The sequence below is a fragment of the Sardina pilchardus genome, chromosome 20 (genome assembly GCF_963854185.1).
Source record: "Sardina pilchardus chromosome 20, fSarPil1.1, whole genome shotgun sequence".
NCBI classification, from domain to species: domain Eukaryota; kingdom Metazoa; phylum Chordata; class Actinopteri; order Clupeiformes; family Clupeidae; genus Sardina; species Sardina pilchardus.
In genome coordinates, this window is record NC_085013.1 from 1 (window position 1) to 265,000 (window position 265,000).

The following is a 265,000-nucleotide window of genomic DNA, read 5'->3' on the forward strand; positions in this document are numbered from 1 at the left end:
CTTCCAATTTCAAGCTATGAAGGAAAAGTGAAGACACGTTTACTTTTCATATTTCATGACAGTTGGCTGAGACGGCCAAAACATGCGCTCGTGGAAACTTTTTTCAAAATCCACTTTGGGCTTGTAAGATGTTGTAAAGTGACTTTCTGTCACAATGCAGTACATGCACCTCAACACCCAACTTCATGAACACCACATCAGAGTGAATGATGCGACTGAACCGCGTGCGCTGGAGCCACCAGTGAGCGGCCAGTAGCTCATTGAGGCCCTTTGTGTTGTATGCGCTTGGTTTCAAGCTTCTAAGACCTTCCAATTTCAAGCTATGAAGGAAAAGTGAAGACACGTTTACTTTTCATATTTCATGACAGTTGGCTGAGACGGCCAAAACATGCGCTCGTGGAAACTTTTTTCAAAATCCACTTTGGGCTTGTAAGATGTTGTAAAGTGACTTTCTGTCACAATGCAGTACATGCACCTCAACACCCAACTTCATGAACACCACATCAGAGTGAATGATGCGACTGAACCGCGTGCGCTGGAGCCACCAGTGAGCGGCCAGTAGCTCATTGAGGCCCTTTGTGTTGTATGCGCTTGGTTTCAAGCTTCTAAGACCTTCCAATTTCAAGCTATGAAGGAAAAGTGAAGACACGTTTACTTTTCATATTTCATGACAGTTGGCTGAGACGGCCAAAACATGCGCTCGTGGAAACTTTTTTCAAAATCCACTTTGGGCTTGTAAGATGTTGTAAAGTGACTTTCTGTCACAATGCAGTACATGCACCTCAACACCCAACTTCATGAACACCACATCAGAGTGAATGATGCGACTGAACCGCGTGCGCTGGAGCCACCAGTGAGCGGCCAGTAGCTCATTGAGGCCCTTTGTGTTGTATGCGCTTGGTTTCAAGCTTCTAAGACCTGCCAATTTCAAGCTATGAAGGAAAAGTGAAGACACGTTTACTTTTCATATTTCATGACAGTTGGCTGAGACGGCCAAAACATGCGCTCGTGGAAACTTTTTTCAAAATCCACTTTGGGCTTGTAAGATGTTGTAAAGTGACTTTCTGTCACAATGCAGTACATGCACCTCAACACCCAACTTCATGAACACCACATCAGAGTGAATGATGCGACTGAACCGCGTGCGCTGGAGCCACCAGTGAGCGGCCAGTAGCTCATTGAGGCCCTTTGTGTTGTATGCGCTTGGTTTCAAGCTTCTAAGACCTTCCAATTTCAAGCTATGAAGGAAAAGTGAAGACACGTTTACTTTTCATATTTCATGACAGTTGGCTGAGACGGCCAAAACATGCGCTCGTGGAAACTTTTTTCAAAATCCACTTTGGGCTTGTAAGATGTTGTAAAGTGACTTTCTGTCACAATGCAGTACATGCACCTCAACACCCAACTTCATGAACACCACATCAGAGTGAATGATGCGACTGAACCGCGTGCGCTGGAGCCACCAGTGAGCGGCCAGTAGCTCATTGAGGCCCTTTGTGTTGTATGCGCTTGGTTTCAAGCTTCTAAGACCTTCCAATTTCAAGCTATGAAGGAAAAGTGAAGACACGTTTACTTTTCATATTTCATGACAGTTGGCTGAGACGGCCAAAACATGCGCTCGTGGAAACTTTTTTCAAAATCCACTTTGGGCTTGTAAGATGTTGTAAAGTGACTTTCTGTCACAATGCAGTACATGCACCTCAACACCCAACTTCATGAACACCACATCAGAGTGAATGATGCGACTGAACCGCGTGCGCTGGAGCCACCAGTGAGCGGCCAGTAGCTCATTGAGGCCCTTTGTGTTGTATGCGCTTGGTTTCAAGCTTCTAAGACCTTCCAATTTCAAGCTATGAAGGAAAAGTGAAGACACGTTTACTTTTCATATTTCATGACAGTTGGCTGAGACGGCCAAAACATGCGCTCGTGGAAACTTTTTTCAAAATCCACTTTGGGCTTGTAAGATGTTGTAAAGTGACTTTCTGTCACAATGCAGTACATGCACCTCAACACCCAACTTCATGAACACCACATCAGAGTGAATGATGCGACTGAACCGCGTGCGCTGGAGCCACCAGTGAGCGGCCAGTAGCTCATTGAGGCCCTTTGTGTTGTATGCGCTTGGTTTCAAGCTTCTAAGACCTTCCAATTTCAAGCTATGAAGGAAAAGTGAAGACACGTTTACTTTTCATATTTCATGACAGTTGGCTGAGACGGCCAAAACATGCGCTCGTGGAAACTTTTTTCAAAATCCACTTTGGGCTTGTAAGATGTTGTAAAGTGACTTTCTGTCACAATGCAGTACATGCACCTCAACACCCAACTTCATGAACACCACATCAGAGTGAATGATGCGACTGAACCGCGTGCGCTGGAGCCACCAGTGAGCGGCCAGTAGCTCATTGAGGCCCTTTGTGTTGTATGCGCTTGGTTTCAAGCTTCTAAGACCTTCCAATTTCAAGCTATGAAGGAAAAGTGAAGACACGTTTACTTTTCATATTTCATGACAGTTGGCTGAGACGGCCAAAACATGCGCTCGTGGAAACTTTTTTCAAAATCCACTTTGGGCTTGTAAGATGTTGTAAAGTGACTTTCTGTCACAATGCAGTACATGCACCTCAACACCCAACTTCATGAACACCACATCAGAGTGAATGATGCGACTGAACCGCGTGCGCTGGAGCCACCAGTGAGCGGCCAGTAGCTCATTGAGGCCCTTTGTGTTGTATGCGCTTGGTTTCAAGCTTCTAAGACCTTCCAATTTCAAGCTATGAAGGAAAAGTGAAGACACGTTTACTTTTCATATTTCATGACAGTTGGCTGAGACGGCCAAAACATGCGCTCGTGGAAACTTTTTTCAAAATCCACTTTGGGCTTGTAAGATGTTGTAAAGTGACTTTCTGTCACAATGCAGTACATGCACCTCAACACCCAACTTCATGAACACCACATCAGAGTGAATGATGCGACTGAACCGCGTGCGCTGGAGCCACCAGTGAGCGGCCAGTAGCTCATTGAGGCCCTTTGTGTTGTATGCGCTTGGTTTCAAGCTTCTAAGACCTTCCAATTTCAAGCTATGAAGGAAAAGTGAAGACACGTTTACTTTTCATATTTCATGACAGTTGGCTGAGACGGCCAAAACATGCGCTCGTGGAAACTTTTTTCAAAATCCACTTTGGGCTTGTAAGATGTTGTAAAGTGACTTTCTGTCACAATGCAGTACATGCACCTCAACACCCAACTTCATGAACACCACATCAGAGTGAATGATGCGACTGAACCGCGTGCGCTGGAGCCACCAGTGAGCGGCCAGTAGCTCATTGAGGCCCTTTGTGTTGTATGCGCTTGGTTTCAAGCTTCTAAGACCTTCCAATTTCAAGCTATGAAGGAAAAGTGAAGACACGTTTACTTTTCATATTTCATGACAGTTGGCTGAGACGGCCAAAACATGCGCTCGTGGAAACTTTTTTCAAAATCCACTTTGGGCTTGTAAGATGTTGTAAAGTGACTTTCTGTCACAATGCAGTACATGCACCTCAACACCCAACTTCATGAACACCACATCAGAGTGAATGATGCGACTGAACCGCGTGCGCTGGAGCCACCAGTGAGCGGCCAGTAGCTCATTGAGGCCCTTTGTGTTGTATGCGCTTGGTTTCAAGCTTCTAAGACCTTCCAATTTCAAGCTATGAAGGAAAAGTGAAGACACGTTTACTTTTCATATTTCATGACAGTTGGCTGAGACGGCCAAAACATGCGCTCGTGGAAACTTTTTTCAAAATCCACTTTGGGCTTGTAAGATGTTGTAAAGTGACTTTCTGTCACAATGCAGTACATGCACCTCAACACCCAACTTCATGAACACCACATCAGAGTGAATGATGCGACTGAACCGCGTGCGCTGGAGCCACCAGTGAGCGGCCAGTAGCTCATTGAGGCCCTTTGTGTTGTATGCGCTTGGTTTCAAGCTTCTAAGACCTTCCAATTTCAAGCTATGAAGGAAAAGTGAAGACACGTTTACTTTTCATATTTCATGACAGTTGGCTGAGACGGCCAAAACATGCGCTCGTGGAAACTTTTTTCAAAATCCACTTTGGGCTTGTAAGATGTTGTAAAGTGACTTTCTGTCACAATGCAGTACATGCACCTCAACACCCAACTTCATGAACACCACATCAGAGTGAATGATGCGACTGAACCGCGTGCGCTGGAGCCACCAGTGAGCGGCCAGTAGCTCATTGAGGCCCTTTGTGTTGTATGCGCTTGGTTTCAAGCTTCTAAGACCTTCCAATTTCAAGCTATGAAGGAAAAGTGAAGACACGTTTACTTTTCATATTTCATGACAGTTGGCTGAGACGGCCAAAACATGCGCTCGTGGAAACTTTTTTCAAAATCCACTTTGGGCTTGTAAGATGTTGTAAAGTGACTTTCTGTCACAATGCAGTACATGCACCTCAACACCCAACTTCATGAACACCACATCAGAGTGAATGATGCGACTGAACCGCGTGCGCTGGAGCCACCAGTGAGCGGCCAGTAGCTCATTGAGGCCCTTTGTGTTGTATGCGCTTGGTTTCAAGCTTCTAAGACCTTCCAATTTCAAGCTATGAAGGAAAAGTGAAGACACGTTTACTTTTCATATTTCATGACAGTTGGCTGAGACGGCCAAAACATGCGCTCGTGGAAACTTTTTTCAAAATCCACTTTGGGCTTGTAAGATGTTGTAAAGTGACTTTCTGTCACAATGCAGTACATGCACCTCAACACCCAACTTCATGAACACCACATCAGAGTGAATGATGCGACTGAACCGCGTGCGCTGGAGCCACCAGTGAGCGGCCAGTAGCTCATTGAGGCCCTTTGTGTTGTATGCGCTTGGTTTCAAGCTTCTAAGACCTGCCAATTTCAAGCTATGAAGGAAAAGTGAAGACACGTTTACTTTTCATATTTCATGACAGTTGGCTGAGACGGCCAAAACATGCGCTCGTGGAAACTTTTTTCAAAATCCACTTTGGGCTTGTAAGATGTTGTAAAGTGACTTTCTGTCACAATGCAGTACATGCACCTCAACACCCAACTTCATGAACACCACATCAGAGTGAATGATGCGACTGAACCGCGTGCGCTGGAGCCACCAGTGAGCGGCCAGTAGCTCATTGAGGCCCTTTGTGTTGTATGCGCTTGGTTTCAAGCTTCTAAGACCTTCCAATTTCAAGCTATGAAGGAAAAGTGAAGACACGTTTACTTTTCATATTTCATGACAGTTGGCTGAGACGGCCAAAACATGCGCTCGTGGAAACTTTTTTCAAAATCCACTTTGGGCTTGTAAGATGTTGTAAAGTGACTTTCTGTCACAATGCAGTACATGCACCTCAACACCCAACTTCATGAACACCACATCAGAGTGAATGATGCGACTGAACCGCGTGCGCTGGAGCCACCAGTGAGCGGCCAGTAGCTCATTGAGGCCCTTTGTGTTGTATGCGCTTGGTTTCAAGCTTCTAAGACCTTCCAATTTCAAGCTATGAAGGAAAAGTGAAGACACGTTTACTTTTCATATTTCATGACAGTTGGCTGAGACGGCCAAAACATGCGCTCGTGGAAACTTTTTTCAAAATCCACTTTGGGCTTGTAAGATGTTGTAAAGTGACTTTCTGTCACAATGCAGTACATGCACCTCAACACCCAACTTCATGAACACCACATCAGAGTGAATGATGCGACTGAACCGCGTGCGCTGGAGCCACCAGTGAGCGGCCAGTAGCTCATTGAGGCCCTTTGTGTTGTATGCGCTTGGTTTCAAGCTTCTAAGACCTTCCAATTTCAAGCTATGAAGGAAAAGTGAAGACACGTTTACTTTTCATATTTCATGACAGTTGGCTGAGACGGCCAAAACATGCGCTCGTGGAAACTTTTTTCAAAATCCACTTTGGGCTTGTAAGATGTTGTAAAGTGACTTTCTGTCACAATGCAGTACATGCACCTCAACACCCAACTTCATGAACACCACATCAGAGTGAATGATGCGACTGAACCGCGTGCGCTGGAGCCACCAGTGAGCGGCCAGTAGCTCATTGAGGCCCTTTGTGTTGTATGCGCTTGGTTTCAAGCTTCTAAGACCTGCCAATTTCAAGCTATGAAGGAAAAGTGAAGACACGTTTACTTTTCATATTTCATGACAGTTGGCTGAGACGGCCAAAACATGCGCTCGTGGAAACTTTTTTCAAAATCCACTTTGGGCTTGTAAGATGTTGTAAAGTGACTTTCTGTCACAATGCAGTACATGCACCTCAACACCCAACTTCATGAACACCACATCAGAGTGAATGATGCGACTGAACCGCGTGCGCTGGAGCCACCAGTGAGCGGCCAGTAGCTCATTGAGGCCCTTTGTGTTGTATGCGCTTGGTTTCAAGCTTCTAAGACCTTCCAATTTCAAGCTATGAAGGAAAAGTGAAGACACGTTTACTTTTCATATTTCATGACAGTTGGCTGAGACGGCCAAAACATGCGCTCGTGGAAACTTTTTTCAAAATCCACTTTGGGCTTGTAAGATGTTGTAAAGTGACTTTCTGTCACAATGCAGTACATGCACCTCAACACCCAACTTCATGAACACCACATCAGAGTGAATGATGCGACTGAACCGCGTGCGCCGGAGCCACCAGTGAGCGGCCAGTAGCTCATTGAGGCCCTTTGTGTTGTATGCGCTTGGTTTCAAGCTTCTAAGACCTTCCAATTTCAAGCTATGAAGGAAAAGTGAAGACACGTTTACTTTTCATATTTCATGACAGTTGGCTGAGACGGCCAAAACATGCGCTCGTGGAAACTTTTTTCAAAATCCACTTTGGGCTTGTAAGATGTTGTAAAGTGACTTTCTGTCACAATGCAGTACATGCACCTCAACACCCAACTTCATGAACACCACATCAGAGTGAATGATGCGACTGAACCGCGTGCGCTGGAGCCACCAGTGAGCGGCCAGTAGCTCATTGAGGCCCTTTGTGTTGTATGCGCTTGGTTTCAAGCTTCTAAGACCTTCCAATTTCAAGCTATGAAGGAAAAGTGAAGACACGTTTACTTTTCATATTTCATGACAGTTGGCTGAGACGGCCAAAACATGCGCTCGTGGAAACTTTTTTCAAAATCCACTTTGGGCTTGTAAGATGTTGTAAAGTGACTTTCTGTCACAATGCAGTACATGCACCTCAACACCCAACTTCATGAACACCACATCAGAGTGAATGATGCGACTGAACCGCGTGCGCTGGAGCCACCAGTGAGCGGCCAGTAGCTCATTGAGGCCCTTTGTGTTGTATGCGCTTGGTTTCAAGCTTCTAAGACCTGCCAATTTCAAGCTATGAAGGAAAAGTGAAGACACGTTTACTTTTCATATTTCATGACAGTTGGCTGAGACGGCCAAAACATGCGCTCGTGGAAACTTTTTTCAAAATCCACTTTGGGCTTGTAAGATGTTGTAAAGTGACTTTCTGTCACAATGCAGTACATGCACCTCAACACCCAACTTCATGAACACCACATCAGAGTGAATGATGCGACTGAACCGCGTGCGCTGGAGCCACCAGTGAGCGGCCAGTAGCTCATTGAGGCCCTTTGTGTTGTATGCGCTTGGTTTCAAGCTTCTAAGACCTTCCAATTTCAAGCTATGAAGGAAAAGTGAAGACACGTTTACTTTTCATATTTCATGACAGTTGGCTGAGACGGCCAAAACATGCGCTCGTGGAAACTTTTTTCAAAATCCACTTTGGGCTTGTAAGATGTTGTAAAGTGACTTTCTGTCACAATGCAGTACATGCACCTCAACACCCAACTTCATGAACACCACATCAGAGTGAATGATGCGACTGAACCGCGTGCGCTGGAGCCACCAGTGAGCGGCCAGTAGCTCATTGAGGCCCTTTGTGTTGTATGCGCTTGGTTTCAAGCTTCTAAGACCTTCCAATTTCAAGCTATGAAGGAAAAGTGAAGACACGTTTACTTTTCATATTTCATGACAGTTGGCTGAGACGGCCAAAACATGCGCTCGTGGAAACTTTTTTCAAAATCCACTTTGGGCTTGTAAGATGTTGTAAAGTGACTTTCTGTCACAATGCAGTACATGCACCTCAACACCCAACTTCATGAACACCACATCAGAGTGAATGATGCGACTGAACCGCGTGCGCTGGAGCCACCAGTGAGCGGCCAGTAGCTCATTGAGGCCCTTTGTGTTGTATGCGCTTGGTTTCAAGCTTCTAAGACCTTCCAATTTCAAGCTATGAAGGAAAAGTGAAGACACGTTTACTTTTCATATTTCATGACAGTTGGCTGAGACGGCCAAAACATGCGCTCGTGGAAACTTTTTTCAAAATCCACTTTGGGCTTGTAAGATGTTGTAAAGTGACTTTCTGTCACAATGCAGTACATGCACCTCAACACCCAACTTCATGAACACCACATCAGAGTGAATGATGCGACTGAACCGCGTGCGCTGGAGCCACCAGTGAGCGGCCAGTAGCTCATTGAGGCCCTTTGTGTTGTATGCGCTTGGTTTCAAGCTTCTAAGACCTGCCAATTTCAAGCTATGAAGGAAAAGTGAAGACACGTTTACTTTTCATATTTCATGACAGTTGGCTGAGACGGCCAAAACATGCGCTCGTGGAAACTTTTTTCAAAATCCACTTTGGGCTTGTAAGATGTTGTAAAGTGACTTTCTGTCACAATGCAGTACATGCACCTCAACACCCAACTTCATGAACACCACATCAGAGTGAATGATGCGACTGAACCGCGTGCGCTGGAGCCACCAGTGAGCGGCCAGTAGCTCATTGAGGCCCTTTGTGTTGTATGCGCTTGGTTTCAAGCTTCTAAGACCTTCCAATTTCAAGCTATGAAGGAAAAGTGAAGACACGTTTACTTTTCATATTTCATGACAGTTGGCTGAGACGGCCAAAACATGCGCTCGTGGAAACTTTTTTCAAAATCCACTTTGGGCTTGTAAGATGTTGTAAAGTGACTTTCTGTCACAATGCAGTACATGCACCTCAACACCCAACTTCATGAACACCACATCAGAGTGAATGATGCGACTGAACCGCGTGCGCTGGAGCCACCAGTGAGCGGCCAGTAGCTCATTGAGGCCCTTTGTGTTGTATGCGCTTGGTTTCAAGCTTCTAAGACCTTCCAATTTCAAGCTATGAAGGAAAAGTGAAGACACGTTTACTTTTCATATTTCATGACAGTTGGCTGAGACGGCCAAAACATGCGCTCGTGGAAACTTTTTTCAAAATCCACTTTGGGCTTGTAAGATGTTGTAAAGTGACTTTCTGTCACAATGCAGTACATGCACCTCAACACCCAACTTCATGAACACCACATCAGAGTGAACTAGAAAAGCATTTCCTGAAGGAAATACCAGTGCATGGAAAGTCATTGCAAGGATTATGCTAGGGTACTTAAAGTGATTATTAAGATGTTGCTAGGCTAAATAAAGTGGTTACTATTCTATAAAAAGTGGTTACTAGGTTGGTTGCTAGGGAAATCACATTGGTTGCTAGGGAAATCATGTCCGTTGCTAAGGTGGTTGCCAGGGTGTCATTATGGAAGTGGTTGCTAGGTTGTTACTAAGTTATTATAGTGGTTGCTTTCTATAAAAAGTGTTATTTTAAACAATAGTTTAAAAAATGTATTGAAATTGGGAGAAATAGAGAGAGTGATAGAGAAAGTGAGAGGAAGTGAAGAAAAAGAAGCAAAAGAAAGTGGGGATGACAAGTGAGCTATCCAGTTCAATGGAGAGACACACAGAGAAGAAGTTCCATTGAAGTTGCTGAAGTCAGTGAGAGAACACTGGCAAAGTTGATTCCATTCTATTTCTTTAAAAGCTAATTATGATGTCACAAAGCCAATGTTAAGTCTATGGCAAAATTAAGTTTAGTTTTTATCTAATATCTCAAAAAGTAAAAGTCATAGAAATATGAAAAGTAATAGGCCGAAACTTTGATGCAAGAGTTACGTGACAAAGTTTGAACCAAGTTCCTATGATAAGTGGTTCAAGTCAAATTAGGGCCTGGAAGAATAATAATAATAACTAGAGAATGTAATTCCAGGGAAATTACGAGTGCATGAAAATGCAAAAATGTATAGATACAGTAGATAATGTAGATATAGTTACTAAGGTGTAGCTAGGGTAAACATGGTGGTTGCATCGGTTAAAGAAAGCTGATAGTGTGAAGGTAGACAGTTTAAAGCTTAAACATTACAGTTCTAACTGAACTAAGGATTTCTAGCAGTTCTGCTAAAAATGCTAACAATGCTTACTATGCTAACAATGTTAACCAGGTTGATTAGCTAACTTAGCTAATCATTTCTAACAGTTATGCTAAAAATGCTAACAATGCTAACCAGGTTGATTAGCTTACTTAGCTAATCATTTCTAGCAGTTATGCTAAAAATGCTAACAATGCTAATATGCTAACTAGCTACCTTGCTAGTGAGGACTTTTATTTTGAAACATTTGTTGATAGGGTATCTATGGTGGCCACTATCAGGAATAAAGAAGTTACTGTAGTAAAATCATGTTGGTTGCTATGGAAACTGTCATAAACGCTTAATTTTAATGGTTGCCATGTTGGTTGCTAGGTCCATGGAGGTTTCATATAGTTGACTGGAGGCATAGTTGATGATAACTGACAGTTTGAATGGTTGAACAGTGAAATAGTTGAGTAGTTTCAATGGTTAAATGATTTAATAGTGTATTATTGCAGTGAGGACTTTTATTTTGAAACAGTTGTGGACAGAGGAAACAGTTTAGGATATGTAGTCTTCACAGAGAGATTGTATGCTTCAAGCCTGAGAGAGACAGAGCTGCTGCAGGTGGGGCTGGCCACCTGGCATAACATTCTAATTGCCCTATTATGATGTCATAATCCAATGTTAAGTCTATGGGGAATTTTTAATAGTTTTTATTTAATAGTTCAAAAAGTGTAAAAGTTACAAAGTTGAAAAATATATAGCTGAAGTGTCCTAAGTAAGACCTACGCAGCGCAGTTTGAATGAAGTTTCTACGTCAAACGGTTGAAGCTCAATTAGACGCACAAAAAGCGTTAGAAGAAAAATATCAACTAGAGAATGTAATTCCAGGGAAATTACGAGTGCATGAAAATGCAAAAATGTATAGATACAGTAGATAATGTAGATATAGTTACTAAGGTGTAGCTAGGGTAAACATGGTGGTTGCATCGGTTAAAGAAAGCTGATAGTGTGAAGGTAGACAGTTTAAAGCTTAAACATTACAGTTCTAACTGAACTAAGGATTTCTAGCAGTTCTGCTAAAAATGCTAACAATGCTTACTATGCTAACAATGTTAACCAGGTTGATTAGCTAACTTAGCTAATCATTTCTAACAGTTATGCTAAAAATGCTAACAATGCTAACCAAGTTGATTAGCTAACTTAGCTAATCATTTCTAGCAGTTATGCTAAAAATGCTAACAATGCTAATATGCTAACTAGCTACCTTGCTAGTGAGGACTTTTATTTTGAAACATTTGTTGATAGGGTATCTATGGTGGCCACTATCAGGAATAAAGAAGTTACTGTAGTAAAATCATGTTGGTTGCTATGGAAACTGTCTTAAACGCTTAATTTTAATGGTTGCCATGTTGGTTGCTAGGTCCATGGAGGTTTCATATAGTTGACTGGAGGCATAGTTGATGATAACTGACAGTTTGAATGGTTGAACAGTGAAATAGTTGAGTAGTTTCAATGGTTAAATGATTTAATAGTGTATTATTGCAGTGAGGACTTTTATTTTGAAACAGTTGTGGACAGAGGAAACAGTTTAGGATATGTAGTCTTCACAGAGAGATTGTATGCTTCAGGCCTGAGAGAGACAGAGCTGCTGCAGGTGGGGCTGGCCACCTGGCATAACATTCTAATTGCCCTATTATGATGTCATAATCCAATGTTAAGTCTATGGGGAATTTTTAATAGTTTTTATTTAATAGTTCAAAAAGTGTAAAAGTTACAAAGTTGAAAAATATATAGCTGAAGTGTCCTAAGTAAGACCTACGCAGCGCAGTTTGAATGAAGTTTCTACGTCAAACGGTTGAAGCTCAATTAGACGCACAAAAAGCGTTAGAAGAAAAATATCAATAACTAGAAATGCAATTCCAAGGAATTACCAGTGCATGAAAATGCAAAAATAGATAGATAATGTAGATATGGTTACTAAGGTGTAGCTAGGGTAAACATGGTGGTTGCATAGTTTACAGAGAGTTGATAGTGTGAAGGTAGACAGTTTAAAGATGAAACGTTCCAGTTCTAACTTAACTAATGATTTCTATTCATGTTAAAATGTTGATTAGCTAACTTAGCTAATGATTTCTAGCAGTTACGTTAAAAATGCTTATTATGCTAGCAATGCTAACTTTACTAACAATGCTAACCAGGTTGATTAGCTAACTTAACTGATGATTTCTAGCAGTAATGCTAAAAATGCTAACAATGCTAAATTTGCTAACAATGCTAACCAGGTTGATTAGCTAACTTAGTTGATGAGTTTTTGCAGTTATGCTAAAAATGCTAACTATGCTAACAATGCTAACCATGTTAACTAGCTAGTGAGGACTTTCATTTTGAAACATTTGTTGATAGGGTATCCATGGTGGCCACTATCAGGAAACAAGAAGTTACTGCAGTATAATCATGTTGGTTGCTATGGAAACGGTCATAAACACTTAATTTTAATGGTTGCTATGTTGGTTGCTAGGTACATGGAGGTTTCATGTAGTTGACTGGAGGCATAGTGGATGATAACTGACAGTTGGAATGGTTGAACAGTTCAATAGTTGAGTAGTTTCAATGGGTAAATGATTTAATAGTGTATTATTGCAGTGAGGACCTTTATTTTGAAACAGTTGTGGACAGGGTAAGTAGTGAAACAGGATCTGTAGTCTTAATGAGATTGTATGCTTAAAGCCTGAGACAGAAGGTGCCTCTCATAGCGTTTGCGTCCTCTCTCGCTCCTCACTGATCTACATAAAGAATGATGGAGCGGCAACAATGGGATAGTCTAGCCCTTCTTCTATCTTTCTTTATCATTGAGGATCGAGGAGCGAGGGAGGACATATGTGACCCTGTAAAGCGGAACCAGTCGTTTCGGTAAAATTTAGTAAATTAAGTTATTGTGCTCACGTGAACGGCCATAAACTAAGCTTTCCAACGATATGTATATCGAGGGTATTACACAAACTATCGCTAAGATAACCGCATCTAAAGTTGACATGGTTCTCCTGTCACGATATGCCAGAAGAGGAGAAATCACCTGTTCAAGCGACGCGTGCACAACGGGAATGACAGCAAATGTGTTGAATCTTCGCCGGGTTTAACAGTCAAAACGTTTTTCAGTGAAATGCGTTCACGATATGAAACTGTAGACTGTATACAGCCGAATTATGCGAAAACGTGAAATTCAACATTTTAACCCGGAAGTTTGTTATTGTTGATTTTCTCAAAATAACGATGTGCGCAAAACGACTGATTTCGCTGTGAATGGTCACATATAAACGCTGCTTGAGAGGGACCCACAGTAAATACTTTAAAAGTTGTATGTACAGTAGATAGTCTAATTAATGTTGATAGACAGAATGTTTAATGGATGTTGATAGGCAGATTCTTTAATAGATATTGATTGACAGTTTAATGGGTGGATGAGTGAATGGTCTGAAGAAGATGAATGGATAGAAGGTTGGATGGAATGTGCCTTATATTCTTGTTAAGAGAGACACTAATACAGCTCTCTGAGAGTAGTTGACACAGGTGTAATCAATTTAACTGGCTAGTCTTAAGAGAGGCAGAGTACTCTTAAAGCCTGAGACAGAGTAAATAATTTAAAAGTTGAATGTAGATAGTCTAATTAATGTTGATAGACAGAGAGTTTAATGGATGTTGATAGACAGATTGTTTAATAGATGTTGATAGACAGTTTAATGGGTGGATGAGTGAATGGTCTGAAGAAGATGAATGGATAGAATGTTGGATGGAATGTGCCTTATATTCTTGTAGAATGGAGAGACACAGCTCTCTACTGAGAGTAGTGGATACAGATACAGGTGTAATCAATTTAACTGGCTAGTCTTAAGAGAGCCAACCTGAGACAGAGTAGATTGTTTAAAAGTTCAATGTAGAGCGTCTAATTGATGTTGTTGATAGGCAGACTGTTTAGAATGGGTGGATGAGTGAATGGTTTGAAGAAGACGAATGGATATAAAGTTGGATGGAATTAGGAGGACTTATTTTGATACTGTTGTGCGCAGAGGATACAGGGGAACAGAATATGTAGTCTTCAGAGAGGAGCCTGAGAGAAACTGACAGTTGGTGCCCAGGTGGCTGACCAGCTGGGGTAACATTCTAATTGCTGCCGTGATGTCATAATGAGCAATGTTAAGTCTATGGGGAAATTGTAATAGTTTTTAATTTATAGTTTAAAAAGTATAAAAGTGACAAAGTTGAAATGTCATAGCACACCTGTCCTAAGTAAGACCTACGTAACAAAGTTTGAATGAAGTTTCTACGTTAAATGGTTCAAGCTCAATTGCGTGCGTTAGAAGAAGAAGTGGAATAATAAAAAGCCTAGGAAGAACAGTACAGTGCATTTTCATGCACTGTAATAAGAACTAGAGAATGTAATTCCAGGGAAATTACGAGTGCATGAAAATGCAAAAATGTAAAGATACAGTAGATAATGTAGATATAGTTACTAAGGTGTAGCTAGGGTAAACATGGTGGTTGCATAGTTTAAAGAAAGCTGATAGTGTGAAGGTAGACAGTTTAAAGCTTAAACATTAGTTCTAACTGAACTAATGATTTCTAGCAGTTATGTTAAAAATGCTAACAATGCTAACCAGGCTGATTAGCTAACTTAGCTAATCATTTCTAACAGTTATGTTAAAAATGCTAACTATGCTAACAATGCTAACTATGCTAACAATGCTAACCAGGTTGATTAGCTAACTTAGCTAACCATTTCTAGCAGTAATGCTAAAAATGCTAACAATGCTAACCATGCTAACTAGCTAACTTGCTAGTGAGGACTTTTATTTTGAAACATTTGTTGATGGGGTATCTATGGTGGCCACTATCAGGAATAAAGAAGTTACTGTAGTAAAATCATGTTGGTTGCTATGGAAACAGTCATAAACGCTTAATTTTAATGGTTGCTATGTTGGTTGCTAGGTACATGGAGGTTTCATGTAGTTGACTGGAGGCATAGTTGATGATAACTGACAGTTGGAATGGTTGAACAGTTAGATGGTGAGTAGTTTCAATGGTTAAATGATTTAATAGTGTATTATTGCAGTGAGGACTTTTATTTTGAAACAGTTGTGGACAGAGGAAACAGTTTAACAGGATATGTGTAGTCTTCAGAGAGATTGTATGCTTAAAGCCTGAGAGAGAGAGAGCTGCTGCAGGTGGGGCTGGCCACCTGGCATAAGATTCTAATTGCCCTATTATGATGTCATAATCCAATGTTAAGTCTATGGGAGAAAAAAAGGTTTAAAAAATTAATATAAATTCAACGATTAAGTTTTCAAAGTTGAAAAATACAAAGCTGAAGTCACCTAAGTAAGACCTACGCAGCGCAGTTTGAACGAAGTTTCTACGTTAAACGGTTGAAGCTGAATTGGACGCACAAAAACGTTAGAAGAAAAATAAAAATAATAAGAATAAATCGGATAACAGTAGAGTGCATTTTCATGCACTCTAATAAATCGGATAACAGTAGAGTGCATTTTCATGCACTCTAATAATAAGAATAAATCGGATAACAGTAGAGTGCATTTTCATGCACTCTAATAATAATAACTAGAAAAGCATTTCCTGAAGGAAATACCAGTGCATGGAAAGTCATTGCAAGGATTATGCTAGGGTACTTAAAGTGATTACTAAGGTGTTGCTAGGCTAAAGAAAGTGGTTAGTATTCTATAAAAAGTGGTTACTAGGTTGGTTGCTAGGGAAATCACGTTGGTTGCTAGGGAAACCACGTCGGTTGCTAAGGTGGTTGCCAGGGTGTCATTATGGAAGTGGTTGCTAGGTTGTTACTAAGTAATTATAGTGGTTGCTTTGCTATAAAAAGTTTTATTTTAAATATAGTTTTAAAAAGTTATTGAAATTGGGAGAAGTAGAGAGAGTGATAGAGAAAGTGAGAGGAAGTGAAGAAAAAGAAGCAAAAGAAAGTGGGGATGACAAGTGAGCTATCCAGTTCAATGGAGAGACACACAGAGAAGAAGTTCCATTGAAGTTGCTGAAGTCAGTGAGAGAACACTGGCAAAGTTGATTCCATTCTATTTCTTTGAAAGCTAATTATGATGTCACAAAGCCAATGTTAAGTCTATGGCAAAATTAAGTTTAGTTTTTATTTCATATCTCAAAAAGTAAAAGTCATAGAAATATGAAAAGAAATAGACTGAAAATTTGATGCAAGAGCTACGTGACAAAGTTTGAACCAAGTTCCTACGATAAGCGGTTAGAGTCAAATTAGGGCCTGGAAGAATAATAATAAAAATAAAAATAAAAAGAAAAAACGAAGGAATATCAATACAGTGCATTTCCATGCACTGTAATGATGCGACTGAACCGCGTGCGCTGGAGCCACCAGTGAGCGGCCAGTAGCTCATTGAGGCCCTTTGTGTTGTATGCGCTTGGTTTCAAGCTTCTAAGACCTGCCAATTTCAAGCTATGAAGGAAAAGTGAAGACACGTTTACTTTTCATATTTCATGACAGTTGGCTGAGACGGCCAAAACATGCGCTCGTGGAAACTTTTTTCAAAATCCACTTTGGGCTTGTAAGATGTTGTAAAGTGACTTTCTGTCACAATGCAGTACATGCACCTCAACACCCAACTTCATGAACACCACATCAGAGTGAATGATGCGACTGAACCGCGTGCGCTGGAGCCACCAGTGAGCGGCCAGTAGCTCATTGAGGCCCTTTGTGTTGTATGCGCTTGGTTTCAAGCTTCTAAGACCTTCCAATTTCAAGCTATGAAGGAAAAGTGAAGACACGTTTACTTTTCATATTTCATGACAGTTGGCTGAGACGGCCAAAACATGCGCTCGTGGAAACTTTTTTCAAAATCCACTTTGGGCTTGTAAGATGTTGTAAAGTGACTTTCTGTCACAATGCAGTACATGCACCTCAACACCCAACTTCATGAACACCACATCAGAGTGAATGATGCGACTGAACCGCGTGCGCCGGAGCCACCAGTGAGCGGCCAGTAGCTCATTGAGGCCCTTTGTGTTGTATGCGCTTGGTTTCAAGCTTCTAAGACCTTCCAATTTCAAGCTATGAAGGAAAAGTGAAGACACGTTTACTTTTCATATTTCATGACAGTTGGCTGAGACGGCCAAAACATGCGCTCGTGGAAACTTTTTTCAAAATCCACTTTGGGCTTGTAAGATGTTGTAAAGTGACTTTCTGTCACAATGCAGTACATGCACCTCAACACCCAACTTCATGAACACCACATCAGAGTGAATGATGCGACTGAACCGCGTGCGCTGGAGCCACCAGTGAGCGGCCAGTAGCTCATTGAGGCCCTTTGTGTTGTATGCGCTTGGTTTCAAGCTTCTAAGACCTTCCAATTTCAAGCTATGAAGGAAAAGTGAAGACACGTTTACTTTTCATATTTCATGACAGTTGGCTGAGACGGCCAAAACATGCGCTCGTGGAAACTTTTTTCAAAATCCACTTTGGGCTTGTAAGATGTTGTAAAGTGACTTTCTGTCACAATGCAGTACATGCACCTCAACACCCAACTTCATGAACACCACATCAGAGTGAATGATGCGACTGAACCGCGTGCGCTGGAGCCACCAGTGAGCGGCCAGTAGCTCATTGAGGCCCTTTGTGTTGTATGCGCTTGGTTTCAAGCTTCTAAGACCTGCCAATTTCAAGCTATGAAGGAAAAGTGAAGACACGTTTACTTTTCATATTTCATGACAGTTGGCTGAGACGGCCAAAACATGCGCTCGTGGAAACTTTTTTCAAAATCCACTTTGGGCTTGTAAGATGTTGTAAAGTGACTTTCTGTCACAATGCAGTACATGCACCTCAACACCCAACTTCATGAACACCACATCAGAGTGAATGATGCGACTGAACCGCGTGCGCTGGAGCCACCAGTGAGCGGCCAGTAGCTCATTGAGGCCCTTTGTGTTGTATGCGCTTGGTTTCAAGCTTCTAAGACCTTCCAATTTCAAGCTATGAAGGAAAAGTGAAGACACGTTTACTTTTCATATTTCATGACAGTTGGCTGAGACGGCCAAAACATGCGCTCGTGGAAACTTTTTTCAAAATCCACTTTGGGCTTGTAAGATGTTGTAAAGTGACTTTCTGTCACAATGCAGTACATGCACCTCAACACCCAACTTCATGAACACCACATCAGAGTGAATGATGCGACTGAACCGCGTGCGCTGGAGCCACCAGTGAGCGGCCAGTAGCTCATTGAGGCCCTTTGTGTTGTATGCGCTTGGTTTCAAGCTTCTAAGACCTTCCAATTTCAAGCTATGAAGGAAAAGTGAAGACACGTTTACTTTTCATATTTCATGACAGTTGGCTGAGACGGCCAAAACATGCGCTCGTGGAAACTTTTTTCAAAATCCACTTTGGGCTTGTAAGATGTTGTAAAGTGACTTTCTGTCACAATGCAGTACATGCACCTCAACACCCAACTTCATGAACACCACATCAGAGTGAATGATGCGACTGAACCGCGTGCGCTGGAGCCACCAGTGAGCGGCCAGTAGCTCATTGAGGCCCTTTGTGTTGTATGCGCTTGGTTTCAAGCTTCTAAGACCTGCCAATTTCAAGCTATGAAGGAAAAGTGAAGACACGTTTACTTTTCATATTTCATGACAGTTGGCTGAGACGGCCAAAACATGCGCTCGTGGAAACTTTTTTCAAAATCCACTTTGGGCTTGTAAGATGTTGTAAAGTGACTTTCTGTCACAATGCAGTACATGCACCTCAACACCCAACTTCATGAACACCACATCAGAGTGAATGATGCGACTGAACCGCGTGCGCTGGAGCCACCAGTGAGCGGCCAGTAGCTCATTGAGGCCCTTTGTGTTGTATGCGCTTGGTTTCAAGCTTCTAAGACCTTCCAATTTCAAGCTATGAAGGAAAAGTGAAGACACGTTTACTTTTCATATTTCATGACAGTTGGCTGAGACGGCCAAAACATGCGCTCGTGGAAACTTTTTTCAAAATCCACTTTGGGCTTGTAAGATGTTGTAAAGTGACTTTCTGTCACAATGCAGTACATGCACCTCAACACCCAACTTCATGAACACCACATCAGAGTGAATGATGCGACTGAACCGCGTGCGCCGGAGCCACCAGTGAGCGGCCAGTAGCTCATTGAGGCCCTTTGTGTTGTATGCGCTTGGTTTCAAGCTTCTAAGACCTTCCAATTTCAAGCTATGAAGGAAAAGTGAAGACACGTTTACTTTTCATATTTCATGACAGTTGGCTGAGACGGCCAAAACATGCGCTCGTGGAAACTTTTTTCAAAATCCACTTTGGGCTTGTAAGATGTTGTAAAGTGACTTTCTGTCACAATGCAGTACATGCACCTCAACACCCAACTTCATGAACACCACATCAGAGTGAATGATGCGACTGAACCGCGTGCGCTGGAGCCACCAGTGAGCGGCCAGTAGCTCATTGAGGCCCTTTGTGTTGTATGCGCTTGGTTTCAAGCTTCTAAGACCTTCCAATTTCAAGCTATGAAGGAAAAGTGAAGACACGTTTACTTTTCATATTTCATGACAGTTGGCTGAGACGGCCAAAACATGCGCTCGTGGAAACTTTTTTCAAAATCCACTTTGGGCTTGTAAGATGTTGTAAAGTGACTTTCTGTCACAATGCAGTACATGCACCTCAACACCCAACTTCATGAACACCACATCAGAGTGAATGATGCGACTGAACCGCGTGCGCTGGAGCCACCAGTGAGCGGCCAGTAGCTCATTGAGGCCCTTTGTGTTGTATGCGCTTGGTTTCAAGCTTCTAAGACCTGCCAATTTCAAGCTATGAAGGAAAAGTGAAGACACGTTTACTTTTCATATTTCATGACAGTTGGCTGAGACGGCCAAAACATGCGCTCGTGGAAACTTTTTTCAAAATCCACTTTGGGCTTATAAGATGTTGTAAAGTGACTTTCTGTCACAATGCAGTACATGCACCTCAACACCCAACTTCATGAACACCACATCAGAGTGAATGATGCGACTGAACCGCGTGCGCTGGAGCCACCAGTGAGCGGCCAGTAGCTCATTGAGGCCCTTTGTGTTGTATGCGCTTGGTTTCAAGCTTCTAAGACCTTCCAATTTCAAGCTATGAAGGAAAAGTGAAGACACGTTTACTTTTCATATTTCATGACAGTTGGCTGAGACGGCCAAAACATGCGCTCGTGGAAACTTTTTTCAAAATCCACTTTGGGCTTGTAAGATGTTGTAAAGTGACTTTCTGTCACAATGCAGTACATGCACCTCAACACCCAACTTCATGAACACCACATCAGAGTGAATGATGCGACTGAACCGCGTGCGCTGGAGCCACCAGTGAGCGGCCAGTAGCTCATTGAGGCCCTTTGTGTTGTATGCGCTTGGTTTCAAGCTTCTAAGACCTTCCAATTTCAAGCTATGAAGGAAAAGTGAAGACACGTTTACTTTTCATATTTCATGACAGTTGGCTGAGACGGCCAAAACATGCGCTCGTGGAAACTTTTTTCAAAATCCACTTTGGGCTTGTAAGATGTTGTAAAGTGACTTTCTGTCACAATGCAGTACATGCACCTCAACACCCAACTTCATGAACACCACATCAGAGTGAATGATGCGACTGAACCGCGTGCGCTGGAGCCACCAGTGAGCGGCCAGTAGCTCATTGAGGCCCTTTGTGTTGTATGCGCTTGGTTTCAAGCTTCTAAGACCTTCCAATTTCAAGCTATGAAGGAAAAGTGAAGACACGTTTACTTTTCATATTTCATGACAGTTGGCTGAGACGGCCAAAACATGCGCTCGTGGAAACTTTTTTCAAAATCCACTTTGGGCTTGTAAGATGTTGTAAAGTGACTTTCTGTCACAATGCAGTACATGCACCTCAACACCCAACTTCATGAACACCACATCAGAGTGAATGATGCGACTGAACCGCGTGCGCCGGAGCCACCAGTGAGCGGCCAGTAGCTCATTGAGGCCCTTTGTGTTGTATGCGCTTGGTTTCAAGCTTCTAAGACCTTCCAATTTCAAGCTATGAAGGAAAAGTGAAGACACGTTTACTTTTCATATTTCATGACAGTTGGCTGAGACGGCCAAAACATGCGCTCGTGGAAACTTTTTTCAAAATCCACTTTGGGCTTGTAAGATGTTGTAAAGTGACTTTCTGTCACAATGCAGTACATGCACCTCAACACCCAACTTCATGAACACCACATCAGAGTGAATGATGCGACTGAACCGCGTGCGCTGGAGCCACCAGTGAGCGGCCAGTAGCTCATTGAGGCCCTTTGTGTTGTATGCGCTTGGTTTCAAGCTTCTAAGACCTTCCAATTTCAAGCTATGAAGGAAAAGTGAAGACACGTTTACTTTTCATATTTCATGACAGTTGGCTGAGACGGCCAAAACATGCGCTCGTGGAAACTTTTTTCAAAATCCACTTTGGGCTTGTAAGATGTTGTAAAGTGACTTTCTGTCACAATGCAGTACATGCACCTCAACACCCAACTTCATGAACACCACATCAGAGTGAATGATGCGACTGAACCGCGTGCGCTGGAGCCACCAGTGAGCGGCCAGTAGCTCATTGAGGCCCTTTGTGTTGTATGCGCTTGGTTTCAAGCTTCTAAGACCTTCCAATTTCAAGCTATGAAGGAAAAGTGAAGACACGTTTACTTTTCATATTTCATGACAGTTGGCTGAGACGGCCAAAACATGCGCTCGTGGAAACTTTTTTCAAAATCCACTTTGGGCTTGTAAGATGTTGTAAAGTGACTTTCTGTCACAATGCAGTACATGCACCTCAACACCCAACTTCATGAACACCACATCAGAGTGAATGATGCGACTGAACCGCGTGTGCTGGAGCCACCAGTGAGCGGCCAGTAGCTCATTGAGGCCCTTTGTGTTGTATGCGCTTGGTTTCAAGCTTCTAAGACCTTCCCATTTCAAGCTATGAAGGAAAAGTGAAGACACGTTTACTTTTCATATTTCATGACAGTTGGCTGAGACGGCCAAAACATGCGCTCGTGGAAACTTTTTTCAAAATCCACTTTGGGCTTGTAAGATGTTGTAAAGTGACTTTCTGTCACAATGCAGTACATGCACCTCAACACCCAACTTCATGAACACCACATCAGAGTGAATGATGCGACTGAACCGCGTGCGCTGGAGCCAGCAGTGAGCGGCCAGTAGCTCATTGAGGCCCTTTGTGTTGTATGCGCTTGGTTTCAAGCTTCTAAGACCTTCCAATTTCAAGCTATGAAGGAAAAGTGAAGACACGTTTACTTTTCATATTTCATGACAGTTGGCTGAGACGGCCAAAACATGCGCTCGTGGAAACTTTTTTCAAAATCCACTTTGGGCTTGTAAGATGTTGTAAAGTGACTTTCTGTCACAATGCAGTACATGCACCTCAACACCCAACTTCATGAACACCACATCAGAGTGAATGATGCGACTGAACCGCGTGCGCCGGAGCCACCAGTGAGCGGCCAGTAGCTCATTGAGGCCCTTTGTGTTGTATGCGCTTGGTTTCAAGCTTCTAAGACCTTCCAATTTCAAGCTATGAAGGAAAAGTGAAGACACGTTTACTTTTCATATTTCATGACAGTTGGCTGAGACGGCCAAAACATGCGCTCGTGGAAACTTTTTTCAAAATCCACTTTGGGCTTGTAAGATGTTGTAAAGTGACTTTCTGTCACAATGCAGTACATGCACCTCAACACCCATCTTCATGAACACCACATCAGAGTGAATGATGCGACTGAACCGCGTGCGCTGGAGCCACCAGTGAGCGGCCAGTAGCTCATTGAGGCCCTTTGTGTTGTATGCGCTTGGTTTCAAGCTTCTAAGACCTTCCAATTTCAAGCTATGAAGGAAAAGTGAAGACACGTTTACTTTTCATATTTCATGACAGTTGGCTGAGACGGCCAAAACATGCGCTCGTGGAAACTTTTTTCAAAATCCACTTTGGGCTTGTAAGATGTTGTAAAGTGACTTTCTGTCACAATGCAGTACATGCACCTCAACACCCAACTTCATGAACACCACATCAGAGTGAATGATGCGACTGAACCGCGTGCGCTGGAGCCACCAGTGAGCGGCCAGTAGCTCATTGAGGCCCTTTGTGTTGTATGCGCTTGGTTTCAAGCTTCTAAGACCTTCCAATTTCAAGCTATGAAGGAAAAGTGAAGACACGTTTACTTTTCATATTTCATGACAGTTGGCTGAGACGGCCAAAACATGCGCTCGTGGAAACTTTTTTCAAAATCCACTTTGGGCTTGTAAGATGTTGTAAAGTGACTTTCTGTCACAATGCAGTACATGCACCTCAACACCCAACTTCATGAACACCACATCAGAGTGAATGATGCGACTGAACCGCGTGTGCTGGAGCCACCAGTGAGCGGCCAGTAGCTCATTGAGGCCCTTTGTGTTGTATGCGCTTGGTTTCAAGCTTCTAAGACCTTCCCATTTCAAGCTATGAAGGAAAAGTGAAGACACGTTTACTTTTCATATTTCATGACAGTTGGCTGAGACGGCCAAAACATGCGCTCGTGGAAACTTTTTTCAAAATCCACTTTGGGCTTGTAAGATGTTGTAAAGTGACTTTCTGTCACAATGCAGTACATGCACCTCAACACCCAACTTCATGAACACCACATCAGAGTGAATGATGCGACTGAACCGCGTGCGCTGGAGCCAGCAGTGAGCGGCCAGTAGCTCATTGAGGCCCTTTGTGTTGTATGCGCTTGGTTTCAAGCTTCTAAGACCTTCCAATTTCAAGCTATGAAGGAAAAGTGAAGACACGTTTACTTTTCATATTTCATGACAGTTGGCTGAGACGGCCAAAACATGCGCTCGTGGAAACTTTTTTCAAAATCCACTTTGGGCTTGTAAGATGTTGTAAAGTGACTTTCTGTCACAATGCAGTACATGCACCTCAACACCCAACTTCATGAACACCACATCAGAGTGAATGATGCGACTGAACCGCGTGCGCCGGAGCCACCAGTGAGCGGCCAGTAGCTCATTGAGGCCCTTTGTGTTGTATGCGCTTGGTTTCAAGCTTCTAAGACCTTCCAATTTCAAGCTATGAAGGAAAAGTGAAGACACGTTTACTTTTCATATTTCATGACAGTTGGCTGAGACGGCCAAAACATGCGCTCGTGGAAACTTTTTTCAAAATCCACTTTGGGCTTGTAAGATGTTGTAAAGTGACTTTCTGTCACAATGCAGTACATGCACCTCAACACCCAACTTCATGAACACCACATCAGAGTGAATGATGCGACTGAACCGCGTGCGCTGGAGCCACCAGTGAGCGGCCAGTAGCTCATTGAGGCCCTTTGTGTTGTATGCGCTTGGTTTCAAGCTTCTAAGACCTTCCAATTTCAAGCTATGAAGGAAAAGTGAAGACACGTTTACTTTTCATATTTCATGACAGTTGGCTGAGACGGCCAAAACATGCGCTCGTGGAAACTTTTTTCAAAATCCACTTTGGGCTTGTAAGATGTTGTAAAGTGACTTTCTGTCACAATGCAGTACATGCACCTCAACACCCAACTTCATGAACACCACATCAGAGTGAATGATGCGACTGAACCGCGTGCGCTGGAGCCACCAGTGAGCGGCCAGTAGCTCATTGAGGCCCTTTGTGTTGTATGCGCTTGGTTTCAAGCTTCTAAGACCTTCCAATTTCAAGCTATGAAGGAAAAGTGAAGACACGTTTACTTTTCATATTTCATGACAGTTGGCTGAGACGGCCAAAACATGCGCTCGTGGAAACTTTTTTCAAAATCCACTTTGGGCTTGTAAGATGTTGTAAAGTGACTTTCTGTCACAATGCAGTACATGCACCTCAACACCCAACTTCATGAACACCACATCAGAGTGAATGATGCGACTGAACCGCGTGCGCTGGAGCCACCAGTGAGCGGCCAGTAGCTCATTGAGGCCCTTTGTGTTGTATGCGCTTGGTTTCAAGCTTCTAAGACCTTCCAATTTCAAGCTATGAAGGAAAAGTGAAGACACGTTTACTTTTCATATTTCATGACAGTTGGCTGAGACGGCCAAAACATGCGCTCGTGGAAACTTTTTTCAAAATCCACTTTGGGCTTGTAAGATGTTGTAAAGTGACTTTCTGTCACAATGCAGTACATGCACCTCAACACCCAACTTCATGAACACCACATCAGAGTGAATGATGCGACTGAACCGCGTGTGCTGGAGCCACCAGTGAGCGGCCAGTAGCTCATTGAGGCCCTTTGTGTTGTATGCGCTTGGTTTCAAGCTTCTAAGACCTTCCAATTTCAAGCTATGAAGGAAAAGTGAAGACACGTTTACTTTTCATATTTCATGACAGTTGGCTGAGACGGCCAAAACATGCGCTCGTGGAAACTTTTTTCAAAATCCACTTTGGGCTTGTAAGATGTTGTAAAGTGACTTTCTGTCACAATGCAGTACATGCACCTCAACACCCAACTTCATGAACACCACATCAGAGTGAATGATGCGACTGAACCGCGTGCGCTGGAGCCACCAGTGAGCGGCCAGTAGCTCATTGAGGCCCTTTGTGTTGTATGCGCTTGGTTTCAAGCTTCTAAGACCTTCCAATTTCAAGCTATGAAGGAAAAGTGAAGACACGTTTACTTTTCATATTTCATGACAGTTGGCTGAGACGGCCAAAACATGCGCTCGTGGAAACTTTTTTCAAAATCCACTTTGGGCTTGTAAGATGTTGTAAAGTGACTTTCTGTCACAATGCAGTACATGCACCTCAACACCCAACTTCATGAACACCACATCAGAGTGAATGATGCGACTGAACCGCGTGCGCTGGAGCCACCAGTGAGCGGCCAGTAGCTCATTGAGGCCCTTTGTGTTGTATGCGCTTGGTTTCAAGCTTCTAAGACCTTCCAATTTCAAGCTATGAAGGAAAAGTGAAGACACGTTTACTTTTCATATTTCATGACAGTTGGCTGAGACGGCCAAAACATGCGCTCGTGGAAACTTTTTTCAAAATCCACTTTGGGCTTGTAAGATGTTGTAAAGTGACTTTCTGTCACAATGCAGTACATGCACCTCAACACCCAACTTCATGAACACCACATCAGAGTGAATGATGCGACTGAACCGCGTGCGCTGGAGCCACCAGTGAGCGGCCAGTAGCTCATTGAGGCCCTTTGTGTTGTATGCGCTTGGTTTCAAGCTTCTAAGACCTTCCAATTTCAAGCTATGAAGGAAAAGTGAAGACACGTTTACTTTTCATATTTCATGACAGTTGGCTGAGACGGCCAAAACATGCGCTCGTGGAAACTTTTTTCAAAATCCACTTTGGGCTTGTAAGATGTTGTAAAGTGACTTTCTGTCACAATGCAGTACATGCACCTCAACACCCAACTTCATGAACACCACATCAGAGTGAATGATGCGACTGAACCGCGTGCGCTGGAGCCACCAGTGAGCGGCCAGTAGCTCATTGAGGCCCTTTGTGTTGTATGCGCTTGGTTTCAAGCTTCTAAGACCTTCCAATTTCAAGCTATGAAGGAAAAGTGAAGACACGTTTACTTTTCATATTTCATGACAGTTGGCTGAGACGGCCAAAACATGCGCTCGTGGAAACTTTTTTCAAAATCCACTTTGGGCTTGTAAGATGTTGTAAAGTGACTTTCTGTCACAATGCAGTACATGCACCTCAACACCCAACTTCATGAACACCACATCAGAGTGAATGATGCGACTGAACCGCGTGCGCTGGAGCCACCAGTGAGCGGCCAGTAGCTCATTGAGGCCCTTTGTGTTGTATGCGCTTGGTTTCAAGCTTCTAAGACCTTCCAATTTCAAGCTATGAAGGAAAAGTGAAGACACGTTTACTTTTCATATTTCATGACAGTTGGCTGAGACGGCCAAAACATGCGCTCGTGGAAACTTTTTTCAAAATCCACTTTGGGCTTGTAAGATGTTGTAAAGTGACTTTCTGTCACAATGCAGTACATGCACCTCAACACCCAACTTCATGAACACCACATCAGAGTGAATGATGCGACTGAACCGCGTGCGCTGGAGCCACCAGTGAGCGGCCAGTAGCTCATTGAGGCCCTTTGTGTTGTATGCGCTTGGTTTCAAGCTTCTAAGACCTTCCAATTTCAAGCTATGAAGGAAAAGTGAAGACACGTTTACTTTTCATATTTCATGACAGTTGGCTGAGACGGCCAAAACATGCGCTCGTGGAAACTTTTTTCAAAATCCACTTTGGGCTTGTAAGACGTTGTAAAGTGACTTTCTGTCACAATGCAGTACATGCACCTCAACACCCAACTTCATGAACACCACATCAGAGTGAATGATGCGACTGAACCGCGTGCGCTGGAGCCACCAGTGAGCGGCCAGTAGCTCATTGAGGCCCTTTGTGTTGTATGCGCTTGGTTTCAAGCTTCTAAGACCTTCCAATTTCAAGCTATGAAGGAAAAGTGAAGACACGTTTACTTTTCATATTTCATGACAGTTGGCTGAGACGGCCAAAACATGCGCTCGTGGAAACTTTTTTCAAAATCCACTTTGGGCTTGTAAGATGTTGTAAAGTGACTTTCTGTCACAATGCAGTACATGCACCTCAACACCCAACTTCATGAACACCACATCAGAGTGAATGATGCGACTGAACCGCGTGCGCTGGAGCCACCAGTGAGCGGCCAGTAGCTCATTGAGGCCCTTTGTGTTGTATGCGCTTGGTTTCAAGCTTCTAAGACCTTCCAATTTCAAGCTATGAAGGAAAAGTGAAGACACGTTTACTTTTCATATTTCATGACAGTTGGCTGAGACGGCCAAAACATGCGCTCGTGGAAACTTTTTTCAAAATCCACTTTGGGCTTGTAAGATGTTGTAAAGTGACTTTCTGTCACAATGCAGTACATGCACCTCAACACCCAACTTCATGAACACCACATCAGAGTGAATGATGCGACTGAACCGCGTGCGCTGGAGCCACCAGTGAGCGGCCAGTAGCTCATTGAGGCCCTTTGTGTTGTATGCGCTTGGTTTCAAGCTTCTAAGACCTTCCAATTTCAAGCTATGAAGGAAAAGTGAAGACACGTTTACTTTTCATATTTCATGACAGTTGGCTGAGACGGCCAAAACATGCGCTCGTGGAAACTTTTTTCAAAATCCACTTTGGGCTTGTAAGATGTTGTAAAGTGACTTTCTGTCACAATGCAGTACATGCACCTCAACACCCAACTTCATGAACACCACATCAGAGTGAATGATGCGACTGAACCGCGTGCGCTGGAGCCACCAGTGAGCGGCCAGTAGCTCATTGAGGCCCTTTGTGTTGTATGCGCTTGGTTTCAAGCTTCTAAGACCTTCCAATTTCAAGCTATGAAGGAAAAGTGAAGACACGTTTACTTTTCATATTTCATGACAGTTGGCTGAGACGGCCAAAACATGCGCTCGTGGAAACTTTTTTCAAAATCCACTTTGGGCTTGTAAGATGTTGTAAAGTGACTTTCTGTCACAATGCAGTACATGCACCTCAACACCCAACTTCATGAACACCACATCAGAGTGAATGATGCGACTGAACCGCGTGCGCTGGAGCCACCAGTGAGCGGCCAGTAGCTCATTGAGGCCCTTTGTGTTGTATGCGCTTGGTTTCAAGCTTCTAAGACCTTCCAATTTCAAGCTATGAAGGAAAAGTGAAGACACGTTTACTTTTCATATTTCATGACAGTTGGCTGAGACGGCCAAAACATGCGCTCGTGGAAACTTTTTTCAAAATCCACTTTGGGCTTGTAAGACGTTGTAAAGTGACTTTCTGTCACAATGCAGTACATGCACCTCAACACCCAACTTCATGAACACCACATCAGAGTGAATGATGCGACTGAACCGCGTGCGCTGGAGCCACCAGTGAGCGGCCAGTAGCTCATTGAGGCCCTTTGTGTTGTATGCGCTTGGTTTCAAGCTTCTAAGACCTTCCAATTTCAAGCTATGAAGGAAAGGTGAAGACACGTTTACTTTTCATATTTCATGACAGTTGGCTGAGACGGCCAAAACATGCGCTCGTGGAAACTTTTTTCAAAATCCACTTTGGGCTTGTAAGATGTTGTAAAGTGACTTTCTGTCACAATGCAGTACATGCACCTCAACACCCAACTTCATGAACACCACATCAGAGTGAATGATGCGACTGAACCGCGTGCGCTGGAGCCACCAGTGAGCGGCCAGTAGCTCATTGAGGCCCTTTGTGTTGTATGCGCTTGGTTTCAAGCTTCTAAGACCTTCCAATTTCAAGCTATGAAGGAAAAGTGAAGACACGTTTACTTTTCATATTTCATGACAGTTGGCTGAGACGGCCAAAACATGCGCTCGTGGAAACTTTTTTCAAAATCCACTTTGGGCTTGTAAGATGTTGTAAAGTGACTTTCTGTCACAATGCAGTACATGCACCTCAACACCCAACTTCATGAACACCACATCAGAGTGAATGATGCGACTGAACCGCGTGCGCTGGAGCCACCAGTGAGCGGCCAGTAGCTCATTGAGGCCCTTTGTGTTGTATGCGCTTGGTTTCAAGCTTCTAAGACCTTCCAATTTCAAGCTATGAAGGAAAGGTGAAGACACGTTTACTTTTCATATTTCATGACAGTTGGCTGAGACGGCCAAAACATGCGCTCGTGGAAACTTTTTTCAAAATCCACTTTGGGCTTGTAAGATGTTGTAAAGTGACTTTCTGTCACAATGCAGTACATGCACCTCAACACCCAACTTCATGAACACCACATCAGAGTGAATGATGCGACTGAACCGCGTGCGCTGGAGCCACCAGTGAGCGGCCAGTAGCTCATTGAGGCCCTTTGTGTTGTATGCGCTTGGTTTCAAGCTTCTAAGACCTTCCAATTTCAAGCTATGAAGGAAAAGTGAAGACACGTTTACTTTTCATATTTCATGACAGTTGGCTGAGACGGCCAAAACATGCGCTCGTGGAAACTTTTTTCAAAATCCACTTTGGGCTTGTAAGATGTTGTAAAGTGACTTTCTGTCACAATGCAGTACATGCACCTCAACACCCAACTTCATGAACACCACATCAGAGTGAATGATGCGACTGAACCGCGTGCGCTGGAGCCACCAGTGAGCGGCCAGTAGCTCATTGAGGCCCTTTGTGTTGTATGCGCTTGGTTTCAAGCTTCTAAGACCTTCCAATTTCAAGCTATGAAGGAAAAGTGAAGACACGTTTACTTTTCATATTTCATGACAGTTGGCTGAGACGGCCAAAACATGCGCTCGTGGAAACTTTTTTCAAAATCCACTTTGGGCTTGTAAGATGTTGTAAAGTGACTTTCTGTCACAATGCAGTACATGCACCTCAACACCCAACTTCATGAACACCACATCAGAGTGAATGATGCGACTGAACCGCGTGCGCTGGAGCCACCAGTGAGCGGCCAGTAGCTCATTGAGGCCCTTTGTGTTGTATGCGCTTGGTTTCAAGCTTCTAAGACCTTCCAATTTCAAGCTATGAAGGAAAAGTGAAGACACGTTTACTTTTCATATTTCATGACAGTTGGCTGAGACGGCCAAAACATGCGCTCGTGGAAACTTTTTTCAAAATCCACTTTGGGCTTGTAAGATGTTGTAAAGTGACTTTCTGTCACAATGCAGTACATGCACCTCAACACCCAACTTCATGAACACCACATCAGAGTGAATGATGCGACTGAACCGCGTGCGCTGGAGCCACCAGTGAGCGGCCAGTAGCTCATTGAGGCCCTTTGTGTTGTATGCGCTTGGTTTCAAGCTTCTAAGACCTTCCAATTTCAAGCTATGAAGGAAAAGTGAAGACACGTTTACTTTTCATATTTCATGACAGTTGGCTGAGACGGCCAAAACATGCGCTCGTGGAAACTTTTTTCAAAATCCACTTTGGGCTTGTAAGATGTTGTAAAGTGACTTTCTGTCACAATGCAGTACATGCACCTCAACACCCAACTTCATGAACACCACATCAGAGTGAATGATGCGACTGAACCGCGTGCGCTGGAGCCACCAGTGAGCGGCCAGTAGCTCATTGAGGCCCTTTGTGTTGTATGCGCTTGGTTTCAAGCTTCTAAGACCTTCCAATTTCAAGCTATGAAGGAAAAGTGAAGACACGTTTACTTTTCATATTTCATGACAGTTGGCTGAGACGGCCAAAACATGCGCTCGTGGAAACTTTTTTCAAAATCCACTTTGGGCTTGTAAGATGTTGTAAAGTGACTTTCTGTCACAATGCAGTACATGCACCTCAACACCCAACTTCATGAACACCACATCAGAGTGAATGATGCGACTGAACCGCGTGCGCTGGAGCCACCAGTGAGCGGCCAGTAGCTCATTGAGGCCCTTTGTGTTGTATGCGCTTGGTTTCAAGCTTGTAAGACCTTCCAATTTCAAGCTATGAAGGAAAAGTGAAGACACGTTTACTTTTCATATTTCATGACAGTTGGCTGAGACGGCCAAAACATGCGCTCGTGGAAACTTTTTTCAAAATCCACTTTGGGCTTGTAAGATGTTGTAAAGTGACTTTCTGTCACAATGCAGTACATGCACCTCAACACCCAACTTCATGAACACCACATCAGAGTGAATGATGCGACTGAACCGCGTGCGCTGGAGCCACCAGTGAGCGGCCAGTAGCTCATTGAGGCCCTTTGTGTTGTATGCGCTTGGTTTCAAGCTTCTAAGACCTTCCAATTTCAAGCTATGAAGGAAAAGTGAAGACACGTTTACTTTTCATATTTCATGACAGTTGGCTGAGACGGCCAAAACATGCGCTCGTGGAAACTTTTTTCAAAATCCACTTTGGGCTTGTAAGATGTTGTAAAGTGACTTTCTGTCACAATGCAGTACATGCACCTCAACACCCAACTTCATGAACACCACATCAGAGTGAATGATGCGACTGAACCGCGTGCGCTGGAGCCACCAGTGAGCGGCCAGTAGCTCATTGAGGCCCTTTGTGTTGTATGCGCTTGGTTTCAAGCTTCTAAGACCTTCCAATTTCAAGCTATGAAGGAAAAGTGAAGACACGTTTACTTTTCATATTTCATGACAGTTGGCTGAGACGGCCAAAACATGCGCTCGTGGAAACTTTTTTCAAAATCCACTTTGGGCTTGTAAGATGTTGTAAAGTGACTTTCTGTCACAATGCAGTACATGCACCTCAACACCCAACTTCATGAACACCACATCAGAGTGAATGATGCGACTGAACCGCGTGCGCTGGAGCCACCAGTGAGCGGCCAGTAGCTCATTGAGGCCCTTTGTGTTGTATGCGCTTGGTTTCAAGCTTCTAAGACCTTCCAATTTCAAGCTATGAAGGAAAAGTGAAGACACGTTTACTTTTCATATTTCATGACAGTTGGCTGAGACGGCCAAAACATGCGCTCGTGGAAACTTTTTTCAAAATCCACTTTGGGCTTGTAAGATGTTGTAAAGTGACTTTCTGTCACAATGCAGTACATGCACCTCAACACCCAACTTCATGAACACCACATCAGAGTGAATGATGCGACTGAACCGCGTGCGCTGGAGCCACCAGTGAGCGGCCAGTAGCTCATTGAGGCCCTTTGTGTTGTATGCGCTTGGTTTCAAGCTTCTAAGACCTTCCAATTTCAAGCTATGAAGGAAAAGTGAAGACACGTTTACTTTTCATATTTCATGACAGTTGGCTGAGACGGCCAAAACATGCGCTCGTGGAAACTTTTTTCAAAATCCACTTTGGGCTTGTAAGACGTTGTAAAGTGACTTTCTGTCACAATGCAGTACATGCACCTCAACACCCAACTTCATGAACACCACATCAGAGTGAATGATGCGACTGAACCGCGTGCGCTGGAGCCACCAGTGAGCGGCCAGTAGCTCATTGAGGCCCTTTGTGTTGTATGCGCTTGGTTTCAAGCTTCTAAGACCTTCCAATTTCAAGCTATGAAGGAAAGGTGAAGACACGTTTACTTTTCATATTTCATGACAGTTGGCTGAGACGGCCAAAACATGCGCTCGTGGAAACTTTTTTCAAAATCCACTTTGGGCTTGTAAGATGTTGTAAAGTGACTTTCTGTCACAATGCAGTACATGCACCTCAACACCCAACTTCATGAACACCACATCAGAGTGAATGATGCGACTGAACCGCGTGCGCTGGAGCCACCAGTGAGCGGCCAGTAGCTCATTGAGGCCCTTTGTGTTGTATGCGCTTGGTTTCAAGCTTCTAAGACCTTCCAATTTCAAGCTATGAAGGAAAAGTGAAGACACGTTTACTTTTCATATTTCATGACAGTTGGCTGAGACGGCCAAAACATGCGCTCGTGGAAACTTTTTTCAAAATCCACTTTGGGCTTGTAAGATGTTGTAAAGTGACTTTCTGTCACAATGCAGTACATGCACCTCAACACCCAACTTCATGAACACCACATCAGAGTGAATGATGCGACTGAACCGCGTGCGCTGGAGCCACCAGTGAGCGGCCAGTAGCTCATTGAGGCCCTTTGTGTTGTATGCGCTTGGTTTCAAGCTTCTAAGACCTTCCAATTTCAAGCAATGAAGGAAAGGTGAAGACACGTTTACTTTTCATATTTCATGACAGTTGGCTGAGACGGCCAAAACATGCGCTCGTGGAAACTTTTTTCAAAATCCACTTTGGGCTTGTAAGATGTTGTAAAGTGACTTTCTGTCACAATGCAGTACATGCACCTCAACACCCAACTTCATGAACACCACATCAGAGTGAATGATGCGACTGAACCGCGTGCGCTGGAGCCACCAGTGAGCGGCCAGTAGCTCATTGAGGCCCTTTGTGTTGTATGCGCTTGGTTTCAAGCTTCTAAGACCTTCCAATTTCAAGCTATGAAGGAAAAGTGAAGACACGTTTACTTTTCATATTTCATGACAGTTGGCTGAGACGGCCAAAACATGCGCTCGTGGAAACTTTTTTCAAAATCCACTTTGGGCTTGTAAGATGTTGTAAAGTGACTTTCTGTCACAATGCAGTACATGCACCTCAACACCCAACTTCATGAACACCACATCAGAGTGAATGATGCGACTGAACCGCGTGCGCTGGAGCCACCAGTGAGCGGCCAGTAGCTCATTGAGGCCCTTTGTGTTGTATGCGCTTGGTTTCAAGCTTCTAAGACCTTCCAATTTCAAGCTATGAAGGAAAAGTGAAGACACGTTTACTTTTCATATTTCATGACAGTTGGCTGAGACGGCCAAAACATGCGCTCGTGGAAACTTTTTTCAAAATCCACTTTGGGCTTGTAAGATGTTGTAAAGTGACTTTCTGTCACAATGCAGTACATGCACCTCAACACCCAACTTCATGAACACCACATCAGAGTGAATGATGCGACTGAACCGCGTGCGCTGGAGCCACCAGTGAGCGGCCAGTAGCTCATTGAGGCCCTTTGTGTTGTATGCGCTTGGTTTCAAGCTTCTAAGACCTTCCAATTTCAAGCTATGAAGGAAAAGTGAAGACACGTTTACTTTTCATATTTCATGACAGTTGGCTGAGACGGCCAAAACATGCGCTCGTGGAAACTTTTTTCAAAATCCACTTTGGGCTTGTAAGATGTTGTAAAGTGACTTTCTGTCACAATGCAGTACATGCACCTCAACACCCAACTTCATGAACACCACATCAGAGTGAATGATGCGACTGAACCGCGTGCGCTGGAGCCACCAGTGAGCGGCCAGTAGCTCATTGAGGCCCTTTGTGTTGTATGCGCTTGGTTTCAAGCTTCTAAGACCTTCCAATTTCAAGCTATGAAGGAAAAGTGAAGACACGTTTACTTTTCATATTTCATGACAGTTGGCTGAGACGGCCAAAACATGCGCTCGTGGAAACTTTTTTCAAAATCCACTTTGGGCTTGTAAGATGTTGTAAAGTGACTTTCTGTCACAATGCAGTACATGCACCTCAACACCCAACTTCATGAACACCACATCAGAGTGAATGATGCGACTGAACCGCGTGCGCTGGAGCCACCAGTGAGCGGCCAGTAGCTCATTGAGGCCCTTTGTGTTGTATGCGCTTGGTTTCAAGCTTCTAAGACCTTCCAATTTCAAGCTATGAAGGAAAAGTGAAGACACGTTTACTTTTCATATTTCATGACAGTTGGCTGAGACGGCCAAAACATGCGCTCGTGGAAACTTTTTTCAAAATCCACTTTGGGCTTGTAAGATGTTGTAAAGTGACTTTCTGTCACAATGCAGTACATGCACCTCAACACCCAACTTCATGAACACCACATCAGAGTGAATGATGCGACTGAACCGCGTGCGCTGGAGCCACCAGTGAGCGGCCAGTAGCTCATTGAGGCCCTTTGTGTTGTATGCGCTTGGTTTCAAGCTTGTAAGACCTTCCAATTTCAAGCTATGAAGGAAAAGTGAAGACACGTTTACTTTTCATATTTCATGACAGTTGGCTGAGACGGCCAAAACATGCGCTCGTGGAAACTTTTTTCAAAATCCACTTTGGGCTTGTAAGATGTTGTAAAGTGACTTTCTGTCACAATGCAGTACATGCACCTCAACACCCAACTTCATGAACACCACATCAGAGTGAATGATGCGACTGAACCGCGTGCGCTGGAGCCACCAGTGAGCGGCCAGTAGCTCATTGAGGCCCTTTGTGTTGTATGCGCTTGGTTTCAAGCTTCTAAGACCTTCCAATTTCAAGCTATGAAGGAAAAGTGAAGACACGTTTACTTTTCATATTTCATGACAGTTGGCTGAGACGGCCAAAACATGCGCTCGTGGAAACTTTTTTCAAAATCCACTTTGGGCTTGTAAGATGTTGTAAAGTGACTTTCTGTCACAATGCAGTACATGCACCTCAACACCCAACTTCATGAACACCACATCAGAGTGAATGATGCGACTGAACCGCGTGCGCTGGAGCCACCAGTGAGCGGCCAGTAGCTCATTGAGGCCCTTTGTGTTGTATGCGCTTGGTTTCAAGCTTCTAAGACCTTCCAATTTCAAGCTATGAAGGAAAAGTGAAGACACGTTTACTTTTCATATTTCATGACAGTTGGCTGAGACGGCCAAAACATGCGCTCGTGGAAACTTTTTTCAAAATCCACTTTGGGCTTGTAAGATGTTGTAAAGTGACTTTCTGTCACAATGCAGTACATGCACCTCAACACCCAACTTCATGAACACCACATCAGAGTGAATGATGCGACTGAACCGCGTGCGCTGGAGCCACCAGTGAGCGGCCAGTAGCTCATTGAGGCCCTTTGTGTTGTATGCGCTTGGTTTCAAGCTTCTAAGACCTTCCAATTTCAAGCTATGAAGGAAAAGTGAAGACACGTTTACTTTTCATATTTCATGACAGTTGGCTGAGACGGCCAAAACATGCGCTCGTGGAAACTTTTTTCAAAATCCACTTTGGGCTTGTAAGATGTTGTAAAGTGACTTTCTGTCACAATGCAGTACATGCACCTCAACACCCAACTTCATGAACACCACATCAGAGTGAATGATGCGACTGAACCGCGTGCGCTGGAGCCACCAGTGAGCGGCCAGTAGCTCATTGAGGCCCTTTGTGTTGTATGCGCTTGGTTTCAAGCTTCTAAGACCTTCCAATTTCAAGCTATGAAGGAAAAGTGAAGACACGTTTACTTTTCATATTTCATGACAGTTGGCTGAGACGGCCAAAACATGCGCTCGTGGAAACTTTTTTCAAAATCCACTTTGGGCTTGTAAGATGTTGTAAAGTGACTTTCTGTCACAATGCAGTACATGCACCTCAACACCCAACTTCATGAACACCACATCAGAGTGAATGATGCGACTGAACCGCGTGCGCTGGAGCCACCAGTGAGCGGCCAGTAGCTCATTGAGGCCCTTTGTGTTGTATGCGCTTGGTTTCAAGCTTCTAAGACCTTCCAATTTCAAGCTATGAAGGAAAAGTGAAGACACGTTTACTTTTCATATTTCATGACAGTTGGCTGAGACGGCCAAAACATGCGCTCGTGGAAACTTTTTTCAAAATCCACTTTGGGCTTGTAAGATGTTGTAAAGTGACTTTCTGTCACAATGCAGTACATGCACCTCAACACCCAACTTCATGAACACCACATCAGAGTGAATGATGCGACTGAACCGCGTGCGCTGGAGCCACCAGTGAGCGGCCAGTAGCTCATTGAGGCCCTTTGTGTTGTATGCGCTTGGTTTCAAGCTTCTAAGACCTTCCAATTTCAAGCTATGAAGGAAAAGTGAAGACACGTTTACTTTTCATATTTCATGACAGTTGGCTGAGACGGCCAAAACATGCGCTCGTGGAAACTTTTTTCAAAATCCACTTTGGGCTTGTAAGATGTTGTAAAGTGACTTTCTGTCACAATGCAGTACATGCACCTCAACACCCAACTTCATGAACACCACATCAGAGTGAATGATGCGACTGAACCGCGTGCGCTGGAGCCACCAGTGAGCGGCCAGTAGCTCATTGAGGCCCTTTGTGTTGTATGCGCTTGGTTTCAAGCTTCTAAGACCTTCCAATTTCAAGCTATGAAGGAAAAGTGAAGACACGTTTACTTTTCATATTTCATGACAGTTGGCTGAGACGGCCAAAACATGCGCTCGTGGAAACTTTTTTCAAAATCCACTTTGGGCTTGTAAGATGTTGTAAAGTGACTTTCTGTCACAATGCAGTACATGCACCTCAACACCCAACTTCATGAACACCACATCAGAGTGAATGATGCGACTGAACCGCGTGCGCTGGAGCCACCAGTGAGCGGCCAGTAGCTCATTGAGGCCCTTTGTGTTGTATGCGCTTGGTTTCAAGCTTCTAAGACCTTCCAATTTCAAGCTATGAAGGAAAAGTGAAGACACGTTTACTTTTCATATTTCATGACAGTTGGCTGAGACGGCCAAAACATGCGCTCGTGGAAACTTTTTTCAAAATCCACTTTGGGCTTGTAAGATGTTGTAAAGTGACTTTCTGTCACAATGCAGTACATGCACCTCAACACCCAACTTCATGAACACCACATCAGAGTGAATGATGCGACTGAACCGCGTGCGCTGGAGCCACCAGTGAGCGGCCAGTAGCTCATTGAGGCCCTTTGTGTTGTATGCGCTTGGTTTCAAGCTTCTAAGACCTTCCAATTTCAAGCTATGAAGGAAAAGTGAAGACACGTTTACTTTTCATATTTCATGACAGTTGGCTGAGACGGCCAAAACATGCGCTCGTGGAAACTTTTTTCAAAATCCACTTTGGGCTTGTAAGATGTTGTAAAGTGACTTTCTGTCACAATGCAGTACATGCACCTCAACACCCAACTTCATGAACACCACATCAGAGTGAATGATGCGACTGAACCGCGTGCGCTGGAGCCACCAGTGAGCGGCCAGTAGCTCATTGAGGCCCTTTGTGTTGTATGCGCTTGGTTTCAAGCTTCTAAGACCTTCCAATTTCAAGCTATGAAGGAAAAGTGAAGACACGTTTACTTTTCATATTTCATGACAGTTGGCTGAGACGGCCAAAACATGCGCTCGTGGAAACTTTTTTCAAAATCCACTTTGGGCTTGTAAGATGTTGTAAAGTGACTTTCTGTCACAATGCAGTACATGCACCTCAACACCCAACTTCATGAACACCACATCAGAGTGAATGATGCGACTGAACCGCGTGCGCTGGAGCCACCAGTGAGCGGCCAGTAGCTCATTGAGGCCCTTTGTGTTGTATGCGCTTGGTTTCAAGCTTCTAAGACCTTCCAATTTCAAGCTATGAAGGAAAAGTGAAGACACGTTTACTTTTCATATTTCATGACAGTTGGCTGAGACGGCCAAAACATGCGCTCGTGGAAACTTTTTTCAAAATCCACTTTGGGCTTGTAAGATGTTGTAAAGTGACTTTCTGTCACAATGCAGTACATGCACCTCAACACCCAACTTCATGAACACCACATCAGAGTGAATGATGCGACTGAACCGCGTGCGCTGGAGCCACCAGTGAGCGGCCAGTAGCTCATTGAGGCCCTTTGTGTTGTATGCGCTTGGTTTCAAGCTTCTAAGACCTTCCAATTTCAAGCTATGAAGGAAAAGTGAAGACACGTTTACTTTTCATATTTCATGACAGTTGGCTGAGACGGCCAAAACATGCGCTCGTGGAAACTTTTTTCAAAATCCACTTTGGGCTTGTAAGATGTTGTAAAGTGACTTTCTGTCACAATGCAGTACATGCACCTCAACACCCAACTTCATGAACACCACATCAGAGTGAATGATGCGACTGAACCGCGTGCGCTGGAGCCACCAGTGAGCGGCCAGTAGCTCATTGAGGCCCTTTGTGTTGTATGCGCTTGGTTTCAAGCTTCTAAGACCTTCCAATTTCAAGCTATGAAGGAAAAGTGAAGACACGTTTACTTTTCATATTTCATGACAGTTGGCTGAGACGGCCAAAACATGCGCTCGTGGAAACTTTTTTCAAAATCCACTTTGGGCTTGTAAGATGTTGTAAAGTGACTTTCTGTCACAATGCAGTACATGCACCTCAACACCCAACTTCATGAACACCACATCAGAGTGAATGATGCGACTGAACCGCGTGCGCTGGAGCCACCAGTGAGCGGCCAGTAGCTCATTGAGGCCCTTTGTGTTGTATGCGCTTGGTTTCAAGCTTCTAAGACCTTCCAATTTCAAGCTATGAAGGAAAAGTGAAGACACGTTTACTTTTCATATTTCATGACAGTTGGCTGAGACGGCCAAAACATGCGCTCGTGGAAACTTTTTTCAAAATCCACTTTGGGCTTGTAAGATGTTGTAAAGTGACTTTCTGTCACAATGCAGTACATGCACCTCAACACCCAACTTCATGAACACCACATCAGAGTGAATGATGCGACTGAACCGCGTGCGCTGGAGCCACCAGTGAGCGGCCAGTAGCTCATTGAGGCCCTTTGTGTTGTATGCGCTTGGTTTCAAGCTTCTAAGACCTTCCAATTTCAAGCTATGAAGGAAAAGTGAAGACACGTTTACTTTTCATATTTCATGACAGTTGGCTGAGACGGCCAAAACATGCGCTCGTGGAAACTTTTTTCAAAATCCACTTTGGGCTTGTAAGATGTTGTAAAGTGACTTTCTGTCACAATGCAGTACATGCACCTCAACACCCAACTTCATGAACACCACATCAGAGTGAATGATGCGACTGAACCGCGTGCGCTGGAGCCACCAGTGAGCGGCCAGTAGCTCATTGAGGCCCTTTGTGTTGTATGCGCTTGGTTTCAAGCTTCTAAGACCTTCCAATTTCAAGCTATGAAGGAAAAGTGAAGACACGTTTACTTTTCATATTTCATGACAGTTGGCTGAGACGGCCAAAACATGCGCTCGTGGAAACTTTTTTCAAAATCCACTTTGGGCTTGTAAGATGTTGTAAAGTGACTTTCTGTCACAATGCAGTACATGCACCTCAACACCCAACTTCATGAACACCACATCAGAGTGAATGATGCGACTGAACCGCGTGCGCTGGAGCCACCAGTGAGCGGCCAGTAGCTCATTGAGGCCCTTTGTGTTGTATGCGCTTGGTTTCAAGCTTCTAAGACCTTCCAATTTCAAGCTATGAAGGAAAAGTGAAGACACGTTTACTTTTCATATTTCATGACAGTTGGCTGAGACGGCCAAAACATGCGCTCGTGGAAACTTTTTTCAAAATCCACTTTGGGCTTGTAAGATGTTGTAAAGTGACTTTCTGTCACAATGCAGTACATGCACCTCAACACCCAACTTCATGAACACCACATCAGAGTGAATGATGCGACTGAACCGCGTGCGCTGGAGCCACCAGTGAGCGGCCAGTAGCTCATTGAGGCCCTTTGTGTTGTATGCGCTTGGTTTCAAGCTTCTAAGACCTTCCAATTTCAAGCTATGAAGGAAAAGTGAAGACACGTTTACTTTTCATATTTCATGACAGTTGGCTGAGACGGCCAAAACATGCGCTCGTGGAAACTTTTTTCAAAATCCACTTTGGGCTTGTAAGATGTTGTAAAGTGACTTTCTGTCACAATGCAGTACATGCACCTCAACACCCAACTTCATGAACACCACATCAGAGTGAATGATGCGACTGAACCGCGTGCGCTGGAGCCACCAGTGAGCGGCCAGTAGCTCATTGAGGCCCTTTGTGTTGTATGCGCTTGGTTTCAAGCTTCTAAGACCTTCCAATTTCAAGCTATGAAGGAAAAGTGAAGACACGTTTACTTTTCATATTTCATGACAGTTGGCTGAGACGGCCAAAACATGCGCTCGTGGAAACTTTTTTCAAAATCCACTTTGGGCTTGTAAGATGTTGTAAAGTGACTTTCTGTCACAATGCAGTACATGCACCTCAACACCCAACTTCATGAACACCACATCAGAGTGAATGATGCGACTGAACCGCGTGCGCTGGAGCCACCAGTGAGCGGCCAGTAGCTCATTGAGGCCCTTTGTGTTGTATGCGCTTGGTTTCAAGCTTCTAAGACCTTCCAATTTCAAGCTATGAAGGAAAAGTGAAGACACGTTTACTTTTCATATTTCATGACAGTTGGCTGAGACGGCCAAAACATGCGCTCGTGGAAACTTTTTTCAAAATCCACTTTGGGCTTGTAAGATGTTGTAAAGTGACTTTCTGTCACAATGCAGTACATGCACCTCAACACCCAACTTCATGAACACCACATCAGAGTGAATGATGCGACTGAACCGCGTGCGCTGGAGCCACCAGTGAGCGGCCAGTAGCTCATTGAGGCCCTTTGTGTTGTATGCGCTTGGTTTCAAGCTTCTAAGACCTTCCAATTTCAAGCTATGAAGGAAAAGTGAAGACACGTTTACTTTTCATATTTCATGACAGTTGGCTGAGACGGCCAAAACATGCGCTCGTGGAAACTTTTTTCAAAATCCACTTTGGGCTTGTAAGATGTTGTAAAGTGACTTTCTGTCACAATGCAGTACATGCACCTCAACACCCAACTTCATGAACACCACATCAGAGTGAATGATGCGACTGAACCGCGTGCGCTGGAGCCACCAGTGAGCGGCCAGTAGCTCATTGAGGCCCTTTGTGTTGTATGCGCTTGGTTTCAAGCTTCTAAGACCTTCCAATTTCAAGCTATGAAGGAAAAGTGAAGACACGTTTACTTTTCATATTTCATGACAGTTGGCTGAGACGGCCAAAACATGCGCTCGTGGAAACTTTTTTCAAAATCCACTTTGGGCTTGTAAGATGTTGTAAAGTGACTTTCTGTCACAATGCAGTACATGCACCTCAACACCCAACTTCATGAACACCACATCAGAGTGAATGATGCGACTGAACCGCGTGCGCTGGAGCCACCAGTGAGCGGCCAGTAGCTCATTGAGGCCCTTTGTGTTGTATGCGCTTGGTTTCAAGCTTCTAAGACCTTCCAATTTCAAGCTATGAAGGAAAAGTGAAGACACGTTTACTTTTCATATTTCATGACAGTTGGCTGAGACGGCCAAAACATGCGCTCGTGGAAACTTTTTTCAAAATCCACTTTGGGCTTGTAAGATGTTGTAAAGTGACTTTCTGTCACAATGCAGTACATGCACCTCAACACCCAACTTCATGAACACCACATCAGAGTGAATGATGCGACTGAACCGCGTGCGCTGGAGCCACCAGTGAGCGGCCAGTAGCTCATTGAGGCCCTTTGTGTTGTATGCGCTTGGTTTCAAGCTTCTAAGACCTTCCAATTTCAAGCTATGAAGGAAAAGTGAAGACACGTTTACTTTTCATATTTCATGACAGTTGGCTGAGACGGCCAAAACATGCGCTCGTGGAAACTTTTTTCAAAATCCACTTTGGGCTTGTAAGATGTTGTAAAGTGACTTTCTGTCACAATGCAGTACATGCACCTCAACACCCAACTTCATGAACACCACATCAGAGTGAATGATGCGACTGAACCGCGTGCGCTGGAGCCACCAGTGAGCGGCCAGTAGCTCATTGAGGCCCTTTGTGTTGTATGCGCTTGGTTTCAAGCTTCTAAGACCTTCCAATTTCAAGCTATGAAGGAAAAGTGAAGACACGTTTACTTTTCATATTTCATGACAGTTGGCTGAGACGGCCAAAACATGCGCTCGTGGAAACTTTTTTCAAAATCCACTTTGGGCTTGTAAGATGTTGTAAAGTGACTTTCTGTCACAATGCAGTACATGCACCTCAACACCCAACTTCATGAACACCACATCAGAGTGAATGATGCGACTGAACCGCGTGCGCTGGAGCCACCAGTGAGCGGCCAGTAGCTCATTGAGGCCCTTTGTGTTGTATGCGCTTGGTTTCAAGCTTCTAAGACCTTCCAATTTCAAGCTATGAAGGAAAAGTGAAGACACGTTTACTTTTCATATTTCATGACAGTTGGCTGAGACGGCCAAAACATGCGCTCGTGGAAACTTTTTTCAAAATCCACTTTGGGCTTGTAAGATGTTGTAAAGTGACTTTCTGTCACAATGCAGTACATGCACCTCAACACCCAACTTCATGAACACCACATCAGAGTGAATGATGCGACTGAACCGCGTGCGCTGGAGCCACCAGTGAGCGGCCAGTAGCTCATTGAGGCCCTTTGTGTTGTATGCGCTTGGTTTCAAGCTTCTAAGACCTTCCAATTTCAAGCTATGAAGGAAAAGTGAAGACACGTTTACTTTTCATATTTCATGACAGTTGGCTGAGACGGCCAAAACATGCGCTCGTGGAAACTTTTTTCAAAATCCACTTTGGGCTTGTAAGATGTTGTAAAGTGACTTTCTGTCACAATGCAGTACATGCACCTCAACACCCAACTTCATGAACACCACATCAGAGTGAATGATGCGACTGAACCGCGTGCGCTGGAGCCACCAGTGAGCGGCCAGTAGCTCATTGAGGCCCTTTGTGTTGTATGCGCTTGGTTTCAAGCTTCTAAGACCTGCCAATTTCAAGCTATGAAGGAAAAGTGAAGACACGTTTACTTTTCATATTTCATGACAGTTGGCTGAGACGGCCAAAACATGCGCTCGTGGAAACTTTTTTCAAAATCCACTTTGGGCTTGTAAGATGTTGTAAAGTGACTTTCTGTCACAATGCAGTACATGCACCTCAACACCCAACTTCATGAACACCACATCAGAGTGAATGATGCGACTGAACCGCGTGCGCTGGAGCCACCAGTGAGCGGCCAGTAGCTCATTGAGGCCCTTTGTGTTGTATGCGCTTGGTTTCAAGCTTCTAAGACCTTCCAATTTCAAGCTATGAAGGAAAAGTGAAGACACGTTTACTTTTCATATTTCATGACAGTTGGCTGAGACGGCCAAAACATGCGCTCGTGGAAACTTTTTTCAAAATCCACTTTGGGCTTGTAAGATGTTGTAAAGTGACTTTCTGTCACAATGCAGTACATGCACCTCAACACCCAACTTCATGAACACCACATCAGAGTGAATGATGCGACTGAACCGCGTGCGCTGGAGCCACCAGTGAGCGGCCAGTAGCTCATTGAGGCCCTTTGTGTTGTATGCGCTTGGTTTCAAGCTTCTAAGACCTGCCAATTTCAAGCTATGAAGGAAAAGTGAAGACACGTTTACTTTTCATATTTCATGACAGTTGGCTGAGACGGCCAAAACATGCGCTCGTGGAAACTTTTTTCAAAATCCACTTTGGGCTTGTAAGATGTTGTAAAGTGACTTTCTGTCACAATGCAGTACATGCACCTCAACACCCAACTTCATGAACACCACATCAGAGTGAATGATGCGACTGAACCGCGTGCGCTGGAGCCACCAGTGAGCGGCCAGTAGCTCATTGAGGCCCTTTGTGTTGTATGCGCTTGGTTTCAAGCTTCTAAGACCTTCCAATTTCAAGCTATGAAGGAAAAGTGAAGACACGTTTACTTTTCATATTTCATGACAGTTGGCTGAGACGGCCAAAACATGCGCTCGTGGAAACTTTTTTCAAAATCCACTTTGGGCTTGTAAGATGTTGTAAAGTGACTTTCTGTCACAATGCAGTACATGCACCTCAACACCCAACTTCATGAACACCACATCAGAGTGAATGATGCGACTGAACCGCGTGCGCTGGAGCCACCAGTGAGCGGCCAGTAGCTCATTGAGGCCCTTTGTGTTGTATGCGCTTGGTTTCAAGCTTCTAAGACCTTCCAATTTCAAGCTATGAAGGAAAAGTGAAGACACGTTTACTTTTCATATTTCATGACAGTTGGCTGAGACGGCCAAAACATGCGCTCGTGGAAACTTTTTTCAAAATCCACTTTGGGCTTGTAAGATGTTGTAAAGTGACTTTCTGTCACAATGCAGTACATGCACCTCAACACCCAACTTCATGAACACCACATCAGAGTGAATGATGCGACTGAACCGCGTGCGCTGGAGCCACCAGTGAGCGGCCAGTAGCTCATTGAGGCCCTTTGTGTTGTATGCGCTTGGTTTCAAGCTTCTAAGACCTTCCAATTTCAAGCTATGAAGGAAAAGTGAAGACACGTTTACTTTTCATATTTCATGACAGTTGGCTGAGACGGCCAAAACATGCGCTCGTGGAAACTTTTTTCAAAATCCACTTTGGGCTTGTAAGATGTTGTAAAGTGACTTTCTGTCACAATGCAGTACATGCACCTCAACACCCAACTTCATGAACACCACATCAGAGTGAATGATGCGACTGAACCGCGTGCGCTGGAGCCACCAGTGAGCGGCCAGTAGCTCATTGAGGCCCTTTGTGTTGTATGCGCTTGGTTTCAAGCTTCTAAGACCTTCCAATTTCAAGCTATGAAGGAAAAGTGAAGACACGTTTACTTTTCATATTTCATGACAGTTGGCTGAGACGGCCAAAACATGCGCTCGTGGAAACTTTTTTCAAAATCCACTTTGGGCTTGTAAGATGTTGTAAAGTGACTTTCTGTCACAATGCAGTACATGCACCTCAACACCCAACTTCATGAACACCACATCAGAGTGAATGATGCGACTGAACCGCGTGCGCTGGAGCCACCAGTGAGCGGCCAGTAGCTCATTGAGGCCCTTTGTGTTGTATGCGCTTGGTTTCAAGCTTCTAAGACCTTCCAATTTCAAGCTATGAAGGAAAAGTGAAGACACGTTTACTTTTCATATTTCATGACAGTTGGCTGAGACGGCCAAAACATGCGCTCGTGGAAACTTTTTTCAAAATCCACTTTGGGCTTGTAAGATGTTGTAAAGTGACTTTCTGTCACAATGCAGTACATGCACCTCAACACCCAACTTCATGAACACCACATCAGAGTGAATGATGCGACTGAACCGCGTGCGCTGGAGCCACCAGTGAGCGGCCAGTAGCTCATTGAGGCCCTTTGTGTTGTATGCGCTTGGTTTCAAGCTTCTAAGACCTTCCAATTTCAAGCTATGAAGGAAAAGTGAAGACACGTTTACTTTTCATATTTCATGACAGTTGGCTGAGACGGCCAAAACATGCGCTCGTGGAAACTTTTTTCAAAATCCACTTTGGGCTTGTAAGATGTTGTAAAGTGACTTTCTGTCACAATGCAGTACATGCACCTCAACACCCAACTTCATGAACACCACATCAGAGTGAATGATGCGACTGAACCGCGTGCGCTGGAGCCACCAGTGAGCGGCCAGTAGCTCATTGAGGCCCTTTGTGTTGTATGCGCTTGGTTTCAAGCTTCTAAGACCTTCCAATTTCAAGCTATGAAGGAAAAGTGAAGACACGTTTACTTTTCATATTTCATGACAGTTGGCTGAGACGGCCAAAACATGCGCTCGTGGAAACTTTTTTCAAAATCCACTTTGGGCTTGTAAGATGTTGTAAAGTGACTTTCTGTCACAATGCAGTACATGCACCTCAACACCCAACTTCATGAACACCACATCAGAGTGAATGATGCGACTGAACCGCGTGCGCTGGAGCCACCAGTGAGCGGCCAGTAGCTCATTGAGGCCCTTTGTGTTGTATGCGCTTGGTTTCAAGCTTCTAAGACCTTCCAATTTCAAGCTATGAAGGAAAAGTGAAGACACGTTTACTTTTCATATTTCATGACAGTTGGCTGAGACGGCCAAAACATGCGCTCGTGGAAACTTTTTTCAAAATCCACTTTGGGCTTGTAAGATGTTGTAAAGTGACTTTCTGTCACAATGCAGTACATGCACCTCAACACCCAACTTCATGAACACCACATCAGAGTGAATGATGCGACTGAACCGCGTGCGCTGGAGCCACCAGTGAGCGGCCAGTAGCTCATTGAGGCCCTTTGTGTTGTATGCGCTTGGTTTCAAGCTTCTAAGACCTTCCAATTTCAAGCTATGAAGGAAAAGTGAAGACACGTTTACTTTTCATATTTCATGACAGTTGGCTGAGACGGCCAAAACATGCGCTCGTGGAAACTTTTTTCAAAATCCACTTTGGGCTTGTAAGATGTTGTAAAGTGACTTTCTGTCACAATGCAGTACATGCACCTCAACACCCAACTTCATGAACACCACATCAGAGTGAATGATGCGACTGAACCGCGTGCGCTGGAGCCACCAGTGAGCGGCCAGTAGCTCATTGAGGCCCTTTGTGTTGTATGCGCTTGGTTTCAAGCTTCTAAGACCTTCCAATTTCAAGCTATGAAGGAAAAGTGAAGACACGTTTACTTTTCATATTTCATGACAGTTGGCTGAGACGGCCAAAACATGCGCTCGTGGAAACTTTTTTCAAAATCCACTTTGGGCTTGTAAGATGTTGTAAAGTGACTTTCTGTCACAATGCAGTACATGCACCTCAACACCCAACTTCATGAACACCACATCAGAGTGAATGATGCGACTGAACCGCGTGCGCTGGAGCCACCAGTGAGCGGCCAGTAGCTCATTGAGGCCCTTTGTGTTGTATGCGCTTGGTTTCAAGCTTCTAAGACCTTCCAATTTCAAGCTATGAAGGAAAAGTGAAGACACGTTTACTTTTCATATTTCATGACAGTTGGCTGAGACGGCCAAAACATGCGCTCGTGGAAACTTTTTTCAAAATCCACTTTGGGCTTGTAAGATGTTGTAAAGTGACTTTCTGTCACAATGCAGTACATGCACCTCAACACCCAACTTCATGAACACCACATCAGAGTGAATGATGCGACTGAACCGCGTGCGCTGGAGCCACCAGTGAGCGGCCAGTAGCTCATTGAGGCCCTTTGTGTTGTATGCGCTTGGTTTCAAGCTTCTAAGACCTGCCAATTTCAAGCTATGAAGGAAAAGTGAAGACACGTTTACTTTTCATATTTCATGACAGTTGGCTGAGACGGCCAAAACATGCGCTCGTGGAAACTTTTTTCAAAATCCACTTTGGGCTTGTAAGATGTTGTAAAGTGACTTTCTGTCACAATGCAGTACATGCACCTCAACACCCAACTTCATGAACACCACATCAGAGTGAATGATGCGACTGAACCGCGTGCGCTGGAGCCACCAGTGAGCGGCCAGTAGCTCATTGAGGCCCTTTGTGTTGTATGCGCTTGGTTTCAAGCTTCTAAGACCTTCCAATTTCAAGCTATGAAGGAAAAGTGAAGACACGTTTACTTTTCATATTTCATGACAGTTGGCTGAGACGGCCAAAACATGCGCTCGTGGAAACTTTTTTCAAAATCCACTTTGGGCTTGTAAGATGTTGTAAAGTGACTTTCTGTCACAATGCAGTACATGCACCTCAACACCCAACTTCATGAACACCACATCAGAGTGAATGATGCGACTGAACCGCGTGCGCTGGAGCCACCAGTGAGCGGCCAGTAGCTCATTGAGGCCCTTTGTGTTGTATGCGCTTGGTTTCAAGCTTCTAAGACCTTCCAATTTCAAGCTATGAAGGAAAAGTGAAGACACGTTTACTTTTCATATTTCATGACAGTTGGCTGAGACGGCCAAAACATGCGCTCGTGGAAACTTTTTTCAAAATCCACTTTGGGCTTGTAAGATGTTGTAAAGTGACTTTCTGTCACAATGCAGTACATGCACCTCAACACCCAACTTCATGAACACCACATCAGAGTGAATGATGCGACTGAACCGCGTGCGCTGGAGCCACCAGTGAGCGGCCAGTAGCTCATTGAGGCCCTTTGTGTTGTATGCGCTTGGTTTCAAGCTTCTAAGACCTTCCAATTTCAAGCTATGAAGGAAAAGTGAAGACACGTTTACTTTTCATATTTCATGACAGTTGGCTGAGACGGCCAAAACATGCGCTCGTGGAAACTTTTTTCAAAATCCACTTTGGGCTTGTAAGATGTTGTAAAGTGACTTTCTGTCACAATGCAGTACATGCACCTCAACACCCAACTTCATGAACACCACATCAGAGTGAATGATGCGACTGAACCGCGTGCGCTGGAGCCACCAGTGAGCGGCCAGTAGCTCATTGAGGCCCTTTGTGTTGTATGCGCTTGGTTTCAAGCTTCTAAGACCTGCCAATTTCAAGCTATGAAGGAAAAGTGAAGACACGTTTACTTTTCATATTTCATGACAGTTGGCTGAGACGGCCAAAACATGCGCTCGTGGAAACTTTTTTCAAAATCCACTTTGGGCTTGTAAGATGTTGTAAAGTGACTTTCTGTCACAATGCAGTACATGCACCTCAACACCCAACTTCATGAACACCACATCAGAGTGAATGATGCGACTGAACCGCGTGCGCTGGAGCCACCAGTGAGCGGCCAGTAGCTCATTGAGGCCCTTTGTGTTGTATGCGCTTGGTTTCAAGCTTCTAAGACCTTCCAATTTCAAGCTATGAAGGAAAAGTGAAGACACGTTTACTTTTCATATTTCATGACAGTTGGCTGAGACGGCCAAAACATGCGCTCGTGGAAACTTTTTTCAAAATCCACTTTGGGCTTGTAAGATGTTGTAAAGTGACTTTCTGTCACAATGCAGTACATGCACCTCAACACCCAACTTCATGAACACCACATCAGAGTGAATGATGCGACTGAACCGCGTGCGCTGGAGCCACCAGTGAGCGGCCAGTAGCTCATTGAGGCCCTTTGTGTTGTATGCGCTTGGTTTCAAGCTTCTAAGACCTTCCAATTTCAAGCTATGAAGGAAAAGTGAAGACACGTTTACTTTTCATATTTCATGACAGTTGGCTGAGACGGCCAAAACATGCGCTCGTGGAAACTTTTTTCAAAATCCACTTTGGGCTTGTAAGATGTTGTAAAGTGACTTTCTGTCACAATGCAGTACATGCACCTCAACACCCAACTTCATGAACACCACATCAGAGTGAATGATGCGACTGAACCGCGTGCGCTGGAGCCACCAGTGAGCGGCCAGTAGCTCATTGAGGCCCTTTGTGTTGTATGCGCTTGGTTTCAAGCTTCTAAGACCTTCCAATTTCAAGCTATGAAGGAAAAGTGAAGACACGTTTACTTTTCATATTTCATGACAGTTGGCTGAGACGGCCAAAACATGCGCTCGTGGAAACTTTTTTCAAAATCCACTTTGGGCTTGTAAGATGTTGTAAAGTGACTTTCTGTCACAATGCAGTACATGCACCTCAACACCCAACTTCATGAACACCACATCAGAGTGAATGATGCGACTGAACCGCGTGCGCTGGAGCCACCAGTGAGCGGCCAGTAGCTCATTGAGGCCCTTTGTGTTGTATGCGCTTGGTTTCAAGCTTCTAAGACCTTCCAATTTCAAGCTATGAAGGAAAAGTGAAGACACGTTTACTTTTCATATTTCATGACAGTTGGCTGAGACGGCCAAAACATGCGCTCGTGGAAACTTTTTTCAAAATCCACTTTGGGCTTGTAAGATGTTGTAAAGTGACTTTCTGTCACAATGCAGTACATGCACCTCAACACCCAACTTCATGAACACCACATCAGAGTGAATGATGCGACTGAACCGCGTGCGCTGGAGCCACCAGTGAGCGGCCAGTAGCTCATTGAGGCCCTTTGTGTTGTATGCGCTTGGTTTCAAGCTTCTAAGACCTTCCAATTTCAAGCTATGAAGGAAAAGTGAAGACACGTTTACTTTTCATATTTCATGACAGTTGGCTGAGACGGCCAAAACATGCGCTCGTGGAAACTTTTTTCAAAATCCACTTTGGGCTTGTAAGATGTTGTAAAGTGACTTTCTGTCACAATGCAGTACATGCACCTCAACACCCAACTTCATGAACACCACATCAGAGTGAATGATGCGACTGAACCGCGTGCGCTGGAGCCACCAGTGAGCGGCCAGTAGCTCATTGAGGCCCTTTGTGTTGTATGCGCTTGGTTTCAAGCTTCTAAGACCTGCCAATTTCAAGCTATGAAGGAAAAGTGAAGACACGTTTACTTTTCATATTTCATGACAGTTGGCTGAGACGGCCAAAACATGCGCTCGTGGAAACTTTTTTCAAAATCCACTTTGGGCTTGTAAGATGTTGTAAAGTGACTTTCTGTCACAATGCAGTACATGCACCTCAACACCCAACTTCATGAACACCACATCAGAGTGAATGATGCGACTGAACCGCGTGCGCTGGAGCCACCAGTGAGCGGCCAGTAGCTCATTGAGGCCCTTTGTGTTGTATGCGCTTGGTTTCAAGCTTCTAAGACCTTCCAATTTCAAGCTATGAAGGAAAAGTGAAGACACGTTTACTTTTCATATTTCATGACAGTTGGCTGAGACGGCCAAAACATGCGCTCGTGGAAACTTTTTTCAAATCCACTTTGGGCTTGTAAGATGTTGTAAAGTGACTTTCTGTCACAATGCAGTACATGCACCTCAACACCCAACTTCATGAACACCACATCAGAGTGAATGATGCGACTGAACCGCGTGCGCTGGAGCCACCAGTGAGCGGCCAGTAGCTCATTGAGGCCCTTTGTGTTGTATGCGCTTGGTTTCAAGCTTCTAAGACCTTCCAATTTCAAGCTATGAAGGAAAAGTGAAGACACGTTTACTTTTCATATTTCATGACAGTTGGCTGAGACGGCCAAAACATGCGCTCGTGGAAACTTTTTTCAAAATCCACTTTGGGCTTGTAAGATGTTGTAAAGTGACTTTCTGTCACAATGCAGTACATGCACCTCAACACCCAACTTCATGAACACCACATCAGAGTGAATGATGCGACTGAACCGCGTGCGCTGGAGCCACCAGTGAGCGGCCAGTAGCTCATTGAGGCCCTTTGTGTTGTATGCGCTTGGTTTCAAGCTTCTAAGACCTTCCAATTTCAAGCTATGAAGGAAAAGTGAAGACACGTTTACTTTTCATATTTCATGACAGTTGGCTGAGACGGCCAAAACATGCGCTCGTGGAAACTTTTTTCAAAATCCACTTTGGGCTTGTAAGATGTTGTAAAGTGACTTTCTGTCACAATGCAGTACATGCACCTCAACACCCAACTTCATGAACACCACATCAGAGTGAATGATGCGACTGAACCGCGTGCGCTGGAGCCACCAGTGAGCGGCCAGTAGCTCATTGAGGCCCTTTGTGTTGTATGCGCTTGGTTTCAAGCTTCTAAGACCTTCCAATTTCAAGCTATGAAGGAAAAGTGAAGACACGTTTACTTTTCATATTTCATGACAGTTGGCTGAGACGGCCAAAACATGCGCTCGTGGAAACTTTTTTCAAAATCCACTTTGGGCTTGTAAGATGTTGTAAAGTGACTTTCTGTCACAATGCAGTACATGCACCTCAACACCCAACTTCATGAACACCACATCAGAGTGAATGATGCGACTGAACCGCGTGCGCTGGAGCCACCAGTGAGCGGCCAGTAGCTCATTGAGGCCCTTTGTGTTGTATGCGCTTGGTTTCAAGCTTCTAAGACCTGCCAATTTCAAGCTATGAAGGAAAAGTGAAGACACGTTTACTTTTCATATTTCATGACAGTTGGCTGAGACGGCCAAAACATGCGCTCGTGGAAACTTTTTTCAAAATCCACTTTGGGCTTGTAAGATGTTGTAAAGTGACTTTCTGTCACAATGCAGTACATGCACCTCAACACCCAACTTCATGAACACCACATCAGAGTGAATGATGCGACTGAACCGCGTGCGCTGGAGCCACCAGTGAGCGGCCAGTAGCTCATTGAGGCCCTTTGTGTTGTATGCGCTTGGTTTCAAGCTTCTAAGACCTTCCAATTTCAAGCTATGAAGGAAAAGTGAAGACACGTTTACTTTTCATATTTCATGACAGTTGGCTGAGACGGCCAAAACATGCGCTCGTGGAAACTTTTTTCAAAATCCACTTTGGGCTTGTAAGATGTTGTAAAGTGACTTTCTGTCACAATGCAGTACATGCACCTCAACACCCAACTTCATGAACACCACATCAGAGTGAATGATGCGACTGAACCGCGTGCGCTGGAGCCACCAGTGAGCGGCCAGTAGCTCATTGAGGCCCTTTGTGTTGTATGCGCTTGGTTTCAAGCTTCTAAGACCTTCCAATTTCAAGCTATGAAGGAAAAGTGAAGACACGTTTACTTTTCATATTTCATGACAGTTGGCTGAGACGGCCAAAACATGCGCTCGTGGAAACTTTTTTCAAAATCCACTTTGGGCTTGTAAGATGTTGTAAAGTGACTTTCTGTCACAATGCAGTACATGCACCTCAACACCCAACTTCATGAACACCACATCAGAGTGAATGATGCGACTGAACCGCGTGCGCTGGAGCCACCAGTGAGCGGCCAGTAGCTCATTGAGGCCCTTTGTGTTGTATGCGCTTGGTTTCAAGCTTCTAAGACCTTCCAATTTCAAGCTATGAAGGAAAAGTGAAGACACGTTTACTTTTCATATTTCATGACAGTTGGCTGAGACGGCCAAAACATGCGCTCGTGGAAACTTTTTTCAAAATCCACTTTGGGCTTGTAAGATGTTGTAAAGTGACTTTCTGTCACAATGCAGTACATGCACCTCAACACCCAACTTCATGAACACCACATCAGAGTGAATGATGCGACTGAACCGCGTGCGCTGGAGCCACCAGTGAGCGGCCAGTAGCTCATTGAGGCCCTTTGTGTTGTATGCGCTTGGTTTCAAGCTTCTAAGACCTGCCAATTTCAAGCTATGAAGGAAAAGTGAAGACACGTTTACTTTTCATATTTCATGACAGTTGGCTGAGACGGCCAAAACATGCGCTCGTGGAAACTTTTTTCAAAATCCACTTTGGGCTTGTAAGATGTTGTAAAGTGACTTTCTGTCACAATGCAGTACATGCACCTCAACACCCAACTTCATGAACACCACATCAGAGTGAATGATGCGACTGAACCGCGTGCGCTGGAGCCACCAGTGAGCGGCCAGTAGCTCATTGAGGCCCTTTGTGTTGTATGCGCTTGGTTTCAAGCTTCTAAGACCTTCCAATTTCAAGCTATGAAGGAAAAGTGAAGACACGTTTACTTTTCATATTTCATGACAGTTGGCTGAGACGGCCAAAACATGCGCTCGTGGAAACTTTTTTCAAAATCCACTTTGGGCTTGTAAGATGTTGTAAAGTGACTTTCTGTCACAATGCAGTACATGCACCTCAACACCCAACTTCATGAACACCACATCAGAGTGAATGATGCGACTGAACCGCGTGCGCTGGAGCCACCAGTGAGCGGCCAGTAGCTCATTGAGGCCCTTTGTGTTGTATGCGCTTGGTTTCAAGCTTCTAAGACCTTCCAATTTCAAGCTATGAAGGAAAAGTGAAGACACGTTTACTTTTCATATTTCATGACAGTTGGCTGAGACGGCCAAAACATGCGCTCGTGGAAACTTTTTTCAAAATCCACTTTGGGCTTGTAAGATGTTGTAAAGTGACTTTCTGTCACAATGCAGTACATGCACCTCAACACCCAACTTCATGAACACCACATCAGAGTGAATGATGCGACTGAACCGCGTGCGCTGGAGCCACCAGTGAGCGGCCAGTAGCTCATTGAGGCCCTTTGTGTTGTATGCGCTTGGTTTCAAGCTTCTAAGACCTTCCAATTTCAAGCTATGAAGGAAAAGTGAAGACACGTTTACTTTTCATATTTCATGACAGTTGGCTGAGACGGCCAAAACATGCGCTCGTGGAAACTTTTTTCAAAATCCACTTTGGGCTTGTAAGATGTTGTAAAGTGACTTTCTGTCACAATGCAGTACATGCACCTCAACACCCAACTTCATGAACACCACATCAGAGTGAATGATGCGACTGAACCGCGTGCGCTGGAGCCACCAGTGAGCGGCCAGTAGCTCATTGAGGCCCTTTGTGTTGTATGCGCTTGGTTTCAAGCTTCTAAGACCTTCCAATTTCAAGCTATGAAGGAAAAGTGAAGACACGTTTACTTTTCATATTTCATGACAGTTGGCTGAGACGGCCAAAACATGCGCTCGTGGAAACTTTTTTCAAAATCCACTTTGGGCTTGTAAGATGTTGTAAAGTGACTTTCTGTCACAATGCAGTACATGCACCTCAACACCCAACTTCATGAACACCACATCAGAGTGAATGATGCGACTGAACCGCGTGCGCTGGAGCCACCAGTGAGCGGCCAGTAGCTCATTGAGGCCCTTTGTGTTGTATGCGCTTGGTTTCAAGCTTCTAAGACCTTCCAATTTCAAGCTATGAAGGAAAAGTGAAGACACGTTTACTTTTCATATTTCATGACAGTTGGCTGAGACGGCCAAAACATGCGCTCGTGGAAACTTTTTTCAAAATCCACTTTGGGCTTGTAAGATGTTGTAAAGTGACTTTCTGTCACAATGCAGTACATGCACCTCAACACCCAACTTCATGAACACCACATCAGAGTGAATGATGCGACTGAACCGCGTGCGCTGGAGCCACCAGTGAGCGGCCAGTAGCTCATTGAGGCCCTTTGTGTTGTATGCGCTTGGTTTCAAGCTTCTAAGACCTTCCAATTTCAAGCTATGAAGGAAAAGTGAAGACACGTTTACTTTTCATATTTCATGACAGTTGGCTGAGACGGCCAAAACATGCGCTCGTGGAAACTTTTTTCAAAATCCACTTTGGGCTTGTAAGATGTTGTAAAGTGACTTTCTGTCACAATGCAGTACATGCACCTCAACACCCAACTTCATGAACACCACATCAGAGTGAATGATGCGACTGAACCGCGTGCGCTGGAGCCACCAGTGAGCGGCCAGTAGCTCATTGAGGCCCTTTGTGTTGTATGCGCTTGGTTTCAAGCTTCTAAGACCTTCCAATTTCAAGCTATGAAGGAAAAGTGAAGACACGTTTACTTTTCATATTTCATGACAGTTGGCTGAGACGGCCAAAACATGCGCTCGTGGAAACTTTTTTCAAAATCCACTTTGGGCTTGTAAGATGTTGTAAAGTGACTTTCTGTCACAATGCAGTACATGCACCTCAACACCCAACTTCATGAACACCACATCAGAGTGAATGATGCGACTGAACCGCGTGCGCTGGAGCCACCAGTGAGCGGCCAGTAGCTCATTGAGGCCCTTTGTGTTGTATGCGCTTGGTTTCAAGCTTCTAAGACCTTCCAATTTCAAGCTATGAAGGAAAAGTGAAGACACGTTTACTTTTCATATTTCATGACAGTTGGCTGAGACGGCCAAAACATGCGCTCGTGGAAACTTTTTTCAAAATCCACTTTGGGCTTGTAAGATGTTGTAAAGTGACTTTCTGTCACAATGCAGTACATGCACCTCAACACCCAACTTCATGAACACCACATCAGAGTGAATGATGCGACTGAACCGCGTGCGCTGGAGCCACCAGTGAGCGGCCAGTAGCTCATTGAGGCCCTTTGTGTTGTATGCGCTTGGTTTCAAGCTTCTAAGACCTTCCAATTTCAAGCTATGAAGGAAAAGTGAAGACACGTTTACTTTTCATATTTCATGACAGTTGGCTGAGACGGCCAAAACATGCGCTCGTGGAAACTTTTTTCAAAATCCACTTTGGGCTTGTAAGATGTTGTAAAGTGACTTTCTGTCACAATGCAGTACATGCACCTCAACACCCAACTTCATGAACACCACATCAGAGTGAATGATGCGACTGAACCGCGTGCGCTGGAGCCACCAGTGAGCGGCCAGTAGCTCATTGAGGCCCTTTGTGTTGTATGCGCTTGGTTTCAAGCTTCTAAGACCTTCCAATTTCAAGCTATGAAGGAAAAGTGAAGACACGTTTACTTTTCATATTTCATGACAGTTGGCTGAGACGGCCAAAACATGCGCTCGTGGAAACTTTTTTCAAAATCCACTTTGGGCTTGTAAGATGTTGTAAAGTGACTTTCTGTCACAATGCAGTACATGCACCTCAACACCCAACTTCATGAACACCACATCAGAGTGAATGATGCGACTGAACCGCGTGCGCTGGAGCCACCAGTGAGCGGCCAGTAGCTCATTGAGGCCCTTTGTGTTGTATGCGCTTGGTTTCAAGCTTCTAAGACCTTCCAATTTCAAGCTATGAAGGAAAAGTGAAGACACGTTTACTTTTCATATTTCATGACAGTTGGCTGGACGGCCAAAACATGCGCTCGTGGAAACTTTTTTCAAAATCCACTTTGGGCTTGTAAGATGTTGTAAAGTGACTTTCTGTCACAATGCAGTACATGCACCTCAACACCCAACTTCATGAACACCACATCAGAGTGAATGATGCGACTGAACCGCGTGCGCTGGAGCCACCAGTGAGCGGCCAGTAGCTCATTGAGGCCCTTTGTGTTGTATGCGCTTGGTTTCAAGCTTCTAAGACCTTCCAATTTCAAGCTATGAAGGAAAAGTGAAGACACGTTTACTTTTCATATTTCATGACAGTTGGCTGAGACGGCCAAAACATGCGCTCGTGGAAACTTTTTTCAAAATCCACTTTGGGCTTGTAAGATGTTGTAAAGTGACTTTCTGTCACAATGCAGTACATGCACCTCAACACCCAACTTCATGAACACCACATCAGAGTGAATGATGCGACTGAACCGCGTGCGCTGGAGCCACCAGTGAGCGGCCAGTAGCTCATTGAGGCCCTTTGTGTTGTATGCGCTTGGTTTCAAGCTTCTAAGACCTTCCAATTTCAAGCTATGAAGGAAAAGTGAAGACACGTTTACTTTTCATATTTCATGACAGTTGGCTGAGACGGCCAAAACATGCGCTCGTGGAAACTTTTTTCAAAATCCACTTTGGGCTTGTAAGATGTTGTAAAGTGACTTTCTGTCACAATGCAGTACATGCACCTCAACACCCAACTTCATGAACACCACATCAGAGTGAATGATGCGACTGAACCGCGTGCGCTGGAGCCACCAGTGAGCGGCCAGTAGCTCATTGAGGCCCTTTGTGTTGTATGCGCTTGGTTTCAAGCTTCTAAGACCTTCCAATTTCAAGCTATGAAGGAAAAGTGAAGACACGTTTACTTTTCATATTTCATGACAGTTGGCTGAGACGGCCAAAACATGCGCTCGTGGAAACTTTTTTCAAAATCCACTTTGGGCTTGTAAGATGTTGTAAAGTGACTTTCTGTCACAATGCAGTACATGCACCTCAACACCCAACTTCATGAACACCACATCAGAGTGAATGATGCGACTGAACCGCGTGCGCTGGAGCCACCAGTGAGCGGCCAGTAGCTCATTGAGGCCCTTTGTGTTGTATGCGCTTGGTTTCAAGCTTCTAAGACCTTCCAATTTCAAGCTATGAAGGAAAAGTGAAGACACGTTTACTTTTCATATTTCATGACAGTTGGCTGAGACGGCCAAAACATGCGCTCGTGGAAACTTTTTTCAAAATCCACTTTGGGCTTGTAAGATGTTGTAAAGTGACTTTCTGTCACAATGCAGTACATGCACCTCAACACCCAACTTCATGAACACCACATCAGAGTGAATGATGCGACTGAACCGCGTGCGCTGGAGCCACCAGTGAGCGGCCAGTAGCTCATTGAGGCCCTTTGTGTTGTATGCGCTTGGTTTCAAGCTTCTAAGACCTTCCAATTTCAAGCTATGAAGGAAAAGTGAAGACACGTTTACTTTTCATATTTCATGACAGTTGGCTGAGACGGCCAAAACATGCGCTCGTGGAAACTTTTTTCAAAATCCACTTTGGGCTTGTAAGATGTTGTAAAGTGACTTTCTGTCACAATGCAGTACATGCACCTCAACACCCAACTTCATGAACACCACATCAGAGTGAATGATGCGACTGAACCGCGTGCGCTGGAGCCACCAGTGAGCGGCCAGTAGCTCATTGAGGCCCTTTGTGTTGTATGCGCTTGGTTTCAAGCTTCTAAGACCTTCCAATTTCAAGCTATGAAGGAAAAGTGAAGACACGTTTACTTTTCATATTTCATGACAGTTGGCTGAGACGGCCAAAACATGCGCTCGTGGAAACTTTTTTCAAAATCCACTTTGGGCTTGTAAGATGTTGTAAAGTGACTTTCTGTCACAATGCAGTACATGCACCTCAACACCCAACTTCATGAACACCACATCAGAGTGAATGATGCGACTGAACCGCGTGCGCTGGAGCCACCAGTGAGCGGCCAGTAGCTCATTGAGGCCCTTTGTGTTGTATGCGCTTGGTTTCAAGCTTCTAAGACCTTCCAATTTCAAGCTATGAAGGAAAAGTGAAGACACGTTTACTTTTCATATTTCATGACAGTTGGCTGAGACGGCCAAAACATGCGCTCGTGGAAACTTTTTTCAAAATCCACTTTGGGCTTGTAAGATGTTGTAAAGTGACTTTCTGTCACAATGCAGTACATGCACCTCAACACCCAACTTCATGAACACCACATCAGAGTGAATGATGCGACTGAACCGCGTGCGCTGGAGCCACCAGTGAGCGGCCAGTAGCTCATTGAGGCCCTTTGTGTTGTATGCGCTTGGTTTCAAGCTTCTAAGACCTTCCAATTTCAAGCTATGAAGGAAAAGTGAAGACACGTTTACTTTTCATATTTCATGACAGTTGGCTGAGACGGCCAAAACATGCGCTCGTGGAAACTTTTTTCAAAATCCACTTTGGGCTTGTAAGATGTTGTAAAGTGACTTTCTGTCACAATGCAGTACATGCACCTCAACACCCAACTTCATGAACACCACATCAGAGTGAATGATGCGACTGAACCGCGTGCGCTGGAGCCACCAGTGAGCGGCCAGTAGCTCATTGAGGCCCTTTGTGTTGTATGCGCTTGGTTTCAAGCTTCTAAGACCTTCCAATTTCAAGCTATGAAGGAAAAGTGAAGACACGTTTACTTTTCATATTTCATGACAGTTGGCTGAGACGGCCAAAACATGCGCTCGTGGAAACTTTTTTCAAAATCCACTTTGGGCTTGTAAGATGTTGTAAAGTGACTTTCTGTCACAATGCAGTACATGCACCTCAACACCCAACTTCATGAACACCACATCAGAGTGAATGATGCGACTGAACCGCGTGCGCTGGAGCCACCAGTGAGCGGCCAGTAGCTCATTGAGGCCCTTTGTGTTGTATGCGCTTGGTTTCAAGCTTCTAAGACCTTCCAATTTCAAGCTATGAAGGAAAAGTGAAGACACGTTTACTTTTCATATTTCATGACAGTTGGCTGAGACGGCCAAAACATGCGCTCGTGGAAACTTTTTTCAAAATCCACTTTGGGCTTGTAAGATGTTGTAAAGTGACTTTCTGTCACAATGCAGTACATGCACCTCAACACCCAACTTCATGAACACCACATCAGAGTGAATGATGCGACTGAACCGCGTGCGCTGGAGCCACCAGTGAGCGGCCAGTAGCTCATTGAGGCCCTTTGTGTTGTATGCGCTTGGTTTCAAGCTTCTAAGACCTTCCAATTTCAAGCTATGAAGGAAAAGTGAAGACACGTTTACTTTTCATATTTCATGACAGTTGGCTGAGACGGCCAAAACATGCGCTCGTGGAAACTTTTTTCAAATCCACTTTGGGCTTGTAAGATGTTGTAAAGTGACTTTCTGTCACAATGCAGTACATGCACCTCAACACCCAACTTCATGAACACCACATCAGAGTGAATGATGCGACTGAACCGCGTGCGCTGGAGCCACCAGTGAGCGGCCAGTAGCTCATTGAGGCCCTTTGTGTTGTATGCGCTTGGTTTCAAGCTTCTAAGACCTTCCAATTTCAAGCTATGAAGGAAAAGTGAAGACACGTTTACTTTTCATATTTCATGACAGTTGGCTGAGACGGCCAAAACATGCGCTCGTGGAAACTTTTTTCAAAATCCACTTTGGGCTTGTAAGATGTTGTAAAGTGACTTTCTGTCACAATGCAGTACATGCACCTCAACACCCAACTTCATGAACACCACATCAGAGTGAATGATGCGACTGAACCGCGTGCGCTGGAGCCACCAGTGAGCGGCCAGTAGCTCATTGAGGCCCTTTGTGTTGTATGCGCTTGGTTTCAAGCTTCTAAGACCTTCCAATTTCAAGCTATGAAGGAAAAGTGAAGACACGTTTACTTTTCATATTTCATGACAGTTGGCTGAGACGGCCAAAACATGCGCTCGTGGAAACTTTTTTCAAAATCCACTTTGGGCTTGTAAGATGTTGTAAAGTGACTTTCTGTCACAATGCAGTACATGCACCTCAACACCCAACTTCATGAACACCACATCAGAGTGAATGATGCGACTGAACCGCGTGCGCTGGAGCCACCAGTGAGCGGCCAGTAGCTCATTGAGGCCCTTTGTGTTGTATGCGCTTGGTTTCAAGCTTCTAAGACCTTCCAATTTCAAGCTATGAAGGAAAAGTGAAGACACGTTTACTTTTCATATTTCATGACAGTTGGCTGAGACGGCCAAAACATGCGCTCGTGGAAACTTTTTTCAAAATCCACTTTGGGCTTGTAAGATGTTGTAAAGTGACTTTCTGTCACAATGCAGTACATGCACCTCAACACCCAACTTCATGAACACCACATCAGAGTGAATGATGCGACTGAACCGCGTGCGCTGGAGCCACCAGTGAGCGGCCAGTAGCTCATTGAGGCCCTTTGTGTTGTATGCGCTTGGTTTCAAGCTTCTAAGACCTTCCAATTTCAAGCTATGAAGGAAAAGTGAAGACACGTTTACTTTTCATATTTCATGACAGTTGGCTGAGACGGCCAAAACATGCGCTCGTGGAAACTTTTTTCAAAATCCACTTTGGGCTTGTAAGATGTTGTAAAGTGACTTTCTGTCACAATGCAGTACATGCACCTCAACACCCAACTTCATGAACACCACATCAGAGTGAATGATGCGACTGAACCGCGTGCGCTGGAGCCACCAGTGAGCGGCCAGTAGCTCATTGAGGCCCTTTGTGTTGTATGCGCTTGGTTTCAAGCTTCTAAGACCTGCCAATTTCAAGCTATGAAGGAAAAGTGAAGACACGTTTACTTTTCATATTTCATGACAGTTGGCTGAGACGGCCAAAACATGCGCTCGTGGAAACTTTTTTCAAAATCCACTTTGGGCTTGTAAGATGTTGTAAAGTGACTTTCTGTCACAATGCAGTACATGCACCTCAACACCCAACTTCATGAACACCACATCAAAGTGAATGATGCGACTGAACCGTGTGCGCTGGAGCCACCAGTGAGCGGCCAGTAGCTCATTGAGGCCCCTTGTGTTGTATGCGCTTGGTTTCAACCTTCTAATTTCAAGCTATGAAGGAAAAGTGAAGACACGTTTACTTTTCACATTTCATGACAGTTGGCTGAGACGGCCAAAACATGCACTCGTGGAAACTTTTTTCAAAATCCACTTTGGGCTTGTAAGATGTTGTAAAGTGACTTTCTGTCACAATGCAGTACATGCACCTCAACACCCAACTTCATGAACACCACATCAGAGTGAATGATGCGACTGAACCGCGTGCGCTGGAGCCACCAGTGAGCGGCCAGTAGCTCATTGAGGCCCTTTGTGTTGTATGCGCTTGGTTTCAAGCTTCTAAGACCTTCCAATTTCAAGCTATGAAGGAAAAGTGAAGACACGTTTACTTTTCATATTTCATGACAGTTGGCTGAGACGGCCAAAACATGCGCTCGTGGAAACTTTTTTCAAAATCCACTTTGGGCTTGTAAGATGTTGTAAAGTGACTTTCTGTCACAATGCAGTACATGCACCTCAACACCCAACTTCATGAACACCACATCAGAGTGAATGATGCGACTGAACCGCGTGCGCTGGAGCCACCAGTGAGCGGCCAGTAGCTCATTGAGGCCCTTTGTGTTGTATGCGCTTGGTTTCAAGCTTCTAAGACCTTCCAATTTCAAGCTATGAAGGAAAAGTGAAGACACGTTTACTTTTCATATTTCTCGACAGTTGGCTGAGACGGCCAAAACATGCGCTCGTGGAAACTTTTTTCAAAATCCACTTTGGGCTTGTAAGATGTTGTAAAGTGACTTTCTGTCACAATGCAGTACATGCACCTCAACACCCAACTTCATGAACACCACATCAGAGTGAATGATGCGACGGAACCGCGTGCGCTGGAGCCACCAGTGAGCGGCCAGTAGCTCATTGAGGCCCTTTGTGTTGTATGCGCTTGGTTTCAAGCTTCTAAGACCTTCCAATTTCAAGCTATGAAGGAAAAGTGAAGACACGTTTACTTTTCATATTTCTCGACAGTTGGCTGAGACGGCCAAAACATGCGCTCATGGAAACTTTTTTCAAAATCCACTTTGGGCTTGTAAGATGTTGTAAAGTGACTTTCTGTCACAATGCAGTACATGCACCTCAACACCCAACTTCATGAACACCACATCAGAGTGAATGATGCGACTGAACCGCGTGCGCTGGAGCCACCAGTGAGCGGCCAGTAGCTCATTGAGGCCCTTTGTGTTGTATGCGCTTGGTTTCAAGCTTCTAAGACCTTCCAATTTCAAGCTATGAAGGAAAAGTGAAGACACGTTTACTTTTCATATTTCTCGACAGTTGGCTGAGACGGCCAAAACATGCGCTCGTGGAAACTTTTTTCAAAATCCACTTTGGGCTTGTAAGATGTTGTAAAGTGACTTTCTGTCACAATGCAGTACATGCACCTCAACACCCAACTTCATGAACACCACATCAGAGTGAATGATGCGACTGAACCGCGTGCGCTGGAGCCACCAGTGAGCGGCCAGTAGCTCATTGAGGCCCTTTGTGTTGTATGCGCTTGGTTTCAAGCTTCTAAGACCTTCCAATTTCAAGCTATGAAGGAAAAGTGAAGACACGTTTACTTTTCATATTTCATGACAGTTGGCTGAGACGGCCAAAACATGCGCTCGTGGAAACTTTTTTCAAAATCCACTTTGGGCTTGTAAGATGTTGTAAAGTGACTTTCTGTCACAATGCAGTACATGCACCTCAACACCCAACTTCATGAACACCACATCAGAGTGAATGATGCGACTGAACCGCGTGCGCTGGAGCCACCAGTGAGCGGCCAGTAGCTCATTGAGGCCCTTTGTGTTGTATGCGCTTGGTTTCAAGCTTCTAAGACCTTCCAATTTCAAGCTATGAAGGAAAAGTGAAGACACGTTTACTTTTCACATTTCATGACAGTTGGCTGAGACGGCCAAAACATGCACTCGTGGAAACTTTTTTCAAAATCCACTTTGGGCTTGTAAGATGTTGTAAAGTGACTTTCTGTCACAATGCAGTACATGCACCTCAACACCCAACTTCATGAACACCACATCAAAGTGAATGATGCGACTGAACCGCGTGCGCTGGAGCCACCAGTGAGCGGCCAGTAGCTCATTGAGGCCCCTTGTGTTGTATGCGCTTGGTTTCAAGCTTCTAATTTCAAGCTATGAAGGAAAAGTGAAGACACGTTTACTTTTCACATTTCATGACAGTTGGCTGAGACGGCCAAAACATGCACTCGTGGAAACTTTTTTCAAAATCCACTTTGGGCTTGTAAGATGTTGTAAAGTGACTTTCTGTCACAATGCAGTACATGCACCTCAACACCCAACTTCATGAACACCACATCAGAGTGAATGATGCGACTGAACCGCGTGCGCTGGAGCCACCAGTGAGCGGCCAGTAGCTCATTGAGGCCCCTTGTGTTGTATGCGCTTGGTTTCAAGCTTCTAAGACCTTCCAATTTCAAGCTATGAAGGAAAAGTGAAGACACGTTTACTTTTCATATTTCATGACAGTTGGCTGAGACGGCCAAAACATGCACTCGTGGAAACTTTTTTCAAAATCCACTTTGGGCTTGTAAGATGTTGTAAAGTGACTTTCTGTCACAATGCAGTACATGCACCTCAACACCCAACTTTATGAACACCACATCAGAGTGAATGATGCGACTGAACCGCGTGCGCTGGAGCCACCAGTGAGCGGCCAGTAGCTCATTGAGGCCCCTTGTGTTGTATGCGCTTGGTTTAAAGCTTCTAAGACCTTCCAATTTCAAGCTATGAAGGAAAAGTGAAGACACGTTTACTTTTCACATTTCATGACAGTTGGCTGAGACGGCCAAAACATGCACTCGTGGAAACTTTTTTCTAAATCCACTTTGGGCTTGTAAGATGTTGTAAAGTGACTTTCTGTCACAATGCAGTACATGCACCTCAACACCCAACTTCATGAACACCACATCAGAGTGAATGATGCGACTGAACCGCGTGCGCTGGAGCCACCAGTGAGCGGCCAGTAGCTCATTGAGGCCCCTTGTGTTGTATGCGCTTCGTTTCAAGCTTCTAAGACCTTCCAATTTCAAGCTATGAAGGAAAAGTGAAGACACGTTTACTTTTCATATTTCATGACAGTTGGCTGAGACGGCCAAAACATGCACTCGTGGAAACTTTTTTCAAAATCCACATTGGGCTTGTAAGATGTTGTAAAGTGACTTTCTGTCACAATGCAGTACATGCACCTCAACACCCAACTTCATGAACACCACATTAGAGTGAATGATGCGACTGAACCGCGTGCGCTGGAGCCACCAGTGAGCGGCCAGTAGCTCATTGAGGCCCCTTGTGTTGTATGCGCTTGGTTTCAAGCTTCTAAGACCTTCCAATTTCAAGCTATGAAGGAAAAGTGAAGACACGTTTACTTTTCACATTTCATGACAGTTGGCTGAGACGGCCAAAACATGCACTCGTGGAAACTTTTTTCAAAATCCACTTTGGGCTTCCAAATTACATCCAAATGATAACCTTTTTTGTGCCTTTAACACCAACTTCCTGTTTCTTTAATAAGATGCCATAATTCAAACCTTGCCATTTCAATATACTTAAAAAATTTAAAAATCTGTTCGCAATACCTCTTGGGCAACCCCTCAAGATCATTTTACTGCTGGTAGTTATCTAAAAAATCAGCTTCCAGCATACCTGCTTGGGGGAGGGTGGGTGGAGGCTATACCAGACATGTGAATTAGGCATATCAGTATCAGCTTTATCATAGTATCTAATATTAAGGAATGTTTCAGACCAATTAACAAAGCTGTTGTCAATATCTGTGACATTTCCTATTTGGTCAGCTAGTGGCAGTAAACCAGCAGCTTGGGTATGTGGATATCATCAGATTAATTCAGAGGCGGACATCCCGTTTTCAGAGAGTAAAAGTCCTGCCAAGTATTTGATCTAACCATTTAGTAAACCAGCTCATCCTAATTAGCTGTCAGGTAGATCAGATAACTATGGCAGGACTTTTGCTCTCTGGAACCAGAAAAATCTGCCTCTGGATTCATTTTACTAACATTTTGTAAATAAATTGTAAAAACTGTTCTGACTTTGGCCAACTGGTGATGCTATGCCAAACAGGCATATTAGCTGTTTAGATGTCATATACACCTAATCTGACTAACCAGATTAATCTAATTATGACATCTACGAAATGCAGTTCTGATTGGTAATCCATATTTGACAACTTAACCTGTGTGTTGCTTTCACATGTATACTGAATTTTGGATATTAATATGTGACGTGCAAGACTAGCAAGTTTTGTGAGAAAGAGAATTGAGTCTGCATTGTCAGTCCTCAGTTCAATCACAAATATGACTTTCTATTGAATGGCCATTAATATACAAAAAGAGTTCTAAGTGGGAATCCATATTTGAGATGATAACCTATGTTGATATGGTGTACTGTAAATCGTGCACATGTAAGGCTTACATGAATATATTTGCTTCAGATTATTGAATTGATAAACCGTATTTAGAGTGAGTGAGTGAGTGAGTGAGTGTGTGTGTGTGTGTGTGTGGGTGTGTGTGTGTGTTTGACTCTGTGTGTGTCTTGATGAAAACAAATCTTAACTAGTAAATCATAATGATTGTGTGACTTTACTGTATTCTGGTTATTACATTCAATTCCAACCTAGCATTTTAAACTAGGTCTGGCTTAGTCAGTCCTCAATCCACAAAGTACAAAAATGACTTCTGCTATATCTGTGAATATATATTTGTCTGATCATGTTGTATAACTATGTTCAATTTCAATTTTTCAATTTAATGTCGCTTATAGAGCGCCAATACATTACACATGTCTCAAGGCGCTTTACAGAGTGTTAGACATTCAAAGAGAGCCCATGAGTAACAGGGGCAAGGAAAAACTCCCTAGAATTGGAGATACATATAGGAAGAAACCTCAGACAGACCCACGACTCAAGGGCCCAACCCATCTGCCTTGGGTCAGTTACAGTACAGTCATTTGTAGTTTGAAAGTTACAATGACAATGAAAGTTCAAATAGTCCAGTGTAGGGAATAAATTGTCCATTAGTAATCCATTAGTTATTTCTGAAGGTGATGGGTCGCTGGGATCCGAGGGCCAAAGATTCGGGCAGGGAACCACAGCAGGCGATGTTAGGGCAGTCATAGGGATGGCGAAGGCAATGGCGATGGTAGGGCAGTCAGAGGGATGTGACTTCAGGTGTGATGAGGGACAGGCACAGAGATGGTTGATGGCTGGTAATGGTTTACCTCACAGGTGAGGTATAGGGGAAAGGGAAGAGAAATAGAGTGTGTTAGTATTACTGTAAGTCATATTAAGTATTAATAAGTATATCAATGGTGATATAAATGGTTATACTATAGAGGGTTTACAAAACGCTTTTACACACCTCTTTTGTGGGGACAGGTGCGTAGGAATAGGTTACCCAGTTAAACCCGAAGAGGCATCCCGCACATCGTCCACCACGCATGCAAACATCCACCCACCCACCACGCACGCAACATCCACCCACCCACAATGCCCCCCCCAATGCCCCCCCCCCCCAGGCGAACCCACACACCACCTCTGAACCGCGCGTCGGAGCAGCATGGCTGAGCATGGCCAGCCAGAGTCCGCCCACAGGCGGCGCCACCCATCCGCAGACACCCCCCACCACCATCCGCGAGCAGAGAGAACGGGGCCCGCGCCAGCCCCACCCCAACCACAACACCACGCGAACACACACCACGGCCCGACCAGGACACACAGTCTGATCCGCCCCGCCGCCCAGGCCCCCCGGAAGCAGCGCCCCCAGAGCAAAAGTCCAGAATGCTTCATGTCTTTGGACGCGTCATCCTGTCATCCTGTTGACAGGGTCGGGAGGCGTAGGGAGGCGATGTAGTGTAATTAAAAACGTTAAAATCATTGGACATTGGTGTAATGTAATTAAAATCGTTAAAACCATTGGACTTCCACTCTAGAAACACCACCCCAAGAGGGCCCGGACCGCGAGCCCAATCCAAATACAATGCCGCAACAGCCCTCCCCTCCGCCATCCACTCCCAGCATTCCCACCTCCCCCGTCCCCCCCATCCCACTAAATGCACAGCCGTGCACATCTGATCAGACTGCATGCCCCAGCCAGACCGCCAATATACGCCCACGCAGAGCCACTGGCGAATGGAGCCGACACGAACCCCCCCCCCCCCCCCCATCTACAGACGGCGACGGGAGGCCCCCCGCGGACGAGCAACGCCACCCACGAACGGACCCCGACCGGCCCAGAGCACCCAGCCACACCACCCAGGCGCGCAGCCCAGACATGATGCGCAAGCCCACCCGGGGAAGGCCCATGACCGAAACGGCGCAAATGGACAAAAGCCCGCATGCGCAGTGAATGAACAAATGCCCGCACGCGCAACAGACAGCACGCGGGACCCTCCCCCCCAAGCTACACTATAGAGGACAGGACAGGGAGAGAAGGAAAGAGGGAGAGTTGAGAGAGACAGAGACAGAGGGGAGAAGAGGAGTTGTACGGCATGCCACATAAGAAGTCCATGACAGCGCAATGCTAAAGCAGCATAACTAAGGCATGGTGGAGGGTGGTCAGCACCAGATCAGGTGTGGTCAGTAGCCACCATGGGATGCATGACTGGGGCACCAGTCACACAAGCCCACAGCAGAGGTGGTCCGTTCCAGTAAGACCCTGAGGTGGTTGAAGTTCCACACTGCACCATACCTAACTATAGGAAGCACTAAAGAGATATGTTTTAAGTCTAGACTTAAAAATAGGGAGGGTGTCTGCTAATCGAATTGAGGGAGGAAGATTATTCCAGAGGAGGGGTGCGCGGTAACAAAAGGCTCTGCCTCCTACTGTAGTTTTTGAAATTCTTGGAATTACAAGAAGTCCAGTATTTTGTGATCGTAAGGGTCTAGGTGGATTATATGGGACTAGAAGATCTTTAATATATTCGGGTGCTCTTCCATTTATGGCTTTGTATGTGAGAAGTAGAATTTTGAAGTCAATGCGACTTTTAACAGGTAACCAATGTAGAGATGCTAGGATGGGGGAAATATGTTCATATTTTTTGGTCCTAGTGAGTGTGCGAGCAGCTGCGTTTTGTATAAGCTGTAGGCTTTTTAGACAGGTATTATTGTAGCCGGCGTATAGCGCATTACAATAGTCTAGCCTGGAAGTGACAAAAGCGTGGATTAATTTTTCAGCGTCTGGTAAGGATAAGGACTTCCTTATCTTTGAAATGTTCCTTAAATGGAAAAATGAGGTTTTTGTGATCTGCTTTATGTGACTATTGAGTAGAAGTTCTTGATCAATTGTAACTCCTAGATTTTTAACACTTGTGGATGAGGTCAGTGAGAGATCACTATATGTAACCTGTGATGTGGATAGGATATCCCTAGTCTTCTTAGGACCTAAAACCATAACTTCTGTTTTATCTGAGTTCAATAGCAGGAAGTTATTAGTCATCCAAATTTTTATGTCTCTCAGACATGTGTTGAGTTTGGCTAACGGGGTTGGTTCATCGGGCTTTATGGAAATATATAATTGTGTATCATCTGCATAAGAATGGAAATCAATGCCATGTTTTCTAATTATAGAACCTAGAGGAAGCATATAAAGAGAAAATAATAGGGGCCCTAGTACTGAGCCTTGAGGCACTCCATATTTAACCATAGTCTGGGAGGATGGTTCATTATGGACCTGTACAAATTGTTGGCGGTTAGTAAGGTATGATCTAAACCAAGCAAGTGCAGAGTCTTTGATACCTATGGAATGTTCAAGCCTGTGGAGTAGTATGTCATGATCTATGGTGTCAAAAGCAGCACTGAGGTCAAGGAGGACTAGTATTGATGCATAGCCGTTATCAGCAGCAATAAGGAGGTCATTAAACACTTTAACTAAGGCTGATTCGGTACTGTGGTGGGCTCTAAAGCCAGATTGGTACAGTTCTTGAATTTTGTTAGTTTGTAAGAAGGCGCTAATTTGTTTGGATACTATTTTTTCAAGTATTTTTGATATAAAAGGGAGATTAGATATAGGCCTATAGTTAGCTAGGATGTTAGGGTCAAGGCTAGGTTTTTTGAGTGATGGCTTGATAACAGACATCTTAAACTGCTGTGGAACATGTCCTAATAACATTGAATTATTTAGAATCTGAAGTAACGTATTATCGAGGAGGGGGAGGGCGGTCTTAAGAAGGTGAGTGGGAATAGGGTCTAGCAGACTAGTTGCAGATTTTGATGAGGAAATTGTGGAGGTGAGCTCTAATGTGTCAATAGGTGTAAATGAATTAAATGTTGTGCTAGGTTGCATCTGTGATTCTGTTATGTTTTCACTATTATTTGGCAATGGAGTATGTGTATTTGGTGAAACTGACTGGTTGTTGATCTTAACTCTAATTGTTTCAATTTTATCATTAAAAAAGTTCATAAAATCATTACTATCTAAGCTTAAAGGAATAGATTGGCTTACTTCATTATGGCTCTTCGTTAAGCGGGAGATTGTGCTAAAAAGAAATTTTGTATTGTTTTTATTTTCTTCAATCAGTGAGGAATAGTAAGCTGACTTGGCCTTGTTAAGTGCTTGTTTGTAAGCGATGAGGCTATCTCTCCATGCTTGGCGAAACACTTCCATTTTAGTGGTGCGCCACTTTTGCTCTAGTTTGAGTGTTTTTTGCTTAAGGGTTTTAGTCTCTGATGTATACCATGGAGCGTGTCTTGTTTGTTTCCTTGTTTTCTTTTTGAGTGGTGCTACAGAGTCTAGGGTTGAGTGTAGTGCATTCATTACATTATCAGTTAGTAAATCGACCTCTGTTGAGTTAAGGGAAGGACCTTCTGTTTTAGGAGAAGGGCCCTCTAATATATCCTGAGTCACAGATGTGGAAAGGGTTAGTGGAATTTGTTCTAGAAAGTCTGCAGTCGTTTTTTCAGATAGGCTGCGACTATAGTAGTAAGTGGAGTTAGGTGCTAAATAATGTAGTGTCATTTCAAAAGTAATTAGATGGTGATCAGTTAGGGTGGGGTGTTGTGGTATGATTGTTAACTTTTCTATGTTTATGCCATATGACAAGACTAGGTCAATAGTATGGTTATGACGATGTGTGGGTGAATTAACATTTTGGGAGAAGCCGAGATGGTCAATTAGAGATTGGAATGCAATTGTGAGACTATCGTTCACATTATCCATATGAATATTAAAATCACCCAATATAAGTATTTTTTCTGTTTGGACAACTAAAGTGGAAAGAAAATCAGAGAATTCTTCTAGGAAATTAGTGTAGGGGCCTGGGGGTCTATAAAGTGTGACCACGGTTACAGGCAGATTAGTTTTCCAGTCTGGATGTATAAAATTAAGAATTAGGACTTCAAAAGATGTAAGCTTATGTGCGGGTTTGGGAGATGTGAGAAGGCTAGAGTGATAAATTGTAGCTACTCCACCACCCCTGCCAGTATGGCGTGGTACATGGTGGTTTAGATAGGAAGGAGGTGTGGACTCATTCAATGGAAGGTATATATGTTTTTGTGCTCCATCTAATATTTGTGTGACTATGTGTTTCATTGTATATCTATGTCTTACCAAAAGAAGGCCTACACTTTTTATGTTAACATAGGCTATACAAAAAACAACACAACATAAAACATAACATTAACATAAACATAAAAATAAAACGATTGCTGCTACAGCCCCAACTATTTCTACAAGCATTATTATTTTTATTATCATTATTATTATTGACAGTAATAATTCCAAAGAATAATGATGACATCATTTCTATCATCATCATTTATTATCATTAAACAAGATAAGGTCACTCAAATGTTTGTGCGTGCGTGCGTGCGTGTGTAATAATCAGTCCCTATTGCCTTAAACTACCTTATCATTGCAATTTCAGCTTTCTTATCCCTTTTCCTTCACTCACATTTAAATTCTTTCCATCAAGCGACATCAAACCATTTTCAATGATCAATTGCTGCCTGCCTTCAAAAATCCTACTATTTGGATTATCAAACCGGATTTCAAACCGTGTAAGGGCGCTTTCAGACCTATTTTGTTCCGAATCATGGGCTGAATCGGAACAAATTCGTGTTGGTTCGGTTCGTTTCGTGTTCACACTGCCAACATTTGAAGCGGAACAAATGATGTAAATGATGTAAACAAGCACACGTGAAAAGATGTAAACAAGCACACGTGAGCTGTTCTAAACGAACCCACACGCGCTACGTTATCTGATTGGTCACATTTTGACAGCAGCCTTGTTAGCCTAGCAGCTAGTTTACCATAATGGATTACCAACCAATCCACCTATTGATAGCTTTGGTAGCGATAATTTGGCTGGCATACCAGAGCACTACACATCAACAAAACGTTCAATTTGAACGTGACTCAAGAAGACGCCGTGACAATTTGTTGCTGTTGTACCGGATCAGAAGGCGGACTGCCACTCAAAACCGCAGGAGAAGGCTAGCGCTAACGGACGCATACAGCCAACAACTCACCCAACAACTGTTCAGAAGATGGATAAGGTACGTAAAAGAGGATATTTGCAGTAATGTAGCACATAGTGTAAGTGATTTGTTTTAATTTCTTTCTCTAACACTGCTAACACAGCTATCCAACTTCTCCCTCTCCTGAAAGTATATCCAGGCAGCTAACGAAAACGTTTCTGCAGTCAATAAGTGCTTTACTGTCAAGTGATCAAAGGCAGACCAATGATCCGGGTGCGCCTTGTGATTAGTTTGAGATTCGTTCCACACTGCAAAAAGTGATAGATGCAAACTAGAATGTTTTTATCTTGATAAGGCCTAACAATGTTAGGCCTTATCAAGATAAAAACATTCTAGTTTGCATTGTTTTAGTATGATAACTTATTGTAAGATTAACTTAAAACTAGTCAAAATCTTCTTTTTCTCTTTTGAATTAAGACAAATAACGAGCAAATGTATCTGCCAATGGAAAAAGAAAATGTTGCCTTAATTTAAGATGAGATTTAAGATTTAAGGATGAGATTTAAGTTATTTGATATTATTTGTTGTATTAAGACAATGACATGGAAACTAATATTGTTATATACAAATAAGCAATATCTGTCTTTTTCTTTCCTTACAGAGACATATGGGTATATCCACGTACCAATGCTTGGTGGCCACACGTCCTCTCTACATGGACCGACTGGTTGCAGAATTTCCGGATGCGAATAGACACCTTCATGCTTTTATGTGATACCCACCGGCCGTGGTTGACACGTAACAACACCAAATACAGAAAGCCAGTTCCAGTAGAGGTTCGGGTGGCTATCTGCATCTGGAGACTGGCAACCACATTGGAGTACCTCTCCATCTCTCATTTATTTGGTGTTGGCTTGTCAACATATTGTGCTGTAACTCAGGAAGTATGACCCATTAATGTGGTCATGAAACCTAAATATATTAAAACACCATCTGTGGTAGAGTTTAGGTTGATGGCAATACAAATGTAACATAAACTACACATTTCCATCCTTTTCACTTTTAGAATCAAAACATAATATCTTGACAACATTTCAGTAACTAGGAAATTATAAACAAAATATATTCATAGCCTACCCATAGGCCTTCTGGAAACGTTGACTCTTGTGCACGCAACTCATGTTTATTAAATTTCATGGTTATGCATGGCTTTAGATTAATATTTAGTTTATAATTTCCTAGTTACTGAAATGTTGTAAAGATATTATGTTTTGATTCTAAAAGTGAAAAGAATGGAAATGTGTAGTTTGTTACATTTGTATTGTTTGAGCCAATGACAATTGACCTAGAGGTCAAGGGTAATCAGGAAATAAGAAACAACACCAGGGAGAAGAAGGGAGAAGACAACTGCCGAGCGGGAAAGGTTTACCGCAGCCTAACACAATTATAGCCTTTGTGTTTAGTGGGTAAAACACTTACTTAAATGTGACCTACGCAGTCATATGACAAAAGGTCTTGACTCTAGGGTGCTCGACTACGCCACCTGGGGACTCTCACACCAAGATTTACTTAAGCTAGACCTCCAACACCTTAATTTAGACAAGAGGGTTCCCACACACAGATACTGAAGTAATGACAGAGACGTGGTATTTCAATATAAAAATAAACAATATTTATTAACAAGAGTTCAGTAAAAAGCAGTATGTAGTTTTATTTCTCAGTGTACGTAGGGATACGCATATTGGGCCTATTAGGCCAGCAAGAGGGAGGTAGTGGCTGCCACCAGAGATATGAAAATACGAACAATCAATGGTTCCAATGAATCAGCTGTTAGGGAGAGGTTACCTGTCCTGGAAGAGGAGTGAGACCGACACACCACCCGTGTTGCTGATGCTGTTGCCTATTCACACAAACATACACACGCACATACTCAAAGGCACAGGTACTACAAAGAGTGATCACTGCAAATAGTGAGGTGCACGTTACCACTACAAATACTGTGTGAAATGCGCGAAGAGGAGGACTCAGAATCAGCGACCTGCCCCACGGAACAGCTTCAACACTCTGTTTCTCTGGAAGGGAGAAGGAGAGACTTGTGTTGCAGTTAAGCCTAACTGGTTGAGTCAAGAATAAGCAAAACTAGATGTTAGCATTAACACCGTACATTACCACAGCAGACTACGGGGGCAGCCAATACCACACCTATTACTGACACACAGCGAAGAGGGCAGATAATATAATCATGAGCCACGCCTATGTTTAGGCCAAATCAAATGAGCAAGCAAAATAACAAAATAAAGAAAACAAAATGAGGCAAGAGCTACGCATACATTAAATTCACCGGAGGCAAAGCAGCAGTGACAATCTTTCTGAAGATACAAGCAAACACAGTTAAAATCCATTGTTTACATTCTAAACAAGTATCAATGAGGGGTGCATCAGATGCAATAGCTAAGACTTCCTTTTACCTCTCCGAATACAACACTCAACCTAAATGGGAATGGGACTCCCTGGTTACATCCCCGTACGCAAACCTACATGAAATCACACACAAGCATAGTTCACATGCATAGGATTTACAATGTGACATGGTCATATTATAGTAGATTGAATTACTATAAACATACATACACAATACGTTACATTACATTATATATATATTATTACCTTACGAGTCTTCCAAGAGACAGTGAGAGCGTTCGCACAGCGTTCGCACGGCGTCTTTCAGCCAAGACCTATGTTAAAAACATTACTATGAATGTGCGCAAAGACTCTTACAAAAGCACCATGCAAGTTCAGCATTTACGGTTTGAGAGAGTGTAAATACCTTCGGTAGATCTACAATATACTACCCGGAAGCGTCTGGTACACAGTCAAACACCTGTTGTCAAACAGTTACACTTTACATACAGTTCAGCTAGCTAAAATAACATGTTAGCAGTAGCAAGGGATTGTTGACACATACCTTTCCAAGGCGACCGCGCAGCGAACAGTGTGAGGAGGACGTACGAGCAGAGGGATCACTTACTAGTCCACCCGATGTGCCGGTTTTAAACCAAATGCCCTTGCCGCTAATGAGTGACTAGCCACTGGCAAGCTAACTGGGGGCGTGACTGAGGGAAGGGGAGCTACGGTGAGCACAAGAGGACACAACAGTTACTCTGCCGGTTACATTCTACCCCCCCGTTCTTTGTCGGCGTCCCGCAGATACAAAGAAAAAGAAATAAAATAAAGCGGACAAAAGTGTGACAAGAAAAACAACAACCAAATAGCCATGTTAACACCAGGGTCTGAAAACTGCTGTTACCCCACTACTAGAACTAGGTACCTGGGAGTTCATAGCCCCGTCTGCCCTACTCACCACTGACACTGGAAGGTGATGGAGATTTCCATGGGTTCCAGCATTGGTCCGGGAGGTCTTTCGTGGAGCTAGGATACCGTGGTCGGGTCTAGCTGCTGTAGGGGTCAATGGAACCGGAGCGGGCAGTTCGACTTGCACCACGGGGCTGGCCGGACCAGACGATTCAGGAGGTGGGGCAACTGGGTGAAGATGGGCAGGCTGTATCTGGGCTCCGGGTGCCCTTACAAGGACCCACTGACCGGTGTGATCATCTTCAGTCTCCTGAGCGACTGCTGTCGGGTGCTCCATGGGTACACCGGGAGGCTCTGGGCAGTGAGGTGGACGAGCAAGCTTCAGCATCGTCCGATGTACTTGCCGACTCCTGTTGAGGTCATGCACGGGGGCTACTGAGTATACCACACCACCAGGAGGTGGGGCTCGGACCACTTGATGTAGGGTTGGGCTCCAGGCATCTTGGATCTTGGTGCGCCCTCTCACTCCATGGTCTCTGAGAAAGACAAACTGTCCTACCTCCAATGGAACACTCTGCGCTCCTTGGTCATGCCGTTCCTTCCTCCGTGCTGCAGCCGCCTGTAACCGTTCTCTAGCCCCATGGAAAGCCACAGTTAGACGTCTCTGATGTTCCTGCACCCACTCACTCACTCTGCCATCTTCTGGTTCTGGTACCCTGCCCAAAAGGAAATCAACAGGTAGTTGAGGCTCCTGACCAAACATAATGAGATGTGGAGACTCACCAGTTGACTGATGGATGGTGGTGTTGTAGCTGAACACCAGCTGAGGCAGATACTCAGGCCAGCGACTCTTCTGCTCAGCCGAGAGGGTGCGCAACAGATCGTGCATTGTGCGGTTAAACCGCTCGCACTGTCCATTGCCCTGCGGATGGTAGGGTGTTGTCCGGGTCTTTTGGATTCCATAGAGGCTGCACAGCTGAGAGATGACAGCACCCTCAAAACAGCAGCCTTGGTCGGAGTGGAGGCGAGCAGGGACCCCGTACCAGAAGAACCACTCCCGGATCAGCCCATTGGCCACTGTCGCCGCCTTCTGGTCCCGGGTAGGCACCGCCTGTGTGAACTTAGAAAACACATTAGTTATTATTAACACCTGCTCCTTACCATCTCTGGAAGGCTCCAGAAAGGTGAAGTCCACTGCTAGGATCTGGTTAGGACGGGCTGCCATCAGATGTCCCATGGGTGCAAGGGGCTTGAGGTGACCGGCCTTGGCGAGGGTACATCGCACACAATCTAGGCACCACTGTTTGATGTCGTCCCTCATCCCTGGCCAATAGCACCTCTGCCGCACTAGCTCAGTGGTGCGTTCGATGCCCTGATGGCCGTGATCATCGTGGAGCTGTTTAAGAACTTCACCCCTTAGGCATCCTGGCAGCAGGAGTTGGTAAACCTCCTCACCTCCGTCAGGCCGGTGAATCCGGCGGTACAGCAGACCAGCAGTTTCCACCATGCGATCCCAGTGGCGGAATAGTACCTTGGTTGGTCCAGGTAGACGTTCCCGGACTGTAGTGGTAGGGGACTTCCGCACCCGCCAGAATGGGAGGAAGGCACTGATAGTTGGATCTGCTGCTTGCAGAGACTTTAGGTCCTCAGTGGTACGAGCAGGAAAGACAGACATGGCCGCTTGGGTTACCTGAAGACACCCCTCTCGTTGGGCAGCTTGCTGCACGGGCACAGGTAGAGCAGTCCCTGCAGCGGGTTGTCTGGACAGAGAGTCTGCATTCTTATTCGACCGACCTGAACGGTAGCGAATGGTGTAATTGTAAGCAGACAACTCAGCTACCCATCGCTGCTCAGTCGCACCCAACTTCGCAGCATCAAGATGGCTCAAAGGGTTGTTATCGGTCCAGACTGTACACTGTTGGCCCCACAAATACTCCCGGAACTTCTCCGTCATTGCCCATTTCATGCCTAGGAACTCCAGCTTCATGGAACTATAGTTTTTCTCAGGAGGACTAAGACTACGGCTGGCGTAGGCAATTGGGCGAACTTTTCCATCCTGCTCTTGCGAGAGCACCGCTCCAAGACCAATATGGCTGGCGTCCACCTCAAGGATGAAGGGGAGAGTGAAGTTAGCAAAAGCCAGAGTGGGTGAATTCACTAACCTCCTCTTCAACTCCTGGAAACTCTGCTCGGAGGAGTCGGTCCAGGATCCATCTAGCCGTGGTCCGTGGCCCTTCCTTGTCTTAGTCCCTGCCAGCTCAGCTACCAGACGATGTAACGGGGCAGCTAGTTTTGAAAATCCCTCAACAAATCGTCTATAGTAACTAGCAAATCCAAGAAAAGATCTCAACTCCGAGACATTGGTAGGGTGGGGCCAGTTGGCGACGGCAGACACCTTGGCTGGGTCCGTAGACACGCCTTCACAGGAGATCAAATGGCCCAGATACTGGACCTCTTTCCTAAAGAAACAACATTTCTCCAGTTTAGCCTTTAAACCCTCTCTCTGGAGTCGGCTCAACACTAAGTCTAGGCGGGTCATGTGGTCATTGACGTTAGACGAAAACACTATGATGTCGTCCAGGTACAGTAGGAGGGACTGACAATTTTGGGCTCCAAACATCCTCTCCATTAAACGCTGGAAGGTGCCTGGAGCATTGCATAGCCCAAAGGGCATTCGATTGAACTCGAATAGCCCAAAGGGCGTGCAAAAGGCAGTCTTTGGGCGGTCTTCCTCAGTCACTGGTACCTGGTTATAGCCGCTAGCTAAATCCAGCGTAGAAAACCACTGTGCCCCAGACAATGCATCTAGGGACTCTTCTATGCGAGGAAGGGGAAAGGCATCCCTCCGTGTCTTGCGATTGAGTTGTCGGTAATCCACACACATGCGGAGGCTGCCATCCTTCTTCCTCACCAGAACAATGGGAGAGGCATAAGGGCTACTACTTTCCCGGATAACCTGGCTGTCTAAAAGCTGCTGTAAGTGGGCCTTCACAGCCTCATAGTCAGAAGGGGGGAGACGCCTATACCTCTGCCTAACAGGCTGATCGTCTAACAGGGGAATGTCGTGTGACAGCAGGTTGGTACAGCCAAGATCACCCTCAAACGCTGAGAAAACAGACTCATGCCTCAACAGGAAGGCTCTCACACGCTCTTGGTCAGGCTCTGAGAGCACGGACAGGTCAATGGCCTGAATCTTCTCCTTCACACCGTTTACCTGCCCAGTGTGAGCCTTGAGGGTGGCGGTGACAGTATTAGCTCCCTGAGCAACCTCCGTAATGCCTGAAGGAAGACTTTCAACTGTGACATGGGCCACTACACCTATTGAACTACGGGGGTAAATTGTAGCACGGGTAAATCCAACATTAACAATGGGAATAAAAGCTGTACCTTGCTCTACCTGAACTAGGGCAGGTGAAACAAGAAGGCCCTCAGGTAACGAAGTGGTAACCGGTTCAAAAAGAACAGCAGGGGCGCTACAGAACTGGGGAGAACAGGTGGCAGGCACCAACTTGACAGTGCCGCCAGGAATGTGGATGGGCCTCCGACCCCGAACTTTAACCACCCCTGTCTTAGTTCCAGGGAAATTGAACTGGGCTAAGTGGCAATGTTGCAGAGCTCTCTGCCATGGAGGTGAAGCGTGAACCACTGGTGGAAGGTCAAAAAGGGCGGGGCCATGCTGGCCAAACAGCTCATCATAACATTCTCGAATTATATTCATTCCCAGTACACCAGGCACTGCAGATGGAAGAGGCTGACCTGGGGGATCTTTCACTACTAACCAGCCACGATGAGGGATTACTCTTCCTAGCAACTCAACAGTTAACTCTGCATAGCCTGTGTAGGGTATTGCTAAACCATTTGCAGCACGAAGCTGCAACCAATGACAATGCTGGAGCTGGTCTTGAAAATTGTCTAAAAAGAAACTTTCCACCATAGTGGACACCATGGACCCTGTATCCAATAAACAGTTAACTATTACTCCCCCTACCCTGACAGCTACCTGGGGGCACTGTCCAACAAGAGATGACACAGTATGGCGTGCCGGGGTTTGTCTCTGAGAGCCCATACTGCCCCCACCCAACGTGTGGCTCTGCACATTGGAGGGAGCTAGTTTTCCAACGTCTGAGAAGTGGAGTCAGCCCGACGATGGGTTTGGGGATCTAAAGTCGGAGAGGGGGCCACTCGCTCATTGTCACATTCTCTTGCATAGTGACCGGGTTTTTGACAGCGCCTACAGGTGACAGGGGAAGGGCGGCTAGACCTGACATAGCGTGTAGGTCCCTGTAAAGCAGTCAAGCTGCTAGTTAACACATTAATCTGTTCCTGTTGTTTCAGCAACATTGCTCTCAACTCTGCCATTTCTGAACTAGCTGGGTTCACAGGGGGAGGGGGAATATACTGGTTCCTAGAGGACTGCATAGCGCAGAGGGAAGGGACAGAATAACTTCTACCCCGACTGAAATCACTGGGCCTACCTTCACGCTCCCACCGAATGGCTGCTGCCCTCACCTCCAACATGGACATCCTTGGAGTCTGGCGCACCAACCGTTTTAATTCTCTACGGAGGTCAGAGTCAATGACATGTTCTACAAACTGGTCACGTAACAGTAAGTCAGATTGGGGCAGTGATTCAGCAGGAGAAGTTTGTTTCACCTTATCCATTAAAGAGAGAAGAGCATGGGAATACTCCTGCAGGGACTCTCCATCAAGCTGTTTCCTGGAGAAAAACTTCTCTTGTAGGGCAACATAAGAGGTTGAACATCCATAAAGATCTTTAAGAATAGATATAATTTCCTTTGGGTCTTCCCTCTCTTCCCTAGACCTATAACGTATCTCATCTTTTGCTTCACCATCTAAATGATCAAACATAAAATAGGCTTCGTCACGTGAACCCAACTTTCTTGCACGCACACACACATTCACTTCTTCCACCCATTCATCAATACCAACACCAGATCTGCCCCTGAACACAGGACATTTCCTTTCCCTAGGGAGATACAGCAATCGGTCCTTGTCCGCTTGAAGCTGCTGCACCTGCTCCCTCAGTTCCTGTAACTCTTCAGACATAACTGAAACAGAAGGGATAGGTTACTTCTGGGTTGGCAGCAAGAGTGTGTGGCGATATGGCGTCTCCTGGTACAGTCGTCGGGTCCCCCGATGTGCCAGCTGCTGCTTTGCCTCTATTACCTACTAGAAAGTGTATTGCCTCTTAAACAGTAGCTCAGAAAGAAACACAACAAATAACCACATGAAACAAAAACGAAACAATTGAAAATACACACGTCTCTGTATACTAATCCTGCCGACTACGCCAGTTTGTGACCTACGCAGTCATATGACAAAAGGTCTTGACTCTAGGGTGCTCGACTACGCCACCTGGGGACTCTCACACCAAGATTTACTTAAGCTAGACCTCCAACACCTAAATTTAGACAAGAGGGTTCCCACACACAGATACTGAAGTAATGACAGAGACGTGGTATTTCAATATAAAAATAAACAATATTTATTAACAAGAGTTCAGTAAAAAGCAGTATGTAGTTTTATTTCTCAGTGTACGTAGGGATACGCATATTGGGCCTATTAGGCCAGCAAGAGGGAGGTAGTGGCTGCCACCAGAGATATGAAAATACGAACAATCAATGGTTCCAATGAATCAGCTGTTAGGGAGAGGTTACCTGTCCTGGAAGAGGAGTGAGACCGACACACCACCCGTGTTGCTGATGCTGTTGCCTATTCACACAAACATACACACGCACATACTCAAAGGCACAGGTACTACAAAGAGTGATCACTGCAAATAGTGAGGTGCACGTTACCACTACAAATACTGTGTGAAATGCGCGAAGAGGAGGACTCAGAATCAGCGACCTGCCCCACGGAACAGCTTCAACACTCTGTTTCTCTGGAAGGGAGAAGGAGAGACTTGTGTTGCAGTTAAGCCTAACTGGTTGAGTCAAGAATAAGCAAAACTAGATGTTAGCATTAACACCGTACATTACCACAGCAGACTACGGGGGCAGCCAATACCACACCTATTACTGACACACAGCGAAGAGGGCAGATAATATAATCATGAGCCACGCCTATGTTTAGGCCAAATCAAATGAGCAAGCAAAATAACAAAATAAAGAAAACAAAATGAGGCAAGAGCTACGCATACATTAAATTCACCGGAGGCAAAGCAGCAGTGACAATCTTTCTGAAGATACAAGCAAACACAGTTAAAATCCATTGTTTACATTCTAAACAAGTATCAATGAGGGGTGCATCAGATGCAATAGCTAAGACTTCCTTTTACCTCTCCGAATACAACACTCAACCTAAATGGGAATGGGACTCCCTGGTTACATCCCCGTACGCAAACCTACATGAAATCACACACAAGCATAGTTCACATGCATAGGATTTACAATGTGACATGGTCATATTATAGTAGATTGAATTACTATAAACATACATACACAATACGTTACATTACATTATATATATATATTATTACCTTACGAGTCTTCCAAGAGACAGTGAGAGCGTTCGCACAGCATTCGCACGGCGTCTTTCAGCCAAGACCTATGTTAAAAACATTACTATGAATGTGCGCAAAGACTCTTACAAAAGCACCATGCAAGTTCAGCATTTACGGTTTGAGAGAGTGTAAATACCTTCGGTAGATCTACAATATACTACCCGGAAGCGTCTGGTACACAGTCAAACACCTGTTGTCAAACAGTTACACTTTACATACAGTTCAGCTAGCTAAAATAACATGTTAGCAGTAGCAAGGGATTGTTGACACATACCTTTCCAAGGCGACCGCGCAGCGAACAGTGTGAGGAGGACGTACGAGCAGAGGGATCACTTACTAGTCCACCCGATGTGCCGGTTTTAAACCAAATGCCCTTGCCGCTAATGAGTGACTAGCCACTGGCAAGCTAACTGGGGGCGTGACTGAGGGAAGGGGAGCTACGGTGAGCACAAGAGGACACAACAGTTACTCTGCCGGTTACATAAACATTACTGCTAGACGGTGAAGTTGTGTTGGAAGTGAAAACTTTGAGACGAGAATTTCCCACGAGTATAAAGCCTTCAGCTAGTCAGCAAGACCTAGCTAGCTGCTAGCACGATGCGACTTGTCAATGACTTTGCGTGAGATAGCCTGCACGGCCACTCTCTTGGAACCTCCACGAGCCTTGCTGAAGACTTCTGTCCATCTGGTCCATCCATGACATCTAGCCTACACGCTGAGTTTTCTTTGTTGCGCTGCCGGAGCTATGTGCTGGAGTGGCGTGAAAGAGCCATTTTGGTTTTAGGCTTCAACGCACACCAGCAACGTTATAGGCCTGCCACACGAACTCTGACAGCTGGTTGGGTAGCCTACTCATTTTTTATTTATTTACTTAATAACTGCCGGCTATAGTATAGGGTTTGATATTTTATTTTGATGGAAAAGAAAACCATTGTTTGCTTGGATGTTGGTTGTATTACATTTGATACCTGAAACTGAAAGTTAGCCTATTGAAAACTATTGAAGATTGAGTGCATGTGTGATGAATGTGTAAATAAGAGTAAATAGAATTTGCATATAATTTAGGGATCACTAAGCTAAGTGGTTATATTTCAAATAGAGGTGATGAATGAACGCTTGGATTAATTTGTTTATTTAATACTTTAAAGAACTCAGGATAGCTACCCATGGCAACGAGGCGCTACAATATATGGTTTTGCAAAATTCATTGCTGAAATAAACTCTTTGAAGTCATGACTTGAGTATGGTGTTTGTTGTTATTATACTTGAAATTAGACTCTCTGTTCCAGAAATGTAAATTTACAGAAATGAAACCTACATGACAGTGTAATGACACTTCATGACATGTTCAGGAAACATCTCAGATGGTTTACTGTACTTGAGGTCAAAGTTAAGCATTCATGACACTGTCAGAAAACTATTTTGGTCAGTAATAGTTCTTTGTGACAGCTTAATGACAAGTCAAAACTGTACCACTGTAGTTGAGGTCAAGAAAAGTATTCACGACCAATTCATAATGGTGTCATGACAGCCAATTGCTCAGGCTCATCATTTAAAAAACCTAAAAGATAAGTCAGGCCAAACACAGTTATATGTCAAGTTGTCACGACAATATTGTAAACGGATTACATTTTCTTGCCTAATGTCAAGTTGTCATGGCAGAGATGCCGTCAGATAATGTCATCTTGCCTAATGTCAAGTTGTCATAATGATGACGCTCAAACAATGTCAACTTGACATAACAAAAACCGAATGACACATTATGACAACAGTCATAAACATCAATAATGTGTCATTAATGTGCATGACATGTGTCATGTCATTCTTATGACGGTTACATGACACCCTTATGTAGACCCCTTCAAATAAAGTGTTACCAAACGTTGTATTAATTTCCACCAACAGAGGACGCTCTTCATTTTATAATTACAATGACACACATCTATGACTGCTAGCCGACTTACCTTCATCACTGGTTGTGGAACTGGCGTTGGTTACCAGGCTGTCATCCCCTCCGGTGGACTCTACCACATCCACGGGCTGAACAACGGGCTTGGTACTGAGGAATTTGTCCAGGTCTTCGTACCATGGGAACCTGTCCCTTTCCTCCCCAGAGCTCCCACTTCTATTGAGGCTGTCTTTAGTTTTAATATAAAGCTGCCTAAGTTTTTTAACTTTAGCCCTGCACTGGTCTTGTAGGCGATCGCTGAAGACTTTAAAAACAACACTGTTTTTGTGTGTGCTATCCAGCATAGAGGATATCGCCTCATCGGCCCAGATGTCGATTAAATGCCTAGGTATGCTAGCTGATTACGCTCTTTGGCTGTTTGTGTTATGCAATTTGCTCAGTTTAACGGTTTTTTTTATATTGTATTCTGGAAAACGCAGCCTAATTCTATTCACGAGCATCAACTATCCCAGCTCAGCACAGATTGTTAACAGTTATTATTATTAATATTATTATTATCATATGGTTTAGGAAGTTTCTAGCCAACAGGTTAGCACACAGCCTACCAAATAGCTGTCAGCAAACTGTTTACTGCTTTTATTCCAAATGCATTACATTTATCTGGGTGAGCTTTTGGGCATATTTTGAATGGCTTGAAAACGTATCATGGTGGTTAATTGGGGCATACAAAGGCAACAAAATACAATACAAAAATGTTACAATGTGTACAACAATTGCAAACACGGGAGAGTTGTTCCGCTACACGTCCCGATTGCTTTCTCACTACATACGAACCGCTCTCGGGTTCGATTGGAAACGAGCCGAGACCACCTGCTCTAGGCGGTCTCGGCCCATTTGTTTTGTTCCGGAACAGAGTGCGATTTCTGCTTTCACATATACCCAATCGAACTGATCTTTGGGGGAAACGCTCCCTGTTCCGATTCAAATAGCCAGGTCTGAAAGCGCCCTAAAAGAAAAGCCAACTTTAAGCACAAGCTACGTTTGATACTTTTTCTTAGGGGGTATTCACACCTGCCTTGTTTAGTTCGATTAAAACGAACTCAAGTTCGTTTCTTGCTTGGTTCGGACCTTTTTGACTGGTGTGAATACAATCACTCGAACTCTAGTGCGGACCAAACAAGCAGACCGAGACCCAGCTGAGGAGGTGGTCTCGGAGCGGTTCCTATCGAACCCTGGTGCGGTTCGTTTATGGTGTGAAAGCAGACCGACCTCGATCCGACCCAGTTACAGAAATCTACCTTTTTTGGATTTGACGAGCTCCCGTAGATTTTGCGCATTATGGGAAATGTAGGATAGCTCCGTGACGCACAACAGCTGTAAGCAGCAGTGGGCTAACGCTTTTTTGCCAACAATAATTTGATTTTGCATCTCCTACCCGTTCCGTCTTCCGTAGGCCTGCTGTTAGCATGTTGGACACACATGAGAGCTCTTCTCAGCTGTTTTGTTGCACGTCTTCGTCGATGCAAAATTACGAGCATGATATTGTTAAACTTGCATCAAACGGTCTTGACGCTCAAGCACTTCTGCAAAGCTGTAACTGTAAACTATATTGCTAGGATAATAACGAGTACAGTAAGCACGTAAAGTAGTATTTACGTGGGCCAACTTTGACTTTGGCTTCCTATTCTTCACCCCACCTACACGTTTACCAGCCAATGGTTGAACGACCTTAGCACATGTGCTTTTGTTTATAAATTCTGGTCCGGTTGCAATTAATCACGGTGTGAAAGCGAACCGCACTAAAAAAGAAAAAAAGAAAAAAAAATTGGTCCGGACCAAGTAAGTGAACTAACGGACCTTCCTGGTGTGAATACGCCCTTAATGTCTAAGTAGCGACAGAAAGCGTGGCGCTCCCTCCGGCGACGGAGACGTGAATGAGCGCTTCTCCTTAGCGCACGGTTTATATAGGCCTTATACGTAATAGTAGACACACGTCAATTGAATGCTGCATCTAATCCGACAACATAGGCTATGTAGTAGCAACTGCTGTCAAGCAAAACTTCAAGAAGCACGCTGATATTAGCTTTTCATATATCAATTCGCTGTGCGTAAAAACAGGACCTTTGGTCACTCGCTCTACTTGGACATCCTGAAACGAGTAACCTACAGTTGTTCAGGAAAACACTACAATATCTGGGATGTCGAAGGCCATGCAGACTATAGGCTATTTTCCATACTCAGACAGTGTTGAAAAAATTACTTTGCAGCTCTTGGGCGAATGAACACAGCGAGACCGGGAATTGTACAACACGGTGAAAACTACATCGAAAACAAAGCTGTCACCCCAAAAAATAAGCTAAACATTCCAGATGAAAACAAGCACTAAAACTCCCCCAATCCGCCAGCTGTTTACAGTCAACTCGTGCAATTTTTTCCGACCTGTTGCTGGCTTAGCCTATATTTCCTACCTATGTATTTATTCATTTATTTATTTATGTATTTCTTTATTTTGCTTTCAAACGGAGGAAGCAAATATTCAAAGGGGTTGGAACGTCTACGTACTAGGGAGCAGGCACGCACAGACAGACAGCCTGAAAAAAAAAAAAGTTTCACTGGCTGATGGAGAGAAAAGCTTACGGCACCTGGTATTCCCAGGCGGTCTCCCATCCAAGTACTAACCAGGCCCGACGCTGCTTAGCTTCCGAGATCGGACGAGATCGGGCGTGTTCAGCGTGGTATGGCCGTAAGCGAAAGCAACCGGCCAAAGTAACCTACTTAAAGCTCCCTAACCCGGGTTGGAGACGCGTGTGTTGTGAAAGGTGAGGTACGCTACATTGTGTTCAAGAAAACAAGGGCGCATTTTCCGCGTGGAGTTCAACTTTGAAAGTGAAGAATACAACAAATGGCATTTAAAACTTGGTAACATTTCCAATAACTGTTCCTTCTTTATCCTAAAAACGATGGGTACTGACAGAAGAGTTTGGTTAGGCAAGTGCACATACTTTACTCACAGTACAACATACATAGGGCAGCTTTATCTCTGATTAAAACGCTCACAGATTTGTTTAGAAGCTAAATAAATTGTAATGGTGACATAGCATGGCAAAAACCACTTGGTGTGTACACCATTTGAAACTACCACAAGTAAATTAGAAAATGTCACTGGAGTAAAAAAAAAGCTCAGCTTTTCAAACAAAGATGATACTCAAAGCTAAGGAGAGAAATCAGTGTCTGGCCATGCATGAGAATATAAAACCACTAAGTATTTGATGGGATTTAAAAAAAAAAAATCCGTTTTTCTAAGCAGAGCGAAAACACAGGAGACGTTTCATTGGAGAGAACAGCCCTAATTTACAATTCATAAAATATGAGCTTCGTTTTAGAAACTTAGCCTCTCAATGAAAACAACGTACACATACCGGTCGGGATGCGGACGCTCCGAGTTGGGTCTCTGGCCAGTTAGGACTGCGCATTCAGGTCATGTGTTGTAAAGAGGGTTGTTTCGTGGATCCTCTTTGCTTCATCTTCGCCACGGAGAAAGAAAAAACAACTGCTCCTAATGCAGTTCTCTACTGGTGTGCTAGAGTCACTGGCAGCCAATGATCCATACATGTCCAGATGTACACTAGCGACAGAAAGCGTGGCGCTCCCTCCGGCGACGGAGACGTGAATGAGCGCTTCTCCTTAGCGCACGGTTTATATAGGCCTTATACGTAATAGTAGACACACGTCAATCGAATGCTGCATCTAATCCGACAACATAGGCTATGTAGTAGCAACTGCTGTCAAGCAAAACTTCAAGAAGCACGCTGATATTAGCTTTTCATATATCAATTCGCTGTGCGTAAAAACAGGACCTTTGGTCACTCGCTCTACTTGGACATCCTGAAACGAGTAACCTACAGTTGTTCAGGAAAACACTACAATATCTGGGATGTCGAAGGCCATGCAGACTATAGGCTATTTTCCATACTCAGACAGTGTTGAAAAAATTACTTTGCAGCTCTTGGGCGAATGAACACAGCGAGACCGGGAATTGTACAACACGGTGAAAACTACATCGAAAACAAAGCTGTCACCCCAAAAAATAAGCTAAACATTCCAGATGAAAACAAGCACTAAAACTCCCCCAATCCGCCAGCTGTTTACAGTCAACTCGTGCAATTTTTTCCGACCTGTTGCTGGCTTAGCCTATATTTCCTACCTATGTATTTATTCATTTATTTATTTATGTATTTCTTTATTTTGCTTTCAAACGGAGGAAGCAAATATTCAAAGGGGTTGGAACGTCTACGTACTAGGGAGCAGGCACGCACAGACAGACAGCCTGAAAAAAAAAAAAGTTTCACTGGCTGATGGAGAGAAAAGCTTACGGCACCTGGTATTCCCAGGCGGTCTCCCATCCAAGTACTAACCAGGCCCGACGCTGCTTAGCTTCCGAGATCGGACGAGATCGGGCGTGTTCAGCGTGGTATGGCCGTAAGCGAAAGCAACCGGCCAAAGTAACCTACTTAAAGCTCCCTAACCCGGGTTGGAGACGCGTGTGTTGTGAAAGGTGAGGTACGCTACATTGTGTTCAAGAAAACAAGGGCGCATTTTCCGCGTGGAGTTCAACTTTGAAAGTGAAGAATACAACAAATGGCATTTAAAACTTGGTAACATTTCCAATAACTGTTCCTTCTTTATCCTAAAAACGATGGGTACTGACAGAAGAGTTTGGTTAGGCAAGTGCACATACTTTACTCACAGTACAACATACATAGGGCAGCTTTATCTCTGATTAAAACGCTCACAGATTTGTTTAGAAGCTAAATAAATTGTAATGGTGACATAGCATGGCAAAAACCACTTGGTGTGTACACCATTTGAAACTACCACAAGTAAATTAGAAAATGTCACTGGAGTAAAAAAAAAGCTCAGCTTTTCAAACAAAGATGATACTCAAAGCTAAGGAGAGAAATCAGTGTCTGGCCATGCATGAGAATATAAAACCACTAAGTATTTGATGGGATTTAAAAAAAAAAAATCCGTTTTTCTAAGCAGAGCGAAAACACAGGAGACGTTTCATTGGAGAGAACAGCCCTAATTTACAATTCATAAAATATGAGCTTCGTTTTAGAAACTTAGCCTCTCAATGAAAACAACGTACACATACCGGTCGGGATGCGGACGCTCCGAGTTGGGTCTCTGGCCAGTTAGGACTGCGCATTCAGGTCATGTGTTGTAAAGAGGGTTGTTTCGTGGATCCTCTTTGCTTCATCTTCGCCACGGAGAAAGAAAAAACAACTGCTCCTAATGCAGTTCTCTACTGGTGTGCTAGAGTCACTGGCAGCCAATGATCCATACATGTCCAGATGTACACTAGCGACAGAAAGCGTGGCGCTCCCTCCGGCGACGGAGACGTGAATGAGCGCTTCTCCTTAGCGCACGGTTTATATAGGCCTTATACGTAATAGTAGACACACGTCAATCGAATGCTGCATCTAATCCGACAACATAGGCTATGTAGTAGCAACTGCTGTCAAGCAAAACTTCAAGAAGCACGCTGATATTAGCTTTTCATATATCAATTCGCTGTGCGTAAAAACAGGACCTTTGGTCACTCGCTCTACTTGGACATCCTGAAACGAGTAACCTACAGTTGTTCAGGAAAACACTACAATATCTGGGATGTCGAAGGCCATGCAGACTATAGGCTATTTTCCATACTCAGACAGTGTTGAAAAAATTACTTTGCAGCTCTTGGGCGAATGAACACAGCGAGACCGGGAATTGTACAACACGGTGAAAACTACATCGAAAACAAAGCTGTCACCCCAAAAAATAAGCTAAACATTCCAGATGAAAACAAGCACTAAAACTCCCCCAATCCGCCAGCTGTTTACAGTCAACTCGTGCAATTTTTTCCGACCTGTTGCTGGCTTAGCCTATATTTCCTACCTATGTATTTATTCATTTATTTATTTATGTATTTCTTTATTTTGCTTTCAAACGGAGGAAGCAAATATTCAAAGGGGTTGGAACGTCTACGTACTAGGGAGCAGGCACGCACAGACAGACAGCCTGAAAAAAAAAAAAGTTTCACTGGCTGATGGAGAGAAAAGCTTACGGCACCTGGTATTCCCAGGCGGTCTCCCATCCAAGTACTAACCAGGCCCGACGCTGCTTAGCTTCCGAGATCGGACGAGATCGGGCGTGTTCAGCGTGGTATGGCCGTAAGCGAAAGCAACCGGCCAAAGTAACCTACTTAAAGCTCCCTAACCCGGGTTGGAGACGCGTGTGTTGTGAAAGGTGAGGTACGCTACATTGTGTTCAAGAAAACAAGGGCGCATTTTCCGCGTGGAGTTCAACTTTGAAAGTGAAGAATACAACAAATGGCATTTAAAACTTGGTAACATTTCCAATAACTGTTCCTTCTTTATCCTAAAAACGATGGGTACTGACAGAAGAGTTTGGTTAGGCAAGTGCACATACTTTACTCACAGTACAACATACATAGGGCAGCTTTATCTCTGATTAAAACGCTCACAGATTTGTTTAGAAGCTAAATAAATTGTAATGGTGACATAGCATGGCAAAAACCACTTGGTGTGTACACCATTTGAAACTACCACAAGTAAATTAGAAAATGTCACTGGAGTAAAAAAAAGCTCAGCTTTTCAAACAAAGATGATACTCAAAGCTAAGGAGAGAAATCAGTGTCTGGCCATGCATGAGAATATAAAACCACTAAGTATTTGATGGGATATAAAAAAAAAAAAATCCGTTTTTCTAAGCAGAGCGAAAACACAGGGGACGTTTCATTGGAGAGAACAGCCCTAATTTACAATTCATAAAATATGAGCTTCGTTTTAGAAACTTAGCCTCTCAATGAAAACAACGTACACATACCGGTTGGGATGCGGACGCTCCGAGTTGGGTCTCTGGCCAGTTAGGACTGCGCATTCAGGTCATGTGTTGTAAAGAGGGTTGTTTCGTGGATCCTCTTTGCTTCATCTTCGCCACGGAGAAAGAAAAAACAACTGCTCCAAATGCAGTTCTCTACTGGTGTGCTAGAGTCACTGGCAGCCAATGATCCATACATGTCCAGATGTACACTAGCGACAGAAAGCGTGGCGCTCCCTCCGGCGACGGAGACGTGAATGAGCGCTTCTCCTTAGCGCACGGTTTATATAGGCCTTATACGTAATAGTAGACACACGTCAATCGAATGCTGCATCTAATCCGACAACATAGGCTATGTAGTAGCAACTGCTGTCAAGCAAAACTTCATGAAGCACGCTGATATTAGCTTTTCATATATCAATTCGCTGTGCGTAAAAACAGGAACTTTGGTCACTCGCTCTACTTGGACATCCTGAAACGAGTAACCTACAGTTGTTCAGGAAAACACTACAATATCTGGGATGTCGAAGGCCATGCAGACTATAGGCTATTTTCCATACTCAGACAGTGTTGAAAAAATTACTTTGCAGCTCTTGGGCGAATGAACACAGCGAGACCGGGAATTGTACAACACGGTGAAAACTACATAGAAAACAAAGCTGTCACCCCAAAAAATAAGCTAAACATTCCAGATGAAAACAAGCACTAAAACTCCCCCAATCCGCCAGCTGTTTACAGTCAACTCGTGCAATTTTTTTCCGACCTGTTGCTGGCTTAGCCTATATTTCCTACCTATGCATTTATTTATTTATTTATTTATGTATTTCTTTATTTTGCTTTCAAACGGAGGAAGCAAATATTCAAAGGGGTTGGAACGTCTACGTACTAGGGAGCAGGCACGCACAGACAGACAACCTGAAAAAAAAAAAAGTTTCACTGGCTGATGGAGAGAAAAGCTTACGGCACCTGGTATTCCCAGGCGGTCTCCCATCCAAGTACTAACCAGGCCCGACGCTGCTTAGCTTCCGAGATCGGACGAGATCGGGCGTGTTCAGCGTGGTATGGCCGTAAGCGAAAGCAACCGGCCAAAGTAACCTACTTAAAGCTCCCTAACCCGGGTTGGAGACGCGTGCTACATTGTGTTCAAGAAAACAAGGGCGCATTTTCCGCGTGGAGTTCAACTTTGAAAGTGAAGAATACAACAAATGGCATTTAAAACTTGGTAACATTTCCAATAACTGTTCCTTCTTTATCCTAAAAACGATGGGTACTGACAGAAGAGTTTGGTTAGGCAAGTGCACATACTTTACTCACAGTACAACATACATAGGGCAGCTTTATCTCTGATTAAAACGCTCACAGATTTGTTTAGAAGCTAAATAAATTGTAATGGTGACATAGCATGGCAAAAACCACTTGGTGTGTACACCATTTGAAACTACCACAAGTAAATTAGAAAATGTCACTGGAGTAAAAAAAAAGCTCAGCTTTTCAAACAAAGATGATACTCAAAGCTAAGGAGAGAAATCAGTGTCTGGCCATTGTAGAAGGTGGTAGAAAGTGAAACCGTGGAAAAGTATGATTGTACCCTTAAGGTTTGCTAGACATACATCTAAAACATACTTGCTTGATACCAGCTTGCTCTAAACCAAATAAAAATGTGCAAATGCAGCAATGAGAGATAAACTTATATGAAAAGAATATTTACTCAGATTTTCAAAGTGTGATTCTGCTTAAATAAAAACATGTAATTTTACTTAGAATAGAAGTATGATTTTGCAATAGATTATAAAACTGTATTTTTTACTTAAACTTGAAAGAATAACTGTTTAGACTTAAAAGGTATTTTTCCTTGAATTTGATAGAATGTTTAATCAAAAGATTTAAGTGTTTTAATCCAGCTTATATAGTATGTCATGTTTAATGAAATGTGCTTAGAACAAGTATAGAGAAAAAAGCTTGTAGTTCATGTGCAGGTCTGAGTTCAAAGCAAGGTCACCAGAAAGAAAAAAAAAAGAGAGGCAAAGACACTTGATCGTGTCAGAGAGGAATAGGTCTAGACTTGGGCGTGAAAGTAGTATAAAAGGTCTCCTTCGCGGGGACTTAGGGCTCTTCTCCTTTTTCTTTTGGACTCTGAACTTTGCACTTCGAGACTGATAGAAATTTTTATATTGTATTTTATTTTTAATAAAGTCAAAGCCCTAACCTTCTGTTAGGGCATTGTTTAAAAGCCGTCGAGAGTTTCTTTTTCGTGTTTCCTGCCTCCCCTGTGTCAAAGAGAACATCGACCCTCTCGCAAGAGGCGCAAGCCTACAGAGGGGACCCAGTGGGTAAGTTTGTCTGTGGTTTGGGCTTACTTTCTAAGACACCGTTAATGGGCAAATACTTACTGCACACTGCACTGACACATACAGGAGTAGCGAACTCAGCTGTGTATTTAGGAAGGAAAGTTCTATACACCGTAGCGGTCACAAAACCAACTAGGCTTCGTTTAACAGTTGTATTTCTGTAAAATAAGGTCTAAATGCATACCACACAAGCAGGGATATGGAAATCGGTTTTTAATAAATAAACTTATGTAAAAACTGAGCACAAATTGTTACAAATAAAATCAAAATCTGTGTAATGTCATGTATAATATGCAGATTCATCCTTGAAAAATTCATATTATCATTTTGCACTGTTAGTAAATTAAACTAAGTTTGTTGTGAGTGAACAACTTACTTTAACTTATTGAAAGCAGATGCGTATTAATAACTGAGAATTTTTATCTTTCAGTAATTCAAAATAATACTAGTTTAGATTAACTGAATTATTTTCATAGATTGCAAAAGGTCTGTCACTGGAGAAAGAAAATACATATGTGTGGTCAGCTTCGATAGTGACTGTGAAGCTTTCTGCGGTCCCTTGTTCGATAGACAACGTCTGCGATGCGGTCTCTGTGACCGGAGGTTGACCTCAGTAACCATAGTCAAGAGTCAGCTGCCATAAACACAATCTATTTTCTCCGAAAGTGTGAAGACACTTTATTATAGGTACGATTGCAGGCAATAGGATCAGCAGTGAAAAAGGACTAGATTAAAGAGAGCCTCCTAAAAAGTTTCACTTGTTGACCCCAGAGTCCTGATCAAGGATTTTTGGTCCAAATAGAGAAAGTCTCTCTCTTTTGCATCAGTCCTTTCGTACATCCTAAACCCGTTGAAAAGGGGCCCCTGCAAAAAACACGATACTGACAGTCACTTCCTCTTCTGCAAGGCAAGTTTTGCAGAGACAGAAGAGGAAGCACACACTCTTTAGCAAGGCGAAGAACTCGCAGAGTCTAAAGACAAGCATACTCTTTGGTAAGGTGTGAAAAAAACACAGAATCCAAAGACAAATACACCACACCACTCTTCTTGAAAAAGCGAGAGCCTCGCTGATTTTTGAAGAAATACACACACACCCACGGAGTAGCGATCTCAACTGTGATTGTAGTAGCCCTATATTCACCAGAGTAGACACAAAACGCAACATGGCGCCCAACGTGTAGGCAGTGATTGAGTAAGACGAACAAGTCACCACACTAGCTTAAGCGCTCGAACCCACAATACCTAGAACAGTGTATAGGGTACGATACACAAAGAGCTTCTTTTTAGATAACCCAGTAGAGCTCACTGGCAAAACCTAAAAAGGGCTCGCAAACTGCGCATAAAAGTCTCATTAAATAATAGCGAAGGCGCAAATCGACCCAGTAAAAGGCAAACAAGGATTATAAGGTACCGGCCCTTATATATCCTGCCGCGTGATAATTACTGGTCAAACCAAGTTCGATCACTGAAGCCGACAGAGGCTGACTGTATCCGTAGCATAAGGCAAATCTTAGGTGTCACTGGTTGTATCCTGACGCGAACCCAGAACACGGAGTGAAGTGGGGAGTTGCTAACCCACGAGGGACCGCACCTATCTGAAGAGTCCCTAGCAGAGAGGAACAGTTATTAAACAGCCGAGACTAGGGCATTATGGACCCTGCAGCCGCAGACAGTGAATGGACAGATAGCTCTAAATCTGACTCAGATGATGAGCAAGAAGCTCCTTTCAGTATGCGAGCTATGAGGGAAGCCATAGCCCGACACCAAAGTCCGGGTGGTAGGAGGCAGCGCCGTTGGCCGACACGCACGTCTAATCCTACACAAAATTGCAGGTTAATCCTGGGAAATGTTTTGGATTTAGACTTCGGTACAGACAGGGGCACCTTTCTCAACCCGGCAAACGTACAGCTGTCGCACACAGCAGGAGTAGCTGCTGCAGTGCAAGGCCGCTGGAGTGAAGAGACCCGAAATAATCGAGCCGACCTATTATCACAACTCCCGCTGAGATCAGGAACCGTGATAGCACAAAAGGTCATAACTGACCCACAGGTTAGCACAGTCTTACACGTCGCTTATGAAGCCCATGATGGGACAATGAACCACCACCAACAGGTGCAACATTTACAAACATTGATACAAAAAGCTGTGTTGATGGCGTCAGGAACCATAATAACCCCTCCCTTTGGTGATGGAGTTTTTGGTTACGACACCCTAGCAGCAACAGGGGCGCTCCGAAATGTAGTACTGCTAAACCCAGGAAGACATTTCGTAGTAGTAGCGCTAACAGAAGACAAATTTCAAAACCTAAATGATGAGTTAGGGAAACCACTAGCCCAGGTATCGATAGACCAAAATAATAGCACAAGAAGTGATGTGATAAGCGTTCCCACAGCACCTTTGATCGCTGAAATCACATCACACATGCCAGACACACTCCCCCCGATCTTCAGACCCCCGGGCGGCACAAGGGAAGCTCCAGGCGTTGAGCCTGTGGAACCTGAGTTTCCTGACCCCCCTATACAAAGGGAGGGAATTGTGACCGAGGTCGGGGGAGTTAGAATGATTTTCTTAGCCGCACCACCAGATCAAGCCCCATCTGAAAACATGGGCGCTTTGACTGTATTGAGGCAAGTTGACATTATGACAGATCCCCCAGAAGAGGCTGAGATAAGGAGGACCTTCGGGTCAGCCAGATATCGTATAGCCCGTAGTACAGTAGCCACCAGCATAGGAGAGCCTGAGCCGGGGGAGATGGTGAGATTAAACACACCAGGAGCCCTCAGGGAATGGTACTCCGCAGTGCAATTGGTGAGAATAGAGCAAAACACCAAAATGAATGATTTGTCGGCGGCCATAAGGTACTCTATAGCAGACGCAGCGGATGACAATGATCCCATTGTAACCATAAGACTGCGTACTCAAAGAAAAACCTTTCTGGGTCTTAGACAGAGAGAGCTATTTGCAGCAGTTGCAGTAGCCTACCCATGGGGAACCGCCACAAATCCCATAACGGTGAGGTTCTTAGTTGACGTAGAAGAAAATGAGGCATTCCTAGAAAGTCTAATGAAACAGGCATATGCCGGTGTGCCAAAAGGGTCCTCTTTGAGCGCTTCCACTCTCCCCATCCCCGCCACGGGCGAGCACGCCTTGTCTGAGGAGGAAGTGGGGGAAAGAGAGGATGGCCTCAGATACAGCGTTCCGGTCACACCAGAGCGAGGGCGAGACAGAGCTAGGGCCTGGCCACGAACACCCAGACCTTCCCCCCCGAGGGGGACCCCAAGTGGTCTTCAATATGAAGGGTCACGACTACAAAATTCAACCCCACAAGGACCCACAAGGGTCCACGCCGTGCCGTCTCCGATAAGTGTAGGAGCACCCATAATACGAGCCCCATCTACTGTATCGTTCGCGTCTCCCCATGACCCGATACAGTATATTAGAGGGGAAAATAAAAAATCACCGCCGATTAAATATAGAACACAAAATTGTAAAGCCCCCCCGTGTAAACCACCTATATGGTCAACATACGAAGGAGTAGCTTTCTGCCCACTAAATACTTCTCAAACTTATCAATATAGAGAGAATGAGAATAAAAGACCAGACATCCCCTGGTATGAAGCCTCAAGAGAGGAAAGAGAAGTAATCAGCCAAGCGCCCTCATCCTCTGAAGTTTTGGGCCTACCTGGCATAACCAGAACATGGAAGGAGGCACAGCTGGCTATAGGTTATGACTATTACAAACAGGGATGTGATAGAAGAGACAGGTCTGTAGAGAGATACTATGGGATAAGCGCCCTGTTTAATTCTATAGACCCTCCCCAAGCACAGCCAACCTGGAGCAGCAATGAGCGGACAGAGAGCCGTGGTGCTGCAATTCAACCAGAGTTAGGCACCTCCACGTTTTCACGAAGCCAAATCTTAGGCGCAGGGATGAGCACCGTAAAACTTCTTGGCCTACTTCCCCCTAGGACGGAAGGGCAATCAGACGCGGTATATCTCAAAGGCTGTATTGATGCAGGACTTCCTGAAGAATTACTTCAGGATCCGACAATGAACCTGGCCCTGAGTGTTAACAAAGGCATTAGAGTACCTCCAGGAAGCACATGTTTTGATCTAGTGAAAACTCACAAGAGAGCCCCAGGAGAGGATGAGTTGGAAGAACAACTCAAAATCTTATCCAAAGAGGTGACAGAAAAGAAGATATCACTAGATCAGGCCATGAGAACTGTGATACATAAAGGGGCCAGTGCAGTGCAGCAAGAGAGATTATTAAATGCGATACCCGGTGGTACACCCCTGGCTGCAGGGTGGCCATGCTGGAACTTAACAGATAAGCAACAACAAATATACATATATGATAGGAGATCAAGCGCAAATAAAGTGAAAGACAAACATACTACAAACAGAAGTCAGGCTCAGGCTCAACAGAGTGAAAATAGGAACCGAAACTCGGCGTCCAGCCAGACAAAGCAAGCTTTCCACACTGCGGATGCATCTCGCAACCACGAGAAAGCAGACCCGAAGCAGAAGGGGAACTGGTCTTATAGTCAAAACGAAAAACCACAGGCGCCGGCAGGTACACAAAACCAAGGAGGGAATCCCCCTTTAGTAGAAGCTCCCCCTCAGGGGGAGAAAAGCCGTCCGAGGCGACCAAGAGTGAGCACAGAGATGTGGAACTCCATGGACAAAGCCCAAAAAGACGAGCTAAGAGCCAAACAGAAGGAGTGGGATCAACAACACCCCTCCTCTCGAGACTAAACAAAATAGGATTTGAGGAAGACGGCCGACTTAAAGCGAATGTACAAACAGGGAAAACCACAACCAAATTTATAATTGACACCGGCGCTGATCTTTCTGTTATATCTGATACCAATGGTAAAACCATTCAGGGAATGACTCAAATACAATTAGCAGACGGCACTATAGCTTTAGCTCAAAATAGGGCCGTAGGACAATTACAGGGAATTTCAGGAAAAGCAAACTTATTAGGACTAAAAGATTTGGATAAGGCTCTGCCAAACTTAGCCTCTGTAGGTTGGCTAAAAGAAATTAACAATGACCAGATGCTAGAGGCAGTGTTAGAGAAAACTGAAATAACCAACATTGAAAAACTGAGGAAAATACTGCAACAGGGAGTGTATTCAAAGTTTAAGAATGATATAGGCCTAGTAAAGGAAGTGTATACAATTAGAGGGGGAATGCCAGGCAGCGAGGGCCAATACCCAATAGCAAAAGAAGCCAGGGATGAAATACGTCAAACAATAAAGGAACTGACAGCCTTAGGGGTGTTAGCAAAAGAACCTAACCCACCTTGTTCAATGCCCATTCAAGCGATACCTAAACCAGACGGTACTTGGCGTATGGTGCATGATCTTAGAGAATTAAACAGAAGGACAGTTAAAGACAAGCGCATCCTAATCAACCCTTACCGCACCTTGACACAGTTGCCTAATAAACGATTCAAAACATGCCTCGATATGTCGAACGGATACTGGTCAGTGCCGCTTGACCACTCCAGCTCGCTAAAAACATGCTTTACTTTTGAAGGACAGGGTTATCGTTGGACGCGGTTAGTGCAGGGGCTCTGTACAGCGGCTAACGTCTTTCAAACGGTTGTGGAAAAAGTCCTGGAGGGGCTTGAAGTGCAGGTTTTTATTGATGACGTGTACATGACCCATGACACCGAAGACGAGCACTTAGACTGTCTCGCAGAAGTCCTACGCCGCCTTAAAGAGGCAGGCCTGAAAGTAGGGCTTAAAAAATGTGAAATAGGGCAGTATAGGGTTAAATACCTAGGATTCGCCATAACAAGCGAGGGAAAAGCCCCTGTCGACGGATACTTAACAAATGCATGGGCCACCCCGGTCTCCGGTGTGAAAGCCCTTGAAGTGTTACTTGGTAAGTCAGAATACATATCTGCACACATCCCAAATTACAGCCAATACGCAGCCCCTTTACATGCAGCAAAAGGGAGACTGAGAGTACTGGAAAAGGGACGACGAGGCAGATGTGTAGACTCACCGATAACACCAAATGAAAAAATAGCTCTTGAGGTGCTGAAAAAGCACTGTGAAGAGAATATAGTGAAGTTAGAAAAAAGAATACCTGCTTCCTCTTTAGAGGCTCACTTACACACCACTGAGAAAGGCGGATGGGTTGAGGTTAAAAACCAGTCATCAAAGAAGCCCTGTTTGCTACTGTCAATGACATGGTCTCCCCCCGAGTCTCGATACCCTGAAGAGGAAAAGTTATTAACTCTAGCATTTAGATTTTACCCAACCATCATTAACCTAGGCTCCCCTCCTTCAGTGTTTTTCATAACCCAAAATTTACTTCTTTCCGAGGCGTCGAAAGATACAGTTGAGGGCAGCCGAGCCCTGTCATCAAGATGGGGGAAGTGGCAAATCATGATGACAGACCACAGAGTCAAGTTCAGGTGTCAAACACCAAAACACACAAAACCTGTAACTCACAAAACAGAACAGGAAGTGAGGCCACAAGTGATACTTTTCACTGATGGCTCTAAGAGAGCAGGTGAAAACTTAGCTAAATGGGCTATTATAGCAAAAAACCCTGAAGGGAGACAAATATTTCAAAGAACAGGATACGTCGAAGGATCAGCCCAAACAGCAGAAGTAACCGCATTGAGAGAGGCGTTAGCGTGGGCTGAATCCAGAAAAAAGAAAGTCATACAAATAGTGACAGATAGTCAATATTGTTACAATGGCTTTACTGAAGACCTAGAAATATGGGAACAAAGAGAATTTCAAAATTACAAAGGTAAAGAACTCCAACATGCCCAAGAGTGGGCAATAATAGCTGAATTGCGCAAGAAAAAACAAATACAGTTGAAGCATGTAAACAGCCACACACGGCTACAAGATTTTGAACACAAGGGCAATGCTGAGGTAGACAGATTGGCACAAGATAGAACAGACTATCCGAAATCTGTCGCAAGCATTCTGAGTAACGCTCTCTGTGTCTTCCCGGAAGCATGGGAAAAGGGAGGGCTTATACAAATCCCTAAAAATGAGAGTGAAAGAATCCTAATCAAAATTCATGAAGCTATAGGACATAGCGGACTTCAGCGAACGCGCGTTTGGCTGAACAAAAATAAAATTCAGATAGCAGGTTTAAACCCACTATTTGCAAAAATAAAAAGCAGGTGCAGGAATTGTGCCAACAAAGGAGGGGGTCCCATCCCAAAGGGAAAAATGTGCCCCATTGCCATTCAACAGGTTGGGGAGCGCTACTCTGCTGACATTGCGGGACCCCTACCTACTACTACGTTAGGGAATAAATATTTTCTAATAATAACCGACAATGCAGGGGGTGACACAAAGGTCTACCCGTGCAAAAAAGCAACAGCAAGAGTCATTGCTGATCGCATCGCACAATACTTCACGAACAAACAACCACTGTCACTGAGAATGGACAACGCAACTCATTTCAAGAACAAAATAGTATTAAAATTACTAGAGGAAATGGGCGTTCAGGCAGTATTCTCAATGGCATACAAACCCGAAACAAATGGAGTCGCGGAAAGAGCAGTGAGGTCGGCGAAAGAGTACATAAAAGCAAACACCACCGTTGAATGGGATAAGCCCAGACAACTGATGTTGCTAAATGAATACCTGTCCCAACCTAAACTCTCTGTAAACAACAAACAGCCTAGAAACGGCACTCATGACCACTACCATTCTGCTCCACAGGTCGGAGACAAGGTGTGGGTCAATAGAGGACAGGCGACGAAAGGCCAAGGCATAAAACACTCAAACGAAGGTGAAGACATTATAGTGAACGTAGCAGGTAACGTTGTGACCTTAGCAAAGACAGGCAGGGTACATCTTTCACACATACGTTTGCAAAAATGACCACACAATCTACACTTACACACACTAAGCCCAGGTGTCTTGCCCAAGGACAACTTGTCGTCTCAGACACAGGGGAGGGCTCGATTAAGCTGGGCCGAGGGGACCCCTCGGACCCAGCTGGGACTCTGCTTAGGTGGACAACATACTCTCCAGGGGAAACTCTGGACCACAGAGTAAAAGAACCAAAAGATCCAGATACTCTGGATCAAGATGACTCTTTACTCCCAATCATTGACGGGAAGAGGGGCTCAGAGTTTGACAAACCTCCCCCTGTCCCCGACTGTGAAATCAACTTTTACAGGGACTTCCCAGAAAGTCACTTGGATGGTTAGAGATTGGGGCAATAGCCCAGAAAATCTCGCACAAAGCAGCCGAAGATGACCTGCTGGAAGCCTGTTGAACAACATCCCCCAGACAAGAGGTGAGGTGACTCAAACTGAAGTTGAAACGAAGACTAGAACTGTGACAGTGACGGGAGAACACACACACACCCGTCACAGGAAGAAAAAATCGAGGCAGCTGGCTGGCGTAGATTCGACGCACTCAAACCAGAAGTAGGTCCATACAACGCCTGCATCCTCGAACCAACAGACATGACCAGCAACCCAGACGCAACAGGATCGACGTTTCCACGGTTCCAGAGGAGGATGTAGAAGGTGGTAGAAAGTGAAACCGTGGAAAAGTATGATTGTACCCTTAAGGTTTGCTAGACATACATCTAAAACATACTTGCTTGATACCAGCTTGCTCTAAACCAAATAAAAATGTGCAAATGCAGCAATGAGAGATAAACTTATATGAAAAGAATATTTACTCAGATTTTCAAAGTGTGATTCTGCTTAAATAAAAACATGTAATTTTACTTAGAATAGAAGTATGATTTTGCAATAGATTATAAAACTGTATTTTTTACTTAAACTTGAAAGAATAACTGTTTAGACTTAAAAGGTATTTTTCCTTGAATTTGATAGAATGTTTAATCAAAAGATTTAAGTGTTTTAATCCAGCTTATATAGTATGTCATGTTTAATGAAATGTGCTTAGAACAAGTATAGAGAAAAAAGCTTGTAGTTCATGTGCAGGTCTGAGTTCAAAGCAAGGTCACCAGAAAGAAAAAAAAAAGAGAGGCAAAGACACTTGATCGTGTCAGAGAGGAATAGGTCTAGACTTGGGCGTGAAAGTAGTATAAAAGGTCTCCTTCGCGGGGACTTAGGGCTCTTCTCCTTTTTCTTTTGGACTCTGAACTTTGCACTTCGAGACTGATAGAAATTTTTATATTGTATTTTATTTTTAATAAAGTCAAAGCCCTAACCTTCTGTTAGGGCATTGTTTAAAAGCCGTCGAGAGTTTCTTTTTCGTGTTTCCTGCCTCCCCTGTGTCAAAGAGAACATCGACCCTCTCGCAAGAGGCGCAAGCCTACAGAGGGGACCCAGTGGGTAAGTTTGTCTGTGGTTTGGGCTTACTTTCTAAGACACCGTTAATGGGCAAATACTTACTGCACACTGCACTGACACATACAGGAGTAGCGAACTCAGCTGTGTATTTAGGAAGGAAAGTTCTATACACCGTAGCGGTCACAAAACCAACTAGGCTTCGTTTAACAGTTGTATTTCTGTAAAATAAGGTCTAAATGCATACCACACAAGCAGGGATATGGAAATCGGTTTTTAATAAATAAACTTATGTAAAAACTGAGCACAAATTGTTACAAATAAAATCAAAATCTGTGTAATGTCATGTATAATATGCAGATTCATCCTTGAAAAATTCATATTATCATTTTGCACTGTTAGTAAATTAAACTAAGTTTGTTGTGAGTGAACAACTTACTTTAACTTATTGAAAGCAGATGCGTATTAATAACTGAGAATTTTTATCTTTCAGTAATTCAAAATAATACTAGTTTAGATTAACTGAATTATTTTCATAGATTGCAAAAGGTCTGTCACTGGAGAAAGAAAATACATATGTGTGGTCAGCTTCGATAGTGACTGTGAAGCTTTCTGCGGTCCCTTGTTCGATAGACAACGTCTGCGATGCGGTCTCTGTGACCGGAGGTTGACCTCAGTAACCATAGTCAAGAGTCAGCTGCCATAAACACAATCTATTTTCTCCGAAAGTGTGAAGACACTTTATTATAGGTACGATTGCAGGCAATAGGATCAGCAGTGAAAAAGGACTAGATTAAAGAGAGCCTCCTAAAAAGTTTCACTTGTTGACCCCAGAGTCCTGATCAAGGATTTTTGGTCCAAATAGAGAAAGTCTCTCTCTTTTGCATCAGTCCTTTCGTACATCCTAAACCCGTTGAAAAGGGGCCCCTGCAAAAAACACGATACTGACAGTCACTTCCTCTTCTGCAAGGCAAGTTTTGCAGAGACAGAAGAGGAAGCACACACTCTTTAGCAAGGCGAAGAACTCGCAGAGTCTAAAGACAAGCATACTCTTTGGTAAGGTGTGAAAAAAACACAGAATCCAAAGACAAATACACCACACCACTCTTCTTGAAAAAGCGAGAGCCTCGCTGATTTTTGAAGAAATACACACACACCCACGGAGTAGCGATCTCAACTGTGATTGTAGTAGCCCTATATTCACCAGAGTAGACACAAAACGCAACACCATGCATGAGAATATAAAACCACTAAGTATTTGATGGGATATATATAAAAAAAAATCCGTTTTTCTAAGCAGAGCGAAAACACAGGGGACCTTTCATTGGAGAGAACAGCCCTAATTTACAATTCATAAAATATGAGCTTCGTTTTAGAAACTTAGCCTCTCAATGAAAACAACGTACACATACCGGTCGGGATGCGGACGCTCCGAGTTGGGTCTCTGGCCAGTTAGGACTGCGCATTCAGGTCATGTGTTGTAAAGAGGGTTGTTTCGTGGATCCTCTTTGCTTCATCTTCGCCACGGAGAAAGAAAAAACAACTGCTCCTAATGCAGTTCTCTACTGGTGTGCTAGAGTCACTGGCAGCCAATGATCCATACATGTCCAGATGTACACTAGCGACAGAAAGCGTGGCGCTCCCTCCGGCGACGGAGACGTGAATGAGCGCTTCTCCTTAGCGCACGGTTTATATAGGCCTTATACGTAATAGTAGACACACGTCAATCGAATGCTGCATCTAATCCGACAACATAGGCTATGTAGTAGCAACTGCTGTCAAGCAAAACTTCAAGAAGCACGCTGATATTAGCTTTTCATATATCAATTCGCTGTGCGTAAAAACAGGACCTTTGGTCACTCGCTCTACTTGGACATCCTGAAACGAGTAACCTACAGTTGTTCAGGAAAACACTACAATATCTGGGATGTCGAAGGCCATGCAGACTATAGGCTATTTTCCATACTCAGACAGTGTTGAAAAAATTACTTTGCAGCTCTTGGGCGAATGAACACAGCGAGACCGGGAATTGTACAACACGGTGAAAACTACATCGAAAACAAAGCTGTCACCCCAAAAAATAAGCTAAACATTCCAGATGAAAACAAGCACTAAAACTCCCCCAATCCGCCAGCTGTTTACAGTCAACTCGTGCAATTTTTTCCGACCTGTTGCTGGCTTAGCCTATATTTCCTACCTATGTATTTATTCATTTATTTATTTATGTATTTCTTTATTTTGCTTTCAAACGGAGGAAGCAAATATTCAAAGGGGTTGGAACGTCTACGTACTAGGGAGCAGGCACGCACAGACAGACAGCCTGAAAAAAAAAAAAGTTTCACTGGCTGATGGAGAGAAAAGCTTACGGCACCTGGTATTCCCAGGCGGTCTCCCATCCAAGTACTAACCAGGCCCGACGCTGCTTAGCTTCCGAGATCGGACGAGATCGGGCGTGTTCAGCGTGGTATGGCCGTAAGCGAAAGCAACCGGCCAAAGTAACCTACTTAAAGCTCCCTAACCCGGGTTGGAGACGCGTGTGTTGTGAAAGGTGAGGTACGCTACATTGTGTTCAAGAAAACAAGGGCGCATTTTCCGCGTGGAGTTCAACTTTGAAAGTGAAGAATACAACAAATGGCATTTAAAACTTGGTAACATTTCCAATAACTGTTCCTTCTTTATCCTAAAAACGATGGGTACTGACAGAAGAGTTTGGTTAGGCAAGTGCACATACTTTACTCACAGTACAACATACATAGGGCAGCTTTATCTCTGATTAAAACGCTCACAGATTTGTTTAGAAGCTAAATAAATTGTAATGGTGACATAGCATGGCAAAAACCACTTGGTGTGTACACCATTTGAAACTACCACAAGTAAATTAGAAAATGTCACTGGAGTAAAAAAAAGCTCAGCTTTTCAAACAAAGATGATACTCAAAGCTAAGGAGAGAAATCAGTGTCTGGCCATGCATGAGAATATAAAACCACTAAGTATTTGATGGGATATAAAAAAAAAAAAATCCGTTTTTCTAAGCAGAGCGAAAACACAGGGGACGTTTCATTGGAGAGAACAGCCCTAATTTACAATTCATAAAATATGAGCTTCGTTTTAGAAACTTAGCCTCTCAATGAAAACAACGTACACATACCGGTTGGGATGCGGACGCTCCGAGTTGGGTCTCTGGCCAGTTAGGACTGCGCATTCAGGTCATGTGTTGTAAAGAGGGTTGTTTCGTGGATCCTCTTTGCTTCATCTTCGCCACGGAGAAAGAAAAAACAACTGCTCCAAATGCAGTTCTCTACTGGTGTGCTAGAGTCACTGGCAGCCAATGATCCATACATGTCCAGATGTACACTAGCGACAGAAAGCGTGGCGCTCCCTCCGGCGACGGAGACGTGAATGAGCGCTTCTCCTTAGCGCACGGTTTATATAGGCCTTATACGTAATAGTAGACACACGTCAATCGAATGCTGCATCTAATCCGACAACATAGGCTATGTAGTAGCAACTGCTGTCAAGCAAAACTTCATGAAGCACGCTGATATTAGCTTTTCATATATCAATTCGCTGTGCGTAAAAACAGGAACTTTGGTCACTCGCTCTACTTGGACATCCTGAAACGAGTAACCTACAGTTGTTCAGGAAAACACTACAATATCTGGGATGTCGAAGGCCATGCAGACTATAGGCTATTTTCCATACTCAGACAGTGTTGAAAAAATTACTTTGCAGCTCTTGGGCGAATGAACACAGCGAGACCGGGAATTGTACAACACGGTGAAAACTACATAGAAAACAAAGCTGTCACCCCAAAAAATAAGCTAAACATTCCAGATGAAAACAAGCACTAAAACTCCCCCAATCCGCCAGCTGTTTACAGTCAACTCGTGCAATTTTTTTCCGACCTGTTGCTGGCTTAGCCTATATTTCCTACCTATGCATTTATTTATTTATTTATTTATGTATTTCTTTATTTTGCTTTCAAACGGAGGAAGCAAATATTCAAAGGGGTTGGAACGTCTACGTACTAGGGAGCAGGCACGCACAGACAGACAGCCTGAAAAAAAAAAAAGTTTCACTGGCTGATGGAGAGAAAAGCTTACGGCACCTGGTATTCCCAGGCACTTTCTCCCCCAAGTACATATCCTCTGCTCAACCGGCCAATCACTGAGCAATGCTGAGCAAAGCTGAGAAGCCTTCAGCCAATCACTGAGCAATGCTGAGCAGAGCTGAGCGCTCAACAGACCAATCATTGAGCGAGGATCGGAAAATATTCACGACGTCATGACGTCGGCGCTGTTAAGCTGCGTCTCGAAAAATACTGGCGGCCATCCTTTACTACTCCGGTATCGGCGGCGTTTTTCCGACCCATTGGAACTTTTGTTTTTTACTCTCAGGTAAGTTTTGTATAGTTATGCGCCAAGTAATGAATGAAACTCGATGTATTTTTTAATAGTTGGTCCGATATTCAATGTTTTACACGATATCTCGTTAGCAGCTCGTAACGTTAGCAGGCTGACTCTGACCCGGCGCCGCAAAGGTAAACAGTGCTGCTCACTGTAACAACGGTAGAGTTTGCTATGCGTTGAAAGTGTCTAAGAGCCCAAATGTGTTGTTAGAAGATAGTTTTCTTAGTATTCATAAGTAATTCGTGTTTGTGGGAGTTGGGGGCTATAGACAAAGTTTTCATTCACTGTTCAGCCGCCGCCTCTGTCGAGCTAGCGTTAGCCACCACCGGTGTCGCCTTCTGAGGTAAACAATACATTGAACGTGAATGAATGATACCAATCGCCGCTGTAGTGACCTGACAATCCCTGGAAACACTTTAAAAATGTCATCAGACACTCTAGCTCACTTTTTAAGACCATAGAGGTGGTGTTACTTAAGTGTGGAGTTGACGTTTGATGTATAAATATGCCTTAGAAGTGTAAACATGTCAACCGCGATTTGCATGTTAAAAACAAAGTGATGAATGAATGGGCTGTTTTTGGTTGTCATAAGCACTTTTTTTCACCTGTTGGCTGTGGAAAGCAAATAGCACACACGTAATATCAATACTCATTGCGTGTGTATTTTATATTTCCAGATTATATGTTGAAGAGCCAGAAAGTGCGTCAAAAAACACTCATGGGGGCGCTCGTGGAGGATCTCGCCTGGGGAGTAATTCAGTCTAGAACCGCCACTGGCCTGTGCCTCCTGTGAACCGGTCCGTTCAGCCCACGGTGTCGTCCTCCTCCACTCGGCCAAAGCCTGCTGCGCCCATCCCCATTCTGTCAGGGCCTGCTGCGTCCACCCATCTCCAGCCAAAGCCTGCTGCGCCCACCTATGGACCACCCCCTGTGTCGGCAGCACCCATACTGCTGGTTCTCCCCCCACAGCCACAGGCTCCCTCCGTCCTGTTTCGTGGGCCATCGTGCAGCCAGAGCTTTGTACGTCCTGCACCAACAGTCAAGGCATTCATGCCAAACAAGCCCTCGCGGCCATGTGGGGCTTGCCACGTGCCCAATTGTAGTGGACAGCGGAAGAGGTACACACCTTAAAGTGTCTGGAAGCACCCAGAAGATATTTTCTTCCTGTCCATCCACTAGGATATCCACCACCTCTGGGTCTGACAATGTGGTGTACGACAGCTTTGAACACTTGAAATGTGTGGTGGATGCGGAGTTGGAAAAGAGGAGAACTATGTAAATAACTGTAAAAACTCACCTGTGTGATGCCACTTCTCTTGTGCCATCTGTAGGAGAGAGAAAGAGGCTTGTTTGTGTTATGCTGAAGTACTTTGAAACACAAACAAACACATGCACAAAAACAAGCAATCTATTTATTTATATAGTTCAAAAGTTTAAAACATGCACTTAACAGTTTAAAAATGCTCTTATATTTGTTTTTTATTATTACTTGTGTTGCTCTTAAAAGGCACTTTGTATTATCTTTTTATATATATAAATATGTTCTGTCATGTTCAATATCAAGGCCAATCTAACCTCCATCATTTTAACCTTAAGCAGTTCCAATCTAACACAATCAGTTTGCATACCCTTTAATGGTCGTTCATGTTCATATCATCTGTTTTTGTCATACGTGTTGTTTGTTCGTCTTTGTCAGCTTCATGTCTTTGTGATGTTTGTATGTCTTTGTCTGCTTTATGTTTAACACAAGTTTGCCAAAGAAAACACACACAACAAATGTATCTTACAGGAATGGCTTGAGCCTTTATTTGTTGATTGGTGACCTGAGTCTTTGGATAATCCTGTTATTTATTGGGCTTTTGGCCAGTACAAACCAATTGTTCATTTTTTTTATCTGAAGTACAAGTTTGTGTTTTTAATTAAGTGTTCTTGATTTATTATTATTATTATTATTATTATTGTTATGTGTGTGTGTGTGTGTGTGTGTGTGTGTCCTTGTAATGTTTGTATGTCTGTCAGCTCCATGTTTAACTAAATGTTTGCAAATGGTAGTTAACGTTTCACATGTGCTTTCATGCACTGCTTTTCAAATGAAACACATTCTAGGTGAAAAATAAAAGTTGTAAAAGTATTTCAAGTATGTTGGAGTCTCTGTATGCTTGGGTTTCAGAAGGGGTGGGATAGTGTAAAAAAAAACACATAATTTAGAAGTCCTTGTGTCTTCTCTGCCTCTACCAGAGGTATGAATACACCCCTCTGTGCGCTGGCTGTATCCCCTGAGTGATCACAACGATGACTTCTGTGAACGGCTCTGATGTCTTCCAGACAAAGTGACAGTTCACTGATGCATTACACCCTGTCTTGATTCAGCCCAAATGTAATATTGCACACATTTCCTCTTGAAAATTATGAATCTCATCAGCTAGATCAAATCAAACTATGAAAATAAAGAGCAAAATATTCAGCAGACTAATGGATTTCAATAAATTAGGCCACCTAATAAATAACACTTCAGGACTTTGACCACCAGATGGAGCTGTCCGTTTTGATCCTTTTTGCTCGCTCCCAGGGCTGAGCAATATGTACTTGTGGGGGTCATGAGCCATTCCCAGGCGGTCTCCCATCCAAGTACTAACCAGGCCCGACGCTGCTTAGCTTCCGAGATCGGACGAGATCGGGCGTGTTCAGCGTGGTATGGCCGTAAGCGAAAGCAACCGGCCAAAGGAACCTACTTAAAGCTCCCTAACCCGGGTTGGAGACGCGTGCTACATTGTGTTCAAGAAAACAAGGGCGCATTTTCCGCGTGGAGTTCAACTTTGAAAGTGAAGAATACAACAAATGGCATTTAAAACTTGGTAACATTTCCAATAACTGTTCCTTCTTTATCCTAAAAACGATGGGTACTGACAGAAGAGTTTGGTTAGGCAAGTGCACATACTTTACTCACAGTACAACATACATAGGGCAGCTTTATCTCTGATTAAAACGCTCACAGATTTGTTTAGAAGCTAAATAAATTGTAATGGTGACATAGCATGGCAAAAACCACTTGGTGTGTACACCATTTGAAACTACCACAAGTAAATTAGAAAATGTCACTGGAGTAAAAAAAAGCTCAGCTTTTCAAACAAAGATGATACTTCGCTTTGGACAAAGGCGTCTGCTAAATAACCATAGCCATAGCCATAGCCATAGCCATAGCCATAGCCATAGCCATACTCAAAGCTAAGGAGAGAAATCAGTGTCTGGCCATGCATGAGAATATAAAACCACTAAGTATTTGATGGGATATAAAAAAAAAAAAATCCGTTTTTCTAAGCAGAGCGAAAACACAGGGGACGTTTCATTGGAGAGAACAGCCCTAATTTACAATTCATAAAATATGAGCTTCGTTTTAGAAACTTAGCCTCTCAATGAAAACAACGTACACATACCGGTCGGGATGCGGACGCTCCGAGTTGGGTCTCTGGCCAGTTAGGACTGCGCATTCAGGTCATGTGTTGTAAAGAGGGTTGTTTCGTGGATCCTCTTTGCTTCATCTTCGCCACGGAGAAAGAAAAAACAACTGCTCCAAATGCAGTTCTCTACTGGTGTGCTAGAGTCACTGGCAGCCAATGATCCATACATGTCCAGATGTACACTAGCGACAGAAAGCGTGGCGCTCCCTCCGGCGACGGAGACGTGAATGAGCGCTTCTCCTTAGCGCACGGTTTATATAGGCCTTATACGTAATAGTAGACACACGTCAATCGAATGCTGCATCTAATCCGACAACATAGGCTATGTAGTAGCAACTGCTGTCAAGCAAAACTTCATGAAGCACGCTGATATTAGCTTTTCATATATCAATTCGCTGTGCGTAAAAACAGGAACTTTGGTCACTCGCTCTACTTGGACATCCTGAAACGAGTAACCTACAGTTGTTCAGGAAAACACTACAATATCTGGGATGTCGAAGGCCATGCAGACTATAGGCTATTTTCCATACTCAGACAGTGTTGAAAAAATTACTTTGCAGCTCTTGGGCGAATGAACACAGCGAGACCGGGAATTGTACAACACGGTGAAAACTACATAGAAAACAAAGCTGTCACCCCAAAAAATAAGCTAAACATTCCAGATGAAAACAAGCACTAAAACTCCCCCAATCCGCCAGCTGTTTACAGTCAACTCGTGCAATTTTTTTCCGACCTGTTGCTGGCTTAGCCTATATTTCCTACCTATGCATTTATTTATTTATTTATTTATGTATTTCTTTATTTTGCTTTCAAACGGAGGAAGCAAATATTCAAAGGGGTTGGAACGTCTACGTACTAGGGAGCAGGCACGCACAGACAGACAGCCTGAAAAAAAAAAAAGTTTCACTGGCTGATGGAGAGAAAAGCTTACGGCACCTGGTATTCCCAGGCGGTCTCCCATCCAAGTACTAACCAGGCCCGACGCTGCTTAGCTTCCGAGATCGGACGAGATCGGGCGTGTTCAGCGTGGTATGGCCGTAAGCGAAAGCAACCGGCCAAAGGAACCTACTTAAAGCTCCCTAACCCGGGTTGGAGACGCGTGCTACATTGTGTTCAAGAAAACAAGGGCGCATTTTCCGCGTGGAGTTCAACTTTGAAAGTGAAGAATACAACAAATGGCATTTAAAACTTGGTAACATTTCCAATAACTGTTCCTTCTTTATCCTAAAAACGATGGGTACTGACAGAAGAGTTTGGTTAGGCAAGTGCACATACTTTACTCACAGTACAACATACATAGGGCAGCTTTATCTCTGATTAAAACGCTCACAGATTTGTTTAGAAGCTAAATAAATTGTAATGGTGACATAGCATGGCAAAAACCACTTGGTGTGTACACCATTTGAAACTACCACAAGTAAATTAGAAAATGTCACTGGAGTAAAAAAAAGCTCAGCTTTTCAAACAAAGATGATACTTCGCTTTGGACAAAGGCGTCTGCTAAATAACCATAGCCATAGCCATAGCCATAGCCATAGCCATAGCCATAGCCATAGCCATACTCAAAGCTAAGGAGAGAAATCAGTGTCTGGCCATGCATGAGAATATAAAACCACTAAGTATTTGATGGGATATAAAAAAAAAAAAATCCGTTTTTCTAAGCAGAGCGAAAACACAGGGGACGTTTCATTGGAGAGAACAGCCCTAATTTACAATTCATAAAATATGAGCTTCGTTTTAGAAACTTAGCCTCTCAATGAAAACAACGTACACATACCGGTCGGGATGCGGACGCTCCGAGTTGGGTCTCTGGCCAGTTAGGACTGCGCATTCAGGTCATGTGTTGTAAAGAGGGTTGTTTCGTGGATCCTCTTTGCTTCATCTTCGCCACGGAGAAAGAAAAAACAACTGCTCCTAATGCAGTTCTCTACTGGTGTGCTAGAGTCACTGGCAGCCAATGATCCATACATGTCCAGATGTACACTAGCGACAGAAAGCGTGGCGCTCCCTCCGGCGACGGAGACGTGAATGAGCGCTTCTCCTTAGCGCACGGTTTATATAGGCCTTATACGTAATAGTAGACACACGTCAATCGAATGCTGCATCTAATCCGACAACATAGGCTATGTCATAGACATACATAGACACCGCATTGGACTCTAGAACGTACGGCAAGAGCGCCGCCATATTGCTAGGGGCAATGTCGACCGATAGATCAATGGAAGCCTATGGAGAAACAGGTGTCTCTGAGTGGAAATGATAGGATAACAGACCCTGTGGGCTTTGTACAAATCGTAGCGCCTTCTAACCATATGGGAATGGCCTTGTACATGTAAAATCGCACGTTTATGTTTTCTGTTGTTGCATTTGACAGTCTTATAAAGGCTTGTAGAGAACAGGTTTTGAGTTGGCTAATAGTACTGACTAGTGTGGCAAGGCTAATTTCACGTCAGTTAACTATGGTTTTGTTGTGAATTGAAGGCAAATTAATTCTGAAACGTAACGTTACTCATGTAGTCACTTTATTATAATAGTATTCATACAGCCTTAACCTGTTTAATTTTATGAAAGTAAGTTAGCCTACCTGTTAGCTCGTTTCTGCCATAGCATAACGTAACGTAAGCCGGTCCAGGACCGGATAACTTCAGAAAAGTGTCAATTTCTTTGCCCTATTGAATTGTTAAACCTTCCATTTTCTGGGGTAATGTAAAGGTAAACGTTTCCACTTGTCAAACGATATCCGTATGATCTGTGTCCTGTTACTGTTGTCAAATGCCGTCATTTGTATGTTGGTTGTCAGACAGCTTGCAGTAGTAGTGAAATGGTAACGTTCGAAGTGGCAGAACTGACGGCATCTCCTATTTTAAACCATCAAAACGGCTAAAAGTCATAGTTTTTTAATGAAACGATTATATGTCAAATATTTAAATAAATCCGACAATATATTTTAATGAGTTTGTGTGTGTTTTGAATTGATCTCATCAAAATGTTTATTTTTTCTCCACGTAAATAATATTATTTTTTTGTTTTCTTAACTTAGTTTAGCTACTTGTAACCATGACATATAATTTATGCCCATCGATTGAAATATTTATGAGTTATGAGGACTTTATAGCCCAAAACTCCTTCAGCTCACCATAGGTCTCCATTCATTTACGGGGGAATGTTGCCCCTACCAATATGGCGGCCGTATTCCACGTTCGTTCTAATAGAACTCAGCGGACAATGCGGTATCTACCTATATATATCTATGGGCTATGTAGTAGCAACTGCTGTCAAGCAAAACTTCATGAAGCACGCTGATATTAGCTTTTCATATATCAATTCGCTGTGCGTAAAAACAGGACCTTTGGTCACTCGCTCTACTTGGACATCCTGAAACGAGTAACCTACAGTTGTTCAGGAAAACACTACAATATCTGGGATGTCGAAGGCCATGCAGACTATAGGCTATTTTCCATACTCAGACAGTGTTGAAAAATTACTTTGCAGCTCTTGGGCGAATGAACACAGCGAGACCGGGAATTGTACAACACGGTGAAAACTACATCGAAAACAAAGCTGTCACCCCAAAAAATAAGCTAAACATTCCAGATGAAAACAAGCACTAAAACTCCCCCAATCCGCCAGCTGTTTACAGTCAACTCGTGCAATTTTTTCCGACCTGTTGCTGGCTTAGCCTATATTTCCTACCTATGTATTTATTTATTTATTTATTTATGTATTTATTTATTTTGCTTTCAAACGGAGGAAGCAAATATTCAAAGGGGTTGGAACGTCTACGTACTAGGGAGCAGGCACGCACAGACAGACAGCCTGAAAAAAAAAAAAGTTTCACTGGCTGATGGAGAGAAAAGCTTACGGCACCTGGTATTCCCAGGCGGTCTCCCATCCAAGTACTAACCAGGCCCGACGTTGCTTAGCTTCCGAGATCGGACGAGATCGGGCGTGTTCAGCGTGGTATGGCCGTAAGCGAAAGCAACCGGCCAAAGTAACCTACTTAAAGCTCCCTAACCCGGGTTGGAGACGCGTGTGTTGTGAAAGGTGAGGTACGCTACATTGTGTTCAAGAAAACAAGGGCGCATTTTCCGCGTGGAGTTCAACTTTGAAAGTGAAGAATACAACAAATGGCATTTAAAACTTGGTAACATTTCCAATAACTGTTCCTTCTTTATCCTAAAAACGATGGGTACTGACAGAAGAGTTTGGTTAGGCAAGTGCACATACTTTACTCACAGTACAACATACATAGGGCAGCTTTATCTCTGATTAAAACGCTCACAGATTTGTTTAGAAGCTAAATAAATTGTAATGGTGACATAGCATGGCAAAAACCACTTGGTGTGTACACCATTTGAAACTACCACAAGTAAATTAGAAAATGTCACTGGAGTAAAAAAAAAGCTCAGCTTTTCAAACAAAGATGATACTCAAAGCTAAGGAGAGAAATCAGTGTCTGGCCATGCATGAGAATATAAAACCACTAAGTATTTGATGGGATTTAAAAAAAAAAAAATCCGTTTTTCTAAGCAGAGCGAAAACACAGGAGACGTTTCATTGGAGAGAACAGCCCTAATTTACAATTCATAAAATATGAGCTTCGTTTTGGAAACTTAGCCTCTCAATGAAAACAACGTACACATACCGGTCGGGATGCGGACGCTCCGAGTTGGGTCTCTGGCCAGTTAGGACTGCGCATTCAGGTCATGTGTTGTAAAGAGGGTTGTTTCGTGGATCCTCTTTGCTTCATCTTCGCCACGGAGAAAGAAAAAACAACTGCTCCTAATGCAGTTCTCTACTGGTGTGCTAGAGTCACTGGCAGCCAATGATCCATACATGTCCAGATGTACACTAGCGACAGAAAGCGTGGCGCTCCCTCCGGCGACGGAGACGTGAATGAGCGCTTCTCCTTAGCGCACGGTTTATATAGGCCTTATACGTAATAGTAGACACACGTCAATCGAATGCTGCATCTAATCCGACAACATAGGCTATGTAGTAGCAACTGCTGTCAAGCAAAACTTCAAGAAGCACGCTGATATTAGCTTTTCATATATCAATTCGCTGTGCGTAAAAACAGGACCTTTGGTCACTCGCTCTACTTGGACATCCTGAAACGAGTAACCTACAGTTGTTCAGGAAAACACTACAATATCTGGGATGTCGAAGGCCATGCAGACTATAGGCTATTTTCCATACTCAGACAGTGTTGAAAAAATTACTTTGCAGCTCTTGGGCGAATGAACACAGCGAGACCGGGAATTGTACAACACGGTGAAAACTACATCGAAAACAAAGCTGTCACCCCAAAAAATAAGCTAAACATTCCAGATGAAAACAAGCACTAAAACTCCCCCAATCCGCCAGCTGTTTACAGTCAACTCGTGCAATTTTTTCCGACCTGTTGCTGGCTTAGCCTATATTTCCTACCTATGTATTTATTCATTTATTTATTTATGTATTTCTTTATTTTGCTTTCAAACGGAGGAAGCAAATATTCAAAGGGGTTGGAACGTCTACGTACTAGGGAGCAGGCACGCACAGACAGACAGCCTGAAAAAAAAAAAAGTTTCACTGGCTGATGGAGAGAAAAGCTTACGGCACCTGGTATTCCCAGGCGGTCTCCCATCCAAGTATAACCAGGCCCGACGCTGCTTAGCTTCCGAGATCGGACGAGATCGGGCGTGTTCAGCGTGGTATGGCCGTAAGCGAAAGCAACCGGCCAAAGTAACCTACTTAAAGCTCCCTAACCCGGGTTGGAGACGCGTGTGTTGTGAAAGGTGAGGTACGCTACATTGTGTTCAAGAAAACAAGGGCGCATTTTCCGCGTGGAGTTCAACTTTGAAAGTGAAGAATACAACAAATGGCATTTAAAACTTGGTAACATTTCCAATAACTGTTCCTTCTTTATCCTAAAAACGATGGGTACTGACAGAAGAGTTTGGTTAGGCAAGTGCACATACTTTACTCACAGTACAACATACATAGGGCAGCTTTATCTCTGATTAAAACGCTCACAGATTTGTTTAGAAGCTAAATAAATTGTAATGGTGACATAGCATGGCAAAAACCACTTGGTGTGTACACCATTTGAAACTACCACAAGTAAATTAGAAAATGTCACTGGAGTAAAAAAAAGCTCAGCTTTTCAAACAAAGATGATACTCAAAGCTAAGGAGAGAAATCAGTGTCTGGCCATGCATGAGAATATAAAACCACTAAGTATTTGATGGGATATAAAAAAAAAAAAATCCGTTTTTCTAAGCAGAGCGAAAACACAGGGGACGTTTCATTGGAGAGAACAGCCCTAATTTACAATTCATAAAATATGAGCTTCGTTTTAGAAACTTAGCCTCTCAATGAAAACAACGTACACATACCGGTTGGGATGCGGACGCTCCGAGTTGGGTCTCTGGCCAGTTAGGACTGCGCATTCAGGTCATGTGTTGTAAAGAGGGTTGTTTCGTGGATCCTCTTTGCTTCATCTTCGCCACGGAGAAAGAAAAAACAACTGCTCCAAATGCAGTTCTCTACTGGTGTGCTAGAGTCACTGGCAGCCAATGATCCATACATGTCCAGATGTACACTAGCGACAGAAAGCGTGGCGCTCCCTCCGGCGACGGAGACGTGAATGAGCGCTTCTCCTTAGCGCACGGTTTATATAGGCCTTATACGTAATAGTAGACACACGTCAATCGAATGCTGCATCTAATCCGACAACATAGGCTATGTAGTAGCAACTGCTGTCAAGCAAAACTTCATGAAGCACGCTGATATTAGCTTTTCATATATCAATTCGCTGTGCGTAAAAACAGGAACTTTGGTCACTCGCTCTACTTGGACATCCTGAAACGAGTAACCTACAGTTGTTCAGGAAAACACTACAATATCTGGGATGTCGAAGGCCATGCAGACTATAGGCTATTTTCCATACTCAGACAGTGTTGAAAAAATTACTTTGCAGCTCTTGGGCGAATGAACACAGCGAGACCGGGAATTGTACAACACGGTGAAAACTACATAGAAAACAAAGCTGTCACCCCAAAAAATAAGCTAAACATTCCAGATGAAAACAAGCACTAAAACTCCCCCAATCCGCCAGCTGTTTACAGTCAACTCGTGCAATTTTTTTCCGACCTGTTGCTGGCTTAGCCTATATTTCCTACCTATGCATTTATTTATTTATTTATTTATGTATTTCTTTATTTTGCTTTCAAACGGAGGAAGCAAATATTCAAAGGGGTTGGAACGTCTACGTACTAGGGAGCAGGCACGCACAGACAGACAGCCTGAAAAAAAAAAAAAGTTTCACTGGCTGATGGAGAGAAAAGCTTACGGCACCTGGTATTCCCAGGCGGTCTCCCATCCAAGTACTAACCAGGCCCGACGCTGCTTAGCTTCCGAGATCGGACGAGATCGGGCGTGTTCAGCGTGGTATGGCCGTAAGCGAAAGCAACCGGCCAAAGGAACCTACTTAAAGCTCCCTAACCCGGGTTGGAGACGCGTGCTACATTGTGTTCAAGAAAACAAGGGCGCATTTTCCGCGTGGAGTTCAACTTTGAAAGTGAAGAATACAACAAATGGCATTTAAAACTTGGTAACATTTCCAATAACTGTTCCTTCTTTATCCTAAAAACGATGGGTACTGACAGAAGAGTTTGGTTAGGCAAGTGCACATACTTTACTCACAGTACAACATACATAGGGCAGCTTTATCTCTGATTAAAACGCTCACAGATTTGTTTAGAAGCTAAATAAATTGTAATGGTGACATAGCATGGCAAAAACCACTTGGTGTGTACACCATTTGAAACTACCACAAGTAAATTAGAAAATGTCACTGGAGTAAAAAAAAGCTCAGCTTTTCAAACAAAGATGATACTTCGCTTTGGACAAAGGCGTCTGCTAAATAACCATAGCCATAGCCATAGCCATAGCCATAGCCATAGCCATACTCAAAGCTAAGGAGAGAAATCAGTGTCTGGCCATGCATGAGAATATAAAACCACTAAGTATTTGATGGGATATAAAAAAAAAAAAATCCGTTTTTCTAAGCAGAGCGAAAACACAGGGGACGTTTCATTGGAGAGAACAGCCCTAATTTACAATTCATAAAATATGAGCTTCGTTTTAGAAACTTAGCCTCTCAATGAAAACAACGTACACATACCGGTCGGGATGCGGACGCTCCGAGTTGGGTCTCTGGCCAGTTAGGACTGCGCATTCAGGTCATGTGTTGTAAAGAGGGTTGTTTCGTGGATCCTCTTTGCTTCATCTTCGCCACGGAGAAAGAAAAAACAACTGCTCCTAATGCAGTTCTCTACTGGTGTGCTAGAGTCACTGGCAGCCAATGATCCATACATGTCCAGATGTACACTAGCGACAGAAAGCGTGGCGCTCCCTCCGGCGACGGAGACGTGAATGAGCGCTTCTCCTTAGCGCACGGTTTATATAGGCCTTATACGTAATAGTAGACACACGTCAATCGAATGCTGCATCTAATCCGACAACATAGGCTATGTCATAGACATATATACATAGACACCGCATTGGACTCTAGAACGTACGGCAAGAGCGCCGCCATATTGCTAGGGGCAATGTCGACCGATAGATCATGGCTATGGCTATGGCTATGGTTATTTAGCAGACGCCTTTGTCCAAAGCGACATACAAATAAATAACAATACAAATTAAATTAACAGTGAACAATTACAAACTAGGGAGAATAGTAATATTATCAGATGGAAGCCTATGGAGAAACAGGTGTCTCTGAGTGGAAATGATAGGATAACAGACCCTGTGGGCTTTGTACAAATCGTAGCGCCTTCTAACCATATGGGAATGGCCTTGTACATGTAAAATCGCACGTTTATGTTTTCTGTTGTTGCATTTGACAGTCTTATAAAGGCTTGTAGAGAACAGGTTTTGAGTTGGCTAATAGTACTGACTAGTGTGGCAAGGCTAATTTCACGTCAGTTAACTATGGTTTTGTTGTGAATTGAAGGCAAATTAATTCTGAAACGTAACGTTACTCATGTAGTCACTTTATTATAATAGTATTCATACAGCCTTAACCTGTTTAATTTTATGAAAGTAAGTTAGCCTACCTGTTAGCTCGTTTCTGCCATAGCATAACGTAACGTAAGCCGGTCCAGGACCGGATAACTTCAGAAAAGTGTCAATTTCTTTGCCCTATTGAATTGTTAAACCTTCCATTTTCTGGGGTAATGTAAAGGTAAACGTTTCCACTTGTCAAACGATATCCGTATGATCTGTGTCCTGTTACTGTTGTCAAATGCCGTCATTTGTATGTTGGTTGTCAGACAGCTTGCAGTAGTAGTGAAATGGTAACGTTCGAAGTGGCAGAACTGACGGCATCTCCTATTTTAAACCATCAAAACGGCTAAAAGTCATAGTTTTTTAATGAAACGATTATATGTCAAATATTTAAATAAATCCGACAATATATTTTAATGAGTTTGTGTGTGTTTTGAATTGATCTCATCAAAATGTTTATTTTTTCTCCACGTAAATAATATTATTTTTTTGTTTTCTTAACTTAGTTTAGCTACTTGTAACCATGACATATAATTTATGCCCATCGATTGAAATATTTATGAGTTATGAGGACTTTATAGCCCAAAACTCCTTCAGCTCACCATAGGTCTCCATTCATTTACGGGGGAATGTTGCCCCTACCAATATGGCGGCCGTATTCCACGTTCGTTCTAATAGAACTCAGCGGACAATGCGGTATCTACCTATATATATCTATGGGCTATGTAGTAGCAACTGCTGTCAAGCAAAACTTCATGAAGCACGCTGATATTAGCTTTTCATATATCAATTCGCTGTGCGTAAAAACAGGACCTTTGGTCACTCGCTCTACTTGGACATCCTGAAACGAGTAACCTACAGTTGTTCAGGAAAACACTACAATATCTGGGATGTCGAAGGCCATGCAGACTATAGGCTATTTTCCATACTCAGACAGTGTTGAAAAATTACTTTGCAGCTCTTGGGCGAATGAACACAGCGAGACCGGGAATTGTACAACACGGTGAAAACTACATCGAAAACAAAGCTGTCACCCCAAAAAATAAGCTAAACATTCCAGATGAAAACAAGCACTAAAACTCCCCCAATCCGCCAGCTGTTTACAGTCAACTCGTGCAATTTTTTCCGACCTGTTGCTGGCTTAGCCTATATTTCCTACCTATGTATTTATTTATTTATTTATTTATGTATTTATTTATTTTGCTTTCAAACGGAGGAAGCAAATATTCAAAGGGGTTGGAACGTCTACGTACTAGGGAGCAGGCACGCACAGACAGACAGCCTGAAAAAAAAAAAAGTTTCACTGGCTGATGGAGAGAAAAGCTTACGGCACCTGGTATTCCCAGGCGGTCTCCCATCCAAGTACTAACCAGGCCCGACGTTGCTTAGCTTCCGAGATCGGACGAGATCGGGCGTGTTCAGCGTGGTATGGCCGTAAGCGAAAGCAACCGGCCAAAGTAACCTACTTAAAGCTCCCTAACCCGGGTTGGAGACGCGTGTGTTGTGAAAGGTGAGGTACGCTACATTGTGTTCAAGAAAACAAGGGCGCATTTTCCGCGTGGAGTTCAACTTTGAAAGTGAAGAATACAACAAATGGCATTTAAAACTTGGTAACATTTCCAATAACTGTTCCTTCTTTATCCTAAAAACGATGGGTACTGACAGAAGAGTTTGGTTAGGCAAGTGCACATACTTTACTCACAGTACAACATACATAGGGCAGCTTTATCTCTGATTAAAACGCTCACAGATTTGTTTAGAAGCTAAATAAATTGTAATGGTGACATAGCATGGCAAAAACCACTTGGTGTGTACACCATTTGAAACTACCACAAGTAAATTAGAAAATGTCACTGGAGTAAAAAAAAAGCTCAGCTTTTCAAACAAAGATGATACTCAAAGCTAAGGAGAGAAATCAGTGTCTGGCCATGCATGAGAATATAAAACCACTAAGTATTTGATGGGATTTAAAAAAAAAAAAATCCGTTTTTCTAAGCAGAGCGAAAACACAGGAGACGTTTCATTGGAGAGAACAGCCCTAATTTACAATTCATAAAATATGAGCTTCGTTTTGGAAACTTAGCCTCTCAATGAAAACAACGTACACATACCGGTCGGGATGCGGACGCTCCGAGTTGGGTCTCTGGCCAGTTAGGACTGCGCATTCAGGTCATGTGTTGTAAAGAGGGTTGTTTCGTGGATCCTCTTTGCTTCATCTTCGCCACGGAGAAAGAAAAAACAACTGCTCCTAATGCAGTTCTCTACTGGTGTGCTAGAGTCACTGGCAGCCAATGATCCATACATGTCCAGATGTACACTAGCGACAGAAAGCGTGGCGCTCCCTCCGGCGACGGAGACGTGAATGAGCGCTTCTCCTTAGCGCACGGTTTATATAGGCCTTATACGTAATAGTAGACACACGTCAATCGAATGCTGCATCTAATCCGACAACATAGGCTATGTAGTAGCAACTGCTGTCAAGCAAAACTTCAAGAAGCACGCTGATATTAGCTTTTCATATATCAATTCGCTGTGCGTAAAAACAGGACCTTTGGTCACTCGCTCTACTTGGACATCCTGAAACGAGTAACCTACAGTTGTTCAGGAAAACACTACAATATCTGGGATGTCGAAGGCCATGCAGACTATAGGCTATTTTCCATACTCAGACAGTGTTGAAAAAATTACTTTGCAGCTCTTGGGCGAATGAACACAGCGAGACCGGGAATTGTACAACACGGTGAAAACTACATCGAAAACAAAGCTGTCACCCCAAAAAATAAGCTAAACATTCCAGATGAAAACAAGCACTAAAACTCCCCCAATCCGCCAGCTGTTTACAGTCAACTCGTGCAATTTTTTCCGACCTGTTGCTGGCTTAGCCTATATTTCCTACCTATGTATTTATTCATTTATTTATTTATGTATTTCTTTATTTTGCTTTCAAACGGAGGAAGCAAATATTCAAAGGGGTTGGAACGTCTACGTACTAGGGAGCAGGCACGCACAGACAGACAGCCTGAAAAAAAAAAAAGTTTCACTGGCTGATGGAGAGAAAAGCTTACGGCACCTGGTATTCCCAGGCGGTCTCCCATCCAAGTACTAACCAGGCCCGACGCTGCTTAGCTTCCGAGATCGGACGAGATCGGGCGTGTTCAGCGTGGTATGGCCGTAAGCGAAAGCAACCGGCCAAAGTAACCTACTTAAAGCTCCCTAACCCGGGTTGGAGACGCGTGTGTTGTGAAAGGTGAGGTACGCTACATTGTGTTCAAGAAAACAAGGGCGCATTTTCCGCGTGGAGTTCAACTTTGAAAGTGAAGAATACAACAAATGGCATTTAAAACTTGGTAACATTTCCAATAACTGTTCCTTCTTTATCCTAAAAACGATGGGTACTGACAGAAGAGTTTGGTTAGGCAAGTGCACATACTTTACTCACAGTACAACATACATAGGGCAGCTTTATCTCTGATTAAAACGCTCACAGATTTGTTTAGAAGCTAAATAAATTGTAATGGTGACATAGCATGGCAAAAACCACTTGGTGTGTACACCATTTGAAACTACCACAAGTAAATTAGAAAATGTCACTGGAGTAAAAAAAAGCTCAGCTTTTCAAACAAAGATGATACTCAAAGCTAAGGAGAGAAATCAGTGTCTGGCCATGCATGAGAATATAAAACCACTAAGTATTTGATGGGATATAAAAAAAAAAAAAATCCGTTTTTCTAAGCAGAGCGAAAACACAGGGGACGTTTCATTGGAGAGAACAGCCCTAATTTACAATTCATAAAATATGAGCTTCGTTTTAGAAACTTAGCCTCTCAATGAAAACAACGTACACATACCGGTTGGGATGCGGACGCTCCGAGTTGGGTCTCTGGCCAGTTAGGACTGCGCATTCAGGTCATGTGTTGTAAAGAGGGTTGTTTCGTGGATCCTCTTTGCTTCATCTTCGCCACGGAGAAAGAAAAAACAACTGCTCCAAATGCAGTTCTCTACTGGTGTGCTAGAGTCACTGGCAGCCAATGATCCATACATGTCCAGATGTACACTAGCGACAGAAAGCGTGGCGCTCCCTCCGGCGACGGAGACGTGAATGAGCGCTTCTCCTTAGCGCACGGTTTATATAGGCCTTATACGTAATAGTAGACACACGTCAATCGAATGCTGCATCTAATCCGACAACATAGGCTATGTAGTAGCAACTGCTGTCAAGCAAAACTTCATGAAGCACGCTGATATTAGCTTTTCATATATCAATTCGCTGTGCGTAAAAACAGGAACTTTGGTCACTCGCTCTACTTGGACATCCTGAAACGAGTAACCTACAGTTGTTCAGGAAAACACTACAATATCTGGGATGTCGAAGGCCATGCAGACTATAGGCTATTTTCCATACTCAGACAGTGTTGAAAAAATTACTTTGCAGCTCTTGGGCGAATGAACACAGCGAGACCGGGAATTGTACAACACGGTGAAAACTACATAGAAAACAAAGCTGTCACCCCAAAAAATAAGCTAAACATTCCAGATGAAAACAAGCACTAAAACTCCCCCAATCCGCCAGCTGTTTACAGTCAACTCGTGCAATTTTTTTCCGACCTGTTGCTGGCTTAGCCTATATTTCCTACCTATGCATTTATTTATTTATTTATTTATGTATTTCTTTATTTTGCTTTCAAACGGAGGAAGCAAATATTCAAAGGGGTTGGAACGTCTACGTACTAGGGAGCAGGCACGCACAGACAGACAGCCTGAAAAAAAAAAAAAGTTTCACTGGCTGATGGAGAGAAAAGCTTACGGCACCTGGTATTCCCAGGCGGTCTCCCATCCAAGTACTAACCAGGCCCGACGCTGCTTAGCTTCCGAGATCGGACGAGATCGGGCGTGTTCAGCGTGGTATGGCCGTAAGCGAAAGCAACCGGCCAAAGTAACCTACTTAAAGCTCCCTAACCCGGTTTGGAGACGCGTGCTACATTGTGTTCAAGAAAACAAGGGCGCATTTTCCGCGTGGAGTTCAACTTTGAAAGTGAAGAATACAACAAATGGCATTTAAAACTTGGTAACATTTCCAATAACTGTTCCTTCTTTATCCTAAAAACGATGGGTACTGACAGAAGAGTTTGGTTAGGCAAGTGCACATACTTTACTCACAGTACAACATACATAGGGCAGCTTTATCTCTGATTAAAACGCTCACAGATTTGTTTAGAAGCTAAATAAATTGTAATGGTGACATAGCATGGCAAAAACCACTTGGTGTGTACACCATTTGAAACTACCACAAGTAAATTAGAAAATGTCACTGGAGTAAAAAAAAGCTCAGCTTTTCAAACAAAGATGATACTTCGCTTTGGACAAAGGCGTCTGCTAAATAACCATAGCCATAGCCATAGCCATAGCCATAGCCATAGCCATAGCCATACTCAAAGCTAAGGAGAGAAATCAGTGTCTGGCCATGCATGAGAATATAAAACCACTAAGTATTTGATGGGATATAAAAAAAAAAAATCCGTTTTTCTAAGCAGAGCGAAAACACAGGGGACGTTTCATTGGAGAGAACAGCCCTAATTTACAATTCATAAAATATGAGCTTCGTTTTAGAAACTTAGCCTCTCAATGAAAACAACGTACACATACCGGTCGGGATGCGGACGCTCCGAGTTGGGTCTCTGGCCAGTTAGGACTGCGCATTCAGGTCATGTGTTGTAAAGAGGGTTGTTTCGTGGATCCTCTTTGCTTCATCTTCGCCACGGAGAAAGAAAAAACAACTGCTCCTAATGCAGTTCTCTACTGGTGTGCTAGAGTCACTGGCAGCCAATGATCCATACATGTCCAGATGTACACTAGCGACAGAAAGCGTGGCGCTCCCTCCGGCGACGGAGACGTGAATGAGCGCTTCTCCTTAGCGCACGGTTTATATAGGCCTTATACGTAATAGTAGACACACGTCAATCGAATGCTGCATCTAATCCGACAACATAGGCTATGTAGTAGCAACTGCTGTCAAGCAAAACTTCAAGAAGCACGCTGATATTAGCTTTTCATATATCAATTCGCTGTGCGTAAAAACAGGACCTTTGGTCACTCGCTCTACTTGGACATCCTGAAACGAGTAACCTACAGTTGTTCAGGAAAACACTACAATATCTGGGATGTCGAAGGCCATGCAGACTATAGGCTATTTTCCATACTCAGACAGTGTTGAAAAAATTACTTTGCAGCTCTTGGGCGAATGAACACAGCGAGACCGGGAATTGTACAACACGGTGAAAACTACATCGAAAACAAAGCTGTCACCCCAAAAAATAAGCTAAACATTCCAGATGAAAACAAGCACTAAAACTCCCCCAATCCGCCAGCTGTTTACAGTCAACTCGTGCAATTTTTTCCGACCTGTTGCTGGCTTAGCCTATATTTCCTACCTATGTATTTATTCATTTATTTATTTATGTATTTCTTTATTTTGCTTTCAAACGGAGGAAGCAAATATTCAAAGGGGTTGGAACGTCTACGTACTAGGGAGCAGGCACGCACAGACAGACAGCCTGAAAAAAAAAAAAGTTTCACTGGCTGATGGAGAGAAAAGCTTACGGCACCTGGTATTCCCAGGCGGTCTCCCATCCAAGTACTAACCAGGCCCGACGCTGCTTAGCTTCCGAGATCGGACGAGATCGGGCGTGTTCAGCGTGGTATGGCCGTAAGCGAAAGCAACCGGCCAAAGTAACCTACTTAAAGCTCCCTAACCCGGGTTGGAGACGCGTGTGTTGTGAAAGGTGAGGTACGCTACATTGTGTTCAAGAAAACAAGGGCGCATTTTCCGCGTGGAGTTCAACTTTGAAAGTGAAGAATACAACAAATGGCATTTAAAACTTGGTAACATTTCCAATAACTGTTCCTTCTTTATCCTAAAAACGATGGGTACTGACAGAAGAGTTTGGTTAGGCAAGTGCACATACTTTACTCACAGTACAACATACATAGGGCAGCTTTATCTCTGATTAAAACGCTCACAGATTTGTTTAGAAGCTAAATAAATTGTAATGGTGACATAGCATGGCAAAAACCACTTGGTGTGTACACCATTTGAAACTACCACAAGTAAATTAGAAAATGTCACTGGAGTAAAAAAAAGCTCAGCTTTTCAAACAAAGATGATACTCAAAGCTAAGGAGAGAAATCAGTGTCTGGCCATGCATGAGAATATAAAACCACTAAGTATTTGATGGGATATATAAAAAAAAAAAATCCGTTTTTCTAAGCAGAGCGAAAACACAGGGGACGTTTCATTGGAGAGAACAGCCCTAATTTACAATTCATAAAATATGAGCTTCGTTTTAGAAACTTAGCCTCTCAATGAAAACAACGTACACATACCGGTTGGGATGCGGACGCTCCGAGTTGGGTCTCTGGCCAGTTAGGACTGCGCATTCAGGTCATGTGTTGTAAAGAGGGTTGTTTCGTGGATCCTCTTTGCTTCATCTTCGCCACGGAGAAAGAAAAAACAACTGCTCCAAATGCAGTTCTCTACTGGTGTGCTAGAGTCACTGGCAGCCAATGATCCATACATGTCCAGATGTACACTAGCGACAGAAAGCGTGGCGCTCCCTCCGGCGACGGAGACGTGAATGAGCGCTTCTCCTTAGCGCACGGTTTATATAGGCCTTATACGTAATAGTAGACACACGTCAATCGAATGCTGCATCTAATCCGACAACATAGGCTATGTAGTAGCAACTGCTGTCAAGCAAAACTTCATGAAGCACGCTGATATTAGCTTTTCATATATCAATTCGCTGTGCGTAAAAACAGGAACTTTGGTCACTCGCTCTACTTGGACATCCTGAAACGAGTAACCTACAGTTGTTCAGGAAAACACTACAATATCTGGGATGTCGAAGGCCATGCAGACTATAGGCTATTTTCCATACTCAGACAGTGTTGAAAAAATTACTTTGCAGCTCTTGGGCGAATGAACACAGCGAGACCGGGAATTGTACAACACGGTGAAAACTACATAGAAAACAAAGCTGTCACCCCAAAAAATAAGCTAAACATTCCAGATGAAAACAAGCACTAAAACTCCCCCAATCCGCCAGCTGTTTACAGTCAACTCGTGCAATTTTTTTCCGACCTGTTGCTGGCTTAGCCTATATTTCCTACCTATGCATTTATTTATTTATTTATTTATGTATTTCTTTATTTTGCTTTCAAACGGAGGAAGCAAATATTCAAAGGGGTTGGAACGTCTACGTACTAGGGAGCAGGCACGCACAGACAGACAGCCTGAAAAAAAAAAAAAGTTTCACTGGCTGATGGAGAGAAAAGCTTACGGCACCTGGTATTCCCAGGCGGTCTCCCATCCAAGTACTAACCAGGCCCGACGCTGCTTAGCTTCCGAGATCGGACGAGATCGGGCGTGTTCAGCGTGGTATGGCCGTAAGCGAAAGCAACCGGCCAAAGTAACCTACTTAAAGCTCCCTAACCCGGGTTGGAGACGCGTGCTACATTGTGTTCAAGAAAACAAGGGCGCATTTTCCGCGTGGAGTTCAACTTTGAAAGTGAAGAATACAACAAATGGCATTTAAAACTTGGTAACATTTCCAATAACTGTTCCTTCTTTATCCTAAAAACGATGGGTACTGACAGAAGAGTTTGGTTAGGCAAGTGCACATACTTTACTCACAGTACAACATACATAGGGCAGCTTTATCTCTGATTAAAACGCTCACAGATTTGTTTAGAAGCTAAATAAATTGTAATGGTGACATAGCATGGCAAAAACCACTTGGTGTGTACACCATTTGAAACTACCACAAGTAAATTAGAAAATGTCACTGGAGTAAAAAAAAGCTCAGCTTTTCAAACAAAGATGATACTTCGCTTTGGACAAAGGCGTCTGCTAAATAACCATAGCCATAGCCATAGCCATAGCCATAGCCATAGCCATAGCCATACTCAAAGCTAAGGAGAGAAATCAGTGTCTGGCCATGCATGAGAATATAAAACCACTAAGTATTTGATGGGATATAAAAAAAAAAAATCCGTTTTTCTAAGCAGAGCGAAAACACAGGGGACGTTTCATTGGAGAGAACAGCCCTAATTTACAATTCATAAAATATGAGCTTCGTTTTAGAAACTTAGCCTCTCAATGAAAACAACGTACACATACCGGTCGGGATGCGGACGCTCCGAGTTGGGTCTCTGGCCAGTTAGGACTGCGCATTCAGGTCATGTGTTGTAAAGAGGGTTGTTTCGTGGATCCTCTTTGCTTCATCTTCGCCACGGAGAAAGAAAAAACAACTGCTCCTAATGCAGTTCTCTACTGGTGTGCTAGAGTCACTGGCAGCCAATGATCCATACATGTCCAGATGTACACTAGCGACAGAAAGCGTGGCGCTCCCTCCGGCGACGGAGACGTGAATGAGCGCTTCTCCTTAGCGCACGGTTTATATAGGCCTTATACGTAATAGTAGACACACGTCAATCGAATGCTGCATCTAATCCGACAACATAGGCTATGTAGTAGCAACTGCTGTCAAGCAAAACTTCAAGAAGCACGCTGATATTAGCTTTTCATATATCAATTCGCTGTGCGTAAAAACAGGACCTTTGGTCACTCGCTCTACTTGGACATCCTGAAACGAGTAACCTACAGTTGTTCAGGAAAACACTACAATATCTGGGATGTCGAAGGCCATGCAGACTATAGGCTATTTTCCATACTCAGACAGTGTTGAAAAAATTACTTTGCAGCTCTTGGGCGAATGAACACAGCGAGACCGGGAATTGTACAACACGGTGAAAACTACATCGAAAACAAAGCTGTCACCCCAAAAAATAAGCTAAACATTCCAGATGAAAACAAGCACTAAAACTCCCCCAATCCGCCAGCTGTTTACAGTCAACTCGTGCAATTTTTTCCGACCTGTTGCTGGCTTAGCCTATATTTCCTACCTATGTATTTATTCATTTATTTATTTATGTATTTCTTTATTTTGCTTTCAAACGGAGGAAGCAAATATTCAAAGGGGTTGGAACGTCTACGTACTAGGGAGCAGGCACGCACAGACAGACAGCCTGAAAAAAAAAAAAGTTTCACTGGCTGATGGAGAGAAAAGCTTACGGCACCTGGTATTCCCAGGCGGTCTCCCATCCAAGTACTAACCAGGCCCGACGCTGCTTAGCTTCCGAGATCGGACGAGATCGGGCGTGTTCAGCGTGGTATGGCCGTAAGCGAAAGCAACCGGCCAAAGTAACCTACTTAAAGCTCCCTAACCCGGGTTGGAGACGCGTGTGTTGTGAAAGGTGAGGTACGCTACATTGTGTTCAAGAAAACAAGGGCGCATTTTCCGCGTGGAGTTCAACTTTGAAAGTGAAGAATACAACAAATGGCATTTAAAACTTGGTAACATTTCCAATAACTGTTCCTTCTTTATCCTAAAAACGATGGGTACTGACAGAAGAGTTTGGTTAGGCAAGTGCACATACTTTACTCACAGTACAACATACATAGGGCAGCTTTATCTCTGATTAAAACGCTCACAGATTTGTTTAGAAGCTAAATAAATTGTAATGGTGACATAGCATGGCAAAAACCACTTGGTGTGTACACCATTTGAAACTACCACAAGTAAATTAGAAAATGTCACTGGAGTAAAAAAAAGCTCAGCTTTTCAAACAAAGATGATACTCAAAGCTAAGGAGAGAAATCAGTGTCTGGCCATGCATGAGAATATAAAACCACTAAGTATTTGATGGGATATAAAAAAAAAAAAAATCCGTTTTTCTAAGCAGAGCGAAAACACAGGGGACGTTTCATTGGAGAGAACAGCCCTAATTTACAATTCATAAAATATGAGCTTCGTTTTAGAAACTTAGCCTCTCAATGAAAACAACGTACACATACCGGTTGGGATGCGGACGCTCCGAGTTGGGTCTCTGGCCAGTTAGGACTGCGCATTCAGGTCATGTGTTGTAAAGAGGGTTGTTTCGTGGATCCTCTTTGCTTCATCTTCGCCACGGAGAAAGAAAAAACAACTGCTCCAAATGCAGTTCTCTACTGGTGTGCTAGAGTCACTGGCAGCCAATGATCCATACATGTCCAGATGTACACTAGCGACAGAAAGCGTGGCGCTCCCTCCGGCGACGGAGACGTGAATGAGCGCTTCTCCTTAGCGCACGGTTTATATAGGCCTTATACGTAATAGTAGACACACGTCAATCGAATGCTGCATCTAATCCGACAACATAGGCTATGTAGTAGCAACTGCTGTCAAGCAAAACTTCATGAAGCACGCTGATATTAGCTTTTCATATATCAATTCGCTGTGCGTAAAAACAGGAACTTTGGTCACTCGCTCTACTTGGACATCCTGAAACGAGTAACCTACAGTTGTTCAGGAAAACACTACAATATCTGGGATGTCGAAGGCCATGCAGACTATAGGCTATTTTCCATACTCAGACAGTGTTGAAAAAATTACTTTGCAGCTCTTGGGCGAATGAACACAGCGAGACCGGGAATTGTACAACACGGTGAAAACTACATAGAAAACAAAGCTGTCACCCCAAAAAATAAGCTAAACATTCCAGATGAAAACAAGCACTAAAACTCCCCCAATCCGCCAGCTGTTTACAGTCAACTCGTGCAATTTTTTTCCGACCTGTTGCTGGCTTAGCCTATATTTCCTACCTATGCATTTATTTATTTATTTATTTATGTATTTCTTTATTTTGCTTTCAAACGGAGGAAGCAAATATTCAAAGGGGTTGGAACGTCTACGTACTAGGGAGCAGGCACGCACAGACAGACAGCCTGAAAAAAAAAAAAAGTTTCACTGGCTGATGGAGAGAAAAGCTTACGGCACCTGGTATTCCCAGGCGGTCTCCCATCCAAGTACTAACCAGGCCCGACGCTGCTTAGCTTCCGAGATCGGACGAGATCGGGCGTGTTCAGCGTGGTATGGCCGTAAGCGAAAGCAACCGGCCAAAGTAACCTACTTAAAGCTCCCTAACCCGGGTTGGAGACGCGTGCTACATTGTGTTCAAGAAAACAAGGGCGCATTTTCCGCGTGGAGTTCAACTTTGAAAGTGAAGAATACAACAAATGGCATTTAAAACTTGGTAACATTTCCAATAACTGTTCCTTCTTTATCCTAAAAACGATGGGTACTGACAGAAGAGTTTGGTTAGGCAAGTGCACATACTTTACTCACAGTACAACATACATAGGGCAGCTTTATCTCTGATTAAAACGCTCACAGATTTGTTTAGAAGCTAAATAAATTGTAATGGTGACATAGCATGGCAAAAACCACTTGGTGTGTACACCATTTGAAACTACCACAAGTAAATTAGAAAATGTCACTGGAGTAAAAAAAAGCTCAGCTTTTCAAACAAAGATGATACTTCGCTTTGGACAAAGGCGTCTGCTAAATAACCATAGCCATAGCCATAGCCATAGCCATAGCCATAGCCATAGCCATACTCAAAGCTAAGGAGAGAAATCAGTGTCTGGCCATGCATGAGAATATAAAACCACTAAGTATTTGATGGGATATAAAAAAAAAAAATCCGTTTTTCTAAGCAGAGCGAAAACACAGGGGACGTTTCATTGGAGAGAACAGCCCTAATTTACAATTCATAAAATATGAGCTTCGTTTTAGAAACTTAGCCTCTCAATGAAAACAACGTACACATACCGGTCGGGATGCGGACGCTCCGAGTTGGGTCTCTGGCCAGTTAGGACTGCGCATTCAGGTCATGTGTTGTAAAGAGGGTTGTTTCGTGGATCCTCTTTGCTTCATCTTCGCCACGGAGAAAGAAAAAACAACTGCTCCTAATGCAGTTCTCTACTGGTGTGCTAGAGTCACTGGCAGCCAATGATCCATACATGTCCAGATGTACACTAGCGACAGAAAGCGTGGCGCTCCCTCCGGCGACGGAGACGTGAATGAGCGCTTCTCCTTAGCGCACGGTTTATATAGGCCTTATACGTAATAGTAGACACACGTCAATCGAATGCTGCATCTAATCCGACAACATAGGCTATGTAGTAGCAACTGCTGTCAAGCAAAACTTCAAGAAGCACGCTGATATTAGCTTTTCATATATCAATTCGCTGTGCGTAAAAACAGGACCTTTGGTCACTCGCTCTACTTGGACATCCTGAAACGAGTAACCTACAGTTGTTCAGGAAAACACTACAATATCTGGGATGTCGAAGGCCATGCAGACTATAGGCTATTTTCCATACTCAGACAGTGTTGAAAAAATTACTTTGCAGCTCTTGGGCGAATGAACACAGCGAGACCGGGAATTGTACAACACGGTGAAAACTACATCGAAAACAAAGCTGTCACCCCAAAAAATAAGCTAAACATTCCAGATGAAAACAAGCACTAAAACTCCCCCAATCCGCCAGCTGTTTACAGTCAACTCGTGCAATTTTTTCCGACCTGTTGCTGGCTTAGCCTATATTTCCTACCTATGTATTTATTCATTTATTTATTTATGTATTTCTTTATTTTGCTTTCAAACGGAGGAAGCAAATATTCAAAGGGGTTGGAACGTCTACGTACTAGGGAGCAGGCACGCACAGACAGACAGCCTGAAAAAAAAAAAAGTTTCACTGGCTGATGGAGAGAAAAGCTTACGGCACCTGGTATTCCCAGGCGGTCTCCCATCCAAGTACTAACCAGGCCCGACGCTGCTTAGCTTCCGAGATCGGACGAGATCGGGCGTGTTCAGCGTGGTATGGCCGTAAGCGAAAGCAACCGGCCAAAGTAACCTACTTAAAGCTCCCTAACCCGGGTTGGAGACGCGTGTGTTGTGAAAGGTGAGGTACGCTACATTGTGTTCAAGAAAACAAGGGCGCATTTTCCGCGTGGAGTTCAACTTTGAAAGTGAAGAATACAACAAATGGCATTTAAAACTTGGTAACATTTCCAATAACTGTTCCTTCTTTATCCTAAAAACGATGGGTACTGACAGAAGAGTTTGGTTAGGCAAGTGCACATACTTTACTCACAGTACAACATACATAGGGCAGCTTTATCTCTGATTAAAACGCTCACAGATTTGTTTAGAAGCTAAATAAATTGTAATGGTGACATAGCATGGCAAAAACCACTTGGTGTGTACACCATTTGAAACTACCACAAGTAAATTAGAAAATGTCACTGGAGTAAAAAAAAGCTCAGCTTTTCAAACAAAGATGATACTCAAAGCTAAGGAGAGAAATCAGTGTCTGGCCATGCATGAGAATATAAAACCACTAAGTATTTGATGGGATATAAAAAAAAAAAAAATCCGTTTTTCTAAGCAGAGCGAAAACACAGGGGACGTTTCATTGGAGAGAACAGCCCTAATTTACAATTCATAAAATATGAGCTTCGTTTTAGAAACTTAGCCTCTCAATGAAAACAACGTACACATACCGGTTGGGATGCGGACGCTCCGAGTTGGGTCTCTGGCCAGTTAGGACTGCGCATTCAGGTCATGTGTTGTAAAGAGGGTTGTTTCGTGGATCCTCTTTGCTTCATCTTCGCCACGGAGAAAGAAAAAACAACTGCTCCAAATGCAGTTCTCTACTGGTGTGCTAGAGTCACTGGCAGCCAATGATCCATACATGTCCAGATGTACACTAGTGACAGAAAGCGTGGCGCTCCCTCCGGCGACGGAGACGTGAATGAGCGCTTCTCCTTAGCGCACGGTTTATATAGGCCTTATACGTAATAGTAGACACACGTCAATCGAATGCTGCATCTAATCCGACAACATAGGCTATGTAGTAGCAACTGCTGTCAAGCAAAACTTCATGAAGCACGCTGATATTAGCTTTTCATATATCAATTCGCTGTGCGTAAAAACAGGAACTTTGGTCACTCGCTCTACTTGGACATCCTGAAACGAGTAACCTACAGTTGTTCAGGAAAACACTACAATATCTGGGATGTCGAAGGCCATGCAGACTATAGGCTATTTTCCATACTCAGACAGTGTTGAAAAAATTACTTTGCAGCTCTTGGGCGAATGAACACAGCGAGACCGGGAATTGTACAACACGGTGAAAACTACATAGAAAACAAAGCTGTCACCCCAAAAAATAAGCTAAACATTCCAGATGAAAACAAGCACTAAAACTCCCCCAATCCGCCAGCTGTTTACAGTCAACTCGTGCAATTTTTTTCCGACCTGTTGCTGGCTTAGCCTATATTTCCTACCTATGCATTTATTTATTTATTTATTTATGTATTTCTTTATTTTGCTTTCAAACGGAGGAAGCAAATATTCAAAGGGGTTGGAACGTCTACGTACTAGGGAGCAGGCACGCACAGACAGACAGCCTGAAAAAAAAAAAAAGTTTCACTGGCTGATGGAGAGAAAAGCTTACGGCACCTGGTATTCCCAGGCGGTCTCCCATCCAAGTACTAACCAGGCCCGACGCTGCTTAGCTTCCGAGATCGGACGAGATCGGGCGTGTTCAGCGTGGTATGGCCGTAAGCGAAAGCAACGGGCCAAAGTAACCTACTTAAAGCTCCCTAACCCGGGTTGGAGACGCGTGCTACATTGTGTTCAAGAAAACAAGGGCGCATTTTCCGCGTGGAGTTCAACTTTGAAAGTGAAGAATACAACAAATGGCATTTAAAACTTGGTAACATTTCCAATAACTGTTCCTTCTTTATCCTAAAAACGATGGGTACTGACAGAAGAGTTTGGTTAGGCAAGTGCACATACTTTACTCACAGTACAACATACATAGGGCAGCTTTATCTCTGATTAAAACGCTCACAGATTTGTTTAGAAGCTAAATAAATTGTAATGGTGACATAGCATGGCAAAAACCACTTGGTGTGTACACCATTTGAAACTACCACAAGTAAATTAGAAAATGTCACTGGAGTAAAAAAAAGCTCAGCTTTTCAAACAAAGATGATACTTCGCTTTGGACAAAGGCGTCTGCTAAATAACCATAGCCATAGCCATAGCCATAGCCATAGCCATAGCCATAGCCATACTCAAAGCTAAGGAGAGAAATCAGTGTCTGGCCATGCATGAGAATATAAAACCACTAAGTATTTGATGGGATATAAAAAAAAAAAATCCGTTTTTCTAAGCAGAGCGAAAACACAGGGGACGTTTCATTGGAGAGAACAGCCCTAATTTACAATTCATAAAATATGAGCTTCGTTTTAGAAACTTAGCCTCTCAATGAAAACAACGTACACATACCGGTCGGGATGCGGACGCTCCGAGTTGGGTCTCTGGCCAGTTAGGACTGCGCATTCAGGTCATGTGTTGTAAAGAGGGTTGTTTCGTGGATCCTCTTTGCTTCATCTTCGCCACGGAGAAAGAAAAAACAACTGCTCCTAATGCAGTTCTCTACTGGTGTGCTAGAGTCACTGGCAGCCAATGATCCATACATGTCCAGATGTACACTAGCGACAGAAAGCGTGGCGCTCCCTCCGGCGACGGAGACGTGAATGAGCGCTTCTCCTTAGCGCACGGTTTATATAGGCCTTATACATAATAGTAGACACAAGTCAATCGAATGCTGCATCTAATCCGACAACATAGGCTATGTAGTAGCAACTGCTGTCAAGCAAAACTTCAAGAAGCACGCTGATATTAGCTTTTCATATATCAATTCGCTGTGCGTAAAAACAGGACCTTTGGTCACTCGCTCTACTTGGACATCCTGAAACGAGTAACCTACAGTTGTTCAGGAAAACACTACAATATCTGGGATGTCGAAGGCCATGCAGACTATAGGCTATTTTCCATACTCAGACAGTGTTGAAAAAATTACTTTGCAGCTCTTGGGCGAATGAACACAGCGAGACCGGGAATTGTACAACACGGTGAAAACTACATCGAAAACAAAGCTGTCACCCCAAAAAATAAGCTAAACATTCCAGATGAAAACAAGCACTAAAACTCCCCCAATCCGCCAGCTGTTTACAGTCAACTCGTGCAATTTTTTCAGACCTGTTGCTGGCTTAGCCTATATTTCCTACCTATGTATTTATTTATTTATTTATTTATGTATTTATTTATTTTGCTTTCAAACGGAGGAAGCAAATATTCAAAGGGGTTGGAACGTCTACGTACTAGGGAGCAGGCACGCACAGACAGACAGCCTGAAAAAAAAAAAAGTTTCACTGGCTGATGGAGAGAAAAGCTTACGGCACCTGGTATTCCCAGGCGGTCTCCCATCCAAGTACTAACCAGGCCCGACGTTGCTTAGCTTCCGAGATCGGACGAGATCGGGCGTGTTCAGCGTGGTATGGCCGTAAGCGAAAGCAACCGGCCAAAGTAACCTACTTAAAGCTCCCTAACCCGGGTTGGAGACGCGTGTGTTGTGAAAGGTGAGGTACGCTACATTGTGTTCAAGAAAACAAGGGCGCATTTTCCGCGTGGAGTTCAACTTTGAAAGTGAAGAATACAACAAATGGCATTTAAAACTTGGTAACATTTCCAATAACTGTTCCTTCTTTATCCTAAAAACGATGGGTACTGACAGAAGAGTTTGGTTAGGCAAGTGCACATACTTTACTCACAGTACAACATACATAGGGCAGCTTTATCTCTGATTAAAACGCTCACAGATTTGTTTAGAAGCTAAATAAATTGTAATGGTGACATAGCATGGCAAAAACCACTTGGTGTGTACACCATTTGAAACTACCACAAGTAAATTAGAAAATGTCACTGGAGTAAAAAAAAAGCTCAGCTTTTCAAACAAAGATGATACTCAAAGCTAAGGAGAGAAATCAGTGTCTGGCCATGCATGAGAATATAAAACCACTAAGTATTTGATGGGATTTAAAAAAAAAAAAATCCGTTTTTCTAAGCAGAGCGAAAACACAGGAGACGTTTCATTGGAGAGAACAGCCCTAATTTACAATTCATAAAATATGAGCTTCGTTTTAGAAACTTAGCCTCTCAATGAAAACAACGTACACATACCGGTCGGGATGCGGACGCTCCGAGTTGGGTCTCTGGCCAGTTAGGACTGCGCATTCAGGTCATGTGTTGTAAAGAGGGTTGTTTCGTGGATCCTCTTTGCTTCATCTTCGCCACGGAGAAAGAAAAAACAACTGCTCCTAATGCAGTTCTCTACTGGTGTGCTAGAGTCACTGGCAGCCAATGATCCATACATGTCCAGATGTACACTAGCGACAGAAAGCGTGGCGCTCCCTCCGGCGACGGAGACGTGAATGAGCGCTTCTCCTTAGCGCACGGTTTATATAGGCCTTATACGTAATAGTAGACACACGTCAATCGAATGCTGCATCTAATCCGACAACATAGGCTATGTAGTAGCAACTGCTGTCAAGCAAAACTTCAAGAAGCACGCTGATATTAGCTTTTCATATATCAATTCGCTGTGCGTAAAAACAGGACCTTTGGTCACTCGCTCTACTTGGACATCCTGAAACGAGTAACCTACAGTTGTTCAGGAAAACACTACAATATCTGGGATGTCGAAGGCCATGCAGACTATAGGCTATTTTCCATACTCAGACAGTGTTGAAAAAATTACTTTGCAGCTCTTGGGCGAATGAACACAGCGAGACCGGGAATTGTACGGTGAAAACTACATCGAAAACAAAGCTGTCACCCCAAAAAATAAGCTAAACATTCCAGATGAAAACAAGCACTAAAACTCCCCCAATCCGCCAGCTGTTTACAGTCAACTCGTGCAATTTTTTCCGACCTGTTGCTGGCTTAGCCTATATTTCCTACCTATGTATTTATTCATTTATTTATTTATGTATTTCTTTATTTTGCTTTCAAACGGAGGAAGCAAATATTCAAAGGGGTTGGAACGTCTACGTACTAGGGAGCAGGCACGCACAGACAGACAGCCTGAAAAAAAAAAAAGTTTCACTGGCTGATGGAGAGAAAAGCTTACGGCACCTGGTATTCCCAGGCGGTCTCCCATCCAAGTACTAACCAGGCCCGACGCTGCTTAGCTTCCGAGATCGGACGAGATCGGGCGTGTTCAGCGTGGTATGGCCGTAAGCGAAAGCAACCGGCCAAAGTAACCTACTTAAAGCTCCCTAACCCGGGTTGGAGACGCGTGCTACATTGTGTTCAAGAAAACAAGGGCGCATTTTCCGCGTGGAGTTCAACTTTGAAAGTGAAGAATACAACAAATGGCATTTAAAACTTGGTAACATTTCCAATAACTGTTCCTTCTTTATCCTAAAAACGATGGGTACTGACAGAAGAGTTTGGTTAGGCAAGTGCACATACTTTACTCACAGTACAACATACATAGGGCAGCTTTATCTCTGATTAAAACGCTCACAGATTTGTTTAGAAGCTAAATAAATTGTAATGGTGACATAGCATGGCAAAAACCACTTGGTGTGTACACCATTTGAAACTACCACAAGTAAATTAGAAAATGTCACTGGAGTAAAAAAAAGCTCAGCTTTTCAAACAAAGATGATACTTCGCTTTGGACAAAGGCGTCTGCTAAATAACCATAGCCATAGCCTTAGCCATAGCCATAGCCATAGCCATAGCCATAGCCATAGCCATAGCCATACTCAAAGCTAAGGAGAGAAATCAGTGTCTGGCCATGCATGAGAATATAAAACCACTAAGTATTTGATGGGATATAAAAAAAAAAAATCCGTTTTTCTAAGCAGAGCGAAAACACAGGGGACGTTTCATTGGAGAGAACAGCCCTAATTTACAATTCATAAAATATGAGCTTCGTTTTAGAAACTTAGCCTCTCAATGAAAACAACGTACACATACCGGTCGGGATGCGGACGCTCCGAGTTGGGTCTCTGGCCAGTTAGGACTGCGCATTCAGGTCATGTGTTGTAAAGAGGGTTGTTTCGTGGATCCTCTTTGCTTCATCTTCGCCACGGAGAAAGAAAAAAACAACTGCTCCTAATGCAGTTCTCTACTGGTGTGCTAGAGTCACTGGCAGCCAATGATCCATACATGTCCAGATGTACACTAGCGACAGAAAGCGTGGCGCTCCCTCCGGCGACGGAGACGTGAATGAGCGCTTCTCCTTAGCGCACGGTTTATATAGGCCTTATACGTAATAGTAGACACACGTCAATCGAATGCTGCATCTAATCCGACAACATAGGCTATGTAGTAGCAACTGCTGTCAAGCAAAACTTCATGAAGCACGCTGATATTAGCTTTTCATATATCAATTCGCTGTGCGTAAAAACAGGACCTTTGGTCACTCGCTCTACTTGGACATCCTGAAACGAGTAACCTACAGTTGTTCAGGAAAACACTACAATATCTGGGATGTCGAAGGCCATGCAGACTATAGGCTATTTTCCATACTCAGACAGTGTTGAAAAATTACTTTGCAGCTCTTGGGCGAATGAACACAGCGAGACCGGGAATTGTACAACACGGTGAAAACTACATCGAAAACAAAGCTGTCACCCCAAAAAATAAGCTAAACATTCCAGATGAAAACAAGCACTAAAACTCCCCCAATCCGCCAGCTGTTTACAGTCAACTCGTGCAATTTTTTCCGACCTGTTGCTGGCTTAGCCTATATTTCCTACCTATGTATTTATTTATTTATTTATTTATGTATTTATTTATTTTGCTTTCAAACGGAGGAAGCAAATATTCAAAGGGGTTGGAACGTCTACGTACTAGGGAGCAGGCACGCACAGACAGACAGCCTGAAAAAAAAAAAAGTTTCACTGGCTGATGGAGAGAAAAGCTTACGGCACCTGGTATTCCCAGGCGGTCTCCCATCCAAGTACTAACCAGGCCCGACGTTGCTTAGCTTCCGAGATCGGACGAGATCGGGCGTGTTCAGCGTGGTATGGCCGTAAGCGAAAGCAACCGGCCAAAGTAACCTACTTAAAGCTCCCTAACCCGGGTTGGAGACGCGTGTGTTGTGAAAGGTGAGGTACGCTACATTGTGTTCAAGAAAACAAGGGCGCATTTTCCGCGTGGAGTTCAACTTTGAAAGTGAAGAATACAACAAATGGCATTTAAAACTTGGTAACATTTCCAATAACTGTTCCTTCTTTATCCTAAAAACGATGGGTACTGACAGAAGAGTTTGGTTAGGCAAGTGCACATACTTTACTCACAGTACAACATACATAGGGCAGCTTTATCTCTGATTAAAACGCTCACAGATTTGTTTAGAAGCTAAATAAATTGTAATGGTGACATAGCATGGCAAAAACCACTTGGTGTGTACACCATTTGAAACTACCACAAGTAAATTAGAAAATGTCACTGGAGTAAAAAAAAAGCTCAGCTTTTCAAACAAAGATGATACTCAAAGCTAAGGAGAGAAATCAGTGTCTGGCCATGCATGAGAATATAAAACCACTAAGTATTTGATGGGATTTAAAAAAAAAAAAATCCGTTTTTCTAAGCAGAGCGAAAACACAGGAGACGTTTCATTGGAGAGAACAGCCCTAATTTACAATTCATAAAATATGAGCTTCGTTTTAGAAACTTAGCCTCTCAATGAAAACAACGTACACATACCGGTTGGGATGCGGACGCTCCGAGTTGGGTCTCTGGCCAGTTAGGACTGCGCATTCAGGTCATGTGTTGTAAAGAGGGTTGTTTCGTGGATCCTCTTTGCTTCATCTTCGCCACGGAGAAAGAAAAAACAACTGCTCCAAATGCAGTTCTCTACTGGTGTGCTAGAGTCACTGGCAGCCAATGATCCATACATGTCCAGATGTACACTAGCGACAGAAAGCGTGGCGCTCCCTCCGGCGACGGAGACGTGAATGAGCGCTTCTCCTTAGCGCACGGTTTATATAGGCCTTATACGTAATAGTAGACACACGTCAATCGAATGCTGCATCTAATCCGACAACATAGGCTATGTAGTAGCAACTGCTGTCAAGCAAAACTTCATGAAGCACGCTGATATTAGCTTTTCATATATCAATTCGCTGTGCGTAAAAACAGGAACTTTGGTCACTCGCTCTACTTGGACATCCTGAAACGAGTAACCTACAGTTGTTCAGGAAAACACTACAATATCTGGGATGTCGAAGGCCATGCAGACTATAGGCTATTTTCCATACTCAGACAGTGTTGAAAAAATTACTTTGCAGCTCTTGGGCGAATGAACACAGCGAGACCGGGAATTGTACAACACGGTGAAAACTACATCGAAAACAAAGCTGTCACCCCAAAAAATAAGCTAAACATTCCAGATGAAAACAAGCACTAAAACTCCCCCAATCCGCCAGCTGTTTACAGTCAACTCGTGCAATTTTTTTCCGACCTGTTGCTGGCTTAGCCTATATTTCCTACCTATGCATTTATTTATTTATTTATTTATGTATTTCTTTATTTTGCTTTCAAACGGAGGAAGCAAATATTCAAAGGGGTTGGAACGTCTACGTACTAGGGAGCAGGCACGCACAGACAGACAGCCTGAAAAAAAAAAAAAGTTTCACTGGCTGATGGAGAGAAAAGCTTACGGCACCTGGTATTCCCAGGCGGTCTCCCATCCAAGTACTAACCAGGCCCGACGCTGCTTAGCTTCCGAGATCGGACGAGATCGGGCGTGTTCAGCGTGGTATGGCCGTAAGCGAAAGCAACCGGCCAAAGTAACCTACTTAAAGCTCCCTAACCCGGGTTGGAGACGCGTGCTACATTGTGTTCAAGAAAACAAGGGCGCATTTTCCGCGTGGAGTTCAACTTTGAAAGTGAAGAATACAACAAATGGCATTTAAAACTTGGTAACATTTCCAATAACTGTTCCTTCTTTATCCTAAAAACGATGGGTACTGACAGAAGAGTTTGGTTAGGCAAGTGCACATACTTTACTCACAGTACAACATACATAGGGCAGCTTTATCTCTGATTAAAACGCTCACAGATTTGTTTAGAAGCTAAATAAATTGTAATGGTGACATAGCATGGCAAAAACCACTTGGTGTGTACACCATTTGAAACTACCACAAGTAAATTAGAAAATGTCACTGGAGTAAAAAAAAGCTCAGCTTTTCAAACAAAGATGATACTTCGCTTTGGACAAAGGCGTCTGCTAAATAACCATAGCCATAGCCATAGCCATAGCCATAGCCATAGCCATAGCCATAGCCATACTCAAAGCTAAGGAGAGAAATCAGTGTCTGGCCATGCATGAGAATATAAAACCACTAAGTATTTGATGGGATATAAAAAAAAAAAATCCGTTTTTCTAAGCAGAGCGAAAACACAGGGGACGTTTCATTGGAGAGAACAGCCCTAATTTACAATTCATAAAATATGAGCTTCGTTTTAGAAACTTAGCCTCTCAATGAAAACAACGTACACATACCGGTCGGGATGCGGACGCTCCGAGTTGGGTCTCTGGCCAGTTAGGACTGCGCATTCAGGTCATGTGTTGTAAAGAGGGTTGTTTCGTGGATCCTCTTTGCTTCATCTTCGCCACGGAGAAAGAAAAAACAACTGCTCCTAATGCAGTTCTCTACTGGTGTGCTAGAGTCACTGGCAGCCAATGATCCATACATGTCCAGATGTACACTAGCGACAGAAAGCGTGGCGCTCCCTCCGGCGACGGAGACGTGAATGAGCGCTTCTCCTTAGCGCACGGTTTATATAGGCCTTATACATAATAGTAGACACAAGTCAATCGAATGCTGCATCTAATCCGACAACATAGGCTATGTAGTAGCAACTGCTGTCAAGCAAAACTTCAAGAAGCACGCTGATATTAGCTTTTCATATATCAATTCGCTGTGCGTAAAAACAGGACCTTTGGTCACTCGCTCTACTTGGACATCCTGAAACGAGTAACCTACAGTTGTTCAGGAAAACACTACAATATCTGGGATGTCGAAGGCCATGCAGACTATAGGCTATTTTCCATACTCAGACAGTGTTGAAAAAATTACTTTGCAGCTCTTGGGCGAATGAACACAGCGAGACCGGGAATTGTACAACACGGTGAAAACTACATCGAAAACAAAGCTGTCACCCCAAAAAATAAGCTAAACATTCCAGATGAAAACAAGCACTAAAACTCCCCCAATCCGCCAGCTGTTTACAGTCAACTCGTGCAATTTTTTCAGACCTGTTGCTGGCTTAGCCTATATTTCCTACCTATGTATTTATTTATTTATTTATTTATGTATTTATTTATTTTGCTTTCAAACGGAGGAAGCAAATATTCAAAGGGGTTGGAACGTCTACGTACTAGGGAGCAGGCACGCACAGACAGACAGCCTGAAAAAAAAAAAAGTTTCACTGGCTGATGGAGAGAAAAGCTTACGGCACCTGGTATTCCCAGGCGGTCTCCCATCCAAGTACTAACCAGGCCCGACGTTGCTTAGCTTCCGAGATCGGACGAGATCGGGCGTGTTCAGCGTGGTATGGCCGTAAGCGAAAGCAACCGGCCAAAGTAACCTACTTAAAGCTCCCTAACCCGGGTTGGAGACGCGTGTGTTGTGAAAGGTGAGGTACGCTACATTGTGTTCAAGAAAACAAGGGCGCATTTTCCGCGTGGAGTTCAACTTTGAAAGTGAAGAATACAACAAATGGCATTTAAAACTTGGTAACATTTCCAATAACTGTTCCTTCTTTATCCTAAAAACGATGGGTACTGACAGAAGAGTTTGGTTAGGCAAGTGCACATACTTTACTCACAGTACAACATACATAGGGCAGCTTTATCTCTGATTAAAACGCTCACAGATTTGTTTAGAAGCTAAATAAATTGTAATGGTGACATAGCATGGCAAAAACCACTTGGTGTGTACACCATTTGAAACTACCACAAGTAAATTAGAAAATGTCACTGGAGTAAAAAAAAAGCTCAGCTTTTCAAACAAAGATGATACTCAAAGCTAAGGAGAGAAATCAGTGTCTGGCCATGCATGAGAATATAAAACCACTAAGTATTTGATGGGATTTAAAAAAAAAAAAATCCGTTTTTCTAAGCAGAGCGAAAACACAGGAGACGTTTCATTGGAGAGAACAGCCCTAATTTACAATTCATAAAATATGAGCTTCGTTTTAGAAACTTAGCCTCTCAATGAAAACAACGTACACATACCGGTCGGGATGCGGACGCTCCGAGTTGGGTCTCTGGCCAGTTAGGACTGCGCATTCAGGTCATGTGTTGTAAAGAGGGTTGTTTCGTGGATCCTCTTTGCTTCATCTTCGCCACGGAGAAAGAAAAAACAACTGCTCCTAATGCAGTTCTCTACTGGTGTGCTAGAGTCACTGGCAGCCAATGATCCATACATGTCCAGATGTACACTAGCGACAGAAAGCGTGGCGCTCCCTCCGGCGACGGAGACGTGAATGAGCGCTTCTCCTTAGCGCACGGTTTATATAGGCCTTATACGTAATAGTAGACACACGTCAATCGAATGCTGCATCTAATCCGACAACATAGGCTATGTAGTAGCAACTGCTGTCAAGCAAAACTTCAAGAAGCACGCTGATATTAGCTTTTCATATATCAATTCGCTGTGCGTAAAAACAGGACCTTTGGTCACTCGCTCTACTTGGACATCCTGAAACGAGTAACCTACAGTTGTTCAGGAAAACACTACAATATCTGGGATGTCGAAGGCCATGCAGACTATAGGCTATTTTCCATACTCAGACAGTGTTGAAAAAATTACTTTGCAGCTCTTGGGCGAATGAACACAGCGAGACCGGGAATTGTACGGTGAAAACTACATCGAAAACAAAGCTGTCACCCCAAAAAATAAGCTAAACATTCCAGATGAAAACAAGCACTAAAACTCCCCCAATCCGCCAGCTGTTTACAGTCAACTCGTGCAATTTTTTCCGACCTGTTGCTGGCTTAGCCTATATTTCCTACCTATGTATTTATTCATTTATTTATTTATGTATTTCTTTATTTTGCTTTCAAACGGAGGAAGCAAATATTCAAAGGGGTTGGAACGTCTACGTACTAGGGAGCAGGCACGCACAGACAGACAGCCTGAAAAAAAAAAAAGTTTCACTGGCTGATGGAGAGAAAAGCTTACGGCACCTGGTATTCCCAGGCGGTCTCCCATCCAAGTACTAACCAGGCCCGACGCTGCTTAGCTTCCGAGATCGGACGAGATCGGGCGTGTTCAGCGTGGTATGGCCGTAAGCGAAAGCAACCGGCCAAAGTAACCTACTTAAAGCTCCCTAACCCGGGTTGGAGACGCGTGCTACATTGTGTTCAAGAAAACAAGGGCGCATTTTCCGCGTGGAGTTCAACTTTGAAAGTGAAGAATACAACAAATGGCATTTAAAACTTGGTAACATTTCCAATAACTGTTCCTTCTTTATCCTAAAAACGATGGGTACTGACAGAAGAGTTTGGTTAGGCAAGTGCACATACTTTACTCACAGTACAACATACATAGGGCAGCTTTATCTCTGATTAAAACGCTCACAGATTTGTTTAGAAGCTAAATAAATTGTAATGGTGACATAGCATGGCAAAAACCACTTGGTGTGTACACCATTTGAAACTACCACAAGTAAATTAGAAAATGTCACTGGAGTAAAAAAAAGCTCAGCTTTTCAAACAAAGATGATACTTCGCTTTGGACAAAGGCGTCTGCTAAATAACCATAGCCATAGCCTTAGCCATAGCCATAGCCATAGCCATAGCCATAGCCATAGCCATAGCCATACTCAAAGCTAAGGAGAGAAATCAGTGTCTGGCCATGCATGAGAATATAAAACCACTAAGTATTTGATGGGATATAAAAAAAAAAAATCCGTTTTTCTAAGCAGAGCGAAAACACAGGGGACGTTTCATTGGAGAGAACAGCCCTAATTTACAATTCATAAAATATGAGCTTCGTTTTAGAAACTTAGCCTCTCAATGAAAACAACGTACACATACCGGTCGGGATGCGGACGCTCCGAGTTGGGTCTCTGGCCAGTTAGGACTGCGCATTCAGGTCATGTGTTGTAAAGAGGGTTGTTTCGTGGATCCTCTTTGCTTCATCTTCGCCACGGAGAAAGAAAAAACAACTGCTCCTAATGCAGTTCTCTACTGGTGTGCTAGAGTCACTGGCAGCCAATGATCCATACATGTCCAGATGTACACTAGCGACAGAAAGCGTGGCGCTCCCTCCGGCGACGGAGACGTGAATGAGCGCTTCTCCTTAGCGCACGGTTTATATAGGCCTTATACGTAATAGTAGACACACGTCAATCGAATGCTGCATCTAATCCGACAACATAGGCTATGTAGTAGCAACTGCTGTCAAGCAAAACTTCATGAAGCACGCTGATATTAGCTTTTCATATATCAATTCGCTGTGCGTAAAAACAGGACCTTTGGTCACTCGCTCTACTTGGACATCCTGAAACGAGTAACCTACAGTTGTTCAGGAAAACACTACAATATCTGGGATGTCGAAGGCCATGCAGACTATAGGCTATTTTCCATACTCAGACAGTGTTGAAAAATTACTTTGCAGCTCTTGGGCGAATGAACACAGCGAGACCGGGAATTGTACAACACGGTGAAAACTACATCGAAAACAAAGCTGTCACCCCAAAAAATAAGCTAAACATTCCAGATGAAAACAAGCACTAAAACTCCCCCAATCCGCCAGCTGTTTACAGTCAACTCGTGCAATTTTTTCCGACCTGTTGCTGGCTTAGCCTATATTTCCTACCTATGTATTTATTTATTTATTTATTTATGTATTTATTTATTTTGCTTTCAAACGGAGGAAGCAAATATTCAAAGGGGTTGGAACGTCTACGTACTAGGGAGCAGGCACGCACAGACAGACAGCCTGAAAAAAAAAAAAGTTTCACTGGCTGATGGAGAGAAAAGCTTACGGCACCTGGTATTCCCAGGCGGTCTCCCATCCAAGTACTAACCAGGCCCGACGTTGCTTAGCTTCCGAGATCGGACGAGATCGGGCGTGTTCAGCGTGGTATGGCCGTAAGCGAAAGCAACCGGCCAAAGTAACCTACTTAAAGCTCCCTAACCCGGGTTGGAGACGCGTGTGTTGTGAAAGGTGAGGTACGCTACATTGTGTTCAAGAAAACAAGGGCGCATTTTCCGCGTGGAGTTCAACTTTGAAAGTGAAGAATACAACAAATGGCATTTAAAACTTGGTAACATTTCCAATAACTGTTCCTTCTTTATCCTAAAAACGATGGGTACTGACAGAAGAGTTTGGTTAGGCAAGTGCACATACTTTACTCACAGTACAACATACATAGGGCAGCTTTATCTCTGATTAAAACGCTCACAGATTTGTTTAGAAGCTAAATAAATTGTAATGGTGACATAGCATGGCAAAAACCACTTGGTGTGTACACCATTTGAAACTACCACAAGTAAATTAGAAAATGTCACTGGAGTAAAAAAAAAGCTCAGCTTTTCAAACAAAGATGATACTCAAAGCTAAGGAGAGAAATCAGTGTCTGGCCATGCATGAGAATATAAAACCACTAAGTATTTGATGGGATTTAAAAAAAAAAAAATCCGTTTTTCTAAGCAGAGCGAAAACACAGGAGACGTTTCATTGGAGAGAACAGCCCTAATTTACAATTCATAAAATATGAGCTTCGTTTTAGAAACTTAGCCTCTCAATGAAAACAACGTACACATACCGGTTGGGATGCGGACGCTCCGAGTTGGGTCTCTGGCCAGTTAGGACTGCGCATTCAGGTCATGTGTTGTAAAGAGGGTTGTTTCGTGGATCCTCTTTGCTTCATCTTCGCCACGGAGAAAGAAAAAACAACTGCTCCAAATGCAGTTCTCTACTGGTGTGCTAGAGTCACTGGCAGCCAATGATCCATACATGTCCAGATGTACACTAGCGACAGAAAGCGTGGCGCTCCCTCCGGCGACGGAGACGTGAATGAGCGCTTCTCCTTAGCGCACGGTTTATATAGGCCTTATACGTAATAGTAGACACACGTCAATCGAATGCTGCATCTAATCCGACAACATAGGCTATGTAGTAGCAACTGCTGTCAAGCAAAACTTCATGAAGCACGCTGATATTAGCTTTTCATATATCAATTCGCTGTGCGTAAAAACAGGAACTTTGGTCACTCGCTCTACTTGGACATCCTGAAACGAGTAACCTACAGTTGTTCAGGAAAACACTACAATATCTGGGATGTCGAAGGCCATGCAGACTATAGGCTATTTTCCATACTCAGACAGTGTTGAAAAAATTACTTTGCAGCTCTTGGGCGAATGAACACAGCGAGACCGGGAATTGTACAACACGGTGAAAACTACATCGAAAACAAAGCTGTCACCCCAAAAAATAAGCTAAACATTCCAGATGAAAACAAGCACTAAAACTCCCCCAATCCGCCAGCTGTTTACAGTCAACTCGTGCAATTTTTTTCCGACCTGTTGCTGGCTTAGCCTATATTTCCTACCTATGCATTTATTTATTTATTTATTTATGTATTTCTTTATTTTGCTTTCAAACGGAGGAAGCAAATATTCAAAGGGGTTGGAACGTCTACGTACTAGGGAGCAGGCACGCACAGACAGACAGCCTGAAAAAAAAAAAAAGTTTCACTGGCTGATGGAGAGAAAAGCTTACGGCACCTGGTATTCCCAGGCGGTCTCCCATCCAAGTACTAACCAGGCCCGACGCTGCTTAGCTTCCGAGATCGGACGAGATCGGGCGTGTTCAGCGTGGTATGGCCGTAAGCGAAAGCAACCGGCCAAAGTAACCTACTTAAAGCTCCCTAACCCGGGTTGGAGACGCGTGCTACATTGTGTTCAAGAAAACAAGGGCGCATTTTCCGCGTGGAGTTCAACTTTGAAAGTGAAGAATACAACAAATGGCATTTAAAACTTGGTAACATTTCCAATAACTGTTCCTTCTTTATCCTAAAAACGATGGGTACTGACAGAAGAGTTTGGTTAGGCAAGTGCACATACTTTACTCACAGTACAACATACATAGGGCAGCTTTATCTCTGATTAAAACGCTCACAGATTTGTTTAGAAGCTAAATAAATTGTAATGGTGACATAGCATGGCAAAAACCACTTGGTGTGTACACCATTTGAAACTACCACAAGTAAATTAGAAAATGTCACTGGAGTAAAAAAAAGCTCAGCTTTTCAAACAAAGATGATACTTCGCTTTGGACAAAGGCGTCTGCTAAATAACCATAGCCATAGCCATAGCCATAGCCATAGCCATAGCCATAGCCATAGCCATACTCAAAGCTAAGGAGAGAAATCAGTGTCTGGCCATGCATGAGAATATAAAACCACTAAGTATTTGATGGGATATAAAAAAAAAATCCGTTTTTCTAAGCAGAGCGAAAACACAGGGGACGTTTCATTGGAGAGAACAGCCCTAATTTACAATTCATAAAATATGAGCTTCGTTTTAGAAACTTAGCCTCTCAATGAAAACAACGTACACATACCGGTCGGGATGCGGACGCTCCGAGTTGGGTCTCTGGCCAGTTAGGACTGCGCATTCAGGTCATGTGTTGTAAAGAGGGTTGTTTCGTGGATCCTCTTTGCTTCATCTTCGCCACGGAGAAAGAAAAAACAACTGCTCCTAATGCAGTTCTCTACTGGTGTGCTAGAGTCACTGGCAGCCAATGATCCATACATGTCCAGATGTACACTAGCGACAGAAAGCGTGGCGCTCCCTCCGGCGACGGAGACGTGAATGAGCGCTTCTCCTTAGCGCACGGTTTATATAGGCCTTATACGTAATAGTAGACACACGTCAATCGAATGCTGCATCTAATCCGACAACATAGGCTATGTAGTAGCAACTGCTGTCAAGCAAAACTTCAAGAAGCACGCTGATATTAGCTTTTCATATATCAATTCGCTGTGCGTAAAAACAGGACCTTTGGTCACTCGCTCTACTTGGACATCCTGAAACGAGTAACCTACAGTTGTTCAGGAAAACACTACAATATCTGGGATGTCGAAGGCCATGCAGACTATAGGCTATTTTCCATACTCAGACAGTGTTGAAAAAATTACTTTGCAGCTCTTGGGCGAATGAACACAGCGAGACCGGGAATTGTACAACACGGTGAAAACTACATCGAAAACAAAGCTGTCACCCCAAAAAATAAGCTAAACATTCCAGATGAAAACAAGCACTAAAACTCCCCCAATCCGCCAGCTGTTTACAGTCAACTCGTGCAATTTTTTTCCGACCTGTTGCTGGCTTAGCCTATATTTCCTACCTATGCATTTATTTATTTATTTATTTATGTATTTCTTTATTTTGCTTTCAAACGGAGGAAGCAAATATTCAAAGGGGTTGGAACGTCTACGTACTAGGGAGCAGGCACGCACAGACAGACAGCCTGAAAAAAAAAAAAAGTTTCACTGGCTGATGGAGAGAAAAGCTTACGGCACCTGGTATTCCCAGGCGGTCTCCCATCCAAGTACTAACCAGGCCCGACGCTGCTTAGCTTCCGAGATCGGACGAGATCGGGCGTGTTCAGCGTGGTATGGCCGTAAGCGAAAGCAACCGGCCAAAGTAACCTACTTAAAGCTCCCTAACCCGGGTTGGAGACGCGTGCTACATTGTGTTCAAGAAAACAAGGGCGCATTTTCCGCGTGGAGTTCAACTTTGAAAGTGAAGAATACAACAAATGGCATTTAAAACTTGGTAACATTTCCAATAACTGTTCCTTCTTTATCCTAAAAACGATGGGTACTGACAGAAGAGTTTGGTTAGGCAAGTGCACATACTTTACTCACAGTACAACATACATAGGGCAGCTTTATCTCTGATTAAAACGCTCACAGATTTGTTTAGAAGCTAAATAAATTGTAATGGTGACATAGCATGGCAAAAACCACTTGGTGTGTACACCATTTGAAACTACCACAAGTAAATTAGAAAATGTCACTGGAGTAAAAAAAAGCTCAGCTTTTCAAACAAAGATGATACTTCGCTTTGGACAAAGGCGTCTGCTAAATAACCATAGCCATAGCCATAGCCATAGCCATAGCCATAGCCATAGCCATAGCCATACTCAAAGCTAAGGAGAGAAATCAGTGTCTGGCCATGCATGAGAATATAAAACCACTAAGTATTTGATGGGATATAAAAAAAAAAAATCCGTTTTTCTAAGCAGAGCGAAAACACAGGGGACGTTTCATTGGAGAGAACAGCCCTAATTTACAATTCATAAAATATGAGCTTCGTTTTAGAAACTTAGCCTCTCAATGAAAACAACGTACACATACCGGTCGGGATGCGGACGCTCCGAGTTGGGTCTCTGGCCAGTTAGGACTGCGCATTCAGGTCATGTGTTGTAAAGAGGGTTGTTTCGTGGATCCTCTTTGCTTCATCTTCGCCACGGAGAAAGAAAAAACAACTGCTCCTAATGCAGTTCTCTACTGGTGTGCTAGAGTCACTGGCAGCCAATGATCCATACATGTCCAGATGTACACTAGCGACAGAAAGCGTGGCGCTCCCTCCGGCGACGGAGACGTGAATGAGCGCTTCTCCTTAGCGCACGGTTTATATAGGCCTTATACATAATAGTAGACACACGTCAATCGAATGCTGCATCTAATCCGACAACATAGGCTATGTAGTAGCAACTGCTGTCAAGCAAAACTTCAAGAAGCACGCTGATATTAGCTTTTCATATATCAATTCGCTGTGCGTAAAAACAGGACCTTTGGTCACTCGCTCTACTTGGACATCCTGAAACGAGTAACCTACAGTTGTTCAGGAAAACACTACAATATCTGGGATGTCGAAGGCCATGCAGACTATAGGCTATTTTCCATACTCAGACAGTGTTGAAAAAATTACTTTGCAGCTCTTGGGCGAATGAACACAGCGAGACCGGGAATTGTACAACACGGTGAAAACTACATCGAAAACAAAGCTGTCACCCCAAAAAATAAGCTAAACATTCCAGATGAAAACAAGCACTAAAACTCCCCCAATCCGCCAGCTGTTTACAGTCAACTCGTGCAATTTTTTCAGACCTGTTGCTGGCTTAGCCTATATTTCCTACCTATGTATTTATTTATTTATTTATTTATGTATTTATTTATTTTGCTTTCAAACGGAGGAAGCAAATATTCAAAGGGGTTGGAACGTCTACGTACTAGGGAGCAGGCACGCACAGACAGACAGCCTGAAAAAAAAAAAAGTTTCACTGGCTGATGGAGAGAAAAGCTTACGGCACCTGGTATTCCCAGGCGGTCTCCCATCCAAGTACTAACCAGGCCCGACGTTGCTTAGCTTCCGAGATCGGACGAGATCGGGCGTGTTCAGCGTGGTATGGCCGTAAGCGAAAGCAACCGGCCAAAGTAACCTACTTAAAGCTCCCTAACCCGGGTTGGAGACGCGTGTGTTGTGAAAGGTGAGGTACGCTACATTGTGTTCAAGAAAACAAGGGCGCATTTTCCGCGTGGAGTTCAACTTTGAAAGTGAAGAATACAACAAATGGCATTTAAAACTTGGTAACATTTCCAATAACTGTTCCTTCTTTATCCTAAAAACGATGGGTACTGACAGAAGAGTTTGGTTAGGCAAGTGCACATACTTTACTCACAGTACAACATACATAGGGCAGCTTTATCTCTGATTAAAACGCTCACAGATTTGTTTAGAAGCTAAATAAATTGTAATGGTGACATAGCATGGCAAAAACCACTTGGTGTGTACACCATTTGAAACTACCACAAGTAAATTAGAAAATGTCACTGGAGTAAAAAAAAAGCTCAGCTTTTCAAACAAAGATGATACTCAAAGCTAAGGAGAGAAATCAGTGTCTGGCCATGCATGAGAATATAAAACCACTAAGTATTTGATGGGATTTAAAAAAAAAAAAAATCCGTTTTTCTAAGCAGAGCGAAAACACAGGAGACGTTTCATTGGAGAGAACAGCCCTAATTTACAATTCATAAAATATGAGCTTCGTTTTAGAAACTTAGCCTCTCAATGAAAACAACGTACACATACCGGTCGGGATGCGGACGCTCCGAGTTGGGTCTCTGGCCAGTTAGGACTGCGCATTCAGGTCATGTGTTGTAAAGAGGGTTGTTTCGTGGATCCTCTTTGCTTCATCTTCGCCACGGAGAAAGAAAAAACAACTGCTCCTAATGCAGTTCTCTACTGGTGTGCTAGAGTCACTGGCAGCCAATGATCCATACATGTCCAGATGTACACTAGCGACAGAAAGCGTGGCGCTCCCTCCGGCGACGGAGACGTGAATGAGCGCTTCTCCTTAGCGCACGGTTTATATAGGCCTTATACGTAATAGTAGACACACGTCAATCGAATGCTGCATCTAATCCGACAACATAGGCTATGTAGTAGCAACTGCTGTCAAGCAAAACTTCAAGAAGCACGCTGATATTAGCTTTTCATATATCAATTCGCTGTGCGTAAAAACAGGACCTTTGGTCACTCGCTCTACTTGGACATCCTGAAACGAGTAACCTACAGTTGTTCAGGAAAACACTACAATATCTGGGATGTCGAAGGCCATGCAGACTATAGGCTATTTTCCATACTCAGACAGTGTTGAAAAAATTACTTTGCAGCTCTTGGGCGAATGAACACAGCGAGACCGGGAATTGTACAACACGGTGAAAACTACATCGAAAACAAAGCTGTCACCCCAAAAAATAAGCTAAACATTCCAGATGAAAACAAGCACTAAAACTCCCCCAATCCGCCAGCTGTTTACAGTCAACTCGTGCAATTTTTTCCGACCTGTTGCTGGCTTAGTCTATATTTCCTACCTATGTATTTATTCATTTATTTATTTATGTATTTCTTTATTTTGCTTTCAAACGGAGGAAGCAAATATTCAAAGGGGTTGGAACGTCTACGTACTAGGGAGCAGGCACGCACAGACAGACAGCCTGAAAAAAAAAAAAGTTTCACTGGCTGATGGAGAGAAAAGCTTACGGCACCTGGTATTCCCAGGCGGTCTCCCATCCAAGTACTAACCAGGCCCGACGCTGCTTAGCTTCCGAGATCGGACGAGATCGGGCGTGTTCAGCGTGGTATGGCCGTAAGCGAAAGCAACCGGCCAAAGTAACCTACTTAAAGCTCCCTAACCCGGGTTGGAGACGCGTGTGTTGTGAAAGGTGAGGTACGCTACATTGTGTTCAAGAAAACAAGGGCGCATTTTCCGCGTGGAGTTCAACTTTGAAAGTGAAGAATACAACAAATGGCATTTAAAACTTGGTAACATTTCCAATAACTGTTCCTTCTTTATCCTAAAAACGATGGGTACTGACAGAAGAGTTTGGTTAGGCAAGTGCACATACTTTACTCACAGTACAACATACATAGGGCAGCTTTATCTCTGATTAAAACGCTCACAGATTTGTTTAGAAGCTAAATAAATTGTAATGGTGACATAGCATGGCAAAAACCACTTGGTGTGTACACCATTTGAAACTACCACAAGTAAATTAGAAAATGTCACTGGAGTAAAAAAAAGCTCAGCTTTTCAAACAAAGATGATACTCAAAGCTAAGGAGAGAAATCAGTGTCTGGCCATGCATGAGAATATAAAACCACTAAGTATTTGATGGGATATAAAAAAAAAAAAAATCCGTTTTTCTAAGCAGAGCGAAAACACAGGGGACGTTTCATTGGAGAGAACAGCCCTAATTTACAATTCATAAAATATGAGCTTCGTTTTAGAAACTTAGCCTCTCAATGAAAACAACGTACACATACCGGTTGGGATGCGGACGCTCCGAGTTGGGTCTCTGGCCAGTTAGGACTGCGCATTCAGGTCATGTGTTGTAAAGAGGGTTGTTTCGTGGATCCTCTTTGCTTCATCTTCGCCACGGAGAAAGAAAAAACAACTGCTCCAAATGCAGTTCTCTACTGGTGTGCTAGAGTCACTGGCAGCCAATGATCCATACATGTCCAGATGTACACTAGCGACAGAAAGCGTGGCGCTCCCTCCGGCGACGGAGACGTGAATGAGCGCTTCTCCTTAGCGCACGGTTTATATAGGCCTTATACGTAATAGTAGACACACGTCAATCGAATGCTGCATCTAATCCGACAACATAGGCTATGTAGTAGCAACTGCTGTCAAGCAAAACTTCATGAAGCACGCTGATATTAGCTTTTCATATATCAATTCGCTGTGCGTAAAAACAGGAACTTTGGTCACTCGCTCTACTTGGACATCCTGAAACGAGTAACCTACAGTTGTTCAGGAAAACACTACAATATCTGGGATGTCGAAGGCCATGCAGACTATAGGCTATTTTCCATACTCAGACAGTGTTGAAAAAATTACTTTGCAGCTCTTGGGCGAATGAACACAGCGAGACCGGGAATTGTACAACACGGTGAAAACTACATAGAAAACAAAGCTGTCACCCCAAAAAATAAGCTAAACATTCCAGATGAAAACAAGCACTAAAACTCCCCCAATCCGCCAGCTGTTTACAGTCAACTCGTGCAATTTTTTTCCGACCTGTTGCTGGCTTAGCCTATATTTCCTACCTATGCATTTATTTATTTATTTATTTATGTATTTCTTTATTTTGCTTTCAAACGGAGGAAGCAAATATTCAAAGGGGTTGGAACGTCTACGTACTAGGGAGCAGGCACGCACAGACAGACAGCCTGAAAAAAAAAAAAAGTTTCACTGGCTGATGGAGAGAAAAGCTTACGGCACCTGGTATTCCCAGGCGGTCTCCCATCCAAGTACTAACCAGGCCCGACGCTGCTTAGCTTCCGAGATCGGACGAGATCGGGCGTGTTCAGCGTGGTATGGCCGTAAGCGAAAGCAACCGGCCAAAGTAACCTACTTAAAGCTCCCTAACCCGGGTTGGAGACGCGTGCTACATTGTGTTCAAGAAAACAAGGGCGCATTTTCCGCGTGGAGTTCAACTTTGAAAGTGAAGAATACAACAAATGGCATTTAAAACTTGGTAACATTTCCAATAACTGTTCCTTCTTTATCCTAAAAACGATGGGTACTGACAGAAGAGTTTGGTTAGGCAAGTGCACATACTTTACTCACAGTACAACATACATAGGGCAGCTTTATCTCTGATTAAAACGCTCACAGATTTGTTTAGAAGCTAAATAAATTGTAATGGTGACATAGCATGGCAAAAACCACTTGGTGTGTACACCATTTGAAACTACCACAAGTAAATTAGAAAATGTCACTGGAGTAAAAAAAAGCTCAGCTTTTCAAACAAAGATGATACTTCGCTTTGGACAAAGGCGTCTGCTAAATAACCATAGCCATAGCCATAGCCATAGCCATAGCCATAGCCATAGCCATAGCCATACTCAAAGCTAAGGAGAGAAATCAGTGTCTGGCCATGCATGAGAATATAAAACCACTAAGTATTTGATGGGATATAAAAAAAAAAAATCCGTTTTTCTAAGCAGAGCGAAAACACAGGGGACGTTTCATTGGAGAGAACAGCCCTAATTTACAATTCATAAAATATGAGCTTCGTTTTAGAAACTTAGCCTCTCAATGAAAACAACGTACACATACCGGTCGGGATGCGGACGCTCCGAGTTGGGTCTCTGGCCAGTTAGGACTGCGCATTCAGGTCATGTGTTGTAAAGAGGGTTGTTTCGTGGATCCTCTTTGCTTCATCTTCGCCACGGAGAAAGAAAAAACAACTGCTCCTAATGCAGTTCTCTACTGGTGTGCTAGAGTCACTGGCAGCCAATGATCCATACATGTCCAGATGTACACTAGCGACAGAAAGCGTGGCGCTCCCTCCGGCGACGGAGACGTGAATGAGCGCTTCTCCTTAGCGCACGGTTTATATAGGCCTTATACGTAATAGTAGACACACGTCAATCGAATGCTGCATCTAATCCGACAACATAGGCTATGTAGTAGCAACTGCTGTCAAGCAAAACTTCAAGAAGCACGCTGATATTAGCTTTTCATATATCAATTCGCTGTGCGTAAAAACAGGACCTTTGGTCACTCGCTCTACTTGGACATCCTGAAACGAGTAACCTACAGTTGTTCAGGAAAACACTACAATATCTGGGATGTCGAAGGCCATGCAGACTATAGGCTATTTTCCATACTCAGACAGTGTTGAAAAAATTACTTTGCAGCTCTTGGGCGAATGAACACAGCGAGACCGGGAATTGTACAACACGGTGAAAACTACATCGAAAACAAAGCTGTCACCCCAAAAAATAAGCTAAACATTCCAGATGAAAACAAGCACTAAAACTCCCCCAATCCGCCAGCTGTTTACAGTCAACTCGTGCAATTTTTTTCCGACCTGTTGCTGGCTTAGCCTATATTTCCTACCTATGCATTTATTTATTTATTTATTTATGTATTTCTTTATTTTGCTTTCAAACGGAGGAAGCAAATATTCAAAGGGGTTGGAACGTCTACGTACTAGGGAGCAGGCACGCACAGACAGACAGCCTGAAAAAAAAAAAAAGTTTCACTGGCTGATGGAGAGAAAAGCTTACGGCACCTGGTATTCCCAGGCGGTCTCCCATCCAAGTACTAACCAGGCCCGACGCTGCTTAGCTTCCGAGATCGGACGAGATCGGGCGTGTTCAGCGTGGTATGGCCGTAAGCGAAAGCAACCGGCCAAAGTAACCTACTTAAAGCTCCCTAACCCGGGTTGGAGACGCGTGCTACATTGTGTTCAAGAAAACAAGGGCGCATTTTCCGCGTGGAGTTCAACTTTGAAAGTGAAGAATACAACAAATGGCATTTAAAACTTGGTAACATTTCCAATAACTGTTCCTTCTTTATCCTAAAAACGATGGGTACTGACAGAAGAGTTTGGTTAGGCAAGTGCACATACTTTACTCACAGTACAACATACATAGGGCAGCTTTATCTCTGATTAAAACGCTCACAGATTTGTTTAGAAGCTAAATAAATTGTAATGGTGACATAGCATGGCAAAAACCACTTGGTGTGTACACCATTTGAAACTACCACAAGTAAATTAGAAAATGTCACTGGAGTAAAAAAAAGCTCAGCTTTTCAAACAAAGATGATACTTCGCTTTGGACAAAGGCGTCTGCTAAATAACCATAGCCATAGCCATAGCCATAGCCATAGCCATAGCCATAGCCATAGCCATACTCAAAGCTAAGGAGAGAAATCAGTGTCTGGCCATGCATGAGAATATAAAACCACTAAGTATTTGATGGGATATAAAAAAAAAAAATCCGTTTTTCTAAGCAGAGCGAAAACACAGGGGACGTTTCATTGGAGAGAACAGCCCTAATTTACAATTCATAAAATATGAGCTTCGTTTTAGAAACTTAGCCTCTCAATGAAAACAACGTACACATACCGGTCGGGATGCGGACGCTCCGAGTTGGGTCTCTGGCCAGTTAGGACTGCGCATTCAGGTCATGTGTTGTAAAGAGGGTTGTTTCGTGGATCCTCTTTGCTTCATCTTCGCCACGGAGAAAGAAAAAACAACTGCTCCTAATGCAGTTCTCTACTGGTGTGCTAGAGTCACTGGCAGCCAATGATCCATACATGTCCAGATGTACACTAGCGACAGAAAGCGTGGCGCTCCCTCCGGCGACGGAGACGTGAATGAGCGCTTCTCCTTAGCGCACGGTTTATATAGGCCTTATACATAATAGTAGACACACGTCAATCGAATGCTGCATCTAATCCGACAACATAGGCTATGTAGTAGCAACTGCTGTCAAGCAAAACTTCAAGAAGCACGCTGATATTAGCTTTTCATATATCAATTCGCTGTGCGTAAAAACAGGACCTTTGGTCACTCGCTCTACTTGGACATCCTGAAACGAGTAACCTACAGTTGTTCAGGAAAACACTACAATATCTGGGATGTCGAAGGCCATGCAGACTATAGGCTATTTTCCATACTCAGACAGTGTTGAAAAAATTACTTTGCAGCTCTTGGGCGAATGAACACAGCGAGACCGGGAATTGTACAACACGGTGAAAACTACATCGAAAACAAAGCTGTCACCCCAAAAAATAAGCTAAACATTCCAGATGAAAACAAGCACTAAAACTCCCCCAATCCGCCAGCTGTTTACAGTCAACTCGTGCAATTTTTTCAGACCTGTTGCTGGCTTAGCCTATATTTCCTACCTATGTATTTATTTATTTATTTATTTATGTATTTATTTATTTTGCTTTCAAACGGAGGAAGCAAATATTCAAAGGGGTTGGAACGTCTACGTACTAGGGAGCAGGCACGCACAGACAGACAGCCTGAAAAAAAAAAAAGTTTCACTGGCTGATGGAGAGAAAAGCTTACGGCACCTGGTATTCCCAGGCGGTCTCCCATCCAAGTACTAACCAGGCCCGACGTTGCTTAGCTTCCGAGATCGGACGAGATCGGGCGTGTTCAGCGTGGTATGGCCGTAAGCGAAAGCAACCGGCCAAAGTAACCTACTTAAAGCTCCCTAACCCGGGTTGGAGACGCGTGTGTTGTGAAAGGTGAGGTACGCTACATTGTGTTCAAGAAAACAAGGGCGCATTTTCCGCGTGGAGTTCAACTTTGAAAGTGAAGAATACAACAAATGGCATTTAAAACTTGGTAACATTTCCAATAACTGTTCCTTCTTTATCCTAAAAACGATGGGTACTGACAGAAGAGTTTGGTTAGGCAAGTGCACATACTTTACTCACAGTACAACATACATAGGGCAGCTTTATCTCTGATTAAAACGCTCACAGATTTGTTTAGAAGCTAAATAAATTGTAATGGTGACATAGCATGGCAAAAACCACTTGGTGTGTACACCATTTGAAACTACCACAAGTAAATTAGAAAATGTCACTGGAGTAAAAAAAAAGCTCAGCTTTTCAAACAAAGATGATACTCAAAGCTAAGGAGAGAAATCAGTGTCTGGCCATGCATGAGAATATAAAACCACTAAGTATTTGATGGGATTTAAAAAAAAAAAAAATCCGTTTTTCTAAGCAGAGCGAAAACACAGGAGACGTTTCATTGGAGAGAACAGCCCTAATTTACAATTCATAAAATATGAGCTTCGTTTTAGAAACTTAGCCTCTCAATGAAAACAACGTACACATACCGGTCGGGATGCGGACGCTCCGAGTTGGGTCTCTGGCCAGTTAGGACTGCGCATTCAGGTCATGTGTTGTAAAGAGGGTTGTTTCGTGGATCCTCTTTGCTTCATCTTCGCCACGGAGAAAGAAAAAACAACTGCTCCTAATGCAGTTCTCTACTGGTGTGCTAGAGTCACTGGCAGCCAATGATCCATACATGTCCAGATGTACACTAGCGACAGAAAGCGTGGCGCTCCCTCCGGCGACGGAGACGTGAATGAGCGCTTCTCCTTAGCGCACGGTTTATATAGGCCTTATACGTAATAGTAGACACACGTCAATCGAATGCTGCATCTAATCCGACAACATAGGCTATGTAGTAGCAACTGCTGTCAAGCAAAACTTCAAGAAGCACGCTGATATTAGCTTTTCATATATCAATTCGCTGTGCGTAAAAACAGGACCTTTGGTCACTCGCTCTACTTGGACATCCTGAAACGAGTAACCTACAGTTGTTCAGGAAAACACTACAATATCTGGGATGTCGAAGGCCATGCAGACTATAGGCTATTTTCCATACTCAGACAGTGTTGAAAAAATTACTTTGCAGCTCTTGGGCGATTGAACACAGCGAGACCGGGAATTGTACAACACGGTGAAAACTACATCGAAAACAAAGCTGTCACCCCAAAAAATAAGCTAAACATTCCAGATGAAAACAAGCACTAAAACTCCCCCAATCCGCCAGCTGTTTACAGTCAACTCGTGCAATTTTTTCCGACCTGTTGCTGGCTTAGCCTATATTTCCTACCTATGTATTTATTCATTTATTTATTTATGTATTTCTTTATTTTGCTTTCAAACGGAGGAAGCAAATATTCAAAGGGGTTGGAACGTCTACGTACTAGGGAGCAGGCACGCACAGACAGACAGCCTGAAAAAAAAAAAAGTTTCACTGGCTGATGGAGAGAAAAGCTTACGGCACCTGGTATTCCCAGGCGGTCTCCCATCCAAGTACTAACCAGGCCCGACGCTGCTTAGCTTCCGAGATCGGACGAGATCGGGCGTGTTCAGCGTGGTATGGCCGTAAGCGAAAGCAACCGGCCAAAGTAACCTACTTAAAGCTCCCTAACCCGGGTTGGAGACGCGTGTGTTGTGAAAGGTGAGGTACGCTACATTGTGTTCAAGAAAACAAGGGCGCATTTTCCGCGTGGAGTTCAACTTTGAAAGTGAAGAATACAACAAATGGCATTTAAAACTTGGTAACATTTCCAATAACTGTTCCTTCTTTATCCTAAAAACGATGGGTACTGACAGAAGAGTTTGGTTAGGCAAGTGCACATACTTTACTCACAGTACAACATACATAGGGCAGCTTTATCTCTGATTAAAACGCTCACAGATTTGTTTAGAAGCTAAATAAATTGTAATGGTGACATAGCATGGCAAAAACCACTTGGTGTGTACACCATTTGAAACTACCACAAGTAAATTAGAAAATGTCACTGGAGTAAAAAAAAGCTCAGCTTTTCAAACAAAGATGATACTCAAAGCTAAGGAGAGAAATCAGTGTCTGGCCATGCATGAGAATATAAAACCACTAAGTATTTGATGGGATATAAAAAAAAAAAAAAATCCGTTTTTCTAAGCAGAGCGAAAACACAGGGGACGTTTCATTGGAGAGAACAGCCCTAATTTACAATTCATAAAATATGAGCTTCGTTTTAGAAACTTAGCCTCTCAATGAAAACAACGTACACATACCGGTTGGGATGCGGACGCTCCGAGTTGGGTCTCTGGCCAGTTAGGACTGCGCATTCAGGTCATGTGTTGTAAAGAGGGTTGTTTCGTGGATCCTCTTTGCTTCATCTTCGCCACGGAGAAAGAAAAAACAACTGCTCCAAATGCAGTTCTCTACTGGTGTGCTAGAGTCACTGGCAGCCAATGATCCATACATGTCCAGATGTACACTAGCGACAGAAAGCGTGGCGCTCCCTCCGGCGACGGAGACGTGAATGAGCGCTTCTCCTTAGCGCACGGTTTATATAGGCCTTATACGTAATAGTAGACACACGTCAATCGAATGCTGCATCTAATCCGACAACATAGGCTATGTAGTAGCAACTGCTGTCAAGCAAAACTTCATGAAGCACGCTGATATTAGCTTTTCATATATCAATTCGCTGTGCGTAAAAACAGGAACTTTGGTCACTCGCTCTACTTGGACATCCTGAAACGAGTAACCTACAGTTGTTCAGGAAAACACTACAATATCTGGGATGTCGAAGGCCATGCAGACTATAGGCTATTTTCCATACTCAGACAGTGTTGAAAAAATTACTTTGCAGCTCTTGGGCGAATGAACACAGCGAGACCGGGAATTGTACAACACGGTGAAAACTACATAGAAAACAAAGCTGTCACCCCAAAAAATAAGCTAAACATTCCAGATGAAAACAAGCACTAAAACTCCCCCAATCCGCCAGCTGTTTACAGTCAACTCGTGCAATTTTTTTCCGACCTGTTGCTGGCTTAGCCTATATTTCCTACCTATGCATTTATTTATTTATTTATTTATGTATTTCTTTATTTTGCTTTCAAACGGAGGAAGCAAATATTCAAAGGGGTTGGAACGTCTACGTACTAGGGAGCAGGCACGCACAGACAGACAGCCTGAAAAAAAAAAAAGTTTCACTGGCTGATGGAGAGAAAAGCTTACGGCACCTGGTATTCCCAGGCGGTCTCCCATCCAAGTACTAACCAGGCCCGACGCTGCTTAGCTTCCGAGATCGGACGAGATCGGGCGTGTTCAGCGTGGTATGGCCGTAAGCGAAAGCAACCGGCCAAAGTAACCTACTTAAAGCTCCCTAACCCGGGTTGGAGACGCGTGCTACATTGTGTTCAAGAAAACAAGGGCGCATTTTCCGCGTGGAGTTCAACTTTGAAAGTGAAGAATACAACAAATGGCATTTAAAACTTGGTAACATTTCCAATAACTGTTCCTTCTTTATCCTAAAAACGATGGGTACTGACAGAAGAGTTTGGTTAGGCAAGTGCACATACTTTACTCACAGTACAACATACATAGGGCAGCTTTATCTCTGATTAAAACGCTCACAGATTTGTTTAGAAGCTAAATAAATTGTAATGGTGACATAGCATGGCAAAAACCACTTGGTGTGTACACCATTTGAAACTACCACAAGTAAATTAGAAAATGTCACTGGAGTAAAAAAAAGCTCAGCTTTTCAAACAAAGATGATACTTCGCTTTGGACAAAGGCGTCTGCTAAATAACCATAGCCATAGCCATAGCCATAGCCATAGCCATAGCCATAGCCATAGCCATAGCCATAGCCATACTCAAAGCTAAGGAGAGAAATCAGTGTCTGGCCATGCATGAGAATATAAAACCACTAAGTATTTGATGGGATATTAAAAAAAAATCCGTTTTTCTAAGCAGAGCGAAAACACAGGGGACGTTTCATTGGAGAGAACAGCCCTAATTTACAATTCATAAAATATGAGCTTCGTTTTAGAAACTTAGCCTCTCAATGAAAACAACGTACACATACCGGTCGGGATGCGGACGCTCCGAGTTGGGTCTCTGGCCAGTTAGGACTGCGCATTCAGGTCATGTGTTGTAAAGAGGGTTGTTTCGTGGATCCTCTTTGCTTCATCTTCGCCACGGAGAAAGAAAAAACAACTGCTCCTAATGCAGTTCTCTACTGGTGTGCTAGAGTCACTGGCAGCCAATGATCCATACATGTCCAGATGTACACTAGCGACAGAAAGCGTGGCGCTCCCTCCGGCGACGGAGACGTGAATGAGCGCTTCTCCTTAGCGCACGGTTTATATAGGCCTTATACGTAATAGTAGACACACGTCAATCGAATGCTGCATCTAATCCGACAACATAGGCTATGTAGTAGCAACTGCTGTCAAGCAAAACTTCATGAAGCACGCTGATATTAGCTTTTCATATATCAATTCGCTGTGCGTAAAAACAGGACCTTTGGTCACTCGCTCTACTTGGACATCCTGAAACGAGTAACCTACAGTTGTTCAGGAAAACACTACAATATCTGGGATGTCGAAGGCCATGCAGACTATAGGCTATTTTCCATACTCAGACAGTGTTGAAAAATTACTTTGCAGCTCTTGGGCGAATGAACACAGCGAGACCGGGAATTGTACAACACGGTGAAAACTACATCGAAAACAAAGCTGTCACCCCAAAAAATAAGCTAAACATTCCAGATGAAAACAAGCACTAAAACTCCCCCAATCCGCCAGCTGTTTACAGTCAACTCGTGCAATTTTTTCCGACCTGTTGCTGGCTTAGCCTATATTTCCTACCTATGTATTTATTTATTTATTTATTTATGTATTTATTTATTTTGCTTTCAAACGGAGGAAGCAAATATTCAAAGGGGTTGGAACGTCTACGTACTAGGGAGCAGGCACGCACAGACAGACAGCCTGAAAAAAAAAAAAGTTTCACTGGCTGATGGAGAGAAAAGCTTACGGCACCTGGTATTCCCAGGCGGTCTCCCATCCAAGTACTAACCAGGCCCGACGTTGCTTAGCTTCCGAGATCGGACGAGATCGGGCGTGTTCAGCGTGGTATGGCCGTAAGCGAAAGCAACCGGCCAAAGTAACCTACTTAAAGCTCCCTAACCCGGGTTGGAGACGCGTGCTACATTGTGTTCAAGAAAACAAGGGCGCATTTTCCGCGTGGAGTTCAACTTTGAAAGTGAAGAATACAACAAATGGCATTTAAAACTTGGTAACATTTCCAATAACTGTTCCTTCTTTATCCTAAAAACGATGGGTACTGACAGAAGAGTTTGGTTAGGCAAGTGCACATACTTTACTCACAGTACAACATACATAGGGCAGCTTTATCTCTGATTAAAACGCTCACAGATTTGTTTAGAAGCTAAATAAATTGTAATGGTGACATAGCATGGCAAAAACCACTTGGTGTGTACACCATTTGAAACTACCACAAGTAAATTAGAAAATGTCACTGGAGTAAAAAAAAGCTCAGCTTTTCAAACAAAGATGATACTTCGCTTTGGACAAAGGCGTCTGCTAAATAACCATAGCCATAGCCATAGCCATAGCCATAGCCATAGCCATAGCCATAGCCATACTCAAAGCTAAGGAGAGAAATCAGTGTCTGGCCATGCATGAGAATATAAAACCACTAAGTATTTCATGGGATATAAAAAAAATAAATCCGTTTTTCTAAGCAGAGCGAAAACACAGGGGACGTTTCATTGGAGAGAACAGCCCTAATTTACAATTCATAAAATATGAGCTTCGTTTTAGAAACTTAGCCTCTCAATGAAAACAACGTACACATACCGGTCGGGATGCGGACGCTCCGAGTTGGGTCTCTGGCCAGTTAGGACTGCGCATTCAGGTCATGTGTTGTAAAGAGGGTTGTTTCGTGGATCCTCTTTGCTTCATCTTCGCCACGGAGAAAGAAAAAACAACTGCTCCTAATGCAGTTCTCTACTGGTGTGCTAGAGTCACTGGCAGCCAATGATCCATACATGTCCAGATGTACACTAGCGACAGAAAGCGTGGCGCTCCCTCCGGCGACGGAGACGTGAATGAGCGCTTCTCCTTAGCGCACGGTTTATATAGGCCTTATACGTAATAGTAGACACACGTCAATCGAATGCTGCATCTAATCCGACAACATAGGCTATGTAGTAGCAACTGCTGTCAAGCAAAACTTCATGAAGCACGCTGATATTAGCTTTTCATATATCAATTCGCTGTGCGTAAAAACAGGACCTTTGGTCACTCGCTCTACTTGGACATCCTGAAACGAGTAACCTACAGTTGTTCAGGAAAACACTACAATATCTGGGATGTCGAAGGCCATGCAGACTATAGGCTATTTTCCATACTCAGACAGTGTTGAAAAATTACTTTGCAGCTCTTGGGCGAATGAACACAGCGAGACCGGGAATTGTACAACACGGTGAAAACTACATCGAAAACAAAGCTGTCACCCCAAAAAATAAGCTAAACATTCCAGATGAAAACAAGCACTAAAACTCCCCCAATCCGCCAGCTGTTTACAGTCAACTCGTGCAATTTTTTCCGACCTGTTGCTGGCTTAGCCTATATTTCCTACCTATGTATTTATTTATTTATTTATTTATGTATTTATTTATTTTGCTTTCAAACGGAGGAAGCAAATATTCAAAGGGGTTGGAACGTCTACGTACTAGGGAGCAGGCACGCACAGACAGACAGCCTGAAAAAAAAAAAAGTTTCACTGGCTGATGGAGAGAAAAGCTTACGGCACCTGGTATTCCCAGGCGGTCTCCCATCCAAGTACTAACCAGGCCCGACGTTGCTTAGCTTCCGAGATCGGACGAGATCGGGCGTGTTCAGCGTGGTATGGCCGTAAGCGAAAGCAACCGGCCAAAGTAACCTACTTAAAGCTCCCTAACCCGGGTTGGAGACGCGTGTGTTGTGAAAGGTGAGGTACGCTACATTGTGTTCAAGAAAACAAGGGCGCATTTTCCTCGTGGAGTTCAACTTTGAAAGTGAAGAATACAACAAATGGCATTTAAAACTTGGTAACATTTCCAATAACTGTTCCTTCTTTATCCTAAAAACGATGGGTACTGACAGAAGAGTTTGGTTAGGCAAGTGCACATACTTTACTCACAGTACAACATACATAGGGCAGCTTTATCTCTGATTAAAACGCTCACAGATTTGTTTAGAAGCTAAATAAATTGTAATGGTGACATAGCATGGCAAAAACCACTTGGTGTGTACACCATTTGAAACTACCACAAGTAAATTAGAAAATGTCACTGGAGTAAAAAAAAAGCTCAGCTTTTCAAACAAAGATGATACTCAAAGCTAAGGAGAGAAATCAGTGTCTGGCCATGCATGAGAATATAAAACCACTAAGTATTTGATGGGATTTAAAAAAAAAAAAATCCGTTTTTCTAAGCAGAGCGAAAACACAGGAGACGTTTCATTGGAGAGAACAGCCCTAATTTACAATTCATAAAATATGAGCTTCGTTTTAGAAACTTAGCCTCTCAATGAAAACAACGTACACATACCGGTCGGGATGCGGACGCTCCGAGTTGGGTCTCTGGCCAGTTAGGACTGCGCATTCAGGTCATGTGTTGTAAAGAGGGTTGTTTCGTGGATCCTCTTTGCTTCATCTTCGCCACGGAGAAAGAAAAAACAACTGCTCCTAATGCAGTTCTCTACTGGTGTGCTAGAGTCACTGGCAGCCAATGATCCATACATGTCCAGATGTACACTAGCGACAGAAAGCGTGGCGCTCCCTCCGGCGACGGAGACGTGAATGAGCGCTTCTCCTTAGCGCACGGTTTATATAGGCCTTATACGTAATAGTAGACACACGTCAATCGAATGCTGCATCTAATCCGACAACATAGGCTATGTAGTAGCAACTGCTGTCAAGCAAAACTTCAAGAAGCACGCTGATATTAGCTTTTCATATATCAATTCGCTGTGCGTAAAAACAGGACCTTTGGTCACTCGCTCTACTTGGACATCCTGAAACGAGTAACCTACAGTTGTTCAGGAAAACACTACAATATCTGGGATGTCGAAGGCCATGCAGACTATAGGCTATTTTCCATACTCAGACAGTGTTGAAAAAATTACTTTGCAGCTCTTGGGCGAATGAACACAGCGAGACCGGGAATTGTACAACACGGTGAAAACTACATCGAAAACAAAGCTGTCACCCCAAAAAATAAGCTAAACATTCCAGATGAAAACAAGCACTAAAACTCCCCCAATCCGCCAGCTGTTTACAGTCAACTCGTGCAATTTTTTCCGACCTGTTGCTGGCTTAGCCTATATTTCCTACCTATGTATTTATTCATTTATTTATTTATGTATTTCTTTATTTTGCTTTCAAACGGAGGAAGCAAATATTCAAAGGGGTTGGAACGTCTACGTACTAGGGAGCAGGCACGCACAGACAGACAGCCTGAAAAAAAAAAAAGTTTCACTGGCTGATGGAGAGAAAAGCTTACGGCACCTGGTATTCCCAGGCGGTCTCCCATCCAAGTACTAACCAGGCCCGACGCTGCTTAGCTTCCGAGATCGGACGAGATCGGGCGTGTTCAGCGTGGTATGGCCGTAAGCGAAAGCAACCGGCCAAAGTAACCTACTTAAAGCTCCCTAACCCGGGTTGGAGACGCGTGTGTTGTGAAAGGTGAGGTACGCTACATTGTGTTCAAGAAAACAAGGGCGCATTTTCCGCGTGGAGTTCAACTTTGAAAGTGAAGAATACAACAAATGGCATTTAAAACTTGGTAACATTTCCAATAACTGTTCCTTCTTTATCCTAAAAACGATGGGTACTGACAGAAGAGTTTGGTTAGGCAAGTGCACATACTTTACTCACAGTACAACATACATAGGGCAGCTTTATCTCTGATTAAAACGCTCACAGATTTGTTTAGAAGCTAAATAAATTGTAATGGTGACATAGCATGGCAAAAACCACTTGGTGTGTACACCATTTGAAACTACCACAAGTAAATTAGAAAATGTCACTGGAGTAAAAAAAAGCTAAGCTTTTCAAACAAAGATGATACTCAAAGCTAAGGAGAGAAATCAGTGTCTGGCCATGCATGAGAATATAAAACCACTAAGTATTTGATGGGATATAAAAAAAAAAAAATCCGTTTTTCTAAGCAGAGCGAAAACACAGGGGACGTTTCATTGGAGAACAGCCCTAATTTACAATTCATAAAATATGAGCTTCGTTTTAGAAACTTAGCCTCTCAATGAAAACAACGTACACATACCGGTTGGGATGCGGACGCTCCGAGTTGGGTCTCTGGCCAGTTAGGACTGCGCATTCAGGTCATGTGTTGTAAAGAGGGTTGTTTCGTGGATCCTCTTTGCTTCATCTTCGCCACGGAGAAAGAAAAAACAACTGCTCCTAATGCAGTTCTCTACTGGTGTGCTAGAGTCACTGGCAGCCAATGATCCATACATGTCCAGATGTACACTAGCGACAGAAAGCGTGGCGCTCCCTCCGGCGTCGGAGACGTGAATGAGCGCTTCTCCTTAGCGCACGGTTTATATAGGCCTTATACGTAATAGTAGACACACGTCAATCGAATGCTGCATCTAATCCGACAACATAGGCTATGTAGTAGCAACTGCTGTCAAGCAAAACTTCAAGAAGCACGCTGATATTAGCTTTTCATATATCAATTCGCTGTGCGTAAAAACAGGACCTTTGGTCACTCGCTCTACTTGGACATCCTGAAACGAGTAACCTACAGTTGTTCAGGAAAACACTACAATATCTGGGATGTCGAAGGCCATGCAGACTATAGGCTATTTTCCATACTCAGACAGTGTTGAAAAAATTACTTTGCAGCTCTTGGGCGAATGAACACAGCGAGACCGGGAATTGTACAACACGGTGAAAACTACATCGAAAACAAAGCTGTCACCCCAAAAAATAAGCTAAACATTCCAGATGAAAACAAGCACTAAAACTCCCCCAATCCGCCAGCTGTTTACAGTCAACTCGTGCAATTTTTTCCGACCTGTTGCTGGCTTAGCCTATATTTCCTACCTATGTATTTATTCATTTATTTATTTATGTATTTCTTTATTTTGCTTTCAAACGGAGGAAGCAAATATTCAAAGGGGTTGGAACGTCTACGTACTAGGGAGCAGGCACGCACAGACAGACAGCCTGAAAAAAAAAAAAGTTTCACTGGCTGATGGAGAGAAAAGCTTACGGCACCTGGTATTCCCAGGCGGTCTCCCATCCAAGTACTAACCAGGCCCGACGCTGCTTAGCTTCCGAGATCGGACGAGATCGGGCGTGTTCAGCGTGGTATGGCCGTAAGCGAAAGCAACCGGCCAAAGTAACCTACTTAAAGCTCCCTAACCCGGGTTGGAGACGCGTGCTACATTGTGTTCAAGAAAACAAGGGCGCATTTTCCGCGTGGAGTTCAACTTTGAAAGTGAAGAATACAACAAATGGCATTTAAAACTTGGTAACATTTCCAATAACTGTTCCTTCTTTATCCTAAAAACGATGGGTACTGACAGAAGAGTTTGGTTAGGCAAGTGCACATACTTTACTCACAGTACAACATACATAGGGCAGCTTTATCTCTGATTAAAACGCTCACAGATTTGTTTAGAAGCTAAATAAATTGTAATGGTGACATAGCATGGCAAAAACCACTTGGTGTGTACACCATTTGAAACTACCACAAGTAAATTAGAAAATGTCACTGGAGTAAAAAAAAGCTCAGCTTTTCAAACAAAGATGATACTTCGCTTTGGACAAAGGCGTCTGCTAAATAACCATAGCCATAGCCATAGCCATAGCCATAGCCATAGCCATAGCCATAGCCATAGCCATAGCCATACTCAAAGCTAAGGAGAGAAATCAGTGTCTGGCCATGCATGAGAATATAAAACCACTAAGTATTTGATGGGATATAAAAAAAAAAAATCCGTTTTTCTAAGCAGAGCGAAAACACAGGGGACGTTTCATTGGAGAGAACAGCCCTAATTTACAATTCATAAAATATGAGCTTCGTTTTAGAAACTTAGCCTCTCAATGAAAACAACGTACACATACCGGTCGGGATGCGGACGCTCCGAGTTGGGTCTCTGGCCAGTTAGGACTGCGCATTCAGGTCATGTGTTGTAAAGAGGGTTGTTTCGTGGATCCTCTTTGCTTCATCTTCGCCACGGAGAAAGAAAAAACAACTGCTCCTAATGCAGTTCTCTACTGGTGTGCTAGAGTCACTGGCAGCCAATGATCCATACATGTCCAGATGTACACTAGCGACAGAAAGCGTGGCGCTCCCTCCGGCGACGGAGACGTGAATGAGCGCTTCTCCTTAGCGCACGGTTTATATAGGCCTTATACGTAATAGTAGACACACGTCAATCGAATGCTGCATCTAATCCGACAACATAGGCTATGTAGTAGCAACTGCTGTCAAGCAAAACTTCATGAAGCACGCTGATATTAGCTTTTCATATATCAATTCGCTGTGCGTAAAAACAGGACCTTTGGTCACTCGCTCTACTTGGACATCCTGAAACGAGTAACCTACAGTTGTTCAGGAAAACACTACAATATCTGGGATGTCGAAGGCCATGCAGACTATAGGCTATTTTCCATACTCAGACAGTGTTGAAAAATTACTTTGCAGCTCTTGGGCGAATGAACACAGCGAGACCGGGAATTGTACAACACGGTGAAAACTACATCGAAAACAAAGCTGTCACCCCAAAAAATAAGCTAAACATTCCAGATGAAAACAAGCACTAAAACTCCCCCAATCCGCCAGCTGTTTACAGTCAACTCGTGCAATTTTTTCCGACCTGTTGCTGGCTTAGCCTATATTTCCTACCTATGTATTTATTTATTTATTTATTTATGTATTTATTTATTTTGCTTTCAAACGGAGGAAGCAAATATTCAAAGGGGTTGGAACGTCTACGTACTAGGGAGCAGGCACGCACAGACAGACAGCCTGAAAAAAAAAAAAGTTTCACTGGCTGATGGAGAGAAAAGCTTACGGCACCTGGTATTCCCAGGCGGTCTCCCATCCAAGTACTAACCAGGCCCGACGTTGCTTAGCTTCCGAGATCGGACGAGATCGGGCGTGTTCAGCGTGGTATGGCCGTAAGCGAAAGCAACCGGCCAAAGTAACCTACTTAAAGCTCCCTAACCCGGGTTGGAGACGCGTGCTACATTGTGTTCAAGAAAACAAGGGCGCATTTTCCGCGTGGAGTTCAACTTTGAAAGTGAAGAATACAACAAATGGCATTTAAAACTTGGTAACATTTCCAATAACTGTTCCTTCTTTATCCTAAAAACGATGGGTACTGACAGAAGAGTTTGGTTAGGCAAGTGCACATACTTTACTCACAGTACAACATACATAGGGCAGCTTTATCTCTGATTAAAACGCTCACAGATTTGTTTAGAAGCTAAATAAATTGTAATGGTGACATAGCATGGCAAAAACCACTTGGTGTGTACACCATTTGAAACTACCACAAGTAAATTAGAAAATGTCACTGGAGTAAAAAAAAGCTCAGCTTTTCAAACAAAGATGATACTTCGCTTTGGACAAAGGCGTCTGCTAAATAACCATAGCCATAGCCATAGCCATAGCCATAGCCATAGCCATACTCAAAGCTAAGGAGAGAAATCAGTGTCTGGCCATGCATGAGAATATAAAACCACTAAGTATTTGATGGGATATAAAAAAAAAAAATCCGTTTTTCTAAGCAGAGCGAAAACACAGGGGACGTTTCATTGGAGAGAACAGCCCTAATTTACAATTCATAAAATATGAGCTTCGTTTTAGAAACTTAGCCTCTCAATGAAAACAACGTACACATACCGGTCGGGATGCGGACGCTCCGAGTTGGGTCTCTGGCCAGTTAGGACTGCGCATTCAGGTCATGTGTTGTAAAGAGGGTTGTTTCGTGGATCCTCTTTGCTTCATCTTCGCCACGGAGAAAGAAAAAACAACTGCTCCTAATGCAGTTCTCTACTGGTGTGCTAGAGTCACTGGCAGCCAATGATCCATACATGTCCAGATGTACACTAGCGACAGAAAGCGTGGCGCTCCCTCCGGCGACGGAGACGTGAATGAGCGCTTCTCCTTAGCGCACGGTTTATATAGGCCTTATACGTAATAGTAGACACACGTCAATCGAATGCTGCATCTAATCCGACAACATAGGCTATGTAGTAGCAACTGCTGTCAAGCAAAACTTCATGAAGCACGCTGATATTAGCTTTTCATATATCAATTCGCTGTGCGTAAAAACAGGACCTTTGGTCACTCGCTCTACTTGGACATCCTGAAACGAGTAACCTACAGTTGTTCAGGAAAACACTACAATATCTGGGATGTCGAAGGCCATGCAGACTAAAGGCTATTTTCCATACTCAGACAGTGTTGAAAAATTACTTTGCAGCTCTTGGGCGAATGAACACAGCGAGACCGGGAATTGTACAACACGGTGAAAACTACATCGAAAACAAAGCTGTCACCCCAAAAAATAAGCTAAACATTCCAGATGAAAACAAGCACTAAAACTCCCCCAATCCGCCAGCTGTTTACAGTCAACTCGTGCAATTTTTTCCGACCTGTTGCTGGCTTAGCCTATATTTCCTACCTATGTATTTATTTATTTATTTATTTATGTATTTATTTATTTTGCTTTCAAACGGAGGAAGCAAATATTCAAAGGGGTTGGAACGTCTACGTACTAGGGAGCAGGCACGCACAGACAGACAGCCTGAAAAAAAAAAAAGTTTCACTGGCTGATGGAGAGAAAAGCTTACGGCACCTGGTATTCCCAGGCGGTCTCCCATCCAAGTACTAACCAGGCCCGACGTTGCTTAGCTTCCGAGATCGGACGAGATCGGGCGTGTTCAGCGTGGTATGGCCGTAAGCGAAAGCAACCGGCCAAAGTAACCTACTTAAAGCTCCCTAACCCGGGTTGGAGACGCGTGTGTTGTGAAAGGTGAGGTACGCTACATTGTGTTCAAGAAAACAAGGGCGCATTTTCCGCGTGGAGTTCAACTTTGAAAGTGAAGAATACAACAAATGGCATTTAAAACTTGGTAACATTTCCAATAACTGTTCCTTCTTTATCCTAAAAACGATGGGTACTGACAGAAGAGTTTGGTTAGGCAAGTGCACATACTTTACTCACAGTACAACATACATAGGGCAGCTTTATCTCTGATTAAAACGCTCACAGATTTGTTTAGAAGCTAAATAAATTGTAATGGTGACATAGCATGGCAAAAACCACTTGGTGTGTACACCATTTGAAACTACCACAAGTAAATTAGAAAATGTCACTGGAGTAAAAAAAAAGCTCAGCTTTTCAAACAAAGATGATACTCAAAGCTAAGGAGAGAAATCAGTGTCTGGCCATGCATGAGAATATAAAACCACTAAGTATTTGATGGGATTTAAAAAAAAAAAAATCCGTTTTTCTAAGCAGAGCGAAAACACAGGAGACGTTTCATTGGAGAGAACAGCCCTAATTTACAATTCATAAAATATGAGCTTCGTTTTAGAAACTTAGCCTCTCAATGAAAACAACGTACACATACCGGTCGGGATGCGGACGCTCCGAGTTGGGTCTCTGGCCAGTTAGGACTGCGCATTCAGGTCATGTGTTGTAAAGAGGGTTGTTTCGTGGATCCTCTTTGCTTCATCTTCGCCACGGAGAAAGAAAAAACAACTGCTCCTAATGCAGTTCTCTACTGGTGTGCTAGAGTCACTGGCAGCCAATGATCCATACATGTCCAGATGTACACTAGCGACAGAAAGCGTGGCGCTCCCTCCGGCGACGGAGACGTGAATGAGCGCTTCTCCTTAGCGCACGGTTTATATAGGCCTTATACGTAATAGTAGACACACGTCAATCGAATGCTGCATCTAATCCGACAACATAGGCTATGTAGTAGCAACTGCTGTCAAGCAAAACTTCAAGAAGCACGCTGATATTAGCTTTTCATATATCAATTCGCTGTGCGTAAAAACAGGACCTTTGGTCACTCGCTCTACTTGGACATCCTGAAACGAGTAACCTACAGTTGTTCAGGAAAACACTACAATATCTGGGATGTCGAAGGCCATGCAGACTATAGGCTATTTTCCATACTCAGACAGTGTTGAAAAAATTACTTTGCAGCTCTTGGGCGAATGAACACAGCGAGACCGGGAATTGTACAACACGGTGAAAACTACATCGAAAACAAAGCTGTCACCCCAAAAAATAAGCTAAACATTCCAGATGAAAACAAGCACTAAAACTCCCCCAATCCGCCAGCTGTTTACAGTCAACTCGTGCAATTTTTTCCGACCTGTTGCTGGCTTAGCCTATATTTCCTACCTATGTATTTATTCATTTATTTATTTATGTATTTCTTTATTTTGCTTTCAAACGGAGGAAGCAAATATTCAAAGGGGTTGGAACGTCTACGTACTAGGGAGCAGGCACGCACAGACAGACAGCCTGAAAAAAAAAAAAGTTTCACTGGCTGATGGAGAGAAAAGCTTACGGCACCTGGTATTCCCAGGCGGTCTCCCATCCAAGTACTAACCAGGCCCGACGCTGCTTAGCTTCCGAGATCGGACGAGATCGGGCGTGTTCAGCGTGGTATGGCCGTAAGCGAAAGCAACCGGCCAAAGTAACCTACTTAAAGCTCCCTAACCCGGGTTGGAGACGCGTGTGTTGTGAAAGGTGAGGTACGCTACATTGTGTTCAAGAAAACAAGGGCGCATTTTCCGCGTGGAGTTCAACTTTGAAAGTGAAGAATACAACAAATGGCATTTAAAACTTGGTAACATTTCCAATAACTGTTCCTTCTTTATCCTAAAAACGATGGGTACTGACAGAAGAGTTTGGTTAGGCAAGTGCACATACTTTACTCACAGTACAACATACATAGGGCAGCTTTATCTCTGATTAAAACGCTCACAGATTTGTTTAGAAGCTAAATAAATTGTAATGGTGACATAGCATGGCAAAAACCACTTGGTGTGTACACCATTTGAAACTACCACAAGTAAATTAGAAAATGTCACTGGAGTAAAAAAAAGCTCAGCTTTTCAAACAAAGATGATACTCAAAGCTAAGGAGAGAAATCAGTGTCTGGCCATGCATGAGAATATAAAACCACTAAGTATTTGATGGGATATAAAAAAAAAAAAATCCGTTTTTCTAAGCAGAGCGAAAACACAGGGGACGTTTCATTGGAGAACAGCCCTAATTTACAATTCATAAAATATGAGCTTCGTTTTAGAAACTTAGCCTCTCAATGAAAACAACGTACACATACCGGTTGGGATGCGGACGCTCCGAGTTGGGTCTCTGGCCAGTTAGGACTGCGCATTCAGGTCATGTGTTGTAAAGAGGGTTGTTTCGTGGATCCTCTTTGCTTCATCTTCGCCACGGAGAAAGAAAAAACAACTGCTCCTAATGCAGTTCTCTACTGGTGTGCTAGAGTCACTGGCAGCCAATGATCCATACATGTCCAGATGTACACTAGCGACAGAAAGCGTGGCGCTCCCTCCGGCGACGGAGACGTGAATGAGCGCTTCTCCTTAGCGCACGGTTTATATAGGCCTTATACGTAATAGTAGACACACGTCAATCGAATGCTGCATCTAATCCGACAACATAGGCTATGTAGTAGCAACTGCTGTCAAGCAAAACTTCAAGAAGCACGCTGATATTAGCTTTTCATATATCAATTCGCTGTGCGTAAAAACAGGACCTTTGGTCACTCGCTCTACTTGGACATCCTGAAACGAGTAACCTACAGTTGTTCAGGAAAACACTACAATATCTGGGATGTCGAAGGCCATGCAGACTATAGGCTATTTTCCATACTCAGACAGTGTTGAAAAAATTACTTTGCAGCTCTTGGGCGAATGAACACAGCGAGACCGGGAATTGTACAACACGGTGAAAACTACATCGAAAACAAAGCTGTCACCCCAAAAAATAAGCTAAACATTCCAGATGAAAACAAGCACTAAAACTCCCCCAATCCGCCAGCTGTTTACAGTCAACTCGTGCAATTTTTTCCGACCTGTTGCTGGCTTAGCCTATATTTCCTACCTATGTATTTATTCATTTATTTATTTATGTATTTCTTTATTTTGCTTTCAAACGGAGGAAGCAAATATTCAAAAGGGTTGGAACGTCTACGTACTAGGGAGCAGGCACGCACAGACAGACAGCCTGAAAAAAAAAAAAGTTTCACTGGCTGATGGAGAGAAAAGCTTACGGCACCTGGTATTCCCAGGCGGTCTCCCATCCAAGTACTAACCAGGCCCGACGCTGCTTAGCTTCCGAGATCGGACGAGATCGGGCGTGTTCAGCGTGGTATGGCCGTAAGCGAAAACACGGCCAAAGTAACCTACTTAAAGCTCCCTAACCCGGGTTGGAGACGCGTGTGTTGTGAAAGGTGAGGTACGCTACATTGTGTTCAAGAAAACAAGGGCGCATTTTCCGCGTGGAGTTCAACTTTGAAAGTGAAGAATACAACAAATGGCATTTAAAACTTGGTAACATTTCCAATAACTGTTCCTTCTTTATCCTAAAAACGATGGGTACTGACAGAAGAGTTTGGTTAGGCAAGTGCACATACTTTACTCACAGTACAACATACATAGGGCAGCTTTATCTCTGATTAAAACGCTCACAGATTTGTTTAGAAGCTAAATAAATTGTAATGGTGACATAGCATGGCAAAAACCACTTGGTGTGTACACCATTTGAAACTACCACAAGTAAATTAGAAAATGTCACTGGAGTAAAAAAAAGCTCAGCTTTTCAAACAAAGATGATACTCAAAGCTAAGGAGAGAAATCAGTGTCTGGCCATGCATGAGAATATAAAACCACTAAGTATTTGATGGGATATAAAAAAAAAAAATCCGTTTTTCTAAGCAGAGCGAAAACACAGGGGACGTTTCATTGGAGAGAACAGCCCTAATTTACAATTCATAAAATATGAGCTTCGTTTTAGAAACTTAGCCTCTCAATGAAAACAACGTACACATACCGGTCGGGATGCGGACGCTCCGAGTTGGGTCTCTGGCCAGTTAGGACTGCGCATTCAGGTCATGTGTTGTAAAGAGGGTTGTTTCGTGGATCCTCTTTGCTTCATCTTCGCCACGGAGAAAGAAAAAACAACTGCTCCTAATGCAGTTCTCTACTGGTGTGCTAGAGTCACTGGCAGCCAATGATCCATACATGTCCAGATGTACACTAGCGACAGAAAGCGTGGCGCTCCCTCCGGCGACGGAGACGTGAATGAGCGCTTCTCCTTAGCGCACGGTTTATATAGGCCTTATACGTAATAGTAGACACACGTCAATCGAATGCTGCATCTAATCCGACAACATAGGCTATGTAGTAGCAACTGCTGTCAAGCAAAACTTCATGAAGCACGCTGATATTAGCTTTTCATATATCAATTCGCTGTGCGTAAAAACAGGACCTTTGGTCACTCGCTCTACTTGGACATCCTGAAACGAGTAACCTACAGTTGTTCAGGAAAACACTACAATATCTGGGATGTCGAAGGCCATGCAGACTATAGGCTATTTTCCATACTCAGACAGTGTTGAAAAATTACTTTGCAGCTCTTGGGCGAATGAACACAGCGAGACCGGGAATTGTACAACACGGTGAAAACTACATCGAAAACAAAGCTGTCACCCCAAAAAATAAGCTAAACATTCCAGATGAAAACAAGCACTAAAACTCCCCCAATCCGCCAGCTGTTTACAGTCAACTCGTGCAATTTTTTCCGACCTGTTGCTGGCTTAGCCTATATTTCCTACCTATGTATTTATTTATTTATTTATTTATGTATTTATTTATTTTGCTTTCAAACGGAGGAAGCAAATATTCAAAGGGGTTGGAACGTCTACGTACTAGGGAGCAGGCACGCACAGACAGACAGCCTGAAAAAAAAAAAAGTTTCACTGGCTGATGGAGAGAAAAGCTTACGGCACCTGGTATTCCCAGGCGGTCTCCCATCCAAGTACTAACCAGGCCCGACGTTGCTTAGCTTCCGAGATCGGACGAGATCGGGCGTGTTCAGCGTGGTATGGCCGTAAGCGAAAGCAACCGGCCAAAGTAACCTACTTAAAGCTCCCTAACCCGGGTTGGAGACGCGTGCTACATTGTGTTCAAGAAAACAAGGGCGCATTTTCCGCGTGGAGTTCAACTTTGAAAGTGAAGAATACAACAAATGGCATTTAAAACTTGGTAACATTTCCAATAACTGTTCCTTCTTTATCCTAAAAACGATGGGTACTGACAGAAGAGTTTGGTTAGGCAAGTGCACATACTTTACTCACAGTACAACATACATAGGGCAGCTTTATCTCTGATTAAAACGCTCACAGATTTGTTTAGAAGCTAAATAAATTGTAATGGTGACATAGCATGGCAAAAACCACTTGGTGTGTACACCATTTGAAACTACCACAAGTAAATTAGAAAATGTCACTGGAGTAAAAAAAAGCTCAGCTTTTCAAACAAAGATGATACTTCGCTTTGGACAAAGGCGTCTGCTAAATAACCATAGCCATAGCCATAGCCATAGCCATAGCCATAGCCATACTCAAAGCTAAGGAGAGAAATCAGTGTCTGGCCATGCATGAGAATATAAAACCACTAAGTATTTGATGGGATATAAAAAAAAAAAATCCGTTTTTCTAAGCAGAGCGAAAACACAGGGGACGTTTCATTGGAGAGAACAGCCCTAATTTACAATTCATAAAATATGAGCTTCGTTTTAGAAACTTAGCCTCTCAATGAAAACAACGTACACATACCGGTCGGGATGCGGACGCTCCGAGTTGGGTCTCTGGCCAGTTAGGACTGCGCATTCAGGTCATGTGTTGTAAAGAGGGTTGTTTCGTGGATCCTCTTTGCTTCATCTTCGCCACGGAGAAAGAAAAAACAACTGCTCCTAATGCAGTTCTCTACTGGTGTGCTAGAGTCACTGGCAGCCAATGATCCATACATGTCCAGATGTACACTAGCGACAGAAAGCGTGGCGCTCCCTCCGGCGACGGAGACGTGAATGAGCGCTTCTCCTTAGCGCACGGTTTATATAGGCCTTATACGTAATAGTAGACACACGTCAATCGAATGCTGCATCTAATCCGACAACATAGGCTATGTAGTAGCAACTGCTGTCAAGCAAAACTTCATGAAGCACGCTGATATTAGCTTTTCATATATCAATTCGCTGTGCGTAAAAACAGGACCTTTGGTCACTCGCTCTACTTGGACATCCTGAAACGAGTAACCTACAGTTGTTCAGGAAAACACTACAATATCTGGGATGTCGAAGGCCATGCAGACTAAAGGCTATTTTCCATACTCAGACAGTGTTGAAAAATTACTTTGCAGCTCTTGGGCGAATGAACACAGCGAGACCGGGAATTGTACAACACGGTGAAAACTACATCGAAAACAAAGCTGTCACCCCAAAAAATAAGCTAAACATTCCAGATGAAAACAAGCACTAAAACTCCCCCAATCCGCCAGCTGTTTACAGTCAACTCGTGCAATTTTTTCCGACCTGTTGCTGGCTTAGCCTATATTTCCTACCTATGTATTTATTTATTTATTTATTTATGTATTTATTTATTTTGCTTTCAAACGGAGGAAGCAAATATTCAAAGGGGTTGGAACGTCTACGTACTAGGGAGCAGGCACGCACAGACAGACAGCCTGAAAAAAAAAAAAGTTTCACTGGCTGATGGAGAGAAAAGCTTACGGCACCTGGTATTCCCAGGCGGTCTCCCATCCAAGTACTAACCAGGCCCGACGTTGCTTAGCTTCCGAGATCGGACGAGATCGGGCGTGTTCAGCGTGGTATGGCCGTAAGCGAAAGCAACCGGCCAAAGTAACCTACTTAAAGCTCCCTAACCCGGGTTGGAGACGCGTGTGTTGTGAAAGGTGAGGTACGCTACATTGTGTTCAAGAAAACAAGGGCGCATTTTCCGCGTGGAGTTCAACTTTGAAAGTGAAGAATACAACAAATGGCATTTAAAACTTGGTAACATTTCCAATAACTGTTCCTTCTTTATCCTAAAAACGATGGGTACTGACAGAAGAGTTTGGTTAGGCAAGTGCACATACTTTACTCACAGTACAACATACATAGGGCAGCTTTATCTCTGATTAAAACGCTCACAGATTTGTTTAGAAGCTAAATAAATTGTAATGGTGACATAGCATGGCAAAAACCACTTGGTGTGTACACCATTTGAAACTACCACAAGTAAATTAGAAAATGTCACTGGAGTAAAAAAAAGCTCAGCTTTTCAAACAAAGATGATACTTCGCTTTGGACAAAGGCGTCTGCTAAATAACCATAGCCATAGCCATAGCCATAGCCATAGCCATAGCCATACTCAAAGCTAAGGAGAGAAATCAGTGTCTGGCCATGCATGAGAATATAAAACCACTAAGTATTTGATGGGATATAAAAAAAAAAAATCCGTTTTTCTAAGCAGAGCGAAAACACAGGGGACGTTTCATTGGAGAGAACAGCCCTAATTTACAATTCATAAAATATGAGCTTCGTTTTAGAAACTTAGCCTCTCAATGAAAACAACGTACACATACCGGTCGGGATGCGGACGCTCCGAGTTGGGTCTCTGGCCAGTTAGGACTGCGCATTCAGGTCATGTGTTGTAAAGAGGGTTGTTTCGTGGATCCTCTTTGCTTCATCTTCGCCACGGAGAAAGAAAAAACAACTGCTCCTAATGCAGTTCTCTACTGGTGTGCTAGAGTCACTGGCAGCCAATGATCCATACATGTCCAGATGTACACTAGCGACAGAAAGCGTGGCGCTCCCTCCGGCGACGGAGACGTGAATGAGCGCTTCTCCTTAGCGCACGGTTTATATAGGCCTTATACGTAATAGTAGACACACGTCAATCGAATGCTGCATCTAATCCGACAACATAGGCTATGTAGTAGCAACTGCTGTCAAGCAAAACTTCATGAAGCACGCTGATATTAGCTTTTCATATATCAATTCGCTGTGCGTAAAAACAGGACCTTTGGTCACTCGCTCTACTTGGACATCCTGAAACGAGTAACCTACAGTTGTTCAGGAAAACACTACAATATCTGGGATGTCGAAGGCCATGCAGACTAAAGGCTATTTTCCATACTCAGACAGTGTTGAAAAATTACTTTGCAGCTCTTGGGCGAATGAACACAGCGAGACCGGGAATTGTACAACACGGTGAAAACTACATCGAAAACAAAGCTGTCACCCCAAAAAATAAGCTAAACATTCCAGATGAAAACAAGCACTAAAACTCCCCCAATCCGCCAGCTGTTTACAGTCAACTCGTGCAATTTTTTCCGACCTGTTGCTGGCTTAGCCTATATTTCCTACCTATGTATTTATTTATTTATTTATTTATGTATTTATTTATTTTGCTTTCAAACGGAGGAAGCAAATATTCAAAGGGGTTGGAACGTCTACGTACTAGGGAGCAGGCACGCACAGACAGACAGCCTGAAAAAAAAAAAAGTTTCACTGGCTGATGGAGAGAAAAGCTTACGGCACCTGGTATTCCCAGGCGGTCTCCCATCCAAGTACTAACCAGGCCCGACGTTGCTTAGCTTCCGAGATCGGACGAGATCGGGCGTGTTCAGCGTGGTATGGCCGTAAGCGAAAGCAACCGGCCAAAGTAACCTACTTAAAGCTCCCTAACCCGGGTTGGAGACGCGTGTGTTGTGAAAGGTGAGGTACGCTACATTGTGTTCAAGAAAACAAGGGCGCATTTTCCGCGTGGAGTTCAACTTTGAAAGTGAAGAATACAACAAATGGCATTTAAAACTTGGTAACATTTCCAATAACTGTTCCTTCTTTATCCTAAAAACGATGGGTACTGACAGAAGAGTTTGGTTAGGCAAGTGCACATACTTTACTCACAGTACAACATACATAGGGCAGCTTTATCTCTGATTAAAACGCTCACAGATTTGTTTAGAAGCTAAATAAATTGTAATGGTGACATAGCATGGCAAAAACCACTTGGTGTGTACACCATTTGAAACTACCACAAGTAAATTAGAAAATGTCACTGGAGTAAAAAAAAAGCTCAGCTTTTCAAACAAAGATGATACTCAAAGCTAAGGAGAGAAATCAGTGTCTGGCCATGCATGAGAATATAAAACCACTAAGTATTTGATGGGATTTAAAAAAAAAAAAATCCGTTTTTCTAAGCAGAGCGAAAACACAGGAGACGTTTCATTGGAGAGAACAGCCCTAATTTACAATTCATAAAATATGAGCTTCGTTTTAGAAACTTAGCCTCTCAATGAAAACAACGTACACATACCGGTCGGGATGCGGACGCTCCGAGTTGGGTCTCTGGCCAGTTAGGACTGCGCATTCAGGTCATGTGTTGTAAAGAGGGTTGTTTCGTGGATCCTCTTTGCTTCATCTTCGCCACGGAGAAAGAAAAAACAACTGCTCCTAATGCAGTTCTCTACTGGTGTGCTAGAGTCACTGGCAGCCAATGATCCATACATGTCCAGATGTACACTAGCGACAGAAAGCGTGGCGCTCCCTCCGGCGACGGAGACGTGAATGAGCGCTTCTCCTTAGCGCACGGTTTATATAGGCCTTATACGTAATAGTAGACACACGTCAATCGAATGCTGCATCTAATCCGACAACATAGGCTATGTAGTAGCAACTGCTGTCAAGCAAAACTTCAAGAAGCACGCTGATATTAGCTTTTCATATATCAATTCGCTGTGCGTAAAAACAGGACCTTTGGTCACTCGCTCTACTTGGACATCCTGAAACGAGTAACCTACAGTTGTTCAGGAAAACACTACAATATCTGGGATGTCGAAGGCCATGCAGACTATAGGCTATTTTCCATACTCAGACAGTGTTGAAAAAATTACTTTGCAGCTCTTGGGCGAATGAACACAGCGAGACGGGGAATTGTACAACACGGTGAAAACTACATCGAAAACAAAGCTGTCACCCCAAAAAATAAGCTAAACATTCCAGATGAAAACAAGCACTAAAACTCCCCCAATCCGCCAGCTGTTTACAGTCAACTCGTGCAATTTTTTCCGACCTGTTGCTGGCTTAGCCTATATTTCCTACCTATGTATTTATTCATTTATTTATTTATGTATTTCTTTATTTTGCTTTCAAACGGAGGAAGCAAATATTCAAAGGGGTTGGAACGTCTACGTACTAGGGAGCAGGCACGCACAGACAGACAGCCTGAAAAAAAAAAAAGTTTCACTGGCTGATGGAGAGAAAAGCTTACGGCACCTGGTATTCCCAGGCGGTCTCCCATCCAAGTACTAACCAGGCCCGACGCTGCTTAGCTTCCGAGATCGGACGAGATCGGGCGTGTTCAGCGTGGTATGGCCGTAAGCGAAAGCAACCGGCCAAAGTAACCTACTTAAAGCTCCCTAACCCGGGTTGGAGACGCGTGTGTTGTGAAAGGTGAGGTACGCTACATTGTGTTCAAGAAAACAAGGGCGCATTTTCCGCGTGGAGTTCAACTTTGAAAGTGAAGAATACAACAAATGGCATTTAAAACTTGGTAACATTTCCAATAACTGTTCCTTCTTTATCCTAAAAACGATGGGTACTGACAGAAGAGTTTGGTTAGGCAAGTGCACATACTTTACTCACAGTACAACATACATAGGGCAGCTTTATCTCTGATTAAAACGCTCACAGATTTGTTTAGAAGCTAAATAAATTGTAATGGTGACATAGCATGGCAAAAACCACTTGGTGTGTACACCATTTGAAACTACCACAAGTAAATTAGAAAATGTCACTGGAGTAAAAAAAAGCTCAGCTTTTCAAACAAAGATGATACTCAAAGCTAAGGAGAGAAATCAGTGTCTGGCCATGCATGAGAATATAAAACCACTAAGTATTTGATGGGATATAAAAAAAAAAAAATCCGTTTTTCTAAGCAGAGCGAAAACACAGGGGACGTTTCATTGGAGAACAGCCCTAATTTACAATTCATAAAATATGAGCTTCGTTTTAGAAACTTAGCCTCTCAATGAAAACAACGTACACATACCGGTTGGGATGCGGACGCTCCGAGTTGGGTCTCTGGCCAGTTAGGACTGCGCATTCAGGTCATGTGTTGTAAAGAGGGTTGTTTCGTGGATCCTCTTTGCTTCATCTTCGCCACGGAGAAAGAAAAAACAACTGCTCCTAATGCAGTTCTCTACTGGTGTGCTAGAGTCACTGGCAGCCAATGATCCATACATGTCCAGATGTACACTAGCGACAGAAAGCGTGGCGCTCCCTCCGGCGACGGAGACGTGAATGAGCGCTTCTCCTTAGCGCACGGTTTATATAGGCCTTATACGTAATAGTAGACACACGTCAATCGAATGCTGCATCTAATCCGACAACATAGGCTATGTAGTAGCAACTGCTGTCAAGCAAAACTTCAAGAAGCACGCTGATATTAGCTTTTCATATATCAATTCGCTGTGCGTAAAAACAGGACCTTTGGTCACTCGCTCTACTTGGACATCCTGAAACGAGTAACCTACAGTTGTTCAGGAAAACACTACAATATCTGGGATGTCGAAGGCCATGCAGACTATAGGCTATTTTCCATACTCAGACAGTGTTGAAAAAATTACTTTGCAGCTCTTGGGCGAATGAACACAGCGAGACCGGGAATTGTACAACACGGTGAAAACTACATCGAAAACAAAGCTGTCACCCCAAAAAATAAGCTAAACATTCCAGATGAAAACAAGCACTAAAACTCCCCCAATCCGCCAGCTGTTTACAGTCAACTCGTGCAATTTTTTCCGACCTGTTGCTGGCTTAGCCTATATTTCCTACCTATGTATTTATTCATTTATTTATTTATGTATTTCTTTATTTTGCTTTCAAACGGAGGAAGCAAATATTCAAAGGGGTTGGAACGTCTACGTACTAGGGAGCAGGCACGCACAGACAGACAGCCTGAAAAAAAAAAAAGTTTCACTGGCTGATGGAGAGAAAAGCTTACGGCACCTGGTATTCCCAGGCGGTCTCCCATCCAAGTACTAACCAGGCCCGACGCTGCTTAGCTTCCGAGATCGGACGAGATCGGGCGTGTTCAGCGTGGTATGGCCGTAAGCGAAAGCAACCGGCCAAAGTAACCTACTTAAAGCTCCCTAACCCGGGTTGGAGACGCGTGTGTTGTGAAAGGTGAGGTACGCTACATTGTGTTCAAGAAAACAAGGGCGCATTTTCCGCGTGGAGTTCAACTTTGAAAGTGAAGAATACAACAAATGGCATTTAAAACTTGGTAACATTTCCAATAACTGTTCCTTCTTTATCCTAAAAACGATGGGTACTGACAGAAGAGTTTGGTTAGGCAAGTGCACATACTTTACTCACAGTACAACATACATAGGGCAGCTTTATCTCTGATTAAAACGCTCAGATTTGTTTAGAAGCTAAATAAATTGTAATGGTGACATAGCATGGCAAAAACCACTTGGTGTGTACACCATTTGAAACTACCACAAGTAAATTAGAAAATGTCACTGGAGTAAAAAAAAGCTCAGCTTTTCAAACAAAGATGATACTCAAAGCTAAGGAGAGAAATCAGTGTCTGGCCATGCATGAGAATATAAAACCACTAAGTATTTGATGGGATATAAAAAAAAAAAAATCCGTTTTTCTAAGCAGAGCGAAAACACAGGGGACGTTTCATTGGAGAACAGCCCTAATTTACAATTCATAAAATATGAGCTTCGTTTTAGAAACTTAGCCTCTCAATGAAAACAACGTACACATACCGGTTGGGATGCGGACGCTCCGAGTTGGGTCTCTGGCCAGTTAGGACTGCGCATTCAGGTCATGTGTTGTAAAGAGGGTTGTTTCGTGGATCCTCTTTGCTTCATCTTCGCCACGGAGAAAGAAAAAACAACTGCTCCTAATGCAGTTCTCTACTGGTGTGCTAGAGTCACTGGCAGCCAATGATCCATACATGTCCAGATGTACACTAGCGACAGAAAGCGTGGCGCTCCCTCCGGCGACGGAGACGTGAATGAGCGCTTCTCCTTAGCGCACGGTTTATATAGGCCTTATACGTAATAGTAGACACACGTCAATCGAATGCTGCATCTAATCCGACAACATAGGCTATGTAGTAGCAACTGCTGTCAAGCAAAACTTCAAGAAGCACGCTGATATTAGCTTTTCATATATCAATTCGCTGTGCGTAAAAACAGGACCTTTGGTCACTCGCTCTACTTGGACATCCTGAAACGAGTAACCTACAGTTGTTCAGGAAAACACTACAATATCTGGGATGTCGAAGGCCATGCAGACTATAGGCTATTTTCCATACTCAGACAGTGTTGAAAAAATTACTTTGCAGCTCTTGGGCGAATGAACACAGCGAGACCGGGAATTGTACAACACGGTGAAAACTACATCGAAAACAAAGCTGTCACCCCAAAAAATAAGCTAAACATTCCAGATGAAAACAAGCACTAAAACTCCCCCAATCCGCCAGCTGTTTACAGTCAACTCGTGCAATTTTTTCCGACCTGTTGCTGGCTTAGCCTATATTTCCTACCTATGTATTTATTCATTTATTTATTTATGTATTTCTTTATTTTGCTTTCAAACGGAGGAAGCAAATATTCAAAGGGGTTGGAACGTCTACGTACTAGGGAGCAGGCACGCACAGACAGACAGCCTGAAAAAAAAAAAAGTTTCACTGGCTGATGGAGAGAAAAGCTTACGGCACCTGGTATTCCCAGGCGGTCTCCCATCCAAGTACTAACCAGGCCCGACGCTGCTTAGCTTCCGAGATCGGACGAGATCGGGCGTGTTCAGCGTGGTATGGCCGTAAGCGAAAGCAACCGGCCAAAGTAACCTACTTAAAGCTCCCTAACCCGGGTTGGAGACGCGTGTGTTGTGAAAGGTGAGGTACGCTACATTGTGTTCAAGAAAACAAGGGCGCATTTTCCGCGTGGAGTTCAACTTTGAAAGTGAAGAATACAACAAATGGCATTTAAAACTTGGTAACATTTCCAATAACTGTTCCTTCTTTATCCTAAAAACGATGGGTACTGACAGAAGAGTTTGGTTAGGCAAGTGCACATACTTTACTCACAGTACAACATACATAGGGCAGCTTTATCTCTGATTAAAACGCTCACAGATTTGTTTAGAAGCTAAATAAATTGTAATGGTGACATAGCATGGCAAAAACCACTTGGTGTGTACACCATTTGAAACTACCACAAGTAAATTAGAAAATGTCACTGGAGTAAAAAAAAGCTCAGCTTTTCAAACAAAGATGATACTTCGCTTTGGACAAAGGCGTCTGCTAAATAACCATAGCCATAGCCATAGCCATAGCCATAGCCATAGCCATACTCAAAGCTAAGGAGAGAAATCAGTGTCTGGCCATGCATGAGAATATAAAACCACTAAGTATTTGATGGGATATAAAAAAAAAAAATCCGTTTTTCTAAGCAGAGCGAAAACACAGGGGACGTTTCATTGGAGAGAACAGCCCTAATTTACAATTCATAAAATATGAGCTTCGTTTTAGAAACTTAGCCTCTCAATGAAAACAACGTACACATACCGGTCGGGATGCGGACGCTCCGAGTTGGGTCTCTGGCCAGTTAGGACTGCGCATTCAGGTCATGTGTTGTAAAGAGGGTTGTTTCGTGGATCCTCTTTGCTTCATCTTCGCCACGGAGAAAGAAAAAACAACTGCTCCTAATGCAGTTCTCTACTGGTGTGCTAGAGTCACTGGCAGCCAATGATCCATACATGTCCAGATGTACACTAGCGACAGAAAGCGTGGCGCTCCCTCCGGCGACGGAGACGTGAATGAGCGCTTCTCCTTAGCGCACGGTTTATATAGGCCTTATACGTAATAGTAGACACACGTCAATCGAATGCTGCATCTAATCCGACAACATAGGCTATGTAGTAGCAACTGCTGTCAAGCAAAACTTCATGAAGCACGCTGATATTAGCTTTTCATATATCAATTCGCTGTGCGTAAAAACAGGACCTTTGGTCACTCGCTCTACTTGGACATCCTGAAACGAGTAACCTACAGTTGTTCAGGAAAACACTACAATATCTGGGATGTCGAAGGCCATGCAGACTAAAGGCTATTTTCCATACTCAGACAGTGTTGAAAAATTACTTTGCAGCTCTTGGGCGAATGAACACAGCGAGACCGGGAATTGTACAACACGGTGAAAACTACATCGAAAACAAAGCTGTCACCCCAAAAAATAAGCTAAACATTCCAGATGAAAACAAGCACTAAAACTCCCCCAATCCGCCAGCTGTTTACAGTCAACTCGTGCAATTTTTTCCGACCTGTTGCTGGCTTAGCCTATATTTCCTACCTATGTATTTATTTATTTATTTATTTATGTATTTATTTATTTTGCTTTCAAACGGAGGAAGCAAATATTCAAAGGGGTTGGAACGTCTACGTACTAGGGAGCAGGCACGCACAGACAGACAGCCTGAAAAAAAAAAAAGTTTCACTGGCTGATGGAGAGAAAAGCTTACGGCACCTGGTATTCCCAGGCGGTCTCCCATCCAAGTACTAACCAGGCCCGACGTTGCTTAGCTTCCGAGATCGGACGAGATCGGGCGTGTTCAGCGTGGTATGGCCGTAAGCGAAAGCAACCGGCCAAAGTAACCTACTTAAAGCTCCCTAACCCGGGTTGGAGACGCGTGTGTTGTGAAAGGTGAGGTACGCTACATTGTGTTCAAGAAAACAAGGGCGCATTTTCCGCGTGGAGTTCAACTTTGAAAGTGAAGAATACAACAAATGGCATTTAAAACTTGGTAACATTTCCAATAACTGTTCCTTCTTTATCCTAAAAACGATGGGTACTGACAGAAGAGTTTGGTTAGGCAAGTGCACATACTTTACTCACAGTACAACATACATAGGGCAGCTTTATCTCTGATTAAAACGCTCACAGATTTGTTTAGAAGCTAAATAAATTGTAATGGTGACATAGCATGGCAAAAACCACTTGGTGTGTACACCATTTGAAACTACCACAAGTAAATTAGAAAATGTCACTGGAGTAAAAAAAAAGCTCAGCTTTTCAAACAAAGATGATACTCAAAGCTAAGGAGAGAAATCAGTGTCTGGCCATGCATGAGAATATAAAACCACTAAGTATTTGATGGGATTTAAAAAAAAAAAAATCCGTTTTTCTAAGCAGAGCGAAAACACAGGAGACGTTTCATTGGAGAGAACAGCCCTAATTTACAATTCATAAAATATGAGCTTCGTTTTAGAAACTTAGCCTCTCAATGAAAACAACGTACACATACCGGTCGGGATGCGGACGCTCCGAGTTGGGTCTCTGGCCAGTTAGGACTGCGCATTCAGGTCATGTGTTGTAAAGAGGGTTGTTTCGTGGATCCTCTTTGCTTCATCTTCGCCACGGAGAAAGAAAAAACAACTGCTCCTAATGCAGTTCTCTACTGGTGTGCTAGAGTCACTGGCAGCCAATGATCCATACATGTCCAGATGTACACTAGCGACAGAAAGCGTGGCGCTCCCTCCGGCGACGGAGACGTGAATGAGCGCTTCTCCTTAGCGCACGGTTTATATAGGCCTTATACGTAATAGTAGACACACGTCAATCGAATGCTGCATCTAATCCGACAACATAGGCTATGTAGTAGCAACTGCTGTCAAGCAAAACTTCAAGAAGCACGCTGATATTAGCTTTTCATATATCAATTCGCTGTGCGTAAAAACAGGACCTTTGGTCACTCGCTCTACTTGGACATCCTGAAACGAGTAACCTACAGTTGTTCAGGAAAACACTACAATATCTGGGATGTCGAAGGCCATGCAGACTATAGGCTATTTTCCATACTCAGACAGTGTTGAAAAAATTACTTTGCAGCTCTTGGGCGAATGAACACAGCGAGACCGGGAATTGTACAACACGGTGAAAACTACATCGAAAACAAAGCTGTCACCCCAAAAAATAAGCTAAACATTCCAGATGAAAACAAGCACTAAAACTCCCCCAATCCGCCAGCTGTTTACAGTCAACTCGTGCAATTTTTTCCGACCTGTTGCTGGCTTAGCCTATATTTCCTACCTATGTATTTATTCATTTATTTATTTATGTATTTCTTTATTTTGCTTTCAAACGGAGGAAGCAAATATTCAAAGGGGTTGGAACGTCTACGTACTAGGGAGCAGGCACGCACAGACAGACAGCCTGAAAAAAAAAAAAGTTTCACTGGCTGATGGAGAGAAAAGCTTACGGCACCTGGTATTCCCAGGCGGTCTCCCATCCAAGTACTAACCAGGCCCGACGCTGCTTAGCTTCCGAGATCGGACGAGATCGGGCGTGTTCAGCGTGGTATGGCCGTAAGCGAAAGCAACCGGCCAAAGTAACCTACTTAAAGCTCCCTAACCCGGGTTGGAGACGCGTGTGTTGTGAAAGGTGAGGTACGCTACATTGTGTTCAAGAAAACAAGGGCGCATTTTCCGCGTGGAGTTCAACTTTGAAAGTGAAGAATACAACAAATGGCATTTAAAACTTGGTAACATTTCCAATAACTGTTCCTTCTTTATCCTAAAAACGATGGGTACTGACAGAAGAGTTTGGTTAGGCAAGTGCACATACTTTACTCACAGTACAACATACATAGGGCAGCTTTATCTCTGATTAAAACGCTCACAGATTTGTTTAGAAGCTAAATAAATTGTAATGGTGACATAGCATGGCAAAAACCACTTGGTGTGTACACCATTTGAAACTACCACAAGTAAATTAGAAAATGTCACTGGAGTAAAAAAAAGCTCAGCTTTTCAAACAAAGATGATACTCAAAGCTAAGGAGAGAAATCAGTGTCTGGCCATGCATGAGAATATAAAACCACTAAGTATTTGATGGGATATAAAAAAAAAAAAATCCGTTTTTCTAAGCAGAGCGAAAACACAGGGGACGTTTCATTGGAGAACAGCCCTAATTTACAATTCATAAAATATGAGCTTCGTTTTAGAAACTTAGCCTCTCAATGAAAACAACGTACACATACCGGTTGGGATGCGGACGCTCCGAGTTGGGTCTCTGGCCAGTTAGGACTGCGCATTCAGGTCATGTGTTGTAAAGAGGGTTGTTTCGTGGATCCTCTTTGCTTCATCTTCGCCACGGAGAAAGAAAAAACAACTGCTCCTAATGCAGTTCTCTACTGGTGTGCTAGAGTCACTGGCAGCCAATGATCCATACATGTCCAGATGTACACTAGCGACAGAAAGCGTGGCGCTCCCTCCGGCGACGGAGACGTGAATGAGCGCTTCTCCTTAGCGCACGGTTTATATAGGCCTTATACGTAATAGTAGACACACGTCAATCGAATGCTGCATCTAATCCGACAACATAGGCTATGTAGTAGCAACTGCTGTCAAGCAAAACTTCAAGAAGCACGCTGATATTAGCTTTTCATATATCAATTCGCTGTGCGTAAAAACAGGACCTTTGGTCACTCGCTCTACTTGGACATCCTGAAACGAGTAACCTACAGTTGTTCAGGAAAACACTACAATATCTGGGATGTCGAAGGCCATGCAGACTATAGGCTATTTTCCATACTCAGACAGTGTTGAAAAAATTACTTTGCAGCTCTTGGGCGAATGAACACAGCGAGACCGGGAATTGTACAACACGGTGAAAACTACATCGAAAACAAAGCTGTCACCCCAAAAAATAAGCTAAACATTCCAGATGAAAACAAGCACTAAAACTCCCCCAATCCGCCAGCTGTTTACAGTCAACTCGTGCAATTTTTTCCGACCTGTTGCTGGCTTAGCCTATATTTCCTACCTATGTATTTATTCATTTATTTATTTATGTATTTCTTTATTTTGCTTTCAAACGGAGGAAGCAAATATTCAAAGGGGTTGGAACGTCTACGTACTAGGGAGCAGGCACGCACAGACAGACAGCCTGAAAAAAAAAAAAGTTTCACTGGCTGATGGAGAGAAAAGCTTACGGCACCTGGTATTCCCAGGCGGTCTCCCATCCAAGTACTAACCAGGCCCGACGCTGCTTAGCTTCCGAGATCGGACGAGATCGGGCGTGTTCAGCGTGGTATGGCCGTAAGCGAAAGCAACCGGCCAAAGTAACCTACTTAAAGCTCCCTAACCCGGGTTGGAGACGCGTGTGTTGTGAAAGGTGAGGTACGCTACATTGTGTTCAAGAAAACAAGGGCGCATTTTCCGCGTGGAGTTCAACTTTGAAAGTGAAGAATACAACAAATGGCATTTAAAACTTGGTAACATTTCCAATAACTGTTCCTTCTTTATCCTAAAAACGATGGGTACTGACAGAAGAGTTTGGTTAGGCAAGTGCACATACTTTACTCACAGTACAACATACATAGGGCAGCTTTATCTCTGATTAAAACGCTCACAGATTTGTTTAGAAGCTAAATAAATTGTAATGGTGACATAGCATGGCAAAAACCACTTGGTGTGTACACCATTTGAAACTACCACAAGTAAATTAGAAAATGTCACTGGAGTAAAAAAAAAGCTCAGCTTTTCAAACAAAGATGATACTCAAAGCTAAGGAGAGAAATCAGTGTCTGGCCATGCATGAGAATATAAAACCACTAAGTATTTGATGGGATATAAAAAAAAAAAAAATCCGTTTTTCTAAGCAGAGCGAAAACACAGGGGACGTTTCATTGGAGAGAACAGCCCTAATTTACAATTCATAAAATATGAGCTTCGTTTTAGAAACTTAGCCTCTCAATGAAAACAACGTACACATACCGGTTGGGATGCGGACGCTCCGAGTTGGGTCTCTGGCCAGTTAGGACTGCGCATTCAGGTCATGTGTTGTAAAGAGGGTTGTTTCGTGGATCCTCTTTGCTTCATCTTCGCCACGGAGAAAGAAAAAACAACTGCTCCAAATGCAGTTCTCTACTGGTGTGCTAGAGTCACTGGCAGCCAATGATCCATACATGTCCAGATGTACACTAGCGACAGAAAGCGTGGCGCTCCCTCCGGCGACGGAGACGTGAATGAGCGCTTCTCCTTAGCGCACGGTTTATATAGGCCTTATACGTAATAGTAGACACACGTCAATCGAATGCTGCATCTAATCCGACAACATAGGCTATGTAGTAGCAACTGCTGTCAAGCAAAACTTCATGAAGCACGCTGATATTAGCTTTTCATATATCAATTCGCTGTGCGTAAAAACAGGAACTTTGGTCACTCGCTCTACTTGGACATCCTGAAACGAGTAACCTACAGTTGTTCAGGAAAACACTACAATATCTGGGATGTCGAAGGCCATGCAGACTATAGGCTATTTTCCATACTCAGACAGTGTTGAAAAAATTACTTTGCAGCTCTTGGGCGAATGAACACAGCGAGACCGGGAATTGTACAACACGGTGAAAACTACATAGAAAACAAAGCTGTCACCCCAAAAAATAAGCTAAACATTCCAGATGAAAACAAGCACTAAAACTCCCCCAATCCGCCAGCTGTTTACAGTCAACTCGTGCAATTTTTTTCCGACCTGTTGCTGGCTTAGCCTATATTTCCTACCTATGCATTTATTTATTTATTTATTTATGTATTTCTTTATTTTGCTTTCAAACGGAGGAAGCAAATATTCAAAGGGGTTGGAACGTCTACGTACTAGGGAGCAGGCACGCACAGACAGACAGCCTGAAAAAAAAAAAAGTTTCACTGGCTGATGGAGAGAAAAGCTTACGGCACCTGGTATTCCCAGGCGGTCTCCCATCCAAGTACTAACCAGGCCCGACGCTGCTTAGCTTCCGAGATCGGACGAGATCGGGCGTGTTCAGCGTGGTATGGCCGTAAGCGAAAGCAACCGGCCAAAGTAACCTACTTAAAGCTCCCTAACCCGGGTTGGAGACGCGTGCTACATTGTGTTCAAGAAAACAAGGGCGCATTTTCCGCGTGGAGTTCAACTTTGAAAGTGAAGAATACAACAAATGGCATTTAAAACTTGGTAACATTTCCAATAACTGTTCCTTCTTTATCCTAAAAACGATGGGTACTGACAGAAGAGTTTGGTTAGGCAAGTGCACATACTTTACTCACAGTACAACATACATAGGGCAGCTTTATCTCTGATTAAAACGCTCACAGATTTGTTTAGAAGCTAAATAAATTGTAATGGTGACATAGCATGGCAAAAACCACTTGGTGTGTACACCATTTGAAACTACCACAAGTAAATTAGAAAATGTCACTGGAGTAAAAAAAAGCTCAGCTTTTCAAACAAAGATGATACTTCGCTTTGGACAAAGGCGTCTGCTAAATAACCATAGCCATAGCCATAGCCATAGCCATAGCCATAGCCATAGCCATAGCCATAGCCATAGCCATACTCAAAGCTAAGGAGAGAAATCAGTGTCTGGCCATGCATGAGAATATAAAACCACTAAGTATTTGATGGGATATAAAAAAAAAAAATCCGTTTTTCTAAGCAGAGCGAAAACACAGGGGACGTTTCATTGGAGAGAACAGCCCTAATTTACAATTCATAAAATATGAGCTTCGTTTTAGAAACTTAGCCTCTCAATGAAAACAACGTACACATACCGGTCGGGATGCGGACGCTCCGAGTTGGGTCTCTGGCCAGTTAGGACTGCGCATTCAGGTCATGTGTTGTAAAGAGGGTTGTTTCGTGGATCCTCTTTGCTTCATCTTCGCCACGGAGAAAGAAAAAACAACTGCTCCTAATGCAGTTCTCTACTGGTGTGCTAGAGTCACTGGCAGCCAATGATCCATACATGTCCAGATGTACACTAGCGACAGAAAGCGTGGCGCTCCCTCCGGCGACGGAGACGTGAATGAGCGCTTCTCCTTAGCGCACGGTTTATATAGGCCTTATACGTAATAGTAGACACACGTCAATCGAATGCTGCATCTAATCCGACAACATAGGCTATGTAGTAGCAACTGCTGTCAAGCAAAACTTCATGAAGCACGCTGATATTAGCTTTTCATATATCAATTCGCTGTGCGTAAAAACAGGACCTTTGGTCACTCGCTCTACTTGGACATCCTGAAACGAGTAACCTACAGTTGTTCAGGAAAACACTACAATATCTGGGATGTCGAAGGCCATGCAGACTAAAGGCTATTTTCCATACTCAGACAGTGTTGAAAAATTACTTTGCAGCTCTTGGGCGAATGAACACAGCGAGACCGGGAATTGTACAACACGGTGAAAACTACATCGAAAACAAAGCTGTCACCCCAAAAAATAAGCTAAACATTCCAGATGAAAACAAGCACTAAAACTCCCCCAATCCGCCAGCTGTTTACAGTCAACTCGTGCAATTTTTTCCGACCTGTTGCTGGCTTAGCCTATATTTCCTACCTATGTATTTATTTATTTATTTATTTATGTATTTATTTATTTTGCTTTCAAACGGAGGAAGCAAATATTCAAAGGGGTTGGAACGTCTACGTACTAGGGAGCAGGCACGCACAGACAGACAGCCTGAAAAAAAAAAAAGTTTCACTGGCTGATGGAGAGAAAAGCTTACGGCACCTGGTATTCCCAGGCGGTCTCCCATCCAAGTACTAACCAGGCCCGACGTTGCTTAGCTTCCGAGATCGGACGAGATCGGGCGTGTTCAGCGTGGTATGGCCGTAAGCGAAAGCAACCGGCCAAAGTAACCTACTTAAAGCTCCCTAACCCGGGTTGGAGACGCGTGTGTTGTGAAAGGTGAGGTACGCTACATTGTGTTCAAGAAAACAAGGGCGCATTTTCCGCGTGGAGTTCAACTTTGAAAGTGAAGAATACAACAAATGGCATTTAAAACTTGGTAACATTTCCAATAACTGTTCCTTCTTTATCCTAAAAACGATGGGTACTGACAGAAGAGTTTGGTTAGGCAAGTGCACATACTTTACTCACAGTACAACATACATAGGGCAGCTTTATCTCTGATTAAAACGCTCACAGATTTGTTTAGAAGCTAAATAAATTGTAATGGTGACATAGCATGGCAAAAACCACTTGGTGTGTACACCATTTGAAACTACCACAAGTAAATTAGAAAATGTCACTGGAGTAAAAAAAAAGCTCAGCTTTTCAAACAAAGATGATACTCAAAGCTAAGGAGAGAAATCAGTGTCTGGCCATGCATGAGAATATAAAACCACTAAGTATTTGATGGGATTTAAAAAAAAAAAAATCCGTTTTTCTAAGCAGAGCGAAAACACAGGAGACGTTTCATTGGAGAGAACAGCCCTAATTTACAATTCATAAAATATGAGCTTCGTTTTAGAAACTTAGCCTCTCAATGAAAACAACGTACACATACCGGTCGGGATGCGGACGCTCCGAGTTGGGTCTCTGGCCAGTTAGGACTGCGCATTCAGGTCATGTGTTGTAAAGAGGGTTGTTTCGTGGATCCTCTTTGCTTCATCTTCGCCACGGAGAAAGAAAAAACAACTGCTCCTAATGCAGTTCTCTACTGGTGTGCTAGAGTCACTGGCAGCCAATGATCCATACATGTCCAGATGTACACTAGCGACAGAAAGCGTGGCGCTCCCTCCGGCGACGGAGACGTGAATGAGCGCTTCTCCTTAGCGCACGGTTTATATAGGCCTTATACGTAATAGTAGACACACGTCAATCGAATGCTGCATCTAATCCGACAACATAGGCTATGTAGTAGCAACTGCTGTCAAGCAAAACTTCAAGAAGCACGCTGATATTAGCTTTTCATATATCAATTCGCTGTGCGTAAAAACAGGACCTTTGGTCACTCGCTCTACTTGGACATCCTGAAACGAGTAACCTACAGTTGTTCAGGAAAACACTACAATATCTGGGATGTCGAAGGCCATGCAGACTATAGGCTATTTTCCATACTCAGACAGTGTTGAAAAAATTACTTTGCAGCTCTTGGGCGAATGAACACAGCGAGACCGGGAATTGTACAACACGGTGAAAACTACATCGAAAACAAAGCTGTCACCCCAAAAAATAAGCTAAACATTCCAGATGAAAACAAGCACTAAAACTCCCCCAATCCGCCAGCTGTTTACAGTCAACTCGTGCAATTTTTTCCGACCTGTTGCTGGCTTAGCCTATATTTCCTACCTATGTATTTATTCATTTATTTATTTATGTATTTCTTTATTTTGCTTTCAAACGGAGGAAGCAAATATTCAAAGGGGTTGGAACGTCTACGTACTAGGGAGCAGGCACGCACAGACAGACAGCCTGAAAAAAAAAAAAGTTTCACTGGCTGATGGAGAGAAAAGCTTACGGCACCTGGTATTCCCAGGCGGTCTCCCATCCAAGTACTAACCAGGCCCGACGCTGCTTAGCTTCCGAGATCGGACGAGATCGGGCGTGTTCAGCGTGGTATGGCCGTAAGCGAAAGCAACCGGCCAAAGTAACCTACTTAAAGCTCCCTAACCCGGGTTGGAGACGCGTGTGTTGTGAAAGGTGAGGTACGCTACATTGTGTTCAAGAAAACAAGGGCGCATTTTCCGCGTGGAGTTCAACTTTGAAAGTGAAGAATACAACAAATGGCATTTAAAACTTGGTAACATTTCCAATAACTGTTCCTTCTTTATCCTAAAAACGATGGGTACTGACAGAAGAGTTTGGTTAGGCAAGTGCACATACTTTACTCACAGTACAACATACATAGGGCAGCTTTATCTCTGATTAAAACGCTCACAGATTTGTTTAGAAGCTAAATAAATTGTAATGGTGACATAGCATGGCAAAAACCACTTGGTGTGTACACCATTTGAAACTACCACAAGTAAATTAGAAAATGTCACTGGAGTAAAAAAAAGCTCAGCTTTTCAAACAAAGATGATACTCAAAGCTAAGGAGAGAAATCAGTGTCTGGCCATGCATGAGAATATAAAACCACTAAGTATTTGATGGGATATAAAAAAAAAAAAATCCGTTTTTCTAAGCAGAGCGAAAACACAGGGGACGTTTCATTGGAGAGAACAGCCCTAATTTACAATTCATAAAATATGAGCTTCGTTTTAGAAACTTAGCCTCTCAATGAAAACAACGTACACATACCGGTTGGGATGCGGACGCTCCGAGTTGGGTCTCTGGCCAGTTAGGACTGCGCATTCAGGTCATGTGTTGTAAAGAGGGTTGTTTCGTGGATCCTCTTTGCTTCATCTTCGCCACGGAGAAAGAAAAAACAACTGCTCCAAATGCAGTTCTCTACTGGTGTGCTAGAGTCACTGGCAGCCAATGATCCATACATGTCCAGATGTACACTAGCGACAGAAAGCGTGGCGCTCCCTCCGGCGACGGAGACGTGAATGAGCGCTTCTCCTTAGCGCACGGTTTATATAGGCCTTATACGTAATAGTAGACACACGTCAATCGAATGCTGCATCTAATCCGACAACATAGGCTATGTAGTAGCAACTGCTGTCAAGCAAAACTTCATGAAGCACGCTGATATTAGCTTTTCATATATCAATTCGCTGTGCGTAAAAACAGGAACTTTGGTCACTCGCTCTACTTGGACATCCTGAAACGAGTAACCTACAGTTGTTCAGGAAAACACTACAATATCTGGGATGTCGAAGGCCATGCAGACTATAGGCTATTTTCCATACTCAGACAGTGTTGAAAAAATTACTTTGCAGCTCTTGGGCGAATGAACACAGCGAGACCGGGAATTGTACAACACGGTGAAAACTACATCGAAAACAAAGCTGTCACCCCAAAAAATAAGCTAAACATTCCAGATGAAAACAAGCACTAAAACTCCCCCAATCCGCCAGCTGTTTACAGTCAACTCGTGCAATTTTTTCCGATCTGTTGCTGGCTTAGCCTATATTTCCTACCTATGTATTTATTTATTTATTTATTTATGTATTTCTTTATTTTGCTTTCAAACGGAGGAAGCAAATATTCAAAGGGGTTGGAACGTCTACGTACTAGGGAGCAGGCACGCACAGACAGACAGCCTGAAAAAAAAAAAAGTTTCACTGGCTGATGGAGAGAAAAGCTTACGGCACCTGGTATTCCCAGGCGGTCTCCCATCCAAGTACTAACCAGGCCCGACGCTGCTTAGCTTCCGAGATCGGACGAGATCGGGCGTGTTCAGCGTGGTATGGCCGTAAGCGAAAGCAATCGGCCAAAGTAACCTACTTAAAGCTCCCTAACCCGGGTTGGAGACGCGTGTGTTGTGAAAGGTGAGGTACGCTACATTGTGTTCAAGAAAACAAGGGCGCATTTTCCGCGTGGAGTTCAACTTTGAAAGTGAAGAATACAACAAATGGCATTTAAAACTTGGTAACATTTCCAATAACTGTTCCTTCTTTATCCTAAAAACGATGGGTACTGACAGAAGAGTTTGGTTAGGCAAGTGCACATACTTTACTCACAGTACAACATACATAGGGCAGCTTTATCTCTGATTAAAACGCTCACAGATTTGTTTAGAAGCTAAATAAATTGTAATGGTGACATAGCATGGCAAAAACCACTTGGTGTGTACACCATTTGAAACTACCACAAGTAAATTAGAAAATGTCACTGGAGTAAAAAAAAGCTCAGCTTTTCAAACAAAGATGATACTCAAAGCTAAGGAGAGAAATCAGTGTCTGGCCATGCATGAGAATATAAAACCACTAAGTATTTGATGGGATATAAAAAAAAAAAAATCCGTTTTTCTAAGCAGAGCGAAAACACAGGGGACGTTTCATTGGAGAACAGCCCTAATTTACAATTCATAAAATATGAGCTTCGTTTTAGAAACTTAGCCTCTCAATGAAAACAACGTACACATACCGGTTGGGATGCGGACGCTCCGAGTTGGGTCTCTGGCCAGTTAGGACTGCGCATTCAGGTCATGTGTTGTAAAGAGGGTTGTTTCGTGGATCCTCTTTGCTTCATCTTCGCCACGGAGAAAGAAAAAACAACTGCTCCTAATGCAGTTCTCTACTGGTGTGCTAGAGTCACTGGCAGCCAATGATCCATACATGTCCAGATGTACACTAGCGACAGAAAGCGTGGCGCTCCCTCCGGCGACGGAGACGTGAATGAGCGCTTCTCCTTAGCGCACGGTTTATATAGGCCTTATACGTAATAGTAGACACACGTCAATCGAATGCTGCATCTAATCCGACAACATAGGCTATGTAGTAGCAACTGCTGTCAAGCAAAACTTCAAGAAGCACGCTGATATTAGCTTTTCATATATCAATTCGCTGTGCGTAAAAACAGGACCTTTGGTCACTCGCTCTACTTGGACATCCTGAAACGAGTAACCTACAGTTGTTCAGGAAAACACTACAATATCTGGGATGTCGAAGGCCATGCAGACTATAGGCTATTTTCCATACTCAGACAGTGTTGAAAAAATTACTTTGCAGCTCTTGGGCGAATGAACACAGCGAGACCGGGAATTGTACAACACGGTGAAAACTACATCGAAAACAAAGCTGTCACCCCAAAAAATAAGCTAAACATTCCAGATGAAAACAAGCACTAAAACTCCCCCAATCCGCCAGCTGTTTACAGTCAACTCGTGCAATTTTTTCCGACCTGTTGCTGGCTTAGCCTATATTTCCTACCTATGTATTTATTCATTTATTTATTTATGTATTTCTTTATTTTGCTTTCAAACGGAGGAAGCAAATATTCAAAGGGGTTGGAACGTCTACGTACTAGGGAGCAGGCACGCACAGACAGACAGCCTGAAAAAAAAAAAAGTTTCACTGGCTGATGGAGAGAAAAGCTTACGGCACCTGGTATTCCCAGGCGGTCTCCCATCCAAGTACTAACCAGGCCCGACGCTGCTTAGCTTCCGAGATCGGACGAGATCGGGCGTGTTCAGCGTGGTATGGCCGTAAGCGAAAGCAACCGGCCAAAGTAACCTACTTAAAGCTCCCTAACCCGGGTTGGAGACGCGTGTGTTGTGAAAGGTGAGGTACGCTACATTGTGTTCAAGAAAACAAGGGCGCATTTTCCGCGTGGAGTTCAACTTTGAAAGTGAAGAATACAACAAATGGCATTTAAAACTTGGTAACATTTCCAATAACTGTTCCTTCTTTATCCTAAAAACGATGGGTACTGACAGAAGAGTTTGGTTAGGCAAGTGCACATACTTTACTCACAGTACAACATACATAGGGCAGCTTTATCTCTGATTAAAACGCTCACAGATTTGTTTAGAAGCTAAATAAATTGTAATGGTGACATAGCATGGCAAAAACCACTTGGTGTGTACACCATTTGAAACTACCACAAGTAAATTAGAAAATGTCACTGGAGTAAAAAAAAGCTCAGCTTTTCAAACAAAGATGATACTCAAAGCTAAGGAGAGAAATCAGTGTCTGGCCATGCATGAGAATATAAAACCACTAAGTATTTGATGGGATATAAAAAAAAAAAAAAATCCGTTTTTCTAAGCAGAGCGAAAACACAGGGGACGTTTCATTGGAGAGAACAGCCCTAATTTACAATTCATAAAATATGAGCTTCGTTTTAGAAACTTAGCCTCTCAATGAAAACAACGTACACATACCGGTTGGGATGCGGACGCTCCGAGTTGGGTCTCTGGCCAGTTAGGACTGCGCATTCAGGTCATGTGTTGTAAAGAGGGTTGTTTCGTGGATCCTCTTTGCTTCATCTTCGCCACGGAGAAAGAAAAAACAACTGCTCCAAATGCAGTTCTCTACTGGTGTGCTAGAGTCACTGGCAGCCAATGATCCATACATGTCCAGATGTACACTAGCGACAGAAAGCGTGGCGCTCCCTCCGGCGACGGAGACGTGAATGAGCGCTTCTCCTTAGCGCACGGTTTATATAGGCCTTATACGTAATAGTAGACACACGTCAATCGAATGCTGCATCTAATCCGACAACATAGGCTATGTAGTAGCAACTGCTGTCAAGCAAAACTTCATGAAGCACGCTGATATTAGCTTTTCATATATCAATTCGCTGTGCGTAAAAACAGGAACTTTGGTCACTCGCTCTACTTGGACATCCTGAAACGAGTAACCTACAGTTGTTCAGGAAAACACTACAATATCTGGGATGTCGAAGGCCATGCAGACTATAGGCTATTTTCCATACTCAGACAGTGTTGAAAAAATTACTTTGCAGCTCTTGGGCGAATGAACACAGCGAGACCGGGAATTGTACAACACGGTGAAAACTACATAGAAAACAAAGCTGTCACCCCAAAAAATAAGCTAAACATTCCAGATGAAAACAAGCACTAAAACTCCCCCAATCCGCCAGCTGTTTACAGTCAACTCGTGCAATTTTTTTCCGACCTGTTGCTGGCTTAGCCTATATTTCCTACCTATGCATTTATTTATTTATTTATTTATGTATTTCTTTATTTTGCTTTCAAACGGAGGAAGCAAATATTCAAAGGGGTTGGAACGTCTACGTACTAGGGAGCAGGCACGCACAGACAGACAGCCTGAAAAAAAAAAAAGTTTCACTGGCTGATGGAGAGAAAAGCTTACGGCACCTGGTATTCCCAGGCGGTCTCCCATCCAAGTACTAACCAGGCCCGACGCTGCTTAGCTTCCGAGATCGGACGAGATCGGGTGTGTTCAGCGTGGTATGGCCGTAAGCGAAAGCAACCGGCCAAAGTAACCTACTTAAAGCTCCCTAACCCGGGTTGGAGACGCGTGCTACATTGTGTTCAAGAAAACAAGGGCGCATTTTCCGCGTGGAGTTCAACTTTGAAAGTGAAGAATACAACAAATGGCATTTAAAACTTGGTAACATTTCCAATAACTGTTCCTTCTTTATCCTAAAAACGATGGGTACTGACAGAAGAGTTTGGTTAGGCAAGTGCACATACTTTACTCACAGTACAACATACATAGGGCAGCTTTATCTCTGATTAAAACGCTCACAGATTTGTTTAGAAGCTAAATAAATTGTAATGGTGACATAGCATGGCAAAAACCACTTGGTGTGTACACCATTTGAAACTACCACAAGTAAATTAGAAAATGTCACTGGAGTAAAAAAAAGCTCAGCTTTTCAAACAAAGATGATACTTCGCTTTGGACAAAGGCGTCTGCTAAATAACCATAGCCATAGCCATAGCCATAGCCATAGCCATAGCCATAGCCATAGCCATACTCAAAGCTAAGGAGAGAAATCAGTGTCTGGCCATGCATGAGAATATAAAACCACTAAGTATTTGATGGGATATAAAAAAAAAAAATCCGTTTTTCTAAGCAGAGCGAAAACACAGGGGACGTTTCATTGGAGAGAACAGCCCTAATTTACAATTCATAAAATATGAGCTTCGTTTTAGAAACTTAGCCTCTCAATGAAAACAACGTACACATACCGGTCGGGATGCGGACGCTCCGAGTTGGGTCTCTGGCCAGTTAGGACTGCGCATTCAGGTCATGTGTTGTAAAGAGGGTTGTTTCGTGGATCCTCTTTGCTTCATCTTCGCCACGGAGAAAGAAAAAACAACTGCTCCTAATGCAGTTCTCTACTGGTGTGCTAGAGTCACTGGCAGCCAATGATCCATACATGTCCAGATGTACACTAGCGACAGAAAGCGTGGCGCTCCCTCCGGCGACGGAGACGTGAATGAGCGCTTCTCCTTAGCGCACGGTTTATATAGGCCTTATACGTAATAGTAGACACACGTCAATCGAATGCTGCATCTAATCCGACAACATAGGCTATGTAGTAGCAACTGCTGTCAAGCAAAACTTCATGAAGCACGCTGATATTAGCTTTTCATATATCAATTCGCTGTGCGTAAAAACAGGACCTTTGGTCACTCGCTCTACTTGGACATCCTGAAACGAGTAACCTACAGTTGTTCAGGAAAACACTACAATATCTGGGATGTCGAAGGCCATGCAGACTATAGGCTATTTTCCATACTCAGACAGTGTTGAAAAATTACTTTGCAGCTCTTGGGCGAATGAACACAGCGAGACCGGGAATTGTACAACACGGTGAAAACTACATCGAAAACAAAGCTGTCACCCCAAAAAATAAGCTAAACATTCCAGATGAAAACAAGCACTAAAACTCCCCCAATCCGCCAGCTGTTTACAGTCAACTCGTGCAATTTTTTCCGACCTGTTGCTGGCTTAGCCTATATTTCCTACCTATGTATTTATTTATTTATTTATTTATGTATTTATTTATTTTGCTTTCAAACGGAGGAAGCAAATATTCAAAGGGGTTGGAACGTCTACGTACTAGGGAGCAGGCACGCACAGACAGACAGCCTGAAAAAAAAAAAAGTTTCACTGGCTGATGGAGAGAAAAGCTTACGGCACCTGGTATTCCCAGGCGGTCTCCCATCCAAGTACTAACCAGGCCCGACGCTGCTTAGCTTCCGAGATCGGACGAGATCGGGCGTGTTCAGCGTGGTATGGCCGTAAGCGAAAGCAACCGGCCAAAGTAACCTACTTAAAGCTCCCTAACCCGGGTTGGAGACGCGTGCTACATTGTGTTCAAGAAAACAAGGGCGCATTTTCCGCGTGGAGTTCAACTTTGAAAGTGAAGAATACAACAAATGGCATTTAAAACTTGGTAACATTTCCAATAACTGTTCCTTCTTTATCCTAAAAACGATGGGTACTGACAGAAGAGTTTGGTTAGGCAAGTGCACATACTTTACTCACAGTACAACATACATAGGGCAGCTTTATCTCTGATTAAAACGCTCACAGATTTGTTTAGAAGCTAAATAAATTGTAATGGTGACATAGCATGGCAAAAACCACTTGGTGTGTACACCATTTGAAACTACCACAAGTAAATTAGAAAATGTCACTGGAGTAAAAAAAAGCTCAGCTTTTCAAACAAAGATGATACTTCGCTTTGGACAAAGGCGTCTGCTAAATAACCATAGCCATAGCCATAGCCATAGCCATAGCCATAGCCATAGCCATAGCCATACTCAAAGCTAAGGAGAGAAATCAGTGTCTGGCCATGCATGAGAATATAAAACCACTAAGTATTTGATGGGATATAAAAAAAAAAAATCCGTTTTTCTAAGCAGAGCGAAAACACAGGGGACGTTTCATTGGAGAGAACAGCCCTAATTTACAATTCATAAAATATGAGCTTCGTTTTAGAAACTTAGCCTCTCAATGAAAACAACGTACACATACCGGTCGGGATGCGGACGCTCCGAGTTGGGTCTCTGGCCAGTTAGGACTGCGCATTCAGGTCATGTGTTGTAAAGAGGGTTGTTTCGTGGATCCTCTTTGCTTCATCTTCGCCACGGAGAAAGAAAAAACAACTGCTCCTAATGCAGTTCTCTACTGGTGTGCTAGAGTCACTGGCAGCCAATGATCCATACATGTCCAGATGTACACTAGCGACAGAAAGCGTGGCGCTCCCTCCGGCGACGGAGACGTGAATGAGCGCTTCTCCTTAGCGCACGGTTTATATAGGCCTTATACGTAATAGTAGACACACGTCAATCGAATGCTGCATCTAATCCGACAACATAGGCTATGTAGTAGCAACTGCTGTCAAGCAAAACTTCATGAAGCACGCTGATATTAGCTTTTCATATATCAATTCGCTGTGCGTAAAAACAGGACCTTTGGTCACTCGCTCTACTTGGACATCCTGAAACGAGTAACCTACAGTTGTTCAGGAAAACACTACAATATCTGGGATGTCGAAGGCCATGCAGACTATAGGCTATTTTCCATACTCAGACAGTGTTGAAAAATTACTTTGCAGCTCTTGGGCGAATGAACACAGCGAGACCGGGAATTGTACAACACGGTGAAAACTACATCGAAAACAAAGCTGTCACCCCAAAAAATAAGCTAAACATTCCAGATGAAAACAAGCACTAAAACTCCCCCAATCCGCCAGCTGTTTACAGTCAACTCGTGCAATTTTTTCCGACCTGTTGCTGGCTTAGCCTATATTTCCTACCTATGTATTTATTTATTTATTTATTTATGTATTTATTTATTTTGCTTTCAAACGGAGGAAGCAAATATTCAAAGGGGTTGGAACGTCTACGTACTAGGGAGCAGGCACGCACAGACAGACAGCCTGAAAAAAAAAAAAGTTTCACTGGCTGATGGAGAGAAAAGCTTACGGCACCTGGTATTCCCAGGCGGTCTCCCATCCAAGTACTAACCAGGCCCGACGTTGCTTAGCTTCCGAGATCGGACGAGATCGGGCGTGTTCAGCGTGGTATGGCCGTAAGCGAAAGCAACCGGCCAAAGTAACCTACTTAAAGCTCCCTAACCCGGGTTGGAGACGCGTGCTACATTGTGTTCAAGAAAACAAGGGCGCATTTTCCGCGTGGAGTTCAACTTTGAAAGTGAAGAATACAACAAATGGCATTTAAAACTTGGTAACATTTCCAATAACTGTTCCTTCTTTATCCTAAAAACGATGGGTACTGACAGAAGAGTTTGGTTAGGCAAGTGCACATACTTTACTCACAGTACAACATACATAGGGCAGCTTTATCTCTGATTAAAACGCTCACAGATTTGTTTAGAAGCTAAATAAATTGTAATGGTGACATAGCATGGCAAAAACCACTTGGTGTGTACACCATTTGAAACTACCACAAGTAAATTAGAAAATGTCACTGGAGTAAAAAAAAGCTCAGCTTTTCAAACAAAGATGATACTTCGCTTTGGACAAAGGCGTCTGCTAAATAACCATAGCCATAGCCATAGCCATAGCCATAGCCATAGCCATACTCAAAGCTAAGGAGAGAAATCAGTGTCTGGCCATGCATGAGAATATAAAACCACTAAGTATTTGATGGGATATAAAAAAAAAAAATCCGTTTTTCTAAGCAGAGCGAAAACACAGGGGACGTTTCATTGGAGAGAACAGCCCTAATTTACAATTCATAAAATATGAGCTTCGTTTTAGAAACTTAGCCTCTCAATGAAAACAACGTACACATACCGGTCGGGATGCGGACGCTCCGAGTTGGGTCTCTGGCCAGTTAGGACTGCGCATTCAGGTCATGTGTTGTAAAGAGGGTTGTTTCGTGGATCCTCTTTGCTTCATCTTCGCCACGGAGAAAGAAAAAACAACTGCTCCTAATGCAGTTCTCTACTGGTGTGCTAGAGTCACTGGCAGCCAATGATCCATACATGTCCAGATGTACACTAGCGACAGAAAGCGTGGCGCTCCCTCCGGCGACGGAGACGTGAATGAGCGCTTCTCCTTAGCGCACGGTTTATATAGGCCTTATACGTAATAGTAGACACACGTCAATCGAATGCTGCATCTAATCCGACAACATAGGCTATGTAGTAGCAACTGCTGTCAAGCAAAACTTCATGAAGCACGCTGATATTAGCTTTTCATATATCAATTCGCTGTGCGTAAAAACAGGACCTTTGGTCACTCGCTCTACTTGGACATCCTGAAACGAGTAACCTACAGTTGTTCAGGAAAACACTACAATATCTGGGATGTCGAAGGCCATGCAGACTAAAGGCTATTTTCCATACTCAGACAGTGTTGAAAAATTACTTTGCAGCTCTTGGGCGAATGAACACAGCGAGACCGGGAATTGTACAACACGGTGAAAACTACATCGAAAACAAAGCTGTCACCCCAAAAAATAAGCTAAACATTCCAGATGAAAACAAGCACTAAAACTCCCCCAATCCGCCAGCTGTTTACAGTCAACTCGTGCAATTTTTTCCGACCTGTTGCTGGCTTAGCCTATATTTCCTACCTATGTATTTATTTATTTATTTATTTATGTATTTATTTATTTTGCTTTCAAACGGAGGAAGCAAATATTCAAAGGGGTTGGAACGTCTACGTACTAGGGAGCAGGCACGCACAGACAGACAGCCTGAAAAAAAAAAAAGTTTCACTGGCTGATGGAGAGAAAAGCTTACGGCACCTGGTATTCCCAGGCGGTCTCCCATCCAAGTACTAACCAGGCCCGACGTTGCTTAGCTTCCGAGATCGGACGAGATCGGGCGTGTTCAGCGTGGTATGGCCGTAAGCGAAAGCAACCGGCCAAAGTAACCTACTTAAAGCTCCCTAACCCGGGTTGGAGACGCGTGTGTTGTGAAAGGTGAGGTACGCTACATTGTGTTCAAGAAAACAAGGGCGCATTTTCCGCGTGGAGTTCAACTTTGAAAGTGAAGAATACAACAAATGGCATTTAAAACTTGGTAACATTTCCAATAACTGTTCCTTCTTTATCCTAAAAACGATGGGTACTGACAGAAGAGTTTGGTTAGGCAAGTGCACATACTTTACTCACAGTACAACATACATAGGGCAGCTTTATCTCTGATTAAAACGCTCACAGATTTGTTTAGAAGCTAAATAAATTGTAATGGTGACATAGCATGGCAAAAACCACTTGGTGTGTACACCATTTGAAACTACCACAAGTAAATTAGAAAATGTCACTGGAGTAAAAAAAAAGCTCAGCTTTTCAAACAAAGATGATACTCAAAGCTAAGGAGAGAAATCAGTGTCTGGCCATGCATGAGAATATAAAACCACTAAGTATTTGATGGGATTTAAAAAAAAAAAAATCCGTTTTTCTAAGCAGAGCGAAAACACAGGAGACGTTTCATTGGAGAGAACAGCCCTAATTTACAATTCATAAAATATGAGCTTCGTTTTAGAAACTTAGCCTCTCAATGAAAACAACGTACACATACCGGTCGGGATGCGGACGCTCCGAGTTGGGTCTCTGGCCAGTTAGGACTGCGCATTCAGGTCATGTGTTGTAAAGAGGGTTGTTTCGTGGATCCTCTTTGCTTCATCTTCGCCACGGAGAAAGAAAAAACAACTGCTCCTAATGCAGTTCTCTACTGGTGTGCTAGAGTCACTGGCAGCCAATGATCCATACATGTCCAGATGTACACTAGCGACAGAAAGCGTGGCGCTCCCTCCGGCGACGGAGACGTGAATGAGCGCTTCTCCTTAGCGCACGGTTTATATAGGCCTTATACGTAATAGTAGACACACGTCAATCGAATGCTGCATCTAATCCGACAACATAGGCTATGTAGTAGCAACTGCTGTCAAGCAAAACTTCAAGAAGCACGCTGATATTAGCTTTTCATATATCAATTCGCTGTGCGTAAAAACAGGACCTTTGGTCACTCGCTCTACTTGGACATCCTGAAACGAGTAACCTACAGTTGTTCAGGAAAACACTACAATATCTGGGATGTCGAAGGCCATGCAGACTATAGGCTATTTTCCATACTCAGACAGTGTTGAAAAAATTACTTTGCAGCTCTTGGGCGAATGAACACAGCGAGACCGGGAATTGTACAACACGGTGAAAACTACATCGAAAACAAAGCTGTCACCCCAAAAAATAAGCTAAACATTCCAGATGAAAACAAGCACTAAAACTCCCCCAATCCGCCAGCTGTTTACAGTCAACTCGTGCAATTTTTTCCGACCTGTTGCTGGCTTAGCCTATATTTCCTACCTATGTATTTATTCATTTATTTATTTATGTATTTCTTTATTTTGCTTTCAAACGGAGGAAGCAAATATTCAAAGGGGTTGGAACGTCTACGTACTAGGGAGCAGGCACGCACAGACAGACAGCCTGAAAAAAAAAAAAGTTTCACTGGCTGATGGAGAGAAAAGCTTACGGCACCTGGTATTCCCAGGCGGTCTCCCATCCAAGTACTAACCAGGCCCGACGCTGCTTAGCTTCCGAGATCGGACGAGATCGGGCGTGTTCAGCGTGGTATGGCCGTAAGCGAAAGCAACCGGCCAAAGTAACCTACTTAAAGCTCCCTAACCCGGGTTGGAGACGCGTGTGTTGTGAAAGGTGAGGTACGCTACATTGTGTTCAAGAAAACAAGGGCGCATTTTCCGCGTGGAGTTCAACTTTGAAAGTGAAGAATACAACAAATGGCATTTAAAACTTGGTAACATTTCCAATAACTGTTCCTTCTTTATCCTAAAAACGATGGGTACTGACAGAAGAGTTTGGTTAGGCAAGTGCACATACTTTACTCACAGTACAACATACATAGGGCAGCTTTATCTCTGATTAAAACGCTCACAGATTTGTTTAGAAGCTAAATAAATTGTAATGGTGACATAGCATGGCAAAAACCACTTGGTGTGTACACCATTTGAAACTACCACAAGTAAATTAGAAAATGTCACTGGAGTAAAAAAAAGCTCAGCTTTTCAAACAAAGATGATACTTCGCTTTGGACAAAGGCGTCTGCTAAATAACCATAGCCATAGCCATAGCCATAGCCATAGCCATAGCCATAGCCATAGCCATACTCAAAGCTAAGGAGAGAAATCAGTGTCTGGCCATGCATGAGAATATAAAACCACTAAGTATTTGATGGGATATAAAAAAAAAAAATCCGTTTTTCTAAGCAGAGCGAAAACACAGGGGACGTTTCATTGGAGAGAACAGCCCTAATTTACAATTCATAAAATATGAGCTTCGTTTTAGAAACTTAGCCTCTCAATGAAAACAACGTACACATACCGGTCGGGATGCGGACGCTCCGAGTTGGGTCTCTGGCCAGTTAGGACTGCGCATTCAGGTCATGTGTTGTAAAGAGGGTTGTTTCGTGGATCCTCTTTGCTTCATCTTCGCCACGGAGAAAGAAAAAACAACTGCTCCTAATGCAGTTCTCTACTGGTGTGCTAGAGTCACTGGCAGCCAATGATCCATACATGTCCAGATGTACACTAGCGACAGAAAGCGTGGCGCTCCCTCCGGCGACGGAGACGTGAATGAGCGCTTCTCCTTAGCGCACGGTTTATATAGGCCTTATACGTAATAGTAGACACACGTCAATCGAATGCTGCATCTAATCCGACAACATAGGCTATGTAGTAGCAACTGCTGTCAAGCAAAACTTCATGAAGCACGCTGATATTAGCTTTTCATATATCAATTCGCTGTGCGTAAAAACAGGACCTTTGGTCACTCGCTCTACTTGGACATCCTGAAACGAGTAACCTACAGTTGTTCAGGAAAACACTACAATATCTGGGATGTCGAAGGCCATGCAGACTATAGGCTATTTTCCATACTCAGACAGTGTTGAAAAATTACTTTGCAGCTCTTGGGCGAATGAACACAGCGAGACCGGGAATTGTACAACACGGTGAAAACTACATCGAAAACAAAGCTGTCACCCCAAAAAATAAGCTAAACATTCCAGATGAAAACAAGCACTAAAACTCCCCCAATCCGCCAGCTGTTTACAGTCAACTCGTGCAATTTTTTCCGACCTGTTGCTGGCTTAGCCTATATTTCCTACCTATGTATTTATTTATTTATGTATTTCTTTATTTTGCTTTCAAACGGAGGAAGCAAATATTCAAAGGGGTTGGAACGTCTACGTACTAGGGAGCAGGCACGCACAGACAGACAGCCTGAAAAAAAAAAAAGTTTCACTGGCTGATGGAGAGAAAAGCTTACGGCACCTGGTGTTCCCAAGCGAATTCTCCCCAAAGTCCCTATCTCTGCTCAACTCTGCTCAACCGGCCAATAGTTGAGCGCCGTTGAGCAGCGTTGAGCGCTCAACAGTCCAATCATTGAGCCATGTTGAGCGCTCAACCCACCAATCATTGAGCATGAGCATCGATGGGCCAATCACCTTCACCAAATTCACGACGTCACGACGTCTCTGCTCGACGCTCTTTGAGCTGCGTTATGAAAATACTGGCGGCCATCTTTATTGGAGTCGGCGTTACTGACGTTACTGATGACTGATCAGACTGTTTTTATACTTTCAGGTAAGTTTGGTCTAATTATGGGCTTAGTAATGAATGAAACTCTATATATTTCGGATAGTTTGCCTGAACCGTAAAGGTTTTACATGGTATCTCGTAGGCGCCGTACGTACTGACGCTAATTTTCTGTCACCAAGCGGCTAGGTTAATAGATAGGTCCCACCTCTTTGAAATGCGTTTAAAATACGACAAGACTATTGATTTTACATGTTGAGACCTTGAAGGATGTACTTCTACTGTGTGGACTCGAAATGTAAAGCTTAAATGTGCTTTAGACGTGTTAGAATATCACCCGCGATTAGCATGCTAAATGCATTGAAAGTGAATGAATGGGCTACGAATCGCCACTGTAATGATCTGACGTTCCCTGGAAACACTTTACAAATGTGATCAGATACCCTAGCTCACTTTTTAAGACCATAGAGATGGTGTAACAGAAGTGTGGAGTTGAAATTTGATGTATAAATATGCCTTAGAAGTGTAAACATGTCAACCGCGATTTGCATGCTAAAAACAAAGTGATGAATGAATGGGCTGTATTTGGTTGTCATAAGCACTTTGTTTCACCTGTTGGCTCTGGAAAGCAAATAGCACACACGTCATATCAGTACTCATTGCATGTGTTTTTTATATTTTCAGATTATTTGCTGTGGAGCCAGAGCCCACGGTGTCGTCCTCCTCCACTCGGCCAGAGCCCACGGTGTCGTCCTCTTCCACTCGACCAAAGCCTGCTGCACCCACCCCCATTCTGCCAGGGCCTGCTGCGTCCACCCACCTCCAGCCAAAACCTGCTGCGCCCACCTATGGACCACCCCCTGTGTTGGCAGCACCCATACTGCTGGTTCTCCCCCCACAACCACAGGCTCCCTCGGTCCTGTTTCGTGGGCCATCGTGCAGCCAGAGCTTTGTACCTCCTGCACCAACAGTCAAGGCATTCTTGCCAAACAAACCCTCGCAGCCACGTGGGGCTTGCCACGTGCACAATTGTAGTGGACAGCGGAAGAGGTACACACCTGCCAAGGACAGTGGCTTGAAGCACCCAGATGATATTATCCTACTGTCCATCCACTAGAAAATCCACCACCTCTGGGTTTGACAATGTGGTGTACGACAGCTTTGAACACTTTAAATGTGTGGTGGATGCGGAGCTGGAAAAGAGAACTATGTAAATAACTGTGTAAATGACTTACCTGTGTGGTGCCACTTCTCCTGTGCCATCTGAAGGAGAGAGAAAGAGGTTTGTAGTGTGTGTGTGTGTGTGTGTGTGTGTGTGTGTGTGTGTTTCAAAGTGCTTCAGCAAGTACATTACATTTATTTATAGTTCAAAAGCTTTTTTAAAAAAATGCACTTTACAGTTTTACTTAAGAATGTTCTTGTGTTTGTTTTTCTAATTATTATTATTTATGTTACTGTTAAAATGCACTTTGTAATTTAATTTCAATTTATTTTTTCTTATAGAGCGCCAAAACATTACACATGTCTCATGGCGCTTTACGGAGTGTTAGACTTTCAAATTGAGCCCATGAGTAACAGGGGCAAGGAAAAACTCCCTAGAGTTGGAGATACATATAGGAAGAAACCTCAGACAGATCCACGACTCAAGGGCCCAACCTATCTGCCTAGGGTCAGTTACAGTAAAGTCATTTGTAGTATCAGAAGGTTCAAATAGTCCAGTGTACTTTGTATTATCTTTTTTATACAAACATGTTCTGGCCTATGTTCAATATCAAGACCAATCTAACCTCAATCATTTTAACCTTAATCAATTCCGATCCAACACAATCAATTTACATACCCTTTAGTGGTTGTTCATGTTCAGATAATCAGTTTTTTTCATGTGTGTTGTTTGTTTGTCTTTTCTCAGCTTCGTGTCCTTGTGATGTTTGAATGTCTGCTTCATGTTTAACAAACATTTGCCAAAGAAAACACACACAAAAATGTAACAAACAGGAATGGCTTGAGCCTTTATTTGTTGATTGGTGACCCTGAGTCTTTGGATAATCCTGTTCTTTATTGGGTTGATTTTTATTGTTAATCCGTTGTGCGTGTCCTTGTGATGTTTGTATGTCTGTCAGCTCCATGTTTAACTAAATGTTTGCAAGTGGTAGTAAATGTTTGTCTCTCAGGTTCTCGCTCGTACATCTGTACTTGGCTGTGGTGAGCGAGCTTTAAACCAAACAGATCTTGTTTACTTGTGTTGTCATGCATTGCCTTTCAAATGAAACACATTCTGGGTGAAAAATAAAAGTTGTAAAAGTATTTCAAGTATTTTGGAGTCTCTGTATGCTTGGGTTTCAGAAGGGGATAGTGTAAAAAAAAAAAAAAAAACCTGCCAAGAGCCTTTCAAACTGTCAAGCAAGCTTCCTGACAATTCTTCCTTAAAGGAAGTCTCTTCAGATATGCACATTACCAGAAATTACTAGCTTTCAAACCTGTGTGAAAACACTGTGAATCTTCTTAGAATATTTACCTGAGTTAAAGCTCTGTCCTGTTCTGGAAAAATACAAATTTGATATAAAATAAAACATAAATACTCGGTATTCTCTATCATCATGTTTTGTATATGATTCATAAGGACTGATCTATAAGACCTAAATTGTACATCACCTACAATACACCCTCATTTTAATTCAGAGATGACATACAACAGCTTGGCCACCAGAGGGCGCCATGCTTTTTGATCCTTTTTGATCCTTTTTCTGCTCAACCCAGGATCAGCGATAGGGACTTTGGGGGGTCATGAGCCATTCCCAGGCGGTCTCCCATCCAAGTACTAACCAGGCCCGACGTTGCTTAGCTTCCGAGATCGGACGAGATCGGGCGTGTTCAGCGTGGTATGGCCGTAAGCGAAAGCAACCGGCCAAAGTAACCTACTTAAAGCTCCCTAACCCGGGTTGGAGACGCGTGTGTTGTGAAAGGTGAGGTACGCTACATTGTGTTCAAGAAAACAAGGGCGCATTTTCCGCGTGGAGTTCAACTTTGAAAGTGAAGAATACAACAAATGGCATTTAAAACTTGGTAACATTTCCAATAACTGTTCCTTCTTTATCCTAAAAACGATGGGTACTGACAGAAGAGTTTGGTTAGGCAAGTGCACATACTTTACTCACAGTACAACATACATAGGGCAGCTTTATCTCTGATTAAAACGCTCACAGATTTGTTTAGAAGCTAAATAAATTGTAATGGTGACATAGCATGGCAAAAACCACTTGGTGTGTACACCATTTGAAACTACCACAAGTAAATTAGAAAATGTCACTGGAGTAAAAAAAAGCTCAGCTTTTCAAACAAAGATGATACTCAAAGCTAAGGAGAGAAATCAGTGTCTGGCCATGCATGAGAATATAAAACCACTAAGTATTTGATGGGATTTAAAAAAAAAAAATCAGTTTTTATAAGCAGAGCGAAAACACAGGAGACGTTTCATTGGAGAGAACAGCCCTAATTTACAATTCATAAAATATGAGCTTCGTTTTAGAAACTTAGCCTCTCAATGAAAACAACGTACACATACCGGTCGGGATGCGGACGCTCCGAGTTGGGTCTCTGGCCAGTTAGGACTGCGCATTCAGGTCATGTGTTGTAAAGAGGGTTGTTTCGTGGATCCTCTTTGCTTCATCTTCGCCACGGAGAAAGAAAAAACAACTGCTCCTAATGCATTTCTCTACTGGTGTGCTAGAGTCACTGGCAGCCAATGATCCATACATGTCCAGATGTACACTAGCGACAGAAAGCGTGGCGCTCCCTCCGGCGACGGAGACGTGAATGAGCGCTTCTCCTTAGCGCACGGTTTATATAGGCCTTATACGTAATAGTAGACACACGTCAATCGAATGCTGCATCTAATCCGACAACATAGGCTATGTAGTAGCAACTGCTGTCAAGCAAAACTTCATGAAGCACGCTGATATTAGCTTTTCATATATCAATTCGCTGTGCGTAAAAACAGGAACTTTGGTCACTCGCTCTACTTGGACATCCTGAAACGAGTAACCTACAGTTGTTCAGGAAAACACTACAATATCTGGGATGTCGAAGGCCATGCAGACTATAGGCTATTTTCCATACTCAGACAGTGTTGAAAAAATTACTTTGCAGCTCTTGGGCGAATGAACACAGCGAGACCGGGAATTGTACAACACGGTGAAAACTACATAGAAAACAAAGCTGTCACCCCAAAAAATAAGCTAAACATTCCAGATGAAAACAAGCACTAAAACTCCCCCAATCCGCCAGCTGTTTACAGTCAACTCGTGCAATTTTTTTCCGACCTGTTGCTGGCTTAGCCTATATTTCCTACCTATGCATTTATTTATTTATTTATTTATGTATTTCTTTATTTTGCTTTCAAACGGAGGAAGCAAATATTCAAAGGGGTTGGAACGTCTACGTACTAGGGAGCAGGCACGCACAGACAGACAGCCTGAAAAAAAAAAAAGTTTCACTGGCTGACGGAGAGAAAAGCTTACGGCACCTGGTATTCCCAGGCGGTCTCCCATCCAAGTACTAATAAGGCCCGACGCTGCTTAGCTTCCGAGATCGGACGAGATCGGGCGTGTTCAGCGTGGTATGGCCGTAAGCGAAAGCAACCGGCCAAAGTAACCTACTTAAAGCTCCCTAACCCGGGTTGGAGACGCGTGTGTTGTGAAAGGTGAGGTACGCTACATTGTGTTCAAGAAAACAAAGGCGCATTTTCCGCGTGGAGTTCAACTTTGAAAGTGAAGAATACAACAAATGGCATTTAAAACTTGGTAACATTTCCAATAACTGTTCCTTCTTTATCCTAAAAACGATGGGTACTGACAGAAGAGTTTGGTTAGGCAAGTGCACATACTTTACTCACAGTACAACATACATAGGGCAGCTTTATCTCTGATTAAAACGCTCACAGATTTGTTTAGAAGCTAAATACATTGTAATGGTGACATAGCATGGCAAAAACCACTTGGTGTGTACACCATTTGAAACTACCACAAGTAAATTAGAAAATGTCACTGGAGTAAAAAAAAAGCTCAGCTTTTCAAACAAAGATGATACTCAAAGCTAAGGAGAGAAATCAGTGTCTGGCCATGCATGAGAATATAAAACCACTAAGTATTTGATGGGATTTTAAAAAAAAAAATCCGTTTTTATAAGCAGAGCGAAAACACAGGAGACGTTTCATTGGAGAGAACAGCCCTAATTTACAATTCATAAAATATGAGCTTCGTTTTAGAAACTTAGCCTCTCAATGAAAACAACGTACACATACCGGTCGGGATGCGGACGCATTAAAAAGTGCTTATTTTCTTTATAGCAGTATACATATAGATAAAACACCAAATGCAGCTTGATTCATTATGTACATAAAGTGCATAGAGTAATCAGACAGTCCATATAAACAGAATTCTGTATAATAGTGCATTGATGAGGTGCATTTGATAAAGGGCAGTTATCATCGGTAGTCAGACCATCTCTAGTCCATGTGCAAGGGAGAGGGGGGCAGGGGCTAGTGGTGGGTCTTGGTGTTGAGCAGTGTTATGGTGTTTCTGAGCCTGCTAGTGCAACTCCTAGGCTCCTGTAACGTTTCCCAGACGGGCGGTTGGAGAACAGTCCATGACTGGGATGTGTGTGGTCTCTGATGATTTTGTGTGCACGTTGCAGACACCGTGAGTGATGAAGATCAGTGATGGTTGGGAGTGATGTGTCAATGATTTTGTGGGAGTGTATGGGTGTGTATGCATAAGAGCAGGGAAGTAGAAATACTCACATGTCAACACAAGCACCTCCAGTTCCTTTATCCTCGTGTGAGCTTGCATCCAATGCACCTGATGCAAACACATAAACAAGTAGAGAAAAACTGTAAGCAACAATGCTAATTAATGAGGACAGTAAATTATGAGTGCTGTGTCACATACCACCACAAGAATATGTGTTTCAGTAAATATGTATTAACTATATGTGTATGGAATAATCTCTCGCTTTAAGCCTACCTTACAGACAGACTTTGACACAATTTGGGAAAGATTGTTGAAAGATTGTAGTCTTTTAACGTATGCCCCTCATTCAAACTACTCAAAAGACTACAATCTTTCAAGAATCTTTCCCAAATCTTGTTAAAGTCTGTAAGTGTAAGGTAGGCTTTAGTTTTAAAAACACACTAACACAATATGCTGTCTAAACCGAGCTAACATTTCTAGCTATTCATGGGTCTCATCAGGTCTCTTTCCACAGGTGTATCAAATCAACCTAGATTATGAGTGCTGCGTTAGTGCACCTGTCGAAAGTGACCTAATGAAACCCATGAATATCTTTGCTTTGTTACTTAGGGCAATTTATTGGCTCTGTACACTAGATATAGACAAAGTCCCGATGTCAAAAAGCAATTGTATTAACGTGTAACGTTAGCAGGCACCGAAATCCTGCCCTCCTCCGTGCACACACAGGCTGGTGTTTTCAGAAAAAAAGCTGGAAGCTAAAATCGACCTGAAACCGAGCAAACTGGCACACAGCAGTCGCCCACAGTTTTAAGAAGCTCAAAACACAGTTGCATGCATTGTATTTCTTACGTTTTGGTATGATTGAAGTGCTCATTAGTCGGTGCTTTTCTGACAGCTATGACAACGAAGAGACGGCAAGAAACACGTTCGCCAACCATAAGACAAACACGGAAGTTCGTCTATATCTAGTGCACAGAGCCAATAAAAACCTCCAAACAAACATAATATATTTGCAAATGTACATCTGGCTATTTATCTCCTTGCCAATTCATTTAACGCTACTCAATGGGGATAAAAACTTACCGGGACGGTCGTTCGTTAGTTCGTTGTCCGAAGCAAAGCTAGCTAAGCTAGCAACTGCAACATCTTCCTTTCCACACGGTTGGACTTCTCAAACAACCCCAGTCCCTCGTTGTCGTCGTGAAAACAGACGTCCTGGCTTGGGTTGTGTCAGAGACCGTTGAACAAACACAAGGCACTGTCTTATTTAACTCTACATGGCTTTACTTAAAGCGCTAACATTAGAAGCTAGCTATTCCGAACAGGTCGCTAATACGAAAATGCTATGCTACAAACAACTGTGACATTATAGACGTTAAATAGTGTTCCCTCCTCCCTCTTCGTGGCTTGAATCCATTTTCTTCGACGGCCCACATCAAGGAGAAATGTACGAAAGCTAAAAACGGGATGTTTTTGTTTGATACCGGTTCACAGAGTTTTATTACACCACCTCTAGCTTCTCTGCTCCCCCGTGGTCATTCACTATGAACGGCTATTACCCTGACCGGAAGTTTAGTTCCAGGGACCGGAAAGGAAAGCCGAAAGACGCCATTTTAGCGTGAGATAGGCTAGCGGCGTTTTCCCGACCCATTGGACCTTTTGTTTTTTACTCTCAGGTAAGTTTTGTATAGTTATGTGCCAAGTAATGAATGAAACTCGATGTATTTTTTAATAGTTGGTCCGATATTCAATGTTTTACACGATATCTCGTTAGCAGCTCGTAACGTTAGCAGGCTGACTCTGACCCGGTGAAGCACCCGATTTGGTTCCCCACCTCATTCCTGTTTCCCCTTCGCTAAACCATGGTAATTGACGCCTCCCCCCAAGTGAACCAAGCACAACTGGGTCTACGGAAAGCGAAATAGGACAAACGTAGTGGCGTATGCATGCAATAGCGTAATTGTAGCAGTGATTAAATCTCCTGTCATTGTCATAAGTTACCGATGTTTTGTCACCGGTTCAATTTAATACAGCCCTAATATCCTATTTACCATGTAGACTTTTGAGTAGCATATACCCACGACTTTTGTTGTTGTTGTGTCGCTTGTTTTGAGTCAATAAATCAATGCATTGTCAAACTCATTATTGCCTGAGTTTACTGATATGTTCTCAGGTATGCTACAAATAAAAAGATGCTCAGACTTGTGATGCGCCTATGGCTATTTATTTTGAAGAAAGTCAACACTTTGCGGGTGTATTGTGAATGAATAATTGGATTAAGCAAGCGATAAACCAAGCAAATGCTGAATTAGGCTACGCACTACAGGCATTTAAAGCCTGGTGTAGGGGATAGGCCTGTAGGCTAAAATATATTGTTATATAAAATATTGGTCACTCTACATTTAACTTAGAATTTACGAAGAAATAAATTAAAGAACTATAATGGGATGAGCTGTCAATCAAGTGACGGTGGTGGATGGATACTAGGGAAATACGTTTTCCAAGTGAGATGGTGTCTTGTTAAAATCGCTTGTCTTTGAATGAATAAAATGCATTGTGTAACCTGGAAACTAATAGCCTACTGACTCATGAATGGAACTTTATTTGTTATTTTTTTAAATGTTGTTTTATCGGCCCATGGGGGCTGGTGCGCGAAAATGGAAATCTGTCAGTGCGCGCAAAGTTGATAAATTGTGGAGGTGACAATGACCTGTGACGTGAACGTATTGTCACTGGCGTTTGAGAATGGATCCCGATACCTATACGGAAATCCTCAATTATAAAACAGCAGGTATATACCCTGCGGGTATACCAAAGGAGCAGAAATATATCATTCGCAGACGCTCAGCCAAATTCCAACTGGATGGTAAGCCACAACGCAGTAGTGCATTGACTTCAGCCTACTCGTATTGCCGAGGGGCACAGATTTCACTAGGCTGGGGAAACACAAAGGCTGCGAAACAAACACGTTACTACTTCAAACTTATTACGCAGTCATGTTTTTAACTTGCAATTACAACAAATTATTTCAGCTGATGGAAAACTGCTCCATGTCAGCATCAAAAATAATGTGGAACTGAAAAGAAAAGTTCCCGTTGGGCCAGAAGAGGCCAACCAGATTTTTATTGACTTCCACGACAGTCCCCATGGAGGTCACTTTGGCACACAAAAAACCAAATATGCCATTTCAGCCAGGTTTTACTGGCCTGGAATGGGTGTCGACATCGACAAATGGGTAAGTTGTGAAATTATTTAATTTTAGCGTTTTCAGACAGGCTATGAACACCTTCTGGACTGCATTTCCCATGTCTGCTTTTCAAACATCAGGTTTCACAGTGTGCGAAGTGCCAGTACACCAGGCTGTCAATTAAACAAGAGAACCAATACATCCCAATATGTGTAAGCCTTTAATTCAACAGAAAGATGATGATGATGATGATGATGATAATGATGATAATAATAATAATAATAATAATAATAATAGGCGAATAATAATATATTGTCATTTTTAATGACACTATTTATGTTGTGATTTCAAGGTGGACCATCCCTTGGAGCTTATTGGGATGGATTTGGTAGGCAAGCTTACACAAACTAACAAAGGGAATCAGTATATGTGTGTCCTTGTGGACTACTATACTAAGTGGTCGGAGGCCTACCCAATTCCCAACAAAAGCGCTGAGGTGGTGTCTCAGTGCATAATCAATTTTTTTTACCGCTTTGGGGCACCTCAGCGGATTCTCACGGACCAAGGGAGAGAATTTGTCAACGATGTTAGTATAGATTTGCTTGTTGATTGATGATAGATATAGATAGATAGATAGATACTTAAGTGATCCCCAAGGGGAAATTCAAGATTGAACCACTCTTAATCAAAGTTCAGAAGATGAGAATGTGTGGGATTCTGTGATACATATTCATGGCTTAGTATTGCATTATTCTACAAATGTTTTCAAAACAGATCAACAAAAATTTATGCCAGTTTCTTGATGTGGAGAGGAGTCTTTGTGCTCCATATCATCCACAGACCAATGGTCTAGTGGAAAGATTGAATGGAACAATTCAAAGGTGAAGCTACATTTACAAAATGAATAGGCTACACATTTCATATTTGTGTGTTTTCAATATAAAGCATTACTAATTGCTAATGACAATTAATAATGGTATGTTGTGCTTCCAGAACATTATGCAAACTGGTAAAAGACAAGCCCCAAGAGTGGGACGAATATTTGGATCCAGTGATGTTTGGTTTGAGGACCAAGATTCACCTCACCACTAGGTTTAGTCCCTTTTTTTTAATGTTTGGTATGGAGGCACGCTATCCATGTGAATCCAATGAACATTATGAGGTATGCCATAATGTGTATTTGACAGAAAATTCTAATTAATGTAAGCATTACAAATGCACACATCTGTAAGATTTGTTTTTCTTTCTTTCAAAGGTTGACAGCTCAGTGGAGGACATACTGGCGGAGCAAACTGTGTCCGGTGCCATTGCTCTTAAAGAGAAGATGGACGCCATTGTGAAGGCAAACGTACAGAAAAAGCAAGACAAGAGACACAAGGTGCTCCATCCCTCTGCTCTTTTGGTGGGCCAAAAGGTCCTTCGAAAGAACATTAGGACACAGCAGAGGAAAGGGGGGAAGCTGGAGCGTACCTGGCTTGGGCCATTCACCATCACCAACATTATGGACAAAAGTGCAGACCTGGTTGATGAGGTGGGGAAGGTGTATCCCAAGATCAACACAGACCACCTTAAGCCATTTCTAGATCCACAACCCCGCATTCCACACAGAACAAAAAGCCAACCTACCGAACCACCCAAGAAAAAAGCACGCCTCAGTAGCTCTGAGCAATCCCCTCCACACACCCCAATCATTTCACGATCACCATCACCTCCAATGACTCCTCTTGACCTCTCAGCTGCACCACCACACAGTGATACACCTTCCCCAATTGACCTCACAACCAAACCACCACCTGTTCCATCCACTCCTCTGTCACCCGTGGACCTTTCAATGCCCAAACTGCCCAGATCCCCAGAGCCAGAGCCAGAGCCAGAGCCAGAGCCAGAGCCAGAGCCAGAGCCAGAGCCAGAGCCAGAGCCAGACCCAGAGCCAGACCCAGAGCCAGAGCCAGTACATGTATGTGAAGACTCCACATCCCCTATTCTGGAGCCAGAGCAGGAGTCTGTCATCCACAGCCGTAAGTAAGACTAGTCTAGTGATGTATGCAAAAAGAAGAAGTCATTTCAGTTCTGTTATTTGTGAAGTGTGCTACGATGTGTTATAGGTATCAAACATGCATGGAGTGGCAATGATAGCCATGTCCTTTTAGCAAGGGTTGGTCCATATAAAGTTTTTTATAAGGACATTCTGCAGCTTGGGCCCGGGAAGGAGTTGGAGAGTGAGGTGCGCAAGTCTTTGATTCTCAAAATGTTTACCTGCTATATGTATTCCAGTTTTTTTAATGTTATGACCATTCTTAATGTTGATGTAGGCCATAAATGCATGCCTCAAAATAATGGTGAGGCAGCACAATAAAAACTCCCCCAAGACTGCTTACCACATGGACACTTTTGCCATAACGGCCATGTGGCAGAAAAAGCCTGTGAAACTGAAGGTGTGCTATGCACTGTTGTTGTTATTGGTGGTGGTGGTGATGTGGTGAGGGATCTAGGATTCAAACCAGAACATTCAGGGTGTTGAGTTCACTCCTAGGGGCTGCAGCTGTAGGCACGGACTTGTTCCAAGTTGCTTTGGATAATAAGGTTAACTAAATTACCAATAAAGGTACATTCTTTTCAGCAAGGTCTTTGTTACAAATGTGTGATTGTTCTTATTTTTTTGATAGCTGGATCCAACCTCATACAGCATTATACTAGGCATAGTGCATGACTGCCATCACTGGTTTCTTGTTGTAAGTATTCAGTTTCCTTTAACTTTTCCCTAACCCAAAATGTTTATCCATTCATATTCTTCCATTTTTCTTTGATATATTTTATTATGTTGCCCAGGCTATCTATCCATCAGAAAAAAAAACCATAATTGTGGACTCACTTGGAGAGTCTGCATTAAAAATAAAAAGGTGTTTGGAGACAACAAGGTATTTGCAGCACCACACATAATGTATATTGTTCATTGAACAGTATCTACTCCTTCTTCAAGAACTGCACTGACTTCTTTTCAGAGCCCTGATGAGGAAAATGGATGTAGCTGTATCACGCTGGACATGTACTACAGTGACTCACCCACTGCAGCGTGACGCCACATCCTGTGGAGTTTTTGCTTTAAAAGTGTGTGACAACAATACATATCACATATTCCAATATCATAAGTGGTAGTGTGCATTTGTGTTTATTTTTTTTACATTTTCAGTTTGCAGAGCACATCCTCAGTGACACCCCGATGCAATTTTCAGCAAACAAGGAGAAAGTGGATGAAATGAGAAAAGAGATAGCTGAAAGCATACTCTCTCATTCCGGTAGGCCTATCATTTTTTATAACTTTGAGGTGTGTGTTGATGTGTGCTTTTTATGTGCATCTCAAATGTTCATTGCATGGCAAATTTATAGATGACCTAAGCAACCTGTGTCATCACTGTGGGGAGGCGGAAACATTTGACGATTCCAAGGAAGTTGTCTGGGTAAGTAGGCCTACATATTACTGGACATTGGGTTGGTGTTTAGGTTACATAGATTAATAACCAGGACTGCTGTTTCATTAAAATTATGCGTATTTTTGTTTTATTTCAGATATCCTGTGATTACTGCGACAGATGGTTTCACGTAGGATGTGTGGGAAATCCCTCACTGGACAAAGACTATTCATGCTATGCATGTGTGAAATGACCAAATAAAATGTCTATCTGCAAAATGGTGTACCTTTTTGTTTGTTTGTGTTTGTTGTTGTTGTTGCTGCAAGAAATGAACACAAAATCGTGTTGTCCCTGAGTTCACACACAATCATTTTGACACATCCCTTATGCAGTGTATTAACAATAAATTGTGTAGCCTATGTGCTAGCATGTGGAGAGTGTTTCCCCCCTTCCCAGTATGTTCTGTGCAAATATTGTGAAAGCAGCTTATTCATTTCATGACATTTTATTAATCTGCCATTGTTTATTCAGGGAAATTTGAAAATAACAAACGAATATACATAACATATTGTGTAGCCTAGTTATAATACATTTGCAATCACAGTGGTTAAGAATAACATTACATTCACAGCCCAGTGAAACGAAATGTTTCCAAATTCCAGCAGAACGAAAGAAAATACAGTTTGAAACGTTTCGCTTGCCGTACATCCAGTTGTGTTTCGACTTACGTTATTTCCGTGAGTACGTACGGTAACCTAGCAAATACGGAAGATATTTAGTCTAGCAGCGTAAAGGGAAACAGGAACTAGGGGGGAACTAAATCGGGTGCTTCACCGGCGCCGCAAAGGTAAACAGTGCTGCTCACTGTAACAACGGTAGAGTTTGCTATGCGTTGAAAGTGTCTAAGAGCCCAAATGTGTTGTTTGAAGATAGTTTTCTTAGTATTCATAAGTAATTCGTGTTTGTGGGAGTTGGGGGCTATAGACAAAGTTTTCATTCACTGTTCAGCCGCCGCCTCTGTCGAGCTAGCGTTAGCTACCACCGGTGTCGCCTTCACCTGTCAGAGGTAAACAATACATTGAACGTGAATGAATGAGATATACCAATCGCCACTGTAATGACCTGACAATCCCTGGAAACACTTTAAAAATGTCATCAGACACTCTAGCTCACTTTTTAAGACCATAGAGGTGGTGTTACTTAAGTGTGGAGTTGACGTTTGATGTATAAATATGCCTTAGAAGTGTAAACATGTCAACCGCGATTTGCATGTTAAAAACAAAGTGATGAATGAATGGGCTGTTTTTGGTTGTCATAAGCACTTTTTTTCACCTGTTGGCTGTGGAAAGCAAATAGCACACACGTAATATCAATACTCATTGCATGTTTATTTTATATTTCCAGATTATATGTTGAAGAGCCAGAGCCTGTGCCTCCTGTGAACCGGTCCGTTCAGCCCACGGTGTCGTCCTCCTCTTCTCGGCCAAAGCCTGCTGCGCCCATCCCCATTCTGCCAGGGCCTGCTGCGTCCACCCATCTCCAGCCAAAGCCTGCTGCGCCCACCTATGCGCCACCCCCTGTGTCGGCAGCACCCATACTGCTGGTTCTCCCCCCACAGCCACAGGCTCCCTCCGTCCTGTTTCATGGGCCATCGTGCAGCCAGAGCTTTGTACGTCCTGCACCAACAGTCAAGGCATTCATGCCAAACAAGCCCTCGCGGCCATGTGGGGCTTGCCACGTGCCCAATTGTAGTGGACAGCGGAAGAGGTACACACCTTAAAGTGTCTGGAAGCACCCAGAAGATATTTTCTTCCTGTCCATCCACTAGGATATCCACCACCTCTGGGTCTGACACTGTGGTGTACGACAGCTTTGAACACTTGAAATGTGTGGTGGATGCGGAGTTGGAAAAGAGGAACTATGTGAATAACTGTAAATAACTCACCTGTGTGATGCCACTTCTCCTGTGCCATCTGTAGGAGAGAGAAAGAGGCTTGTTTGTGTTATGCTGAAGTACTTTGAAACACAAACAAACACATGCACAAAAACAAGCAATCTATTTATTTGTATAGTTCAACATTTTAAAACATGCACTTAACAGTTTAAAAATGTTCTTGTGTTTGTTTTTTATTATTACTTATGTTGCTCTTAAAAGGCACTTTGTATTATCTTTTTATATATATAAATATGTTCTGTCATGTTCAATATCAAGGCCAATGTCAGCTTCATGTCTTTGTGATGTTTGTATGTCTTGAAAACACACACAACAAATGTATCTTACAGGAATGGCTTGAGCCTTTATTTGTTGATTGGTGACCTGAGTCTTTGGATAATCCTGTTATTTATTGGGCTTTTGGCCAGTACAAACCAATTGTTCATTTTTTTTATCTGAAGTACAAGTTTGTGTTTTTAATTAAGTGTTCTTGATTTATTATTATTATTGTTGTGTGTGTGTGTGTGTGTGTGTGTGTGTGTGTGTGTCCTTGTAATGTTTGTATGTCTGTCAGCTCCATGTGTAACTAAATGTTTGCAAATGGTAGTAAATGTTTCACATGTGCTTTCATGCACTGCTTTTTAAATGAAACACATTCTAGGTGAAAAATAAAAGTTGTAAAAGTATTTCAAGTATGTTGGAGTCTCTGTATGCTTGGGTTTCAGAAGGGGTGGGATAGTGTAAAAAAACCCACATAATTTAGAAGTCCTTGTGTCTTCTCTGCCTCTACCAGAGGTATGAATACACCCCTCTGTGCGCTGGCTGTATCCCCTGAGTGATCACAACGATGACTTCTGTGAACGGCTCTGATGTCTTCCAGACAAAGTGACAGTTCACTGATGCATTACACCCTGTCTTGATTCAGCCCAAATGTAATATTGCACACATTTCCTCTTGAAAATTATGAATCACATCAGCTAGATCAAATCAAACTATGAAAATAAAGAGCAAAATATTCAGCAGACTAATGGATTTCAATAAATTAGGCCACCTAATAAATAACAGTTCAGGACTTTGACCACCAGATGGAGCTGTCCGTTTTGATCCTTTTTGCTCGCTCCCAGGGCTGAGCAATATGTACTTGTGGGGGTCATGAGCCATTCCCAGGCGGTCTCCCATCCAAGTACTAACCAGGCCCGACGCTGCTTAGCTTCCGAGATCGGACGAGATCGGGCGTGTTCAGCGTGGTATGGCCGTAAGCGAAAGCAACCGGCCAAAGTAACCTACTTAAAGCTCCCTAACCCGGGTTGGAGACGCGTGTGTTGTGAAAGGTGAGGTACGCTACATTGTGTTCATGAAAACAAGGGCGCATTTTCCGCGTGGAGTTCAACTTTGAAAGTGAAGAATACAACAAATGGCATTTGCAAAACTTGTTTCTTTTTTTGAGGAAGGAGGACGTGCGGTTGGTCCTGAGGGAGCTGGATCCAAGGGGTGTCAGGCAAAGGCAGGCGGGACGTCTCCGGCGTCGCCATTATTTTGCCAAAAGTCCAAATTTCATTTGGCATTTGAACAGTTATGACAAACTGAAGCGATATGGCATGTGTGTCAATGGCTGCCTAGATGGCTTCTCCAGGAAGATGATCTGGCTTACACCACCAGCAGCGATCCTAGGTTGATTGGGGGATACTACCTAGAGGCTACCCAGGTAGCAAGCTGACGTTGGGCCAACGTCAGAAGTTGTGTTGGGCCAACGTTGGGCGCTGACGTTGGGCCAACGTAATTTTGTCCGGTGGGCCAACGTTGGCCCAACGTTGGATAGGTTGGGTTTTGGTTGGCAGGAGGTTGGAATGGTATTATGAAAATATGGTTGGGCCAACGTTGGCCCAACGTTGTATAAGTTGTTTTTTGGTTGGCAGAAGGTTGGAATGGTATTATGAAGATATGGTTGGGCCAACGTTGGCGCAACCTTGGATAATTTGTTTTTTTGGTTGGCAGAAGGTTGGAAGGGTATTATGAACATATGGTTGGGCCAACGTTGGATAAGTTGAGTTTAGGTTGGCAGCAGGTTGACAGGGTATTATATAGATATGGTTGGGCCAACGTTGGATAAATTGGTTTCAAACCTAAACATTTCTACCAACTGATACTTGGACCACCCTGGACAAACATTTTGTGAAATGATCCGCAGACCTGCCAGCAGCAAATTTGACTTTTCCTAAATACGCGTGTTTTGTCACCCAGAATTTTTACATGATGAAAAGCACACCGGTACAAGCTAGTTTAGAGCTATTTTGCGCTCACTTATGTGACAACACTATGTTGTCTCGCGTTCGGCCATGTTTGTCCAGGCTGCTATTCTCTTTTCTCACAGCAGATGTCGCAAGGATTTCCTGTCAGTCGGGCATGAGAATAATATTTTACCATAAAACATATAGTTTATATATGTGCAATATGTATTATATATGTGATTTATTTTAATAACTATTTTTCATTTACATGGCATAGTCTATGGAGGCGATTTACAGTGGTAAAATGCGAGTTTGTTTTGAAAACGTTGTTCTGCGACGTTGTTCTATTAGGCAGGCCTACGTGTGTAAAAATTATTTTCAGCTGAAATTCGTCGAAGCCTATTTATGTAGGCTACGTAGGGTGCGTATGCCTACGTACATTCATAGTTGTATCTTATCTTCTATTTGTAGGCTATCTTTTAAAGCTCAGACTAATGTATAAGCATTTTCTTACATAGGCTATTTGCTGGACAAAGAAATCTCTTTCCAATTGATAGCGGTACATTCATTCAGTGGTGCATTGTTAACTCTCTCAACTACTACGCAGGAGACCTGGGTTCGCTACTTGGCACGAGCGAAAAAATGTAGCTCATATAGACTGAATTCGCTGACTGTTTTTCAACGTCGACGAACAATTATTTTTTTGTTAATGATTTTTAATAACAAACTATCTGAAATAAACGGATGAATCACAATACTGTTTAACGAAAACTAATTTCGCCAGCCAATAATTTTCTGAGCCAAATTGAGCCGCCATCTGACAAACTTTGACTAAGCCAGTTATAATTATTTTTAGATGCAAAAAGTCTATCATAGAGACACGCGAAAAATAAACGAGCCTAGAAATTAGGCCTAGGCTACATGAGATTTTCCCACTGGACACACTGCTCGTTGCTACGATACACAGGACTCACACAGTGAGTTGACATGGGGGAAAGAAGCAAACAACGTAGCCTAATCTTGATCTCGCCTTACATACTTTCCTAATTCCTATGTAGGGCTAGTTAGCCTTTTGTTAAATCTTCAGAGCCCGGTTGCACAAACACCAAAACCAAAGATTGATGATATGAACCAAATATTCTGGAACAGACGGACTTACAACATTGAACGCGATAGGCTATTAGGCTACTGCGACTTCCACCGTTTCCTTTACAGAGATTGCTGCGCTGTTCACAACGCATGCAGTCTACATTGAAGTGAAACGTGCAGAACGTTGTCCAAAACAATACAATAACATTGGCCGGGTTTCCCAAAATTGTTAAGAAGCTCTTAAGTGCTAAGAACTTCTTAGGAGCGTTGTAAGAATGTTCTAAGAACGCTCCTAAGAAGTTCTTAGGACTTAAGAGCTTCTTAACGATTTTGGGAAACCCGGCCATTGTGTGTTGAGATCTAGTACAATATAGACATCTAGACATGAAGTGGCAACTAAAGCCATTATCAGTCATGAAAACTTTGGCGGCTGCAGCCTTAGGTTTTGGATGATGAAACCGATCATTCCCCCTCCCCCATACACTCGTCTAGGCTAGGCTACTACAGACATCACCGCGGCATCGAGGACAATTAACTGCCTCCCCACCCCCACCGCCTCTCTCTGTGCATAGGCTAGGCTGTAGGCTGGCTAATTAGGCAACTCGTGGAAGAATGCGCAATCATGTTTCGCCGCATATGCGCGTTTCAGAATGTTCGAATTCGCCAGCGTGCGTGTAGTTCTAGTTGTGTGAATAGAAAAAATAGAATATAGCCTATATTTATTGATGCCTTGCTTAAAAGAACTTCCGCCATGAACAGGTCGGGGATCGAACCAGCAATCCTTTAACTATGAGGCCGAAGCTCTAACCAGTGGGCTACAGTTCTCTTCTACTAATCAGTGAAAATGTGTGTCTCAATGCTGAATCTCGAATTCACGTAGACGTTAGCTTAAATTGTAGAAACAATAGGCCTATAGCTTTTTTTCAGCAGACATCGCAAACATGTCATACACATTCACAAAACGGAGAATATCTTTCTGCTCAGCATAGCTCTCTATCTCCCTCCCTCCGATGTAGCTAGACCCTATAAGATGCTTCTCCCTAAATTAATAAAAATTGTTTTAGAAAGTAGCCACGGTAGCCTGTAAAATGCGGCCTGAAATCCTGGCTACTGTGTAATTGAAACCAGACTGTTCATTGTCGGCAGACTGTTCATTTTCGGCGGCGCAAACATATAGGCTACCTATTAAATGAATAGAAGTGCCACCCATTCACTTTTAGAGCATTTTAGTTGAAAGTCAAGTTTGCTTAAGGTTTGTTCAAGAACTCTTCCAGAGTTTTTACCTCAAACAACACAAATCAACACAAATAAATGAACAGATAACTCGAACGTGCTGTATGTCATAATGAAACAACCACAGACTATCAACAACATGGTCTGACACGAATGATACATGGCTTAGTGCAAACTGAATTTATGACCAAACGATTTGATTCGTGCACGAAGCGCCATCTAGCGATCATTTTGTGTAAGCAACAGCCTCCCAGTCTAAGGACTCAACGGTCTTTTGACCGCCTCGCCGCGCTTTAAGTAGTTCACACCAGCACGGCGCTTCTAGTAGGTCGTCAAAGCGGTCAAATGACCGGGGCGCGGCGCTTCTAGGTATAAGTGGGTCAGAACGGCGCGGCGCTTCTAGTGTTAATGAGTTGAATGTATGTAGTGTACTCCCAGTTCTGACTTCTTGTAGCATTCTCCTGGAAAAAAATATTAAAACAAAGAATAAATAAACAAACAAACAAAACAAGCTGACCGGCAAAATGACCAAATATATCAGGAGAGACAAATTGCATGAAAAACTTACATTCACTGTCAGAGCTGCTCAAAGAGATGGGGTGAGGCAATGATTTCTGTTTTTCTGTAAAAAAAAAAAAAGCGGACAGTAATTTCACCTACAATCACTTGTAAACCCATGTTGTTTAACTACTGTGGTGAGGAATAGGAACATAATAAGAATGGGATGGTATTATTTGCCTTTGCAGAAACAAACCAGTGAGTTTAACAGGAGATAGAATTTAATTGGTGATCATATACTTGCTATACCTCATGCATGCATAAAGCCTAATCCAGACCATTTTTACAAATATTTGCTAATAATTGTGGCATGTGTTTTATGAAATATTACACACACAGGCTGCTGAGGGCAAGAGACAAGGCAATAGGTAGACCTTCTGACCACAAGGTGCAAGGTCTTTTCCAGGGTTGTCAATAATTATGGAAGTCACTGTTTGTGTGTCAATATATCAATCAATATTTGTGATGAACACCATTTAGAATCAGACAAATGTAACAGTGTTTTTTTCATTAGATCATTAAGCATACCTTTTTGAGCAGCTCTCTCTTTTCTCCCTCCACTCCGGTCACAACTATATTTGAGCCAGTTTTTGATAGAATTTTCAGCCTCTATAACAGTGGCTCCCTGCCTTTTGGCTGATTCTGTTAACAACACACACACACACACACACACACACACACACACACACACACACACACACACACACACACACACACACACACACACACTGGACTCAGACCCACAAAATCTGTTATGCACTATGGAAGTTGCACATACCTCTGCTGTTAGTACTACCACACTGCTGCTACAAATCGCCCCATTGATATGCATTGATATTACTTAAAAAAACCAACAACAACTATTTATAAATTCTAGCCGTTACAGCTTTTAAACATATTATTCTCCTGCTGTGAAACAATTGTTATGCAACTTTGTATTATGGTGTAGCAACATGCAATATAATATTTAAAACAGTACCTATGACCGCTTTTGCCAAAATGAGCCCTGAAAAGGGGCTCTTGTCTCCTCTCCCTTGCCAGTTAAATTGTTTAGCAAGCTCATCAGTGATGACATGCTTCATGATGCGGTGCACAATGTATTTTGCCGTTGTACCACCCAGGCTACAGAGATACCTTGTCTGTGTGAAAAGATAACATAACAACACACTAACATACATTACTGGCACATTGCATTATTACCAAACCAAAAAGCAACAGTACGAACTTACCAGAGAACGTTTAGTGTCTCGGTTGGACAACTGGTCCTCAAGGCTTTTAATGTCAGTCATGCTCTGAAGAGGGAACTGAAAGTTGTCATCAATGGTGTCTGCTGCGTTCTCTTTTTTGGTAAGAGCTTGAAGGAGTAACGTGTTCTGCTGCACTTGGCCCTTTATCTCCTCCAGTGTCTGGTAAAGCCTGAGTTCTGAATCAGACGAACATAAGGTACATCATATTCTAAGAGTACACAGAAATTTAATCACATCAGAATAATCATTAGCTAGAAAGGCTTACAGTGTAGACCAGGCATATTCAATTGGTGGCCCAATTTCACATATAGGCCTACAGTGGACTATGGTGAATCAAGCAATATTAAGTACTGAAAATGGACACATGCCCAATGAAAATATGCAGCCAGTTTTGTTCCTTGATGCTTACCTGAATCTGACCTGAATTAATTTCTAATTGAATAGTCCTGGTGTAGACCAAGATCTGGAAGTTTATCAAGCCTGTGGCGCAATTCTCATAAACGCTATCTACTGTATGTACCTTCTTGTCTGTGATTGCATGGGGTTGCGATGGGCGGTGGAACAAATGGAGGAATAACTGGCAGTGTCTCATTTCTGGCTCCTTTAAAACCCATTGTTTTGGAGGATCTCTTTGGAGTTTTCTCTGCAACAAACAGAACCAGATCAATGCAGACTACAGAAGACTTTCTAAGGATGTTTTGTACATAGTTCAGCAACTAGGCTATTTATTTAGGCCTATGTATTTATTTACTCATCTCTACCGCTCAGTTTGTGTTCACTTGGATATTTCCTTGTTTTCCAAGGGGAGAATAACAAACACGTTCCTATGCTGTTGAACTACAAGCTGCTGAACTACAGGCAAGTTCAGAGCCATCGCTCTAGTCTAAACTGTGTGCTGATTGGTGAAACCGTAGGCGAACCGAGCTAGGCGGGTTGGGCCAGACTACTGTAGGCCTACGAGCCAAAATCCTTGGGTAGAAGTATGTAGGATAGCGTCATGTAGCGTATGTAGGATTTTTGTTGCAGATTTGGTTCGATTGCAAATGCCTTTCCAACCACAGCTTTGCTGCAAAGCTAATAGCTAACATATTGTAAACAAACCATACACTTATAATACATTTATATATTATAATAATAATAATACATTTTATTTTTTAAAGCGCCTTTCAAGACACCCAAGGTCGCCTCACAAAACAAAATTCAAAATACAAAACTAGAATGCATTTCCCCGGTGGGAAAGTGCGAAGTGTGCTTGCTCCGACGCGCCGCGACAGCTTCCCGGCAGGAGACGCGACCGCTCGCCCTCAGGTCAAAGCGCCAAAGTTTGGCCAAGACGCGAAGCTGCTTCGAGTTTGGCGGCGTTGCCCTCGATTGCCGAATTCTTACACTGACGTGAAGGGTTGCCTAGGTTCATCAGTGGTATGTCCCAGAGCACCTCCAATGTAAAAACGTGGATGTCATCCCAAAGACGTAAAGAGATATGAGACAAAATGCATTTTTGCTAATTGCGACGCCCCCTAGTGGCCAAATTACACCAAATTTACTGAGGCTACTTTGGATGGTGTCCAAAATCATCCCACCAAATATGGTTTTGACACCTCAAAGCGTTTCCGAGATTTGACCTCACTTCCTGTTTGGAGGCTTCGCCATCGAATTTGATTGGCTGCCATGGGCGAACGTTTTGATGTATGGAAATGAAATGTACACCTCTAAGGTCTGTAGACCTTGTGTTGAATTATGTATGAGTTGTTCACGTGTAGCCAGCATGAAACACGTAACCACTGAAAGAAGGAGGGAGCCTAAGGAACTAGGCATGTTTCTAGAACAAATACGAGTAATGTTAGGAGTATTGCGGGAACATCTGCTGTTTACTCACTGTTGAGTAAGTTGCAATGTGTTATAGCCCCAAATTGATGGTAGAATAAACAGGACAACTCACCTGTTCAAATGGTGTAATAGGATCAAATTTGGTGTTGATATGTCAAAGCAACCAGGCTGTTACTGGTTAACGTTTCTGAATATGAAATCGATTTTGGATTGGTTGCATGTGATAAAAGCTATGCCATTTCCTGTCCAGACAGCATTCATATTCAGAAATACTGTACACCGGCAACAAGGCACACACACACACACACACATACACACACACCTTTCAAACCCAAATATCTGTCTGTACGTCTGCCTCTTGTCCACAAACTGCATGTTGCACAGTTCACCCACATCTACCCACAATTCTTTGATTTATAAATAATCCCTGCATTAAAAAACTGCAATGTGTCAAATCTTAATATATATATATATATATATATATATATATATATATATATATATATACACACTGTATGGGCAATTCCATGCAAAACTGTCAAGTCCATAACCCCACACAGCATCAAACTATGATGTGGATGATGATTTCTTAAAAGTTTACCATTTCGCTCTTCTTGTTTGTACAACATATTCAATGATATTGTTAACTTAATCATTTGCCACCCTTATGTCTCAACATATACTGGAGTCACATTCATAAACATAAACAGGATCCTAGGTTCTCAAGTTGCTGGACTCGCTGTCTACCATAAAGTTAAAGAATAGTAATAACAGAAGAAAAGGTAAGAAGATGTTGATAGCGTGATTAACTAGTGTGGTGCCTCCACTGAAGAATGTCTTTACCACTGCCCTGGTGGAAATATGTAAATCCTCAGAAATGTCAAGTGACTACAGTTACTTCTACCTGCTTTGATATAGCTTATCCTAAATGAAATACTATGCAACCATCACAAAACATTTATTGTATCCTTTGTTTTTAACTCTGAGAATTCAGTTCAGTATGACATAATAAAATGAAAGTACAAAAATAGTTTTTAAACCCCTTTTTAAAAGTTCAACCTATCACTTTCAATGAAATCTCAATTAAGGATTACGTAGTTCTAAATAGTAACTGTGTGGTAATAATTCACCTATACCACCCATAGCCTAAATTAATTAAATGTTTACCATGAACAATAGTTAAATGAAACACACAGTAATACTTTCTATAACACTTTGTGTTGGATGTAATTAATTGGACCTAGAATTGTTAACTGCTATAAGTGGGCCAAACTTCACAGTTTAAGTCTCCACACATAAGCTTGCCTACCGAGTCGAAAAACGTAGCTCCCACTTTCCTTAGGTGTAGTGGAATTCTGGGATTTCTCCCTAAAGCGGAAACTATTATTTGTACCTAATTATAATTACTATTATTATTGGGGAAGTTATAGGTTTGCACTGATTCGGGTAGGGTAGTGGCAATATACTGGATGGTATATCGGTTAGAATATAGGACGGAGAAGAGATGGGGTTTAACTTTGTATTGTTCCAGCAGAGACATTCAGGATTTCCATACAGAGAAATATGGGTATGGCTATTTATATATATATATATAGTCTGAAATAAGAAAAAGACAAATACAATTTAGGTTCTAGTCTTACAAATAATATATCTGCAGCATACAGAAATGCATCAACACTAAGCTCATTAAACTGAATTGTAAGCCAGGACACACATACAGCAACGCTAACCCCTTCAAGATAGAAAGGGAACCTTTTTGTTCGTGACTACAGTTATTATGTGGTCAATTACGCCATCTAGCGGCGTAAAATGGTACGGTGTAATAGCGTTAAAAAATTCCTCTATTTGGAAATGCAACATCCTTACAACAGTATAAACGGTAGATTCCTAAGTGAAACACATGAAGTATTATCATTTCAAAGAACACTTACACTATAGCCTATTACTTCATGGAAATTTATGTCAAGAGCAAGTTTAACTATATTAATAATTTGCACCCATGGTGCAAATTATGAGCATTACTATTTACACCCGGGGTGTCTATAATGGCAGATGCTATTTGCACCCGGTATTTGTAAATAGCGATCACTGTTACACTGTTATTCATGCATAGGGCAAATAGCCATTGTTGCTATTTACACCCAGGTGTCCATAGTCAATAATACTATTTACACCCAGGTGTCCATACTCAGTAATACTATTTACACCCAGATGTCCATAGTCAATAATACTATTTTGTTGTTACATCACAGGGTGCAAATAGCTCAGCTATGTGGTCAAGGCTATTTGCACTAGGGATGCAAAAACCAGGGGTGCAAATAGACACTCACTTTACACCCGGGTGCAAATAATCAACAATACTATTTACACCCGGGTGCAAATAATCAACATTACTGTTTACACCCGGGTGTGTCTAATCAACAATGCTATTTACACCCGATGTCTAACATCCATGTACCCTGTCAATAGGCCTGTAGGCTATTTACCAGCTCTACAGTTTGTAGCTGTTTCGCCATATCTGGGTAACTTACAATATATGGAAGTGATTATACAAATATTAGGCTGATGAGGTCATGTGGTAGCTTGATCAAAGGCAAGTTAGTTCAAAGAGTTACTTTCTGAGTTGTCTTCCAGGCAGCGCTGCCACTGTTGACTTAAACTTCTACTCAACTGTACAAAACTGAAATAAAACTAGTTTATCTTTGACAGGTTCAAAAAGCACAAACTCTTATTTGCCGCGAGGTAACGTCATCTAAGAAAAGAGAGAGTCGTTCGTACCATGAAAAACTTAAGCATCACCTGAGCACAGATTCGAACCTTGAGTCTATGAGCCGAAGTCCGATTTCATACCCATTACACCACCCGTGGTGCATATTTAAGGGATCAACGACGCGTGGTAAGTTTATAGGAAAATAATGCACGCAGGCGGAGGGGACTTACACTTCGATAAGTGCATTATTTTCCTAGAAACGCACAGGGCGCGGAGTTGATTATTCCGCTTATACCACTGCTACTATCACTTTCGTTTATTTTGCCGCTGTAATCTTCTAAAGACGTTAAAACATGTTTCAGGCACGTTACAACATATGTTGAACAGTAAATAATGTAGGCTACTGGCCTCACTAAGTTCTGAGCTAGCTCAGCTATCCAGCAAGTTTACATCACTAGGCTAGGACGAACAAAGAATGCAGGAAATCTTCACTTTTTTCTCCTTTCCTTCATTTATGCTGTAAAACTGTGAATACAAAAATAAACTATTTTCAGTCCATTTGTCTTGTCTAGCCACGCATAATTGCCGCCATTTCAAAAAACAAAGAAATCTTTCTCTTAAACATATCTTATTTTCTGTATGTCTAAACACATATTTCACTAGAACTATGTATACTTACAGGCATTGCCTTCGTATGGGTAAAAAATAACTATAGCAGGTGAAAAACAAATTGTCCGGAGACAGCAACCAGTGTGAATCATCTCGGTGACTTCTTTCGTTTTAACGCTAAGCAGGAAGTAGTATTTACCATAGGTATTTACTAGCCTACTACACTCCAAAGTAGATTCTGATAAGGCCAGTAGATGGCGCTCTAACATAACAAATGACTGGTAAATGAGTGCAATAGCATAAACGAAATCTTGGTCGGCTCAGACCGTGACAATATTATTGACTAAACAATAAACATGTAGGAATGAGGTATCAAACTCAGTTTATGGTCAATTATCATCACACGCACGCCAAAGATAGCACAATGTCTCTCTCGCTCAGGAAGTGCACGAACATAATGACTGGTGTTTACGTGCAGTAGCGGTCTTTCTAAGGGAGGGATTTACCCAGAATGCTCCGGTGAATTATGGTAAATAACACGAAATAAAATCGAATTCCTCTCAAAACATCACAAATATATCAAACGATGTCCTGTTATCCTTACAATGTCCTAAATTGTAATTCATTACGAACAGAAACTATTACAAATTGTCAAAAACGAAACACCGTCACAGTGAATACTCGTGTGATTGCTGTACTATAAATAGCACCTGGACATATTCAGGCATTAACAACAAGTAAGTCCGTACTTGCCTCTCGGGGCCACGGCATCGTTAAGATCTACAAGTCTCTGGATGAGACATCGTTGCCGACAAACTCAATCGATCACGTGCATTGCACCGTTGCGGACCATCTCAGTCAATTAATTCATATAAAATTAGTGAGAAGATGTTGTGCTATAGCGTAGATGGGCTAAACCGTGTCACAAAAACTACCACATAGTGGGACTCCTCCCAGTTCCTTTTGTAAGAATTGGCATACTTAATTTTTTTTTTTGAAATATCAACATTGTATCTTAAATCACTCTGGAATGTCCTTTTGGCATTACTTAAGCAATTTAAGATGAGCTATTCTGCTTAATAGTATACATTCGCCAACACACACGTTTTTGCTAATTATAGAGCCACCGAAAGACCAAATAACACCAAATTTATTGAGGGTGCTTTGGATGGGATCTAAAGTCATCCCACCAAATATGGCTTTCATACGTCACAGCATTTACAAGATAGGCACACTTCCTGTTTGGCGGCTTCGCTTGCTGAATTTAATTGGTTGTCACAGACGAACGCTTTGACGTATGAAGGCGAAATCAAGGCAGTTGATCCGCCTTGGTCTGTAGATCACGCATGCCAAGTTTCATGACGATCAGATAAACTATGCGGCCAGGGTTGCTTTACTTTGACTTTGGACAAAATTCAAAATGGTGGAAAATCCATCATGGCGGAAAATGACGTCACATGGTGCGTTGGAATTGGCTGAGTCAGAGGATTCCAATGGTATAAGTTTTATCAAAATCGGCCATACGGATCAAAAGTTACGGGCATGAACGTGTTTTCCAACTTTGACCAGTTGGTGGCGCTAGGGCGTGAGAGTGGCGAGCATGAAACCTGGTGGTGTCAATCAGGGTAGTCTCTTCTATCAGCGTACCAAATTTCATAACTTTATGTCTTACGGTTTGGGCTACAGGTGGAAAAATGTGTGGGCATCGGCGCTCAAAAGTCGCTTTTCCATTCATTCCTATGGGGAAAAATCGACCGGAAAAACTGGAATAACGGGAGAACGACAAGGTGTATCGAAAAGCTTTATACAAGCCACCATCCTCGCATCAGGACGCAGCCGTGAGAGGTGGAACGGCGTCTCTAGCTCCAAATCCCTAGGACAAGATAGGGAGACAAGAGTTGGACTTAAGATAAATAAAAACTAGAAAGCATTTCCCGGTGGGAAAGTGCGAAGTGTGCTTGCTCCGAAGCGCCGCGAGAGCGCCCCGGCAGGACACGCGACAGCTCGCCCTCAGGTCAAAGCGCCAAAGTTTGGCCAAGACGCGAAGCTGCTTCGAGTTTGGCGACGTTGCCCTCGATTGCCGAATTCTTACACTGACCTGACGAGTTGCCTAGGTTTATCAGTGGTATGTCCCAGAGCACCTCCAATGTAAAAATGTAGATGTCATCCCAAAGACGTAAAGACATATGAGCCAAAATGCATTTTTGCTAATTGCGGCGCCCCCTAGTGGCCAAATTACAACACATTTACTGAGGCTACTTTGGATGGTGTCCAAAATCATCCCGCCAAATATGGTCTCGATACCTCACAGCATTTCCGAGATTTGACCTCACTTCCTGTTTGGACGCTTCACCATCGAATTTGATTGGCTGTCACGGGCGAACGCTTTGATGTATGAAAATGAAATGTACACCTCTAAGGTCTGTAGACCTTGTGTTGAATTAAGTATGAGTTGTTCACGTGTAGCTAGCATGAAACACGTAACCACTGAAGGAAGGAGGGAGCCTAAGAAACTAGGCATGTTTCTAGAACAAATACGAGTAATGTTAGGAGTATAGCTATCCTGTTATGCGGGAACATCCGCAGTTTACTCACTGTTGAATAAGTTGCAATGTGTTATAGCAACTCTTTCAAACAGAAACATCAGTCCGTTACATCTGCCTCTTGTCCACAAACTGCATGTCGCTGAGTTGACTAGCAACGAAGACTTTCACATAAACACACACACACACACACACACACACACACACACTGCATGTTGCACAGTTCACCCACATGTACCCACAATTCTTTGATTTATAATTAACCCCAGCATTAAAAAACTGCAATGTGTCAAATCTTATTATACAACAATTGGGTTCTATGAAGCTGTTACTTTGTTTCTGATTGGCCGAGAGACGTTCCATGAGTTGAAATATCCCACGATAATCCACTCTGACTTTTCACAGCTAATAATAAATCACTCTGCGATACAATGTCAAATTGTCAAGTGTAAAACGAACTGTCACGTTGCATCCAAGCTGAAATACAGACACTCAGAACATAGAATATGACGGAGGTGGATATTAGCTAGTTGGATGGCAAGTAGGCTAAGTAAAATAGTGATGTTTCAAAGCTAAAAGCATGTCCTAACCAGACGCAATGCGAGCTAACGTTTATTAGGCTATATTCTGCATTGCTTGACAACGGGAGAGATAGAACTAACGACTGGCTTTTGGCCATAGCAACGTGCTTTTAGAACTAATGACTGGCCATAGCAACCATCCATTTAGAACTAGTAACGGCAGTTTGTCCTGCAAGTAATAGAACTTTGTGGCGGAGAGAAGTTAGTTCTACAAACAAGACAGTTTTAGCGATTTACATTATAATGGGAAATTAGCGCAAAAAACAAGTTGTAGAATTGTTGTATAAAAGCAATATAGCACTTGTGATCGTGGGTTGTTGCTGGATATTTACACGGGTGTTGTTGCCTGCGCCACTCGGCCTCCGGCCTCGAGGCTACGGCCGAACAACACCCGTGGGAATATCTAGCAACAACCCACTCCCACTCGTGCTATATTGCTTAAATATGTATACTGTATGTATATACTGTATGGGCAATTCCATGCAAAACTGTCAAGTCCATAACCCCACACAGCATCATACTATGATGTGGATGATGATTTCTTAAAAGCTTACCATTTCGCTCTTCTTGTTTGTACAACATATTCGATGACATTGTTAACATAATCATTTGCCACCCTTATGTCTCAACATATACTGGAGTCACATTCATAAACATAAACAGGATCCTAGGTTCTCAAGTTGCTGGACTCGCTGTCTACCATAAAGTTAAAGAATAGTAATAACAGAAGAAAAGGTAAGAAGATGCTGATAGCGTGATTAACTAGTGTGGTGCCTCCACTGAAGAATTTCTATACCACTGCACTGATGGAAATATGTAAATCCTCAGAAATGTCAAGTGACTACAGTTACTTCTACCTGCTTTGATATATCATTTCATAAAAACAATTTTGGCCATAATAATTATATTGCAATAATATCAATTAAAGTTTTCTTTGTAGCACAAACAACAATAGGCTACAGTTTACATTACTTCAGGGCGTAATGTTAACAACTTCGTTAACATTAAGTTTGTTTGTTCTGTACTTTGCATGACACAGCAACCATTTACTTCCTGTATCATGGTTGCGGTGTCATGCAAAGTGCGCTGTGCCATGCCGCCATCTAGTGGTTAAGGAATATTTCACACCCATTATTATGATAATAAAAGCTGCGCGGTTGAAAATTGGCACAAAGTCGTTTGGGTGATCCATGTGATAAATTGTGTTTTGCTTTCCATACTTCGTTACTTTATGAATGGTGGTGTATTATTAAGGTATCATTTTGAATGTCATTACTCTGACATTCAAGAAATAATGGCTGCCATTTTTCGTGACCCAGGGTCAATGGGGAATTGCATTGAACATGGGTCACGGATGTAATGTTTTTGTTCTCCACTAAGTTTCTCCACGTTGCGTCAATAAAATTTCGAAATTCTTGCTCTATTATGTCGGACAAAAATGTAGGTTATTATCAAAGTGAAATGGTTACTGTCATATGTCAGCAGCGTTTGTTTCAGCACATCGATCGGAATCAATGGGAGTCAATGGGGAACCGTAATACTTTTAATAGCGGCGTACAAGGAAGCTTAGTGCAGGATGACGTGACGGCGGTTTTTCAAGTGTTACTTGCCCTCACGGACTTTGTACCTTTCCTCAAACGACCCGTGTTAGTGACGCTAACGTCGCTACAGTTTCACAGCACATATTCACAGCAGAATGAACGTATTGGTCCGTCCATTCATCTTTAAAAGTTCGTTTTTTTCTAATTGTTGAGCAAGCCATTTTCTCTCATCTCCTCTCTCTCCCGCTAGGCCTATTCTCTGTTGCTGAAAGGTAAACAATCGAGTTGATTGGCTTGGCTACGGACGATGCTCTTTGATGATATTAGGCTGACAATTAGGCTGGGTCCGGACAGAACCGTCACTGTGTCCGGACCCGGACCGTGGTCCTCCATTTGGTGATGCCTAGGCTACTCTTTGGGGTGGCCTGACCAGCGATCACGCAGTCCACCACTGCAGTTTACATGGAACAGTACTGCCTAGCCTACCACACAAGTACCTGCCATACACAGCTTACTTTCTCCCTCTTTTGGTGAGCCATACCCTGACGGTGTCAATGACAATCAATCAGGAGGAGTAGTTATTGAAAATAATCACGCTGACGGTGTCAATGACAATCAGGAAGAGTAGTTATTGAAAATAATCACACTTTAGACATGACCAGCCTACTTCAACTTGGCAGCAGCTAGCAACAGGGGGATTCATAGGTGGCACATAGACCATAGCTAGCATGAGTGCAAATATTTTTAGATCTTCTGAATAAGTTTACTGTACTTATTCAAACGACATCAGCACCACTGTCACTGGATATAAAGCAAACGTTGACTTTCACTCGGTGCTTCACTGACGGTAAAAAAGTGTCATAATATTATCTATGCACTGCCTGATGTAGACTAGCTTGACAGCAATTGCTAGCTCGATGAGTTGCGAAACGACATCAGCAACATGTACCTCTCGTTCCATATTACATTTACAGTTAACATAGTTTGGCTTCTTGGACCATGCAGTTAATTACCTTTCACTGCCTTCACGTCTGCCAGGCTCCAAACTGTCTTTGTTACTGAGGGCTAAAGGACTGTATGGAAATGAGGTTTTGTGTTGCTTGGGTGGCGTCAGTTAAAACACCGGTTGAAGCAGTCGTTTCTTTATTTTCTCTTCAAACAGGTTCCACACAACAGTGTGGATGAACTTATACATATAGGAATGTGTGGTCTGTAAAGAACCAAATAAAATGCTATTAGTAATATGATTACCAAATAAAGTGTATCTCTATCTCTCTATGAGCACAACTTGTCTTAATTACACACGTAACATAAACAGCATTCATTCATCCCCTGAATGCTAAATCTCCGTTTAGCATGCTAATCACTTGCATTATATTAACGTAAACGACACATCCCACCTACAATACACATAACCAAACATTACTTTTACTTACTTTGTTGTCATGGACGCACACAACTTCAACTTACAGGTAGTAGACTCACTCTGTATTAATCTCTATAAAGCTAACGTCATGACTGCAACTCTCTGGTAATAGCCTACTACTAACCAAAGATCATAGAACGCTACGTCTGATAAAACTAAACATGAGACTGCACGAGGGAGCGTCGCTAGGCAACCACACCTCAACAAAATAAGAGTCTTTCATACAGTCTTCATAACAGCAGTTGCAATTCAGTATTAAAACAGCCTTGGTAAAGTTAAAACCAACTATTTGAACTGCAGTTAGTTTAGCCTACCCTCATAACTAGACCTCTCAAATTCCGAAATTTGAAGTCTAAATATACATTCTAATTAAAATCCTCGTTGCCTCACGCACACAGACCTATGCCACAGACAGGGCGACCGCTCTACTTCCGGTATTTCGCCGGCTTCGAGTGATTTACCCAGAATGCTCAGGTCAATACAAATCATCCAAAACACACCGTCAGTATGAAACATCGTGTGATTGTCGAGTATATATACCAAATGAACACACTCAACACCTAACAGCGCATAAGTCCGTACTTGCCCTTCGGGGTCATGGCATTACTAAGATATAAACAGTCTCAGGATGAGACACTCCGTTGCGGACCACCCTAGAACTACACCCACATTGCACCGTTGCGGACCATCTCAGTCATCCAATGAATGACAAGAGCAGGTCTAGACCGTGAGGAAAGTATGAAATTACATGGCAGAACCACATAGTGCTGTGATAATTGCACCAATAACTTTTACAAGAATATCCTTGATTTGATTTTTTTTTTTAAATATCAACATTGTATCTTAAATCACTCTGAAATGTCATTTCTGCATGACCTAAGCAATTTAAGATGAGCTATTCCGAATAATAGTATACATTCACCAACACACACGTTTCTGCTAATTATAGAGCCATCGACAGACCAAATAACACCACATTTATTGAGGGTGCTTTGGATGGGGTCTCATGTCATCCCACCAAATATGGCTTTCATACGTCACAGAATTTCCAAGATAGGCCCACTTCCTGTTTGGCGGCTTCGCTCGCTGAATTTAATTGGTTATCACAGGCGAACGCTTGGACGTATGAAGGCGAAATCAAGGCGGTTGATCCGCCTTTGTCTGTAGATCATGTGTGCCAAGTTTCATGACGATCGGATAAACTATGCGGCCAGGGTAGCTTTACTTTGACTTTGGACAAAATTCAAAATGGCGGAAAATCCATCATGGCGGAAAATGACATCATATGGTGCGTTGGAATCGGCTGAGTCAGAGGATTCCAATGGTATAAGTTTTATCAAAATCGGCCATACGGATCAAAAGTTACGGGCATGAACGTGTTTTCCATCTTTGACCAGTTGGTGGCGCTAGAGCGTGAGAGTGGCGAGCATGAAACCTGGTGGTGTCAATCAGGGTAGTCTCCTCTATCAGCATACCAAATTCCATGACTTTATGTCTTACGGTTTGGGCTACAGGTGGAAAAATGTGTGGGCATCAGCGCTCAAAAGTCGCTTTTCCATTCATTCCTATGGGGAAAAATCGACCGGAAAAACTGGAATAACGGGAGAACGACAAGGCGTATCGAAAAGCTTTATACAAGCCACCATCCTCGCATCAGGACGCACGCGTGAGAAGTGGAACGGCGTCTCTAGCTCCAAATCCCTAGGACAAGATAGGGAGACAAAAATGTTCCGCAAGATAAATAAATTTGATAATAATAGGAAGAACAATAGTGTGCTGCTTTCAGCAAGCACACTAATAAGGATAATATGAAACGCACGGATAACAATAGTGTGCTTTTGCAAGTACACTAATAACCAGGTGCCAAACAGAGCGGCGTAATCGCACAGCGTTCCAGTAGGCATAGCCAGCATACACAAACATTTGACATACAAATCAACAAACGAAACATAGACAACAAAACACTCAATAAGTCCAAAAGGCAATGTTAGCGCTTTGCCTAACATGAACGCAACATTGAGTCCGTCCGTAGCCTAAAGGAGCGGCGTGACCCTCTGTGCTTGTAGCGCTTCCTCCGATCCCTAAAGCCTTGCAAAGGTGGAGCACATCTTCATCGATGGAAGAGGCGTGCTGTAGAAGTTCCTCGGCGGTGTAAAGAAATCCACCCATGTTGTCTACACAGACTGTGGAGCTGATGTGGAGTATAGATGGACGCGCAGCAGCGAAGGCAGACACAGCACAAAGCCTCGATCTCCCAGGACAAGCTAGTCAACCGACTAACGGCGGAGATCCACTAGTCACGTCAAGTATTCTTGCGTCGCGATCGTCAATTCATTTCTAATGGAGCGCGTCAGGAAGTTAACGTCGCCACCGCAAAGCATCTCGGGAAGGTAGCGCGGCTGTTTCACCTGCGCCGTCACGTCAAGAAGTTGGGCTCTGCTGAACTTTATGCAAATTAATCCGTCGGACGCACCGTCATTATCCAATGAAAGCAGAGATCTTCTGTTACTAGTTCTCGTCCAGTTCGCCACTTCTCTCGGGAATTCATTTTAAGCTCAAAATCGAAACTGAAGTAGATGGAGGACAAATTAATAATAGCTGTGTCCAGCCCTTTACAACCCCTCCTTGTCAGCCTACTGATACACGGACGAGAAGACTGTTGGAAGAAGGTGGCGGAGATTGTTGGAGAAAATGGTCGGTTGAATGCTTAAATGTTGACTTTGTAGTCATGCTGTTGTGGCTGGCTAGATAGCCAGCTAAATGTCACACACAGGCACTCATTTTTTTCAAAAAAAACAACACACCCCATGCCGAAACTTCGGTCACGCCTACTCTGCGTCCGTTGGAGGGATGCGTTTGCGTCTGCCAAAAAAATCGCTAGACGCAGGACGTGACTAGTGGATCTGTACCGTAACACGGCAAACTCAGCGGTCCGCCGACAGGATGGAGAGGGAGAGAGACACCGAGTAGCCTTAGCCAAAGTTTCAAAACAGCCACAAGTTCAAATGCAGCGCAACTGAGTAGGCCTAGCCGGTCAGTCCAGGCCAGGTGTTATTCCTTTAAGGACAGGGCGTGCAGGATCCACCACACAGAGACCAGGTAGGCAGGCAAGCGGCACAGCAGTAGCTGCTAGGCCTGCTAGTCTGGGTCTTGCTGATGACCGTCTCCTTAAAGGCTGGCTTACATTGCACGATTTTGGTCTGTTTTAACAGTCGGCGACTACATTTCCAAAATCGGGCGGAAATCTTGGGAGTTGTACTGAAATCGCAGCGCGCTCCCGTCATCTAAATCGTTTAGTGTAAGGTGCCAATCTTAGCGGTTTTAAGTCCGTCGGAGGCAGTCTTTTTCTAGTTTTGCCGTTACGACAATATCAAACATGTTTGATATTATCGGAAGTCTTTTCAGTCGTGGCTCATGCAAATAGTGACGTGAACATTAAAAACCAATAGTAACCTTGCGCGAACATGAAACAGGAAGGGGCAAAATAGGCGACAGCTGTAGCCTTTATGATTATTTGTTATTTCATTTCTTATAATTTATTAGTCGGCTGTTCTACGTGACAGAACAACTCTATATCTGTTAGTGATGTCACACATCAACTGCTGTAGAAACGCGAAAAATTACTTTGATATGAGTTGGCTATCATGTGATTTCCTGTGAATGATGACGTGTAGCCTATTGCACGATGGAAATAATTTGAAGGAATCTAGCAGCAGTCTTGTAAATAGAGCTCCCCAGTCCCGCCCCTCCTCCGAGAGAGGTGCTTGTCCGGAAGTAAATTTCTCATTCATTTCTCCCATTGACTTCTGGAAAAATCCGGATATAAAGAGTTTTAGACCATTAGGCTAACCAGCTACGATGTGACTCATAAGCATATAACTTGTAATTTCGAGTGAAAAAATGAACAGAAAATGTAAAAAAAGCGAAAGGTACAAGACTGTGTACATATCTTAAATTCCTAGTTAGAGAACTCAAATCCCAGGATGCTTTGCAAACGTATACACACATTTCCAACATTTGCAGCCTAACCATAGTTTAACATGGTTCCATATTAATCTGAGAAAAGAAGATGATTACTTCCTACCGTTTCCATTGAGTAAATTCAACCTTCAAGATGAGAAAACTGTTCTTTTTCGGAAGACCACACATCGGTCCTGACAGCCCTGCAGCCATTTTAAGTTTAGAAGTTCCAGCGAGACGCTAGCCGGACGATAGGCGCGGGAAAAGTTGAGTACAGTTTGTTTGGGATTGCCATGGCAACGGCGATCTCTACCAATCAAAGGCTCTGCTTTCACCAGTTTTACACGGTAGGGTGTCGGGTAGTGTAGTACTCTCTCGTTAAATCGTGAATAAAACATTGTTTTCTCAAAAACAAGGTTGATGCCCCGTTAACTTTTGACATCTATATGAGCCGGTATAATCGCGTAGTCACATCGTAGCTGATTTTACGTCTACCATGGACGGTTACGATTTTATGGCTTATTCTCCAGTTGTCAATGGAGAAATTGTATTGGATTTTTACTTCCGGACAAGGCTGTGGGCGGGACTGGGGAGCTCTATAGTGACCCACAGTCTTTGCAAAATCCTAATCTGAGACTAGACTGTGACTAAAAACTCAATGAATTGTCTTTAGATGTGAGAGGGTCTGAAACTGTAGTTTTTCAAAAATCTTTTCCAAATCTTTGCAAAGTCTGGCAATGTAGGTAGTTTGTTGTTTTAAATGGAAAGTGTAAATGGTAGTAAATGGTAGTAGCCTGTGAACATAAAAAAAATGCAGTCAGAAAGTGTGCAAATTTATGTATGACAAAGGTATACGTAGGCCTAAATACAGTGTCTCCTGACTGCAGATGTATCGTGCACTATGTAACTGTAAAATATGTAAAAATTCTGAGGAATTCTTGTGGGGATATCTATTTGTTAAAAATGTTAGGCCTACCCTATTCACCCCATAATATATTCGTCCATAGACTTATGTTAAGACCCTGGGTCTTAGGACTGTTTAGGAGTCTGACATTTGCTGGGGCTCCGCCCCTTCATTCTACGTGTGCCTATCTCTTTGTCCTGCAGGGTGCTGAGTGCATGGGTGGCGCCTAGGACTTAATGGGCTGGACTATAAGGCCGGGGTTTCCATGTCCGCTCTCTCTCTCTGCTGCTGCTCTGCTGCTGCTTGCTGCTCTCTGCTTTGCTTGCCATTCGGTGGTGTGGTCCGTTGGGGAGAACATGGGGGAAGCTGTCTCCGATCGAATAGCCCTTTGCAGAGAACTCCCTATACGTCTTCGCTGCGTTTAGCTTTTGTTTAGTTATATTTATTGTTACCCCTAGACAACATATCGCATTACACTTTTGCTTAAACATCATATACTGACTTTTCTTCTGTAAATAAATATCATTTATACATTGAACACTACGGTGTGGTCTCCCCATTTATGTCGGGTCTGCTGAGAGCCAAGCGGTCCTTGACATGTGGGAGACTCGTCCGGTGATTTTTGCCGCGGAGATTTATGTTTTTGCGTTAAAATTGGTTGTGCCTTGTGCCTGCGAACGCACAAAGGGTTGCTGCTATTTTTGGTGAGTTTCAGCAACGTAATAGGCCAGCTGATGTTTAATTGGGGAAACCCCCGTAGTGATTGGTTAGATGGTTATGATGCGCACGGGAGTCCCATCGGGGATCATTTGTGTTTGTTAGCTGGAACAAACTTTATGAGCGCACGTCTTGTTTGGTCTAGTATATCAGTGGTTTCTGCTACAAAGAAGAGAAATATTAGCAAATTGGATTTCCTTGGAGCAACGAGAACACCCTGCCTTAGGTGAGACCGCCAAAACTTTTCGTTTCTTTCCTGCTTATTTGTTGTTTTTGCGTGTTGAACGAGGGGGGGCTGAATTCAGCTCAATCACGAAGACACGTGAAGAGTTAGAGTTTGGAAATAGGCCTTTTGTTTTGCGGGGGGAACTAGATGCGGGGTGCTCCAGTCTAAATCTTAGTCCTTCATTGTGTCGGGAACCACTTTAGTCAAGACGTGTGGTTTGTGAGTTAATGATAAACTTGAGCGAGAGTTTTATGGATTGGTTTTGTATTGTTTGGCATAACATTATATTGGAGCTATTTAGCTAATCGTTTGGTTGTAATGTACTTGAATGGAAACAAGTGTGTTTTTGGCCGGGCCTACGGCAGATAGTTTAAAAACTTTAACAAAAGCGCAACTGGTTAAAGTAGCGGAGCATTTTGGATTTGAGTCACGTATTCCTAAACGCGTTAAGAAGGACGCATTGTTTCATTTAGTCATGGATGAGCTGGGCGAAAGAGAGGTAATATCGATTAATCCGGAGCCAGTGGTGCAGGCTTCAACGCCTCAACTCACGTCAGGGTTAAAGGGATATTCCGCCATTTTTGGAAATACGCTCATTTTCCACCTTCCCTCGAGCAAAACAATCGATATTTACCTTGTTCCCGTTCATCCAGCCATTCTGTGAGTCTGGCGATACAACTTTTAGCTTCAGCCTAGCATAGATCATTGAATCGGATTAGACCATTAGCTTCTCGCCTGCTAGCTTCATGTTTAAAAGTGACTAAGATTTCTGGTAATTTTCCCATTTAAAACGTGTCTCCTCTCAAGTTAGAAAGTGCAATAAGACCAACTGAAAATGAAACCTGGCGTTTTTCTAGGCTGATTTGACATGGAACTACACTCTCATCTGGCGTAATAATCAAGGCAACTTGCAGCTACTGGCACTACTATTGCTTGTTGTCTATGGGGACTATTTTCAGATGCTGCATAAGATATCACTGCGCCTATGGTACGTTTGCAAGTTGCCTTGATTATTACGCCAGATGAGAGTGTAGTTCCATGTCAAATCAGCCTAGAAAAACGCCAGGTTTCATTTTCAGTTGGTCTTATTGCACTTTCTAACTTGAGAGGAGACACGTTTTAAATGGGAAAATGACCAGAAATCTTAGTCACTTTTAAACATGAAGCTAGCAGGCGAGAAGCTAATGGTCTAATCCGATTCAATGATCTATGCTAGGCTGAAGCTAAAAGTTGTATCGCCAGACTCACAGAATGGCTGGATGAACGGGAACAAGGTAAATATCGATTGTTTTGCTCGAGGGGAGGTGGAAAATGAGCGTATTTCCAAAAATGGCGGAATATCCCTTTAACGTTTGACCAGCAGATGAAATTGTTGGAATTGCAATTTGAACGGGACAAATTATTGGCGCGCGAACGAGAAAAGGATAGGGAATTAGAGTATGACAAAATGCGGCAGGAAGAACGGCGTTTAAACCTGCTTGATGAGGGGAAAATACCTGGCTCTCCCTCTTCACGTCAAGACAGGGTATCTCGTATGGCTAAACTTCTGCCCAAGTTTGATGAACGCGAGCCCGACCTTTTCTTTTCTCTGTTTGATGTGCTTGCGGACGATCATGGCTGGGGAGATTCGGAGCGCATATTGCTTTTGCAGAGTGTCATTTCGTGCAGAGGCCAGGAGGCATATGTTGCGTTGGAGGACGATCAGCGGAAAGATTATGCTGTAGTAAAACGAGCTATCCTTAAAGCGTATGAATTAGTCCCTGAAGCATACAGACAACGATTTAGAACTTGGCGCAAGAACGATAAACAAACGCATTTAGAAGTGGTTCGTGAGTTGGCTGCGATGTTTAATCGCTGGCGTACAGCTGAAGGAGTTGAGACTTTTGCAAGGCTTTGTGAAATGGTTTTATTAGAACAGTTTAGGAACATTTTACCTGAACGTATTGTCACCTATATCAATGAGCAGGATGTTAAAACAGCGGTTGAGGCAGCCGAGCTCGCTGATAAATATGTTTTGGTCCACAAGCAAAGTTTCGGTGTCCATAATGAGGAAGCTTTTCGGCCCCGTCGTTTTAGTACATCCAAACATGATCCTGAGATGAGGGAAATTGAGTCCGAGGATATGTGCAATTACTGTTTGCAGAAGGGTCACTGGAAAAATGAATGCCCTGTTTTACGGGACAAGCGACGTGGTAAGTGGCCACCAAAGGGTGTTGGTTGTGCTACAAGGGTTGGGCGTTATGAGAAGCGGCTGTGTGGACGATCTAATGTCACTTCAGGTAGGCCTAGTGATGCCACTGTGTTGTGTTCAGTAAGTGAGAGTGCTGACACAGCCAGGGAGGGGATGCTTTCAGAACAACCTGCTTGTAGAGGTGTTGGTGAGGTCTACAATCCGTTCATCACGAAGGGTTCTGTTGCACTGATTGGGAGCGATGAGAGAGTGCCGGTGTGTGTTTTGCGCGACACTGGATCGTCAGAATCCTTTATATTGAAATCCATCTTGCCTTTTTCTGATAAGTCCGACACCGGGTCTTCTGTCCGTATCCGAGGTTTTGGGATAAATACCATCTCTGTTCCGCTGCATAGCCTTGGAGTCGGAGCTTGTGAAGGCAGATGTTGTTTTGGCTGTTAGTCCGTCATTGCCTGTAGAGGGAGTTGACGTGATTTTGGGGAATCATTTGGCAGGAGGGCGAGTGTGGCCAGAGATGCCGCCACCACCTGGGGTTAACATGGATGTTGGTGATGCCCCACAAATGCGTCGGCGTTTTTGTCGTGTTTGCCTTGACAGACGCAAAATCGTGGAACGCGACATGGATGTTGGTTATGCCCCAACGCGTCGGCAGTTTTGTCGTGTGGGCCTTAGAACATGGTGAGGGGTATGTAGAGGGGTTGTACGGTCATTGGTGGTGTTTTAGACCATAACCCTCTAACATACCTGCACACATTACACAACCCCAATGTTTAACCAATTCAACCTTACTACTTGAATAATTCCTGTCTCATGACTTCTGTCCCTGTTACCTTTTCTGCTGTTCATCTTAAAAGTGCTTTCCAAGGTACCAGGATTGCTGGTGGAACAGGAAGTGGAGGTTTGGGGGTATGGGGAAAATGAGATTGGGAAATGCACTTGGTGGTGGTTGGTGTGACATCTAGACCAAGGTTGTGTAGTGGGGTTTTGGGTTGTACATTATGGTGGACTAAGGATTGATGTTATGCCTTGAAATACTTTATTGTTTTTTTGTTTTGTTTAAATATTTGGTATTGACTAGTGCAGAGTCCCACTTAGGTGGGCCTCTGTTTTGAGGGGGGGGCACTGTTAAGACCCTGGGTCTTAGGACTGTTTAGGAGTCTGACATTTGCTGGGGCTCCGCCCCTTCATTCTACGTGTGCCTATCTCTTTGTCCTGCAGGGTGCTGAGTGCATGGGTGGCGCCTAGGACTTAATGGGCTGGACTATAAGGCCGGGGTTTCCATGTCCGCTCTCTCTCTCTGCTGCTGCTCTGCTGCTGCTTGCTGCTCTCTGCTTTGCTTGCCATTCGGTGGTGTGGTCCGTTGGGGAGAACATGGGGGAAGCTGTCTCCGATCGAATAGCCCTTTGCGGAGAACTCCCTATACGTCTTCGCTGCGTTTAGCTTTTGTTTAGTTATATTTATTGTTACCCCTAGACAACATATCGCATTACACTTTTGCTTAAACATCATATACTGACTTTTCTTCTGTAAATAAATATCATTTATACATTGAACACTACGGTGTGGTCTCCCCATTTATGTCGGGTCTGCTGAGAGCCAAGCGGTCCTTGACATGTGGGAGACTCGTCCGGTGATTTTTGCCGCGGAGATTTATGTTTTTGCGTTAAAATTGGTTGTGCCTTGTGCCTGCGAACGCACAAAGGGTTGCTGCTATTTTTGGTGAGTTTCAGCAACGTAATAGGCCAGCTGATGTTTAATTGGGGAAACCCCCGTAGTGATTGGTTAGATGGTTATGATGCGCACGGGAGTCCCATCGGGGATCATTTGTGTTTGTTAGCTGGAACAAACTTTATGAGCGCACGTCTTGTTTGGTCTAGTATATCAGTGGTTTCTGCTACAAAGAAGAGAAATATTAGCAAATTGGATTTCCTTGGAGCAACGAGAACACCCTGCCTTAGGTGAGACCGCCAAAACTTTTCGTTTCTTTCCTGCTTATTTGTTGTTTTTGCGTGTTGAACGAGGGGGGGCTGAATTCAGCTCAATCACGAAGACACGTGAAGAGTTAGAGTTTGGAAATAGGCCTTTTGTTTTGCGGGGGGAACTAGATGCGGGGTGCTCCAGTCTAAATCTTAGTCCTTCATTGTGTCGGGAACCACTTTAGTCAAGACGTGTGGTTTGTGAGTTAATGATAAACTTGAGCGAGAGTTTTATGGATTGGTTTTGTATTGTTTGGCATAACATTATATTGGAGCTATTTAGCTAATCGTTTGGTTGTAATGTACTTGAATGGAAACAAGTGTGTTTTTGGCCGGGCCTACGGCAGATAGTTTAAAAACTTTAACAAAAGCGCAACTGGTTAAAGTAGCGGAGCATTTTGGATTTGAGTCACGTATTCCTAAACGCGTTAAGAAGGACGCATTGTTTCATTTAGTCATGGATGAGCTGGGCGAAAGAGAGGTAATATCGATTAATCCGGAGCCAGTGGTGCAGGCTTCAACGCCTCAACTCACGTCAGGGTTAAAGGGATATTCCGCCATTTTTGGAAATACGCTCATTTTCCACCTTCCCTCGAGCAAAACAATCGATATTTACCTTGTTCCCGTTCATCCAGCCATTCTGTGAGTCTGGCGATACAACTTTTAGCTTCAGCCTAGCATAGATCATTGAATCGGATTAGACCATTAGCTTCTCGCCTGCTAGCTTCATGTTTAAAAGTGACTAAGATTTCTGGTAATTTTCCCATTTAAAACGTGTCTCCTCTCAAGTTAGAAAGTGCAATAAGACCAACTGAAAATGAAACCTGGCGTTTTTCTAGGCTGATTTGACATGGAACTACACTCTCATCTGGCGTAATAATCAAGGCAACTTGCAGCTACTGGCACTACTATTGCTTGTTGTCTATGGGGACTATTTTCAGATGCTGCATAAGATATCACTGCGCCTATGGTACGTTTGCAAGTTGCCTTGATTATTACGCCAGATGAGAGTGTAGTTCCATGTCAAATCAGCCTAGAAAAACGCCAGGTTTCATTTTCAGTTGGTCTTATTGCACTTTCTAACTTGAGAGGAGACACGTTTTAAATGGGAAAATGACCAGAAATCTTAGTCACTTTTAAACATGAAGCTAGCAGGCGAGAAGCTAATGGTCTAATCCGATTCAATGATCTATGCTAGGCTGAAGCTAAAAGTTGTATCGCCAGACTCACAGAATGGCTGGATGAACGGGAACAAGGTAAATATCGATTGTTTTGCTCGAGGGGAGGTGGAAAATGAGCGTATTTCCAAAAATGGCGGAATATCCCTTTAACGTTTGACCAGCAGATGAAATTGTTGGAATTGCAATTTGAACGGGACAAATTATTGGCGCGCGAACGAGAAAAGGATAGGGAATTAGAGTATGACAAAATGCGGCAGGAAGAACGGCGTTTAAACCTGCTTGATGAGGGGAAAATACCTGGCTCTCCCTCTTCACGTCAAGACAGGGTATCTCGTATGGCTAAACTTCTGCCCAAGTTTGATGAACGCGAGCCCGACCTTTTCTTTTCTCTGTTTGATGTGCTTGCGGACGATCATGGCTGGGGAGATTCGGAGCGCATATTGCTTTTGCAGAGTGTCATTTCGTGCAGAGGCCAGGAGGCATATGTTGCGTTGGAGGACGATCAGCGGAAAGATTATGCTGTAGTAAAACGAGCTATCCTTAAAGCGTATGAATTAGTCCCTGAAGCATACAGACAACGATTTAGAACTTGGCGCAAGAACGATAAACAAACGCATTTAGAAGTGGTTCGTGAGTTGGCTGCGATGTTTAATCGCTGGCGTACAGCTGAAGGAGTTGAGACTTTTGCAAGGCTTTGTGAAATGGTTTTATTAGAACAGTTTAGGAACATTTTACCTGAACGTATTGTCACCTATATCAATGAGCAGGATGTTAAAACAGCGGTTGAGGCAGCCGAGCTCGCTGATAAATATGTTTTGGTCCACAAGCAAAGTTTCGGTGTCCATAATGAGGAAGCTTTTCGGCCCCGTCGTTTTAGTACATCCAAACATGATCCTGAGATGAGGGAAATTGAGTCCGAGGATATGTGCAATTACTGTTTGCAGAAGGGTCACTGGAAAAATGAATGCCCTGTTTTACGGGACAAGCGACGTGGTAAGTGGCCACCAAAGGGTGTTGGTTGTGCTACAAGGGTTGGGCGTTATGAGAAGCGGCTGTGTGGACGATCTAATGTCACTTCAGGTAGGCCTAGTGATGCCACTGTGTTGTGTTCAGTAAGTGAGAGTGCTGACACAGCCAGGGAGGGGATGCTTTCAGAACAACCTGCTTGTAGAGGTGTTGGTGAGGTCTACAATCCGTTCATCACGAAGGGTTCTGTTGCACTGATTGGGAGCGATGAGAGAGTGCCGGTGTGTGTTTTGCGCGACACTGGATCGTCAGAATCCTTTATATTGAAATCCATCTTGCCTTTTTCTGATAAGTCCGACACCGGGTCTTCTGTCCGTATCCGAGGTTTTGGGATAAATACCATCTCTGTTCCGCTGCATAGCCTTGGAGTCGGAGCTTGTGAAGGCAGATGTTGTTTTGGCTGTTAGTCCGTCATTGCCTGTAGAGGGAGTTGACGTGATTTTGGGGAATCATTTGGCAGGAGGGCGAGTGTGGCCAGAGATGCCGCCACCACCTGGGGTTAACATGGATGTTGGTGATGCCCCACAAATGCGTCGGCGTTTTTGTCGTGTTTGCCTTGACAGACGCAAAATCGTGGAACGCGACATGGATGTTGGTTATGCCCCAACGCGTCGGCAGTTTTGTCGTGTGGGCCTTAGAACATGGTGAGGGGTATGTAGAGGGGTTGTACGGTCATTGGTGGTGTTTTAGACCATAACCCTCTAACATACCTGCACACATTACACAACCCCAATGTTTAACCAATTCAACCTTACTACTTGAATAATTCCTGTCTCATGACTTCTGTCCCTGTTACCTTTTCTGCTGTTCATCTTAAAAGTGCTTTCCAAGGTACCAGGATTGCTGGTGGAACAGGAAGTGGAGGTTTGGGGGTATGGGGAAAATGAGATTGGGAAATGCACTTGGTGGTGGTTGGTGTGACATCTAGACCAAGGTTGTGTAGTGGGGTTTTGGGTTGTACATTATGGTGGACTAAGGATTGATGTTATGCCTTGAAATACTTTATTGTTTTTTTGTTTTGTTTAAATATTTGGTATTGACTAGTGCAGAGTCCCACTTAGGTGGGCCTCTGTTTTGAGGGGGGGGCACTGTTAAGACCCTGGGTCTTAGGACTGTTTAGGAGTCTGACATTTGCTGGGGCTCCGCCCCTTCATTCTACGTGTGCCTATCTCTTTGTCCTGCAGGGTGCTGAGTGCATGGGTGGCGCCTAGGACTTAATGGGCTGGACTATAAGGCCGGGGTTTCCATGTCCGCTCTCTCTCTCTGCTGCTGCTCTGCTGCTGCTTGCTGCTCTCTGCTTTGCTTGCCATTCGGTGGTGTGGTCCGTTGGGGAGAACATGGGGGAAGCTGTCTCCGATCGAATAGCCCTTTGCGGAGAACTCCCTATACGTCTTCGCTGCGTTTAGCTTTTGTTTAGTTATATTTATTGTTACCCCTAGACAACATATCGCATTACACTTTTGCTTAAACATCATATACTGACTTTTCTTCTGTAAATAAATATCATTTATACATTGAACACTACGGTGTGGTCTCCCCATTTATGTCGGGTCTGCTGAGAGCCAAGCGGTCCTTGACATGTGGGAGACTCGTCCGGTGATTTTTGCCGCGGAGATTTATGTTTTTGCGTTAAAATTGGTTGTGCCTTGTGCCTGCGAACGCACAAAGGGTTGCTGCTATTTTTGGTGAGTTTCAGCAACGTAATAGGCCAGCTGATGTTTAATTGGGGAAACCCCCGTAGTGATTGGTTAGATGGTTATGATGCGCACGGGAGTCCCATCGGGGATCATTTGTGTTTGTTAGCTGGAACAAACTTTATGAGCGCACGTCTTGTTTGGTCTAGTATATCAGTGGTTTCTGCTACAAAGAAGAGAAATATTAGCAAATTGGATTTCCTTGGAGCAACGAGAACACCCTGCCTTAGGTGAGACCGCCAAAACTTTTCGTTTCTTTCCTGCTTATTTGTTGTTTTTGCGTGTTGAACGAGGGGGGGCTGAATTCAGCTCAATCACGAAGACACGTGAAGAGTTAGAGTTTGGAAATAGGCCTTTTGTTTTGCGGGGGGAACTAGATGCGGGGTGCTCCAGTCTAAATCTTAGTCCTTCATTGTGTCGGGAACCACTTTAGTCAAGACGTGTGGTTTGTGAGTTAATGATAAACTTGAGCGAGAGTTTTATGGATTGGTTTTGTATTGTTTGGCATAACATTATATTGGAGCTATTTAGCTAATCGTTTGGTTGTAATGTACTTGAATGGAAACAAGTGTGTTTTTGGCCGGGCCTACGGCAGATAGTTTAAAAACTTTAACAAAAGCGCAACTGGTTAAAGTAGCGGAGCATTTTGGATTTGAGTCACGTATTCCTAAACGCGTTAAGAAGGACGCATTGTTTCATTTAGTCATGGATGAGCTGGGCGAAAGAGAGGTAATATCGATTAATCCGGAGCCAGTGGTGCAGGCTTCAACGCCTCAACTCACGTCAGGGTTAAAGGGATATTCCGCCATTTTTGGAAATACGCTCATTTTCCACCTTCCCTCGAGCAAAACAATCGATATTTACCTTGTTCCCGTTCATCCAGCCATTCTGTGAGTCTGGCGATACAACTTTTAGCTTCAGCCTAGCATAGATCATTGAATCGGATTAGACCATTAGCTTCTCGCCTGCTAGCTTCATGTTTAAAAGTGACTAAGATTTCTGGTAATTTTCCCATTTAAAACGTGTCTCCTCTCAAGTTAGAAAGTGCAATAAGACCAACTGAAAATGAAACCTGGCGTTTTTCTAGGCTGATTTGACATGGAACTACACTCTCATCTGGCGTAATAATCAAGGCAACTTGCAGCTACTGGCACTACTATTGCTTGTTGTCTATGGGGACTATTTTCAGATGCTGCATAAGATATCACTGCGCCTATGGTACGTTTGCAAGTTGCCTTGATTATTACGCCAGATGAGAGTGTAGTTCCATGTCAAATCAGCCTAGAAAAACGCCAGGTTTCATTTTCAGTTGGTCTTATTGCACTTTCTAACTTGAGAGGAGACACGTTTTAAATGGGAAAATGACCAGAAATCTTAGTCACTTTTAAACATGAAGCTAGCAGGCGAGAAGCTAATGGTCTAATCCGATTCAATGATCTATGCTAGGCTGAAGCTAAAAGTTGTATCGCCAGACTCACAGAATGGCTGGATGAACGGGAACAAGGTAAATATCGATTGTTTTGCTCGAGGGGAGGTGGAAAATGAGCGTATTTCCAAAAATGGCGGAATATCCCTTTAACGTTTGACCAGCAGATGAAATTGTTGGAATTGCAATTTGAACGGGACAAATTATTGGCGCGCGAACGAGAAAAGGATAGGGAATTAGAGTATGACAAAATGCGGCAGGAAGAACGGCGTTTAAACCTGCTTGATGAGGGGAAAATACCTGGCTCTCCCTCTTCACGTCAAGACAGGGTATCTCGTATGGCTAAACTTCTGCCCAAGTTTGATGAACGCGAGCCCGACCTTTTCTTTTCTCTGTTTGATGTGCTTGCGGACGATCATGGCTGGGGAGATTCGGAGCGCATATTGCTTTTGCAGAGTGTCATTTCGTGCAGAGGCCAGGAGGCATATGTTGCGTTGGAGGACGATCAGCGGAAAGATTATGCTGTAGTAAAACGAGCTATCCTTAAAGCGTATGAATTAGTCCCTGAAGCATACAGACAACGATTTAGAACTTGGCGCAAGAACGATAAACAAACGCATTTAGAAGTGGTTCGTGAGTTGGCTGCGATGTTTAATCGCTGGCGTACAGCTGAAGGAGTTGAGACTTTTGCAAGGCTTTGTGAAATGGTTTTATTAGAACAGTTTAGGAACATTTTACCTGAACGTATTGTCACCTATATCAATGAGCAGGATGTTAAAACAGCGGTTGAGGCAGCCGAGCTCGCTGATAAATATGTTTTGGTCCACAAGCAAAGTTTCGGTGTCCATAATGAGGAAGCTTTTCGGCCCCGTCGTTTTAGTACATCCAAACATGATCCTGAGATGAGGGAAATTGAGTCCGAGGATATGTGCAATTACTGTTTGCAGAAGGGTCACTGGAAAAATGAATGCCCTGTTTTACGGGACAAGCGACGTGGTAAGTGGCCACCAAAGGGTGTTGGTTGTGCTACAAGGGTTGGGCGTTATGAGAAGCGGCTGTGTGGACGATCTAATGTCACTTCAGGTAGGCCTAGTGATGCCACTGTGTTGTGTTCAGTAAGTGAGAGTGCTGACACAGCCAGGGAGGGGATGCTTTCAGAACAACCTGCTTGTAGAGGTGTTGGTGAGGTCTACAATCCGTTCATCACGAAGGGTTCTGTTGCACTGATTGGGAGCGATGAGAGAGTGCCGGTGTGTGTTTTGCGCGACACTGGATCGTCAGAATCCTTTATATTGAAATCCATCTTGCCTTTTTCTGATAAGTCCGACACCGGGTCTTCTGTCCGTATCCGAGGTTTTGGGATAAATACCATCTCTGTTCCGCTGCATAGCCTTGGAGTCGGAGCTTGTGAAGGCAGATGTTGTTTTGGCTGTTAGTCCGTCATTGCCTGTAGAGGGAGTTGACGTGATTTTGGGGAATCATTTGGCAGGAGGGCGAGTGTGGCCAGAGATGCCGCCACCACCTGGGGTTAACATGGATGTTGGTGATGCCCCACAAATGCGTCGGCGTTTTTGTCGTGTTTGCCTTGACAGACGCAAAATCGTGGAACGCGACATGGATGTTGGTTATGCCCCAACGCGTCGGCAGTTTTGTCGTGTGGGCCTTAGAACATGGTGAGGGGTATGTAGAGGGGTTGTACGGTCATTGGTGGTGTTTTAGACCATAACCCTCTAACATACCTGCACACATTACACAACCCCAATGTTTAACCAATTCAACCTTACTACTTGAATAATTCCTGTCTCATGACTTCTGTCCCTGTTACCTTTTCTGCTGTTCATCTTAAAAGTGCTTTCCAAGGTACCAGGATTGCTGGTGGAACAGGAAGTGGAGGTTTGGGGGTATGGGGAAAATGAGATTGGGAAATGCACTTGGTGGTGGTTGGTGTGACATCTAGACCAAGGTTGTGTAGTGGGGTTTTGGGTTGTACATTATGGTGGACTAAGGATTGATGTTATGCCTTGAAATACTTTATTGTTTTTTTGTTTTGTTTAAATATTTGGTATTGACTAGTGCAGAGTCCCACTTAGGTGGGCCTCTGTTTTGAGGGGGGGGCACTGTTAAGACCCTGGGTCTTAGGACTGTTTAGGAGTCTGACATTTGCTGGGGCTCCGCCCCTTCATTCTACGTGTGCCTATCTCTTTGTCCTGCAGGGTGCTGAGTGCATGGGTGGCGCCTAGGACTTAATGGGCTGGACTATAAGGCCGGGGTTTCCATGTCCGCTCTCTCTCTCTGCTGCTGCTCTGCTGCTGCTTGCTGCTCTCTGCTTTGCTTGCCATTCGGTGGTGTGGTCCGTTGGGGAGAACATGGGGGAAGCTGTCTCCGATCGAATAGCCCTTTGCGGAGAACTCCCTATACGTCTTCGCTGCGTTTAGCTTTTGTTTAGTTATATTTATTGTTACCCCTAGACAACATATCGCATTACACTTTTGCTTAAACATCATATACTGACTTTTCTTCTGTAAATAAATATCATTTATACATTGAACACTACGGTGTGGTCTCCCCATTTATGTCGGGTCTGCTGAGAGCCAAGCGGTCCTTGACACTTATAATGGGGTAGGCTATAAAAAGGGCGATAACACACAAACAGCAGCTTATTGACCGGGTTGTCCACCCAGGTTGTGATCCTGGGACATCCTAGATTTTATTTTTGCATGACAAGTTGACAACCTTTTACAGCAGCCCGTGTCTGTAAAACCCCCTTTGCCCCCTGGGTAGCAGGCAGATTTTTATTTTTAAAGGCCAGCTATTTCATGGATCCAGGATATTATGCATCCTGATAAAGTTCCCTAGGCCTTTGGAATTAAAATAGCCCCACATCATCATCATCATTAGCCTGTTTGATTTGCATTGAGCTCAATGAGCATCAAACAGGCTAATAGGCCTAAAAAGCACCATGCCAATCTCTAGCTATGGTGAAGGGTATGTGATGATGTGGGGCTATTTTAATTCCAAAGGCCAGGGGAACTTTATCAGGATGTATAATATCCTGGATCCATTAAATAGCTGGCCTTAGAAAATTAAAATCTGCCTGCCCCTATGTTAACCCTATGTGTTAAATTCCCATTGGGTTACATAGGGGTTCAAATACTTCCTTCCCCCTAGCATTTAGGAAGAACATTTATTTATTTACGATACATTCGTCAATCACAAAGCAAATTGGTGTACTTAGCGGTTTTATTCTTACTAATTTTTTTGAATTAAGACATTAAGATCAATTGTCAAATGATGATTTTCTATTCCTCTTTTTAGGCAACTTTAGCATGGTATCAAATACATGTTCTCCTAACTGTATGTGTGCTGTGCATAGGCCTATATGTCATCTATGGAAATGGCTTGCTAAAAAACACTTGATAATATGATTTTCATCTCCAAAATGCATCCATGCATGTCCATGATATGCATTTCCAAAACGAGGATATGCCCTGTTCACCTCAACAATAACAAGGGGAGCATCATTCATGAGGAAATATTGAATGTCAGCTCGGCAATTTTATCCTAGATATCCATAACAATAGTGACAAAGTCCATATGAAAAGATGATATGACATGATATGAGGAATCAACAAATGCAAAAAAAGGCATACCTGAGACAAATTCTACATTTCCTTAACATTTCCTATAAATGTGTCATATAAATGAAATCGTGTGAGAGAAAATGCACCCTAAATGTAAACTCTTGATATAGGCTGGGCTAGGCCTATCCCTTATTAATATTAATGTGTTAATCACTGTCTGCCTGAGAGAAGAGAAAAGGGTTGGCTTGAAGACAATTATATCAGTAGGCTAAGTAAACATTGGTGGGTGGACTATGTCACCAAGGCTAGTGGATTAAAAATGATTTGAAATGGCTTTCTTCCAGTGAGTCTCAGCCAA

At 43.3% G+C, this 265,000-nt stretch overlaps 2 protein-coding genes, 2 long non-coding RNA genes, 62 other non-coding genes and 3 pseudogenes across 66 annotated transcripts in view; 3 read left to right on the top strand and 66 right to left on the bottom strand.

The window, feature by feature from the left end:
• Positions 1-75,102: 75,102 nt before the first annotated feature.
• Positions 75,103-76,410, bottom strand: LOC134067748 (uncharacterized). Its single transcript, XR_009936554.1, has 3 exons — positions 76,337-76,410; positions 76,199-76,252; positions 75,103-76,106 (listed from the first exon to the last, which is right to left on the bottom strand). It is a non-coding gene; the product is annotated as an uncharacterized LOC134067748 (long non-coding RNA).
• Positions 76,411-87,748: 11,338 nt separating this feature from the next.
• On the bottom strand, positions 87,749-87,867 carry LOC134068278 (5S ribosomal RNA). The gene has a single exon (XR_009936657.1). It is a non-coding gene; the product is annotated as a 5S ribosomal RNA (ribosomal RNA).
• A 1,617-nt stretch (positions 87,868-89,484) lies between these two features.
• LOC134068289 (5S ribosomal RNA) lies at positions 89,485-89,603 on the bottom strand. Its single transcript, XR_009936668.1, has one exon. It is a non-coding gene; the product is annotated as a 5S ribosomal RNA (ribosomal RNA).
• A 1,617-nt stretch (positions 89,604-91,220) lies between these two features.
• LOC134068301 (5S ribosomal RNA) lies at positions 91,221-91,339 on the bottom strand. The gene has a single exon (XR_009936679.1). It is a non-coding gene; the product is annotated as a 5S ribosomal RNA (ribosomal RNA).
• A 1,618-nt stretch (positions 91,340-92,957) lies between these two features.
• LOC134068312 (5S ribosomal RNA) lies at positions 92,958-93,076 on the bottom strand. Its single transcript, XR_009936690.1, has one exon. It is a non-coding gene; the product is annotated as a 5S ribosomal RNA (ribosomal RNA).
• Positions 93,077-105,975: 12,899 nt separating this feature from the next.
• LOC134068247 (5S ribosomal RNA) lies at positions 105,976-106,094 on the bottom strand. The gene has a single exon (XR_009936630.1). It is a non-coding gene; the product is annotated as a 5S ribosomal RNA (ribosomal RNA).
• A 4,523-nt stretch (positions 106,095-110,617) lies between these two features.
• Positions 110,618-110,731, bottom strand: LOC134068256 (5S ribosomal RNA; annotated as a pseudogene).
• Positions 110,732-112,407: 1,676 nt separating this feature from the next.
• Positions 112,408-112,526, bottom strand: LOC134068258 (5S ribosomal RNA). Its single transcript, XR_009936639.1, has one exon. It is a non-coding gene; the product is annotated as a 5S ribosomal RNA (ribosomal RNA).
• A 2,812-nt stretch (positions 112,527-115,338) lies between these two features.
• On the bottom strand, positions 115,339-115,457 carry LOC134068308 (5S ribosomal RNA). Its single transcript, XR_009936686.1, has one exon. It is a non-coding gene; the product is annotated as a 5S ribosomal RNA (ribosomal RNA).
• A 1,618-nt stretch (positions 115,458-117,075) lies between these two features.
• Positions 117,076-117,193, bottom strand: LOC134068254 (5S ribosomal RNA). Its single transcript, XR_009936637.1, has one exon. It is a non-coding gene; the product is annotated as a 5S ribosomal RNA (ribosomal RNA).
• A 1,619-nt stretch (positions 117,194-118,812) lies between these two features.
• Positions 118,813-118,931, bottom strand: LOC134068269 (5S ribosomal RNA). Its single transcript, XR_009936649.1, has one exon. It is a non-coding gene; the product is annotated as a 5S ribosomal RNA (ribosomal RNA).
• A 2,930-nt stretch (positions 118,932-121,861) lies between these two features.
• Positions 121,862-121,980, bottom strand: LOC134068309 (5S ribosomal RNA). Its single transcript, XR_009936687.1, has one exon. It is a non-coding gene; the product is annotated as a 5S ribosomal RNA (ribosomal RNA).
• A 1,618-nt stretch (positions 121,981-123,598) lies between these two features.
• LOC134068270 (5S ribosomal RNA) lies at positions 123,599-123,717 on the bottom strand. Its single transcript, XR_009936650.1, has one exon. It is a non-coding gene; the product is annotated as a 5S ribosomal RNA (ribosomal RNA).
• A 1,620-nt stretch (positions 123,718-125,337) lies between these two features.
• LOC134068271 (5S ribosomal RNA) lies at positions 125,338-125,456 on the bottom strand. The gene has a single exon (XR_009936651.1). It is a non-coding gene; the product is annotated as a 5S ribosomal RNA (ribosomal RNA).
• Positions 125,457-127,130: 1,674 nt separating this feature from the next.
• Positions 127,131-127,249, bottom strand: LOC134068272 (5S ribosomal RNA). Its single transcript, XR_009936652.1, has one exon. It is a non-coding gene; the product is annotated as a 5S ribosomal RNA (ribosomal RNA).
• Positions 127,250-128,869: 1,620 nt separating this feature from the next.
• Positions 128,870-128,988, bottom strand: LOC134068273 (5S ribosomal RNA). The gene has a single exon (XR_009936653.1). It is a non-coding gene; the product is annotated as a 5S ribosomal RNA (ribosomal RNA).
• A 1,674-nt stretch (positions 128,989-130,662) lies between these two features.
• On the bottom strand, positions 130,663-130,781 carry LOC134068275 (5S ribosomal RNA). Its single transcript, XR_009936654.1, has one exon. It is a non-coding gene; the product is annotated as a 5S ribosomal RNA (ribosomal RNA).
• A 1,620-nt stretch (positions 130,782-132,401) lies between these two features.
• On the bottom strand, positions 132,402-132,520 carry LOC134068276 (5S ribosomal RNA). The gene has a single exon (XR_009936655.1). It is a non-coding gene; the product is annotated as a 5S ribosomal RNA (ribosomal RNA).
• Positions 132,521-134,194: 1,674 nt separating this feature from the next.
• LOC134068277 (5S ribosomal RNA) lies at positions 134,195-134,313 on the bottom strand. Its single transcript, XR_009936656.1, has one exon. It is a non-coding gene; the product is annotated as a 5S ribosomal RNA (ribosomal RNA).
• Positions 134,314-135,933: 1,620 nt separating this feature from the next.
• LOC134068279 (5S ribosomal RNA) lies at positions 135,934-136,052 on the bottom strand. Its single transcript, XR_009936658.1, has one exon. It is a non-coding gene; the product is annotated as a 5S ribosomal RNA (ribosomal RNA).
• A 1,674-nt stretch (positions 136,053-137,726) lies between these two features.
• On the bottom strand, positions 137,727-137,845 carry LOC134068310 (5S ribosomal RNA). The gene has a single exon (XR_009936688.1). It is a non-coding gene; the product is annotated as a 5S ribosomal RNA (ribosomal RNA).
• A 1,613-nt stretch (positions 137,846-139,458) lies between these two features.
• On the bottom strand, positions 139,459-139,577 carry LOC134068280 (5S ribosomal RNA). Its single transcript, XR_009936659.1, has one exon. It is a non-coding gene; the product is annotated as a 5S ribosomal RNA (ribosomal RNA).
• A 1,692-nt stretch (positions 139,578-141,269) lies between these two features.
• LOC134068311 (5S ribosomal RNA) lies at positions 141,270-141,388 on the bottom strand. Its single transcript, XR_009936689.1, has one exon. It is a non-coding gene; the product is annotated as a 5S ribosomal RNA (ribosomal RNA).
• A 1,620-nt stretch (positions 141,389-143,008) lies between these two features.
• On the bottom strand, positions 143,009-143,127 carry LOC134068281 (5S ribosomal RNA). The gene has a single exon (XR_009936660.1). It is a non-coding gene; the product is annotated as a 5S ribosomal RNA (ribosomal RNA).
• A 1,680-nt stretch (positions 143,128-144,807) lies between these two features.
• On the bottom strand, positions 144,808-144,926 carry LOC134068313 (5S ribosomal RNA). Its single transcript, XR_009936691.1, has one exon. It is a non-coding gene; the product is annotated as a 5S ribosomal RNA (ribosomal RNA).
• Positions 144,927-146,539: 1,613 nt separating this feature from the next.
• On the bottom strand, positions 146,540-146,658 carry LOC134068282 (5S ribosomal RNA). The gene has a single exon (XR_009936661.1). It is a non-coding gene; the product is annotated as a 5S ribosomal RNA (ribosomal RNA).
• A 1,691-nt stretch (positions 146,659-148,349) lies between these two features.
• On the bottom strand, positions 148,350-148,468 carry LOC134068314 (5S ribosomal RNA). Its single transcript, XR_009936692.1, has one exon. It is a non-coding gene; the product is annotated as a 5S ribosomal RNA (ribosomal RNA).
• A 1,620-nt stretch (positions 148,469-150,088) lies between these two features.
• On the bottom strand, positions 150,089-150,207 carry LOC134068283 (5S ribosomal RNA). Its single transcript, XR_009936662.1, has one exon. It is a non-coding gene; the product is annotated as a 5S ribosomal RNA (ribosomal RNA).
• A 1,680-nt stretch (positions 150,208-151,887) lies between these two features.
• Positions 151,888-152,006, bottom strand: LOC134068284 (5S ribosomal RNA). Its single transcript, XR_009936663.1, has one exon. It is a non-coding gene; the product is annotated as a 5S ribosomal RNA (ribosomal RNA).
• A 1,680-nt stretch (positions 152,007-153,686) lies between these two features.
• Positions 153,687-153,805, bottom strand: LOC134068315 (5S ribosomal RNA). The gene has a single exon (XR_009936693.1). It is a non-coding gene; the product is annotated as a 5S ribosomal RNA (ribosomal RNA).
• Positions 153,806-155,424: 1,619 nt separating this feature from the next.
• On the bottom strand, positions 155,425-155,543 carry LOC134068285 (5S ribosomal RNA). Its single transcript, XR_009936664.1, has one exon. It is a non-coding gene; the product is annotated as a 5S ribosomal RNA (ribosomal RNA).
• A 1,620-nt stretch (positions 155,544-157,163) lies between these two features.
• Positions 157,164-157,282, bottom strand: LOC134068286 (5S ribosomal RNA). The gene has a single exon (XR_009936665.1). It is a non-coding gene; the product is annotated as a 5S ribosomal RNA (ribosomal RNA).
• A 1,682-nt stretch (positions 157,283-158,964) lies between these two features.
• LOC134068287 (5S ribosomal RNA) lies at positions 158,965-159,083 on the bottom strand. The gene has a single exon (XR_009936666.1). It is a non-coding gene; the product is annotated as a 5S ribosomal RNA (ribosomal RNA).
• A 1,680-nt stretch (positions 159,084-160,763) lies between these two features.
• LOC134068317 (5S ribosomal RNA) lies at positions 160,764-160,882 on the bottom strand. Its single transcript, XR_009936694.1, has one exon. It is a non-coding gene; the product is annotated as a 5S ribosomal RNA (ribosomal RNA).
• A 1,619-nt stretch (positions 160,883-162,501) lies between these two features.
• Positions 162,502-162,620, bottom strand: LOC134068288 (5S ribosomal RNA). Its single transcript, XR_009936667.1, has one exon. It is a non-coding gene; the product is annotated as a 5S ribosomal RNA (ribosomal RNA).
• Positions 162,621-164,240: 1,620 nt separating this feature from the next.
• On the bottom strand, positions 164,241-164,359 carry LOC134068290 (5S ribosomal RNA). The gene has a single exon (XR_009936669.1). It is a non-coding gene; the product is annotated as a 5S ribosomal RNA (ribosomal RNA).
• Positions 164,360-166,048: 1,689 nt separating this feature from the next.
• LOC134068318 (5S ribosomal RNA) lies at positions 166,049-166,167 on the bottom strand. Its single transcript, XR_009936695.1, has one exon. It is a non-coding gene; the product is annotated as a 5S ribosomal RNA (ribosomal RNA).
• Positions 166,168-167,846: 1,679 nt separating this feature from the next.
• Positions 167,847-167,965, bottom strand: LOC134068242 (5S ribosomal RNA). Its single transcript, XR_009936625.1, has one exon. It is a non-coding gene; the product is annotated as a 5S ribosomal RNA (ribosomal RNA).
• Positions 167,966-169,583: 1,618 nt separating this feature from the next.
• LOC134068291 (5S ribosomal RNA) lies at positions 169,584-169,702 on the bottom strand. Its single transcript, XR_009936670.1, has one exon. It is a non-coding gene; the product is annotated as a 5S ribosomal RNA (ribosomal RNA).
• Positions 169,703-171,317: 1,615 nt separating this feature from the next.
• On the bottom strand, positions 171,318-171,436 carry LOC134068292 (5S ribosomal RNA). Its single transcript, XR_009936671.1, has one exon. It is a non-coding gene; the product is annotated as a 5S ribosomal RNA (ribosomal RNA).
• A 1,691-nt stretch (positions 171,437-173,127) lies between these two features.
• Positions 173,128-173,246, bottom strand: LOC134068243 (5S ribosomal RNA). Its single transcript, XR_009936626.1, has one exon. It is a non-coding gene; the product is annotated as a 5S ribosomal RNA (ribosomal RNA).
• Positions 173,247-174,913: 1,667 nt separating this feature from the next.
• LOC134068244 (5S ribosomal RNA) lies at positions 174,914-175,032 on the bottom strand. Its single transcript, XR_009936627.1, has one exon. It is a non-coding gene; the product is annotated as a 5S ribosomal RNA (ribosomal RNA).
• A 1,618-nt stretch (positions 175,033-176,650) lies between these two features.
• On the bottom strand, positions 176,651-176,769 carry LOC134068293 (5S ribosomal RNA). The gene has a single exon (XR_009936672.1). It is a non-coding gene; the product is annotated as a 5S ribosomal RNA (ribosomal RNA).
• A 1,615-nt stretch (positions 176,770-178,384) lies between these two features.
• LOC134068294 (5S ribosomal RNA) lies at positions 178,385-178,503 on the bottom strand. The gene has a single exon (XR_009936673.1). It is a non-coding gene; the product is annotated as a 5S ribosomal RNA (ribosomal RNA).
• Positions 178,504-180,116: 1,613 nt separating this feature from the next.
• LOC134068245 (5S ribosomal RNA) lies at positions 180,117-180,235 on the bottom strand. The gene has a single exon (XR_009936628.1). It is a non-coding gene; the product is annotated as a 5S ribosomal RNA (ribosomal RNA).
• Positions 180,236-181,902: 1,667 nt separating this feature from the next.
• Positions 181,903-182,021, bottom strand: LOC134068246 (5S ribosomal RNA). The gene has a single exon (XR_009936629.1). It is a non-coding gene; the product is annotated as a 5S ribosomal RNA (ribosomal RNA).
• A 1,688-nt stretch (positions 182,022-183,709) lies between these two features.
• On the bottom strand, positions 183,710-183,828 carry LOC134068248 (5S ribosomal RNA). The gene has a single exon (XR_009936631.1). It is a non-coding gene; the product is annotated as a 5S ribosomal RNA (ribosomal RNA).
• Positions 183,829-185,446: 1,618 nt separating this feature from the next.
• LOC134068295 (5S ribosomal RNA) lies at positions 185,447-185,565 on the bottom strand. Its single transcript, XR_009936674.1, has one exon. It is a non-coding gene; the product is annotated as a 5S ribosomal RNA (ribosomal RNA).
• Positions 185,566-187,180: 1,615 nt separating this feature from the next.
• LOC134068296 (5S ribosomal RNA) lies at positions 187,181-187,299 on the bottom strand. The gene has a single exon (XR_009936675.1). It is a non-coding gene; the product is annotated as a 5S ribosomal RNA (ribosomal RNA).
• Positions 187,300-188,912: 1,613 nt separating this feature from the next.
• LOC134068297 (5S ribosomal RNA) lies at positions 188,913-189,031 on the bottom strand. Its single transcript, XR_009936676.1, has one exon. It is a non-coding gene; the product is annotated as a 5S ribosomal RNA (ribosomal RNA).
• A 1,688-nt stretch (positions 189,032-190,719) lies between these two features.
• Positions 190,720-190,838, bottom strand: LOC134068249 (5S ribosomal RNA). Its single transcript, XR_009936632.1, has one exon. It is a non-coding gene; the product is annotated as a 5S ribosomal RNA (ribosomal RNA).
• Positions 190,839-192,456: 1,618 nt separating this feature from the next.
• LOC134068298 (5S ribosomal RNA) lies at positions 192,457-192,575 on the bottom strand. Its single transcript, XR_009936677.1, has one exon. It is a non-coding gene; the product is annotated as a 5S ribosomal RNA (ribosomal RNA).
• Positions 192,576-194,190: 1,615 nt separating this feature from the next.
• Positions 194,191-194,309, bottom strand: LOC134068299 (5S ribosomal RNA). Its single transcript, XR_009936678.1, has one exon. It is a non-coding gene; the product is annotated as a 5S ribosomal RNA (ribosomal RNA).
• Positions 194,310-195,929: 1,620 nt separating this feature from the next.
• Positions 195,930-196,048, bottom strand: LOC134068302 (5S ribosomal RNA). The gene has a single exon (XR_009936680.1). It is a non-coding gene; the product is annotated as a 5S ribosomal RNA (ribosomal RNA).
• Positions 196,049-197,739: 1,691 nt separating this feature from the next.
• LOC134068250 (5S ribosomal RNA) lies at positions 197,740-197,858 on the bottom strand. The gene has a single exon (XR_009936633.1). It is a non-coding gene; the product is annotated as a 5S ribosomal RNA (ribosomal RNA).
• A 1,618-nt stretch (positions 197,859-199,476) lies between these two features.
• Positions 199,477-199,595, bottom strand: LOC134068303 (5S ribosomal RNA). Its single transcript, XR_009936681.1, has one exon. It is a non-coding gene; the product is annotated as a 5S ribosomal RNA (ribosomal RNA).
• Positions 199,596-201,212: 1,617 nt separating this feature from the next.
• On the bottom strand, positions 201,213-201,331 carry LOC134068304 (5S ribosomal RNA). Its single transcript, XR_009936682.1, has one exon. It is a non-coding gene; the product is annotated as a 5S ribosomal RNA (ribosomal RNA).
• Positions 201,332-202,946: 1,615 nt separating this feature from the next.
• On the bottom strand, positions 202,947-203,065 carry LOC134068305 (5S ribosomal RNA). The gene has a single exon (XR_009936683.1). It is a non-coding gene; the product is annotated as a 5S ribosomal RNA (ribosomal RNA).
• A 1,620-nt stretch (positions 203,066-204,685) lies between these two features.
• LOC134068241 (5S ribosomal RNA) lies at positions 204,686-204,804 on the bottom strand. Its single transcript, XR_009936624.1, has one exon. It is a non-coding gene; the product is annotated as a 5S ribosomal RNA (ribosomal RNA).
• A 1,679-nt stretch (positions 204,805-206,483) lies between these two features.
• On the bottom strand, positions 206,484-206,602 carry LOC134068306 (5S ribosomal RNA). The gene has a single exon (XR_009936684.1). It is a non-coding gene; the product is annotated as a 5S ribosomal RNA (ribosomal RNA).
• A 1,679-nt stretch (positions 206,603-208,281) lies between these two features.
• On the bottom strand, positions 208,282-208,400 carry LOC134068251 (5S ribosomal RNA). The gene has a single exon (XR_009936634.1). It is a non-coding gene; the product is annotated as a 5S ribosomal RNA (ribosomal RNA).
• A 1,667-nt stretch (positions 208,401-210,067) lies between these two features.
• Positions 210,068-210,186, bottom strand: LOC134068252 (5S ribosomal RNA). Its single transcript, XR_009936635.1, has one exon. It is a non-coding gene; the product is annotated as a 5S ribosomal RNA (ribosomal RNA).
• A 1,618-nt stretch (positions 210,187-211,804) lies between these two features.
• Positions 211,805-211,923, bottom strand: LOC134068307 (5S ribosomal RNA). Its single transcript, XR_009936685.1, has one exon. It is a non-coding gene; the product is annotated as a 5S ribosomal RNA (ribosomal RNA).
• Positions 211,924-216,661: 4,738 nt separating this feature from the next.
• Positions 216,662-216,784, bottom strand: LOC134068259 (5S ribosomal RNA; annotated as a pseudogene).
• Positions 216,785-218,401: 1,617 nt separating this feature from the next.
• On the bottom strand, positions 218,402-218,520 carry LOC134068253 (5S ribosomal RNA). The gene has a single exon (XR_009936636.1). It is a non-coding gene; the product is annotated as a 5S ribosomal RNA (ribosomal RNA).
• Positions 218,521-223,393: 4,873 nt separating this feature from the next.
• LOC134067863 (uncharacterized) lies at positions 223,394-223,848 on the top strand. The gene is made up of 3 exons (XR_009936579.1): positions 223,394-223,411; positions 223,600-223,706; positions 223,819-223,848. It is a non-coding gene; the product is annotated as an uncharacterized LOC134067863 (long non-coding RNA).
• A 1,301-nt stretch (positions 223,849-225,149) lies between these two features.
• LOC134067038 (uncharacterized) lies at positions 225,150-226,504 on the top strand. The gene is made up of 7 exons (XM_062522065.1): positions 225,150-225,260; positions 225,492-225,557; positions 225,655-225,743; positions 225,828-225,933; positions 226,016-226,121; positions 226,213-226,283; positions 226,393-226,504. Exons 1-7 carry the CDS (start codon positions 225,162-225,164, stop codon positions 226,486-226,488), a joined length of 633 nt encoding a protein of 210 aa, XP_062378049.1. The 5' UTR covers positions 225,150-225,161; the 3' UTR covers positions 226,489-226,504.
• Positions 226,505-229,315: 2,811 nt separating this feature from the next.
• LOC134068257 (5S ribosomal RNA) lies at positions 229,316-229,429 on the bottom strand (annotated as a pseudogene).
• Positions 229,430-264,885: 35,456 nt separating this feature from the next.
• Positions 264,886-265,000, top strand: part of cpxm1a (carboxypeptidase X (M14 family), member 1a) — an 11,636-nt gene continuing 11,521 nt past the window's right edge. Inside the window, exon 1 of the mRNA XM_062522910.1 lies at positions 264,886-265,000. This exon is cut by the window's right edge and continues 429 nt beyond it. The gene's annotated coding sequence lies outside the window, so the exon portion shown is untranslated.

What these genes read in the sequence shown, in the direction of transcription:
- LOC134067038 (XM_062522065.1), top strand. Translation starts at nt 225,162, where the DNA reads ATGGTGAGGCAGCACAATAAAAACTCCCCCAAGACTGCTTACCACATG. An exon ending in GTGGAGTTTTTGCTTTAAAA is followed by an intron (nt 225,934 to 226,015) that starts GTGTGTGACAAC and finishes TTACATTTTCAG; the next exon opens with TTTGCAGAGCACATCCTCAG. An exon ending in AAGCATACTCTCTCATTCCG is followed by an intron (nt 226,122 to 226,212) that starts GTAGGCCTATCA and finishes GCAAATTTATAG; the next exon opens with ATGACCTAAGCAACCTGTGT.